Here is a 271,527-nt window from a genome sequence, read left to right as displayed (position 1 = left end):
CTAGAAGTTTCCCCAGCCAGCTTGCACAGGGGAAAATGTTTCTGAAAGGTTTTATCAAAATCAAATCAACAAACTTCCCCCCAAAACAACATGTGAGGTGAGAGATGTTTGATCCAATGGACCATGTCCAGCTTTCACGTTGTATATTGGGGGCTATATTTCTTAAAGGCCATCAGTCTGGTAGCTAATTTATTACGATAACCGGCGCGCCAATATCGATCGTGGTGAAGTTTCTAGACGGTTCATTCTCCTAGAGCTGGTTGAGACTGAAGACTGATTCACGCAACAATCGAAAAGTATTGATGCACTTGTTTCAAATAAATTTCGTTCAGTCTTAAACATATCAAAAATCAACTTCAATCAAACCAGCACAAATCAACTTTACAATTTCAGTACTGCAACCTTACCGGTGCTGCAAAAGAACAACAGATGTACTATTTCCAAGGAAAGGTATGCCAAGTGGCAATAAAATGCTTTCCCCAAACTGGTACGTTTGATGTGTTCATCCACCAAACCAGACATCACACAGAAGAGTGCTATCCATTTAGAGCGTAATAAAGCAATTCCTGAAATTCAGTACTCACGGTTCGAAACACACAGATCAACAGAACAGCACAGGTAAAAGATTGAATCCTGCCAACAGGCAGCTTTATCTTGCGTCGTAAAGCAAGCAAAACCCTTATTTTATTGAAATCAATATTCTTGCGAAAACTACTAGTTCAGGAACGGGGTCATCTGTGTGAACCCCAAAACAGCAAGCAACGTAAGCTGGAGCTGGAGTGAGCTATGAACAAGGAACAATCAGCTGAATTGCATGCATGCATAGTCAGGATGACGGCGGCGTGATGGAAGGATGGTGGCCTTTATTTTATTATGTTTGCGCATCAAGCTGCTTTCGGAACGTTGTGTTCAACACTGGTGTACGACTCTCAGAAGCGAGCTAGATTACTTCACCGAGGAAGGTTGGTATTAAAACTTTGCTTTTTTGGATTTTTTATTTTTAGAATAGTTATTCCCTTAAGCTTGGAACTATTTCCATCGTTCATACAAGATGGGTTCTGATCAACTAATAAAGCACGCATGGAAAAGATAAATAAAACTTACAATAGTAATTGAAATGAAAAAAATAATCAAAGGACTAAGGGTAAAATTTGCAAACAACACTCGATTATTCGAAGTTTTTAGAAAGATTGTGAACGTTGGATAAACGACTCGTGCTGATAAACAATAAATCCAAGATGGTGGCCAAAATGGTGGCGATGAAATGTTAAAAAATGCATTTGTAAATGTAACCCGCAATCAATGAATTAAAAAAAAAAACAAACAAAAAACGTATATCGAGTATACGAAACAATAAACAAGGATTCGCCTTCGGGAAGTCGCGTGTTTTAGCCTTTCTTACAAGTGTCGTTACAAAGTTTGTACAAAGTACACGTACGCGACTGCCAGTGGGTTAGAATATGACTGTATTTTTTCACAGCATGCAGTGTTTAGAAGTTTTACTTTATTTGAATATAGTAAAACTCTTTTTCTTTAATTTTACTTGCCATGAAGATATCTCCATTTGAATATTTCCAAACAATTAAATACACGCACTGCCCCAGTTTTGATTCGTTCAGCTGCCTCGGTTAAGCACGGCCAAGTGCTCAACTGAGGCACAGAGCTTATGGGACAATGTTTAGAAAATGCTCAAAATTTTCACAAAACTACGTATTTTTTTTATTTATTTCCGTTATTTACAACATTTCAGGGAATTTTGTGCAATAGGCTTACCAAAGAAACAAGTCGAAACTTCAAAATTTTGACAGCGGATCCTACCCAGACTGGTTCAGTGAGTGGGATAAGCTACAGTACATTGTTGTAATAACTTATTGGGATGATCTGGGACATCCAAGGCGGTTTTTGACCCCGGAACATATCCGCAAAGCTTCAGTGAGAATGGCAGACTCCTTTGCTGATGTGTTGGGATATTCTGGGACATTCAAGGACTCCCTGGAGTTATGATCTGTGGGTCTACCGCCGTAACAAGCAAGAAGTCGGTGGTTTTTGACCTTGGAACAGACCCGCATAGCTTCAGTGAGTATAGTATCGTCGACCTCTTGTTTCCCGAGCATGGGTAAATAACAAGGGAAATGCAAAATAATACCATTCAATGGTATCAATACCAAATTTTGGTTTTCGCGAGCCCTTGAAAAAATGTCTAAAGTGTAAGTTAATACTATTCTGTGGTATTATACCAAATTTTGGGATTGATTTGTTATTGGGCAAATTTTAAGAAAATGTCGAATTTTGACATACTGTTTCTTACTTACATACTTAAAAAAGCAAATCTACTCCAAATTAAAGCCAACTATTTTATTTTGGTCTAAAAAAGTCATTTAATGATCTTTATAAATTAGGGAATACCATACATTGGTATTGTAAAGATATTTTAAATAAACATATTATAAAATAATGGTGATTCAATAAAAAAATCTATTTAAAATGATGTTTAACATTCTTAAAAGTATGCTGATAAATTTGAAAATGATAAGAAAAACATTTATATATTCAAACGATTAACTTTACGACAACAATAGGTTAAACGTGAAAAATTTAAAATTTTAGAATGGATTTTACTTAACATTGTTTGCCTTTTTCGTCATAATCGATAAAAAAATAATGTCAATCTTTGTTAATTTGATAAAATAACAGTTTCAATACCAAAATGTTGGTATGCATGTGGTATTCGAACTTCGTTCTAAAATCCTTTTAATATTGGATTTGTGTTGAATCCTATTCAGCTGGAATCATGCATCCTCGAAAATCCCACGAAAAATGCCACGCTGCCTGGGCTATAGCCTTTCTCGTTCTGGTTTAGTTTGTTTCTTTTTCTTTGAATTTCCTGATATTTTTGCTTGAAGCTAAAACATGTTGATGCAGCAGCAGCTCGTTTTAAACAAGCGTTGATAGCTCAGTTGGTAAACGGGTAGCTAAATTGGTGTCTGCACCTTACCTGTCATGAGTTCGATTCCAGTATTCCTCTAGTTTTCTTTACCTGATATTTTTTGGCTCTCCAAAGCAAGACTTCGTTTTCCTGCCTGTTCGAAGGATTTAAATATAGCATCAAAATTCTACCCATTTCTCATTGCAATCCCATTAGCCAAATTAAATTTCAGCTGTAATCCTATAGAGCAGCGGTTCTCAACCTTTTCTTGGCTAGGTACCCCTTTTAGTTTTGCTTAAGCTGCTGGTACCCCTTAGTTTTTAAACATGAATTTTTTCGCTTATAGAGTTTTTTAAATTCCAAATATCGTTTTTTTTGTATGAGAAACATAAATTTTGGAGAAAAAAAATCTGTTTAAATGTTCTGTAACTGTAACTCGGGAGACATTGATAGAATTTAAACTAAATCTGGAATTTTCTTGGACCAATTTTTTTTTTTTTGCTTCCTGGGTGTTTTTGAAACCGCATTGACTCAGGGTTATTCAAAAACACTTAAAATAAAAAAAAATATTTTATTAAATATTAAAAAAAAATCGAAAAATATTGTTAATAGATTAAAGTTTGTGTCTACAATTGTTTTAAAACAAGTACTGGGTAGGCCATACAATGCCCATGTAGGGGAAAGTGGGGCAAGCTAAGGAAATGCTCGTTAAAATCCATTAAAAACGTTAAAAAAAATCTGTCGAATTTTTTGATAGTCATCTTATACCAGGTCTTGACTAAGACTTTGATAGAACAAGTTTCTAAAAAATCCAGTTTTTCACGATAAAAAATAGATTATAAAATTATTGATTTTCAGTACGTTTTACTCAACAAGTGGGGTAAGACGAACAACCCGTTGGGGCAAGAGGAACAATCCATATAATAGCATGTTATGTTGCTTACAATTCAGATTAGATTGTATTTGATACGTTTCTTTAATTTTTAGCTGTAATAATAATATTTTACTAATTATTTGATCGTTTTACGAAAAAATAATAATTTTTTGTAGATAAATGGTTTTTTCTTATAATATTGCTATATTTTGCATGAACATTTAACATTTTTTATCAGTTTTTAAGTACTTTTATGCATCAATATCCCAATAAAATATGTTTTTGCAGCAATCCGTTATTTGTTCCATTCTTAAAATCCATGTGATACACTTGCCCCACTTAAACAAGGTTTTTTAAAAGCTTTCAATAAAAAGCAACGAAATGATAAAACATACTTTATAATAGGTGCAAATCATTGGTAGGGACACTACTGATCCAGAAAAAATGCATTTTGATAAAATGAGCCTTAAAATGAATCCTAAGCCTTATTTTGTATTTTCCAAATATTATAATAAAACAAAGGTTTTGAAAAAAAAAACATTCATTCAATCTTATGCCCCGTGGCGTTTACGTTGTTTTGGCGGTTATGTGGTAGTAGAATCAACTAATTGCATTGCTAGCAACAATTCCTCATACTGGAAACATCAAAATTGTAAAAAATTACGGCCATACGAGCGATTGTTTCTCTTGCCCCACCTTCCCCTACTTTTCTACGATTCATTTTTTCTTTCCTGCTGAATTGAAAATATTGTAAATTTAACTAAAAAACTTTTTGATAAAGTTAAGTTTTCGAGTTGTAACTATTTTCAATTAAAAAATCAAATATTTTGCATCTCTAAAAAAATTCTTTACCAACATCTGGGGTGAATCGGAACTATAGTATGAATAGGGACAGAAGTTTTTAGAGCACTTCAAAGCTTGAAATTCGGAAAACGATGCACTTTTTCAGATGTTCTGTGTCTGTTCTATCCGAAACTATTAAAAATATCCAAATATTGTACAGTAACAAGGTTAAAACAGCTGTTCCACTGTTGTTGTTGAGGCCCCGTGGTGCGGTGGTTAGCGGCTTCGGCTGCCGATCCCTAAGTTGCTATGGAGCGCGGGCTCGATTCCCGCCTTATCCTCCTGGCCTTCTATCGGATGGGGAAGTAAAACGTCGGTCCATTTACGTAAAAGAGGTTTTGGGTGACTCACCACACATAACCTTCGGACGCCTAGAAATGAGCAGAAACTTGCAACAGAGACCACAAAAGACCCGGGGGGCCCGGGGGTCGTTAAGGTGGATTGCTTTGCTTTTTAGCAGTTCCGATTCGCCCCATGTGCCCCGTTTCGCCCCAGATGACGGTTCTGCTTCTTTGAACATTGAACATTTTAACCTTTTAAACAACACCACGATAATATTTCGAAAGAGTGTTTTGTTTGATAATTTTGAAGAAAAGTCTTGATCTTGAAATTGAAATAGAAAAATTTTGAAAAAAAAATCACTTAATCACACATTTTTTTGTAACATTGAAAATGAGATCCATATTTTCCAAGATAATGTCAATAAAAAAAATTAGGTACCTTATTGGGTAACATTACAATAACAACATTTTTTCCTAAGTTTAATTTTTGGCAAAACTAAAAGACAGGTCGAAAAAATAATGTTAAATAATGAAACTTTAGAATCTTTCACCAACCTATTGAATTTTTCTAAGAGATGGTAGTTTCTTTCTTTCTTTTCCAGATATGAGACAAAAATTTAAAGAAAAATAAGGACAATAATCTAAAAAAACGGTACACTTTATTTAAATTAATGAACTTTCTTATCGAATGCAAGCAATTTTTCTCATTTAAATATTTGCTATGTGTTTTGTCGATTTTTTTAAAATCATATTGTTGGCCAACAATTCGAAAAAAAATGTTTCTGGGAAAACCATATCGTAAACCTTGCCAAAGATTTGTGATCAGAACATGCCATCTCAATGTACAGATTTTCGAAAATATTTATGGCACTTGTGTATGGACAGCCCCCATTTTGTATGAATCAATCAATAGAGCTTTATGACTATTCGGTTTTGCTGGCTGACAAAATTTAACCTCACTTTATTTTCGTGTACGTACACGTAATACATACGCACGTAGATTGCTATATAATGCAAAATAGTTGTTTTCCAAATTTAATGATAATCGATTAGCGCCGGGTCTGGTGGCGCAGTGGTTAGCGTGGTAGCCTCTCACCTCAGTATGGCCTGGGTTCAATCCCAGACGGACCCGGTGGCATTTTTCGAGACGAAATTTGCCTTCTATTTGATGGGGAAGTAAAACATCGGTCCATTAGCGTAAAAGAGGTTTTGAGTGACTCACCACACATAACCTTCGGACGCCTAGAAATGAGCAGAAACTTGCAACAGAGACCACAAAAGACCCGGGGGTCGTTAAAGTGGATTGCTTTGCTTTTTGTTTCGATTAGCAAAAACGAAGTAAATTAAATAATCAACAAAAAAAATGTTGCGTTATTTTTTTGTTTCTAATCTGTTGGTTTTTGCTTCTCTCAAATATTTTGTCCAGGATATCATTCAAATGTCCGCCATTACGGGGTTTGTCTTCCGGTACCCCTTGAGACCGCTCGTGGTACCCCCAGGGGTACATGTACCCCAGGTTGAGAACCGCTGCTATAGAGAATTCTCATTGTTTTTTGTCCAATGAGATTTTTATTTACCCGGAAACTTGTTTTTTGTCTGGTATTCATTTGCCCTTGGAATGGCACGTTTTGGTATTGCTTTGGTCTTCCCCATACAGTTTTTTGGTATGATTTCATGGTATTATACCATCTATTACTGGGCAACCAAGGGCACATTTTGGTATTTGTTATTATGCCAAGTAATACCAAAATATGGTATTCCCGTGTTATTTACCCCTGCTCGGGTTGTTACGGCGGTAGACTCACCGGTTTGACTTCAAGCAATTCTTGGATGACCCAGATTGTCCCAATAACTTGTTACAACAATGTACTGTAGCCTACCACTCTCACTGAACTAGTCTGGGTAGGACCAATTGTCAACATTTTGAAGTTTTGACTTGTTTCTTTGGTAAGCCTGTTGCACAAAATTTCCGGAAGTTTCGGATGGACTAGAACATCCCAAGTGTTCCAAAACCATGCAAAAATGTTTAAATAACAACACTGAACAAAAAACAATTGATACATTTTGAAAATTATCCAACAAATTACGAAATCCCAAAGATTCTTAATTTACGTAATATTCTCAATGTAAGTCAAGGACATTCTCATTTTAAGGCATGACTTAAAAAAATTTGCGTAAATCAAGAATCGTTTAAAAAAAGTGACTTAAAAAAAGAATATGGTGTACTCGAAATTTCCAAAAAAAAACTAGGTATTTTCAAAAAATACTACAAAGTTCAGTTTTTTACAATATGGCACGGAGAAAAAAGAGTTCCCAAAATCGTGAACAAGCGTTCATGAAAATGAGAACCACGAACAAAGTGTTCAAATTTCATGGTACGTTTTTCAAAATCGTACCATGGGATTTGAACACTTTGTTCGAGGTTCCCATTTTCATGAACGCTTGTTCACGATTTTAGGAACTATTTTTTCTCCGTGGGGTATATGGGCATGAACGGGATAATTTCAAACATTTTGAAAATAATTAAAAAGATATTACTTTAAAAATTCACAAAACTACGTATTTTCGAGCAAAAATACAAAAAATCTTCAGTTTTGTGCTATATGGTATTTGATACCAAAATTAGGAATAGTTTTTCAAAATCTTTGTGAAAATATTGAGTATTTTTAAATCAAAATATTATTGCTACCGAATTGTATGAAAAATCCCGATCATTTGAAACCCATAATGTAAAAAACTAAATATTTAGTGTTTTTTTAATCGAAAATGCGTAGTTTTGTGAAAATTAAAAGAACTCTAAAACAAGTATTATAACATACAAAAGTTATGCTAATTTTCCGATCATTTGATACCTATGCTGTGAAAAAACAAAAAAACGGTCGAAGACAAACTTGTAGGAAATTTTACGGACTTTCCGATAAAAATACACTGAAATAAAAAAACACGCCATTTTTTAAAGATATTTCGATTTTTAAGTTAAAAAGTAAAATTTGAAGGTAAGCTTACGATTTTATATCGTTCAAATTTTTTGTGAAATTAGCCTAAGATGTTACGAAAAAACTCACGAAAAATGCAGGATGGAGCAACTCACCTAAAAAAATTCAAAAATCATTTATAAAACTGTTTTTTAAGTGCTTTAAACGTCAAAATTTTTAAAAACCGAATACGGGAATCGATAACAGACAATTTTAAATAAAAGTCTCCATATTGACCACTGTCCTAAGTCGAATCCTTGTGAAGTTACAACGGCTTTAAAAATAAAAATGTTGAAAAATATGTTTTGTTGGTGGTTTTTGACAATTTCTATATGACAGACTTGATTGTTCAGTCTCGTAAATATTTTTACCGGAAAGCTCGTCCAATTTCCCATATAATTGTCTTTGATCACTTTTCAAAATAACTCGTTTTTTTGATGTTATAAGCTGATTTACTATCCAGTTTACTATTACTCACTAAACTACACTGAAAAAAATATTCTGTTTTCAGTTATGAGCAATATAATTAGCTCATATCTGTAAGCCCATACTTTTAATTAAAAAGTAGTCAAAGACAATCTTATGGGAAATTGGACGAGCTTTCCGGTAATAATATTTACGAGACTGAACAATCAAGTCTGTCATATCGAAATTGTTAAAAACCACCAAAAAAACCATTTTTTCAACATTTTTAGTTTTAAAGCCGTTTAACTTCACAAGGATTCGACTTAGGACAGTGGTCAATATGGAGACTTTTATGTAAAATTGTCTGCAGAATCGATTCCCGTATTCGGGTTGAAAAATTTTGACGTTTAGAGCACTTAAAAAAACAGTTTTAGTAAATGATTTTTGTATTTTTTTAGGTGAGTTGCTCCATCCTGCATTTTTTGTGAGTCTTTTTGTAACATCTTAGGGAAAGGTGGGGCAAGACGACCATATGGGGCAAGAGGAACAATCACTCGTACGGCCGTAATTTTTACAATTTTGATTATTTCCAGTATGAGGAATTGTTGCTAGCAATGCAATTGGCTGATTCTACTACCACATAACCGCCAAAACGACGTAAACGCCAAGGGGCATAAGATTTAATGAAGTTTTTTTCAAAACCTTTGTTTTCTTATAATATTTGGAAAGTACAAAATAAGGCTTAGGGTTCGTTTTAAGGCTCATTTTATCAAAATGCTATTTTTCCTAGATCAGTAGTGTCCCTACCAATGACTTGCACCTATTATAAAGTATGATTTAACTTTTGGTTATTTTTGTTGAGAGCTTTTAAAAAATCTTGTTCAGGTGGGGCAAGTGTACCATATGGATTTTTAATATTAAAAAAAATTCGAATTGCTGCAACAACATATTTTATTGGGAAAAAATACATAAAAGTACTTAAAAACTGATAAACAATTGTTAAAAAAAATTGTCCATGCAAAATATAGTGATATTATGAAAATTTCCTTTTTTTCATCTAAGTAATATTTTTTTTCGTAAAAACGATCAAATTTTTAGTAAAATATTATTATTTAATCTAAAAATTAAAGAAACGTTTCAAATACATTCTAATCTGATGTATCTAAGTGATAACAGTTCAATTGTTAGCAAATTAACATGTTGTTTCATGCATTGTTCCTCTTGCCCCAACGGGTTGTTCGTCTTGCCCCACTAGTTGAGTAGAACGTACGGAAAATCAAAAATTTTAAAATCAATTTTTTACATTAAAAAACAGGATTTTTTTTAAACTTGTTCTATCAAAGTCTTAGTCAAGACCTGGAATAAGATGATTATAAAAAAATCCGACAGATTTTTTAACGTTTTTGATGGGTTATAACGAGCATTTCCTTAGCTTGTTACACTTGCCCCACTTTCTCCTACGCTACTTTCACAAAAATTTTGAACAAAGAAAAATCGTGGGCTCACCTTCAAATTTGACTTTAAAACATAAAAATCGAAAAATCTTTTAAAAACGGCGTGTTTTTTTCTTTCAGTGTATTTTTATCGGAAAGCCCGTCAAATTTCCTACAAGTTTGTCTTGGACCGGCTTCGAGATACAGCAATATATAAATAACGAAATACAACTAAAAATTAAAACACTTGCGCCCTTCTCAAATGTCTTTATCGAGTGAAACTGGCTCCATATGCACAAAAAGGGCTTATATAAGCGTAGGAAATCATGTCTACAAAGTTTCATTGAAATCGGAGAGGGTCCGGTACAACCGATTCCCTATTTGGCTCAAATGCATTTTCAAAAAGTACGTAGTTTTGTGAAAATTTTAAGTTTTTCTAAAAAAATATTGGTACTATCAAACTGATTGAAAATTTTCAATCATTTGGTACCCATATTGTCAAAACTAAAATTTTGAGTATTTTTTCGAAACTACGTAGTCTTGTGAAAATTTTGAGTACTATCAATAATGTTAAAACCATTCCCTAGAAATCTTTTTGCAAGAATGGACCATTCCCCAACTTGACTCTTTCTCCAAAATCAACCATCCTCAAAAATGAAACTTAAAACTTGCAGCACCAACGGGGTCAAAACTTACGCGAAGCACCAAGGGGGTCAAAAAAGTTGGAAATGCAACTTCATCCGGCTGTATCTCGGCGAAAACTCAACCGATTTGGATTATTCTTATTGCATTCGATCCGGAAGAATGTCAAGAATAACCAACAAGGTAGATCCAAAACAGATGCGTCTACCTTAAGTTATAATAAAAAAGGCATTTCCAACTTTTTCCGATGGTTGTATGAGCCGGTGAAACTGCATTTCCAACTATTTTGACCCCGTTGGGACTACAAGTGTTAAGTTGACTGTTGTAGTTTTACTAAAAGAAAATTATTATTTTTTGAAAATTATAAAATTCATAAAAAAATATAAGATTTAAATCTATGACGATTTCCAGATAGCTAGTTTTGATTATATGAGAATTTGAAGATTTGAAGATTTGAAGTTTTGAAGTTTTGAACATTTTATGATTAACAAATTGAACAATTATAAAATGTGAAAATTAAAAAAAAAATTGAGGATCTCAATGAATTTAATTTTGACATCAATTCAACCTTTAATATATTTTTTTATTTTCTGTAGATTTCATTATGCTGATAAAAAGCCTTTTGGAAATAAATTACAACAATAACTATTTATGGAGGATGATACATTCTGCGGAATAGGTCATTCTGGCAAAAGGATTTCTGGCGGATGACATTCTGAGAATGCAATTCTGGGGAATGGGATTGACCACTATAGAACACATTTAGACGAGATATAATTAAAATGTTTATCTTACTAATTATTCAATCATTTTATTTACCTTGAAATTGAGGACATTTGGACGGATTTTTGAATATTTTGGTCGAAATTGTGTTTGGACAGCTTTAAAAATTATATGCAAATTAATATAATCTTTAAAATATTTATTTTGTGCATAGAAATTGTTTCAGTAATTAAATAAATCGAAAACCATTTTAACCCCTTCCCGCCCAGAGCAAAATCGAGATTTTTACGTTTTAAACCATTACTCGTAATTGAATCAACCAAATTGGATGTAATTTTAATGGTTATAAGTTAACATTCTATATAAACTAATGCAGGTTGAACCAGGTTGAAAAAAATCATGGTTGCAGAGAAATTTAATTTTGAAGACAAAAATTAGTGGTGCTCTGGAGTAACCATGGGCGTTAGAGGGTTAATAATTGCCCATAAATGAATGAATCACAATCAATCCATGAATGGAACAAATCAAAATCCGTTTATGATTGTAAAAAAAACATCCGATTTCATCCATATCTCGTCATTATCACTTTCATAAAAAAAAGTTGTGTTGTTGCTCTTTGTTGATACTATTTTCGCACGATGAGGGGAAGCACAGGATCCATTCCATCCAATCCCACTCCCACTCGAAAGTGCCCGGAGTCTGTTCCGAAGCGCCATACACTGTGGCTCGCGACTGTTGCTCTTGAAAGTTGTTGCGCTGCCATTCGGGCCCGCTATGTTGCGCCCGAGGTAGCAGTGCGTGGCCGAATGGTTACGCTGTCCGCTTTGTAAGCGAATGATTCTGGGTTCGATTCCCATCTGCTCCAACCTTCCATCGGATGAGGAAGTAAAATGTCGGTCCCGGTCTTGGTTGTTAGGCCGTTAAGTCATTCCAGGTGTAGGAGTCGTCTCCATGCCATTAGTACAAACAACACACCAAACCAAGCCTACTCCGGTGGAATCGCTGGCGGCGGTTGGACTCGCAATCCAAAGGTCGTCAGTTCAAACACTGGGGTGGAAGGTTCCTTGGAGTAGAAAGAGGTTTGGGTGCTCTCCCCATTCAAGCCTTCGGACTCCTAGGTTCGAGCAGAAACTTGCAATAGAGACCACAAAAGACCCGGGGGTCGTTAATGTGGATGGTTTGATTTTTTTGATGTTGCGCCCGGGAACCCATTCAGAACAACAGCTGAACGAGCGTGCCGCATGATGGTAATAATTTTATATAACATGTTTTATAGATTTATTCTAGCTGCGATGTATGTTTTTACCCCAGCCCGAAAGTGAATACGTTACGTTGGCTCTTCGGTTACATTACGCTAGTTGTTTGTAACTGGGGTGGTTCTGAGACAATTTGAATTATGACAAGTCGAGATTTCCACGGAAGATTATATGAATAAATAGAAATATTTTTGAATTTTTATCACAATTTCATTTGTTTTAGTGGATTGTAATGTAATGCTTCACAGTCACTATTAATACTATCAGTACAAGTATTTCCTAACGTGAGCAGAACCACACAAGCTTTTCTTCCTTTTTCTCCTCAAATTTTTCCCGCAATTTTCCCGCCACTCGACACACATACATCCTCTCTGTCCCTTGTCAGTGGGAGGGTGAGCTCCGATGGAGAGAGGGGAAGGAGTGTTTTCCTCACAATGCTATCACTATCATGATTCTAATAAATAATTTATACGCTTTTCACCATCATCGCACCGAGAAGGACACAATGTTTGCTAGTTTAGGGGTCTCAGGGTGGAAAACGAGGACGGGAAAACGCGAGGTACATTCATGGAATCATTCTGTGATGTATGTGTGTGTGCGAGTGAAAGAGAGAGAAAGCTATGGTAACAATTTTCATGGTTCATATAGTGAAACCCGTGTCGTGCAAGCACACACAAACACACACAGACACATAGAATAAAAGCCATCACTGGCAAAAGAATGTGATGTAAAGGTACAAAAAAGAGCGAAATCAGTTGGATGATGCATGAAAATTTGCCATTACAGAATAAAAACCGTGAAAACTGATGGCCTGATGGCAGCCACCCAGCGAAAAAGCGGGACCAGCGAAATGGGCAAAACTGTTGATTGAAAATGATATCAGCAGTAAATTGGTAGCGGTGGCTGGCTAGTTGGGGATGAAAATGGAATTTAGAATGTTTTTGTCAGCTGCTTTTAGCGGAATTAGACAATGTTGATGAGCTAGTTTGTATAATTCGAGATAAGTTTTGTAAAATTTTTGCTTGTTATATTTTGAGATATGAACAATTCAATTCTAGTTTAGAACGGAATCGCTTATTCAGATTCTCATATTTTTAAGTTCACAAACCCTTTATTTTCCAGAAAAGCATATTTGTCTTACAAGTAGTGGAAATTTTCGTATGTTTGAAACTTGCTTGCTCACTTCCTATTGAGCTATTTATCACTCGATTTCAGTTGAAAACGCTTTTAATGAGCTGTAATTGAACGTCAACGTGCTAATATGGCAATATTAGAGGCACGATCGAGTTAGATGCTGTTCCCCGAATTTTATTCAAAAGTACACAATTGAGTTTTTGGGGTTAAAAAATCGAAAAACTGGTCAAAAATAGTCAAAATCATAACTTTTTCAAAAAACTTTTTTGTAAAATTCTGATAACTCGTGAAGAATACATGCAAACCCCTTATGTCTTTATATCAAAATTTTGTTTTTGTCTGCTCTACAAGTTTGTAGAATATTGTTATACTCTAAAATGTAACCCTGCAATGTTAGAAAAAAACACGTAATTATAAAATGAAAATTTTTACTCTAAATGAAAAAAATGACCCTTCTTGGTTATTTCAGATTCGAAAAGTACATTAAATTTCCCTTAAAATGACATGTCTCACGATTTTTGACAGTTGAGTAATGGGAAATGGCAGCGATTTTAAAACTATTTTTCAACTTTTTTTTAATGAAAAATACGTTTTTTCGGAATTTTGATTACACCATCAAATTGGGCGTCTAATTTCACACAAAAGTCCCTTTGACACCAAATTTCTATCTCTTCACGGTTGCGAGCTACAAATCACTAAAAAACGTGTCTTAGTAAAAAACCAGAAAAATGAAAGGGGTCGTCCCTCCCCACCGTCATGAAATATCGAAAAATGGACCTCGGATTCGTGACCAGGAACCAAAATAACTCCTTAGAGCAAAGTTTCACGCAAATCGAAGAGGGGTCGGGGCAACTGCTGTGTGAGTTGGCGGAGAATGACCCATATGGGTCATTCCATCTCAACTGTGCACGAAAAAGTGCAAATTTGAAAATTACCCTCTCCGATCCTGCTCAAATTTGGCAGAGCTGTTGATACTATCAAAACATGCAAGAATCCCGAATTTCATCCAAATCGGACCACCCCCTCCATTTTTGTACCTTCCCAAAAAATCGACTTTTTGGCGATTTTTGACCAAACCTCCTAGTTTCAAACGGCGATAGCTCAGGAACCACAAATCTTAGAAGGTCGGTCTTAGACTCAATTTTGAAGGAAATTGGACGTAGAATCCATTTCCGTGATCAAAATTTTGATTAGTTTATTTTTTCTACCTGTATTGCGCAATTGAAAACTTTAAACGGCCGTATCTCAAAACACCCCAACTTATTTTTTTTATTTGACCTCACCATCGTGTTCCCCAGCCAATTTTACATAAGAATCACTTATCGACAGAAATGAATATGTTTCGTTCCAGAGATATCGAATTTTAAAGTTTTGTGTTTTCGAGATTTCTACATCAGCTTCATTCGCTGCATCTACTAGAAGCACACAGGCGGGCTGATCAATAACTGCTACCTGGTGCTCTGCGAGATGATTAATTTAATTTATATTTTTATAATTTTACGCAAATATTTATTCAAATGGCTAATAGGGGAAATTCTCGTATGTTTGGCAGGTTAAGTCCTCGCTTCTAGTTTCGTCCAATTTGCTCATTTTCATTTAAACAACAAATGTTGCAAAACTATTGATAGAAACATGCTTGTTCACTTCTTATTGAGCTATGTATCATTCGATTTCAGTTAAAAACGCTTTTAATCAGCTGTATTGGCATTCAAGCGCTGATATGGCAACATAACAGGAACTCTGGAATTATATGCTGTTCCCCTACCTTGATCAATCTATTTTTGTGAAAGGAATATTTGTTGGGTTATTTTGAATGCACCGTTTTTTAACTTGTTGCTAACCGTTTTAGAGTACCTCCGAGGCCATGACTAGGGCCTTTATCATGGGCGGTAGCAAAACAGTGCCATTCAGCAAAACCCCCAAAACCTGCGTTATTATTATTATTATTATTATTATAGTTTATTATTGACATTTTACCATAATTTGGAAAATCTGATTTATGGTTTAAAAGATTGATCATATTAAATCAATTTTTATATTGTGAGCCAGCTCCATTTGATTAAAAGATGATTTTGTTCAAGGTACATTTAATTTAAAAAAATCCTTATACGTGAGGACAGCAGCCGTACTGTATTCCAAAAATCCAAGAATGATAGAAGAAAAAAAACACTGCCGCGGACGGTGCCGAAATCATCGCAACTAAATTAGGGGAATTAGCCGCTTTGCAGCAGATCAAACTTTGTGATTTTCTTACATTTTTCAGTATTATACTTTCCAGAAATCCTTTTCCTACTCCTTGTGATCGTCCCTCACTAGAATACAACGTATCAACAAATTTTATTCATTTTAATTCATATTTTTTACTCAATAATGTATCGTGCACTTATTGTTCAGTGTTACTAACAAGATTAATTGCATTTTCCTGCTCGCTCCGTCGGAATCCAATTCTGCCCTTTACTGTGTGTCGTTATTGCTCTGTCCTGTGGGTTAGCACAGAAATTCATTTCATTCATTTTTTTGAGCAGATACACATTCGCGATTAAACTCCAGTTTTCTACAGAGTTATACAGTTAATTTTTGACCAATTTGATAAAGATTATTTATGATGAAATATTATTTCAATAAATGACCAGGTAGAAGTTATTGATCAGCCCGCCTGTGTGCTTCTAGCAGATGCGGCGAATGAAGCTGATGTAGGTAATTTCGAAAACACAAAACTTTAAAATTCGATATCTCTGGAACGAAACATATTCATTTCTGTCGATAAGTGATTCTTATGTAAAATTGGCCGGGGAACACGATGGTGAGGTCAAATAAAAAAAATAAGTTGGGGTGTTTTGAGATACGGCCGTTTAAAGTTTTCAATTGCGCAATACAGGTAGACAAAATAAATTAATCAAAATTTTGATCACGGAAATGGATTCTACGTCCAATTTCCTTCAAAATTGAGTCTAAGACCGACCTTCTAAGATTTGTGGTTCCTGAGTTATCGTCGTTTGAAACTAGGAGGTTTGGTCAAAAATCGCCAAAAAGTCGTTTTTTTGCGGAGGTACAAAAATGGAGGGGGTGGTCCGATTTGGATGAAATTCGGGATTCTTGCATGTTTTGATAGTATCAACAGCTCTGCCAAATTTGAGCAGGATCGGAGAGGGTAATTTTCAAATGCTGTTCCGCTTCAGATGGAATGACCCATATATAAAAAAAATAAGAAAAATACTAAGTTATTTCATTATGTTTGAGCATTTTTTGTACTCTGTTACGACACTTGCAAAACAAATCATTTTTTATTCATTATAATAAATTTCATAGTTTCAAATAAAAAACCAAAGTCCATTCTGAATATTTTTACATTAACTAGTCCAAAATATTGACGATCTGGCAACCTTGTCTCAAGTTATGACCACCTCAGTGATATTTATGTACTTTTTTTAAGCTGGAACTCACATAAATGTATGTTAACGATGTCCGGATTCATCATCCAACCCATCGTTAGTTAGGTAATCGAAAGATCTTTCGAACGAGTCCAAAACATTGAAGATCTGGCAACCCTGTCTTGAGTTATGTCCACTTAATTGATATTTATGTACTTTTTTTCGGATCTAAAACATAGATGAAATTTGTGTCCAAGTCCATCATGCTACCCAATGTTGGTAAAGAGTGAGGAAGGCATCAACCACATAGGTGGATTAAATTCTTTATTTAAATTATAAATTTCCTACACATTTAATTATTAAAAAAACAGATATCAACGCCGTCTTGCTATCTTGTCGTACGTCGCTTTTTGACGTTCCGAGAATAACGCGTTTTAATGTTTGACCTTGAATAAACAAAAACGAGAGCACGCAATGTAAACATTAACAAATATGTTTTGTTTGGTTGACTTTGCATTGCCCTGAAGTTTGGTTGAATTTGGTTGCTGGAGTCCCGAGTTATAACTGAAAATGTTTACGGCAGTCGAGCTCGTACCTGTGTCATAAGCATTCTGACATGAAATTCCTTTGGCCAGTTGTCACACTTACATCAATTTTCAGGCTGTGTCAAGATAGCACGACAAGATTGAAACTTCTTTCATATGAAAAGTGACAAAAATGCACGGAGTTTTTTCGGTTTTTATGGAATATCTCAGGATTGAAATCGAATTTTGGGGATCTGTGAAGGTCAAAAGGTGAGGCATTGCAATGTGAGCTGCACAAAATGGCGTTCTTAACTCAATTCAGTCCAAAATGCACGTACGACAAGTTAGCACGGATGTATTGTTTATGTGAGGGAATGATACATTTTTCTTTCCATCCGCATTGACTATTTCTTATTCCTGATTTCAAGTTCTTATTTTGCTCTCCTTATTATTTATGTCTTTATGAGGGGATCATTTTCATTTGGCTTCTAGCCCTTTTGCCTTCCTCACTGAGGTAAGGCTATAATCCTGCTCGAAAAATGAACTTTTGAAAAACAGCTCGTAGACCTATATTCATGTATACCTATCGACTCAGAATCGAAAACTGAACAAATGTCTGTGTGTGTGTGTGTATGTGTGTGCGTATTCCCTTTGGTGCTCAAAATTCTTGCCAAGTTTTCTCGGCACTGGCTGATCCGATTTGAGCCAATCTAGTTGCATTCGATCCGGTTTGGTGCCCCATACTGCACTATTGAATTGTTTGAAGATCCGATAAGTAGTTCAAAAGTTACGTATAAAAAAGTGCCAGAGTTGCGAATCGGATATCACATAAATGCATGTAAACTATGTCCAGACCCATCACCCGACCCATCGTTGGTTAGATTATCAAAAGACCTATCCAACGAGTCCAAAACATTGAAGTTCTGGCAACCCTGTCTCAAGTTATGACCACTTAAGTGATATTTATGTACTTTTTTGATGCCGGATCTCACTTAAATGTATGTAAACTATGTCCGGATCCATCATCACACCCATCGTTGGATAGGTAATCGAAAGACTTTTCCAATAAGTCCAAAATATTAAAGATCTGGCAACCCTGTCTCGAGTTATGACCACTTAAGTGATATTTATGTACTTTTTTGAAGCCGGATCTCACTTAAATGTATGTAAACTATGTCCGGATCAATCATTCAACCCATCGTTGGATAGGTAATCGAAAGACCTTTCCAATGAGTCCAAAACATTGAAGATCTGGCAACCCTGTCTCGAGTTATGACCACTTAAGTGATATTTATGTACTTTTTTGATGCCGGATCTCACTTAAATGTATGTAAACTATGTCCGGATCCATCATTCAACCCATCGTTGGTTAGGTAATCAAAATACCTTTCCAATGAGTCCAAAAAAATGAAGATCTGGCAACCCTGTCTCAAGTTATGACCACTTAAGTGATATTTGTGTACTTTTTTGATTCCGGATCACACTTAAATGTATGTAAACTATGTCCGGATCCATCATCACATCCATCTTTGGATAGGTAATCGAAAGACCTTTCCAATGAGTCCAAAATATTGAAGATCTGGCAACCAGACGTGCATTGGCACGCTCTGCACTGGCACTTCAAATTTAGCACTTACACCAAGTTCAAAGCATGCTACTCCAGCCCAGTGCTAGTGCTATTATTTAGCACTCCCATTTAGCACTCATAGATTTTTTTTCCTTTTTAGGGGCCTCAAGCAAATTTGATTAATGGCCAACGGGAATCTATTACAACTGCAACATACCTTATTCCAGATTCTTCCATAAAAAATAAATCTCAGGGTCCGCAAAATCTTCAGAATGTTTAAATTCAATTGTTTTCCCCTTTCAAATGCCAGCCTTGTCACGTCCATTTATGTGTCCAGGCCACCTGGAACTGATTTTCGGGTACTTCCAACGATCAACTTGTTCATTCCATGAAGCTTATTTTTTTTCAGGACAATAATCTGCATTGATTTAAAAAAAATGTTACGATTTTTGCCAAAGCAAAAAAAAAAGTTCACCTTGAAGGGATCAGAACCATGGATCTTCTGCTTACATTCCTTGAACACTAGCACTGCACCAATTTCACAGATGAATTGTGGTTGTAGTTAGTTTCATCATATTCTGGACAATAACAACAGTAAACTTGAAATCAACAAATGAAAAAACAACCTGGTTACCATTTTTGTTCGAGTGCCAAGGCGAGTGCTATGATTGAAAGCGCAGTGCTATCCGTTAAAATAGCACGCTTGCTAACAGCGTGCAGTGCCAATGCATGTCTGCTGGCAACCCTGTCTCGAGTTATGACCACTTAAGTGATATTTATGTACTTTTTTGAAGCCGGATCTCACTTAAATGTATGTAAACTATGTCCGGATCAATCATTCAACCCATCGTTGGATAGGTAATCGAAAGACCTTTCCAATGAGTCCAAAACATTGAAGATCTGGCAACCCTGTCTCTTGTTATGACCACTTAAGTGATATTTATGTACTTTTTTGATGCCGGATCTCACTTAAATGTATGTAAACTATTTCCGGATCCATCATCCAACCCATCGTTGGGTAGGTCATCGAAAGACCTTTCCAATGAGTCCAAAACATTGAAGATCTGGCAACCCTGTCTCGAGATATGGCCACTTAAGTGATATTGATGTACTTTTTTGATGCCGGATCTCACTTAAATGTATGTAAACTATGTCCGGATCCATCATCCAACCCATCGTTGGATAGGTAATCGAAAGACCTTTCCAATGAGTCCAATACATTGAAGATCTGGCAACCCTGTCTCAAGTTATGACCACTTATGCTTCTTCAGCCTCCTGTGATCTAAATTTGATTTTACGTAACATTCTCCATATAATCTGCAGATTTTCTGGAATCGGTTCCAGAGTGGCCAAAGTTATAACTTTTTGGCGTAAGAACCTTCCTTGGACTTATACGAACCCAACGCAACAAATATCACCTCGTTCCGACGGTCTGTGTTGAATTGATTCGCGTTCGAACAAAACCGTCGAAATTTTTTATATATATAGATAGAAGATAGATAGAAATTGTGTCCAAACCCATCATATCACCAAATGTTGGTGAAAAGTGAGGAAGGCAACAACCACATAGGTGGATTAAGTTAGTTTTTATTGTTTGTTTCACGCTTACTACCAGTCTTTGTACCATCCGTAATAATCTTTTCTAATACATGATTTTGCTTTTTATTAGTAGTCTTGGCGTCCCATAAGTCTCTATTGAAAATTATAAAGTTTAGTTGAGTACTTCAAAAGTTATGCAAAAAATAAAAATAAAAATCAAACCATCCACATTAACGACCCCCGGGTCTTTTGTGGTCTCTATTGCAAGTTTCTGCTCGAACCTAGGAGTCCGAAGGCTTGAATGGGGAGAGCACCCAAACCTCTTTCTACTCCAAGGAACCTTCCACCCCAGTGTTTGAACTGACGACCTTTGGATTGCGAGTCCAACCGCCGCCAGCGATTCCACCGGAGTAGGCTTGGTTTGGTGTGTTGTTTGTACTTATGGCATGGAGACGACTCCTACACCTGGAATGACTTAACGGCCTAACAACCAAGGCTGGGACCGACGTTTTACTTCCTCATCCGATGGAAGGTTGGAGCAGATGGGAATCGAACCCAGAAACATCCGCTTACAAAGCGGACAGCGTAACCATTCTATAACCAAGTTATGCTATAAAAACTATTTTAACTGAAGTTCGATAGATTGTTTAAAAGGGTGTGGTTATCAAATACAAATAGTAAGCTTTGCAATTGTTTTAGTTTACAAAAGACATGTCTTTTGAGTGATTTCAATATGGTAATATAATTTGGTTAAGTCGTGGCAAATATTTTCATAGTTCATGTATTAGGGGAGCTTTTTAAATTTGCTTAAAAAATCTTTGGACCAAAAATATTTTTCAAACGTTGAAAAATATATTAAACTACTCTATTTTGAAGGTTATTTTTGCATTTTTTTCCCTTCTCTGTCTAATTCGTTCTCCTTAGTACCAGCAAACTCTCTCCCCATTTTGAAAAAAATCAGCTGTTTAATGGTAGTCCATATCTCAGCTCAGAATAACAACTGCACCAATGTATTTGTTAAAGCAACCTAATAAAAATGAATTGAAATGAAGTGAAATATTAAACTACTTTAAACAAATAATAAAAAAAAACAAAATATTTATTTTGTTCAAAAAACTAATAAAAACAGTTTGTGAGATTGAGTTTTGGCTGTACGCTATAAGCTGAACGTATACTAAAATAAATCCATTCTAATCCGTCACCCACACCCACACTTAATCACCATTCACACTCCAAACTTGATCTACGATCGTCTCTCACCGTAACGGTACAAGCAGTCACGCACGATCGCCCCCAGCCTTCTGTTAGTCTTCGAGCCTAGCACACCGCCTTCTCAAAGTATCCCAACATCAGACAACTTTTTCACGTGAAAGCACTTCGCTCACCACACTCTCTCTTTCCCCAAACTCTTCATCGATCCGCACATCGGACACTGTTGCGTCCACCCGCCCCAAAACCTGTGCACCACGCCTTATGTAATCCACGTGTCGACTGCACTGCACCTCAACAGACACCCAACGACACGCCGTCGACGAAGACATTATGCATAAAATCGACGACGGGTTCGTCGCCGGTTGCGAGAGACTTGCTGCCGGGGAACTCAGCAAGCTCAGTTTGTCTTGTGCCATGATCGGAATCGGAGTCCCGCGGTGGTCGCTGCCGGTGGCGACATTCCAGCTGCTGCTGCTACTAGTTTCGACAGCTGACTGGACGCTGGCATTTCACAAATCGTTTGAAGGTTAGCCAGTGACACGGAGGGAAATTCTGGGGTGTGTTGCGGGAAGTGGTGAAATTGAACGAACCTGAGGAAAAGTGGCCGAGATTGACACCAATGGCTCCGATTTTGATGTTGTGTGATTATACACGGAGAGAAGCTTGTTGTTGAATCCGTAATACTATGTTGATGATTCTATTGTTATTGTTTTTAAAACCACATAATAAGCTTTCAATTTGAGGAACAATATATTCAATCTAGTTGCGGTGAGGTTTTCTTTCCGTGCCTGATGTGTGGCTCGATTTATGATTATGAGAGTGAATGATACTGCGTCGAGTTATGTGATACCGTGAATATTTTCGCAACTGTTTCAAGGTCGAACTTCTCGTTTCAGAGCTGAGCGTTCATACACTTCCTAATTCGGGATCTCTAGAAGGTACGTGTACCACTTGGAACCAGCTAACTGAGTGTTCCTTAACCCATGATCTTCTAAACTCCACAGACTGTTCCTTGCGACTGCAGAAGCTGGTCGATCGACAGGCCACCACTCCGGCGGTCCAGTATCCAACCTTCTCCCGGGAGTTTGCCCATCTGGTCGCGATCGGTTGGAAGCAAACCAGTGGGGACATCGAGTGGAGGTGCTCGGGAACGTTGATCGCAGAGGACTACGTCCTAACCGCTGCTCACTGCACCCAGGATGAAGGGTAACCTTCCCGTCAATAGCCACGTGGACGCAACCATCGCTAATCAGATCTTCTCTCCCCCTTCAGGAACGACCCAACGACCGTCCGGGCCGGCGACCTGGACCTGTACGGGGCCAAAGATGACCGCTTTGCGCAACAGACGGACATTGCGGAAATCGTCCGTCATCCCGAGTTCAACTTCAACAGTGCCTACCACGACGTCGCGCTGCTCAAACTCGCCAAACCGGTGACGTATGTGTCTTGTGTTGTGCTTGATCGTCGATTACAAAATCTACGATCACTCAATTTGATCGCTCGCTCTCACACGGGAGAACGAGCTCACAAGAGAGGCGCTCTTTGATGTTTTGTTTTTGTTTTGGTTTTTGCCTTTCCCCAGCGTGACCGATTTTGTAACGCCGGCTTGTTTGTACACCAACGATTCGTTTTCGTTCGGAAAGCTGCACGCCACCGGCTGGGACTTTTGTGAGTATTTATGAGTGTAATTAATTAGTTAGAATTCAAGGCATGTTTATTTAACTTTTGAATCTTTATGTGAACTGAAATATGGAGAATCATGTATTTTTATTTAATATCAAATCATTGTAACCATGCTATTTTATTGCACTTGCATTTTGGGCCAAATGTAATTGTGGAGATCTTGTTGTGCAGCTCTATCAACATGGGATATGGATTTTGTACGGAAAGGTTATCTTGGAGACGGATTATTAAAAGAAAATTCCCGGATTTTTTCCAAAATCGAAAATTCCTAAATCCCGAGAATTTTTGTATTTTGTCCCGGTTCTCCCGAAAAAAAAGGTTTGGATATCCAGATTTCGTTGTGAAAATAGATTAACAGTTTGAATACTTAGTAATCGATGGTATTTTCATTTAAATTTAATTGTTATTCAGCATATCGTGACTATTCATAAACCACATGGACACTTGTTTGGAAATCTCAGACCCAAGGATTGCCAGTTCCAAATAAAAAAAAATCTGGAAAAATCTAGCAGACGTAAGGCCGTTGCAAATATTTTTTAAAGTTTATGTCCCTCGACTCTGGTCGGGGTCGAGGAAGGGCAAAAAAATAAAAAAAATATAAAAATTGAAATTACAAGCCATGGTCTCAACATTTGAATAAAAAAAAAGTGTTTTAAAATGCATTTCACACCTGCCCAGTTGTTTTGCAATCATTAGTGTTCAAAATATGAAAGTATTGAAGAGATTTTTTTTTCGCCGAAAAAAAAACTTTCTGCGAAGCTGTACATTGAATTTTCATAAAAATTGAAAATATTTTTGATCGATCAAAGACATGCTAAATATGATTTTGAATGCAGGAAAATGCATTTCTAATTGTTTTCAGTTGGTTAGACTTCTATTTCCTATGAAATTTTGAAGTTTTTTGAAGAAATATGTTTTTTGCCCCCTGATTTTTCGGACCGATTTTGGAGGGGGGGGGGGGGGGGCGACATAAACTTTGAAAAATATTTGCAACGGCCTATATAAAACAATAAAAACAAGGAATGAGAAGAAGTTTACGAATAAAATCAAATATTGGTAGAATTTCGGTGGTTTAATTAATATGTTGGCCTCAAAAAAGTTGAAATTACATTTTAATTAAAAAAAAAATGATATTCAGTATTTTTATTTTTGATTTAAATCGTTCATTTTAACCAAAAAATTGTTCAAAATTTGCCGAAAATGAAAAATCTCTCAAAATCTGGCACAGAATATGATGATTCTTTATTCTGGCTGACACTTAGATTGTTAAAATTTAAGTTTACAGATACGCAAAAGGCATAGCACTTGAAACATTGTTTTTGTAACTTAAATATTTTTAAAAAGACTTGATATTATATCATCGTAGATTACTGCCCCTGATCGGATAAATGTCCCATTTGTATTCTCATCGATTTTGAGTTATTGATGCAGATTGGATCAAAATCGTGTGCTCTTTCAAACAAGCCTACAACATCCCGTACTTGTTCTAGAAATCAGGAGGAAATCCAGTTTTTTCGAGAAAACTTAACATGTGTGGGACAAACTTTTTCTCAGCTTGCTGTTTTTTCATATAGGAAATTTATGCGAACATGGGCAGTTTAGTATTTTAGTATTTTAGTAGTATTTTAGTATTTTAGTATTTTAGTATTTTAGTATTTTAGTATTTTAGTATTTTAGTATTTTAGTATTTTAGTATTTTAGTATTTTAGTATTTTAGTATTTTAGTATTTTAGTATTTTAGTATTTTAGTATTTTAGTATTTTAGTATTTTAGTATTTTAGTATTTTACTATTTTAGTATTTTAGTGTTTAAGTATTTTAGTATTTTAGTATTTTAGTATTTTAGTATTTTAGTATTTTAGTATTTTAGTATTTAAGTATTTTAGTATTTTAGTATTTTAGTATTTTAGTATTTTAGTATTTTAGTATTTTAGTATTTTAGTATTTTAGTATTTTAGTATTTTAGTATTTTAGTATTTTAGTATTTTAGTATTTTAGTATTTTAGTATTTTAGTATTTTAGTATTTTAGTATTTTAGTATTTTAGTATTTTAGTATTTTAGTATTTTAGTATTTTAGTATTTTAGTATTTTAGTATTTTAGTATTTTAGTATTTTAGTATTTTAGTATTTTAGTATTTTAGTATTTTAGTATTTTAGTATTATAGTATTTTAGTATTTTAGTATTTTAGTATTTTAGTATTTTAGTATTTTAGTATTTTAGTATTTTAGTATTTTAGTATTTTAGTATTTTAGTATTTTAGTATTTTAGTTTTTTAGTATTTTAGTATTTTAGTAATTTTTTACGGCTGCGAATTATTGAAAAACACGTCTTTTTTATTGTTCCAAAGTAGAAGGGGTCACACCGCCCCTCCTTCACGAGATATCGAAAAATAGAGCTCAGATTCGTGATCAGGGAAAAAAATTACTCCTTAGGACAAAGTTTCATGCAAATCGAAATGGGATCAGGGCAACTTATTCCAATTAAATTTACGTGGGGGGTGGCGGAAAATTACCCTATTTTTTTTCATGAAATTATTTTTATTAGGTCCTTTTCGGTACTGGGACCTGGTTAGGACCGAGTCGGCTTTTGTAATTACATTTGACTTAATAATTACAGAGGATCTTGTGTGTAAATGTTACTGGGAGGGGAGCCGATTTAAAAATTACCCTAATTTGTTGTGTTTTTCAATACATTTATATTTTTTTTGTCTAATATTAATTTTTTGTTGTTTAGTATTTTTTATATTTTTGCATCGCGAAAAGCAAACAAATACTAGACCAACGCTTATTGGCAGATGAACTTACTATCTAAAGGTCGTCAGTTCAAACCCCGGGGTCGAAAGGGCCCTCCCCATTAAAGCCATTGAACCCTAAGAGACGAGTAGGAATCTTGCAATAGAGACTGCCGAAATTTGTAAGATTTTTTTTGGGTATCGATTTTTGTTTTCTCAGAATAAACTTCAAAATACATTTGATTATTTTAAATGCGCAGAGTAATTCGAGAACATCTCACCCCGAACAGATACCGACGTCTCTCCGCCCATCTACAACACCCCACTGAACATAATTAACCAGGATCGGTGCAAGTTCTGGTACCGCACAAACAAAGATGCCTTCCGGCGGGGCATCAACCGAATGCAGATGTGTGCCGGTGACGAGGTGCTCACAGAATGCCCCGGCGACACCGGCGGTCCGCTGCAGATTCGACTGCTGTCCAGCTCGAGGTACACCCCGTTCGTGGTCGGCGTTTCGGCGCTGGGAGTTCCCTGCGGTCAGACTACGCCGGGAGTTTACATCAAGATTGCTCACTACATTTACTGGATCGAAGATGTAACGAAGAAGAACTTTGCACCTCAGGAGTGCGTCACGAGGCATATTTCTTTCAGAGAGGCTGACGAAGCGTTGGTTGCACCGAGCTCAAAGGTAGACTGTTCTGGGATAATGGTTGGTTATCATTCAATTAACATTTTTTTTCTCTTTTTTTTTCTAGGGATCCTTCAGTCAACCCTATCTGACGGGAAAGAAGGAGTCAATCGATGCAAACCCCAACAATGCACAGCTGCACATTTTCAAAGAATTCAAGGTGTGTGACACAAATCGAAGCCTTACATAGATTTCTCAGAAGTTACCAATAGAGCGCTTCAACGGATCAATCTAACCCACTTTTTTATCTTCTTGATTCGTCTCATCCTTTGTTGCATAAAACCACCACCACCTCCTCAACTTCTATCAGTGCGCAGTTGGAAAGGATGGTGAGAATGTTGATTGGATTTGCGGTTGCACGATAGTGGCACAAGATTTCGCACTGACGTCGGCTCGTTGCGTAAAAAATGTGTAAGTAGAACCAAGGGTGGGTGTGTGGGTTGCAAGCATCGAGTTAATCCCGTTCAAGTGCTTTGAGGTTACGCAGGTGGAAAGGGTTACTGAAACCGCAAAGAATTAGGAGATAGATTTGGTAGCAAAATTTGACTCGGTTAATATTTATTCCCTGAGGATAATTTAATACAATTTAATAACATTGTATATTTTCCAAACGAAAAAAGATAGAGAATGAAAATAATAAAAACAATCAAAAATCTAAATATTAACTCAAAATAAGGGAAATACATATTTTCGTAGAAAAAGTACCAGAAACCCTGATCAAATCTGAGCCTAGCTAATCCTGTTTGCACCTTCTCAAAGGCCGTTCTTCTGCACCCACATTGCACCTCTATATTCACGATTGTGCTTCCTGTTCCATCCATTTCCTTTGCAGTGAAGTCGACGTCGTCAACTACAAGAACGACTGGAAGCGGATTGCCGAGATAATCTTCCACCCGGACTACGACAAAAAAACGCTCTACAACGATCTGGCACTGATACGGCTGCAAACCGATAACAGGTGATTATCTGAGGGGCGAGATTTGCGAAATTTGTTTGATTTCACCTCTGCTTCGATTTTGCCCGATTCTCAAACAGAAATCGATACGACTGGAAGTCGGTGTCCTGCGTTGCCACCATCGACGAAGATCAAAGGCACTTCCTTTCGTTCGGCATCGGTCCGTACAACCTGAACGACGACGGCACCGTCGGGGACAACAACACGGACGGAACGGAACGGTATCTGACGGCGCGGTTGCCACTGCTCGAGCCGGCCAATTGTACCGAGTTTTACAAGACTTATGGCATCCTGAAGGAGGGACTCAACGAGACGCAGTTTTGCACCTGGTCACGGGACTGGCTCGTTCCGGGGACGTGCGAACCCTGGAACGGGAACGAGGTCCTGGGGGAGGTCCGCCCGGCCGATGACACCAATCCATTTCCGGAGGACGTGCTGGGCGTTGGGTCGTACGCACCGGACTGTGGCTTTGGGCGGCCGATGGTGGCGACCCGGGTGGCAGCGTTCCGCGAGTGGATGGACACGGTCATCTATCGGGCGGTTAACGTCAACAGTGTGCGGCAGGTGAGTTGTGTGATTGAGATAATCAATTTAATTGGAGCAAAGATTGGACAAAAACTTTAAATAAAATTTGTACCAGCCTTAACTGTAATTAAGAAAATGTTGATGAATAGTATTATTTTAATATTCTCAAAATGTCATGATTTTCTCAACGAATATGAATTCGAATCGGATAACGGAATGCATTTTCGGACTCTTTGGACAATTTTCCACTAGGAGAAGGTAAAATAAGTTGGTCAATTATAAATATTATGCTTTTTTGAAACATAACTTAAACAATCCAAGTTTTAAGGAATTTCGGGCAAAATTTTGACTTTTAAAGGATTTTACCTAAAAGTTATTTGTATTTTATTTAAAAGCTTATAAACTAAGTTAACTAAATAAAAACGTTACTTAATCCACCCTTAGGTGGTTGGTGCCTTCCTCACATTTAGACGGTAATGCTATCCAAAATAGATACTAAAGGGCGGACCTTTCAGTGTTCTATCAACTTGATTCATTATTCACACCATCAGATTGGGTAGTCAGATCTTCATAATTCAGGGCTCTTATGTGCTTATAACTTTTGATAGGGTTGTCAGATCTGCAATCTTTTGAACTCGTTGCAAAGGTCTTTTGATTACCCACAGAGTAATCCAGAGGGAGCACTGGCATTTAATTTATGGTTGCGTTACGCGGTACATCGTGGTACATCGCCCCTTCAGCAAAATTTCGCTTGTCGTAACCCTCTGGGCCAACTGACGTTCAATGCGTTACATTTTTTTCACAGCGATCTAGTCGGCTAGATGATATTGGAAAGTTGTCAAAAATTTTCACATTCCAAATATCAACAAAGTTATTCTCTGAAGACTCTTAAATATTGAATTGAATAAATTGATAATTTGGAACGAAATGAAAAAGAACGTCGAAAAGATTTACCTGAAAACTCTCTTGACAATAAAGTGTGAGATTATTTTGCTGGAAGTGCTCTTACCTGTTACGGTGCACCAACCGATTGAAGTCGAATTTTCTACTTGTGACCGAACGCTGTGTTGCAATTTTGCGTGGCTTGTTATCAGAATCGGCAAATACTGGGGTTTACTTGATAGTTTCTTGCCGAGCCGAAACAGCGTTTATGGCTGAAAGGCTCGTTAATTAATTTCAGCAATTTTTGGCGAACAACGTCAAGGGAACAACAAAGATATGGATTTGTTGACACAATTAATTTTGGAGGTACATTACGTTTTGTTGTGTTGAAGATTTTTTATTTTTATAAATTTATAATTTTCATCTTTGTCTAACTTTCCTAATTTCTGTGAATAGAAACATTGTCAGTTTTATTGACGGAAGTGACGACTGAATACAATGCTGAAGAAAAATGTACACTCAACCCCCGGTGCACAGTGGGAAAAAAGGGCCCAAAAAATTACCGCAACATGATTTCGCGCAAACCATCGATTGCTATACACCAAAAGCTTCGTTTTTGCATCAGGAACAATAATCCGATGAAAAATTGCACTGCACGGACCGGTGGCCGGAGTACAGGCCACCGGAAGATCCGGATTTTTGGAAAAAGTGTCAGATTTTTCCAAATGTGAACTGATAAGCTTTTTTCTACCATGAATAGTCATGCAAAACAATCCTAGAATAATATTAAATACCATAGGACCCATCGGAACCGGTTCCACCGATCTCCGGTGGCCACATCCGGAACCGCATTAGGAATCAGCGTAAACTAGTCATGCGACGTATCAAACTTCTTGATTTTGGATGGAGAGTATCCTTAAAATGTATTTTTGCCTCCGGTTACCGATTCCCAGGTTCTCCGGTGGCCACATCCGAAATTCCTGAAACCTCTCTTGCGACATATCAAACTTCATGTTTTTAAAAGAGGAGTGTATAACTCATGCCCCCATCCAAAATCAAGAAGTTTGATACGTCGCATGACTAGTTTACGTTAATTCCTAATGCGGTTCCGGATTTGGCCACCGGAGATCGGTGGAACCGGTTCCGATGGGTCCTATGGTATTTAATATTATTCTAGGATTGTTTTGCATGACTATTCATGGTAGAAAAAAGCTTATCAGTTCACATTTGGAAAAATCTGACACTTTTTCCAAAAATCCGGATCTTCCGGTGGCCTGTACTCCGGCCACCGGTCCGTGCAGTGCAATTTTTCATCGGATTATTGTTCCTGATGCAAAAACGAAGCTTTTGGTGTATAGCAATCGATGGTTTGCGCGAAATCATGTTGCGGTAATTTTTTGGGCCCTTTTTTCCCACTGTGCGGTGGTTGGTCACTTTTTCGTTTGACACTTTTTTAGTTTGTACCCCGTTGGTTGGTCAAAGTCAAACTAAAAAGTGACGAACTGTCACTTTTTATACGGCGCTCACGCACACTATCAAAACAAACGTTCAGTAGTGTGTGTGAGCTCCGTGTAAAAGGGGTGTCAAACTAAAAAGTGACCCCGTTCGTTTGACAACAATTGGTGTCAAACCATCGGGGTTTGAGTGTATTGTTTTTCACGTGTATTTTTGTAATTCCAAATGAAATTTTTTGTCACAACAAGACCAAAAGTGATCTACGAGCATTCGAGACTCAGCTATTAATTAATTCATCGTCCATTAATTTGAGCTAACGAAGTGACTCCAGGTAGGCCCAAACACCGACAGCATTCTTCTTCTCTACATCCAATTCAAAGTATTTGATTATTCGGAAAACTGCAAACAAAGATTAAGATTTTTCTCCCAGTTCAAAATTGAATATTTTTATAAATTTTGAAAAAAGGAACACACATTTCCAACAACCATTCAAAGCTTTGCACTTGTCAAAACAAAGTCAAGTAGAAAAAAACCTGAGTTTACTATGATGATTTTTTTTCTTAACCAGGCTGGTAACGCTCAAAACATAACGCCACAAGCTGCTATTGTTCCAAAGGGTAAACCCGTAACGGAGCCAAACATTTGAATGACTTTTGTTCGGACTGCTCGCTCTGGATTACTCTGTGGATTACCTGTCCAACGACCAGTCGCAAGATAGATCCGGACAACGTTTTATCAAAATATCTTAGATCCGGCCTCTAAAAAGTTCATAAATAACACTTAAGTGCTTATAACTTTTGATAGGGTTGTCAGATCTGCAATCTATTGAACTCGTTGGAAAGGTCTTTCGATTACCTATCCAACGACCAGTCGCATGATAGATCCGGACAACGTTTTCATCAATATATATGAGATCCGGCCTGAAAAAAGTTCATAAATAACACTTAAGTGCGTATAACTTTTGATAGGGTTGTCATTTCTGCAATCTATTGAACTGGTTGGAAAGGTCTTTTGATTACCTATTCAACGACCAGTCGCATGATAGATCCGGACAACGTTTTCATCGAAATATTTGAGATCCGGCCTCTAAAAGTTTCATAAATAACACTTAAATGTTATAACTTTTGATAGGGTTGTCAGATCTTCAATGTCTTGAACGCGTTGGAAAGGTCTTTTGATTACCTATCTAACGATAGGTCGCATGAGAGATCCGGACAACGTTTTCATCAAAATATCTGAGATCCGGCGTCCAAAAAGTGCATAAATAACACTTAAGTGCTTATAACTTTTGATAGGGTTGTCAGATCTTAAATGTTTTTGACGCGTTGGAAAGGTCTCTTTATTACCTTTCTAAAAATGTATAGCATGACGGGTTTTCTTACAAAAACCACCCTTTTTACAATCTTCCGGACTTTTGTTAAAATCGTTTTTTTAGCATAACTTTTGAAGTACTTAACTAAACTTTATAATTTTCAATAGCGACTTATGGGACCCCAAGACGGATCGAATGAGACCAAAACGGTCCAAATCGGTTTTTTTGATCAACATCCCACCACACACACAGACATTTGCTCAGAATTTGATTCTGAGTCGATATGTATACATGAAGGTGGGTCTAGGAGGTAAAACTAAGAAGTTCGTTTTCTGAGTGATTTTATAGCCTTTCCTCAGTAAGGTGAGGAAGGCAAAACATTGATTTTTTTCTTCTTAAAAACTATATTAGCAACCTTATTGATAGTACATTTGACGTAAAAATAAAATTTGAACACCTTAAATCTGATTTAAAAAACACTATGACTATCAAAGTTATCCCGGGATTCAAAATAAGAATTTTCCACGCAACTATTTTTTTAAGCACTATTGAAAAAACTGTTTTTCAGAAATAGTGTATGGACTTTGTGTGGCTACCCCAGTACATGTTTTAAAAATAATAATCTTGAGAAAAACCTTACCAGTTGGAAAATATTCCAAAAATAAATTGAAATCAATGTCACCCCGGTTTACCTTGGAATTTTCAAGCGTACAAAAAATGCATTTCATTGCTAAAATGCAAAATCTCTTTTGATGATATTAAACTACAAGTTCATGTTTAAAATAAATTAAAGACTTACAATCAGGGATGAAATAATCGCAAAAAAAAAATCGCTTGCAAACTTTCTTCACCCGCGAGAGTTGAAGTTTATTGTGTATTTCCTTGTTAGCACCACATAAAATTAAAGTAACCGGTAATTTTTCGACGTGTGACGTTACCCTGCAAGTGTAAAATAGATGTTGCGTCAAATGATCAAGGCGTCATCCATAAAGTATGTCACGCAAAAATCGGCCAAAATCAACCCCCCCTCCCCCCTATGTCATACTTTGTCACTCAAGGTTGAACCCCCCCTCAAAAATTACGTCACATTTTGCCCCCCCCCCCCCTTGTTTTCGATGGGTTTTTTTTATGGTTTTTATATCTTTTAACTCCCATAATTTTGGTATTTTTGGCAATATTAATATGAAAAAAAATTGTCTAATTATTCATTTTTTTAGAATAAACATTACGAAACAAAAAAAACAGTTTTGTATCTTTTAAAAATTAGAAGACCTGGTACATATAACATTCAAGTATTAAAAAATCTTGAAAACTGTTTTTCGCAGCTTTGTATCTTATAAGTTCAAACCATTTATAGCAGTTTTCTGATGAACACACTGCTTTCAAAGCATTTATTTTTATCAAGCAAGAATTTGCAAAACATTGAAGTTCTAGCTGAAAAAAATGTGACCATATATTAAATTATAATGTGATACCGTCATCAGGGGTGACATTGGGTCTGGGGGGTGAGTTTGGGTCATACAATCTCACCCCCCAGACCCAATGTCACCCCTGATGACGGTACATCTAAATAATAGTAAGCAAACAATTTTAGAAAAGAGGATTTAATTTATTTGTGTAATTCCCCCCTTGGTCACATCTTGTCAAACCTACGGTAACCCCCCTCCCCCACCCCCCCTAAGAGCGTACGTACTTTATGGATGACGCCCAAGATATGAATTTTTGAGATTCCTTTTACCGATCTTTCGTGCGCAAGAGAAGAGAGTGCCGTTCCCTTTTGATTTTTTCTCTTAATGAGCGTCAAAAGATTTTCTTTTGATGATTATTTTACCATCGTTGCTTTCAACAATTGAAATAGAAATATTTTGTTATTTATTTTATAAGTGGAAGTCTGAAAAATGCAAATATTCACAGATTTTTTTTAGGCAAAATTATTCAAACTGTTTATGGTTGATTGAATGAAATGCTTAATCTTTAACAATGTTAATGCTCCTGCTCTTCGCATGCGCTCACACCCAACGAGCGCTCATCATGAAAGTAGGTACATTTTTAGTATATCTGGCTCAGGTCAATTGGATTGCCACTTTTGAAGTTCATATCATATTCCCGTGATAAGATCATCACGAAAAAGGGACATGTACTCATCTAATGTTGTCAGCTTATTATTATTATTATTTCAGAGTTGGGTAATAGAGAAAACTAGCTTTGATCAATGAAAAATGGCTGATTCGCAATTCATGTGCTTTAATTAGCTTAGAATTCCAGACCCTCTTTTTAGCTTGTTTAACTTTCAAATTTGGAGTAAAATTTCAAGGAACGGCAATGTTTGGTCTTAAATAAGGTGTTAACAGGATGGCAATCGTTTTTTTAAATATTAAAACATGTGTTTACTTGCACAGTAAAAAAAGTCATGGTGAAATTTCATCTAAAAAGGAGTACATCTTTTATGTCAGAAAAAAGCTTTAATTTTACCTCTAATAATGTGTAAATTTACATCTGGTAGACGCTAGAAAAAAATATCTGTTATTCCAAAATAAAATAACAAAACAGCGATAGTTATATCTAGCTTACTAAGTCCGCGCCCCAACCCGCACGGCCATCTCACCGTTGTGAAAACTGGACGATCAAAGCCAATGTAGCTTTATGTGTTCCGTATATTGTATACTGTATTTACTGCATATAGGGTACATATACAATATACGGAACACATAGAGCTACATTGGCTTTGATCGTCCAGTTTTCACAACGGTGAGATGGCCGTGCGGGTTGGGGCGCGGACTTAGTAAGCTAGATATAACTATCGCTGGTTTGATATTTTTTTGGGATTACAGATATTTTTTCCTAGCGTCTGCCAGATGTAAATTTACACATTATTAGAAGTAAAATTAAAGCTTTTTTCTGACAGAAAAGATGTACTCCTTTTTAGATGAAATTTTACCATGATTTTATTTACTGTGTGTGGGCATGCTCATTTCTTATATATTTATTGGGAATCGACTCCAGCATAAGATAGTTGATGTGAAATTCACCTAAGACACAGATTTAATATTAATTATGCAAAATTAATTACAAATAATTGATAAAACAAGATGAGGTGCCCAGAAATTAAAAACATGACGTAAAGTATTAGCAAGATAACATTTTGGTGTGCTTCAAATGATATTTTTCAGCTTAATTAAATAGTTCAGTTTCACGTGTTACTCCTTTATCAACCTTATTTTTATAAATCGGATTATTTCTTCAGACCCTAATTTGACACCTAAACTCTAACTCCAAAACAAGCTTCAATACAAAAATTATAAAAAATATCTCTATTGGATTTATTAAGAATAACCTATTCCAGCCTCCATTCGAAGAAATAAAAAATTACCTCGAAGCTCTGCTGAACAAAAAAAGGTACAGGTAAAAATAATACCGCTCATTTTGCTCAATGAGCAAAAACGAGCGCGAGCGATGAGCATTTGCGCTCATAAAACAAATGAGCAAACATGAGCACGAGCAAACGTGAGCCAGCTCGCGTAGCGCTCCTCCTCACGAATCAGCAAAAAATACTCGCTCATCTGTTATAAAAAAAAAATCTGTTATTAATTGACAGAATGGAAAAACTCAGTGAAATTAATATAAATAGGAAAACAGACAAAAAGTTTAGCTCATGTTTATTTGCACAGACTGTAACAAATGCAATAACTCACAGAATTTTAAATGTTTTTCAATCGCTATTATTTTTCCCGTATATACTTTTAGAAATTTATTAAATTTCAAGAAAAAAATAAACTAAAACATTTGAGAAGCATTTAACATTTTCAATAATTGTTCAGTTTTGAGCATCTCTCATTCCCTTCCGAGAATGGTCCAATTCCCCTCCTGAGGGAAATTCTTTATCACGTGAGATCCACTACCCTAAAGTGTCTACTTGGTTCATAAATGGTCCCAATCTTAAAAATATCTGTATTAACTAAAAAGAAACAGAATCCAGTCAAATGTTTGATTTTTTTTTATAGTTTCAACATGTTTAAAAAATGTTGCTTAAAAGCAATTTGCCTTTATTTGATTATGTTTGAATCCAAATTCAAATATTTAACAATCAGAAATTTCGGATTTTCCTTAACAAACTGCAAGAAGATGAAATGTCTGAAATCTTCAAGATTCAAAGATTATTTTTACTGCCCAAATTTTTTTTTTCGAAAATTTTTATTTTTCCCGTGTTCAGGAGGTCATTTTGAGCAACTTTTGTTCTACGAAAAACTTTTCTTCTCTTGTTTTATATTTTTCTTGTTTCATTTTTAGTATTTTAATTCGCATTTATCTTGTTTAGTTTATCCTATCATTACATTTTTCCTATCTATTTTTTTCATGTTTTTACAGTAACTTTTTCAGTTTTTTGGATGTTTTTCACATTTTCTGCTATAAAATGGAACCATTATCATTTAAATTGTAAATAAATGCGTAGAGGCATAGTCTGGGGCACTAGAAAAATTACTGCATACTTCTTTTTACTTAAAATATAGGAAATTTTCGTAAAAAACACAGCCAAAGTTGACCCCTAAAAAAATTACATTTTTAAAAACATTGGCAAAGTCACATAAAACAAGTCAAACTTCCAACCCTAAAATTTTCCAAAATTTTAAAAGTTCTTCTTTCCAATGCTTTTTGAAGATCAAAAATTGGTTGAAAAATGGATTTTTGGCGATTTTTTAAATCGAAGCCCGCCTAGAGGCGGGGTTGGGTTCTAGAGGGTGAAATATTTCAAGAAATTAAGTAGTTATAGTAGTTATAATGATTTTAATTATATTTGTGTCCAAAAACATTCATTACTTATCAGTAATTTGACCTATACGAAACCATTCCAGGTCCTGTTGGAGAAGGAGCTCGCGCTGGACTACATCTGCGAGGGGCCGGACCGGGAGGCGGGCGTGTGCGTCCACATCGACCACTGCCAGCACCGGGACCTGGGGGACGAAATCAAGTTCTGCACCAACGAGACGGCCCCGATCGTTTGCTGTCCGGTTAATTCGTTCATCGCGACGGCACATTTGCCACTGCTGACCGAGTGCGAAACCAATTACCAGCGCTTCAGGCCCAAATCGGTGGACTTTGCCGAGGGCGGCCCGCTGGACGAGGACGGCACCAGTCGGCATCCGCATTCGGTGATGATCGGCTGGAAAGTCAACAGAACGGCCACCAACTGGCACTGCATGGGCACGTTAATTAACAGGAACACGGTCCTGACGACGGCCAGCTGCACCAACAGCGTCAAGAGGTGAGCAAACTCAAACAGAAGGGGGGAAACTGTGCGCGGTGGTCACAAACCCACTTCACCCGCGGAGTTGTGTGCTCCTGTGTGATCCGGGGGCCAATTGGAGAACGCATGCTGCAGCTGCTGGTTCGGTTGAACAATTATAACCTTTTCGATGAAATGCGACTGTGACACTTTGATTTCGTGCGAAATTTCAACGCACATTGCTAATTAAATTTGATTTTGGTCAAAGAAAGGGTTTTCGGAACTACATTTCCACGCTTTGTTCATTTACAGACGCAGTCCGGATGTAATTAGCATCGGTGAGAGCGATGTCAGCCGCATCAACGACGGCGAAGCGCAAATCATTGCCGTGAAAGAGACCGTCCGCTATCAGAGCTACAATTCCAAAACGCGCGACGGGGACATCGCCGTGCTGAAGTTGGAGTCGGAAGTGTCGTGAGTACCAATCAAGCTTTTTTATTTTTCAGGATTCAACGCATTACAAAATTTCTTCCTCCCACAGCATCAACGCCAACGCCGTGCCGGCCTGTTTGTGGCGCGACCTGAACCGCACCCCATTCTACGCGCAGCAGGTTCAGTTCGACAAGCGGACAATGACCGCCCACGACAAGAACCTGGTGCACAACCGGGACTGCCAGCAGTTTACGTCCCACACGGACCTCAACAACGACCAGATGTGCTGGCAGGAGTTCCGGCTGCGGCCCGACGGCCAGGACGCGCCCAACTGTGCCCACAAGGGCGATCCGTTCGTGAGCTGGCAGCGGCAGTCCAACAACGTCTACCTGCCGTACCTGGTCGGTCTGTACAGCTACGGGGACAAGGAACGGTGCGCGACCGGGGAACCGGTCCTGGCCACTCGGATTACGTCCTACATCAACTGGATCAGTTTGTACATGTAGGAGGGATGCGGGCGTTTTTTGTAGGAAATAAAACGATTCTTTTATCGAGATGATTATGACGTTGGAATGTGTTGTGATGATTGTTGATGACATCTTGGTCGAAAAATGGATAAAAATAGGAAGAAAACTCATTTTATTAAAAGTTTTCCTTCTTTTTACTCATACTTTCCGTATACTTTTTGAAAAGGTCCTATGTACAAGGGAAACCCATGGCGCAATGACTTTTTTGAAAAAGTACTCTACATTTTACAAGAAAAATCAAAGTCTTAAATTGATTACACTGTCGTCGTATAGGGTGATTTTGCCGATGTCCGAAGATAAAAGTCCCCTCCCAAACGCGAGCTGTAGATTCCCATCCGTGTCGTGCGATTAAACAGACACTTGCCCGCCAGGTAGTCCGTCCAACTGGTGCAAAGCCTTGCCCTGTACACAATCTGCGGGTTCATCGACAGTCGGAACAGCGTGTTGGCATGCAGATGACTGCAAAGAAGTGCATCCGCGAATTCCGCATCGCTTGATATTGGGATGGCACAGTTGGGTGACGGTGGAGACCCTCCGTCCGGGAAGAAGTTCTCGTGAGCTTCGGCAACGGAAACGCCGGACACGTTCTTGGCCGTCACGATCATTTGCACGTACACGGCGTCCGATTTGTCGAGACGGAAGGATAACGGTCCACCTGGAGGCCGTGTGTACGATGGTCCAGCCGGATCTAATCCGAAGATCCGTCCCAGTTTGCCGTTGAAGTTGTAGCCAACCTGTCCGCTGATTTGAGCCCCCAAGCTGTGACCCACCAAGGTAACCGACAACGGTGGGATTCCCAAGTCAAGCAGCGTTTGGATAAACTTGGTCATGTAACCAGAAACAACCAACGTTTGTTTGACCGACTCAAGGTAGTTCAAATGGGCCAGGTTTGCCCATCCAACGCCACAAACGTTGGTGTCGAAAAACGTCAGTGCCATATCTTGGACCCAAATCTTCGTAACATTATCGGTCCACCCGTGAGTGATGAACATTATCGGTTTGTTGGCATCGATTTTCGCCTTTAGGTCAGGATCATACAGAAAAGTTTGCCTTAATTCAGGCGACTTTCTGAAAGAAATGTTACGTTGAACTGAAACGTTATTTATAACAATAAAACAACCTTACCTATTGCCACAAAAAAACGTAACTTCTCTCTCAACCGGGCCAATAACGTCCACCTTTGTAAAGTAGTTCACATCGTTGTTGGCCAGCCTCATCGTAGTGTCCAACAGCTCCGGAATGTTGTTATCGGAACTAGTGTTGAACAGCTCCGCTAGTCCGCAGCAACGTTGCCAGATTATTTTATGGAAAATCTGTATTTTCTTAAAAATAAATCTGTATTTTATCTGTATCATGTCAAATTCGAAGCGATAGAAGATTTTTTTTAAATTTTCACAATAGATTTAAGCTTTTTAATCATATTAAAGCATAATTCAATTACTAAATTATAGAAATTTTCAAATTTAATCATTTTTAAAAAATCTGTATATACAGATTTTTGTGATTTTTGGGATCAAAAAATCTGTATAATACAGATTTATCTGTATATCTGGCATGGCTGGTCCGCAGTCTACCCGAGTGACGGTGGCTGACAACGCAGCAGCGATGAGCGCGACTCGGAGTGACTGCATTATGAATGGAATTCTTAGTCTCATTGATTATCACGACCGAGCCACGTAGCCTAGTGGTAACGCTCCCGCCTAGTAAGCGGCAGATCGGGGTTCAAATCCCGGCTCGGACCAACACAACTGGTGATCGTTTCTCTTCTGGATTCGATTGCTTAGTAAAGGGAAGGTAGTGTATCGTCACAAACTGGACCTTATCACGACACCTTAGGAAGGCGACCTATGGAATGTTAACATTAACCTTAACATGTTAACATTAAGTTGAGAATGAAATTGCCACTGAATCCGCTTTGTAAATGCCGGCCCCGATACTCTTCAAGGGTGTTCCCATCAGGAACTGGGAAAGATTTACTTATTGATTATCAAAAATAGTGGAGTTCCGTCTATCTGGACAGTATCTGGATGCTGATTATGTTGTTAATGGATAAAGTATGTGGTATTTATACAAATTGATAGCTATACTCTCTATGCAACTCAGAACGGTCTCATTGCGGAGTAAAACAGTCATTCTGAAATAAGGTCGAGGGCAATGATATCTTTAATGTAAACTAGTTTTGTTGAGTTGGATTTGTTAATAAAATTGATTGTATTTTCTCAACACGAACGGCACGGAACGACTAAAGAATTATTTCGTTTCAATTGCTTTATTCTCCTTGAAAACCGTGTTTTCAAATTGTCACGAAATTAGTCAATTGAGATCATTCATTCATCATTCATTCCACCAATAAGTGCGTCCATCCCGGGATTTCCAAAGACACAATATTTCCGTTTTTTTATTTTTTTGAAAATAATAAATGCGTAAATCGTTAATGAATCAGGATGAATTTAACGAATTGAGACAGTTGTTGAAGTCATATTTTTTGCACATTTAAGGGATTATATACGTATGTTTTTTTTTTTTTTTTTCAAATTAACTGTTCTTTATTGAAGATCCAAAATATACAATCTGTCCATAACCTCAAAGTATGTTTAGAAAATTACAAAAATGTTTTTTAACAAGTTTTTTGTTGTTCCATCGTGTATCTCGCAAAGATTGCTCAAATTTACTAAAACTTGGTGTACCGTAATGTTTTATGTTAAAACTAATTACCTCACCTATTAGAAAAAGTGCTGCCTTCAATCTACTATCCTTACTATCAATATCTGTTGCTAATATTTCTTCAGGATCATCGATCATAATTTTTAATTTTACATTGAGTACATTCTTTAGCCAAATCCAAACAACTACTGATCCTGTACAATATTTTATCCTATGCTCCGTAGTATCGATAGAATTACAAAAATCACAAATATTGTTTTCTACACCTCTAACGTTATTTCTAAACTGCTTAGATTTTGTACAAATGACGTCATTCATTACTAAGAAAAGAGCCTCTCTTGAATTTGATGTCAAAAAATTACTACTAATGTTTTCCCAAATAAGCTTCCAATCAAGATCAGGGTTTTCTTGAACCACTTTTGGTACAAATGTTTTTTCTGATTGTAAAAATCTATAAATTGACTTAGTTGTAATTAAATCTTGATATAAAGCAATACGCGAAACTTCGCTCAGCCATTCTCGTGTTGTTTTTGTTAGAGAAGTATTTTGACATTGTGCCATCATGAAACGGTCCATAGGGTCATCAGCATCAGGATAAGAGAATAAAATATTTTTTATAAATAAAGCCTTCGATTTCAAATCTACATCTACTAATCCTAAACCTCCATCACTTACATCTAAGAACATCTGATTACGGGTTACAGTAAAAAAATGGTTATTCCATAGAAACATCGAACAACTTGAATATATTTGAGCAATATGCACTTTATTTGGCGGAAAAACTTGAGCCAAATACCAAATCTTTGAAAGTATAAATGTATTTAATATCCAAATTTTTTGTATCAAATTCAAATGACGCGAAGAATGCAATTTTAAACAATTTTTTAGTTTTTGTATAATAGAATCATAATTTAATTTAACAGTTCGAGAAAAAGAATTTTCAAAATAAGCTCCTAGTATTTTTAATGCGTTCTTTTCCGGGATTAAATGCGGACCGGAGACACAGTTATTTAACCGCATAAAGTGCGATTTGTTAACGTTCAGTTTTATTTTAGAGTATATACTAAAATAATTGATCATCTCCAGTACCGTGTCGAACTCATGATCATTGAGAATGAAAATGTTGAGATCATCTGCATATGCTATTACCTTAATAAAGGTATCAGCAATGAAACAACCTCTAACATTATCACTAATCAAACGTATCAATGGCTCGATGTACAATACGAAAAGGGCCATACTTAACGGACAACCTTGACGTACGGATGATTTAATTTCGATGGAGTCGGTTAAAAAACCATTAAAGAGTATTTTTGATGTCGCTTCTTTGTATAAATTTTTTAAACAGTTGATGAATGGTTCCGGAAAATCAAATTTCTTTAGCACGTCCCACAAGAAAGAATGGTTTACTTTATCGAATGCTTTTTCTAAATCCAAACTTAGCAAAAGTCCTTTAAACCTTTTGGTTTGTCCTGCACGAATTATGATGTTACGAAGAGTTTTAAGATTATCAACACATGATTTATCTATGTTACATGCAGTTTGACCGGGCCCAATTATCTTTTTCATCAATGGTTTTAAACGATTTGCTAAAATTTTAGTAAAAAGCTTATAATCACTATTTAACAAGCTGATTGGACGCTTATTAGAAATTTCAAATTGGTCACAACCTTTTTTTGGAATCAAAGATATTATACCTTTTTTGAAATCTCTAGATGGATTGACGCCATCTACAAGATAACTATTAAACAAAATAACTAAATCATCTAATAAAATATCTGAAAAGTGAGAGTAAAATTCATACGTAAGACCATCTGGCCCTGGCGTTTTCTTTTTAGCGGCTTCTTTGAGAACAAAAATTAATTCATCTTTATCAATCGGTTTAGAAAGACTCATTTGATCTTGGACTGAAAGTTTTTTGTGAACATGACTGAGAACATTATCATTATTTTGATCACTGTTATCAGCTGCAAAAATTGAATTAAAATGTGAAGTAATAAATTGTTTTAATCTGCAATGGTCATTCGTAGTCTCGCCGTTAATTCTAAGCTTAAAACTATAGTTTTCAGTTTGATTCTTAATCCTAGATGAAATTTGAAATAAACTAAGTCGTTCATCAGTTAAAATAGATCCAGAACTTGTTTTTAAACTTAAATTATTTAATCTATTTTGTTCAATTTCTAATAATTTTGATCTAACTAAGCATAATTCATTATATACATTTTCTCCGATGGATTGTTTTTCAATTATTTCATTTAAACAAGTGTAAAAGAAGTTTTTTTCTCTATGTATTTGCTGATTAAAAAGAAAACTTTGACTTTTGAAGTATTTCATTATTCTAGATTTCGTTGAATCGTTCCACCAAAAATTAAAATTATTTATGTACATGTTTTGCTTTTTCCAATTCTCAAACAGAGTTTTGAAATCAGCTGTAATCTCTTCATTCATAATTAAACTAGGATTTATTTTCCAATAACCTCTACCTCGTGTTTGTAAAGGAATATTGTCTGGAACTTTATATTTCAAAATTACTGCGTGGTGATCAGAGAATGCCACAGCAGAAGTATTGATCGATCTAACATTATTTATAAATTCTAAAGGTGCATAAAACCGATCAAGTCTCGATTTAGAATCACCCCTTATAAAAGTGAAATTAGTCGTTTGATTAATTTTATTTTCTATGTCATGTAAATTCAAAGATGTTACTAATTTTTGCAATCCAGAGCAGATGTTTTTGTTTGAACTGTTCGAGTCAGATGGTAACAGGATGCAATTAAAATCACCCACAATGATGTTCTTTTTTGTAAACGATAGATGAGGGATTATATCAAAAGTAAAAAAAAGAGTTGCGTTCATTACGATAAATAGACCCAGAAGGTGCGTAGATGTTAATAAAATTAATATCGTCGATTAAAATAGAAGATAACCGACCATTCGGATTGATGAGAACATTGTCAAAATTTATATTTTTCCTAACGAGGATGGCTGTGCTTTTGTTATCAGTGCTAATGTTAACGATCGCTGTGTGAGAAGGAAGAAATCCGAAATCTTCAAAGGCAACTTCTTGTAAGAAAACAATATCGATATCTGAATTCCAAATAAAATCTTTCAAGAGAGACTTTTTTAGCAAAGAATTGATTGCGTTAATATTGATGGTACATATACTACGAAGAAACATTCGCCTAAACTACTACCTACTCCGCGAGACAACGCGTGCTTGTTTGAGGTTATGGACACTTAGGCGTCATCCATAAAGTATGTCACGCTCTAGGGGGGGAGGGGGGGTCTGAGCAAGTGTGACATTGCATGTTATAAGTATAGGAAAAGCGTGACAAAGGGGGGGAGGGGGGGTTAATTTTGGCTGATTTTAGCGTGACGTACTTTATGGATGAAGCCTTACTTCGCTGGTTTCAACAACGACCGCGTGGAGATCGTTGAGAGAGGTTTTGGCTGATCTTTTTTACCTTTTTTGGATCTTTTGTTTTTCTTTCCTCCGCTGACTTCCTTGAACGGAACTTGCCCGGTGCTGTCCTCTGGTCCCTCGCTGTTGTTGGCCTCTGGATCCGATGACGGCTCAGCCGGGCGTTTAACACCCAGTAGACCCCCCCCTTTCCCAGTACCCGCACCCCGGTTGTGGTCCCCAATACCCCCCTCATCCCCGGTACCCGAACCCACACCCTGACGGCCCCCCTCATCCCCAGTGTCCATGTTCTCCAACTCCGGCTGCTGGTTAGTTTCCGCACTTACTTGTGGCTCTTCGATGACTGCTGGTGTTCCTGTTGCTTTCGTCGGCGGAGTCGCCGGGCCGGACAAACCTTGTCCTCCTGCCGGTGGGCTGGTGCCTCCTTCAGCGCTTGGGACTGGTTCCTGAACTGCTTTCACGAGTCGTTCCATGACGGGTGTCATCGGCGGCACGCTGAGGTACGGTGCGTTGACAGGCTTCCCCTGTGCGGTCACGGTGCTATAGGACCGTGATCCGCCGCTGCCTGACGAACTGTTGGCCAGTTTGGGACAATTCGATTTCACATGTCCCTCCTGCTTGCAAAAGAAGCATCGATTCTTGAGTCCGTCGTAGTATATCCTGGCCCGGAAGTGTCCGATGAACAGGCCGGCCGGGATCTCCTTCGCAATCTCCATATGCACGCCACGGACGCCATTGAAGATGTTGAGGTTACATTCGGGCGAGTAACGCTCTCGCACGTGTTGACGGATGGTGCCAAACTGCCCGAGAACTTGCGCGATGGTCTTGTCATCTATTTCCGGCGGCAAATTGAAAATGCGTACGTAGCGGAAGATTCGACTGGCCACCACTAGGGTAACAGGTGACCTTGAATCGTCGTCGTACCTGAACATGTACAGCTCCTCGAGCCTACCACAGTACTCGGTAAAGGTTGGTTCATCCATGAGTTTGATGTAGAACGAACCATCATTCTCGTCTTTGTAGACGGAATGGAGATCGGCCGCTCCCAGTTCCAGTGTTCCGGTAACAAATTTCAGAACCTCGAGATTCGAGGGTATCTTCGAGTCTTGCTGGAAGCAGAGCTTCAGCGTGTTCTTTCGAACTCCGGTTTCCATTTCTTTATCTATTAAACAATAGATTCCGCTAATCCACCACACACTACTACTACGGCCGCGCCGCGCGCGAGAAATTTGCTTTTTTTTCGGGAGCGTTTGCCACTATCGACTGTTCGGCTCAACGTATCGTCCGAGAATGCGCAAGCGTGTGCGGCAGGTTCGTCCTATGTCCGCGTATACTACATGTTAATTGGCATAAATGGCAAGAATTGGTAGGAGAACACACTAAAACTTTTTTTTTAATTCTTGCTATTATTTTTAGCTTAAATCGCCTATAACTTACCTTAGTAATAAAATATAGTCATGAAACATTCAGGAGGGATTAAAAATCATATTTTGGATGGATTTAATACATTTTCTGTAATACAGTCCAGACTCGATTATCAGAAGCCTAGATTATCCGAAGTTTCGATTATCCGAAGTTCGATTATCCGAAGGTTTGTATGGGACTCCGGATAATCGAATCACGAACAATTTTTTTTCGTATTTTTTTTCTTTTTCTAGTCTTTTTCACTTTAATGTATTTTAGGGGTCATACTAGGCTCAACAATAAAAAATAAGGCAATCGAAAAAAAAAAAATGATCGTGCACACTTGTGACACGTCATACATGGTGTTGGAAAATGTGGAAAATTTTTCTTGTTTTTCACAAATTTATGTTGGTACAATCTTTTGTTTTTGAAAATATACTGATTAAGTCGGTTAAACTATTGTTTAAGTCTATTTTAGTTTGTATGGAAATTCTGTGCACACTTGTGACACGTAGTACAATTTAACTTTCGAAACACACTTGTGACACGTGCTTTTCAGATTTTTGATTACATAATTTACTGTATCTTTTAACTGGTGAAACCAAATTAGTTGAAACTTGAAGCGTTTGTTAAGTGATAGTATACGAACCGATTGCTTCAAAAAGTTTGGCTCTACCATTCATAGTTTTGAAAATATTTATCATCAAACATTTAAAATCGATTTTCTCGAATAGTACTAAATGGTCGTTGTCACAAGATAGCACATAGCTAACGATTTATTGATTTGGATTTGTTCATACATTTCAATAGTAATAATATTTTTTGTGAAATACTCAAAGTTTTCACAAAACTACGTATTTTCGAAAAAAATACTTAAAATTTAAGTTTTTTACAGTATGGGTATCAAATGTCTGGGATTTTTTCATACATTAAGAAAGCTATAACTAAAATATTTGAAAATTGTAATAAACATTCTCAAAATTACGTATTTTCAAAAAAAAAATCAAAATATATAGTTTATATACACTGGGTATCAAATGTTCGAGATTTTTTCAAACGTTTCAAAAGAAATATTTTTGAAAAAACTCAAATTATCAGAAAACTATGTTTTTTTTTTTTCAAAACAAAAAAACTCAAAATTTCGGTGTTTTGCAAACTATAACACAGCAAATAAAGTAGTAATCCAGCTGCGTGTAAAAGGCCTGGGTGTTAAATAAATTTTGCATTATTTTATGAAATTCTGTGTAATATTACACCCTGAAATATGTAGCCCATCAGTATGGGAAACCTACTCGACCGAAATGTCAAGCTCACAAATACGTTTATGCTTTTTCATTTTTCATCGGTCTGATGGCCGAGCGGGCTAAGGCGCCAGTTCTACCTGTTGGTGGTGGGTTTGAGTCCCGTCGGTTGCAATTTTTGTTGTGTTTACAAATATTGTACATGCAGCGTGTAATATTAAGTGTCTTTTTGACGAAGGTGATGTGCATGCTTTTGCATGCGATTTTACCATCGGATTTTTTGCTGTGTAGGCAATTGAATTATTTGGGCATATCACTAAATTTGTTTTAAATCATTTGAATTTGACCAAATCTTTTTATTTACAAATTAGATCAAACCATCAAAATTATAGACCAGATACTAATATTTAATATTAAAATAAGTTTCAAAACACAATTATCCTAAAATTCAACAATAACATCCATGCTACCACGCTTCTCAAAAACTAGAACTTCCCCCACAACTCGTATGAAGGCGGTGTGTTGCACGAAGCAGAACCAGAAAGCATTCTGGCGGCTAAACGTGAGTGCACCTTTCCGTGTATTACACCACCCACGCCGAGCATAATGTACCTCCTCGGTAACCATACTCCTAAGTTGCTGTCTCATTCTTTTCCTTACTTTCACGGGACTTCTTTTGAACTGTTCCACTCAGTCAGTCGGTGGTGTTCTGTGCGGAATTCCTAACGGGGGTGGAAAACAACCACTCCGAGCGGAGATTGTTGAACATAATTTTCCAATCTGGCTTCCACAGGCAGTTTGAGGAAGCATGAATCAGAACATAGTGGTGGCTGCTGCTGCCTGATTTCTGTTTCACGTGTGCCGAGGTTATCTACTTTAGGGCGAGGGAGAGAGAGAAAGAATCAGCGAAACAATACTTTTTCTTTCAATGGGTTGATGTACAGTGCACCATACTGTGAATGTGGGTGACTTTGATTCAAATTACTTTGATGTCCTGATTGGTTTCGTTCTGTTGTTATGTTGTTCTGTTGTTCTGTGTTTTATTGTTCTATCTGTTGTTGTAAATCTAGATAAACACCATTTGACGGCTCTCGTAGACCAAGTTCAGAAGTACCCACTCTGCTCTCCTCGCTGCCAGGCTCTGTGTTCTTCCATATCACGAGGCACGGCACGGCGTTTTCTGTTCTAATGGGTTGGGGTCGTCGCTTCCTCCGTCTGCGGCCTAGGTGCGCGAATGGGGAGAGGGAGAATCTCCTTCACGGATCCTTTCGCCTAAACCGCAACGTGATTTTTATGAAGTCAAAGAACATATTTCCTGTGTCAGGATGTTTTAGCGTTGGTTCCGGGTGGCTGAATGCTTTAAGGGTAGGTGGTAGGTGAAAGCACACGAGTTTTGACGCTTGCACGTGAACCTTGGAACGAAAGTGTACTTCTACCCTCTCTTAGTACGTAAGGGTGTGTGTGTGAAACAGGAATTCCAGCACGAAAAGGTGAATACCAGGAAGCATTGATCGCTGAAGTGTATCCGCATTTACATTATCCTTGTGGCCCTCGTGGGAAATGGAGCCTTCCTCGGTGGAGTTACTCTCACTCACACACACCGAAACAGTGCTCCTCTTCATGCATGCAAATTCCGGGGCTGTTTGAAGTGAACCTGCTTGAAAACCTGGGAGTCCAGATACACAGTCTGGGCTTCAAATCTGCACACCCGAAAGAGAAAGAGTTTGGTCCTTTTTGATGATTGTTACGATAAGGATAAAATAAAAACAGGATAAAAAGTAGAACACCAAAGGAAGTTCATCACAGGCTTCGGCAGTGAGACACTTGATGATGACGTTGCTCCAGTTGATTCTTTCCTCGATGCACTTGACTTTAGAGAGATGAGGCTTTTGTTTTGTCTCGGGTCTTATTTTTTGGAGCAACATATAGAGAACATTGTGATTGTTTGTTTTAGCACATGGGATGTGGTTTCAGCAGCTGGGAAAATCAACCTAGGCTTTTCAGAAATGAAACTTGTGCTTCTGAACTTGAAGTGACGATGTGGAAACTGTAAATCAGGTCGATGAGACTTCTACCTCTTAATTAAAATTTTTGTTTGGGTTCAAGCGTAGTTTGACAAATTCTGGATTCTGGAACAATGATAAATTTAAAAAGAAAGCTACCCATTTAGAAGTCGAATGAATTTTTAAAAAGTGGCTATGACAAAGAAATAGCAGCTTTTAACATATTTACATAAGACATACGGCCATTGTAAATATTTAATCCAAATTTTTTTTTTTTTTTTTTAAATCGGCCCATAAAATCAGGGGGCAAAATTTTAGTAGAAATTAGTCATTTTCAAATAAAGATATCTCGAGTTTAAAGTAAAATACCCCTGTTATTTTTTCAGGTTTGTAGTGCTAGCTCTCCTCTTTCAAATGCAATTTGGCGCTTAAAATTTGGCCATCGCCTTTTCGAGATATTTAAGTTTGAAGTTTGTCTGTTTTTGCCTTATACTGGCTGTAACGTTTGACCCTTAAGGTCAAATTGACTCGTCAAAAAATAAAAATGTGTGTTTTTTTGAGTGAGCAATTCTCTGAGATTTCGGTCATTCGATTTTTTTGTATTTTTTAATCCGGCTGAAACTTTTTTGGTGCCTTCGGTATGCCCAAAGAAGCCATTTTGCATCATTAGTTTGTTCATATAATTTTCCATACAAATTTGGCAGCTGTCCATACAAAAATGACATGTGATAATTCAAAAACCTGTATCTTTTGAAGGAATTTTTTGATCGATTTGGTGTCTTCGGCAAAGTTGTAGGTATGGATATGGACTACACTGAAAAAAATTAAACACGGTAAAAAAAATTTGATGATTTTTCATTTCACTTTTTGTCACTAAAACTTGATTTGCAAAAAAAACACTATTTTTATTTTTTTTATTTTTTGATATGTTTTAGAGGACATCAAAAGCCAACTTTTCAGAAATTTCCAGAATGGGCAAAAAATCTTTGACCGAGTTATGATTTTTTGTACCAATACAGATTTTTTCAAAAAATCGAAATATCGGTCGCAAAAATTTTTCAACTTAATTTTTCGATGTAAAATCAAATTTGCAATCAAAAAGTACATAAGTGATTTTTTGATAAAGTGCACCGTTTTTAAGTTGTAGCCATTTTTAAGTAACTTTTTTGAAAATAGTCGCAGTTTTTCATTGTTTGCTCACCTTTGAAAAAAATATTTTTGAAAAGCATAGAAAATTCTCTATATTTTGTGTTTGAACTTTGTTGATACGACCCTTAGTTGCTGAGATATTGCCATGCAAACGTTAAAAAACAGGAAAATTGATGTTTTCTAAGTCTCACCTAAACAACCCACCATTTTCTAATGTCGATATCTCAGCAACTAATGGTCCGATTTACAATGTTAAAATATGAAACATTCGTGAAATTTTCCGATCTTTTCGAAAAAAATATTTTCAAAAAATTTAAATCAAGACTTACATTTCAAAAGGGCGTAATATTGATTTTTTTTCAGTGTAGTCCATATCCATACCTACATTTTTGCCGAAGACACCAAATCGATCAAAAAATTCCTTCAAAAGATACAGATTTTTGAATTTTCACATATCATTTTTGTATGGACAGCTGCCAAATTTGTATGGAAAATTATATGAACGAACTAATGATGCAAAATGGCTTCTTTGGGCATACCGAAGGCACCAAAAAAGTTTCAGCCGGATTAAAAAATACAAAAATTAAAATTAAAGAAGTAAGACCGATTACGTAGAGAACTGCTCAGTTCTAAAAGTACCCCGAACATCACCTTTTTCTAAAACTTAACCCTGAATTGCTACGTTCAAAAAAATATTTTTTGAAGTTTTGCTTAGATGCTTTCTATAAATTTGGTCCTAAAAGACGTAGATCAAACAAAAAAAATTTGGTGTCTTCGACAAAGTTGCTTGGATTGGCAAGCTCAAAAATTTTCTAGAAGACAAAAAAAAACCCAAAAATATTCCTGAAAAGTAAGATATTCAAAATCACCCTAATCTTGAACCACCCTTATTTTAAGTTAATCCAAATGTTGCCCCATTTTACTTGCAACAACTCTTCTGAAGACTCCTTACTTTACTTTTTTTTTTTTGGAAAATCCATTTTCCACTTAATTATGCAATCTGGACCACAGTGTGCAATGTCTCGTAGACAATTTTATAGCAAATTTTATGAACTTTCAAATATATATATTCAAAAATGGTCACAATTAAAAAAAAAATCGAAAAACTGCAAATATTTTGCTGAAATCAAACATTCAGTGACAATATTTTGAAAACGAGGAACTTAATTCAAAAATCTGAGAATTACTTGTCGATTGCAAATTCAAATTAACAAAAAAAAATAAGTAAAAAATTACAATGCTACAAAATTCATTGAAGGTGAAAAAACAAAAGTGTCTCTTTGATGACTATATACAGTCCAGATTCGATTATCCGAAGACTCGATTATCCGATGTTTCGATTATTTCGATCGAATTTTTTTTTTTTATTTTAAACATTAAATTCGAGTCCTGTGACCCCATTTTAGTCAAATTTGAGTTGTTGAGTGCCCGCCATTTTGGCCGCCATCTTGGATTTAAAAACTTTAAGAGCGAGTCCACGAGCAAAGCATACCCATCTCGCATCGACCTCACCAATCTGCCTGAAATTTTCAGGGGTTGTTTGTACATATAAAACAAGCATCTGGCCAAAATATGAGCACTCTAGGTCAACGGGAAGTGGGGCAAATCGGGACACAAAGTTTGAAGGTTCAAAAACGTCAAAAATCTTAAAAAGGCTATAACTTAGGCAAAATTCAATCTAATTTCAAATCTCAAAATGCATCTGAAAGGGCTTGAAAAATGCAACAAAATGCAGGGTAGAGCATCCCGATTGGTTAAATCTAAAGGGAGTTATTGGTATTTTTGTGAAAAAATAGCATAATTTTCAAACTCAAATAAAAAAGTGTTCCATCCAGATATCAACTCGGTTCGACCTGCAGCTTGTAGGGGACATCTGGGACTACCATCTGAGACTGAGAACGCTTTGGGTAAGGCAGTTTAACATATTAAATAGACACTTTTACTTTTAGTGATTTTTTTGGTTGTAAATTTTTGCTCGGGGGACCCCTTAGATCCCATTTCTTGGTGATAATTTTATCATATTCGTGTTTCTGAGACAATTTCACAATAGAAACATGTATAAAAATGTTTATTTTCATCCATTTTAACCCTTTAAAAAATAAAAGTTAAAATAGTAGTTTATGCAACAAGTTGCAAAAAGAGGATTTTTTCAGCACGAGTCGTACATTTATCCAACGAGGTTCACCGAGTTGGATAAATATGAAGAGTGCTGAAAAAATCAAGTTTTGCAACGAGTTCCATACAACATTTTTTGCAATTCCGAAAAACACCCATAGAGTGAAATTTTATGTCAAATTTTCATGTATTTTGTCAATAAATCGTTTGAATAAAAAAAAAGTTAAAAAGTGTTACTTTTCGAAACAAGTGCTGAAAAGTTCAACTTTTCAGCACCCATTTCAGTGCTGGAAAGTAGAACTTTTCAGCATTTATATTGAAAAGTGTTGCTATTTGATTCTGTTATTTTTGGTACAGTAAAGTAGGCTATTTCGTCGTTCAAGAATGACAGGAAAAGTAAGTAGTTTCACGACGGAATTGCAAAAAAATCTTTAATTCACATTTATTGAAAATCAAGTTCGTTTCCAAGGATACTAGATGACACCAGAAAAAAAGCAGCTTCTCAATTTTTTTTAACTTTCATTTTTTAAAGTGTTAAAATGGATGAAAATAAACCTTTTTATGCATGTTTCTATTGTGAAATTGTCTCAGGAACACGAATATGATAAAATTATCACCAAGAAATGGGATCTAAGGGGTCCCCCGAGCAAAAATTTGCCCCACTTCCCGTTGACCTAGAGTGCTCATATTTTGGCCAGATGCTAGTTTTATATGTACAAACAACCCCTGAAAATTTCAGGCAGATTGGTGAGGTCCAAACGACGTCCCATACAAAGGGGTATGCCCTGTTCGTGGACTCGCTCTTAAATCACTTCAGAGCAAATTTGGGGTCACATCCAAGCTTAACAATCAAAAAAAGGCAGCGGAAAAATTAGTTTTTTCTTGGTTCGATTATCCGAAGTGATTTTTTTACGAAGCCTTCGGATAATCTGTAAACCATATACTTTTTTTAAGTCACCTTCTTTTAAACGATTCTCGATTTACGCAACTTTTTTTAAGCCATGACTTAAAATGAGAATGTCCATAACTTAAATTGAGAATATGACTTAAATTAAGAATCTTGGATGAACCAGAACATCTCAACACTTCAGCAAATTAGTCTACGATACTCACTGAAACTATGCAGGTGAGTCCATGGGTCAAAAACCGTCGACCTCTGGCTTGTTACGGCGGTAGACCCACAGATCTTAACTCCAGGGAGTCCTTGGATGACCCAGATCATCCCAATAAGTTGTTACAACAATGCACTGTAGCCTACCGCACTCACTAAATCAGTCTGGGTAGGATCAGTTGTTAAAATTTTGAAGTTTCAACTTGTTTCTTTGGTAAGCCTGCTGCACAAAATTCCAGGAAGTTTCGGATGGACTAGAACATCCCAGGTGTTCCAAAACCATGCTAAAATGTTTTAATAACATAACTAAACAAAATACTTTTGATACATTTTGAAAATTCTCCGACAAATTACGAGATCCCAAAGATTCTTAACTTATGTCATATTCTCAATTTAAGTCATGGACATTCTTTTTTTAAACAATTCTCGATTTAAGGGGTTACATACATGTAAATCGGCAAAAATTTCAGATGTCGGTTTGAGCACACAATTAAACTTTTTTCAAAATCTGTTTTCACGGCATTAAAATATACATTCTCATCTATTAACAAAACAAATTTGAATACATTTGGTTGCATCATTGCCGAGATATAGTTATTTGAAGTTAGCAGTTTCAGAAAACGGGTGCCACGATATCTCAACATTGCTTCGACCAAATCGGCTCAAAATTTTGGTGAAGAATCGTTAAACCGGTCCCGTGTGCATGACGAAGGCCGATTTTCAAAAAGTTTGTTTTAAAAAAGATAAAAATATTTTTCTGTTTTTCATATAAAAAATCGCCAGTTTTTGATTTTTGTATTTTTTGAAAATTCAAAATTTAAAAATCGGGCTTCGTCATGCACACGGGACATGTCTTGGGAGTCTTCACCCAAAATTTCAGCCAATTTGGTCCATCCCATCTCGAGATATCGTGGCACCCGTAAATCAACTTGGTGTTCAGAGAAAAACGCTCAGAAAGTTAGACAGTTGGCTTTGCGCATGGCAAAATTCTGAGCTTAAATCGTCTCTAACTCAGTTAAATCATGAAATATCTTAATGAAACTTTCAGGAGTGATTGAAAATCATCTTTTAAGTGAATTTAATAAATTTTCTGTAATATGAAATTTAGTGATTTTCTACATGTATGTAACCCCTTAAGCACCCCCATTTCGTTGTGTAAATCAAGAATATGGTGTACTATGTTTTTAATAAATTAGGTCATAGTGTATTCATAAACAATTTATATACTATCTTTATTCATTGACAAATCTTTCATATTTTTATATAAGTTTAATTTGAAGTAATTTGAACTAAATCTTCACAATAAAATAAAGGTTATAATCCACCATCAATAATTATGCAGACAAATTACACGAATGTCCATTAATGAGTTGCAAAGTTTTCACTCTTGCAGGCTGTTAGAACGAGCAAAAAACGAAGGTAATTAATTATATTTCCAATCAATTAATCACTGTCAAAGTTACCTTACCCTCCATGAAAAAACCGCCACCAACCCTCAAATGTCCCTTAATGTACGGGAAATGTCGAGTAAATCACTTGACCTACCCACGGCCATAAACTGTCCTGCGTTCGTTCGCATACAAAAAAGGCGAACCTCATTTGTCGTATCAACAACGGTGTCGTTGTGACCGTCATCATGCACTTGCTGCTGCTCTCTTCTGGTAAGTAATTCAAGTAGAAAATTGATTTCCCCTGTCGATTGAAATTACAAGGCATTTTTTTAATTAAAAAAAAGTCCCCACTTATTACAGTTTAATGAGTGCGGAACATGCACGTAGCGGCGGGGAGAACCAGCCCAAAAAAAAATGGGGAGCAAACGCTACACGTGGCACTGTGGCTTACACGTGGGGCTGGTGTTGGGTTGTGCCGGAGTTCAAGTGCAGTCGCCGCTGGAGGAACAAAGAGACCAAAGCCGAACGTGCCTCGGCGGACGTGCTCCGTTTTCGTAAATCACGCCTCGAAGGGCCAAGTTTTTCTAGACTCGTTTTTTGTGGTGTTTTTTGACTTTTAAAGAAATTTTCAAGGTGTAATATTTGATTCTGATTTCCTGGTTACAAACAAAAAAAACTTGTTTTATGGTGTTATTTTTTAATAACATGGAGAAAATATTTTATCAAGAACATTTTCTATGGAATTTCAATGATTTAAATCAAAATTCCTTGAAACCAAACATAAATCAAACACATCCAAATAAGGATGACTTTACCTTCACCAAAAAGCCCCACGACATTCATGTTTTCACAAACGACTCAACATTAGCACGTTAATGATACATTGAAACGGGTGTTTTCGGGCATACTTTAATATGAGGGTAAATTTCATTGCATGCATCTCAGCAGCAACAGGGCACACCAAATTGTTTGATAAAGTGCACTCAATTTTGCTGATCGCATCGGTGACGAGAGATAAGCCCTAAGCGGGGTCATAAATCTTTTCCCAAGCGAGAAAATTGAAATTTTGCACGCATTAATTTGAAGGTAACGCTGCATGTTTTAAAGAGTTTTGCTGTGGTTGAGGAACAACAATATTTGCATTAAATAGTTTATATGCTGATGTGTTATGTGATTTCGGCAAGTGATTATGTTTAACTTGTATACATATTTCTTATGCGAAAAGCAATAAAATTTAATCAAATTATTTATACAAATTTTCACACAACTGGGAAACATATTTAAAAAATATTTAAAATTTTTAAAAAGAATTTCCAAATCGCAAAAGCCAAATCCTTAATTACTGTTTTCCTTAGGGATCCAGATATCGACAAAGTGACTCCAAACTGATAAAAAATTCTATTTTAATATTTCGACGCCGTTGTGCTAACTTCTCGCAAGTCGCTTTTTGACGTTCCGAGAAACACGTGTTTTAATGTTTGACTTTGCATAAACAAAAACGAGAGCACGCAATGTAAACAATAACAAACACGTTTTGTTTGGCTGACCATTCTGTGCATTGTCCTTGAAGTTTGGTTGAATTGGGTTGCGTTCTGGAGTCCCAAGTTATAATCACAAATTCATAGTGTTTTTTAAAAGGTCCTATGAGCTATTGTGTTTCATATGATTATAGGACCAAATCAAAAAGTCTAGAAATGTTCACGGTAGACGGGCATGCCCGTGTGTCAAATCCGTTCTGACCTGGCAAGTTGTCGCACACAGCAATTTTTAGGGTGTGTCAAGATAGCACGACAAGATTGAAACTTCTTTGTGTGTGTGTGTGTGTGTGTGTGTGTGTGTGTGTGTGTGTGTGTGTGTGTGTGTGTGTGTGTGTGTGTGTGTGTGTGTGTGTGTGTGTGTGTGTGTAACCAACCAAACGGGAACACGCGGTCGCTTCTTAAAAAGTGAGTTGTTTCCATGTTACGGCTGGTGGATCTACCGCCGTTACAAGATAGAGGTCAGTGGTTTTTGACCTCAGATCATATCCGGATAGCCTCAGGGAGGTCCGGGGACTAGTCTAACGATATGTGGTGATGTTCTAGGTCTTCTGTAGAGTCCCGGGAGTTACGGCTGTTGGATCTACCGCCGTAACAAGATAGAGGTCAGTGGTTTTTGACCTCAGATCATTTCCAGATAGCCTCAGGGGGGTCCGGGGACTAGTCTACCGATATGTGGTGATGTTCTAGGTCTTCTGTAGAGTCCCGGGAGTTAAGGGTGATGGATCTACCGCCGTTACAAGATAGAGGTCGGAGGTTTTTGACCCCAGATCATATCCGGATAGCCTCAGGGAGGTCCGGGGACTAGTCTACCAATGTGGTAATGTTCTAGGTATTCTGTAGAGTCCCGGGAGTTACGGCTGGTGGATCTACCGCCGTAACAAGGTAGAGGTCAGTGGTTTTTGACCTCAGATCATATCCGGATAGCCTCAGGGAGGTCCGGGGACTAGTCTACCGATATGTGGTGATGTTCTAGGTCTTCTGTAGAGTCCCGGGAGTTACGGCTGTTGGATCTACCGCCGTAACAAGATAGAGGTCGATGATTTTGACCTCGGATCATATCCGGATAGCCTCAGGGAGATCCGGGGACCCTACTCCCGGGACTCTACAAGTAGACTAGTCCCCGAACCTCCCTGAGGCTATCTGGATATGATCTGAGGTCAAAAATCACTGACCTCTATCTTGTTACGGCGGTAGATCCATCGGCCTTAACTCCCGGGACTCTACAGAATACCCAGAATATCACCACACATCGGTAGACTAGCCCCTGAATCAAATCCCGGTCGGTACCTTTGAAATTTGGAACCAGGAATTGGAACAAAAACGAAACTGAATCAGGTGGGATTCGAACTCACACCTCTGGATTGATGGTCTGGGACTCTAACCAGTCGGCCTTCCGAAGGTTATAAAACATGTTGTATTCTTTTCATATTAAATACGCTCTGATCCCTGATTTGCTTGAAGGGATGGGGAGTCTTAAGATAGATCAAGGATCCGTCTGGTGCTTGCTTCTATGTTAAGGCGGGGCCGGACAATGCCCTACGACCTCGGAATTGGGCCGCTAGGATCTCTGCCATTCTGAAATGAGTCGTTGGAAGCAGCGCGAGGGCTATCACCACCTAATACCCGGGACTGAGATAAGTTGTATCAGCATTCGGCATATACAAAGTCTGATACAAATTATACTTTCCCATAATTTCGCTACCGGTTAGCGGGTATTGGATTGGACCACACACACACACACACACACACACACACACACACACACACACACCCGTGAACCGTGGGGACAGGTGAGGGTCCCTGCGGAGCTTAGCTGCCAGCTACCGGGCGGGTTGCAGTAGGCGGATAGCTGTCGGCGATTGCATACATTCATTGCATCGCCCCCGGACCAGCAGCGGGAGGATGTCTAGGACGTGGCGGAATTGAACAAGGGCTCTGTTTAATTTCTTCGAAAAAAAACCACATGGGTCCGTAAACACCTCTGTCAAGCGATCGAACGCCGCTATAAGTGTTTTAGCCCGAAACCTCACCAAACCCCGAATCCAAGATGTGACGCGACCCGTGTCGAGGGATGCATGGCTGGGGGGGTTCAACAAATTCCCAGTCGATAACGGAGCCTGTGGGGCACAGGGGCGAACCCCACACGTAATTTGCCCTTACTGCGTCACGGCAGGGCACTGGCGCAGCGGACCGTATTTCCCTAGCGACTCGTGGGATTCAAAATGAAGACAAGTGAAACAAACCAACAAAAGGGTCCCGATGCGCCCCAAGCATCGGAAAACACGGAGGTAGAAGAGGACGCAAACGTCGAAATGGCAGGAGGCGAGTCAAACGGCGGCGACACAGCAAGCGGAGGGGCGAGCGCGTTCCGTGGAAGCGGGAAGGTGATGAGATCCCCAGTGTTGAACCAGGCGGCTGCTTCGAGTCAGCAGATAGGAGTTATTGGAGAGGAGACTCCCAAGTCATCCTTGTTGAACTTCGCCGGCAGTACCCCTCAGGACGGAGTCCTGCTCGGAAGGACCGCGTTGCAGGAGGTCAGAAGGAGGGTTAACGAACTCTTTGATTTCATCAAGGACAAAAACAACGTCCACACCAGAATCAAGCAGATGGTGAATGGAGTCAAGGCAGCCATGAATGCCGCAGAGCGCGAAAACAGCTCGCTGGTGGTGACGCGGAATTCACTGAAGCTCAGAGCTGAAAGAGCCGAAGAAACGCTGAACGCAAAACTGGAGGAGGAAGCGCTTCGGGAGAAAGAACCGAAAACGCCGCCCGGCCCAGGCTCTAAAAGGGACAGGGAAACGCCTGGAGAGGAGGAGGACGCAAAGAAGCAGAAGCAGGGGAATGGAGACAGTCCGGACCCAGCGAAGGAGGAATGGGAGAAGGTCAAGAAAAAGAAGCGGAAGAAAAAAGGGAAGCAGAACGAGGACACCCAAAAACCCAAGTTTCGCAGGGAGCGTAACAAAGGCGAGGCTTTGGTGGTCGAGGTGAAGGAAGGTGTTTCGTACGCAGACCTCCTCCGGAAAGTACGAACCGATCCGGAACTCAAGGAGCTTGGCGAGAACGTGGTTAAAACCAGGCGCACACAGACCGGAGCGATGCTTTTTGAGCTGAAGAATGACCCCGCGGTCAAGAGCTCAGCTTTTAAGTCCCTCGTCGAGAAAGCCGTAGGCTACGAGTCGAAGGTAAGGGCGTTATCGCCGGAGACAACGATTGAGTGCAGGAACCTGGACGAGATCACGACGGAGGAAGAGCTAGAAGATGCGCTGATCGTTCTTCTGGATGACCGTACGACACCGATGGCAATCCGGTTGAGGAAAGCCTACGGCGGCACGCAAATTGCGTCGATCCGACTATCGACGCCTTCGGCGTCTATGCTGCTGGAAGCCGGCAAGGTCAAAGTAGGGTGGTCGGTGTGCCCACTGAGGCCTGTTCCTCGAGTGACCCAGCAGATGACGAGGTGTTTCCGCTGTATGGGTTTCGGCCACCAGGCGAGAAATTGCGACGGTCCCGATCGAACCAACAGCTGCAGAAGATGTGGTAGAGAAGGCCACATGGCAAGAGACTGCAAAAATAAGCCGAAGTGCGTGCTCTGTAAAGAAGGCGATGGCAATAGCCATGCGACGGGTGGCTTTAATTGCCCGGTGTACAAGAAGCTGGCCTCGGGCAAAAAGTAATGGAGGTGTCCCAGGTGAACCTCAATCACTGCGACACTGCACAGCAACTGCTGTGGCAGTCGACCGCGGAGACGGGGTGTGACGTGGCAATTATTGCAGAACCGTACCGAGTTCCACACGACAACGGAAACTGGGCCGCGGATACAGCAAGAATGGCGGCGATACACGTGATGGGGCGGTACCCCATACAGGAAGTGGTCTCGAGGGCGTTTGAAGGATTCGTGATCGCCAAAGTAAACGGAACCTTCTTCTGTAGCTGCTATGCTCCCCCAAGATGGACCTTGGAGCAGTTTCAGCAGATGCTGGATAGTCTGACTGATGAACTGACCGGACGAAGCCCGATCGTTATCGGAGGTGACTTCAACGCGTGGGCGGTCGAGTGGGGTAGCAGATGCACCAATGCTAGGGGGGCATAGCCTAATGGAAGCTCTGGCAAAGCTAGACGTTAGGCTGGCGAATCGCGGAACCAGCAGTACCTTCCGCAAAGACGGTCGTGAGTCCATTATCGACGTTACGTTCTGTAGCCCGCGACTGGCGGCCGACATGAACTGGAGGGTGAGTGAGGACTATACCCATAGCGATCACCAAGCGATCCGGTACAGCATCGGGAGACGAGCCCCTGTACCAGATAGGAGCAGCCGGTCCTACGGAAGGAAATGGAAGCTGCAGTACTTCGATGAGGGTCTCTTCGTGGAAGCGCTCCATTGGTGTGATGGTCCCCAAGACTTGAGTACCGACGTGCTAACAGCACAACTGGTGACAGCATGCGACACAACCATGCCGCGGAGACTGGAGCCAAGGAACTGTCGTCGTCCAGCCTACTGGCGGAATGAAGAACTCGGTACCCTTCGGGCAAGTTGCCTCAGCGCCAGAAGACGAGTCCAGAGAGCAAGATCCGAAGCAACTAGAGAGGAGTGCAGAGAGGAGTACCGGTCTGCAAAGGCCGCGCTCAAGAAAGCGATCAAATGCAGCAAGACAAACTGCTTCAAGGAGTTATGCCAAGACGCTGATGCAAACCCTTGGGGGAGCGCATATCGTGTCGCGATGGCGAAGATCAGAGGCCCATCGATGGTGGCTGAAACGTGTCCCGACAAGCTGAAGGTCATTGTGGAAGGGCTCTTCCCAAGACATGACCCAACGACATGGCCTCCTACACCGTACAACGACGAAGGGGGTAGCAACGCCGAAGGTCATCTGATCACCAACGAAGAACTTGTGGCAGTAGCGAAGAGATTGAAGGTGAAGAAAGCTCCCGGCCCGGATGGAATCCCGAATTTCGCCCTGAAATCGGCGGTTCAAGCATTCCCGGATAGGTTTCGAACAGTCCTGCAGAAATGCCTGGACGAAGGACACTTCCCCGACCCGTGGAAGGTTCAAAAGCTCGTGTTGCTGCCAAAGCCAGGCAAACCACCGGGGGACCCATCATCGTATAGGCCTATATGTTTGCTGGACACCCTCGGAAAGCTTCTGGAACGGATCATCCTTAACCGGCTGACCAAGTACACGGAGAGCGAGCATGGCTTAGCAGCGAGGCAGTTCGGCTTCCGTAAAGGGAGATCCACGGTGGACGCCATCCGGAAAGTGGTCGAGAAAGCCGACGAAGCGCGGAGGAAAAAACGCAGGGGGAACCGTTGCTGCGCAATAGTCACGATTGACGTCAAGAACGCGTTCAACAGTGCGAGCTGGGCGGCCATAGCAGCAGCGCTGCACAAAATGAAGGTGCCTGACTATTTGTGCATGAGCTTGAAGAGCTACTTCGAGAACCGCGTGCTGGTCTACGACACTGCCGATGGACAAAAAACCGTTGTTGTTACCGCGGGAGTTCCGCAGGGATCCATTCTGGGTTCAGCACTGTGGAACGGAATGTATGACGGAGTGTTGACACTGGGGCTACCCAACGGCGTAGAGATTGTTGGCTTTGCAGACGACATAGTGCTGACGGTAACCGGCGAAAATGTCGAGGAGGTCGAAGTACTGGCTATGGAGGCAATCGCCATGATCGAGAACTGGATGCTCGAGATGAAGCTGCGGATCGCTCACCACAAGACGGAGATGATTCTGGTTAGTAACCACAAAAAGGTGCAGCAGGCCCAGATACACGTTGGAGAACACGTCGTGCACTCGAAGAGAGCGCTCAAGTACCTCGGGGTGATGGTGGATGACCGGCTGAACTTCAACAGCCACGTCGATTACGCCTGCGAGAAGGCGGCTAAGGCGATCATGGCACTGTCGAGGATGATGCCGAACAACGCTGGACCCAGGAGCAGTAGGCGCCGTCTCTTGGCAAGTGTCGCGACGTCCATACTTAGGTACGGCGGACCGGTATGGTGGACGGCGCTGGGGACGAAGCGAAATCGAGCGCTGCTCGACAGAACGCAGAGACTGATGGCCATGCGGGTTGCAAGCGCGTACAGGACCATTTCGTCGGAAGCAGTTGGTGTCATAGCCGGAATGATCCCCATCAGAATCACACTAGAAGAGGACACCGTGTGCTACACCCGAAGAGGCACGAGAGGTATCCGGGAAGCCGCGAGAGCCGAATCGCTGACAAGGTGGCAACGCGAGTGGGACACTACGGAGAAAGGCAGATGGACGCATCGGCTGATCCCGTCTGTATCCGCGTGGGTGAACAGAAGGCACGGAGAGGTCACCTTCCACCTCACACAGTTCCTGTCGGGCCATGGCTGAGTGTGGCTGTGAAGGAGAGCACGTTATGATGGTCGGCTCTACCAAATCGGTACACGTCTCGATGGTCACAGGAGTCGAGAACCCACGAGTGTGGCTGTGAAGGAGAGCACGTTATGACGGTCGGCTCTACCAAATCGGTACACGTCTCGATGGTCCAAGGAGAGGGCTGCATATGACTAGCCGATCAAAAGCAACGCGATTCTTGGGCGCGGTTAAACCCTCGCATGGACTCATATGTATGTGGAACAGGAAATGGTTCTAGTACCCGGCATGGATCCTGTAAGTAGACTAGTGCAGAAAATGCAACGCCTCCCCCCGAAGTTATACCGAAAGGTGGTCCCGGGGGGAAAAGGGCACGGCGTTCAAGGACTGGTTTAGTGGGTCGGGAAAACTCTTTTTGTTTTCCCAACCCCACACTACCTGAGAAATGAATTCTCAGGTGTCTGATAGCAGATTCCGACCTTGTAAAAAAAAAAAAAAAAAAACACACACACACACACACACACATCGGTAGACTATCCCTGAGACTATCTGGATATGATCTGAGGTCAAAAACCATCGACCTCTATCTTGTTACGGCGGTAGACCCATCGGTCGTAACTCCCGGGACTCTACAGAAGACCTAGAACATCACCACATATCGGTAGACTAGTCCCTGAACCTCCCTGAGGCTATCTGGATATGATCTGAGGTCAAAAATCACTGATTTCTATCTTTTTACGGCGGTAGATCCATCGGCCGTAACTCCCGGGACTCTTCAGAAGACCTAGAACATCACCACATATTGGTAGACTAGTCTCTGAACCTCCTTGAGGCTATCTGGATATGATCTGAGATCAAAAACCACTGACCTCTATCTTGTTACGGCGGTAGACCCACCAACCTTAACTCCCGGGACTCTACAGAAGACCTAGAACATCACCACATATCGGTAGACTAGTCCCCGGACCTCCCTGAGGCTATCCGGATATGATCTGAGATCAAAAACCACTGACCTCTATCTTGTTACGGCGGTAGACCCATCGGCCGTAACTCCCGGGACTCTACAGAAGACCTAGAACATCACCACATATCGGTAGACTAGTCCCCGGACCTCCCTGAGGCTATCTGGATATGATCTGAGGTCAAAAACCACTGACCTCTATTTTGTTACGGCGGTAGACCCACCGGCCGTAACTCCCGGGACTCTTCAGAGGACCCAGAACATCACCACATATCGGTAGACTAGTCCCTGAACCTCCCTGAGGCTATCCGGATATGATCTGAGGTCAAAAACCAAAGTCACAATCGCCTACCTTATACTTGTACGGCAGTGAACACATAGGCCTTAACTTGAGGAAGTTTCGGATGACCTAGAACATCGTAAACCTTGTAAATTTAGTGTAGCTGTATAGCTGACTTCATAACGATTCCAAAACACTATAAATTTGTATAGTTAAGATGATTTTTTACAAAAATATAGGCCATGTATAGCCAAAATCCCATAAGCCCTGTACCTCGCATATGTAACTCTTGCGACAAAACCGAATCAGGTGGAATGACTCGTATATGCAAAGTTGCATATGCGAGGCGCTCTTATGCGAGGTTTGACTGTATTTTAGATGTTGTATTCTATACATGCAAATAACTCACATAGGCATTTGGACGGTAACGACAAGATTAAAACTTCTTTAATATGAAAAGTGACAAAAATGCACAGAGTTTTTTTTTTTTGGTTTTTATTGAATATCTCAGGAATGAAATCGAATTTTGGGGATCTGTGGAGGTCAATAGTTGAGGCATTGTGAGCTGCAAAAAATGGCCCAAAATACACGTACGATAAGTAAGCATGACAGCGACGATTTATGGTCAAATAATTATAAAATGTTGGTAAACTATTTGATCTTTAATTCCCAACCTTAACAACCGTTCATCTATCGAGTTATTTAGAGATTGCGATAAAACATAAAATACCCCTCAAATGTCTTCCTTAATTATTGTTTCACACTTTTGCTTTAAAACGTGGTTTCAATCCATTTTTTTCTGGAGTTCAAGATCGCTTTGAAAAATATCAAACTTTGATTCAAACGAGAAGTTTCAGCAAAATGCATTACTGAAAATATATGCAAAGGGGCCATTCATAAACCACGTGGAAAGGGAGGGGAATTTGAGATTATCAAAAAGTGTACAGTGTTTTTGGCATGTTTAGCATTAGCATTAGCATTTGGAGGACGCCCCACCACCGGAAGGCTCCACAACGCTTATCCCACTGTTTGGTGTGGTTGTGTTAGACCCTCATCCGGAACAATAATCCAACACGGGAGATACCATGTCTTCATCTTTTGATGAGTGTGTAATACAGCCCAGGGCATAAGGGGGTCCACGCCGGGTCCAAGCTATCCTCGGGGAAATGAAGGAATGTTAGTAAACACCTATCTAAAGTGCGCAGGGACCCCTACGTCACCTTAGTGGTATAGATGTTTGTAGGGAGGTTTTGGACTCAATGTTAGTAGGAGAGGTAGAACCCTAGGATATACCCCGAAAGGTATTGCGGGCGAGTCAAGTAGATTTAGTTTTTTGATTATTAAACTTATACAGATGATTGTACAGTATAAAAGATGCATGATTTATATATATTCGATTTAAAGCCACGGCAGATACAACGCGACGGAGCCGTGCATGATTAAATTGTCTGTAGTAATACTAAACGAACCATTTCCTCAGGTAAAAACAATGCCGATAAAACACAGTTTTAACATGTCTGCTGTTAAACTCAAGCTATTGACTGTAAGAGTAAAGCGAAGTTTATATATTTTTCTATAAATTATTGTGTGTTTAAGCGAAATTCGAGGTTAAAAATGATTTAACGCATAATAAGAATCTTGAGTTTAAACTCTTACAGCAATGCGGAGTGAACATCAAATATTTATTTATTCATTTGTTTTATTTAAATGCGAGAGTTAGAATTTAAATTAAACGACCGATTCAAAAAGCATTTAATTATTTAGAATTTAATTATTTTTTGTGTAATGGGATTAATCAGCATATTCATATTTAAAAAAAAAAATCGAATTGATCGTTCAAATCCTAAAGTTTAACCGACGCGTAAAAAACTGTACTAATAAAACGAAAATATTTGTCATTTACGTTATCCTGAGAGAAAATGCATAGAAATTATAGTTCGTGGCCCACTATCCACTCTCATTCAAACACGCATTTGCACACACACAACATAGAACGAGCTCACCAAATTTGAGGGATCCTCTTGCGTCGATGTTTGTTGGCTTTGATCAATGAAGCGATTCATTTTCAAAGACTCTTGAGCTGGCATTTCTTCTCTGCTTCATTTTTCAACACTTTTTCATGTCTCACTTTCCCCTCTCAAAAAGAATACAATTTGTTTAATTTCCTCGTCATTTTCTTAAAGTTAAAAACAAAAACTATTCCCACTTGTCTGTGGCAATCATCGCATCACACACACAGCTTCACCTCATGACATTTCTTTCAGCAACACACCCCTCTCACAACCGTTCTCTCTTGCTTCCTCTTTCTGCTCTTCGTCCCCACAGAACCACTCGGAGAATCGCCGACTCTTCTCAACACCACAACCTTATAGACAAATATATATATACAAATTTGTTCTTGCTCTCCCGCTCTTCACTTCCAAAGCGCTCTCTCAAATCTGTTTTCAAAACTCGCCCGCTCTTCTTCTCTTCTAAATCACTCTCACGCTCTTTTTCTCGCCTTGCCGTTCGATTCTTTCCGCGACGCGCCCGCCATCTTGAACAATTGCGTGGTTTTCACAAAATTACAACATTTTGCAGCTGTATTTTCACAATGATCACTATCTCTTCCTGAATAAAAAAACTCAGCCCCGTTCACAGATCACCTGCTTTTACTCAGCCCCCAGAAACTAGCCAGAAATCCGACCAAGGGGGTAAAACCGCCGTGGTCTGTGTTGCATGAAGCATTCGTGATTCCTCGAGAAAAAATTACAACTTCTCTAATAAAGATGCACTTTCACACTTTTCACACCAGAAAAAATGCTCCTTTTTCACAACACATTTTCACACTTAAAAATCAACATAAAACCGAAAAAAAAAACTGCAAAAACCACTACGACCCGAGACCGATGTTGCCAGACGTCCGCTCTCGCCCGATGCTCAACGCCATGTACAGTGTTTTTGGCATGTTTAAGGGGACTAAAAACTCATCTGGCCATAATCCGTGATGATGCAAAATCTGGTTTAGGACATATGAATTTATGAAATAATTTTGTTTTTTTTTTGCCTGGAAACCTGAAAAAAAAATCTTTAAAAAAATGTGTTGTCTGCTGCAGAACTTTTAAAATCAGGCAATTTGTTTTATATATATATATATATATATATATATATATATATATATATATATATATATATATATATATATATATATATATATATATATATATATATATATATATATATATATATATATATATATATATTTTTTTTTTTTTTCATTAAATTATTTTTATTAGGTCCTTTTCGGTACTGGGACCTGGTTAGGACCGAGTCGGCTTTTGTAATTACAAAAAACTTAATAATTACAGAGGATCTTGTGTGTAAATGTTAGTGGGAGGGGAGCCGATTACCCGCGGCCTACTCGGGGTTAGTAGGGAAGGGATTGATGTTAAAGACAAGGCATGGGATGGGAAGGGGGATTGTGTAGGGGTCTTGGTTGGCTCTGCTGGCCTTTGCGTTTTGTCCTCAGCCGCAACTCGGTGTCCAGCTGCTGGGGCGATCTTGCTTTGCTTCCGGTGCAACCAGAAACGACGGCTTTGTGTGAAGGCGAGTTATACTAACTGGAGGAAAACTAACTGAAGGAAAACTAACTGGAAGAAAACTAAATAGATATTTTGGAATCTGAGAGGAACTGATAGATAGGATAGAGAACATCAAGGTCTAGTTGAGATAGTGCGTCTCGCATCGGGATTTCTGGTGGTCTTCCTCGGGCCCTGAGGGTATCTTTCAACTTAATTCTGTGAGCCTGGTGATCTGGACACGCCCATACGAGATGGTCGATGTCCTGATAACCCTGCCCACAGTCGCATAAGTTCGTATCACTCATGTTGATACGGTAAAGATGAGCCTTGGACGAGTAATGGTTCGACATAAGGCGGGACATCGTTCTGATGAATCCACGCGTCAAGTCCATTCCCTTGAACCAGGCTTTTCTTTGCACCTTAGGTCGTATGGAATACATCCAACGTCCCTTGGTGTCGTCGTCCCATTGTTTTTGCCAATCCAGGAGCGCACGCTGCCTCGGCAAACCGTAGCATTCTTGTAGGCTAATTGGCCTTTCAAAAATGTCTCCACTCTCAGCACCCTTCTTGGCGAGCAAGTCCGCTTTCTCATTACCCGGAATCGAGCAATGAGCGCGGACCCACACCACCGTGATGCTGAAGGACTGAGCCGCCAGGTTGTTTAAAGTCTTGCGTATTTCCGTGAGGAAAAACGCAGACTCCCTGGTCGGCTTCAGAGACCGAATAGCCTCAACAGAGCTAAAGCTATCGGTGAAGATGAAGTAGTGGTCAGGTGGCATGGTCTCGATGATTCGCAGTGCGCAGTAAACCGCGGCTAACTCTGCGACGTAAACCGAACTCGGGTCCTTCAGCTTAAAGAACAGCTGATAAGATTCATGATAAACACCGAAGCCCGTACAGCCGTCGAGCTTGGAGCCATCGGTGAAGAATCTGTTGTTTGGAGGAACATGGTTGTACTTTGATGCGAAGATCGACGGTACTACTCCCCGCAGAAGATGGTTTGGGATACCGCGAGTATCGGCTTTCATGGACGTGTCGAAGCCAATCAGGGTGCTGCTGGTTAACGGAGGCGTGCGCTGTATCGTTGTGCTCGGGCTCCACTCCCACGATGACATAAAGTCATAATATAGAAGCATGCGCCGAGACTCAACGTGAAGGTTCAGCAACGTTTCAAAGTTGTCAATTACCAGTTTATTCCTGTAATCACACCGGATCAGGAACCGGTAAGACAGTTCGTAGTAACGAGTTCGCAGAGGCAATACTCCCGCCAAGACCTCGAGGGTCATGTTGTGAGTTGAGTGCATGCATCCCAAGACAATGCGAAGACTTCGGTACTGTATCCGCTGGAGAACCAACAAGCGTGATTTCGCAGCTGACTGGAAGCAGAAACTGCCATATTCCAGCACCGAGAGTATCGTTGTCTTGTACAGTCGAAGCAGGTCAGAAGGATGAGCACCCCACCGGTTGCCAGAGACACTGCGCAGAAAATTAGTTCTTTGCAGGCACTTTTGCTTCAGGTAGTTAATGTGCTTCCCCCATGTTCCCTTTTGATCGAAGATGGTACCCATGTACATGAAGTGGTCCGACTGCTCGATAGTCTTTCCCGAGAGAGAAAGATTGAGCTGTGCCGGTTCATGCTTCCCTGTAAAAACGACCAGTTCCGTCTTCTCCGGAGAGAATTCAATACCCTTTCCAACTGCCCAATGGGCCAAGTTGTTCAGGGTATCTTGCAAGGGTTCTAGCAGATCGACTTCCTTCTTGGCAGCGATTGAAACCACTGCGTCATCTGCGTACTGTATAAGGGTGCAGTCTCCGGTCAAGCAATCGTCGATATCGCTGACGTAGAAGTTATACATGGATGGACTTAGGCGTGAGCCTTGTGCCAAACCCATGTAACTTATCCGGGTGATTGCCAGATCACCTTGCACAAAGTGCATGTGTTTTTCTGACAACAGGTTGATGAGGAAGTTGCACATCGTCGGATTGAGACCGCTCCGCCGCAGCTTTACTCCCAACACATCGATGGAGACTGAATCGAATGCACCCTTGATGTCTAGAAAGACAGAAGCCATTTGCTGTTTCTTACCACGGGCTATGTCGATCCCTGTGGCCAGCAAGGCTAGACAGTCGCTTGTTCCCTTGCCTCTCCGGAAGCCATACTGCGTGTCAGACAGCAAGTGCTCTCGTTCCATCCATGGTTCGAGGCGGTCGAGGATCATCTTCTCCAGCAACTTGCGTAGACACGACAGCAAGCTGATTGGACGATACGAGTTGTGGTCGGATGCCGGCTTACCGGGCTTTTGAATGGCAACCACCCGGACCTGTCGCCATTCGTGTGGAATTATGTTCTGCTCCACCAACGTGTTGAACAGTTTCAACAGACGCTGCTTGGCGACGTCCGGAAGATTCTTCAGCAAGCTGAACTTGATCTTGTCCGGACCAGGAGCAGTGTTGTTGCCCGTCAATAGTGCTATGGAGAGCTCTACCATCGAGAAGGGAGGATTAGAATCGCTCCCATCAACAACGTCGAATGATGGTTGTGTCGGCACCGAGTCCGGGCACACCTTCTTGGCGAAATCCAATATCCACTTGTCCGATTTTTCCACACTCTCGTTCGGAACGGAACCTCTTCGCATGGCCCTCGCAACGATATATATATATATATATATATATATACAGCAATTCCATTTGAAAAGAGCCTAAACCAAAAAAAAAGTTCTCCGATCGGGCTCAAAATTTTTCTGGGGGTTCCTTGGCCAAAATAATTAGACCCGTATTTTTTTGTTTGGCCATTAGGGTGACCTACATCGTGCTAGGGTGGTTCGAAAAATGGCAATTTTCGTCATTTTTCGCAAAAACCACTTTTTTCTAAAAATCATATCTCCGCGCCATTTCATCCGATTTTAGCTGTCTTAGATGCAAAAGAAAGGTGATGAGTTTGGCTATTTGGGAAAAATAGTAAAAAGTTCCAAAAATCTAGTTTAACTATTGAAAAAGTCGTATGAAAACTTAAAATGGCGTTTTGACCATGTCTGGACCAAAGAGCCTATGTCTGAAAATATTTTTATCGGATTCCTCGGAAAATTTCACATAACATATCAAAAAATTGGCGATGTCGAACCGTACGTTTTGGAGATACGATTTTTTGAAAATAAAAACTGCGTTTTTCGACGCGCCACGCGCAAAAACGGGAAAATGACGAAATCGGCAAAAAATCAACTATTTTCACTAAAACTTCGATAACTTTAAAATTTCAGCGATGACCTATAGATGTTTGGGTATCAAAATTTTTGTAATTGAAAGACGCAACTTTTGGTACCATAACATCTATAGGTCATCGCTGAAATTTTAAAGTTATCGCAGTTTTAGTGGAAAAAGTTGATTTTTTGCCGATTTCGTCATTTTCCCGTTTTTGCGCGTGGCGCGTCGAAAAACGCAGTATTTTTCTTCAAAAAATCATATCTCGGAAACGTACGGTTCGACATCGCCAATTTTTTGATATGTTATGTGAAATTTTCCGAGGAATCCGATAAAAATATTTTCAGACATAGGCTCTTTGGTCCAGACACGGTCAAAACACCATTTTAAGTTTTCATACGACTTTTTCAATAGTTAAACTAGATTTTTGGAACTTTTTACTATTTTTCCCAAATAGCCAAACTCATCACCTTTCTTTTGCGTCTAAGACAGCTAAAATCGGATGAAATGGCGCGGAGATATGATTTTTAGAAAAAAGTGGTTTTTGCGAAAAATGACGAAAATTGCCATTTTTCGAACCACCCTAGCACGATGTAGGTCACCCTAATGGCCAAACAAAAAAATACGGGTCTAATTATTTTGGCCAAGGAACCCCCAGAAAAATTTTGAGCCCGATCGGAGAACTTTTTTTTTGGTTTAGGCTCTTTTCAAATGGAATTGCTGTATATATATATATATATATATATATATATATATATATATATATATATATATATATATATATTTATATATATTTATTTATATTTATATTTATTTTTTATATATATATTTATATATATTTATTTATATATATATATATACATATATATATATATATATATATATATATATATATATATATATATATATATATATATATATATATATATATATATATATATATATATATATATATATATATATATATATATATATATATATATATATATATATATATATATATATATATATATATATATATATATATATATATATACATATATATAGATTTTGTAATTAATGGTAATAAAGTAATTAAAAGTTTTTTCGCTTGTTGGATTTACCTTTTCTTAGATTATTTTTTTTGATTAAATTTTGTCTATACGTTCCTTAGGCACACGAAAAATCGTTTTTTTATTTTTGTATCGAAAAATGTCCACGTTTTTAAGGTCGTAGAAGGTGTCTTTCACTCTTGGAGCAATGACTGTCAATGATGGTTCTGAATTAAGGGTCCAGAAATAGTAAATTGAAATGAAAATATAATCACTGTATGTAGAATGCTTCTAAAAACAACACAAAAAAACATTTTTTGATTGAAATATTCTGAATCAAGATTTGAATATTTTTCTAAAACAAATATGGCCGCCATTTTTCATTGCGAAAAACATTTTTTTTTTGTTAAAACTTATTTTTTGATGCTTTAAACAACTGTTTTTCCGTGCTTTAAACAACAGTTTTTTCTTTCTTTTTTGTTCCTTTAAAGTTTGCATTTTGAGAAAAAACGTAAATTTGTAAAACGTAAAATCATTTATCAACTCACGATGTATAAGAAACTATTGATTCGATTTTCAATGTATAAACAATTAACCCCTTTTGAAACTTTTTGCTCTTTTCAATAATAATAAAAGTCGAAATTCACATATTCCACACTTGTGAAACATAATAAACTAGCACAATTTAAAACATTTAACATATATAAATAATTTCAGTTATTCTGAGCATAAGCAGCGATCTCGACCACAATTCCTAGCAGCAGAAGAATTTTGCCGAGTATTGACTATCTACCGGGTGCTTTGAGGGTCATCTTGATGCTGTCGATCATATAGATCCAGAAGAGCTGCAGGATCTGCAGATGAATAAAATTGGAAATTCCAACATATTTGAAGCTTCAGAAAAGATTTAGTGATTTTTAGTGATCCAGTGAAGAAGACTTCAAAATATAAGCCGAAACGTCGGTAACGAATGGAAACGGTTGTTACTTTTATTCGACGGACTGAAAAGCCAAAACTTTCTCAACTTTCTTCTTGTCTTACTTAATATTTTTCATTGTATTTCATACTTACTACCATTCTATGTGAGGGGATACTGAGCTCGATTTGCTCTCCATCCGCATTGACCTTTTCTCATCTATGATTTTCCTTTTTATCAGTAGTTAGAATCAAAGCCGGGGTTGGGGAGGGAGCATCAGGGCAGTGGACAGTTTGCTGTAATGGCGGAGACAGGATGTGGATAGTGAAGACCAGAACTACGTCACAACTTGTCATGCAATTTGCACGGAACCCGTTCTGCGTTCGTTCTCGTTCTTCAATGTGAACTGAACCCACAGCGCAGGAGCCATTGATTTTCGTTCCAAAAACAGAACGTCACTTTTTCGTGCCGTTCTCTTTCAACATTTGGAACGCGTTCTGTGAACCGCCTGTAGCCAAAGGTTCTCCATGGCGACAGTTTGACTTATATTGACAATCAGTAGACTGAATTTCATATAGCTCGGTTAGATCGGTGGTAACATGAAAGTTTGGTGATCAGAGAAAGTGAGTTCGAATCTTATTTTTTTGAATTATTTTTTTTTAATTTGGTGTTTAGTTGGGTAGTGAAACAACTTTTGGATTTAAATTATAATACCATTCAAGGGAAAATCCAGGTGGAGAGGCTAGGAAAACTAAAGCTAAACGATTTATATTCAAAATGCCTCTGAGGCTTTTAACTAAGAAATAGACAAAACCTTATGACCACCGTGGTTTTGAAAATTTTTCAAGCTTTCAAGTTTAGGAAAAAAAAAATGATTCGAATTTTCGAACTCAATACCTTTGATTACTAAACTTATATGTTACCACTGAGCTAGCAGGGCTGATATGTCATGGGGTGATTAAAAGTGAATGAAGTTTAGCTGGTCTACTGAGCTCCCATCAAAGGAAAAAGCTAGAGTTCTGAACTGGGTTCTCCGTTCGTTTCAAAAAAGCCTACTGAACGAACGTTTCATAGAGACGAGCGTTCGTTCTCAGAGCTGTTATTTTCCGTGTTGCTGTGTGAACTTGAACGAACGGAGAACCCGTTCAAAAGCATGACTGGTCACAAGGGGGAAATAGTTTATTAATTATACAATTCTAAAGGATTGTCTCCAGCTGTCTGCCGCGCCCTTTTAGGCCCCCAACAAGGTGCGAGCCCTGTTTTTCAGCTTTGTCAGACTTTTTTCGGAGTTATTGGAAGTTACTGTTGGAAGGAGATTCTCTTCCCCTGAGGACACCGTGAGTGATTTTGCTTGTTCGCGTCCAACCATCCCCTTTTGGCCCTTCATCCGGCAGTAATTTGAAGATGCTCCCTTTAAGTCTGAGCCACTGTAATTCTAGGCAACCGCTACATAGGTCATCCTTGTGGCCCTGTTGGTTATCACATCAAATCAAATCAAAATCAAATCAAAAGTCATTTGTATATAATCGTTGATCGAAAGACACGCTGACATTCAGGTTTTTGTTTATCTCGACTGGGACAGTTTATATGGCTGTTTCAGCTTAGTTAATTTTTCGAACCAATTTCAATCTGTTCTCATAAGTGAATTTTTCTGTGCAAAAGGATTACAGGAAGAGAATATTAAGCCAATAGAAATTACCTAAAGAGAAGAACTTTGTCTTTCGCCTGGTCCACCTGAAATCGCAAACTCCTAGATATATGCTGGAACGAAAGTAGGAGACACCAATTTCCGCGTCATATCAGATGGGGGAGGGAATTGAATTGAATCGGTATTTATTCCGCAGGGAAATTTAACTTGTGGCCAACGTCGAGCATATAGCAAGCAAGCAAGTGGGACCGGAAGTGGAGACCGAAGAGAAACGAGATCCAAAGATACCATCAATAAAGGTGATTTAGGTTAAGCACTTCACTCTATACCAGGCAGATATAGATAGGTATAGGAGGTACACGTGTCGGTTTAGTCCACGTGATTCCGAGAGACTGGCGGCGGAGATGGCGGCCGAGATTGTGGCGTCGGGTAATGCATACCAAATGAGCCCGGAATGCTGGCGGGCAAATGTACTCACGGCAGAAGGTCTAGGTGTGTTCGTCGTCGCCGGAGGATGCTTGCTCAGCCAGATAAGGAGCCGCTAACTAAGATGGATTGACTGGCGACACATTCCGGAAGTGTTCGTTATCACCAATATGGTGCGCGTTCATTTGAGGGTAATTAGGTGGAAGATGCTGCGGAAATATTTCACTCGAAAGTCTCTCTGGCAAAGCTTGTTTTGGAATAAAGAATTTTAAAAATCTAAATGTTCAGCGACCTAATTGGATTTGAAAGGGAATACTCTCTTTTCTTCGTGTCTTTATTTTTCCTGATTTATTTTGCAATTTTCAATGGCTTCTTTATTCCACCGCCAATAATTAGTTCTGCCAAGGCGCAACTTTGTCGTCCTGCACAGCAGTGCTGCACACCACACCACTAAGGTGAGAAAAATAACACTTTGTAGTGCTTCTCCTTGTGCTGTTCCAAAGTGTTTCCGCCCCAAACTAGTATACATTGTTTGCTTCCTTTAATTTAGCCAACTTTTAACCCCGTGACGCTCGCAGGAGAAGAAGTTTTTCTTCAGCTCGCCCCGGCAGTGTTGCAAGCAATAAGGGTGGAAGCAAAAAAAAAATAACACATTAAGTCGTCGTTCGTTCGTTTTTCACTCCCAACTCCGGGCAAAGTAAAAAGTATTTCCACCTGGCCTACCTTTGGCCAACATTAGCACTATATTAGGGAGAGGGGTTCCTTGGCTTTGCCCTGCGCCGTGGCGTTGGCGTCGTCGGACGGAAATGTGTTGAGTGGGAAATTGCAATTAATGTTTAACCCAATTAGAAAATCACGAAAAACCCCCTTCGGGAGTTTTGCGAACGCGGGTGGGTGTTTGGAAAAGTTCACGTGGCAGGTCGTGTTTCTCCTCACCGACGACGACGTGGCGTTACGGATTCCGGCAAAGCTTAGGATCAGGTGGCCAAAATCAGGGCTAGAAGGAAGGCAAGGCGGGTAGTTTTTGCATGCGAAGAAGCAATGCCGTTTGTCGAGCGAGCGAGAGTTTGAACACCTTTCGGGCTATGTTGAGACTGCTGCTGCTGCTGCTGGGGTGGTTTTCCTCATTTGCACACGACGTCGACGACCGGTTCGTCGGAATTCCAGCCGCCTACGGGGGCAACAAGGAGAAGTTTTGCGGTGCGGTTGATTGGCTGATCAAATTGATACCGATATACCGCAGGACGAAGAGTGGTACCGTAACGTGGGTAGTGTTTTGATAAAAAAAAAAGAATAATATTAAAAAAAAATAATAATTAGGGCAAAAATTATATTCTTCGTTACTTCTTTATAATAAAAACTTCTGAACAAAATCTTTTCCCAAAGTATAAAGAAGTTGTATGCATTCTACTAGTATTGAATATTGTTGCATCTTAAAAAATAAACGTGCAAATTGTTTCGGCAAACAATCTCCATCCTATCAAGTGTTCTAGCCGATTCAAATTATTTTTAAAGTTAATGTCCCTTGACTACGGGCAAAGTTGATGGGGAAGGGCAAAATGATGCAAAAAGATTAAATATAAGGCCAATATATCCAACAAAATGAGATTCAATAGAGCAATATACAGTTGTCTATCAATCATTCGTTTTTCTGAAAATCTAAGTTTTGAAAGTTTTTTTTTTTTTTTTGCTGAAACAACTTTCTGCAGTACTGGACATTGGACAATGGTCATCATAGTAGATAATTGCATTTCAAATAGTTTTCAGTTGATTGCAAGTTAGCGTGACAGTAAAAAATCGACTGCAGGGATACCCCCTGATTCGATTCCTTAGGCTAAAATAAGTAAGTTTGATAAACTCGGATCGTTTATGACAACGCAAAATAAAAAAAAACAATTACATAAGAATCTCCAATTTACAATAATTGGACACATTTACGGCACCGTTTGGTGGAATTTTGATTTTATTTTGCTTTTCCCCAATATTTTTATTTATTTTCCCATACAAACTTCTACGACCAATAGCGACCCTTAAACCTGAACCGATTTGGCTCAAAATTGGCTCAGTTTCTTATTTTTACCAAAATTTCTGAATATTTCTGAAGTCTTGTGTGTAACTTTTTGTGAAAAAGTGATTCAATTGTCACTTTTTCGCAAAAATTTACACACAAAGCTACACAAACCAGGAAAGTTTTAAATGAAAAATTTGTACTAAATGATAAAAATTAATATCTAGGTAATTGCATATTCAAAAAGCACATTAAATAAAAAAAGATTGAAAAATATATTTTTCTAAAATGAACCTGGATTCAAGTTCACCAAACAAATCAATAAAACGATCAATTGACTCGTTATTAAGGGATTACATACATGTTAAAAAATCTCAAAATATCATATTTCCCTTTATTTATTAAACCCTTTCAAAAGATGATTTCCAATCAATCCAGAAAATTACATAAAGATATTTTATGATTCAAGTGAGTCAAAATTCCTAGAATTTAGGAATTTGGTACTTTTTTTTTATTTCAGTGTAAGAAAAAAAAGCGAACCGTCAAACTTTGTGAGCGTTTTTCTCAAAACACCGAGTTGATTTGTGGGTGTCACGATATCTTGAGATGGGATGGACCAAATTGGCTGAAATTTGGAGTGAGGACTCTCAAGACATATCCCGTGTGAATGACGAAGCCTGATTTCTTATTAACGGTTTTAAAAGAAATACAAAAGTCAAAAACTGTTGTTTTTTTTATGAAAAACAGAAAAATATTTTTAATCTTTTTTTTAAAATAAACTTTTTGAGAATCGGCCTTCGTCATGCACACGGGAGCCGTTTAGTGAGTCTTCACCAAAATTTTGAGCCGATTTGGTCAACGCAGTGTTCAGATATCGTGGCACCCGTTTTTTTAAACTGCTAACTTAAAATAGCTATATCTCAGCAATGGTACATCCAAATAACCTCAAAATTGTTTTGTTAATAGATGAAAATGTATATTTAGTACCCTGAAAACAGATTTAAAAAAAGATGAAATGTCTGCTCATACCAACCTCTGACATTTCAGCCAATTTACGTGTATGTAACCCCTTAAAAGCATTCTGTTATACTGGCTTAGACAAAATATAACTATTTTACATGTGGGTACATCAGTATATAAAAAATCAACTTTTAAATTTCTGGGTTTGGGAAATTTCAGTCATTTTTCATTTTTCAATAATTTACAAAATCAAGTTAGAAATTTTCGAATTTTAATGAAAGCATTCGCTCCGAGACATCATTTTAGCACAAATTAAAACATGTCGAAATTGGTCAAAATTTGCCCATAGTTTCAGAGAAATTTGATGAAATTCTGTAATACCAACAAAATACCAAAATGTGGAATACGATCATTGACATATTTTGAAATTTTTCAATATCCAAACAATACCTTAAATAGGGTCCTAAAGCCCAAAAAACAGAACACAATTTCTAGTATTGTTTTTTACATTTCAATAAAAAATAAAATAAACAAGACAACATTTTACGATGGATCAACTATCGTCCCTTTCAATTAGCTGTCAAGTAGGACCTTTTCTGTCAAGAAGGGCGGCGAAGTAAATTTTTCAAAATTAATTTCAAAACCCATTTTGAACTTCTTAATATCGGCAACTTAAGCTTAATTTGGGACCAAGTTGTGGGGACCGTGGTGTAGGGGTAAGCGTGATTGCCTCTCACCCAGTCGGCTTGGGTTCGATCCCAGACGGTCCCGGTGGCATTTTTCGAGACGAGATTTGTCTGATCACGCCTTCCGTCGGAAGGGAAGTAAATGTTGGTCCCGGACTAACCTACAAAGGTTAGGTCGTTAGCTCAGTCCAGGTGTAAAAGTCGTCTCCCTGGGTCCTGTCTCGGTGGAGTCGCTGGTAGGCAGTTGGACTAACAATCCAAAGGTCGTCAGTTCGAATCCCGGGGTGGATGGAAGCTAAGGTGTAAAAGAGGTTTGCAATTGCCTCAACAATCAAGCCTTCGGACACCTAGTTTCGAGTAGGAATCTCGCAATCGAGAACGCCAAGGCAATGCTGTAGAGCGAATAATTTGATTTGATTTCATTTTGGTATGATACCAAATTTAACTCTTGTAGCATTTTTAACACAATTTTTACAGGGATCAGGAATACCAAAATTGTGTATTAATACCAGAGAAAGATATTAATACGCATTTCCCTTGTTATTTACCCATGCTCGAGGTGTGTTTACTGTCCGTTTATACAGCGATATAAGGTATTTTTTTTAATCAAAAATGTGATTAAGTACGAGCATTAGCATTAAAAAACCAACTAGTTCTTTTAAAACAAGCTAGGATGCCTATAGTCGCCTTTTAGAGTTCACCAAATTTAAAGTGCGTTCTGTTTAGTAGACCCAAAATAGGGACAAATACTCTACATTAGCGTTTCATTTTTAAAAATCGAAAAGATAGGCTTTACGGAAACAACAATGGAGCATTTCCATTCGAGCAGTTTTTGCTTTTTTCTGCAATGTATTTCTTATGGAGCGAACTGTCAAAAACTGCTCGACTGCGGGTGTTCCATTAATACAGTCCAGACTCGATTATCCGAAGCCCTTGGAAAAAAACACTTCGAATAATCGAAATTTCGGATAATCAAATTATCGAAAAATCGAATCGCGTAAGAACAAATTTCTGTGTCTTATTTTTGATCAAGTATGACCAATAATCCACTCTAAAGTGACATGGAATTTTTGAATCCAAGATGGCGGTGACGAAACATTGAAAAAATACATTTTGTTATTTATTTAACAGGCAATTAATTATTCAAATTTGGTGAGGTCGCAGAACTCGAATTTTATGTAAAAACAAGAGACTTAAAAAATACGAAAAACAATTTGTTCGTGATTTGATTATCCCATACAAACCATCGGATAATCGAGTCTGAGCATCGTTCCAACTCATATAAGCCATTTTGGTGTATATGGAGCCAGTTTCACTCGATAATGACATTTGAGAAGGGCGTAAGTGTTTTAGATATTTTTGTATTTCGTAATTTAAATGTTTCTGTATCTCAAAGCCGTTGCATCGTATCAAAAAGTGTTCAAAGGCAAACTTGTAGGAAATTAGACGGGCTTTCCGAAAAAAATTCACTGAAAGAAAAAAACAATCCACTTTTTTGAGATTTTTTGATTTTTATGTTTAAAAATTTGACTTTTTTTGAGGGGGGCCCACGATTTTTTTTCGTTCAAATTTTTTGTGAAGTTAGCCTAAGATGTTACAGAAAGACTCACGAAAAATGCAGGATGGAGCAAATCACCTAAAAAAACACAAACATCATTAACTGAAACTGTTTTTTTAAGTGCTCTAAACGTCAATTTTTTTTTCAAATTTAAGGGTACACAGCAACCTAGGAAGTTGTTGTCTTCTTATTCAAAAATTTCTAACTTACGGACCCAATCCTGCTACAACCTGATTGCAAAAATAGTTAAACTATGTTGTAAAATATTTTGTAGACTGTACTTCAGGGGATGAATAAAAAATCGCATCGATAGTTCCCGTAGTTTTGAAGATACTAAAATGTCTGAAACAAAAATCTTGGTGCAAAAGCTCTGGTTGATGTGCACCGTTAATCAGAATAAGATAATTGTATGTATTATGAAATTATGATTTAAACCGTTTCAACTTTAAAATAATATGAAAATCCAAATTCACTATATTTCACGGTCCACCCCCCTCTCAGAAAACTCCACCGAAAAGTGGATAGTGTTTCAACTGAGAGCCTCGATGACGATCGTCCGACGCCCGACGACATCGAACCCGCTGCAGGCAACACAACCGTTGATGACCCGACCCCCTTGTTCCGCGTCGCCTACTGTTCGGGAAAAACTCCGACGAAAGTTTTTCCTTCTCGTTTGCGCCACGCCGTGCCACGTGCACTTGCCACCTTCCCGCGTCCCAAGAAGCTTTTTCGACACCTCAAGTCACGCGGCTCAACTCGCAGGTGGTGACCTGATTTTCGATTTTTGCAGTCTTTGTGGGGGTGAGATGTGGAAGGGAAGGAAGTGCTGCACTCAAAATTAATTTATTTTTCCATAAACTTTGTTAACATGTGATCGTCGGGGGATTTTAATCGACAAAAGAGGGTGGAGGAGGTGTGCAGCTCTTTGTGGCAAGGAACATTATTTTGGGACTTTCAGTTGTAAAAAGTTTTGCACAAGATTGATGAAATCCAGTTTATCAATTTGATGCCAATTTGATGTTTCACCACGTCTCAGTCGTAAATTTAATAAAATATCCGATGTTATCACATCTCACAAGAGCTTCTTTCCGGTCCCTTTCTTCCAGCGTGCCGGAAATCAAAAATTCTTCGAAGGAAATAACATTCACATGGTTTGCGGAATTAATTTGGCTCCCTCTCGGAAAACATCACGGGGATGCTGCAGAGACCCAATTTTCCCGACCGCAAGGTCGGAAAAACAAAAGCAAATCAAACAACGATATCAGAGCTTTTTTCTCTCCCTACTTCCACACTGACACACAAACGCTCAAACACATTTCAAAAGTCAGTCGACGAAAGGCAACCAGATATCTAAATTTCCACGCCAATTTCCCATTCTCCTTCCTCTTTCTCATTTTTCCCTCGGTTTTTCTCATAAATATTCAAGCACCATACAATTTCTTTCATTTCTTGTTTCCTTTCTCAATTTCCACATGTTTAGCTTTTATTTGCCCTCTGCCAGGCTGAGCTTTTCCAGGCGGAGCTGGATTTTTCATCTTTCATTACTGCCCTCGTATCATCTGAATACAAATAAGTTTATGATGATTTTTACCTCTATCCTACCACTACAGACACGGTAGCCATCGTGGCGCGGCAGTCGCACCGGTTCGGTAGAAGACGTTCCCTTTACCTAGTTTTCCGCATTTTTAGATTCCACGTACTCACTTGATTTCACTTTTACCCAATAAGCCGACTTACCTTACCCTTTTTCCAGAGCGGGGAGTTTTTTCCCAGTTCTAAAAAAAATGTCACTTTCACCACTGACGTACACCTACGATTGGCAAGATAAGATAGAGGGGAATTTTAAAGCATTAGAAGGAAGAAAACTTGGAAAAAATATCTTTATTTTTTCTGCGAGCGGAAATGGATCCAAATTCACAGGAAAAGCTTAAAATAAAAGATCATTTTGGAATGCGAAAGTAAGCGCAAGATGATTAAAATAAGTCGAACTGCATCTCAAAACTATAATTTTTAACTATTAAAATTTGCTAAATCAAATTTCAACTTTAACCGTGCCTTGGATATTTGACTGTTGACTACCGAGTAGGGCAAATAAGGAGAGTGCTGAAAAAAGACAAGTTATGCAACGAGTTTGATATGTTTAGCAATTCCGGAAAGTAGTATAGATTTTTTTAGTGAAACGTTTGTTTCTCCGCATAAATGATATTTGTCGTCAAGAAAAGTGTCAATCTGCAAAACACAATCGAAAAGTGATTCTAAAACAGTCTAAATTTGTTTCATTGCTAAAAATAACAGTTCTGAAAAGTACTTTTTGCAATTCCGCCGTGAAACCACATACTGTCATTCTCGAGCGATGAAAAGTAATAATACTTTTCAATACCAGTGCTGAAAAGTTTAACTTTTCATCACTAGTATCGAAAAGTAACATGTTTCAATATATTTTTTGGTTCTGAACGTTGAATTTAATTAACACATGGATGTTTGACATAAAATTACACTCAGAAAGCTTATTAATATACAAATACTAAAAATTTCCATATTTTTGTTTGTTTTGAACGGCAAATAAAAGCAAATAAAAAGAAACGAATGTAAAAATTTTAAATGTCTGTATGAAAAAACTTAGATTGGTGTCTAAAAATGTACAGAAAGACACTCAATTTAAATTTTAATCAGTTTTTACTGTCGAAACTTGAGGAACATCATTAAAATTGATTTTTTTAAGAAAGCAAATTGATCATACTTAAAATGAAGATTGCTGCATATATTTTGAAACATTAAAAAAGATCCCAAAATGAGTCTAAAAATCAGGGATTATCACTATATTTTTTTCTAATTCCAAAGTGCCCAAATTCAAAGAAAATCGAATTGTAAACTATTAAATGAATATTTCTCTAAACTGTCTAAATTTTTGCGTTTATAAAATTAATTTAAAAAATTTTTTAAAATATTTGAGCAAAGGTGCACAACAACGCAAAAGTTTTTTTTTTGTAAAGATTTGCATCCAAATCTCGCTTCAATTAATTTTATCATGCCTCATTTTTTTTGTGTTTTTTTTTTGTGTTAAGGAAATTTTATTTTTAGTTTATAAAATAAAGGGTTTTTATTTAAATTTAATTTTAAACAAATCACAATAAAAATAAATCAACACCAATTTTATAAGGTTGTTTTCCAATTCTTTTTGCTCCAAAATACTTATTTACTCGTGAGCACAAATCAAATGCAACGCAAAACTGCTCTGACCATTTCCTACCGTTTGTCCTTTCCACACCAATCGCTACTGAATTACTCTTTTTTGCTCTCCCTCTCACTCGAATCGGATAGCGAATGGCTCAGAGAGGCTGATTGAGCTTTGTCGCTTAAAGCTGACTCAAAATAGTCTGCGATAAGCTTTGTTTTTATCATTTATTGAACTGCTAAAAATCAATGTTATCAAAAATATTTGACGCATTTGACAGCAAATTCCACCATGTCAAATACAAATTTATGGCAAATTGTGGTAGAACAGGCCAACTTAGCGCCGCACTAGTATTTTAGTAGACTCTCATCTCTGAACACATTCGTTTGTGACTGTGGTCGACGGACAGAGTACACCCAAAGTTCAAGACCGTGCGGATGGTCCTCCCGAAAAGGAACGTGAGGAAAGTACTATTTTACGAGAGTAAAGACCTCTCGCGCTACAACAGAAACAAATCGTGTTCATCATGAGTAATATGATTAAGAATTTTGATCACACACACACACATAATTTGGTCAGTTTTCATTTCTGAATCGATAGGCTTACATGAAGGTGAACGTTATACAATTAACATTCCAACGCCCAAGGCTCCAAAAAAGTTGGAACGGTAACTTCAACTCGCTGGTTCTCGGGCATAACTCAACCAATCAAGATGATTCTTCTTTCCAGTGATTTGTTAGAATGTCTAGATGATCCTAGAACTTGGCAGAACTTAATTTGATCAAATCTGTAATTTTTGCGATCAAAAACATCGTTCCAACTTTTTTTTCGCGTGTAAAAAAAAATTCGCCAAAAATTCCGCGGAGGCAGTCGTTTTGAAAAAAGGTGGAACGATGTTTTCGGTCGCAGAAATTACAGATTTGATCAAATTAAGTTCTGCAAAGTTCTAGGATCATCTAGACATTCTAACAAATCACTGGAAAAAAGAATCATCTTGGTTGGTTGAGTTATGCCCGAGAACCAGCGAGTTGAAGTTACCGTTCCAACTTTTTTGGGAGGCTTGGGCGTCCGTGTAAGTTGGACATGCGTTGGGCGTTCCAGTGTTAAACGATCAATCAAGTCAAATCAAATGAAAAAATGACCCTTCTGGGTCAATGTAGATTCAAAAAGTACATTAAATTTCCCTTAAATAACATGTTCCAAAATTTTTACAGTCGAGTAACGGAAAATGGCAGAATTTTTAAAACATTTTCAGTGTGAAAATGCATTTTTCGGAATTCTGAGTACGCCATCAAATCGAGCGTCTAATTTTACATAAAAGTCCCTTTGACACCAAATTTCTATCTCATCACCGTTTTCACCGCCCCTCCGCCACGTGGTATAAAAAAACGGACCTCGGATTTGTGATCAGGGGCAAAAGTTACCCCTTAGGACAAAGTTTCACGCAAATCGAAGAGGAGTCGGGGCAACTTTTCCCGATTTTGTGTGAGTTGGTAGTGAATTACCCTAATAATAAAAAAAGGTATTCTCAAGATTAATAAAAACAAACAAAATTTTGACAAACAGAACAATATACTGTTTATTAACTCAATTTTACAGAAATTTAACAAAAATTTTCCAAGTTAACAATACCGAACCCCCTTCTCTCCTACAGCACCAATTGCTCTACAATTCGCAATCGCTCCAATTGTGCTGCTGCCTTCTTCCAGGGAGTTCAACCCCCGTCGGATCAAATTGGATTCGAACACTGATTGCAATCCTCCATGTCGGGCTGGAACTCCTCGATTTGTAGTGTGGTTTCGAAAAAGTCGTACTTTGCATGAACGGTGCGCGTCGCCTCCTGGAGCACCGACTCGGTGTTGGTGTTGGGCGCTGTTTAGGGGGTGAGGAAAATCCGGGGAAAAAGAGAGGTGAGAAAAATTAAATCAGTCACTGTACGGAGTTGAGCTTTTTGATAGAGCTTTCTTTGAAAGAGTTTTGAACAGTTACACCTGGAAGGAGGAAAATTTGTATTCTTGTTAAGATTTTCAATCGCTTTCAATTGAATGCTTGGTCCAAGGTTCTTTACTTCAACCAAAAGACCTTAATCTCAAATCTACCTGATGTTCTGCATTTCCCGAAATCGTCAATTTGTTAGCCAAAAACATTATCATCCTTAAATCACGATTTTAAGCTTTGACTACTCTTGAGTTGGTACGAGTCAACCCAAGACCTCCATAAATTGCGACCCAATTCGACCGAATAAAATCTTTCGAACCCTCCGACTTGGTAGGCACCACGTTCGAAACCCTCCAAATATACATTTACAGAACCAACCCCTCCACCCCAACAAAAAAAAACCCAAAAACGGAAGTCGGAAGCACAGAGCGCGCGGCGAAACGACATGCAAATATACTCACCGACAGCCAAATGAGCCGACAGCGCAATCTTGTTGATGCTGAGTGCCCATATCCTTAAATTATGTACCCGTACGACACCGCCGATCTGGAGGAACGTTCCCATAACTTCGGTGTAATCGAGATACTTGGGTGTACCCTCCATCAGGACCTGCGAAGAATAAGAGGGGGAATAAGAAAACTATACTCAGAGGAAAAAGGAAAAGGGAAGCGAAGCCACCCCGAAATCGGATCAGGAGCAATAAAAATAAAAACTGGGTAAAAGTGGATGCGAGAGCGCGAGTGGGGCAAAAAAGATACGCGCATAAAAATTCCGACATGTTTCGGTGGCCGGAGGGAGGAGCTTTTACACGTAAGGGAATTAAGGGGTAGGTGTATGCTGAATTAAAACTTTAAGAGAAATTAATGAATTAATGAATTAATTAATTTAAGAGAAATTAATGAATTAATAATTAAGAGAAATTAAAGTTTCAAAATAAGTCAAAAACAGTTAAATGTTATGTAATGGTTTTCAATTTATTGCTATACATTGTTGATTTTTATGCGCAGTTTTTTAATCCTTAAACTTGGGAGAGTTTGGTTAAAATCTTAACTTGCGCAGAGTGTTTAAAGACTTCGTAAATATATAAATAAACAAGTAAAATATATTTTTTAGGATACATAGAACATAGAAATCATACTTATAACGTTCAGATGTGGATATCATTCAACATTATTTTCTGACTTTTTGAAGCTTTAGACAGGTTGTAAAGATTCACAAAATTTCCGTAAAAATAAAAAAAAATATTTTTTTAATTATCGAAATTTTTTTTTTGTTTTTTATAAATTTTTATGAAAATTCCGTTTGTCCTTTTACAAATCTGCATCAAATGTTTAACAAAAAGTCGAAAGACATGGTCGAATGGATAAAAGTTCGAATGCCAAGACGTCGTATGGACAAATGGTCGAAAGTGGACAAAAGGTCGAATGAAACAAGACATCAAAATGACCCAAGGTTGATAATTTTTTAAAAATATTTTTCATATAAAAAAACTTCAAAATGAGCCTAAATATTGAAAATGAGTTAAGTTATAAAATTATTGCTTTTTAATTAATTTCACCTCGCTTTTTAATTTCTATTTGAAGGAATAGAAACCTTTAATGTTTGAGTCATTTTTTTTTTTTTTAGGATTAAGATATGAACTTTTAAAACATATTATATTTTGGAAGTCAGACTTTCTTTAACACTTGTAGCCCCAACGGGGTCAACAATGTTGGAAATGCATTTTCACCGGCTCATACAACCCTTGGAAAAAAGGTGGAAATGCATTTTTTATTATAACTTAAGGTAGACGCATCTGTTTTGGATCTACAGATTTGTTGTAGGTGATTCTTGACATCCTTCCGGATCGAATGCAACAAGAATAATCCAAATCGGTTGAGTTTTCGCCGAGATTTAGCCTGATGAAGTTGCATTTCCAACTTTTTTGACCCCCTTGGTGCTTCGCGTACCCCGTTAGTGCTACAAGAACAGCTTTTGTTGGAAAGAATGGAAAAAAAAAAAACAGAATAGTTCGTTTTTGAAGAATGGATAAACTCACAACATATTTCAGATCCCCCTACCCTTCCCAGTTTTAAAACAAATCCCTCTCCCTACTGACCACGAGTCATTGACATTCACATTGACACAGAAAATCCTCTATAATTATTCTTAGAAATTTGAAAAAAAAAAGATTTCTTGAATAATATAAACCATGTTGACCAAAGTATGGCCCGCGGGCCAAACGTGGCCCGCGAGGTGATTTTTTGTGGCCCGCGGAATTACTTCTTCAAAATTAAGGTATTTAAAACTTTTGCTAATCTTTTTTACTTTTTGTTGATAATGTGTGATAAAAGTGAAACTAGTATTATATAATATTCGTCAAACATTTTTGGCAATTCAGGCTTTCAGGATTTAGACAGACTAAATTATGAAATCGAAAGAAATTTGGCTGTTACAAGTATTTTAAAAAGCTTTTTTCGACAACCATCCCTTCGCCCATCATTGAGAATTGACTCGAATAATCAAGGGCAAAAATATGTTTTCTAAAAATTTCAAAGTATCCCTAGAAAGTTGAGTGCAATCAGCTGAAATCAATTAAAAATGCATTCCTCTGCGTTTAGAATCATTTTGAGCATGTTCTGGTACACAAAAAAAAATGTTTTTAGTGAATTTTCGCTGAAATGTTTTATTGTCAAATCTTACGTTCTAAAGAAAAAAAAATGATTGCAATTCAACTTTACGGGTGCTTAAAACATTTTCGAACATTTTTTTCGTTGAAATGCTGAAATTCTGGCTTTCAAGCGATTTTTTATTAGTCCCACTAAATTTAAAGATAAAATTACGCCGTTACATAAATTAGGCAGATTACATGTCGCCATTTTCGAAATATAAAAAAAAACTTTAAAATTGTATTGAGAACACAAGTAAATTCATATCAAAACTCTTTTTTCTTCAAATACCTAAAACAATACAATTAACAATACACAGCAAAAAATAATGTAAAAATGGAAGGTTGAAAACAGAATGTTGAAAAAAAGAATGATGAATTTTACCTCTATAATTGTTGAATAACGAAATTATTTTTTGTCAAACAGGTTTTACACAAAAAATGTGTAATATTACCTATTTTTTGATGAATATTCAACATTATTTTTGCTACTCGTATACTTGAGTAATATTCATCAAATTTAGGTACAATATTCAACCATCTTTTGACCCAGGGACTTTGACAACTGTCAAACGCAACGTTTTGAAAAGTGGTTGGCAGAAGCCTGTCGGATCGTGATTCAATCGTCGCGTGTCCGGGAGTTTTGGTCGCTCGTGCGTCAAACAATCGTTGCAGATTCTGTGCCGTCGTCGTTGTGTGTTTTGGTGAGTTTGTGTTGGTGCTTCTTCCGGATCGGTCTGGAGGAAGGTGCCAGTGCGTCCGGGTGTTTACGTCCAGGAATCGTCGCAGATTCCGCGCCGCCGTCGTCGTTTATTTTGGTGAGTTTGTGTTGGTGCTTCTTCCGGATCGGTCTGGAGGAAGGTGCCAGTGCGTCCGGGTGTTTACGTCCAGGAATCGTCGCAGATTCCGCGCCGCCGTCGTCGTTTATTTTGGTGAGTTTGTGTTGGTGCTTCTTCCGGATCGGTCTGGAGGAAGGTGCCAGTGCGTCCGGGTGTTTACGTCCAGGAATCGTCGCAGATTCCGCGCCGCCGTCGTCGTTTATTTTGGTGAGTTTGTGTTGGTGCTTCTTCCGGATCGGTCTGGAGGAAGGTGCCAGTGCGTTTGGGTGTTTACGTCCAGGAATCGTCGCTGATTCCGTGCCGCCGTCGACGTTTGTTTTGGTGAGTTTGTGTTAGTGCTTCTTCCGGACTGGTTTGGAAGAAGAGTCCGGGTGTTTTGGCCACTTGCGCATCCAAGAATCCTTGAAAAGTGGTGCTTTTTTGGTTAAGTTTGAAGGAAGTTGCTTGTCGAGTTTTGGGGTTTGAACAGTTCACGAAGAATCTGATGTACGATCCATTTATTTCAGGATAGTTGGTTAGTCGGGATGATTTGATTATTGTACTTATTCATCCAAAATATAATGAAAAATTGAATTTTTCAACAAACGTTAAATTTGAAGTAAATTACCTCATGTTCATTTTGTAAGTAAAAACAGGACTAATAAATTCCTAATATATTGTTTTTAATTATTTCTCTGAGTGTTATCAAATTGGCTTGGTGAGAAGCATTCTTTGATGGCCCCTCTCGCGTAACACGCATCACTTTTCGGTTTCTGGATTGACACCGCAACAGTTAAGAGTCCTAATGACAATTTTAAATATCATTAAACATATTTTTTTTCTTCACAATTAAACATAATTATCAACTTATCTTTACAGCTTCTCAGAACAAACGACTCTTGGGAAATGCCAAAGCCAACGTGGAAAAAGCAGCAGCCATAACTGTGCAGAATTTGTTTTTTCGGATCTAATCACCATTAGTCGACGTCTATTTCCACTTTTAGATAAGTTTTGTTTTCTTAAGAATATGACACTTTGTAAAAAAATCGTTTTTTTTTGCAGGTGGATATTTCATGTGTCTCAAGGATTTCAACTGGTGAAACTTCGTGTGGGAAGGTAGCTACTGCTTGCAGCATTTTTTTGTAAGTACACAGCAAAAACATCCGATGGTAAAATCGCAGGCACATCAGCATTATGAAAAAAGTAATTTATCATTACACTTTGCATGTACAATTTTTGGAAACACAAAAAAGGTGCCACCGATGGGATTCAAACCCAACATTAACAGTATGGACTGGCGCCTTAGCCCGATCGCAATCAGACAGATGAAGAATTAAAAGGATAAACGAATCTATGAGCTTGACATATCGGTCAAGTAGATTTCCCATACTGATGGGCTACATATGCCAGAGTGTAATATTACATAAAATTTCATAAAATAATGCAAAATATATTTTACAACCAGGCTTTTTACACGCAGTCAGATTAATACTTTTTTTGCTGTGTAAATTGCATGGTATCTTGTTTTCATTATTCAGGATCCTCCTCCTTTTTGGACTCAATATTGTACTGACGATGAATAACGTCTTACTCGAAGGTGCTGGGGTACCACTTCGCAGAGAATAGTGCTTCAGATTTCAAACGCTAATATTTCGGTCCAGACGAATTTAAAATGCACGTATTATACATTCGGTTCAAAATTTGTCAGAATTTTCTATCAAACTTCCTGCAATCGCACAAATTTATGTCCAACATTGTTCCCTTCTCTCTGTTTTGAGTGTTAAAACAATTCAGTTGTAATGCATACAATTTTAAAGCGAAGTTGGCTTTAAGCAAACACATAATTTAATATCTAGTTATATCAGTGCTTTCACTTTTTGTATACTATTAAAGAAATGGCTCAGTCCTAAGTCGTACAATTTATGCAAAATTATTTACTCTGGCTTAAATAATTTTCCGATTTCTGCTTCTCCAAATTTGTCGACTGCAAATCGTGAAAAAGGTTTGATTCCGCCTACAAAGGCTCTGACTTAGCAGCTCTGCTGAAATTATTTTCAATCTTGTGCAATGTTTATAAACAAATAATTAATTGAATAATTATTGAATTCCAACGATATACCTTAAGGTAAAACGGGAAAGCAGCGCCATATTGAAACCACGACTAGCATTTTTGGAAGCACCTTTAAAGAAAACACCGTAACTTAAACATGTTCTGTCTGTTGCAGACGCTAAATAGGTCGATAGCGAGCAACCTGTCGAGTTCAGACATTTATTAAAGTTGAACAAAAGTTGTCCAAGAACTGGCGTTCCGTCTAACCTTAAAGTAATATTTGCTAAAAAACTAACTCGGGTCCTTAGAGCGATCAAGCAGTTGGCCGCTAACTGATTGCCACCCACAAAGTACCCTGAAAGTCATGAAAAAAATATTCGTTTGAATCATATGTTTTATTTACGTTCTCTGAAATGGATGACAGTTCAATACCTATCCTTCCACTTTCTCAGCCACAAATTACACATTTTTTAATGCAATAATACACATTCTTTCGTAAAATTCAACATTTTTGCAGTAAATTTCATCATTTTTCTAGGTAAATTTCATCATTATTTGAGGTAAATTTCATCATTTTCTGATGAAAATTCATCATTTTCTAAGGTAAAATTTATCATTTTTTTTGCCACAATATCTGTCACCATTTCCTGATGAATATTACCATCATTTTTTTTTCTGTGTATCCTTCCACTTTCTCAGCCACAAATTACACATTTTTTAATGCAATAATACACATTCTTTCGTAAAATTCAACATTTTTGCAGTAAATTTCATCATTTTTCTAGGTAAATTTCATCATTATTTGAGGTAAATTTCATCATTTTCTGATGAAAATTCATCATTTTCTAAGGTAAAATTTATCATTTTTTTTGCCACAATATCTGTCACCATTTCCTGATGAATATTACCATCATTTTTTTTTCTGTGTACCTATAGAAAAAAGCCAAATTATGTTTTCTATTATTTTTATTGAAATGAAAAAATACAAAAAAATAAAACTGTGATGTATTTGCTAGCCTTATAAATTAAAACAACATATTTTTTGAGCACCCCTGCCTTAAATGTTAGTTCAACCATATGAACAATTATCTAATAAATCGGCAGATTTCGACCATTCTTATCTTTTGTATTTTTTTTATTTTTTGTATTTTTTTATTTAGCTCAAACTTTATGACCGAAACCTATTTAACCTATGACCGAAGAAGCTATTTTGTGCCTTTTGTCCATTCATACATGTCTCCATATAATTTTGGCAGATGTTCATACAAAAATGGTACGTAAATACTCCAAAATCTGTTACTTTTGAAGGATTTATTTTTATCGATTTGATGTCAGGACTATTCAGAAAAAAATGGAACACTGTTTTTTTTTTTTTGCTGATTTTTAAATTAACCTTTTTTCACTAAATTCAATTTCCCGAAATCCGCATTTTATTTTATTTTTCATATGTTTTAGGGGACAAAAAACCACAAGTTTTAAGCCATAAAAAAATTGAATTTTGGTCAAAACTTTTTTTTACTTCAGTTTGTAATGTAAAATTGAATTAAAAAGTACCTTACAGATTTTTTGATAAAGTGCACCGTTTTCAAAAAACGGCCACATCAAGTTTGATTTTAACTGAAAAATTCTCGTTTTTCTATTTTTTTTAAATAGTGTTCATGATTGTTCATTAGGGTGGTCCAAATCAAATATTAGCCCATCACTAGGCTGAATTCCAAATTTGAGCTCATTCTGACCAAGGGAATCCCTCCCTCTGATTGCAACAAAAAAAGCTGAACCAGTGACAAATCTATATCCACAAAGGGGAAGTTTAAAATTTGTTCTGTCGACGAAAAGTTTCATTTTGAAGTTAAAAATCAGTGCCGTATTGTATAACTTACAATATTGATGCATTTTGTTTAACGTTTCATCGGTAAGTTTTCTCATGTCATGTTTGTCATGAAAAGTATGGCAGTGATTGACACTTTGAAGTGCAGTGCTTCTGGGGACGCGCAGTCCTGTTTTTTCGCGATAATTTTCGTCTCTTTTGTGTGGCTGTTTGTGTGCATGGGGTGATTGGTCAGTATAATTGAATAATGCCGTCATAAGTGCAGTGCTTCTGGGGACGCGCAGTCCTGTTTTTTCGCGATAATTTTCGTCTCTTTTGTGTGGCTGTTTGTGTGCATGGGGTGATTGGTCAGTATAATTGAATAATGCCGTCATAAGTTCAGTGCTTCTGGGGACGCGCAGTCCTGTTTTTTCGCGATAATTTTCGTCTCTTTTGTGTGGCTGTTTGTGTGCATGGGGTGATTGGTCAGTATAATTGAATAATGCCGTCATAAGTGCAGTGCTTCTGGGGACGCGCAGTCCTGTTTTTTCGCGATAATTTTCGTCTCTTTTGTGTGGCTGTTTGTGTGCATGGGGTGATTGGTCAGTATAATTGAATAATGCCGTCATAAGTTCAGTGCTTCTGGGGACGCGCAGTCCTGTTTTTTCGCGATAATTTTCGTCTCTTTTGTGTGGCTGTTTGTGTGCATGGGGTGATTGGTCAGTATAATTGAATAATGCCGTCATAAGTGCAGTGCTTCTGGGGACGCGCAGTCCTGTTTTTTCGCGATAATTTTCGTCTCTTTTGTGTGGCTGTTTGTGTGCATGGGGTGATTGGTCAGTATAATTGAATAATGCCGTCATAAGTTCAGTGCTTCTGGGGACGCGCAGTCCTGTTTTTTCGCGATAATTTTCGTCTCTTTTGTGTGGCTGTTTGTGTGCATGGGGTGATTGGTCAGTATAATTGAATAATGCCGTCATAAGTTCAGTGCTTCTGGGGACGCGCAGTCCTGTTTTTTCGCGATAATTTTCGTCTCTTTTGTGTGGCTGTTTGTGTGCATGGGGTGATTGGTCAGTATAATTGAATAATGCCGTCATAAGTGCAGTGCTTCTGGGGACGCGCAGTCCTGTTTTTTCGCGATAATTTTCGTCTCTTTTGTGTGGCTGTTTGTGTGCATGAGGTGATTGGTCAGTATAATTGAATAATGCCGTCATAAGTGCAGTGCTTCTGGGGACGCGCAGTCCTGTTTTTTCGCGATAATTTTCGTCTCTTTTGTGTGGCTGTTTGTGTGCATGGGGTGATTGGTCAGTATAATTGAATAATGCCGTCATAAGTGCAGTGCTTCTGCGGACGCGCAGTCCTGTTTTTTCGCGATAATTTTCGTCTCTTTTGTGTGGCTGTTTGTGTGCATGGGGTGATTGGTCAGTATAATTGAATAATGCCGTCATAAGTGCAGTGCTTCTGGGGACGTGCAGTCCTGTTTTTTCGCGATAATTTTCGTCTCTTTTGTGTGGCTGTTTGTGTGCATGGGGTGATTGGTCAGTATAATTGAATAATGCCGTCATAAGTGCAGTGCTTCTAGGGACGCGCAGTCCTGTTTTTTCGCGATAATTTTCGTCTCTTTTGTGTGGCTGTTTGTGTGCATGGGGTGATTGGTCAGTATAATTGAATAATGCCGTCATAAGTGCAGTGCTTCTGGGGACGCGCAGTCCTGTTTTTTCGCGATAATTTTCGTCTCTTTTGTGTGGCTGTTTGTGTGCATGGGGTGATTGGTCAGTATAATTGAATAATGCCGTCATAAGTGCAGTGCTTCTGGGGACGCGCAGTCCTGTTTTTTCGCGATAATTTTCGTCTCTTTTGTGTGGCTGTTTGTGTGCATGGGGTGATTGGTCAGTATAATTGAATAATGCCGTCATAAGTGCAGTGCTTCTGGGGACGCGCAGTCCTGTTTTTTCGCGATAATTTTCGTCTCTTTTGTGTGGCTGTTTGTGTGCATGGGGTGATTGGTCAGTATAATTGAATAATGCCGTCATAAGTGCAGTGCTTCTGGGGACGCGCAGTCCTGTTTTTTCGCGATAATTTTCGTCTCTTTTGTGTGGCTATTTGTGTGCATGAGGTGATTGGTCAGTATAATTGAATAATGCCGTCATAAGTGCAGTGCTTCTGGGGACGCGCAGTCCTGTTTTTTCGCGATAATTTTCGTCTCTTTTGTGTGGCTATTTGTGTGCATGAGGTGATTGGTCAGTATAATTGAATAATGCCGTCATAAGTGCAGTGCTTCTGGGGACGCGCAGTCCTGTTTTTTCGCGATAATTTTCGTCTCTTTTGTGTGGCTGTTTGTGTGCATGGGGTGATTGGTCAGTATAATTGAATAATGCCGTCATAAGTGCAGTGCTTCTGCGGACGCGCAGTCCTGTTTTTTCGCGATAATTTTCGTCTCTTTTGTGTGGCTGTTTGTGTGCATGGGGTGATTGGTCAGTATAATTGAATAATGCCGTCATAAGTGCAGTGCTTCTGGGGACGCGCAGTCCTGTTTTTTCGCGATAATTTTCGTCTCTTTTGTGTGGCTGTTTGTGTGCATGGGGTGATTGGTCAGTATAATTGAATAATGCCGTCATAAGTTCAGTGCTTCTGGGGACGCGCAGTCCTGTTTTTTCGCGATAATTTTCGTCTCTTTTGTGTGGCTGTTTGTGTGCATGGGGTGATTGGTCAGTATAATTGAATAATGCCGTCATAAGTTCAGTGCTTCTGGGGACGCGCAGTCCTGTTTTTTCGCGATAATTTTCGTCTCTTTTGTGTGGCTGTTTGTGTGCATGGGGTGATTGGTCAGTATAATTGAATAATGCCGTCATAAGTGCAGTGCTTCTGGGGACGCGCAGTCCTGTTTTTTCGCGATAATTTTCGTCTCTTTTGTGTGGCTGTTTGTGTGCATGGGGTGATTGGTCAGTATAATTGAATAATGCCGTCATAAGTTCAGTGCTTCTGGGGACGCGCAGTCCTGTTTTTTCGCGATAATTTTCGTCTCTTTTGTGTGGCTGTTTGTGTGCATGGGGTGATTGGTCAGTATAATTGAATAATGCCGTCATAAGTTCAGTGCTTCTGGGGACGCGCAGTCCTGTTTTTTCGCGATAATTTTCGTCTCTTTTGTGTGGCTGTTTGTGTGCATGGGGTGATTGGTCAGTATAATTGAATAATGCCGTCATAAGTTCAGTGCTTCTGGGGACGCGCAGTCCTGTTTTTTCGCGATAATTTTCGTCTCTTTTGTGTGGCTGTTTGTGTGCATGGGGTGATTGGTCAGTATAATTGAATAATGCCGTCATAAGTGCAGTGCTTCTGGGGACGCGCAGTCCTGTTTTTTCGCGATAATTTTCGTCTCTTTTGTGTGGCTGTTTGTGTGCATGGGGTGATTGGTCAGTATAATTGAATAATGCCGTCATAAGTTCAGTGCTTCTGGGGACGCGCAGTCCTGTTTTTTCGCGATAATTTTCGTCTCTTTTGTGTGGCTGTTTGTGTGCATGGGGTGATTGGTCAGTATAATTGAATAATGCCGTCATAAGTGCAGTGCTTCTGGGGACGCGCAGTCCTGTTTTTTCGCGATAATTTTCGTCTCTTTTGTGTGGCTGTTTGTGTGCATGGGGTGATTGGTCAGTATAATTGAATAATGCCGTCATAAGTTCAGTGCTTCTGGGGACGCGCAGTCCTGTTTTTTCGCGATAATTTTCGTCTCTTTTGTGTGGCTGTTTGTGTGCATGGGGTGATTGGTCAGTATAATTGAATAATGCCGTCATAAGTTCAGTGCTTCTGGGGACGCGCAGTCCTGTTTTTTCGCGATAATTTTCGTCTCTTTTGTGTGGCTGTTTGTGTGCATGGGGTGATTGGTCAGTATAATTGAATAATGCCGTCATAAGTGCAGTGCTTCTGGGACGCGCAGTCCTGTTTTTTCGCGATAATTTTCGTCTCTTTTGTGTGGCTGTTTGTGTGCATGGGGTGATTGGTCAGTATAATTGAATAATGCCGTCATAAGTGCAGTGCTTCTGGGGACGCGCAGTCCTGTTTTTTCGCGATAATTTTCGTCTCTTTTGTGTGGCTGTTTGTGTGCATGGGGTGATTGGTCAGTATAATTGAATAATGCCGTCATAAGTTCAGTGCTTCTGGGGACGCGCAGTCCTGTTTTTTCGCGATAATTTTCGTCTCTTTTGTGTGGCTGTTTGTGTGCATGGGGTGATTGGTCAGTATAATTGAATAATGCCGTCATAAGTGCAGTGCTTCTAGGGACGCGCAGTCCTGTTTTTTCGCGATAATTTTCGTCTCTTTTGTGTGGCTGTTTGTGTGCATGGGGTGATTGGTCAGTATAATTGAATAATGCCGTCATAAGTGCAGTGCTTCTGGGGACGCGCAGTCCTGTTTTTTCGCGATAATTTTCGTCTCTTTTGTGTGGCTGTTTGTGTGCATGGGGTGATTGGTCAGTATAATTGAATAATGCCGTCATAAGTGCAGTGCTTCTGGGACGCGCAGTCCTGTTTTTTCGCGATAATTTTCGTCTCTTTTGTGTGGCTGTTTGTGTGCATGGGGTGATTGGTCAGTATAATTGAATAATGCCGTCATAAGTGCAGTGCTTCTGGGGACGCGCAGTCCTGTTTTTTCGCGATAATTTTCGTCTCTTTTGTGTGGCTGTTTGTGTGCATGGGGTGATTGGTCAGTATAATTGAATAATGCCGTCATAAGTTCAGTGCTTCTGGGGACGCGCAGTCCTGTTTTTTCGCGATAATTTTCGTCTCTTTTGTGTGGCTGTTTGTGTGCATGGGGTGATTGGTCAGTATAATTGAATAATGCCGTCATAAGTTCAGTGCTTCTGGGGACGCGCAGTCCTGTTTTTTCGCGATAATTTTCGTCTCTTTTGTGTGGCTGTTTGTGTGCATGGGGTGATTGGTCAGTATAATTGAATAATGCCGTCATAAGTTCAGTGCTTCTGGGGACGCGCAGTCCTGTTTTTTCGCGATAATTTTCGTCTCTTTTGTGTGGCTGTTTGTGTGCATGGGGTGATTGGTCAGTATAATTGAATAATGCCGTCATAAGTGCAGTGCTTCTGGGACGCGCAGTCCTGTTTTTTCGCGATAATTTTCGTCTCTTTTGTGTGGCTGTTTGTGTGCATGGGGTGATTGGTCAGTATAATTGAATAATGCCGTCATAAGTTCAGTGCTTCTGGGGACGCGCAGTCCTGTTTTTTCGCGATAATTTTCGTCTCTTTTGTGTGGCTGTTTGTGTGCATGGGGTGATTGGTCAGTATAATTGAATAATGCCGTCATAAGTGCAGTGCTTCTGGGGACGCGCAGTCCTGTTTTTTCGCGATAATTTTCGTCTCTTTTGTGTGGCTGTTTGTGTGCATGGGGTGATTGGTCAGTATAATTGAATAATGCCGTCATAAGTGCAGTGCTTCTGGGGACGCGCAGTCCTGTTTTTTCGCGATAATTTTCGTCTCTTTTGTGTGGCTGTTTGTGTGCATGGGGTGATTGGTCAGTATAATTGAATAATGCCGTCATAAGTTCAGTGCTTCTGGGGACGCGCAGTCCTGTTTTTTCGCGATAATTTTCGTCTCTTTTGTGTGGCTGTTTGTGTGCATGGGGTGATTGGTCAGTATAATTGAATAATGCCGTCATAAGTTCAGTGCTTCTGGGGACGCGCAGTCCTGTTTTTTCGCGATAATTTTCGTCTCTTTTGTGTGGCTGTTTGTGTGCATGGGGTGATTGGTCAGTATAATTGAATAATGCCGTCATAAGTGCAGTGCTTCTGGGGACGCGCAGTCCTGTTTTTTCGCGATAATTTTCGTCTCTTTTGTGTGGCTGTTTGTGTGCATGGGGTGATTGGTCAGTATAATTGAATAATGCCGTCATAAGTTCAGTGCTTCTGGGGACGCGCAGTCCTGTTTTTTCGCGATAATTTTCGTCTCTTTTGTGTGGCTGTTTGTGTGCATGGGGTGATTGGTCAGTATAATTGAATAATGCCGTCATAAGTGCAGTGCTTCTGGGGACGCGCAGTCCTGTTTTTTCGCGATAATTTTCGTCTCTTTTGTGTGGCTGTTTGTGTGCATGGGGTGATTGGTCAGTATAATTGAATAATGCCGTCATAAGTTCAGTGCTTCTGGGGACGCGCAGTCCTGTTTTTTCGCGATAATTTTCGTCTCTTTTGTGTGGCTGTTTGTGTGCATGGGGTGATTGGTCAGTATAATTGAATAATGCCGTCATAAGTTCAGTGCTTCTGGGGACGCGCAGTCCTGTTTTTTCGCGATAATTTTCGTCTCTTTTGTGTGGCTGTTTGTGTGCATGGGGTGATTGGTCAGTATAATTGAATAATGCCGTCATAAGTGCAGTGCTTCTGGGGACGCGCAGTCCTGTTTTTTCGCGATAATTTTCGTCTCTTTTGTGTGGCTGTTTGTGTGCATGGGGTGATTGGTCAGTATAATTGAATAATGCCGTCATAAGTGCAGTGCTTCTGGGGACGCGCAGTCCTGTTTTTTCGCGATAATTTTCGTCTCTTTTGTGTGGCTGTTTGTGTGCATGGGGTGATTGGTCAGTATAATTGAATAATGCCGTCATAAGTGCAGTGCTTCTGGGGACGCGCAGTCCTGTTTTTTCGCGATAATTTTCGTCTCTTTTGTGTGGCTGTTTGTGTGCATGGGGTGATTGGTCAGTATAATTGAATAATGCCGTCATAAGTGCAGTGCTTCTGGGACGCGCAGTCCTGTTTTTTCGCGATAATTTTCGTCTCTTTTGTGTGGCTGTTTGTGTGCATGGGGTGATTGGTCAGTATAATTGAATAATGCCGTCATAAGTGCAGTGCTTCTGGGGACGCGCAGTCCTGTTTTTTCGCGATAATTTTCGTCTCTTTTGTGTGGCTGTTTGTGTGCATGGGGTGATTGGTCAGTATAATTGAATAATGCCGTCATAAGTGCAGTGCTTCTGGGGACGCGCAGTCCTGTTTTTTCGCGATAATTTTCGTCTCTTTTGTGTGGCTGTTTGTGTGCATGGGGTGATTGGTCAGTATAATTGAATAATGCCGTCATAAGTGCAGTGCTTCTGGGGACGCGCAGTCCTGTTTTTTCGCGATAATTTTCGTCTCTTTTGTGTGGCTGTTTGTGTGCATGGGGTGATTGGTCAGTATAATTGAATAATGCCGTCATAAGTTCAGTGCTTCTGGGGACGCGCAGTCCTGTTTTTTCGCGATAATTTTCGTCTCTTTTGTGTGGCTGTTTGTGTGCATGGGGTGATTGGTCAGTATAATTGAATAATGCCGTCATAAGTTCAGTGCTTCTGGGGACGCGCAGTCCTGTTTTTTCGCGATAATTTTCGTCTCTTTTGTGTGGCTGTTTGTGTGCATGGGGTGATTGGTCAGTATAATTGAATAATGCCGTCATAAGTTCAGTGCTTCTGGGGACGCGCAGTCCTGTTTTTTCGCGATAATTTTCGTCTCTTTTGTGTGGCTGTTTGTGTGCATGGGGTGATTGGTCAGTATAATTGAATAATGCCGTCATAAGTGCAGTGCTTCTGGGGACGCGCAGTCCTGTTTTTTCGCGATAATTTTCGTCTCTTTTGTGTGGCTGTTTGTGTGCATGGGGTGATTGGTCAGTATAATTGAATAATGCCGTCATAAGTGCAGTGCTTCTGGGGACGCGCAGTCCTGTTTTTTCGCGATAATTTTCGTCTCTTTTGTGTGGCTGTTTGTGTGCATGGGGTGATTGGTCAGTATAATTGAATAATGCCGTCATAAGTGCAGTGCTTCTGGGGACGCGCAGTCCTGTTTTTTCGCGATAATTTTCGTCTCTTTTGTGTGGCTGTTTGTGTGCATGGGGTGATTGGTCAGTATAATTGAATAATGCCGTCATAAGTGCAGTGCTTCTGGGGACGCGCAGTCCTGTTTTTTCGCGATAATTTTCGTCTCTTTTGTGTGGCTGTTTGTGTGCATGGGGTGATTGGTCAGTATAATTGAATAATGCCGTCATAAGTGCAGTGCTTCTGGGGACGCGCAGTCCTGTTTTTTCGCGATAATTTTCGTCTCTTTTGTGTGGCTGTTTGTGTGCATGGGGTGATTGGTCAGTATAATTGAATAATGCCGTCATAAGTGCAGTGCTTCTGGGGACGCGCAGTCCTGTTTTTTCGCGATAATTTTCGTCTCTTTTGTGTGGCTGTTTGTGTGCATGGGGTGATTGGTCAGTATAATTGAATAATGCCGTCATAAGTGCAGTGCTTCTGGGGACGCGCAGTCCTGTTTTTTCGCGATAATTTTCGTCTCTTTTGTGTGGCTGTTTGTGTGCATGGGGTGATTGGTCAGTATAATTGAATAATGCCGTCATAAGTGCAGTGCTTCTGGGGACGCGCAGTCCTGTTTTTTCGCGATAATTTTCGTCTCTTTTGTGTGGCTGTTTGTGTGCATGGGGTGATTGGTCAGTATAATTGAATAATGCCGTCATAAGTGCAGTGCTTCTGGGGACGCGCAGTCCTGTTTTTTCGCGATAATTTTCGTCTCTTTTGTGTGGCTGTTTGTGTGCATGGGGTGATTGGTCAGTATAATTGAATAATGCCGTCATAAGTGCAGTGCTTCTGGGGACGCGCAGTCCTGTTTTTTCGCGATAATTTTCGTCTCTTTTGTGTGGCTGTTTGTGTGCATGGGGTGATTGGTCAGTATAATTGAATAATGCCGTCATAAGTGCAGTGCTTCTGGGGACGCGCAGTCCTGTTTTTTCGCGATAATTTTCGTCTCTTTTGTGTGGCTGTTTGTGTGCATGGGGTGATTGGTCAGTATAATTGAATAATGCCGTCATAAGTGCAGTGCTTCTGGGGACGCGCAGTCCTGTTTTTTCGCGATAATTTTCGTCTCTTTTGTGTGGCTGTTTGTGTGCATGGGGTGATTGGTCAGTATAATTGAATAATGCCGTCATAAGTGCAGTGCTTCTCGGGACGCGCAGTCCTGTTTTTTCGCGATAATTTTCGTCTCTTTTGTGTGGCTGTTTGTGTGCATGGGGTGATTGGTCAGTATAATTGAATAATGCCGTCATAAGTGCAGTGCTTCTGGGGACGCGCAGTCCTGTTTTTTCGCGATAATTTTCGTCTCTTTTGTGTGGCTGTTTGTGTGCATGGGGTGATTGGTCAGTATAATTGAATAATGCCGTCATAAGTGCAGTGCTTCTGGGGACGCGCAGTCCTGTTTTTTCGCGATAATTTTCGTCTCTTTTGTGTGGCTGTTTGTGTGCATGGGGTGATTGGTCAGTATAATTGAATAATGCCGTCATAAGTGCAGTGCTTCTGGGGACGCGCAGTCCTGTTTTTTCGCGATAATTTTCGTCTCTTTTGTGTGGCTGTTTGTGTGCATGGGGTGATTGGTCAGTATAATTGAATAATGCCGTCATAAGTGCAGTGCTTCTGGGGACGCGCAGTCCTGTTTTTTCGCGATAATTTTCGTCTCTTTTGTGTGGCTGTTTGTGTGCATGGGGTGATTGGTCAGTATAATTGAATAATGCCGTCATAAGTGCAGTGCTTCTGGGGACGCGCAGTCCTGTTTTTTCGCGATAATTTTCGTCTCTTTTGTGTGGCTGTTTGTGTGCATGGGGTGATTGGTCAGTATAATTGAATAATGCCGTCATAAGTGCAGTGCTTCTCGGGACGCGCAGTCCTGTTTTTTCGCGATAATTTTCGTCTCTTTTGTGTGGCTGTTTGTGTGCATGGGGTGATTGGTCAGTATAATTGAATAATGCCGTCATAAGTGCAGTGCTTCTGGGGACGCGCAGTCCTGTTTTTTCGCGATAATTTTCGTCTCTTTTGTGTGGCTGTTTGTGTGCATGGGGTGATTGGTCAGTATAATTGAATAATGCCGTCATAAGTGCAGTGCTTCTGGGGACGCGCAGTCCTGTTTTTTCGCGATAATTTTCGTCTCTTTTGTGTGGCTGTTTGTGTGCATGGGGTGATTGGTCAGTATAATTGAATAATGCCGTCATAAGTGCAGTGCTTCTGGGGACGCGCAGTCCTGTTTTTTCGCGATAATTTTCGTCTCTTTTGTGTGGCTGTTTGTGTGCATGGGGTGATTGGTCAGTATAATTGAATAATGCCGTCATAAGTGCAGTGCTTCTGGGGACGCGCAGTCCTGTTTTTTCGCGATAATTTTCGTCTCTTTTGTGTGGCTGTTTGTGTGCATGGGGTGATTGGTCAGTATAATTGAATAATGCCGTCATAAGTGCAGTGCTTCTGGGGACGCGCAGTCCTGTTTTTTCGCGATAATTTTCGTCTCTTTTGTGTGGCTGTTTGTGTGCATGGGGTGATTGGTCAGTATAATTGAATAATGCCGTCATAAGTGCAGTGCTTCTGGGGACGCGCAGTCCTGTTTTTTCGCGATAATTTTCGTCTCTTTTGTGTGGCTGTTTGTGTGCATGAGGTGATTGGTCAGTATAATTGAATAATGCCGTCATAAGTGCAGTGCTTCTGGGGACGCGCAGTCCTGTTTTTTCGCGATAATTTTCGTCTCTTTTGTGTGGCTGTTTGTGTGCATGAGGTGATTGGTCAGTATAATTGAATAATGCCGTCATAAGTGCAGTGCTTCTGGGGACGCGCAGTCCTGTTTTTTCGCGATAATTTTCGTCTCTTTTGTGTGGCTGTTTGTGTGCATGGGGTGATTGGTCAGTATAATTGAATAATGCCGTCATAAGTGCAGTGCTTCTGGGGACGCGCAGTCCTGTTTTTTCGCGATAATTTTCGTCTCTTTTGTGTGGCTGTTTGTGTGCATGGGGTGATTGGTCAGTATAATTGAATAATGCCGTCATAAGTGCAGTGCTTCTGGGGACGCGCAGTCCTGTTTTTTCGCGATAATTTTCGTCTCTTTTGTGTGGCTGTTTGTGTGCATGGGGTGATTGGTCAGTATAATTGAATAATGCCGTCATAAGTGCAGTGCTTCTGGGGACGCGCAGTCCTGTTTTTTCGCGATAATTTTCGTCTCTTTTGTGTGGCTGTTTGTGTGCATGAGGTGATTGGTCAGTATAATTGAATAATGCCGTCATAAGTGCAGTGCTTCTGGGGACGCGCAGTCCTGTTTTTTCGCGATAATTTTCGTCTCTTTTGTGTGGCTGTTTGTGTGCATGGGGTGATTGGTCAGTATAATTGAATAATGCCGTCATAAGTGCAGTGCTTCTGGGGACGCGCAGTCCTGTTTTTTCGCGATAATTTTCGTCTCTTTTGTGTGGCTGTTTGTGTGCATGGGGTGATTGGTCAGTATAATTGAATAATGCCGTCATAAGTGCAGTGCTTCTGGGGACGCGCAGTCCTGTTTTTTCGCGATAATTTTCGTCTCTTTTGTGTGGCTGTTTGTGTGCATGGGGTGATTGGTCAGTATAATTGAATAATGCCGTCATAAGTGCAGTGCTTCTGGGGACGCGCAGTCCTGTTTTTTCGCGATAATTTTCGTCTCTTTTGTGTGGCTGTTTGTGTGCATGGGGTGATTGGTCAGTATAATTGAATAATGCCGTCATAAGTGCAGTGCTTCTGGGGACGCGCAGTCCTGTTTTTTCGCGATAATTTTCGTCTCTTTTGTGTGGCTGTTTGTGTGCATGAGGTGATTGGTCAGTATAATTGAATAATGCCGTCATAAGTGCAGTGCTTCTGGGGACGCGCAGTCCTGTTTTTTCGCGATAATTTTCGTCTCTTTTGTGTGGCTGTTTGTGTGCATGGGGTGATTGGTCAGTATAATTGAATAATGCCGTCATAAGTGCAGTGCTTCTGGGGACGCGCAGTCCTGTTTTTTCGCGATAATTTTCGTCTCTTTTGTGTGGCTGTTTGTGTGCATGGGGTGATTGGTCAGTATAATTGAATAATGCCGTCATAAGTGCAGTGCTTCTGGGGACGCGCAGTCCTGTTTTTTCGCGATAATTTTCGTCTCTTTTGTGTGGCTGTTTGTGTGCATGGGGTGATTGGTCAGTATAATTGAATAATGCCGTCATAAGTGCAGTGCTTCTGGGGACGCGCAGTCCTGTTTTTTCGCGATAATTTTCGTCTCTTTTGTGTGGCTGTTTGTGTGCATGGGGTGATTGGTCAGTATAATTGAATAATGCCGTCATAAGTGCAGTGCTTCTGGGGACGCGCAGTCCTGTTTTTTCGCGATAATTTTCGTCTCTTTTGTGTGGCTGTTTGTGTGCATGAGGTGATTGGTCAGTATAATTGAATAATGCCGTCATAAGTGCAGTGCTTCTGGGGACGCGCAGTCCTGTTTTTTCGCGATAATTTTCGTCTCTTTTGTGTGGCTGTTTGTGTGCATGAGGTGATTGGTCAGTATAATTGAATAATGCCGTCATAAGTGCAGTGCTTCTGGGGACGCGCAGTCCTGTTTTTTCGCGATAATTTTCGTCTCTTTTGTGTGGCTGTTTGTGTGCATGGGGTGATTGGTCAGTATAATTGAATAATGCCGTCATAAGTGCAGTGCTTCTGGGACGCGCAGTCCTGTTTTTTCGCGATAATTTTCGTCTCTTTTGTGTGGCTGTTTGTGTGCATGGGGTGATTGGTCAGTATAATTGAATAATGCCGTCATAAGTGCAGTGCTTCTGGGGACGCGCAGTCCTGTTTTTTCGCGATAATTTTCGTCTCTTTTGTGTGGCTGTTTGTGTGCATGGGGTGATTGGTCAGTATAATTGAATAATGCCGTCATAAGTGCAGTGCTTCTGGGGACGCGCAGTCCTGTTTTTTCGCGATAATTTTCGTCTCTTTTGTGTGGCTGTTTGTGTGCATGAGGTGATTGGTCAGTATAATTGAATAATGCCGTCATAAGTGCAGTGCTTCTGGGGACGCGCAGTCCTGTTTTTTCGCGATAATTTTCGTCTCTTTTGTGTGGCTGTTTGTGTGCATGGGGTGATTGGTCAGTATAATTGAATAATGCCGTCATAAGTGCAGTGCTTCTGGGGACGCGCAGTCCTGTTTTTTCGCGATAATTTTCGTCTCTTTTGTGTGGCTGTTTGTGTGCATGGGGTGATTGGTCAGTATAATTGAATAATGCCGTCATAAGTGCAGTGCTTCTGGGGACGCGCAGTCCTGTTTTTTCGCGATAATTTTCGTCTCTTTTGTGTGGCTGTTTGTGTGCATGGGGTGATTGGTCAGTATAATTGAATAATGCCGTCATAAGTGCAGTGCTTCTGGGGACGCGCAGTCCTGTTTTTTCGCGATAATTTTCGTCTCTTTTGTGTGGCTGTTTGTGTGCATGAGGTGATTGGTCAGTATAATTGAATAATGCCGTCATAAGTGCAGTGCTTCTGGGGACGCGCAGTCCTGTTTTTTCGCGATAATTTTCGTCTCTTTTGTGTGGCTGTTTGTGTGCATGGGGTGATTGGTCAGTATAATTGAATAATGCCGTCATAAGTGCAGTGCTTCTGGGGACGCGCAGTCCTGTTTTTTCGCGATAATTTTCGTCTCTTTTGTGTGGCTGTTTGTGTGCATGGGGTGATTGGTCAGTATAATTGAATAATGCCGTCATAAGTGCAGTGCTTCTGGGGACGCGCAGTCCTGTTTTTTCGCGATAATTTTCGTCTCTTTTGTGTGGCTGTTTGTGTGCATGGGGTGATTGGTCAGTATAATTGAATAATGCCGTCATAAGTGCAGTGCTTCTGGGGACGCGCAGTCCTGTTTTTTCGCGATAATTTTCGTCTCTTTTGTGTGGCTGTTTGTGTGCATGGGGTGATTGGTCAGTATAATTGAATAATGCCGTCATAAGTGCAGTGCTTCTGGGGACGCGCAGTCCTGTTTTTTCGCGATAATTTTCGTCTCTTTTGTGTGGCTGTTTGTGTGCATGGGGTGATTGGTCAGTATAATTGAATAATGCCGTCATAAGTGCAGTGCTTCTGGGGACGCGCAGTCCTGTTTTTTCGCGATAATTTTCGTCTCTTTTGTGTGGCTGTTTGTGTGCATGGGGTGATTGGTCAGTATAATTGAATAATGCCGTCATAAGTGCAGTGCTTCTGGGGACGCGCAGTCCTGTTTTTTCGCGATAATTTTCGTCTCTTTTGTGTGGCTGTTTGTGTGCATGGGGTGATTGGTCAGTATAATTGAATAATGCCGTCATAAGTGCAGTGCTTCTGGGGACGCGCAGTCCTGTTTTTTCGCGATAATTTTCGTCTCTTTTGTGTGGCTGTTTGTGTGCATGGGGTGATTGGTCAGTATAATTGAATAATGCCGTCATAAGTGCAGTGCTTCTGGGGACGCGCAGTCCTGTTTTTTCGCGATAATTTTCGTCTCTTTTGTGTGGCTGTTTGTGTGCATGAGGTGATTGGTCAGTATAATTGAATAATGCCGTCATAAGTGCAGTGCTTCTGGGGACGCGCAGTCCTGTTTTTTCGCGATAATTTTCGTCTCTTTTGTGTGGCTGTTTGTGTGCATGGGGTGATTGGTCAGTATAATTGAATAATGCCGTCATAAGTGCAGTGCTTCTGGGGACGCGCAGTCCTGTTTTTTCGCGATAATTTTCGTCTCTTTTGTGTGGCTGTTTGTGTGCATGGGGTGATTGGTCAGTATAATTGAATAATGCCGTCATAAGTGCAGTGCTTCTGGGGACGCGCAGTCCTGTTTTTTCGCGATAATTTTCGTCTCTTTTGTGTGGCTGTTTGTGTGCATGGGGTGATTGGTCAGTATAATTGAATAATGCCGTCATAAGTGCAGTGCTTCTGGGGACGCGCAGTCCTGTTTTTTCGCGATAATTTTCGTCTCTTTTGTGTGGCTGTTTGTGTGCATGGGGTGATTGGTCAGTATAATTGAATAATGCCGTCATAAGTGCAGTGCTTCTGGGGACGCGCAGTCCTGTTTTTTCGCGATAATTTTCGTCTCTTTTGTGTGGCTGTTTGTGTGCATGGGGTGATTGGTCAGTATAATTGAATAATGCCGTCATAAGTGCAGTGCTTCTGGGGACGCGCAGTCCTGTTTTTTCGCGATAATTTTCGTCTCTTTTGTGTGGCTGTTTGTGTGCATGGGGTGATTGGTCAGTATAATTGAATAATGCCGTCATAAGTGCAGTGCTTCTGGGGACGCGCAGTCCTGTTTTTTCGCGATAATTTTCGTCTCTTTTGTGTGGCTGTTTGTGTGCATGGGGTGATTGGTCAGTATAATTGAATAATGCCGTCATAAGTGCAGTGCTTCTGGGGACGCGCAGTCCTGTTTTTTCGCGATAATTTTCGTCTCTTTTGTGTGGCTGTTTGTGTGCATGGGGTGATTGGTCAGTATAATTGAATAATGCCGTCATAAGTGCAGTGCTTCTGGGGACGCGCAGTCCTGTTTTTTCGCGATAATTTTCGTCTCTTTTGTGTGGCTGTTTGTGTGCATGAGGTGATTGGTCAGTATAATTGAATAATGCCGTCATAAGTGCAGTGCTTCTGGGGACGCGCAGTCCTGTTTTTTCGCGATAATTTTCGTCTCTTTTGTGTGGCTGTTTGTGTGCATGGGGTGATTGGTCAGTATAATTGAATAATGCCGTCATAAGTGCAGTGCTTCTGGGGACGCGCAGTCCTGTTTTTTCGCGATAATTTTCGTCTCTTTTGTGTGGCTGTTTGTGTGCATTGGGTGATTGGTCAGTATAATTGAATAATGCCGTCATAAGTGCAGTGCTTCTGAGGACGCGCAGTCCTGTTTTTTTCGCGATAATTTTCGTCTCTTTTGTATGGCTGTTTGTGTGCATGGGGTGATTGGTCAGTATAATTGAATAATGCCGTCATAAGTTCAGTGCTTCTGGGGACGCGCAGTCCTGTTTTTTCGCGATAATTTTCGTCTCTTTAGTGTGGCTGTTTGTGTGCATGAGGTGATTGGTCAGTATAATTGAATAATGCCGTCATAAGTGCAGTGCTTCTGGGGACGCGCAGTCCTGTTTTTTCGCGATAATTTTCGTCTCTTTTGTGTGGCTATTTGTGTGCATGAGGTGATTGGTCAGTATAATTGAATAATGCCGTCATAAGTGCAGTGCTTCTGGGGACGCGCAGTCCTGTTTTTTCGCGATAATTTTCGTCTCTTTTGTGTGGCTGTTTGTGTGCATGGGGTGATTGGTCAGTATAATTGAATAATGCCGTCATAAGTGCAGTGCTTCTGCGGACGCGCAGTCCTGTTTTTTCGCGATAATTTTCGTCTCTTTTGTGTGGCTGTTTGTGTGCATGGGGTGATTGGTCAGTATAATTGAATAATGCCGTCATAAGTGCAGTGCTTCTAGGGACGCGCAGTCCTGTTTTTTCGCGATAATTTTCGTCTCTTTTGTGTGGCTGTTTGTGTGCATGGGGTGATTGGTCAGTATAATTGAATAATGCCGTCATAAGTGCAGTGCTTCTGGGGACGCGCAGTCCTGTTTTTTCGCGATAATTTTCGTCTCTTTTGTGTGGCTGTTTGTGTGCATGAGGTGATTGGTCAGTATAATTGAATAATGCCGTCATAAGTGCAGTGCTTCTGGGGACGCGCAGTCCTGTTTTTTCGCGATAATTTTCGTCTCTTTTGTGTGGCTGTTTGTGTGCATGAGGTGATTGGTCAGTATAATTGAATAATGCCGTCATAAGTGCAGTGCTTCTGGGGACGCGCAGTCCTGTTTTTTCGCGATAATTTTCGTCTCTTTTGTGTGGCTGTTTGTGTGCATGGGGTGATTGGTCAGTATAATTGAATAATGCCGTCATAAGTGCAGTGCTTCTGGGGACGCGCAGTCCTGTTTTTTCGCGATAATTTTCGTCTCTTTTGTGTGGCTGTTTGTGTGCATGGGGTGATTGGTCAGTATAATTGAATAATGCCGTCATAAGTGCAGTGCTTCTGGGGACGCGCAGTCCTGTTTTTTCGCGATAATTTTCGTCTCTTTTGTGTGGCTGTTTGTGTGCATGAGGTGATTGGTCAGTATAATTGAATAATGCCGTCATAAGTGCAGTGCTTCTGGGGACGCGCAGTCCTGTTTTTTCGCGATAATTTACGTCTCTTTTGTGTGGCTGTTTGTGTGCATGGGGTGATTGGTCAGTATAATTGAATAATGCCGTCATAAGTGCAGTGCTTCTGGGGACGTGCAGTCCTGTTTTTTCGCGATAATTTTCGTCTCTTTTGTGTGGCTGTTTGTGTGCATGGGGTGATTGGTCAGTATAATTGAATAATGCCGTCATAAGTGCAGTGCTTCTAGGGACGCGCAGTCCTGTTTTTTCGCGATAATTTTCGTCTCTTTTGTGTGGCTGTTTGTGTGCATGGGGTGATTGGTCAGTATAATTGAATAATGCCGTCATAAGTGCAGTGCTTCTGGGGACGCGCAGTCCTGTTTTTTCGCGATAATTTTCGTCTCTTTTGTGTGGCTGTTTGTGTGCATGGGGTGATTGGTCAGTATAATTGAATAATGCCGTCATAAGTGCAGTGCTTCTGGGGACGCGCAGTCCTGTTTTTTCGCGATAATTTTCGTCTCTTTTGTGTGGCTGTTTGTGTGCATGGGGTGATTGGTCAGTATAATTGAATAATGCCGTCATAAGTTCAGTGCTTCTGGGGACGCGCAGTCCTGTTTTTTCGCGATAATTTTCGTCTCTTTTGTGTGGCTGTTTGTGTGCATGGGGTGATTGGTCAGTATAATTGAATAATGCCGTCATAAGTTCAGTGCTTCTGGGGACGCGCAGTCCTGTTTTTTCGCGATAATTTTCGTCTCTTTTGTGTGGCTATTTGTGTGCATGGGGTGATTGGTCAGTATAATTGAATAATGCCGTCATAAGTTCAGTGCTTCTGGGGACGCGCAGTCCTGTTTTTTCGCGATAATTTTCGTCCCTTTTGTGTGGCTATTTGTGTGCATGAGGTGATTGGTCAGTATAATTGAATAATGCCGTCATAAGTGCGGTGCTTCTGGGGACGCGCAGTCCTTTTTTTTCGCGATAATTTTCGTCTCTTTTGTGTGGCTATTTGTGTGCATGGGGTGATTGGTCAGTATAATTGAATAATGCCGTCATAAGTGCGGTGCTTCTGGGGACGCGCAGTCCTTTTTTTTCGCGATAATTTTCGTCTCTTTTGTGTGGCTATTTGTGTGCATGGGGTGATTGGTCAGTATAATTGAATAATGCCGTCATAAGTTCAGTGCTTCTGGGGACGCGCAGTCCTGTTTTTTCGCGATAATTTTCGTCCCTTTTGTGTGGCTATTTGTGTGCATGAGGTGATTGGTCAGTATAATTGAATAATGCCGTCATAAGTTCAGTGCTTCTGGGGACGCGCAGTCCTGTTTTTTCGCGATAATTTTCGTCTCTTTTGTGTGGCTATTTGTGTGCATGAGGTGATTGGTCAGTATAATTGAATAATGCCGTCATAAGTGCAGTGCTTCTGGGGACGCGCAGTCCTGTTTTTTCGCGATAATTTTCGTCCCTTTTGTGTGGCTATTTGTGTGCATGAGGTGATTGGTCAGTATAATTGAATAATGCCGTCATAAGTTCAGTGCTTCTGGGGACGCGCAGTCCTGTTTTTTCGCGATAATTTTCGTCTCTTTTGTGTGGCTATTTGTGTGCATGGGGTGATTGGTCAGTATAATTGAATAATGCCGTCATAAGTGCAGTGCTTCTGGGGACGTGCAGTCCTGTTTTTTCGCGATAATTTTCGTCTCTTTTGTGTGGCTGTTTGTGTGGATGGGGTGATTGGTCAGTATAATTGAATAATGCCGTCATAAGTGCAGTGCTTCTAGGGACGCGCAGTCCTGTTTTTTCGCGATAATTTTCGTCTCTTTTGTGTGGCTGTTTGTGTGCATGGGGTGATTGGTCAGTATAATTGAATAATGCCGTCATAAGTTCAGTGCTTCTGGGGACGCGCAGTCCTGTTTTTTCGCGATAATTTTCGTCTCTTTTGTGTGGCTGTTTGTGTGCATGGGGTGATTGGTCAGTATAATTGAATAATGCCGTCATAAGTTCAGTGCTTCTGGGGACGCGCAGTCCTGTTTTTTCGCGATAATTTTCGTCTCTTTTGTGTGGCTGTTTGTGTGCATGGGGTGATTGGTCAGTATAATTGAATAATGCCGTCATAAGTGCAGTGCTTCTAGAGACGCGCAGTCCTGTTTTTTCGCGATAATTTTCGTCTCTTTTGTGTGGCTGTTTGTGCGTAATGTTCCGTCAGTGCAAGCGGATGGTTGTGTTTGTGTGCAAAGTGCCCTTTCTTCGTCATCGCTAGTTGGAAGGCAATTTGACGGTTGAGTTCGTTAGTTTTACCGCGTAAAATAATATTTTGATTGATCAAGAACGTTGTGTGGTGTGCGAGTCTTTTTTTTTTGTGTTGAAAAGACCTTTCCATAGCTCCGTAGCTCGGAGGGCTCGACGTCGGTTGTTTATGTGTTAAGCCCTCTCCATAGCATCGTAGCTCGAGAGGTAACGATAATCAATACCTCATCTAGTTAACAGAAAGAAGATCGAAAGGCATTTGATGGTTGAGTTCGTAGCGTCGTTTCCGTAACAAATTTATGAATTAAATGGTTATATAATTAAAAATCAGACTACGCTATCATAGCAGCATTGCGTTTAACACCTCATTCTTTAAATAAACATTATTTGGCTTTATCTTTCCACAGCCGGCTGTCTAAGATGAAACCATTTCATTTAAAATTTAACAACAGTTAAACGGGAAATGTCTCATCCGCAGCATCCGATTGTTTGCCTTGAGAATAAAATATAATACCTTTCAACAAACACTATGATTTTGGGTCGCATCATCATCTTCTATGATGAATCCTGACCAAACACCCTATCCTACTAACAAGTTTTCAGGTTCCTGGCGCTCGTGGGGTGTAAGCACAGAGTAAATCAGCTGCCCTAGTAGCAACCTGCGCTAACTAACATTCCCGTCCCTTAAAATCGAGGTCTACAAACTGACATGGCGGGCGCCGTTGGTGGCCAATGACTGTTACCTATTCGCAACTGATCTAGCTTTAGCAATCATGGTGTTTTATCTTTTCAGCGCATTCATACATGCTGTTGATAAGGGAAACACCACTAGATCGTCGAAGCCTATAATCAGTAGTGCTGAAAGGATATTACGGTTCTGTTCAGCAACGGAGGGGCAACCATGGGTGATCTCTCATGCTCATGCTCAAAAGTATGGCAGTGATTGACACTTCTTCAGAGATTAAAAAAAAATCTTGTTGTGTTTTTATAGATGAATACTACAAAAAAAACAAATTTAGACGAGAAGAGGTAACTCCTTAACCTGAATTAAGAGGCCTTCTGGCTGCCGGAAGCGACCCCAAAAACGACGAACGAACCCAACCAGCCAAATGGCCCTTCAAGCATTAAAAAGAAGAGGAGCAGGCCTCTCGCGTTGAATATTTCTTCTTTCGTTTTTTTTATTCAGGCGTATCTTCAGAACCGTCAGTCGGCTGGCCACCTTTAGAAGTACCTCTACCCAGGCCCATTACCTTAAGCGTTTCAAATTGAAATACAATATTCATTTGGCGTCGCGCGACGGCACCATGTCTTGAAGAACTTGTTGGATTTTTTGTTATAAAATTGTAAAAAATAGTTCGAGATCGTATAAAGTGAGCAAAACATTAGCTTGGCTTCAGCACATTTTTTTAAATACTGAAATGTTTCATAAAGTTTTGACCAATTACATCCCACCATTACCATTTTATAGTAAGCAGCCCACTTTTCATCCATTCTTTTAAGTACACTTCCGTACCAGGAAGCATGTACCGGACGAGTATCCCTTTTTATTTTCCAACTCCATTACCCTCTCCTCCCTCATCCTCCTAGGAAGAGAATTTTAAATTTCCCTCCACACTTTACGGTACGTACAGGCTTCAGGCAACGATCGTAGGCTCATTGAACGCGCCAAGATTATGACGGCAATGATACTGCCAGATATGGGTTCGAAATTAAGTGATAACGGAATTCCAAAGTAAGACCCAGCAGGGCGCAAAATATGTGTACTTAAGAAAGGAGGGCATCCCGAGAAAAAAAGGTGCTATCACTTTTTTGCCTAAATTAACCCGAAATTGAACCGTTTCCAACTTTTGCGCTTACCCCGTGCCAATTTTATGGAAGGTGGAAAATTATGGGATTTTGGTTGGGATGAGGCAGAATTTTGAGAGCTACACATCTTGCATCACATTTAATTGGAGCAATTTTGTTTAAGCTTTATCGTTTTGCTTTGGGAAAGCAGGAAAGTATTACTAAGAAGTTAAATATATCTATTTTTAAGGGCCAACCTACCAGCAGGGCGTCCTTCATGATGGCGATCGTCGTGGCCAGCACCAGTATCGAGAACATGAACGTGCAGATCGGATCGATGATGCTCCACTCGGGCTTGAAGTAGATCACGAGGGCGGCTATGAACACGCCCAGACTCTGCACGAAATCGCTCAGCACGTGCACGAAGGCCGCCCGCACGTTGATGTTCTCCTCGGAGTGGCCGCCGCCGTGAGAGTGCTGGTGGCTGCTGTTGGGACTCGTGGATCCACCGTGGCTGTGGCCGTGGCCGTGCAGGGTGGCGCCCATGCTGGAAGAAGGATTGAAGTTAAAAACACATTGAGCAAAACACATTTTGTTTCAAAATAACTTTGCATGTCAAACTAGCAGATTTTGAAATCTATTTCCAAAGTCGAGGAGTATTTTAAAATTGCTGGTTATTTTATTTTTAAGATTAGCTGTTTTTTTGACAAAAAAAAATTAACTTATAAATAAAATTATGGACTCTTTTTATTCAATTGGCTTGTCGGCGACACATAAATTCCAAATATCTAGAAAATATTTATTTGAAAAATTCAAACAAAAAATACAACACAATTAACCGATTGTCGATGATTCAAAACCAGCTTGGAGTGATAGATCTGATTGTGGAAACTTGTGAGAACTTGTGGGAATTGAATGAAATTTGTGAGAACTTGTGTAAATTTGTTGAAATTTGTGAGTGAACAAGCATGAAGGGATGTCAGGGCTTACAGATTTAAGCTTAATTACATTGCTAATAACTGAAACTAGAAACTGGATAGTAAATTAGCTTACGTAAATATCAAAACGAGTCAAATCAAAAAGCTGTCACAGGCAAACTTATGGGAAATTGGACGAGCTTTCCGGTAAAAATATTTACGAGACTGAAAAACCAAGTCTGTCATATAGAAATTGCCAAAAACCACAAAAAAACCCGTTTTTTCAACATTTTTATTTTTCAAACCGCTGTATCTTCCCAAGGATTGGACATAAGACAATGGTCAATATGGAGACTTATATGTAAAATTGTCTGGAGAATCGATTCCCACTACCGGTTTCAAAAATTTTGACGTTTAGACCACTTTAAAAAAAACAGTTTTAGTAAATGATTTTTGTATTTTTTTAAGGAGAGACATACCATCCTGCATTTTTCGTCAGTCTTTTGGTAACATTTTACGCTATTTCCTCAAAAATTTTGAAAGAAAAAAAATCGTGACATCACCTTTAAATTTAAGTTTTAGACTTAAAAATCAAAAAATCTCATAGAAGTGGCGTGTATTTTTGTTTCAGTGTATTTTTTTCAGAAAGCTCGTCTAATTTCCTACAAGTTTGTCTTTGACCACTTTTTGATACGACGCAACGGCTTCGAGATACAGTAATTTTTAAATTCCAAAATACAAAAATATTTAAATACCTTATGCCCTTCTCAAATGTTATTTTCGAGTACTATTGGCTCCATATACACAAAAATGGCTTATATAGGTCTAGGATAACATGTCTACAATGTTTCATTAAAATCGGAGAGGGTCGGGTACAAAAGTACCAGAAAAAATCCTGATTTGAGCTGGAATTGCTCTATACTCTAATTTCGACGTCAATTTTGCGCACGGCCGAGCAAGGTCCCACACACAGTCACACATGGGTAATTCTCTACGAACTCACACGGAATCGGGAAAAGTTGCCCCGACCCCTCTTCGATTTGCGTGAAACTTTGTCCTAAGGGGTAACTTTTGTCCCTGATCACGAATCCGAGGTCCGTTTTTTGATGTCTCGTGACGGAGGGGGGGTACGACCCCTTCATTTTTTGAACATGCGAAAAAAGAGGTGTTTTTCAATCATTTGCAGCCTGAAACGGTGATGAGATATAAATTTGATGTCAAAGGGACTTTTATGTAAAATTATACAACCGATTTGATGGCGTACTCAGAATTCCGAAAAAACGTATTTTTCATCGAAAAAAAAAGCACTAAAAAAGTTTTAAAAATTCTGCCATTATCCATTACTTGACTGTAAAAATGTACTTTTCGAATCTACATTGACCCAGAAGGGTCATTTTATCATTTAGAAAAAAAATCATTTTGAAATTTTGTGTTTTTTTGTAACTTTGCAGGGTTATTTTTTAGAGTGTAACAATGTTCTACAAAGTTGTAGAGCAGACAATTACAAAAAAAATATTATTAACATAAGGGATTTGTTTATAAACATCACGAGTTATCGTGATTTTACGAAAAAAAAGTTTTGAAAAAGTTGGTCGCCGTTGATCATGGCCGTTCATGGTCACCCGCGACAGACACGGACGACCAAACAAAAAGAAACGCAAAAAGTAACTTTTTCAAAACTTTTTTTCGTAATATCGTGATAACTCGTGATGTTATAAGCAAACCCCTTATGTTATATATCAAATTTTTTGTAATTGTCTGCTCTACAACTTTATAGAACATTGTTACACTCTAAAAAATAACCCTGCAATGTTAGAAAAAAAACGAAATTTTAAAATGAAATTTTTTGTTCTAAATGATAAAATGACCCTTCTGGGTCAATGAAGATTCAAAAAGTGCATTAAATTTCCCTTAAATGACATGTTCCAAATTTTTTTACAGTCGAATAACGGAAAATAGCAGAGTTTTGAAAACTTTTCTAGTGTTTTTTTCGATGAAATATACGTTTTTTTCGGAATTCTGAGTACGTCATCCAATCGAGCGCCTAATTTTACATAATGTCCCTTTGACATCAAATTTCTATCTCATCACCGTTTCAGGCTGCAAATGATTGAAAAACACCTCTTTTTTCGCATGCTGGGGTCGCATGAAAGGGGTCGTACCGCCCCTCTGTCACGAAATATCAAAAAACGGACCTGGGATTCGTGATCAGGGACAAAAGTTACCCCTTAGGACAAAGTTTCACGCAAATTGAAGAGGGGTCGGGGCAACTGCTGTGTGAGTTGGCGGAGAATTACCCACATACATTAGCATTAAGTGGGTGTACAAAAAATGCAGTGAAAGCCGAGCACGAGACGTGAAATGATGAATAATAGATGATGCACACAGTCGCCCACACACACTCACAAACATACTCAACGACAACGGCGTCAAAGGACACCTTCTCCACCACCCCATCTCCTCTCTTTTTCCTAGAATTCCTGATGTGTGCAACAATTCTGCCTGACTGGCCCCGGAGAGAATGTCATTATTATCCTTGCGCGCCTTGTTGTGACACACTTTGGATAAGCACAAGCACAAACACACTCCCTCGCTCCTGGGACTGGGACAAAGTCAACCGACACAGGTGTAGACAGAGAGAGAGGGAGCAATAGAGAGATGTGAAAGGACAAAAAAAGCAGTAGAAAGGTATGAGCTTGTTGTAATCCTCAGATTTAATGGGCTTTCCGCATGCAATTACTTTCGTTCGCGCCCAGGTAAGTGAACGCGGGATCAATTTAGTGGCGCACAGTTTAGAGCGCTCGGAGAATGGATAAGGATCTACGAAAGCTCGCGCCCGATGGCGGTGTTTAATGGTTTAGTGGGTTAATCTAACTTGAGCGAGTTTGATCTAGGCAGATTGATTTTAATGATACGATACACTTTAATTGATTTGTTTTAAATAGAAAAGTAATCTTATAATAATTCAATAATTCAATATTTAACTCAAATCAAAATCAAATTATTCGCTCTACAGCATTGCCTTGGCGTTCTCGATAACGAGATTCCTACTCGAAACTAGGTGTTCGAAGGCTTGATTGTTGAGGCAATTGCAAACCTATTTTTACACCTTAGCTTCCAACCACCCCGGGATTCGAACTGACGACATTTGGATTGTTAGTCCAACTGCCTACCAGCGACTCCACCGAGACAGGACCCAGGGAGACGACTCCTACACCTGGACTGAGTTAACGACCTAACCTCTTAGTTAGACCGGGACCAACATTGACTTCCCTGTCCGACGGAAGGCGTAATCAGACAAATCTCGTCTCAAAATTTGCCACCGGGACCTTCTGGGATTAAACCCAGGCCGACTGGGTGAAAGGCAACCACGCTTACCCCTACACCATGGTCCCGGCTTCAATATTTAACTACAATTATGAAAAAATTATAAACAGGGTAATTTTTATATTTTCAGAATATTATAATTTCCTCAACGAAAATGAGATGAATCAGAAAATGAACTGAATTTACAAATTATTTGGATGATTTTACACAAAGATCAGTTAACAATTATTTTCAAGTTACGTAGTTTCAGTAGAACAAGTGTCTTAGTAAATGTAGAAAACATTTACTAATTTTAATTATGTAGTTGTCAAATAAACATTTACAAGTAACCTAATAAATCGTCGCTGTCGTGTCGTACGTGCATTTTGGGCAAAATTGAGTTAAGAACGCCATTTTGTGCAGCTCACAATGCCTCACCTTTTGACCTTCACAGATTCACAAAATTCGATTTCAATCCTGAGATATCCAATAAAAACCGAAAAAGCTCCGCAGATTTTTATCACTTTTCATATGAAAGAAGTTTCAAGCTTGTCATGCTATCTTGACAAAGCCTGAAAATTGATGTACAGTATGTAGAAAAAGTATTTACACCCCTTGGGCACTATGCACATATTGTGATGAAACATCTAAACAATTGAATGTTGACAGAAACCTAGTACAACGTTTTGTTCAGAAACTCATGCCAGACATTTTGCTACAAAAAGCTCATGAAAAAATGATTTCTATAAAAAGTTATATAACAAATACTATTACGAAAATAAAAAAGGTGCAAAAAAAGTTTGTACACCTTTCGAAAAATTAACATAAATAATGTTATTTGTTGACAAATCACCATAAATCCAGTCTCCCAACTCCAAATAGGCATCCTTGACTGATTAAAAAAAGATTTTTCGTTGGAATTTCGTACCAACCCGGAATTACGTCGTCGGAAAATCCGCCGGCATCTGAACCGGTCCACAATTCACAAGTCAACCTATGTGGCATCAGAAAGGGCATAAAATTTCCGATCTTTTGATACCCATACATCCAGGTTTTCTGTAAAACCCACGTTTTTTTAAAATACCTAAGCAAAAACGTTGTTATGGTTTCGTTTGAGCAACCTGCCAAAAATGTATGGAATTTCGTAATTTTTGTTCTCGTGGATCAAACTTACTTTTTGCCCAGGTATTTAAAAACGTAGGTATCAAAAGATCGGACATTTTATGCCCTTTCCGATTCTACATAGGTTGACTTGTGAATCGTGGACCGGTTCGGATGCCGGCGGATTTTCCTACGACGTAATTCCAGGTTGGTACGAAATTCCAACGAAAAATCTATTCTATCGATACAAATACCCCCCAAAACGGTGTTATACCTACTCCAAAATGTTTATTTAGCAATTTTTTGGTAATATATTGACATTAAGTTGAATTAAAAGTTTGCAAAATTAAGTTTAGATAAGTTTTATATAATTTTCAATTCAATTCAGTTTTATTGGTGAATAATCAAGATACAATAAGTGCTTTTGAAGTACATAACAGAGTTTTGGAGAACCTTTCAGCTGTGTGTTACATCATAATCCATTTTGGAACAATTATTGCTTGTAAATAAAGGTGTCACCAAGAGTAAGAAAAAATAAAAATAAACTTACTGAGATAAAAAACTTACTGAGATGTAAGTTTTATATAGAATAACCAGAGTAATATAAACTTTTATACTAAGTAGTTAGTAAACTTTATATTCAATCCAAATGATTTTTTTAATCAGTCAAGGATGCCTATTTGGAGTTGGGAGACTGGATTTATGGTGATTTGTCAACAAATAACATCATTTATGTTAATTTATCGAAAGGTGTACAAACTTTTTTTGCACCTTTTTTATTTTCGTAATAGTATTTGTTATATAACTTTTTATAGAAATCATTTTTTCATGAGCTTTTTGTAGCAAAATGTTTGGCATGAGTTTCTGAACAAAACGTAGTACTAGGTTTCTGTCAAAATTTTAATTGTTTACACGTTTCATCACAAAATGTGCATAGTGCCCAAGGGGTGTAAATACTTTTTTACATACTGTAAGTGCGACAATTGGCCAAAGGGATTTCAGGTCAGAACGCGATTGACACAGGGACGAGCTCGATTACCGTAAACATTTTCAATTATAATTCGGGACTCCGGCAACCAAATTCAACCAAACTTCGGGGCAATGCACAGAATGGTCAACCAGACGAAAAGTGTTTTTTAATGTTAACATTGCGTGCTCTCGTTTTTGTTTATTCAAGGTCAAACATTAAAACGCGTTTTTCTCGGAACGTCGAAATGGCGGCCGCGACAAGATAGCACGACAGCGTCGAAATGTTCTCTTTGATGTAATTAATTCAATTTGAACACTTTTGAACTGAAATTTTACAAAAACATAGTGACAATATTACAATTTTCAACGAAACAGTTTAAATAAAAATGGTATACTGTGGCTCCGATAAATTTTTAAAAAATATTAATCTTGAAAAATCGTACCTGTTGGCAAAAAATAATACCATACCGGTTGAATTAATATATTAGAATCGTCAATTGTTCATTGGTTTATTGTTCAATAATAGTTTAGAATTTTAATCGATAAATTTCATAAAAAAAATTCAAAATATTAACAAAGAAAGAAATTTAGAATGCGAATGCAAAAAAAAAGCAAAGCAATCCACTTTGACGACCCCCGGGTCTTTTGTGGGCTCTGTTGCAAGTTTCTGCTCATTTCTAGGCGTCCGTAGGTTATGTGTGGTGAGTCACCCGAATGTGTGTTACGTGAGATTGCGAATGCATATAACTTTAAAAACATAATATAAAGCGCACAAAAAAAAAACAAAAAAAAAAACAAAAAATGTAAACAAAAATCTGAAAAGCACGTGTCACAAGTGTGTTTCGAAAGTAAAATTGTACTACGTGTCGCAAGTGTGCACAGAATTCCCATACAGACTAAAATAGGCTTAAATCAATAGTTTAACCGACTTAATCAGTATATTTTCGAAAACAAAAGGTTGCATTGCCTTTAGAAAGTATGTGTGTACATACATTTGTGAAAAACAAGAAAAAATTTCAACATTTTCCAACAACATGTGACGTGTCACAAGTCATACTACTGTCATACAAAAAAATAATGTTATTATCTTTGTTAAATAAATTATGGGGATGAGGGGGGGGGGTTGTAGAGTGGGTGGGGCCTTAAATATTGTGAAATGTTTCATAGACGACCCCTTTGATCAGTATCCATTGCAATTAAAAGCATTTGGAGGTGCTGTGCAACCGCAAAGTAACCAAAAGTACCGTGCGCCTCCATTTATACAGTAAAAAAACTGAAAATGACAAAAAAACGAAAATCCCTAGGTGAAATATTTTCTAGGTCACAGATATTGAAAAGGGACCCCCTTAGCTACCTTTCCACGAAAAAACATTTTAGGTACATTCAATTTCAATAATAATTGCTTTCCGCCATGGCGTGAGCTGACGATTTATAGGTGAAGTTTGTATGGAAAAATAAAAAATAAATGTATGGGGAACAGCAAAGAGAAACTTATATGTAAAATTTTATGACAAATAACTTTTTCGAAGACCGCAAAACGATTCGAGTTAACCCTGACGAGTTCTTATAGATTTAAAGAAGTTGTTTTTGTAGCGACCCTTAAACCGACGACACGACAAGCCACTCGCTTCCAAAAAGTGGGCACCAAATCGGCTTACCCCTCCGGTTCCTTTGGAACTCGAAACGTCAAGCCGGTCGAACTGACGTTTCCCTGAAAAAAATGATAAAATCGGCAGCACTGCTACTTTGACATTTAGAAATGTCATTTTTTGTTTTTTTTTCGCAACGTCGTCAAATTTCTCCCCAACCTGGTTCTTTTACTCTGGAATGGAATTATATGGCCACGGTGGCCACGAATCTCGGATGATTACGCGTTGTTGGTCAATCTAGGGATAGGATCATCGACTTAGGACGGATTCGGCTGTAGCTGCGGGAGCGGGCGTCGGAGTGACCACCGACGAGCCGTACGGGTCGGAAGAGGAGAGCGACGAGGATAAGAACGGAGAGATCTGGAAAGATAACGTGATGGACGAAGGAGATCACGCGTAACGACGGAATGTTGCACGTGGAAAATCTCGGCAGCAACGAGGAAGGTAAAAGGTTAAAGCACTCTACATACTGGGACAGCTGGTCAGTCTGCTTGGGTTTGACTGTTTTGATTTTCTCTTTTCAGATGATTCTGCACTGGACGATGCTGGCGTCGTCGCGGAGCGTAAGTGACATTGAGATTCGTGAAAGGCCGTTCCTGGCGAAAATCTATGAAAAAAGATCCCATCTGATGGATAACAAACAGTGCCAGTTGCCCGATAGAAGTTTCCGCGAACAGCGCAAGGGTTACGAACAAGTTTACGTGCTGGCGTTGGAGCCAAAACCCTCCAAAGAGGCAAAGGGACTGATGGTCATCGATAAGCAGTTCAAGTACGTGCAATCCGTGTTCGCTGGCTTCAAAACGCTCAACAGAATCCAGATTCGCCTGCCAAAGAACTTATCCTGTGACTGCTACTCCGAGTAGACTGACGATGGTCTACTCGAGCAGCGACGACAACTGGGCTGGCCGTGCCCAGAAACGCGATCAACGGTACCAGCAGTTGGACGGGAAAAAAAGAAGAACAAACAATCGGAGAAGCTGAAGGGACAGATCATGCTACAGAAAAGTTGTGGAGGAGGCGAAACAACGGCAACCGGACGACGGAGTTTAATAGGAAATGGTGATAACTGTGGTGCGTTAAAAGAGGCGTTGTAGAATGCAATAAATACTGCAGGGGTAAGGGGAGGGGGGGGGGGGCGTATTTTCTAGACAATGATTCCGTTCATATGATGTCCTTGACGTACTGGTGGACTGGTCAAATCGTTGTCGCAATGACCCTCGCAGAACACGTGGTCGGGAAATTTGACCAGAGCTTTTTACGGTTGGAAGTTATCCCGCATCTGATATGATCACCCTAAAGCAGACATTTTAGCATCATGACGCGCTGGTCGTAGCATCCGGTGAGTTCCTCCTAGTAACCGCGATCGATTAGGCGTTCCAGCAGCCAAATTCCGTGGTTGGTTTCGTCGAGGAAATCGTACTGGATAACCAGTTGAAGATGTTTCGGGTCGCTTGCCATTGTTTCTTCACTTTCGCGGCACCAAAGCTTGAGGAAGGGAACAGGTAGCAAATCTTCTTGGTACTGCCACAGTCGTCTAAGAAAATGTTACTGAAGTGACCTGTTCAACCCTAGAAACTGATGCTGGTGCTGGGCGGCCTCACTCAGCTGGAACTACTCAAAACTTGATATTTGGTGCTTCTCTTTCCCCGGAACCTTCTTGAAATCCTTCTCGATTAAGCTATCCTTGAGCTTGAGCAGTTCCAAAACGTGATGTACCAACCGAAGAAACCTCGATCCCGTAGTCGTAGCCGGTTACGCCAGCCTCAACGAACCGTTACGCTGTTGATAAGTTCTAGTTCCGGCAGCAGAAAGCTAGAATTTTACGACAAAAATTGATATTCCTTCGGAAAGGTTCCGAAACTTCGGACAGCCTGAGCTGCTCCAAGCTTTTTGGTACCTTGGCCTCCAACGTTTTCTGGAATCTCCTCCTTGCAAGCCGAGTGGTCGCTGTTAAAAACGGAAATGTTTCTTAAGTCACTGGAGGGATGCTTTTTTGCGCTATGCGTGTTATTTGCCATGCAGAATTTTCGTCCTCTTCGCGTCTTGGCCAGGGCACCGGCCGATGCCCAAATGAGACCGAATTCCGGCGTTAGGAACGCCGGGAAAGAATCCTAAACCTGCGAATTTTCGAAAGAAGCATGAATGAGGTTATGACCAATGTAAATATTTACATTCAAACAGTGTTGCGTGTTGATTTAAATTTAAGCAAAACCCGAGGGGTCTTTCAATTTACCGTGACTTTTGTCAATCACGGCGATTTTACGGGATTCACGGTGAGACCTCTTTTTACTCAGATTTTTGCACCGAGTGTCTTGTCGTGTCGTCGCTTAAACCTTAACAGATTTCGCTTTTCACAGTTACTTATTTTTGCCTAATGAATCGACTCAGAGGGTATCCCTGAGTTCGATTTTTTTATTGTCACCCTAGTATGCAATAATTTATGAAAATATCATCTAATAAAAACTGAAGAAATATGTGAAAAAAAGCAAAAAATTAAAAAAAAAGTGATTGAAAAAAACATAAAAAAAAGCAAAAAAGGAGGTTGTTGGAGCTCCGTCGCTCAACTGAATCTGGCAGCACTTATTAAAACCGTTTGTCAGGTTGCTTTGACCCAACTTTGGCGTGCAACGGCAACCGTTGCTGCGATCGACTAGGAAGAAGGAGAGGGAGAAAAAGCGCGCGAAAACCGGTGACGTGAGCGCGTGGAAAAAAAATGTTTACACTCGCGGCAGAATCAACATTTAGTTCACTCTACTGTTAAAATTAGTTAATAAATCTAGTGTAGTGAATTCCGGAGTTCTTCTTCTCTCCATTCACGGCCCCGAGAACTATTCCGCTGTCCAAGTCCACTTCCGTCAATCCTTTTCAACCAGGGCCCGAACAGAGGTGTTATAATAAGACTATTACTATCAGAAACAAACAAAAAGTAAAACATATAAATGCTGTTGAAAATACAAAAAATGGAACAAGAACAAGAGAAGTATGGGTTTTCGTAGGACAAAAGTTAATAAAAACACGAGAAAACTAGAAAAAAATAAAAAAAATGGGTATCAAAGGTTAAGTTCTGTTTTCTAAAATCACGTCCGCGTTCAACAAAGCAATACTGCCTCACTGTGAACAACTTCGTCATCTTTTCCAATCACTCGCGGAAAACCCCACGGACACGATGAGCTCCACGTAGATTCTAGCACTTTTTTCAATTAAAAATGCAGTTTTTTGCCCCCTCCAAAGCCCTTGTCGACGAATCGATTTTTGCAAACGATTGTTTCGTGGCTTCAAAGCCCTCCTAGTAGTCGTGCTCAGGACGCACATTAGCATCACTACAAGAGAACCACCACCGTCGAGCACAACAAAGTCCCCCGTGGTCCCAGAGATCGCGAGATAATCTGTTGCTCCGTTGCGTCGTCGGCGTCGTCGAGGGCGTGGACGTGACTTGCGAGAGGACGCACTTCCTGCTTCGAAGATGATGTCGAGAGGTTCACCGAGGTTTCATTCACCTCTTTGCGCTGACGGGTGGGTGGAAATAGATCATAAGTCGAAAAAACGGGGGCTTCATCACCGGAAGGTGAACGTCAACGCGAGCTGCAAAAGTGTGAGTGGGTGAACATTTTTAATCACCATTTTCCACACCAGGAGCTTTGGGAGTGGAAGAAATGGCACTGATGCTTGCGAGCAAAAAAGGGCAACAATTCTCGACGAAAATTCTAATATTTTCTGGGTTTTTTATGACGAACTTTGACTATTTGTTTGAAAACCCATATTTTTTTAAAGCTTGAAATTGAAATTAAAAAAAATCTGTCGTTAAAGAAGAGGATAGCCTTCACGGAGAATCAATCTTGCGAAGCAAGCTTCTGTGAAGTTTCTTTTTCTTTTTTTCGTAACGCTTTGTGCGAGAAGTAGAAAAAATGAAACCTCCTTGATTTACGGTCTGATGGAAAGCAACTGAATGGGCTGTTGAGTTTGAATGGATGGTTGCAACTTGCTGTTCTCCAACTTGGTGGCAGAAAGCTTCCTGTAATCACCGCACGCAGCAGCTGCCTTTAAAGTGGCTTCCACAATATTCAGAGTGACAAACTAGTACGCTTTCAAACTTCATTAAAGTACTTGAATCAAAGTGACTCCATCAACCGCTTCTGTCCCTATGAAGTGACTCTCATTAGTCGAACAATAATGAAGGATTATCCCGGTGTAATGGACTTTCCAGCGCAGCCATCTAATTTCGTAGCATTACACTACTTGCCAGCTCGTATCGCTGGTAAACCACCACCACCAGTTCCACACATAAAAGAACCACCAAAGCCGGTCTAATTAAATCGAAAACCAGCACAGAGAGAGAGACTCACGTAACCTCAGCAGAACGTCACGTCGCGAACGGACAATCCAAAAAAGAAAGGAACCACTTCCACTTCCCCGAGGGGATTGAAAAACACGTCGCCACTTCCGTCAACCTTACTTTGTACTATCTATCTAATCAAGTACATTCGAAAGCATTGTCACACGAACACAGTGATCTAATTTATGCAAAGAGTCATTATTCAAAGGAATTCTAATATCACGTTTCAGTGCGGTTTTCCACGGGGGGAATGAGCTCGGCAAACTAACTTCAAACGTGAACTATCGTGTGACTAGAAAGGCACACACTCACACACCTCCCTAGTACTAATTCTAATGCTATCATCGCCCACCACTCTGAACACTGACTACGGGCTCTGTGGTTGTATTTCCAAATTAATGCGATAATCCTTCGTGTCTGACTTTCTAAATATATCTATCCACACACTAGAGCAGGACGATGATGAACGAACGTACTACGGTACGGGTGCCGATTGCAAACCAAGCAAGGGTGGGTGGGGGCCAGGCAATTTCCGATGGAAATGGAAATCCAATTTTCAGTTCAATCCCCAAGCCTGGCACGCCAAAGTTGTGCGGATATCAGGTGTTGCTTGCCAGGAAGCTGTGGCTAGTGCTGCTCGGTAGTACTACTGAAAGCTTAGCTTTGTACGGAAGAATGGGCTGTGTGGGTGCATTCTTCGATGTATTTAGTTGTAATTCACACTTAACACTATCAGAGTCATCTTGTACGACCTGCACAAATCAGATATCAACTATTTGTTTACACGTCAGGAAGCATTGAGATACAAAATCAAATAAAAGGATGGTTTGTAAAATTCAACTGATTGAAAGAAGGACACTGCACAGTGGTCCAGATCGCAAAATAATGTGGGAAATGGAATTTCGAAAAAAAAAAACGGTATAATTTTGGAGCTTTGGTGTCTTGAGAAGAGTTGTTGCAAATAGGAAGGAGCAACTTTTGGCTTAGTTGAAATTAGCTACCTGGTAGTCGCGTGTGTTGGCGTTTTATACAAGTCGTCAGTTGTGTGCTATCTTGTGACAACGACCATTTAGTACTTTTCGAGAAAATCGATTTTTAAAGTTTGTTGGTAAATAATTTCAAAATTATGAATGATAGAGCCAAACTTTTTTAAGCAATCGGTTCGTATACTATCGCTTAACAAACGCTCCAAGTTTCAACTAATTTGGTTACACCAGTTAAAAGATACAGTAAATAATGTAAACAAAAATCTGAAAAGCACGTGTCACAAGTGTGTTTCGGAAGTAAAATTGAACTACGTGTCACAAGTGTGCACAGAATTCCCATACAAACTAAAATATGATTAAATCAATAGTTTAACCGACCTAATCAGTATATTTTCAAAACAAAAGGTTGCATTGCCTTTAGAAAGTATGTGTGTACATAAATTTGTGAAAAACAAGAAAAAAATTCCACATTTTCCAACAACATGTATGACGTGTCACAAGTGTGCACGATCATTTTGATGATAAATTGGTCTATGTCACAAGTGTGTATTGCGATATCCGGGAAACGGAAGCGAGATTGCAAAATCTGGTTAAAGCATCTTGTAGTGTTTGTTAAGTATAGCAAAACGTCATCATTAACTCATTTTCGACCAAAATGGTCTATGTCACAAGATAGCACACAGCTGACGAAGTGTCAAAGTACGCACGGGAAAGCCGGTGGGTTAGGGTGGTTCAAGATTAGGGTGTTGGGCTTACCAATCCAAGCAACTTTATTGAAAACACAAATATTTTACCTCACAATCCACGCCTTGATGCTCTCTTGTACTAAGCTTGCTGGGATTTCTATGTAGATAGCATAAGAGAGCACAGAGGCAATCTGGTTTTTTGAACGTAGCATTCCAGGGTTGAGTTTTAGGGAAAAGTGATGTTCTGAGTGCTTTTAGATTTCTAAAAAAACATTTTCGTTTTTTCAAGTTAATTTGTCAAAATATCGATTTTTGGTCATATTTTGGGTTTTCTATGTAAAATAATCATGTAAACTAATTGAACCCAATATATGACCAAAAATCGATATTTTGACACTTAGGCTCAACTCTAAGGGAAGATTTAGATTCAGCAGACAAAATTACATGAAAATACATATAATTGGTAAGTTTTCGATTTTCGTTTACGTCAAAATTGACATTCCAAAAAACGAAAATGAGCTCAGAACATCAAAAAAAAGCAAAGCAATCCACTTTAACGACCCCCGGGTCTTTTGTGGTCTCTGTTGCAAGTTTCTGCTCATTTCTAGGCGTCCGAAGGTTATGTGTGGTGAGTAGGCCGTCCCAAAAAAATGAAAAGTTGTCAAATCTTCGGTGCTCACCCCTAGAATGATAGATTAGGATGTCAGGAACAATGTTTTCATACAACAAAAAATTCCCAAAAATGGTTTACAACTCGCGCGCGGAGCTTGAATGAAAAAAGTGCATTTTTCGAGTATTTTTCAGAAATGCGCGTAACATCAGTACTAAAGTTATTCAAATTTGGTCGCCTTGGGCTTCAAGTTATAGTTTAATGTCCCCTGAACAAATTCTTGTACAGAAATAGTCCATAAAAGCTTGTGTTTGGGCATGGCAGGGCGTTTTAGGGAGAAAAATTTGTATTTTTTAGCTAAAAAATTTCAAAAATCACTCCCCAAAACGAGCTAAAACATTTTGCAGCCAAAATTAATGCATTCAGCTTGTAGGAAATTTTACGGAGATCATTTTGCATTTTTAATATTCAATTTATGTCCATGCAAAGCCGAGATATTTGCATTTTAGTGAACAAAAAGTGACGAATTTTCAAAATTCTTGGTATATAAGCGTTTTAAGCATAAAACATTGGCTACTATGATTACAAACGAAAAGGCATACATTTTGGATATATTTATTTTTTCGCTCAAAAACGATATTTGTTAATAATATTTCATGAAAAAACATAAGATTTTCTCACTATGTGACGTAAACGACAGATAATCATAAATCAAAATTAATTGAATTAAAGTTCTCCAAGCTGTGAACTTTTTTTTTGTATGAACATTCGAATGAAACAAATTGATTTATAAAAACTTATTTTTTCAAAAAAAGTTACCCATTAGAGCTTTATTTGTTCATATCGAGAAGAGCACAGAGCAGTACTTATTATTGGCAGAACACGTCTTGCAGGGGCAACAAACAGAACAAGAATGATTTATTCAACAAATTACAAAGTCAAGGCATACTTATGCGTATCCTCAACACTCCTCCTCGCATGAGTATCCCTAACGGCTTCAGGCTTCGTTTTTGCGAGTTCCAATGGTCAGGATCTCCATCTCCTCCTGAATCCTGGACAGTTTGTTTTCGTCATCATCTGGATCAGCCAATCGACGTGATTTTGGCACGGTTCCACTCCGCTCCACAGGACCCTTTCGTTTGGTTCGACCACTCACACGCCGTTTGGATGATGCTCGAAAGAAGTAAACCGGTTGTACCACATCCTCGTGATACTGGACGGGATCCTCCATGTTCCGTTGACCCAAACTTGGAGCACCGCTCAATGTATACTCAAATACTTCCCTTTTCTTCGTCTTCTTGCTCCGACGTTTGCTTTCGATCAGGACTCCCACAAACTGCGTACCGATCTCCTTCTGTTGTCCGGAGTGCCACCGACGTTGCTTGAGCCGGTACAGTCCGTCGCGCAAAACTGCCACCGCTGCTGTCTCTCCTCGTGACATTATCCGGCAGCCATGTTTGCCGAACCGGATATCCGCTCCCTTCACTATCAGCTTAGCCACCGAAATGAGGTTCATCTCGAGTCCCTGGATGTACAACACGTCCGTCAGCTTGATCACCGTTTGCTCTCCATTGTTGTCCACGCTATTCAACGACACCGTTCCAATCCCTTGGACATCCACCTCCTTACCGTTCGCCAATAGCACTTGTCCTCTGGGGGCAGGTTTCAGCGAATCGAAACAAGCCTTCACGCAGCACACGTGGGAGCTGGCTCCCGAATCCACGATCCATTCTTGCCGTTTGCTGGTGTCCAATACACAAGCATACGATTTCTTGACACTAGCGCTGGCGTTGACTTCCACGTCGTCATCACTCATCTCGGCTGGACAATCCACTTTCCTATGGCCTTCCTTACCGCATCCGTAGCAGATCAGCTTCCTCTTGAATGCCACCTTATACGCAACTGGCGTGTCTCCCGCTTCACCTTCGTTCATCTTGCGCTCCTGGTCCAGAATTTTCCCTTTCACGTAATCCAGCTTAAGATCCTCGTCCTTCATGATCAGCAAAGCAGTCCGGACTTGATCGTAGCTCATCGGCAAGCTTCGCAAGAGCATCGCAACCTGTACATCCTCTCCCAGGTCCTTTCCAGCACTCCGTAGCTTCGCAAACAGTTCCTCAAGATCGTAAATGTGTGTTGCAACGTCTCCTCCTTCCGGCAACTTCCGGTCGCAGATCTGGCAGATCAAGGACACACGGGAACACATCGATGTCTTCTGGTGCTCGTTTTTCAGCTTGAGCCACACCTCTTTCGCCGTTCTGAGCTCTCGGATTAGCGGATGCTGGCGCCTCTCGACCAGCAGCGAAATCGTTGCGCGTGCTCTCTGGACTCCATCCGTCCACTCTTCATTTTCTGGAACCGGGGCCTGCGCGTACTCGACGTACTTCCACAGCTTCTCGCGAATCAGCAGCATTTCCGTTTCGAACGCCCATTGCGCGTAGTTTTCGTTGTTCAGCTTCTCAACTCCAAGCTTCGCTTCCATTCTTCTCGAGAAAATTTTCTTCAAACTTCCGATTCCGATTCCGTTATCGCCTTGGTTACTGGGCCCATAACCTATTGGCAGAACACGTCTTGCAGGGGCAACAAACAGAACAAGAATGATTTATTCAACAAATTACAAAGTCAAGGCATACTTATGCGTATCCTCAACACTTATAAATATGTCGTTTACGTTACATTGTGAGAAAATCTCATGTTTTTTCATAAAATGTTTTTAACAAATATCGTTTTTGAGCGAACAAAATAAATATATCCAAAATGTATGCCTTTTCATTTGTAATCATAGTAGCCAATGTTTTATGCTAAAAACGCTTATATACCAAGAATTTTAAAAATTCGTCACATTTTGTTCACTAAAATGCAAATATCTCGGCTTTGCGTGGACATAAATTGAATGTTAAAAAAAGCAAAATGATCTTCGAAAAATTTCCTGTAAGCTGAATGCATTAGTTTTGGCTGCAAATTTTTTTAGCTCGATTTGGGGAGTGATTTTTGAAATTTTTTAGCTAAAAAAAACAATTTTTTCTCCCTAAAACGCCCTGCCATGCCCAAACACAATCTTTTATGGACTATGTAAGTACAGGAATTTGTTCAGGGGACATTAAACTATAACTTGAAGCCCAAGGCGACCAAATTTGAATGACTTTAGTACAATTGTTACGCGCAATTCTGAAAAATACTCGAAAAATGCACTTTTTTCATTCAAGCTTCGCACGCGAGTTGTAAACCATTTTTGGGTTTTTGCCTTCCTCACCTCACTGAGGCAAGGCTTTAAAATCACTCAAAAATTGAACTTTTTAAATAAGCCTCCAAGATATACCTTTACGTATACATATCGGCTCAGAATCAAATTCTGAGCAAATGTCTGTGCGTGTGGATGGACGTAGAATTTTTTTTTCTCACTCACTTTTCTCGGAACTGGCTCGATTGATTTTGTCCGGATCTATGATTTTCGACTAGTCTTCAGGTCCTTTAAGTATTTTTTTAATTTCATCCGGTTTGGTGCAGTACTTTAAAAGTTATGTTCGAAAAACTGTTTTGGTTGATACAAAAAAGGGTCATTATTTACATAATTTGAAAGCTCCGGCGGATAGCTGTCGGAACTTTCCGCTCAGTGCACGCACACAGTGCTTTCAAATGGTTCATTAAATTTATCATAGATGGCAGCACTTCAAATGGTTCATTAAATTTATCATAGATGGCAGCACTCAGATGAATAGTGTCTTTACTAAGTAAGCGTTAGCCAAAGCTTTCGTAGTGTGTGGTTGCAAGGCTTTTAGGAGGAAGGCAGCAACCACCTTCTGGTGGATTAAGTAACGTTTTTTTTTTGTTGTATGAAAACATTGTTCCTGACATCCTAATCTATCATTCTAGGGGTGAGCACCGAAGATTTGACAACTTTTCATTTTTTTGGGACGGCCTAGTGGTGAGTCACCCAAAACCTCTTTTACGCAAATGGACCGACGTTTTACTTCCCCATCCGATAGAAGGCCAGGAGGATAAAGGCGGGAATCGAACCCGCGCCCCATGGCAACTTAGAGATCGGCAGCCGAAGCCGCTAACCACCGCGCCACGAGGCCCTTGCCATCACTCTTCTTTAAAACTTCATTCTGAATTTGAATTTGAATTTGAAAGTTTGTTCAGGCGCTTTTTTTAAATTTGACCGTAGAAGGCGTAGATTTGAGATTAAATTGTGGTTATTTACACGGTGTGTTTTTTAGAACAATTAAATGATAAAAAAATTCGGTATGTCTGATATTTGGCACCGTGAAAGAAGGGCTCTTTCCCGACATTTTGCGGGGTATACCGAAATATTTCGTCGGGGGGTCTAGTGCAACTTTTTTTTTTGAAGATTATTTTTCGATTTTATGGGATATTTGTTCAAAAAAGTCACAGAAAATCGGTGCATTCATGTTGATATCACTCAAACTTCTTATGAATATGCCTTGGGGACTCTAACCAACTATATTTGACCAATATTTGACCTCCAATAAAAAAATCGAACCAAATTTACCAGATTTCTAGCTTTCTTTGAAATTACCCCAAAATCCAAGCTGGAAACCCCGATACGACCGAAAGTAAATCTTTTCTTTGTACAATTTGTCATGAAATAACAGCAACACATTGCCCGGATACAAATTTGAGCATTAAACAATGCAAAACATAGATTATTTATTTAATAAGCTGTTTATTACCCAATAGGTTCCGAAAATTATTTTTTCAATCCTCTGCCACATAACACCATTACATTTTAAAACATTTTAGAATCAATCACATTGTAGAAAACAGTTTTCTGAACAAGTTCCTCAAAAAAGTATCAGTTTTGGTTCAATATAAGCAGAGATATGCCCAATTTCCTGAAATAAATAGTGCCTTTCTCCAAAATTTCTTAATTTAATTACCTTTCACACGATGGGCACTGCCTACTGAGTTTTGTAATGAATGCTATAGAATAATTTTCATGAATTTCGTCAAAACTTGTTATAATTTTTATGTTTTAATAACATATTATCATCATAAAAAATATCTTAGTAGGCAGTGCCCATCATGTGAAAGGTAATTAAATTAAGAAAATTTTGGAGAAAGGCACTATTTATTTCAGGAAATTGGGCATATCTCTGCTTATATTGAACCAAAAGTGATACTTTTTTATGGAACTATTTCAGAAAACTGTTTTCTACAATGTGATTGATTCTAAAATGTTTTAAAATGTAATGGTGTAATGTGGCAGAAGATTGAAAAAATAATTTTTGGAGCCTATTGGGTAGTAAACGGCTTTTTAAATAAACAATCTATGTTTTGCATTGTTTAATGCTCAAATTTGTATCCGGGCAATGTGTTGCTGTTATTTCATGACAAATTGTACAAAGAAAAGATTTACTTTCGGTCGTATCGGGGTTTCCAGCTTGGATTTTGGGGTAATTTCAAAGAAAGCTAGAAATCTGGTAAATTTGGTTCGATTTTTTTTATTGGAGGTCAAATATTGGTCAAATATAGTTGGTTAGAGTCCCCAAGGCATATTCATAAGAAGTTTGAGTGATATCAACATGAATGCACCGATTTTCTGTGACTTTTTTGAACAAATATCCCATAAAATCGAAAAATAATCTTCAAAAAAAAAAGTTGCACTAGACCCCCCGACGAAATATTTCGGTATACCCCGCAAAATGTCGGGAAAGAGCCCTTCTTTCACGGTGCCAAATATCAGACATACCGAATTTTTTATCTTTGAGGTCTCGAAAAAATACACCGTGATTTTCCACAAAGGACACATTATTCTAGAAGACAAAAAAATCTCAAAAATATTTCTGGTAAGTAACATTTTCAAAAACACCCTAATTTTCAACCAAACCAATAGTTACCCCTTCCATTGCACCACGTCTCTGAATACACAAAAATTTCAAAACATCACAATTTTTCAGAAAATACGAACGTTGAAAATATTCAAAAAAGTATGACCACCCCTGATGACAGAATTTTACATTTTTACCAACTTTTTCAAAAATAATATTCAATCAGCTTTCAAAACTTTTCAAAATTTTATGAAAACTCTTACCTCGACAAAGAGCAATTTTCTACAAAGATCATCATATCCATGCTATGCCGTTCGATTTTGAATCTCATTTTAATTTGGTGAAATCATAGTCTAGTTTTGAGTTTATTTTAACCGATGCATCTGAGGAAGAGATAAGTTATTTTCCGAATTTTGATTTTTGCGAGTGTCAAAAGAAAACCTTTTGATGAAGATTCTTTCATCGCTGGTCACTTTGTAAAATCTGAGTATTAATTTATATAAAAATAAACGCATTTCAACTCTGAAATTTACAGAAAAATAACAAAAGACCGACCAAGTAAAACATTAAACAAAATCAATGCACTTGACCAGCAATTTTTATGTTTTTGGCTATTCAAAAATACAGGAAATGTTAATTTTTAGAACCTTTCGAAAAACACAAAAAGAAACTTGTCCAAACCATTCAGATAGCTCTATTAAATTGCATCCAAAGTGAAAATTTGATTAATTTTGAATAGGGCGTCCAAATTTCCCGGGAAACGGGAAAAATATTTGTGGAGTCCCGGGAATTCCCGGGATCCCGGGAAATTTTTGAAATAGTCATAAAATCTTCATTATATTTGTTATGAGCAATTCTCTGAGATTTCGGTCATTCGATTTTTTTTGTATTTTTTAATCCGGCTGAAACTTTTTTGGTGCCTTCGGTATGCCCAAAGAAGCCATTTTGCATCATTAGTTTGTTCATATAATTTTCCATACAAAGTAAATCGGACCTATAGTTGCTGAGATATCGACATTAGAAAATGGTGGGTTGTTTGGGTGAGACTTAGAAAACATCAATTTTCTTGTTTTTTAACCTTTGCATGGCAATATCTCAGCAACTATGGGTCGTATCAACAAAGTTCAACTAAGCAAAATATAGAGAATTTTCTCAGCATTTCAAACATATTTTTTTCGAAGGTGGGCAAACATGGGCACTAATTTAAAAAAAATTAAAACTGCGACTATTTTCAAAAAAGTTACCTAAAAATGGTTATAACTTGAAAACGGTGCACTTTATCAAAAATTCACTAAAGTACTTTTTGATTGCAAATTCGATTTTACATCGAAAAATGAAGTTGAAAAATTTTTGCGACCAACATTACGATTTTTAGAAAAAATCTGTATTGATTCAATAAATCATAACTCGGTCAAAGATTTTTTGCCCATTCTGGAAATTTCTGAAAAGATGGCATTTTATGTCCTCTAAAACATATCAAAAAATAAAAAAAATTAAAAATAGTGTTTTTTTTGCAAATCAAGTTTTAGTGACAAAAAGTGAAATTAAAAATCACCAAAAAAAATTTTACCGTGTATCATTTTTTTCAGTGTAGTCCATATCCATACCTACAACTTTGCCGAAGACACCAAATCGATCAAAAAATTCCTTCAAAAGATACAGATTTTTGAATTTTCACATATCATTTTTGTATGGACAGCTGCCAAATTTGTATGGAAAATTATATGAACGAACAAATGATGCAAAATAGCTTCTTTGGGCTGAAGCTTAAAATCATAGAATTAGCTCAATCATATTAATTGGTGATAATCTACACTTCAATCTAAACAAGGACGACAGTTTTTAAATAGCTTAAATGAAATTAAAATAAGTTTTTTGTTCTTTGTTGTGCTTTGGATTTTAAATGAACTACAATGTGATTCAAATTAAATAAACTTATATAAATATATTTCTTTTTTATATGACATGATTAGAAAAGCTTGAAAAATTCCTTTGAAAATATCTTTTAAAAAACAAGAGACGACAACAAATAAAACTGCACCAGTCAATGTAAATTTTTTGATAGGTTTTGAATTTCATGTTTTATATTATATTTTATATAATAAAAGTTTATGCAACAAGTGGCAAAAAGAAGATTTTTTCAGAACGAGTCGTACATTTATCGGATAAATCTGGATTACTTTTTCAAAATGTCCTATTGACATAGGAAACTCTTGGCGCATTGGTTGTTTTGAAAAAGTAATCTAGAGTTACGACAAGTGCTGGAAAATAAAATCAAGTTTTACAACAAGTTGCTTATTATTTGCAATCGAGAAAAACGCCTTTTGAATGGAATTTCCGCAAACATCCATGTGTTAAATAAATATACCATTAAAAAAATTTTTTTTTTGATACTAGTGCTGAAAAGGTCAACTTTCACAAAAAAAAACATTTGCAAAAAAACATATTTTACAAATAATCTTTAAGTTACTACCGCCAACTAGAAAAAACAGGAATAGAGGAATAGGTAAGGACTTTCAGAAAAAGAGAAGCTTTATATTTTACGAAGTTGTGCACACATCAGGTTACATTTAACAAAATTTGATATTGTTAGTTAAAACCAGATTCAAACAAATATAGGTCATTTTTTCATTTAGATTGTTCTCATTTAAAACATCATTTTAAAATTACGTGTTTTTTAAACTTTGCAGGGTTTATTTTGGAGAGTAAATCAATGCTGTACAAAGTTGTAGAGCAGACAAATAAATAATTTTGATGCACAAACATAAGGGGTTTGCGTGTATACTTCAACTGTAAAAAACTGTTTCTACAAGGGATTAATCACAACTTCAATACATATGGTTACATCCATTCGTTATCATCAATTGATGCAACCTATTTCCAATTTTGTTTGCATTCCATCGCATTTGTCCAAAAAGCAATTTGTTCGGGCCACAGACTGGCCCCACGAAAAAACGGCGGAATTGGGTTTCCGAAAAGATGGTGGACTTGGACTGGCAGTGGGCGTTGGAAAGAAATTTACACACGCGGTTCTAATACTAATCACTAACTTTATTCTAGTTTAACAAAGCGATTTAGAACTGCTTCCAACGACTGGTGGCGCGAGACTGATCCCGAGCCAAGTTGCTGCTTCTCCAACTCTCGGTTTCGCGCGTTTCTCTCCTTCCTCTTCCGTCGCCGATCGCAGCAACGGTTGCGTTTTTCTTTACAGGGTGGTTCGACGATCTAAGCAAACTGGCTGCGGTGACAGCAAGTGTTGCCAATTTACTGCCAGACGTTGAAGACTCAACATCCTCCCCCCGGGCTGGGGGCAGACCCAGCAGGAGTAGGTTCGTTGTCCAGGATCGGGAGGATGGCCAGCTTGGTGATTGGCCGCCGAACCGTAGTGCCGCCGACTCTCACGTCAGCAGTTCGGACGAGGCCATCGGGCCCCGGGTAGGTGTTCGTTACGACTCCCAGCTTCCACTGCAGCGGCGCCGCTTCCTTGTCCTCCAGTAGAACCACCATTCCCGGACGGACGTTTGGTTTCTCCTTCAGGTTCTTTCCCCTTGGCTGCAAACTGGTGAGATATTCGTTCTTCCAGACCTTCCAGAAGTGCTCTCGAAGACGTTGAAGATGCTGCCACTTGGACAGCCGGTTCGTCGGGATTCCGTCGTAGTTTGGCTCAGGGATGGCCGTGAGCGGCCGCGCGATCAGGAAATGTCCCGGCGTCAGGATCTCCGGATCCGAGGGGTCGGACGACATCGCGAACAGCGGCCGGGAGTTGAGCACGGCTTCAACCTCGGCCAGCACGGTGGCGTACTGCTCAAAGGTGAGTTGAGCATTTTTCAAAATCCGCTTGAGGTGATATTTGGTGCTTTTTACAGCCGCCTCCCAAAGCCCCCCGAAGTTCGGTGCACCGGGAGGGATGAACGACCAGGCAATCTCCTTTGGCTGGCAGTACGTTTCGATCTGGTCGTTGAAGGCACGCTGCTTGAACAGGAGGTACAGCTCGTGCAGCTCGGTCTTGGCCCCCTTGAAATTTGTGCCGTTATCGGAGTGGATATGTCGAGGCACGCCGCGTCGGCTGACAAAACGTTGGAGAGCGGCCAAGAACGCTTCTGTCGTCAGATCGGACACGAGCTCCAGGTGTACCGCCTTTGTCGTCATACACACGAAGACCGCAATGTACGCCTTGACCATCTGCGGCTTCCGGAGTCCAACTTTCACGAAGACGGGTCCAGCGTAGTCCACGCCGACCTCCTCGAACGGAAACGCTTGCGACACCCGGCTGGACGGCAGCATCCCCATCAGCTGACTCGAGTTGCGCGGCTTCACGTGAAAGCAGGTCACACAACTTCTCGTGACGTTCCGGACTGTCGACCGTCCGTCGAGCAGCCAGAATTGCCTTCTCAAGATGGCAAGCAAGGCCGACGGCCCCGCGTGCAGGTGCTCCTCGTGGTAAGCTCGGATGACCAAGTCCGTGACCCGATGCTTCGGTAGAATCAGCTGGTGTTTCGTCCCGAACGGCAGCTCCGATTGCTGCAGTCTACCTCCTACTCGCAGAAGGCCGTTGTCCAAGAAAGGTGCCAGACACTGGAGCTTTCCGGCCGAATCGTTCTCGGCCACCTGCTGTATCTCCTTGGACAGCACGTCGTGCTGCACCACCTTCACGATCAAGTTAAGCGCCGCCCGCAGCTCCGGAATGGACGGGTGGCGTCGGTGAACTCGGTCCGCCGGGTTCTTTTGCTTGCAGTTGTTCACAAAGCGCACGACGTACGCCATCACGCGCTGCAGCTTCCGGAAAGAACTGCACGTCTCGAAGATTGGCAGCTCGTTGGAGTTGAAGGCAAGCATCGCGACCATTTTGGCCTTCCTCAATTCAGGCAGTTCTTCATCTGGCACTTCTCTTGCAGTTTCGATGGGGTACACGACGGGTGCCATGTACGACGGTCCATCCCACCACTTCTTGCACTTCATCAACGGAGTCGGGAACATTCCGCGCGAGATCAGGTCGGCCGGGTTGTCCTTGGTGCGGACGTAGTTCCAGATGAAACCGGCCGTTTCTTGCAGGATTTCTGCGACGCGGCTGCACACTAAAGTTTGGAGCAGGTCTAGCGATTCCTTGAGCCAGGCCAGCACCACCTGACTGTCCGACCAAAGCACCACAGCGCGGAACGGAAGCTTGAGCGCAGCGATGACCTTGACCACCAACCGCGACAGCAGTCTGCAGCCGAGCAGTTCCAGACGGTGGATGTCGAGCTGCTTGTTGGGTGCCACTTTGGATTTGCTGCAGAGCAGCCGCATCTCGGTCTTTCCGTTCGGTAGAAGGCTTCGGATGTAGATCGCCGCACCGTATGCCAGCTTCGAGGCGTCGCTGTAGCCGTGGAGCTCAAGGCTGACGCTGCCGGCGCCGATTACGTACCGAGGGATACGAATTTCCCGTACGTCCGGTAGTGCGGTTTGAAACTGCTGCCACGTGGTGCCCAGTTCTCCGTTGAGTAGCACGTCCCACGTCAGGCCTTCGTTCCACACCTTCTGCATCAACATCTTGGCCATGATGATGACTGGCGACAGGAGTCCCAGGAGGTCGAAGAACTTCCCAATCTCGGAAAGTACACGCCACTTGGTGGCCTCGGCGTCGGATTGAGTTGCGGTGAACCGGAAGTCATCATCTCCAGGACACCAGTACAGTCCCAGAGCCTTGACCACGCCACCGGATAGCCCGTCTAGGTCGATCAGCTCCTCCCGGTCACTTTCTGGAATCTGGTTCTTCACTGCCGACGTGTTCGAGCTCCACTTGTGGATGGGGAATCCACCACGACCCAGCAAGCCATGAAGTTGTCGCAAACACTCGATCGCCTCCTCGGGTGTGTCAACACCTGTCAATATGTCATCTACGTAGCAGGCGTTGCGAACGATGCTGGCTGCCAACGGGAAATTTTCACCCTCGTCTTCACACAGTTGAACCAGACACCTCGTCGCTAGAAAAGGAGCCGCCGCTGTCCCGTAAGTCACGGTTGTGAGTTCAAGAACCTGGACGAAGTCGGACGGATCGTTCCTCCAGAAGATCCGCTGGTAGCTGGTGTCAGCTGAAGCGAATCGGATTTGGCGGTACATCTTTGAGATGTCCGCGGTAAAGACGACAGGCCAACAGAATCGAGAAGAGATCGTTTTGAACGTTTCCCCCGATCTGCAGCGCGTCGTTCAGAGAGGTGGCAGAGGGAGACATCTTGGCCGAGGCATCGAAAACTACCCTCAACTTGGTCGTTGAGCTCGAGGGGCGGAGAATGGCATGGTGGGGCAAGTAGTAGCGGCCAAGTTTCGGTGAGTCAACAGTTTCGTCAACCGTTTTGCAGTGCCCCAGGGATTGGTATTTGTTGGGACAACCTAATCAGCGATGGTCCCCACCAGTCCGCACGCCGCTGGACTCGAACTTGGCGTCTGGAACGCCCAGGTCACGACGTCACCACAGCGCATACGTAGAGGAGGTTCCGGTTGTCAAATGGATTCAATAAAGCCATTCCGTGTTTAATTACTTACAAGATAACACGTTGTTTTATTTGTTGGACATTAAGTCTTATTTTGTCCTTGCTTTTAATTTGTTAAATGTTAATTGTCTCTCACGTACGACATCGGCCACCGGGCGTACGTGGTGATACAAAAGTGGCGACTCGGGTTAGTTTTGGCCTAATCTTTACGGGTCCAAGACGACGCCCACGCGGAAACGTAGAAGACTTCGGGAAAGTTCCGAGAGCTCGATGGACGGCGACGAATCCATGAACGGCCAGGTTCCGCCGAACGGGCAGGTGCCGCTGAACGGACAGTTGCCGCCGAACGGACAGTTGCCGCCGAACGGACAGTTGCCGCCGAACGGACAGTTGCCGCCGAACGGGCAGTTCGGGCAGCAACCACATGGATTCCGACCTGGGGCAGATCCGTACATGCAGTGGTTCTCGCAGCAGCAGCAAGTCTACGTGACGGAGATGTTCCGCCAGCAGCAGGAGGTTCTCCAGCAGCAACAAGCGGCCATGCAGCAGCAACAGCGAGCGTTCATGGAGCAGCAGGAGCAGCTTCTACGGAACGTCATGACTCGGATCAATGTACAGGTCCCGCCGAACCCGGAGGTCATTCTGGACTCGCTTGCCAACAACATCAAGGAGTTCAGGTATGATCCGGAAAACAACGTCACCTTCGCGGCCTGGTACAATCGTTATGACGAGCTCTTTGCGAACGACGCTAGCCGGCTGGACGATCCGGCCAAGGTGCGCTTGCTGCTCAGGAAGCTGGGGATGTCGGAACACGAGCGGTACACGAGCTACATACTGCCGAAAACAGCTAAGTTTTTCTCGTTCGCGGATACCGTGGCAAAGCTTACGTCACTGTTCGGTACGGCCGAATCGGTGATCAGTCGACGGTACCGCTGCTTGCAGATCATGAAGCAACCTTTGGAGGACTATGTCACCTATGCCTGCCGCATCAACAAAGCTTGCGTTGAATTCGAACTGCCCAAGCTCTCGGAGGAGCAGTTCAAGTGTCTTGTTTTTGTGTGTGGTCTGAAGTCAGAGAAAGACGCAGAAATAAGAACGCGGTTGCTGTGCAGGATCGAGGAGCGAGCAGACATAACACTGGAGCTGATTTCGGAAGAATGCCAACGCCTTCTCAACATTTGGCACGACGCGGCGGTGATCGACGAGCAGGTAGCCGCTGTGCAAGCGTTGGATTCGAAGCCGAAGTTCCCGAGGAAGCAGTTCAAGTCTGGTCCAGCTGGTGATCGCGCGAAGTCCGGTAGAAGTGGTCCAGACACGGCCTGCTGGTTGTGTGGTGGGATGCACTACGCAAGGGACTGCTCGTTCAAGGCGCACGAGTGCACCGACTGTGGACTGGTTGGCCACAAAGAAGGCTACTGCCGGAGCGCTGAGAAAGTCCGGAAGAAGTACGTCTCGACGAAGGTGGTGAAAGTTAACACGTGCAGCGTGGAAGATCGTCGGAAGTACGTGCCAGTCGTGATGAATCGCACCTCTGTGCGGCTGCAACTCGACACCGGGTCCGACATCACCATCATCTCAACGGGAACGTGGCGCAGCATTGGAAGTCCACCGATGTCAACAACTTCCGTCGTGGCAAAAACTGCTACGGGCAAGCCCTTGGGGATCGACGGTGAGTTCTGGTGCGAAATGGTGGTCGGGGGACGAAAGTCTTCTGGTCTGGTTCGAGTGACAAGTCAACCTCTGAATTTGCTGGGCTCTGACATAATTGACAGCTTTGGGCTGTGGTCAGTGCCGCTTGACACCATCTGTCATCTGGTTGAAACGTCAACAACAACAACAACAAATGTTGATGCACTCAAGGCGGAGTTTCCACATTTGTTTTCTGGAGAGTTGGGCTTGTGCGTGAAGACGAAGGTGAAACTTGAGTTGAAGCCGGAAAAATCACCCGTTTTTCGGCCCAAGAGACCGGTTGCTTACGCGATGTACCAAGCTGTGGATGATGAGTTGGACCGACTCGAACGCTGCAACATAATTTCTCCTGTGGATTTTTCGGAGTGGGCAGCTCCGATCGTGGTGGTACGAAAGGCAAGCGGGGCAGTACGAATCTGTGGAGACTATTCCACGGGGTTGAACGACGCGTTGCAGCCCAACCAGTACCCGTTGCCTCTTCCCCAGGACATTTTTGCTAGTCTGGCCAGTTGTACCGTCTTCAGTCAGATTGACTTGACCGATGCGTACCTGCAGGTGGAGATGGACGAAAGCTCGCGTGCCATGCTCACCGTCAACACGCACCGGGGACTATACCAGTACAACCGCCTGGCACCTGGAGTAAAGCCAGCACCGGGAGCTTTCCAGCAAGTCATCGACGGGATGCTGTCCGGGCTCGTGAGGACTTGTGGTTATCTCGACGACGTGGTTGTCGGGGGTTTGGACGAAGAGGACCATAAGAAAAACCTACGGGCGGTGCTGCAGCGCATAGAGGAGTTTGGTTTCACGATTCGTGCGGAAAAATGTTCGTTCGGTCAGCCGCAAATTCGCTACCTGGGCCATCTTCTTGATCGCCAGGGATTGCGGCCGGATCCAGCCAAGATCGAAGCAATCGCCAATCTCGCCGTTCCGACCGATGTCAGTGGAGTTCGGTCATTTCTGGGAGCCATTAACTACTATGGCAAGTTTGTGGCGAACATGCGCAATTTGCGGTATCCCCTCGACGAGCTGCTGAAGGATGGGAACAAGTTTCGGTGGACGCCGGAATGCCAGCAAGCGTTCGACCGATTCAAGCAGATTCTCAGCTCCGACTTGATGCTGGCCCACTACGATCCGACGCAGGAGATTATTGTCTCGGCCGACGCGTCATCCGTTGGGCTAGGCGCAACCATCAGCCACAAGTACACCGACGGGTCGGTGAAAGTCGTTCAGCATGCAGCTCGGGCGCTGTCGAAGGCGGAACAGGGGTACAGCCAGCCGGACAGAGAGGGTCTAGCCATCATTTTTGCCGTTACCAAGTTCCACAAGATGATCTTCGGTCGCTCGTTCCGGCTCCAGACCGATCACGCGCCGCTGTTGCGGATCTTCGGGTCGCGTAAGGGCATTCCCGTGTATACGGCGAACCGGCTGCAGCGTTACGCGTTGACCCTTTTGCTGTACGATTTCACCATCGAGCACGTCCCGACTGAGAAGTTCGGTCACGCCGACGTGCTGTCACGGCTTATCAGCAACCACGCCAAACCCGACGAGGACTACGTTATTGCTAGCATCACCCTGGACAACGATTTGAGGTCAGTAGTAGTTGACGTAGCAAGTGCCCTTCCTCTCAGTTTTAGGGTTGTGGAGCGTGACACGCAAGTCGACCCGTTGCTGAAGAAGATCTACCGTTACCTGCGCAATGGCTGGCCACAGAAGCACACGATCGTCGACTCGGAAATTTTGCGCTTCTTCGCTCGGCAGGACTCGCTGAGCACTGTGGACGGGTGCGTTTTGTTTGGAGAAAGGCTGGTCATCCCTGAACGGCACCGGCAGCGGTGTCTGCGCCAGCTGCACCAAGGACACCCGGGGATCTCACGCATGAAGGCCATCGCCCGAAGCTATGTCTACTGGCCTTCGATTGACGACGATGTGGAGGCACTTGTGAAGGCGTGCAAGCATTGCGCATCAGCGGCACGATCCCCTCCGCACTCAGCACCAGTTCCGTGGCCTAGACCGACGGGACCATGGAAACGTGTGCACGTGGACTTCGCTGGTCCGATGGAAGGTGCGTACTTTTTGCTGATTGTAGATGCCTACACCAAATGGCCGGAGGTGATTAAGACGAATCGCATCACTTCGGTAGCAACAATCGGCATGCTTCGCAGCGTTTTTGCTCGTCTGGGTATGCCAGAACTGCTGGTCAGCGATAACGGGACACAGTTTACGAGCGCTGAGTTCCTGGAGTTCTGTACAACTAACGGCATCCAGCACCTTACGACGGCCCCGTTTCATCCGCAGTCCAATGGCCAAGCGGAGCGGTTTGTGGATACGTTTAAACGAGCAGTGAAGAAGATTCAGGCGGGGAGGAGCTCAATCGACGAAGCGCTAGACGTCTTCCTGATGACGTATCGAACTACACCGAATCGTCAGGTCGAAGGCGGCGTGTCACCATCTGAAGCCATGTTTGGACGCCGCATCCGGACGAATCTGGAACTGCTCTTGCCACCACCACCAAAACCACCAAGCGAGTCAACGGAGTTGAAAGGTGGTTCCCGGAAGCGACGGTTTGAACCGCACGACCTGGTTTACGCGAAGCTGTACAGCGGAAACAAGTGGCACTGGGCGCCTGGCGTTGTTTGCGACCGGGTTGGCCAGGTGATGTATACCGTTTGGGTCGAGGACCGCCGTATGCTCCGATCGCACGCAAATCAGCTTCTCAGTCGTGCAGATTGGGATCCGAGGACAGATGGAGCAGAGAAGCCGAAGTTGCCCCTCGACATCCTGCTGGATTCCTGGAATCTGTCGAAACCAACACCGGCTGCGGACCCAACAACACCGACGGTCTTGGACGCGTCACTACAGTCAGCAAGTCCGGATCAACGCTCGTCACCTGGTGTCCCAGAATGCTCGCCATCCATACCAAGATCACCCGAGCAGGTTGCACCACCTGAAAGCGAGCCTGCGTCGCTGGTACCGGGGCTTCGTCGTTCTACACGAGTTCGAAAGAAGCCTCAGCGGTTCAACTCGTACCAGCTCAATTGAGAAGGGGGGATGTTGGGACAACCTAATCAGCGATGGTCCCCACCAGTCCGCACGCCACTGGACTCGAACTTGGCGTCTGGAACGCCCAGGTCACGACGTCACCACAGCGCATACGTAGAGGAGGTTCCGGTTGTCAAATGGATTCAATAAAGCCATTCCGTGTTTAATTACTTACAAGATAACACGTTGTTTTATTTGTTGGACATTAAGTCTTATTTTGTCCTTGCTTTTAATTTGTTAAATGTTAATTGTCTCTCACGTACGACATCGGCCACCGGGCGTACGTGGTGATACAAAAGTATTCTTGGATGAACTCACCGTATTGTTTCCGCAGGTCCGGGTCTCGGTTGAGTCGCTTCTCCAGCGACAAGAAACGCCGCAGGGCGAGGCTGCGGTTGTCGTCGAGTCTGGCGACGACGGGGCGGAACGGCAAGCGAACCTCGTACCGACCGGTAGGGTCCCGCTTGTGGGTTGAACGGAAAAAGGTCTCGCAATCTTCCTGTTCGGTGGTGACAGGCGTAACAGATTCGATCTCTTCGACCTGCCAGAAGCGTTGAATCGCCTCGCTGATGTCCTCCAGCGTTGCGGTGTGGCTATACTGTGGACCAGGGACGGTGTCCCCGACCTCTCCTGCGACGACCCAGCCCAGGTAGGTCTCGCGTAGATCCGGCAGGTTGTTCCCCAGCTCAATGTGTCCACTTTTCAGGAGCCGGAAGAACATGGCCACTCCGAGCAGCAAGTCGATGCGGTCCGGAGTCTGGAAGTCGGGATCGGCCAGCTGGATACACTCCGGAATCGGCCAGTCAGCGATGTTTACCGGCGACGACGGAATCAGTCCAGTCACCTTGGGCACGATCAAGCACTCAACGTTCACCGCGAAGCTGTTGTACCGGGACTGGAGCTCGACTGTGACCGCTTCCCTGGCGTACGTCTTCACGGCGCCGATGCCGCAAATTGGGACGGTTGTAGCCACTCTCTGTATGTTGATGCGTTTTGCCATGGACTCCGAAATAAAGTTGACCTGCGAACCGTTGTCCAGCAGGACTCGGCACGGCACAGGTCGGTTCTGGGTGTCGCTCAGGTGGACCACCGCCGTCAGGAGCATGACGGTTTTCGTCGTCTGGGTGTGGTTGCACGTCGCCTCGGTCGTCGGCGGCGCCTGTTGGCCAGCGGGTTGGACCACTGGCGTCGGGTTCTTTGGTGGGGCAGCACTCTGCTGCGGTGTGGACTTCGGCACGGGTTCAGCCTTCGCTTCTTCGTGCAGCAGGGAGTGGTGGCGTTGTTGGCACTTGCCACACGAGTTCTTCGACGAGCACCTCTTCCAGCTGTGGCCACTGCGCAAACAGTTGAAGCACAGGTTCTTGCTCCGGACCTTCTCTCTGCGCTGGGCCACCGTTAGGCCAGTAAGGTTGGCGCATCGGAAGGTGAGGTGGCCTTCTCCGCAGACTCCACACTGGAACTCCGGTTGTGCCGGAGTGGTCGCCGCGTTGGCCCTCTGGAACGGCTGCTTGCCAGTCGATGGTTTGGAACTTGTTCGTGGCTGCTGCTTCTTGATGGAGTCGGAACTGGTCTCGCACCGTTCAAGAACCGAGATACGATCTTTGAGCGTTTTGATCATGTCCTCGTACTTGGGCAGTTCACCTCTCGCGACTGTAGACTCCCAGATCTTCTTGGTGGTGTCGTCTAGGGCGTGGCCCAGGAGATAGACGACAATCTGCTCCGACACGCCGGTGAACGCTTGGCCGAGGTACTTCAGGTTCTCGACGTTCCCAACGACGGAATCCACCAAAGCCCGAAGTTCCAGGTGGCCCTCGCAGGCCAGCTTCTGCACACTCAGTAGACCTCCGATGTGAAGGTCTACCATCCGGCGCTTGTCCTCGTAGTGATCCGTCAGCTGCTTCCAGGCATGGGCGTAGTTCCCATCCTGGATGGTCTTGGCGTCGATAAACCCGGCCGCGTCGCCGACCAAAGCCTTCTCGAGGTGGTACAGCTTCATGCGCGCCGACTCGTTCGTCTTGTCCACGACGTCGACGAACATCACCTTGAACTTCTCCCAGTTCTCGTACTTCCCATCGAAGGATGGGAAAACACGTGGAAGAGGTTGCTGGATCACGATGGGCCGGTCGTGTCGTTCAACGAGGGCGGACGATGCAGCTGGAGCGGCACCGGCGTTCCAACCTCCGAGCGTCATGGCCAGTTGGTCGAACAAGGCCTCGAACTCCACGACCACCTTCTTGTGGTCGTTCCGCTTCTTCGGATCAGCCCTGTAGATGCGTTCCTTGATGGCGGCGAACTCGGCGAAGCACGTGTCCAACCTCCATCGGTGAACCTTCGCAGCGGCCTCAGTGCGTTCCTCGACGAGAGTTGCGTCGATCGTTGCCTTCAGCCGATCAATCACCTCCGTCTGCTCTTCCCGGAGGAAAACCAGGTTCTCCAGGTCTTCTTCCTCCTGGCCTTCCTTTTTGAGCGGCGTGCGTGGCATTTTGGGGCCCATTTTTTGTCACTTTTGCGCACTTTTGAGGTTAGGAACAGCACGTGGTACTTTCACTTTGTTCTTTCGTGTTTGTTTCACTTTTTTCCACGCTGGGTGGCACTTTTTGTTTTTCCGCAGTCGGTCTGAGGCCGGTTTGCCTCCCCCGATGGTTCCACGGAACGGTTCGTGAGCCAAGGCCGGTTTGCCTTGCACTAACACTCGCGGCGGAAGCCGGTTTGCACCCCGCAAATGTTCTTTTGTTTTCACGCGGAAGCCGGTTTGCTTCCCGTGACACTCGGTAACTGTTCGCGCTGAGGCCGGTTTGCCTCCTCACTTCACCAGTCTTCTTTCCAGCGTCCACGCCGGGGTCCAATCCGGGTTGAAGGACCAATGTTCGGGCCACAGACTGGCCCCACGAAAAACGGTGGAATTGGATTTCCGAAAAGATGGTGGACTTGGACTGGCAGTGGGCGTTGGAAAGAAATTTACACACGCGGTTCTAATACTAATCACTAACTTTATTCTAGTTTAACAAAGCGATTTAGAACTGCTTCCAACGACTGGTGGCGCGAGACTGATCCCGAGCCAAGTTGCTGCTTCTCCAACTCTCGGTTTCGCGCGTTTTCTCTCCTTCCTCTTCCGTCGCCGATCGCAGCAACGGTTGCGTTTTTCCTTACAGGGTGGTTCGTCGATCTAAGCAAACTGGCTGCGGTGACAGCAAGTGTTGCCAATTTACTGCCAGACGTTGAAGACTCAACACAATTATAAACGAAAATTCTAATTCAATACTGAGCCAGTTCAGTTACACGACCAACAGATTAATTGCCAAAGCGAAGAATTACTTCAATGCGTTTGGAAGTATTCGCGCGAACCAAACCTAATGCATTCATATGTTGGCATATGTGAAGTTATATTCATAGCGATTAAGTTAACAGCATTATTTCGAACAAAGCACCCACGCTGATTTTCATTCCATTGAAATGAGCCTAGATTTGAAATTATGCACTGATCGAGTTCCATTTTCTCTTTTTCAAATGAAAATGCTAATTTGTTTGAACCTAAAATAGAAACATTCACCGGAAGCCAAAATTTTCCTTATTTTGGTTGAATAAAACACCCCACTTAATCATAAAAATGTCTACTCACATGATATTCACCAAGATTCCCAGTCCAGAGGTAATCAGCATCACCTTCCCGTCCAGCTCAAAGTTCCGCTCGATGGTCCGAATCACGGCCAGATAGAACAGGATGGCCGTCACCACCCAGATCATTAGAACCGACGTCAGTGCACCAATCACCTCGGCCCGATACCAGCCGAAGGACAATCTGCAACGAAAGAGAACAAAAAAAAATGACAAAAGTTAGACAACTTCAGTTCGTTATCAAAAGTATTCTCGAAATCACACAATTCTGAATGCCATTATTTGGGTAGGTGGGGGGAAAAGGGGGAAATTTGAGAAAGAAATTGTGCATCAAAAGTTCACACAACTTGAGCAATGGCGAAAGAACAACGAAACGCTTTCTGCCAAAGCTCTGCTGCTCCAGAAGTATAACAAAGGGAAGAGAGAGGGAGAGACGTAAAAAAAGCTAAGCCCCCCTAGGATACAAATGCAATCCTATTTCCTTTATACGCCAAATTGGCTTTCGACGCAAAGTTCAAGGATTAAGAACTCTCGCTCAAACACACACACACTCAAACCATGCGAGAATAGGAACTGTAGCCATCGTCGTACTGATGCAACTATGCAAGAGGATTGTACCTTTTTTGGACCTATTTTCGGGTTCGGTTCGGAAATATACCAAAACTTAAGGCAAAAACAATTGCATCCACCCTTGAACATTGTTCGAAAGTTGAAGCCCTTGGGGTCCACCGCGCAAAACCTGAGGCGGAAGATAAAGGATCTGGATTTTTTATTTTATTTTTTTTTCCGTACAATTGCCATCGCAAAAATGGCGAAAGAAAGAGTTGCATTCTCCAGCACTGAAGAGAGCAGAAGTTGGTTCGGGGAAGAAAAAAATAGAAAGTATACTGTGTGAATGAATAACAATGCGATTTGGTGGGACATTTCTTCTGTCATTGCGAAAAATTTCTCAAATATTATCGCGTTATTGTCGTGATGAGGCAATCAGTGACTTCAATTCTGTGTTTGTTCATATGTTATGAAAATAATGATAAGTTGACCGTAAACTGAAAGTTATTGATTGCCAGAATGACTTTGAAAGTTTGATTTTAATGTATAATAAATCATAATAAATTTTAGCAGAGATGTTTACAAAACACAACGAGGAGAAGCTTTGAACTTATTTTAGAATGTAATGAATATGTAGAATAATAATGAATAATATTCAAGATTTCAAAATACTGCAAAATGTCAGTTTCAATGACAAAATTGACTTGAAGTAAAAATTTGAGCGCATTTCCTAATTCTCTGGATAGAATAGTTAAATATTAACTGAGATGTGATAAAAATTATAAATATTCATAGATATAGAATTTTTATACCATAATCCAAACAATTAAAAATTACTAGGTATTTTCAGTTAAACAATGTTATCAAAAAAGACTTCTAATCTTGGTTCAAATACAAACACATTCCTTATATCTTTAAATATATTTTTTAATAGAATTCTATTAAACTGAGAACTATTTGAAATACATTTATTGATTTTTTGTAAAATTTCGATGTAGAAAAACATACCCTTTCTCGACCCATTTCTGTTATCAGCTTAACTTTCATAATCTATTTCAAAGTAATAAATTGCTCAAATAAGAGTGAACAGTCAACTCTATTGTTGATGTATCTGAGAATTTGGTTTGAATAGCGGCAAACTGCAAAAGTGACCAGAATAGGTCGATGAGCTAAGTGTGACAGAAATAAGAATATTGCCCCTACCAACTGCAAAAAAAAATTAGGGAGGAAAAAGATTTTTCGGTAAAACATAGATATTTTGACAAATTATGATTTGAAAACAACTGGATTAGTATGTAACGCATTTTCAAACAATTTGTCGAATAATTTCAATATTTATGTTTTTTGGTTGGGATTTCTCACAAGTAATATGTTGTAGTGGGTCGACACATGCAACGTATCATTTAACGCTGACTCAAATTACAACACTTGAGTCAGTAACAAATTATTTATGTTCTACTTCTTGGGCGACCTTCTTGTGGCCCACATTCTGTGACACTTTGAAGTCAGCAGTTGCTTTCCGTGTTGTGTTTAACACTGACCCTCTTTGATGGGTACCAGATGTTGACAAACATGCACCAAGCACTTTGTTATATTCAAGCGACCACCGAAAGAGTACTCGATGGTAAATAGCCAAAAAGTAGGTGTGGCTTATTAGCCATCTTGTTCTAGGAATTCACCACAGCCAACAAGGCTTAAGTTTAAGTTAGCAATAAGTTTGAAGTTAAAATAAAGATCATTCCTAGTTCCACTGTCAACCGTGTTAGATGTCTCATTTGTATCACCTTACCCTCCTTACATAACATGGCGATCCTGCCAGCTCTAACAAAAGTTTTTCTTTTTCGGGAATTCAACCCTTAAAGTGAAGACTAAAAGTGAATGAAATATTCACAACAGTGATTTATGCCAGTGTAGTGAATTGTAAAGTAGCAAAAGCTTTAAAATGAGTTGGTTTAGCAGTGAAGTGAATACTGTTAAAATTACAGATCATGTAAGCGCCATCGCGCTTGTGGTACTAGCTGCAGCAGCAATAATTTACATGCTGGGTAAATTTTTTGCCAAACACGTGCAAAGAACGGCAACGGCCGCCGCGAGTCGTGAGACTAGGTTGAATAATAGAAGAAAGTTTGTGAATAAACATTTAAAATCAAATTGAAGAGAAAAAAAATCAGTAAAAAAAAGCATGATGAACATGAAGAGTGAAAGTGAAAAATTGAAAATTAATATCTAAAAAAAAAGGAAGCAGGATGAACACAAAAAGTGAAAGTGAAAAATTGAAAATTTTTGTGATGATATTGATGACAAAAAAAAAATATCACAACAGCAAGAGGAGCGTCGGTTGTGAGTACGGTCCGTACTACCACAATCCGGATGTAGACTCTATCCTGAAAACAAGAGAAATAAAACAAATCAGGGAAGCGCCGGTTGTGGGAACGGTCGGTTCCGTCACAACCCGGGTTGCAGGCCCTTGGCAATTCAACAAGCATCAAACATCAAATGAGCAGGAGAGCAATGGTTGTGAGAACGGGCGGTTCTGACACAAGCCATATGCAGATCCTCAAGGCGAACACCATCAATAACCAACCAACATCTCATCGCAGAAGGGAAGCGTCGGTTGTGGGAACGGTCGGTTCCGTCACAACCCGATAAGCAGGCCCTGGGAAAATGATTGGATCAACTGGAGATGTCCGAATCACCAAAGCGTGAGAATACTTTAAATGGAACTACATTTTGAAAAGTTATCAAAAATATTAAATAATTTATCAAAAGCCCCAACTAGGAGGTATAGAAATAGTACATTAATTGCCAAATTACACGAGGCTAAACAAGTATATAATGCAGCAATAATCGAGATAGAACTCTATAAGGAGTCGGAACAATTACAATTATTGAAGAATTTAAGATATCTCTACGGAGAAGCATATACAAAACTTACGGCACGGCTCGATAATAATATTGAGCCGCTTTCTTTTAAAAATTTAGTGAACGTAATACTAACAATTAATAAGCTATACAGAAAGGTAAAAATGGCGAATACATTAGATTTGTCATTAGCTATTCGCGTCGTGGGTAAATACGACGGCGACGCAGCCGAGTTGGAAAACTGGCTCAACGACGTGACGGTTCTCCGAGCGGGGCAATCAACTGTCGATGAAGCGGTGTTTGTTCAATTTATGAACAACCGTTTAACTGGTGCCGCCCGCGGTGAGTTAACGGGAATAGCTACCATTATAGAAGCACGAAATACCTTAAGATCGCGATTTGGGATTAAATTAACCCCAGTTGCCGTGACAGCCGAGTTACGGGGGTTGAAACAAAAAGGCAAATCTTTAGTCGATTTCGGGAATGAAATCGAGAAAGTGGCAGCTAGGTTAGCCGCAGCGTGGGTATCGAAACAACCACAACTTTTCCCAACTGAGGCAGCCACGCGGCCCATAGTCGAACCAATTGCTGTAGAAGCTTTTATAAATGGTCTTAAGGATCAATCGAAAGTATTGCAAATGCGGTCAAGGAATCCGGAAACCTTAACCAAAGCATTGTCGGATGCTCTGGAGATACATGCGCAGCCCATGCCCGAGGAAGTCATGTGGACCTATGCCAGTTATAGTAACCCAGGTAATAATAAAAACAGAGGAAATCGTGGTTATCAAAATAACCAAAATAGAAACTATGAACAACAAAATGGTAATCAGCAAGGTTACAATAACCAGCAGCAGCAAGGCTACAACTCGAATCGAGGCCACCGTGGAAATCGAGGTTATCAACATAACCGAGGAGGTGGTAATCGAGGAGTTGCTAACGTGGTTCAGGAAGATCCGCGACCCCAACAGCAGCAACAACTACAACCTCAGCAACCACGTGAAGAGGTTAATGTAGGCGAGTTTTTTCGTGCATAGTTCAAATGCCGAAAGAGCCCTACGCCTAAAATTTAAAATTAATAACTCGGAAATTTCGTTAATAGTAGACAGTGGAGCATCTTGTTGTTTACTAGACATAAATTATTTACCCCAAAAATTTCGTGAAAAAATCAATGCTACGCAGTCCATAGAGGTTCGTGGTTTAAACGGAGTTACGCACACTCTTGGCACTGTATCATTGTTTATAGAATATAATGGTTATGAATACCCCATAACATTTCATATTGTTGAAAACCTATCACCTTCTATAGTAGGATTGGTTGGAATGAATTTTTTAAGAAAGTTCGGAGCAGTAATAGATTTTGAAAATTCTACTATGATTTTACGGGAACCATTGTTCCATGAAAACTTCGTTATACCCGCAAGAACGGAAGTAGTAACATTTATTGAAACAAGTTTTAAGGAGGATTTAGTTATTTTAAATCAAGAAATAGAACCTTTAGTTTTTATAGCTAATGCGTTAGTTTCTCCAGTCAACGGAAAGATTCCGGTTAGACTGATGAATTTGAAAAATAAAGCTGTAAAGGTAAATGACTTGAAACTTTTGGCCAAACCTTTTAAAAATTATGATTTGATAAAAATAGGTAGTGCTTATCCTCATAATGTGGACAGAGCAAACAAACTTTTATCAGAATTAAATTTTGATGGAATTAATGAAAAAGATAAAGTTGAAATTACTAAACTTTGTTTGAAATTTAGTGATATATTTTGTTTAACAGATGACAAAATAACTGTTACAAAAATTTATCAGCCATCTTTGAAAGTTAAACCGGATACACAACCAGTGTATACCCGTCCATATAAGTTACCACAATCTCAGCGTGATGAGGTACAGAGACAAGTTGATAAAATGCTAAACGACAATATAATCGAAGAGACTGTATCAGAATGGAATAGTCCTTTGTTATTAGTTCCTAAGAAATCAACTGACGATAGTAAAAAATGGCGGTTAGTCATAGATTATCGTAAGTTAAACAACGTTTTACAGGATGATAAATTTCCACTTCGAAATATTGAGGAAGTTATAGAATCTTTAGCAGGAGCAAAATATTTTTCGCATTTGGATCTAACTCAAGGTTATTATCAATGTGAGATAAGACCGGAGGACAGATCCTGTACTTCATTTTGTACTAATAGGGGACAGTACCAAATGACTCGTCTACCTATGGGTTTAAAAAATAGTCCTTCAATTTTCTCAAGATTGATGACCGTTGCAATGGCTGGTCTCAATATGGAAAGGTGTTTAGTTTATCTTGATGATATAATCGTCTTTGGCAAAACACTTGAAGATCACAATCGAAATCATTTTGATGTTTTCGAACGATTACGACAAACTAATTTGAAATTAAACCCGTTGAAATGTAACTTTTTGAAGAAGGAGTTGATCTATTTGGGTCATACTGTTTCTGAAGAAGGTATCAAACCAGATCCTTCGAAAATTGAAATAATTAAAAAATGGAGCAGCCCTAAAACGGCTGATGAAGTAAAGAGATTTGTAGCTTTTTCTAATTACTATAGAAAGCACATCAAAAATTTTGCCAAACTTTGCAGTCCTTTAAATAGACTAACAAGAAAAGGTGTAGATTTTGAGTGGTCGGAAGAATGTGAAAACAGTTTCCAGCATTTGAAAAATTGTTTTATTACTCCACCAATATTAGATTATCCAGATTTTTCGGATAAAAACACATTTACTTTACACACAGATGCATCAGGAAAAGCTATTGGTGCTGTTTTAAGCAACCAAAATGGTAGACCTATTGCATTTGCGAGTAAAGCATTGAATAAAGCTGAGATAAACTACAGCACAATTGAAAAAGAACTACTTGGAGTGGTTTGGGCAATCAGACATTTCAGACCATATTTGTATGGGAGAAGATTTGATGTTTATTCAGACCACCGTCCTTTAGTTTATTTATTCACATTAACTGACCCTTCGAGTAGATTAACCAAATTTCGGTTAGCACTCGAAGAATATAAATTTGATGTCTTATACAAAAAGGGATCAGAAAACGTGATAGCGGACGCGTTGTCACGTATTTCTATTGAAGATCTCCAGGCACTTACGCCTCAAATAAATTTTGTGTGTACAAGAGCACAAAATAAAAATAAAATTAAATCAGCTGAGAAAAATGAAGATAAAAGTAAGGTTGCAACAGATTACATACAAATCCAAATTGGAAGTAATGAAAATGAATTTAAGATTGAGGATGGAACTCTGATTATTAACCCTAAAACGTCAATATCTCACCTACGGGGAGTATTGAAACGACTAGTGGTGTTTACAGAAAAGAATCCGATAAAAGGCCTAGTCGTGCAAAATACGCAGACATATAAAAAAATAAAAGAGCAAATAGAAGCTCTAAAAATAAATGGTATACCACCTATCATTGTAATAGGAAATGAAATAAAACATGTTGAAAATAAAGATGAGCAACAACTTATCATTAATAATTACCACATATTGCCAACTGCAGGGCATGCTGGTATAAAACGAACACAAAATACCATCAAACAAAGATATTACTGGAAATCCATGGACCAGGATATCTCAAATTTTATTAAAAAGTGTGTGAAATGCCAACAAAATAAGTCTTTCCGCACAAAAGTACCTATGACAATGACAAGCACAGCAAAAACTGCTTTTGAAAAAATATTTTTGGACATTGTTGGTCCATTATTACCAGACGCCTACGGGAATCAGTACATACTGACTACTCAGTGCGATCTGTCAAAATTCATAACTGCAACGCCAATTATTGACAAGTCAACAAATGCAGTGGCCAAAGCATTTGTTGAAGCAATAATTTTAAATTATGGCGTTCCCGACCAAATATTGACGGACAGAGGTACAGAATTCATGTCCTCTGTTTTCACAAAAATTTGTGATATGCTGAAAATTGAGAAACTCAATTCAACAGCATATCACCATGAAACAATTGGAGCGTTAGAAAATTCGCATAAAGTGCTTGGGAATTTTCTACGAATCCAAACAAATAATTCTTATGGATATTGGTCTGCTTGGGTGCCGTATTATAAATTCGCTTATAATACAACTGTGCACAGCGCAACTAGTAAAACTCCATACGAGTTAGTATACGGAAAATTGTGCAATCTTCCAACTGAGTTACAAGGAGAAACAGAAATAAGTCCTGTGTATAACATAGATGACTATTCTGCTATTCTAAAATTTAAAATTCAAACATCGCAAAAACAAGCACGCGATTGTTTACTAAAAGCCAAACAAAACCGAACAAAAAAAGACACAAACAAAACTGATCGTTATGTTATTAACGATCTAGTTCTTGTAAGAAATGAAACAGGTTCAAAATTAGAACAAAAATTTGACGGACCATACAAAGTCTTGGAAGATTTAGGTGTAAACCTAAAGATTCAAATTAATAATAAAATAGATATTATTCACAAAAATAGAGTTAGAAAATTCATTTAAAAAAAAAGAGGGAAAGAAGACAACGAAAAAATAATAATAATAATAATAATAAAAAAAATAGAAAAATACAAAATTTAATATTTCTATTGTAACAAAACATAAACACACACACACATGAATAATATTGTAACAAGACATATATATTTACACACACACACATATAAATAATATTGTAACAAGACACATATATTGCAACTCTATTATAGTTACACACTAAATCATAAAACATTAAAAATAATCACTATAGGATAATTTTTAATTTTTCCAAGAAGAGGCGTGTAGTGGGTCGACACATGCAACGTATCATTTAACGCTGACTCAAATTACAACACTTGAGTCAGTAACAAATTATTTATGTTCTACTTCTTGGGCGACCTTCTTGTGGCCCACATTCTGTGACACTTTGAAGTCAGCAGTTGCTTTCCGTGTTGTGTTTAACACTGACCCTCTTTGATGGGTACCAGATGTTGACAAACATGCACCAAGCACTTTGTTATATTCAAGCGACCACCGAAAGAGTACTCGATGGTAAATAGCCAAAAAGTAGGTGTGGCTTATTAGCCATCTTGTTCTAGGAATTCACCACAGCCAACAAGGCTTAAGTTTAAGTTAGCAATAAGTTTGAAGTTAAAATAAAGATCATTCCTAGTTCCACTGTCAACCGTGTTAGATGTCTCATTTGTATCACCTTACCCTCCTTACATAACAATGTAGTAACGCTCTGAAAAAATCTTTTTTTTTTCAATTCTTTTCATTTTTGGATATGTTTTAGATGACAAAAATGGCATATTTTGAGCTATGAACACAAGTTAGTTTTGACAGTGTTGCCAATTTATTAAAAAACATAGTTTTTGATAAACATATAAAAAACCTGTTGGATCCACGAAGTGTCAGTTGGACTGGCAACACTTCACAACCACGACTACTAAGATTTTTCACCGCAAGATTAGCAACCCTGATCGCCTACCGCAACAGCTTCCTGCGATCAAGCACAACCCTGCGCAACGCTACAGCCGCACAACGGCGCGACGAACAACGACGACGACGAAGAGGACGAGTGAAAAAACCGCCATTTTGCGGGTACAGTCTCTTTTCACCCTCGGACAAGTGAACACGCAGTTTTCCAAATAGTTTTAATAAAGCTAGTTTTTAGTGTTAAAACCGAGTGAGTTGCTTCTTTACCACACCCACGGCCAGTTCGAACATTTCCATACAGTCCACCCGTGAATATTCCGCCGTTTTCCGTGGGGCCAACGTGCCGGCCCGATCAAAACCGAAAGAGTTATAAAGATCTTTTCAAAATAATATAATTGTAATTATGCCAAAGTTTTTTTTTAATCACGATTTTTTCAAAAAAAATCAATATTGCAAAATTAATTTTGACCAACTACTGCTATAGCTCGAAAGCTGGCATTTTTCGTTATCTAAAAAATATCCATAAATTATTTTTTTCAAAATTGGTTTCATACCCAAGCAGCATTGCGCAACATGTTGAAAACGTCTAAGTCCAGTTAAGTTACAACAAGGGAGCAACAATGTTGCAATTCGCAAAAATGTTATATCGAAACATAGTTCTTTATGAAATAGTTACCATTGTATGCTGTGGCAACAATTTGATTTTGTGTATTGATGCAACGTTTCGGTGACATTATTGTACCAATGTTGAAACAATAAAAAAAACTTACTTCATGTTGAGAGGCAAATGTTGCGAATTAGTTGCAGCAATGTTGCCTTGATAAAGCTAATTGTAAACATCGTTTGCCATGAGGCCATGACATATAAACATCTTAAGTGGAAAATTGTAGACATTTCGTCTTTTGTTGCAAACATCAAAACAAATAAATGAAGTTCGCAATTGAATAAGCTACCAAATTTTCTGTCCAAACGGACTTACAGTCAGAAGTATTCACTATTCTGCTGATTATGACGAGGAGGATTTTCCGGATCAATCAAATCTAGTCTGTGTAATTTTCAGATGGACCTCCGAAACACACACACGGCAAGCGTACTTGGGTGTTACGAGCCGCCTAGCCCATTAGCTGCCCGCCGGTGGGCAGCTTTGCCCATCGGATTTCCCGGCAAGACTCTTTCACTGTTCCGGCCGGAGCCCCAGTACGTGACTCACCATCCAAGTCATCATCCTCCGTGGGTTACGGGACAGCCGAAACCAGCCTAGGGCTGACGGTACCCACTCCGCGGCGCTTCGCTTCGCACCCCATGCTTTTTCGCAAGGGGTTGTAGAACCACCCACCAAGAAACATCCGCCATCCAGAAGTTTTTTTCTAAGTTTATTTCTATTCTTAAAACACACCTTCATCAGTTTCGATCTCACCGCTGAACTAAAATGAGAACATCCATTTCGTTTGACAGTTCTTTAGACAAATTGATGTTTACAAAATGTATGTTTCCATTATGTTACCACAACGTTACAAAAATTGGAGTGTTGGATATTTTACTTTAACATTTTTGCTACATATCTGAAACGTTGTTGCAACAGAAGTGAAGGATGGCAATTTGCTCAGAGAGAAAAAAGCAGGGACGTACTAAGGGTGAATGATTTAGAAATCTTATCACATTTATTCAATTTAATAGTTTTTGTCCTTCATTCTGAATAAGGTTTAACGGTGAAAACTGAAGGGAATACGAAAAAAAACTAAGTCTCACAGAGTATTTTTACTAAAGGCTAGAATGAAGCAGTGGGAGAGTGGGTAATATGCACCACTAAGGTAAAACTTTGATTGATTGATGTTTGCAAACTGTTGAAAAAATCACGGCAGTATTATTTATTTTAGATTTTCGGGTTTTTTCGATGCATAAAAATAAAAAATATAATAATTGAAATTACTTGCCAGAATTTCAACATTTCAATAAATAAAACCCATTGGAAGAAGCATTATACATCATTACAGTTGATATGCAATATTCTTGTTTTTTTTTAATGTAAGATCTGACGAAATTTCTTTTTGCGAAAACGAAACTTTTTGCGGTTTTGTGCATCGCAAGTTCCCCACAGAGCAACTCTCTACGAAATCGGCCGATTTCGACCATTTTTATTTTTTGTATTTTTTGATTTGACTCAAACTTTGTGGGGGCCTTCCCTATGACCAAATAAGCTATTTTGCGTCCTTGATTCACCCATACAAGTCTCCATACAATTTTGGCAGCTGTCCATACAAAAATGGTATGTAAATATTCAAACAGCTGTAACTTTTGAGTGAATTTTCTGAGCCGAAGACACCAAGGCAAAGTTGTAGGTATTGTTGAGGACTTTTGAGAAAAAAATAGGTACACGGAAAAAAATTTGAGGATTTTTTTATCAACTTTTTTTTCACTAAAACTCAATTTCCCAAAATACGTATTTTTTGATTTTCGAGATTTTTTGATATGTTTTAGGGGACAAAAATCCGCAACTTTTGAGCCATAGAGAAACATGGTCTGCGGAGTTATGATTTTTTGAAAAAATAGTGATTTTTGGAAAAAATCGAAGTTTCATGCAAAAACAAGTTTGACATTATTTTTTAATGCAAAATTGAATTTGCAATCGAAAAGTACTGTACAGATTTTTTGATAAAGGGCTCCGTTTTCAAGATATAGCCACCGAAAGTTTGATTTTAGCGAAATATTTGCAGTTTTTCAATTTTTAAAAATAGTGACCATGAGTGACCATTTCTAAAAATATTTTTTTCAAAAGTTCAGAAAATTTGCTATAAAATTGTCTAAGAGACATTGAAGATTGGACCACGGGTTGCTGAGATAGAGCCGCTTTAAGAAAAAGAAACACGAAAATTGAAGTTTTCTTAATATCATCAAAAAAACACACAATTTTCTAATGACGATATCTCAGCAACTAATGGTCCGATTTTCAATGTTAAAACATGAAACATTCGTGAAATTTTTCGATCTTTTCGAAAAAAATATTTTGAAAATTTTTAAATCAAGACTAGCATTTTAAATGGGCGTAATATTCAATGTTTGGCCCTTTTAAAATGTTAGTCTTGATTTAAAAATTTTCAAAATATTTTTTTCGAAAAGATCGAAAAATTTCACGAATGTTTCATGTATTAACATTGAAAATCGGACCATTAATTGCTGAGATATCGTCATTAGAAAATGGTGGGCTGTTTGGGTGAGACTTAGAAAACTTCAATTTTCGTGTTTCTTTTTCTTTAAGCCGCTGTATCTCAGCAACCAGAGATCCAATCTTCAATGTCTCTTAGACAATTTTATAGCAAATTTTCTGAACTTTTCAAAAAAAATATTTTTAGAAATGGTCACTCATGGTCACTATTTTTAAAAATTGAAAAACTGCAAATATTTCGCTAAAATCAAACTTTCGGTGGCTATATCTAGAAAACGGAGCCCTTTATCAAAAAATATGTACAGTACTTTTCGATTGCAAATTCAATTTTGCATTAAAAAATAATGTCAAACTTGTTTTTGCATGAAACTTCCATTTTTTCCAAAAATCACTATTTTTTCAAAAATTCATAACTCGGCGGCAGATTTTTTGACCATGTTTCTCTATGGCTCAAAAGTTGCGGATTTTTGTCCCCTAAAAAATATTAAAAAATCTCGAAAATCAAAAAAAAACGTATTTTGGGAAATTGAGTTTTAGTAAAAAAAAAGTTGATAAAAAAATCTTCAAATTTTTTTTTCCGTGTACCTATTTTTTTCTCAAAAGTCCTCAACAATACCTACAACTTTGCCGAAGACACCAAATTGATCAGAAAATTCACTCAAAAGTTACAGCTGTTTGAATATTTACATACCATTTTTGTATGGACAGCTGCCAAAATTGTATGGAGACTTGTATGGGTGAACCAATGACACAAAATAGCATATTTGGTCATAGGGAAGGCCCCCATAAAGTTTGAGCCAAATAAAAAAATACAAATAAAATCCATTTCCGGTTTTGGTAGAGAATTGCTCCACAATAAAAACGATTTTTGAATTAAACCATACATGATGCATTGCCATACATGATGGATGCATTTTAATTTGATTTCCGTTGATTGCACTTAAATTTCCATTGAAAATTTGAGCTTTCTTGAAAAAAATATTGGTTTTCGGGTCGACTTTGCAGAGGGAGGGTGCCAGTGTACCAGCCTAAATTCAAAACTAAGCAATGACAAATGAAATCGTTTTTGAATTTGCAAATCAGTTTTTTCTGACATATATTTTTTGTCCCTAATATACCCGTTTTTGCATGCGATTTTACTATAAGATTTTTTGTTTTTATCTAGTTTTGAAATATAACAAACTAATCAAAGGAAATATCACTTTTTTAGACATTGAATTAGTATTTTTCCAAAATAAATAAAAAATAAAAGCTGACTAGCTTCAGTAGTTCTTTCTAGAACAAAACTAATTTGTGTTTTGGACTTTTTAATGTAGGTGATTGATTTTCAATAATAATCAAATAAACAGCAATAACACCCAGTTGATTTTTTCACAATTTTCATCATTTTCTCGGTTTTGCGTGCGGCGCGCCGAAAATCACAGTTTTTATATTCAAAAAATCATATCTCGGAATCCTATTAATGAACACCTCCCATTTTTGAGTATGTTAAAATTGTCCAAGGAATCCGATAAAAATACATTCAGACATAGGCTCTTTGGTCCATACACCGTCAAAACGGTTTTTTAGAGCTCCATTCGACCTTTTCAAATGTTGGTCTAGATTTTTCGTAGAAAGACCATCTCTTTTCATTCGGTTGAAATGGCGGGGAGTTTTGATTTTTTGAAAAAAGTATTTTTTGCTAAAAATGACGAAAATTGCCATTTTTGGGACCACGTTAGCACGGTGTAGGTCACTCTAATGTCCAAACAAAAAATACGGGTCTAATTATTTTGGCCAAGGGACCCCCAGAAAAACTTTGAGCCTGATCGGAAAACTTTTTTTCGGTTTAGGCTCTTTTCAAATGGAATTGCTGTAAAAGAATTGCTCACAAGGACAACAAGGTTCAGCATCGAACTGTATACACTTTCGACCAAATGCGCAATTGTCAATCCCATATTGTGTGTTTTGTTTCTATTGTTGTTCTTCTTTAAATCGATTATATTTCACTAAAAGTGCTTGAAATCCCTGTCAACAATATATTCCGCACATTTCTTAGAAATAAATTGACAATATTGGAAGCTATTTTGATGGCCGTCAGTAAACTTCAATTTTTGAGTAGAAATCTTCAATAGAGCTTTATGTCGTTTCGCTCACGCACACTAGCGCACCATTTGATTTTGCTGGCCGGACAAAATTTAACCTCAATCTTTTTCGTGTACGTACACGCAATACATGCGCACGTAAAAACTTCTATTAGAGACAGCCACGACACGTGGGTTGCATAGGGATTGTAAGTATTTATTTGGGAGCTTAAAAAAGTATGCTTCCTAGTTTGCATAAAAACAAATAAATTGCCGCTGATTTTATTGCAGGTTCCTGAATACACCCCTGTGTGACCGAAGCGCCATGATGGTAGATAGGAAAAAAATAGTAATAATCAATTTTCAGCTATTTAAACACATTTTTAATAATGTTTTCTACAGAATTGACAATCTGCGTAACTTACAACCAACCTTTAGCCAACTTTTTAAAATTTTGATACTAAATTGGCTCAATAAAATATACAAAATTTTAAAAATATGGAGGGTGCATGAAAAAATCATGAGTAGAATGCAATTTTACTCGGTAAATTTGAAATGGCAAAAGACATAAACCTCCTATACATTTAAGAAAAGCAATTTTCTTTGTTGTTGACGTAAAATGCGAGAGGATTATTTTTCCAGACTTATCCATTTTTGTTGTGCAGCGAATCCAATGCTGAAACATTTTTATTCAGAAATTCATTAGAAGTTTGTTGCGCTTGAAATCATTTAGGCTGCACGTTTGATTTCAAGCAACCCAAAATTTCTCCATTATGGTGACATTTTTGCAACTTCGTTGTTACATTGTTGCAACACCATCAATTTCTCCTACAAAAATTAGCATCGCATAGGAAACATTGCCGCAACACGTTCACAACTATCTGGCTATTGTTGCCAATCGCGTTATTGCCGTGCGCTTTTTTTGTCGCCAGAAGTGTTGCGAATATGTTGCCTCAGCGATTTTGGATAGCTTTGAATTAGTTGCAAATAAGGCTTGGCAACAATAATTGCTGCTTGGGTAGCAAAATCCATTATTTGAATGAAAAATCGAATTTCAGAAATGGGTAGTATTTGTTTAGAGTGTAACTTTTTTTTCTGAGAAATCCTAAGCAGTACCTACAACTATGCCAAAGACACCAAACCGATCAGATAATAAGTTCTCAAGATTTTGTATGGACAGCTGTCGAAATTGTAGAATAACTTTTATGGATATACAAAAATTAAGTTTCCAGCAAAGCCCATTCTTGGGTGAATTTCTATTCGATCAATTGAAACAAAAATAAAAACAAATGTTTTATGGTTATCTACAACAAATCTACTAAAAAGTAGTGAGGCTTTAATTTTTAAAGGAATTTTTAAGGAACGTGAAGAAATCTCTTTTTATCTTCTATTTTTGGCACGACCATAATTTTTTTTATTGGCCTGAAACTTTTTGGGGTGCTTAGTAGAGTGTAACAAAAATGACTTTTTGGCGGGCATTCAGGGGTTTGTTCCGGTGGGCATACTGAGCCCAAATCCCAAATATGAGCTTGATTGGACGTAACAGGAGCTGGCGCTCCGCCCTTCAATTTTAAATGGGATTTAACCCGTAAAAAAAGATTTTTTCAAAAATGTCAATTTTTGAGGCATTTTGGCCACTGAAGCGTTTACCAAAAACATCACTGGCGTGTAGGCCAGATCCTTGCACATCTTTTGGTATATATATCATTGAAGTTTGGAGCACCCTGGAGCTCGGTACAGACCTTCAAAGTTTGGCATTTTTTCGAAAAACCGGCCCCGGCAAAAAAGATATGCGTCGCGTCTCGCGACGCCCGAGACGCCATTCGATTTTGCTGGGACCGATTTTTCGAAAAAATGCCAAACTTTGAAGGTCTGTACCGAGCTCCAGGGTGCTCCAAACTTCAATGATATATATACCAAAAGATGCGCAAGGATCTGGCCTACACGCCAGTGATGTTTTTGGTAAACGCTTCAGTGGCCAAAATGCCTCGAAAATTGACATTTTTGAAAAAATCTTTTTTTACGGGTTAAATCCCATTTAAAATTGAAGGGCGGAGCGCCAGCTCCTGTTACGTCCAATCAAGCTCATATTTGGGATTTGGGCTCAGTATGCCCACCGGAACAAACCCCTGAATGCCCGCCAAAAAGTCATTTTTGTTACATCCTAGTGCTTAGCTAAAATCAAAGCAATACATATTTATTTTGGCAGCAATATTGGTAAATATTCTAAACTCTGTATCTCGTGAAAGGTTTTTTATGATCAATATGGTGTCTTCAAAGAAATTGTTTGGTGATATGAACAATTTAAAAAAAAATCAACAGTTTGAAAAAATGCCCCCTTTTTATACAAAAAAGTGATATTCTCAAGACCATTTCTTTATATTTTAAAGGACATCAAAGATGGTAACTTTTGAGCCTCAGAGAAAATGGGACAAACAACTAAAATTATAATTTCAAGCCCAATATTAATAATTATGAACGATCATGTATCACAAAAAACTTTATACATTATTATAATTTTGCTTCATTAAAAATTTACAAAATATAAATCAATTTTTGAAAAATTCTTTGCTATTCCTAAAATTCTATGTGTTTTGCTATCTGTAGTCCTAATTTTCCGAATTCGCTAATCTAAATGGAAAAATCGAATAAGACATTTTATGATTAGGGTTTCTGTGAATGACCGCCGGACATATCAAGAACAAATTTATGTCAAAAATAAACGTTGCACAATGTACCAATTTAAATAGTTTACAATAAATTGTACAAGGTTTTTTAATGAAAACTTGAATTTTCATCATTTTCAGTTTTGCCTCCTGAGCTTTAGAATTTTTTTGAAGTTGCCTTTTTGGTCCCCTAAATTAAAAAAAAACATAATTTTGTAAATCGCACTTTTTCTGGAAAAAAAATTATTCAAAAATGTGTGAAGTGTAACTATTAACTCACTTATCACCATGTACATAAAGCACACAAACAAGCTTCGTCAAACGACCTTTAACATCAATTTCCACAATCAACATCCGACACCTCCGAAGCGGTAATCGAACATCTTGGCCTTTATCCGAGACAAGTACCCACTCTTAACCTAGAAAAGTACAGTGCGAATAAAAACTGCACGCCTGGCTGCACTTCCCTGGAGCATGCCGCGTACGAAAACTTCAAACAGGGTCGGAAAAACTTCCCCAACGATCTGCCAAGATCTGCGAACGGACGCAAATAAAGCCCGCAAGCGTCAAACGGAAGAAGAAGACGAAGTAAAAAAAACAAGATGAAAAGGAAACAAAAGTTTTCCATCCTCGACGACGACGACAACGCATTGTCCTCCGTAGTTCGTCAAGTTCTGGTTTGAGATTTTTCTCGTTGTTCAAGAGTTAACCCTTCACTATCAACTTTTTATTCAGTTGTTTTACGGACAAAAATGAGCAGATATTGATATAGGAAAACATAAGAAGTTGATACATGAATACTTTTCAAAATTAAATTAAAAAATAATCCAATATACAAAAAATACAGTACAAAACATAGTAAGTTTGAGAGAAATAAAAAGAGATAAGACAGTAGAGGTTTAAGGGTTAAGTCCCTGCCAGTGCTGCTGCAGTCATCACCGTTCAACAATTTTTGATAACGAAAAACTAGTTAGGAAAGAAAATTGAGACTCTTGTCGCTGACAAAGAGAGGGTGCGGCGCTGGAGCGAGCTAGGAAAAACTTTCGAAACAAGTCAAAAGCCATTCAGGGAAAACAAACTAAAGTGCCCAAAGGGACAGTGTGCACAACAGAAAGAACGTCCAGCCTGTTTCGCAGCCTGACTGAAACACAGGTATTTTGGAGGGGAAATGATACGTAATTACTTTTGTGGACGACGGTTTGGACGACTAGAATGGTCAACGTTAGGGCGGGATTTCCCTTCTGCCCAGAAGGATATTTTTCGTCGTTCTTAGCCTGGGAATTCTTGAGCGATAAATCAAAGTTGTAACCGGGCAAGTTTTCGTCTGATCTTTTTGGGAAAGTTTGAAATGGTCAAAGTTTCTAGAAGGCAAATTTTTGTTCGCAATTCCTCGAGGGCACATTTGTTCATCTTTAATAGTGTTCAATGGTTGTGTCCTCTTATAGATCAGAATAGTTATAGAATAGTCTGTAAATTAGATTAATTATTTCTAAATTATTGAAAATTAAATAAAAACGCACGTACTGTAAAAAATACAATTAAAAGTATTGCTGCCCTACTAAACTGCATTACTCCTAACATTAGCAAAGAAGAGTTTCCTTTCGACCCAGCATCTTTATTGCGTTTAGTGCCCCGGCGTAATGGCGATGGGGCAACTCTTCACCCAATTTCATTACCAGCAGTTTAATAACAATCAACTCATCGCGCACTTGATGGCTTCTGGACGCGCTTCACGAGCAGCGAAAAAACGCTGTCATATTTCGCGAAAAGTCCGTCCGGATGCAAAGACTACCATGGTCACGTGAAAAGGTGTTGGAAAGAATTGCGCGACGAAGGAAAAGTCATTTTTGCAATTTCGTTGTGAAACTATTCGATTTTTCATCACTAAATTAAACAATAGTAAAATATATTTTTAAAATTTATGTCACCCAGATTTTTGAAGAACATATTTTGACAAAGAACTTTGTCCTAAGGGCTCTATTCTGGTGAGGTGTCAATCCAGAAAAACGAAAAATGTCGCGCGTTACGAAAATGTTGCATGCTTGGTACTGCGGAAGGGGTCAGCAACGAATGAAGTGTGGCAACAATGGTGCAACATTCTCGCGTGACAGTTCCAAGAAAGCAGGAGACGAGGCAAAATTTGCACCATGTTGCCACATTTCATGCGGACTATATAAGCTAACAGATAGCCTCTGAACAGTCGGTGGTAATTTTATTGCTCACATACACATACACACATTGAAAGACACAGGTTGTGCACCACCTTGGGAGGAATTCTGTTCTAAAGAACATTGTTAGAATGGTCACTCGGAAACCAGAATGATTCAATGCAATGGGGTTGGGACCAAACTGGTAGGATGTTGGCCACACCCGGAGTGGCCATGGCCCTGAGGGAAGGTTCTACCGGGGGGAGATTTATCGAACCATACGACTTGGGGCAATATGGGTATCAAAATTCATGGTTTTTGATACTGGTGATGAAAATGGCCATTTTGACAGGATTGGCCACACCCGGAGTGGCCATGGCCCTGAGGGAAGGTTCTACCGGGGGGACATTTATTGAACCATACGACTTGGGGCAATATGGGTATCAAAATTCATGGTTTTTGATACTGGTAATGAAAATGGCCATTTTGACAGGATTGGCCACACCCGGAGTGGCCATGGCCCTGAAGGAAGGTTCTACCGGGGGGCATTTATTGAACCATACGACTTGGGGCAATATGGGTATCAAAATTCATGGTTTTTGATACTGGTAATGAAAATGGCCATTTTGACAGGATTGGCCACACCCGGAGTGGCCATGGCCCTGAGGAAAGGTTCTACCGGGGGGATATTTATCGAACCATACGACTTGGGGCAATATGGGTGTCAAAATTCATGGTTTTTGATACTGGTGATGAAAATGGCCATTTTGATAGGATTGGCCACACCCGGAGTGGCCATGGCCCTGAGGGAAGGTTCTACCGGGGGGCATTTATTGAACCATACGACTTGGGGCAATATGGGTATCAAAATTCATGGTTTTTGATACTGGTAATGAAAATGGCCATTTTGACAGGATTGGCCACACCCGGAGTGGCCATGGCCCTGAGGAAAGGTTCTACCGGGGGGACATTTATTGAACCATACGACTTGGGGCAATATGGGTATCAAAATTCATGGTTTTTGATACTGGTAATGAAAATGGCCATTTTGACAGGATTGGCCACACCCGGAGTGGCCATGGCCCTGAGGAAAGGTTCTACCGGGGGGATATTTATCGAACCATACGACTTGGGGCAATATGGGTGTCAAAATTCATGGTTTTTGATACTGGTGATGAAAATGGCCATTTTGATAGGATTGGCCACACCCGGAGTGGCCATGGCCCTGAGGGAAGGTTCTACCGGGGGGCATTTATTGAACCATAGGACTTGGGGCAATATGGGTATCAAAATTCATGGTTTTTGATACTGGTAATGAAAATGGCCATTTTGACAGGATTGGCCACACCCGGAGTGGCCATGGCCCTGAGGAAAGGTTCTACCGGGGGGGCATTTATTGAACCATACGACTTGGGGCAATATGGGTATCAAAATTCATGGTTTTTGATACTGGTAATGAAAATGGCCATTTTGACAGGATTGGCCACACCCGGAGTGGCCATGGCCCTGAGGGAAGGTTCTGCCTGGGGGACATTTATTGAACCATACGACTTGGGGCAATATGGGTATCAAAATTCATGGTTTTTGATACTGGTAATGAAAATGGCCATTTTGACAGGATTGGCCACACCCGGAGTGGCCATGGCCCTGAGGGAAGGTTCTACCGGGGGGACATTTATTGAACCATACGACTTGGGGCAATATGGGTATCAAAATTCATGGTTTTTGATACTGGTGATGAAAATGGCCATTTTGACAGGATTGGCCACACCCGGAGTGGCCATGGCCCTGAGGGAAGGTTCTACCGGGGGGACGTTTATCGAACCATACGACTTGGGGCAATATGGGTATCAAAATTCATGGTTTTTGATACTGGTGATGAAAATGGCCATTTTGACAGGATTGGCCACACCCGGAGTGGCCATGGCCCTGAGGGAAGGTTCTACCGGGGGGACATTTATCGAACCATACGACTTGGGGCAATATGGGTGTCAAAATTCATGGTTTTTGATACTGGTGATGAAAATGGCCATTTTGATAGGATTGGCCACACCCGGAGTGGCCATGGCCCTGAGGGAAGGTTCTACCGGGGGGACATTTATCGAACCATACGACTTGGGACAATATGGGTATCAAAATTCATGGTTTTTGGTACCGTCCCAAGTCGTATGGTTCGATAAATGTCCCCGGTAGAACCTTCCCCAGGGCCATGGCCACTTCGGTTGAGGCCAATCCTGCCAAAATGTCCATTTTCATTACCAGTATCAAAAACCATGAATTTTGATACCCATATTGCCCCAATTTATATGGTTCGATAAATATCCCCCCGGTAAAACCTTCCCTCAGGGCATTTGAATAAATTGATTACTCCTTTATTTGACCTCCTAGCCAAATGGTGTCTTCGGAAGAGTTGTTGTACTTGATAAGGGCTATCTTTTAAAGTTATTGACATACAGGGCGACGACCTTCCAGGGTGTCAACCAAAAACTAACTCTGTTGGATGACGTTGTAGGGCTTTGGTGTATTGCGCAAAGTTGTAGAGGAGAAAATTTCATGAAAGTTTGTCAAAGGCGCCAAATTTGTAGCTCTTAATCTACTACGTCATTTTTGCAAAAATGGTCCAAAAAGCACTTTTTTGTGATAACTTAAAATGTTAGCGTTTTAGCGGCCTACTATGTTCTGAAGAGTTATTTATGACATAAAATTACACATCTTTGCCCAAGACAGCAAAATGTTGTGAGCCTTTATTGAGGAGTTATAACCATTTGTAAGTGATTTTGAGCATATTTTTAAGTTGCAATGTTTTCGAAATGGCGAACTTTGGCGCAAAACCGAACAATGCACATGAAAGTACACACTTTCAACTACATTTTCTGAAAATATCTCCGTGTCTATCGGTGTCGATTTAGAGATACAGTGGACTCTCTCGTTGTCGATCTTCTTGATATCAATATTACTCCAGCTGTCAATAAATTTTTCAGTCCCATCAAATAGATTGCTTTGATTTTTTGTTCTATAATTTCATAACTCCTGCTCTCGACGGTCCCTTCAATATCGACAACGAGAGAGTCCACTGTATCTCAATTTGAATTTGACGGTATTTATCAATTTATTTATAATTTTAAAGCGAAATCTTATTGAAACGTGGTAATAATCGGTAAATTGAAAGGGTAAATTGATCGATTTTAATATTGCTTATTGCGAGATAAAATCACGTTTCTCCTTCGCTGTGAGTGACAGGAGATTATTGCCGCCTTATTACCGCAGTGTAAAAATCAGCAAGTTGAACTGAAATTCTGGTTGATTTGGCTGTCAACTTGGTTTGTTTTCAATATTTTCCAAAAAGTCAGCTCAAAACTCCAGGCAACCTTTGACAACAGCCAAAAATTTGTTCTGCGGTTGTCTTGCGGCTGTCATGCGACCATTATCTTGCGGTCGTATCACCGCACGTGAACTCTAATTATTGACGCCCGCAGTAAAACATTGTTCATGCTTACATTTTAAAATTATGAATAAATACATGTTTTTCCCAAAAATAATGTAAGCAAAAATTTTAAATAATTGTTCGTATTTAAAATTAAGTATTTCCTTTTCTATGTGGTCACTCTGGAAAGGTTGTCGTATTTTTTCATAGACAATGTAATTTCCATAAAAATCGATCAATTTACCTTTCAATTTACCGATTTTCACCATGTATTCATTATGATTTCGAATAACATTTATAAATAAATTGATTAAAAATCGGCAAATTCAAATTGAGATATCTAAAAATATATACAAGGAGATATTTTCAGGAAATGTAGTTGAAAGTGTGTACTTTCAGGTGCATTGTTCGGTTTTGCGCCAAAATGCGCCATTTTGAAAACATTGCAACTTGAAAATAGGCTCAAAATCACTTAAAAATGGTTATAGGGGAACTATACCCTTTCTCAGCCTATTTCTATTATCGGCCTATCAACACTTTGATCATGAATTACAGCTTTCATACAGTGTTTTTGACTGTTCCAAAGTAATAAATAGCTCAAATTCAAGTGAGCAAGCAACTCTCCATTGTTGATACATCTGAAAATGTTGATTTAATAGCGGAAAACTGCAAAAGTGATGAGAATTGGTCGAACGGCTTAGTGTGATTAGAATGGGTATATTTCCCCTAACTCCTCAATAAAGGCTCAAAACATTTTGCTGTTTTCGGCAAAGATATGTAATTTTATGTCATAAACAACTCTTCAGAACATAGTAGGCCGCTAAAACGCTAACATTTTAAGTTATCACAAAAAAGTGCTTTTTGGACCATTTTTGCAAAACTGGCGTATATCTCGAGTAGATTAAGAGCTCCAAATTTGGCGCCTTCGACCAACCTTCATGAATTTTTCTCCTCTACAACTTTGCCCAAGACACCAAAGCCCTACAACGTCATCCAACAAAGTTAATTATGGTTGACACCCTGGAAGGTCGTCACCCTGTATGTCAATAACTTCAAAAGATAGCCCTTATCAAGTACAACAACTCTTCCGAAGACACCATTTGGCTAGGACGTCAAATAAAATAGTTATCAATTTATTCCACTTAATTTTGCCATTCCGAACCATGTGCAATGGCCACTCCGGGTGTGGCCAATCCTGTCAAAATGGCCATTTTCATTACCAGTATCAAAAACCATGAATTTTGATACCCATATTGCCCCAAGTCGTATGGTTCGATAAACGTCCCCCCGGTAGAACCTTCCCTCAGGGCCATGGCCACTCCGGGTGTGGCCAATCCTGTCAGATGGCCATTTTCATCACCAGTATCTAAAACCATGAGTTTTGATACCCATATTGCCCCAAGTCGTATGGTTCGATAAATGTCCCCCGGTAGAACTTTCCCTCAGGGACATGGCCACTCCGGGTGTGGCCAATCCTGTCAAAATGGCCATTTTCATTACCAGTATCAAAAACCATGAATTTTGATACCTATATTGCCCCAAGTCGTATGGTTCGATAAATCGTCGCCAACATTTCAAAAAGCATCATGTACAAACCATGCGTTTTGAGAAAAACGCCTTTGAACGATGAGCACCCATTTTCAATTCCCATTTTAATATAAAAGCAAAATAAGATGTTTTAATAATAACAAACGATGAAAAACGTTGCTTTTATTGATACTTGATCGTCCAAATTCAATAAAACATAATTTCCGTAATTTTATTTGAGTAAAACAAACATAACTCCTTTTGAAATCACCAACGTCGATATCGCCCTGCTGTCATTGAGGGGGGTGCTTTGTTATGGTTCGTTTTTCTTCGCCGAATGTACATGGCGCTTTGTTCATGTTGCTTTTTTTCGTCACGAGGTTCATGTAGTCTTTTGTTTGACAGGGTGACAGAGCTATATAAACAGGCACTGGTGATGGCAGAGATTTTGTTTATGTTACTTTATTTAAAATCATGATTAAACAGACTTTACTGAAGTAACTTTTGCTCATTTTTGGTGGAGAGGTAGCTTATTAGGAGTACTTTCAGAATATGCAATAACCCAGAAAGTGTCAAAATGTACATGATGCCTTTTGAAATGTTACCATCGAAATGTCCCCCCGGTAGAACCTTCCCTCAGGGCCATGGCCACTCCGGGTGTGGCCAACATCCTACCAGTTTGGTCCCAACCCCATTGCCTTGAATCACTCTGGTTTCCGAGTGACCATTCTAACAATGTTCTTTAGAACAGAATTCCTCCCAAGTTGGTGCACAACCTGTGTCTTTCAATGTGTGTATGTGTGTGTGAGCAATAAAATTACCACCGTCGATCCGTCTCTGACGGATTTTCGGTCAAAACTAACTGTTCAGAGGCTATCTGTTAGCTTATATAGTCCGCATGAAATGTGGCAACAATGGTGCAACATTCTCGCGTGACAGTTCCAAGAAAGCAGGAGACGAGGCAAAATTTGCACCATGTTGCCACATTTCATGCGGACTATATATGCTAACAGATAGCCTCTGAACAGTTAGTTTTGACCGAAAATCCGTCAGAGACGGATCGACGGTGGTAATTTTATTGCTCACATAATGCTAATTAGAATTTATTATTCAGGGTTAAATAAATAGGCAAAAAATTAAAAATTATAAATAAAAATAGCATGATTTTTAGAGTTTTGTACAAAGTTCTTTGTCATATTGGTCATGTAGAACATAACCACCTGCACCTTTTTTTGTTCCCCCCTCGACTTTGACCAGAGGCAAGGGACATAATCTTTGAAAAAATATTTGCAACGGCCTAAAATGCTGAAAAAATCATCAAATAATACTTTTCGATACAGTTTTGGAGTTTGGCACTTCGCTTGGAGGAAAATAACATTTAAACAGATAATCAAGTTGGTTTACTGGAAAATCAAGTAAAAATGTTTTCATTTTTTTTAAATTTCATAAAAAACAGCTCAACTCCTTGCAAAACTTAGATAAGCTGAAATATTTTTATTTTCCTACAGATTTTGCCTTTATTTTCAATTTCCAACTAGTTTTGTTTAGTTTGTCACTTCATATCTGTATCGTTATTAGTAGGGCTAGTGATTTTTTGCGATTTCACGGAAACTTGCCCTTTTGGTAAATACCGTGAAATGCTACGAAATTTTAAATATTCTTAATTGTCAAATTGATACTCAATGTATTTAAAGTTTGATTTTTTTTAATTCAAACATTTAACTAGAGTTTAAACTAGCAATGTGGAAGCAGTTGTAAAATAATTGCATGGCAATTTTAATACTCATTTTTGAAGATATTGTTCATTACAATGTTTTATGAAATACAGAGCATTGAATATAAATTACCAGTCAAAATAGCTCTGGTTGTAAATGCCATTGATAATACAAAGAGTGTTATTGAAAGCATTTTTTAACAAATGAACTTTTTTTATTACATAAAATTAAAAAAAACGTGATAGCACGTATTTCAAAACTGCAATGAATGAAAACGTAAAACAGTTTGAGCTATTTATACAAATAACGAGGAGAAAGGCCAATGGAAATGCAAATCATTCAAGTTTAGATTACATTGTTTAACGCTTATCATGCATTTTAAATCAAATAATGCCTGATAAATCTTATTTTCAAAATTTGAGTTTTAGATCCACAGATCGAAAAAAACGGACACTGTTGGGTTATTCTCATACATTCCTAGATATTTGGCATTTCAATGACTCTGTACTCTCTTGTACTAAGCATGCTGGTTTTCCTATCTAGTTAGCATAAGAGAGCACAGAGGCATCGGTTTGTCATACTTTTTTTTAATGTTAAGCATATAATTTATTTTTGTGCCCTCTCTTGCTGAGCTGAGGGATACATTTTTTAGAAGGGTGCACAGCAGCCTAGAAAGTTGTTGTCTTCTTATTCAAAAATTGTCAAACTTACGGACCCAAAACTGCAACAATGTGATTGTAAAAAGGTCAAGCTTTGTTGAAAATAATTTTGTAGACAGTAATTTTGGAGATGAGCCAAACATTATATCGAAAGTTTCCGTATTTTTGAAGATACGTACTGCCAGAAATCAAAGTGCAAAAAGCTCTGGTTGATGTGTAACGTTAAAAAAAACTTTTGTAGAATTTTTAGCATAAATCGCCTCTTACACAGTGCAATCATGAAATAACTTGATGAAACTATCAGGAGTCATTGAAAATCATCTTTTAAGTGGATTTAATAAATTTTCTGTAATATGAAAATTTTATGATTTTCTAAATGTATGTAGTAACCCCTTAAGGCTCTAAAAAACATCATTGCCGGTCGGCCATTTGGCGGCCATGTTTGTTTTAGAAAAACATTCAAATCTTGATTCAGAATGCATCAAGCATAAAATGGAGTTCTTTGTGTTGTTTGCATTTTACATATAGTGATTAATTTTTCATTTCAATTTGACCCTGAATTCAAAACCGTCATTGACAGTCATTGCCCCAAAAGGACACCATCTACGACCTTAAGTACAGTAAGTTGAAAAAAAAATGATAGCAATTTGCAAAGTTTGTAATTTTGTGGAATTATCAATAATATAATGTCATCAGGGTGCAGTGCGTGGCAGAATGGTTACGCTGTCCGCTTTGTAAGCGGATGATTCTGGGTTCGATTCCCATCTGCTCCAACCTTCCATCGGATGAGGAAGTAAAATGTCGGTCCCGGCCTTGGTTGTTGTTAGGCCGTTAAGTCATTCCAGGTGTAGGAGTCGTCTCCATGCCATAAGTACAAACAACACACCAAACCAAGCCTACTCCGGTGGAATCGCTGGCGGCGGTTGGACTCGCAATCCGAAGGTCGTCAGTTCAAACACTGGGGTGGAAGGTTCCTTGGAGTAGAAAGAGGTTTGGGTGCTCTCCCCATTCAAGCCTTCAGACTCCTAGGTTCGAGCAGAAACTTGCAATAGAGACCACAAAAGACCCGGGGGTCGTTAATGTGGATGGTTTGATTTGAATGTCATCAAGGGTGACATTTGATCTGGGGGTGAGATTGGGTTATACAAATTTCAGTTTTTTTATATGACCCAATCGCACCCCCAGACCCAATGTTACTACTGATGTGGATACTTTTAAAAGCAAATGTTGATGGAATTCTGCCTATTTTTTGCTAAAACACACTCACCGGATACTCAAGAAAGGAAAATAAGTCTTGAACAATTTGTTTTTCACTTACACGTTTTTCCATAGAAAAAGGATATAAGATCAAATCTGATAAATGGATGGATTTTTCTCTGTCTCGTATTATAACGAAGCATATTTTTTTTTTCTTTAATCTCATTCTGGTATCTGCAAAAGATCTATTTCAAAAAACAACAAAGATAGCAATGTGGAAAATGTTTCGTTTTCAAACTTGTTGAGAAAATAAAGATTGCATCACATTAATGCCTTTTAAAAAAAATCGTTTTGTGTACAACAATCTATATTCCAAACATGCCTAGATTGTAGTGTAGATTTTCAGCTATTTTTCCGAATAAATATCCCATTTCCGAATAAATTTCCCATAAAATCGAAAAAAAACTACACTAGACCCCCCGATGATATTTTCTCAGAAAAATGCCTCGTTAAAAAGAATCAATTCAAAACAATTTAAAGCAAAATTAAAAAGATTTTCTTTATAAATCAAAATTTTGACAAATAATATCAACATCAGCTTTCACTTGCTTCAACTTTCCTCCCGTGCGCTCACATCGCGTGGTATCGTTCTCGTCGAGTATAATAAAATTAAAGTAGATGAGCAATTTGCCTCTTTTCGTTGCGTCCCAAACACACTCACTCTCTCTCACTAACCCCCTCACCATAAGCTTTTCTTACCTCTTGGTGGACGGTCTCGCGGCGATCCAAAGCGCGAACAGCGATATCATAAAGCTCGCCAGGTCGGCTAATAAATGCGCTGCATCTGTTGCTATCGCCAGACTGTTGGAGTAGATGCCTCCTGTGGAAAGCAGCAAGAAAAAAAGTGGAAAAAATGAATAGAGGGGGAAAACACGGGATAACGAGAGCATAATGACAAATCAGGCTATCAAGGAGGGAAAACAAGATAAAAAGCTGATACTGGAATGTTTTTTTTAGTCTTGCCTCTTTTTCAAGAAGACATAAAAGCTCACATTTAGGTGATCGATAGCAGCTAGCAGGAAAGCAACTGGTGCCATTTTAGTTGAATTTGGAAGCAAATGTCAGGACATTACAGAAGGAAATATCTTGGGACATTTGTCACTGGTAGGGCGTCCAATTTTCCCGGGTTTTGAATTTCCCGGGAAACGGGAAAAATATTTTTGGAATCCCGGGAATTCCCGGGATCCCGGGAAATTTTTGAAACAGTCATAAAATCTATGTTTTCATTATATTGGTTAAGTTTTCAAGCTTAAAATCATAGAATAAGCTAAAACATTTTAATTGGTGATAAACTACAGTTCAATCGAAACAAGGACAGCAGTTTTTAGATAGCTTAAAAGAAAATTAAAATTGATTATTTTTTATCTCTGTTGTGCTTTTGATTTTAAATTAACCACAATTTTTAGTATTTTGTGATTCAAAATGGATATGTCTTTTATAAATATATTTCTTTCATTAATTTTTTTATATGACGTGACTACAAAAGCCTGAAAAATTTCTTTGAAAATGTAATAAAAAGCAAGAAGCGAAAAAAAATAAAATGATACCGGTCAATGTAAAATTTTAGATAGGTTTTGCATATAAAAAAAAACATATTTAAAAAATTATCTTTGAGTTACTACCGCCAACTTTAAAAACTCGAAACAACAGTCTGAACAGTTACAGGAAATTTTAGAGCAATAAATTTGGAAATCGGAGAACTAATTGTTTTGTTCTGTTCCTGATTAACGAAGTAAATTAAAACATTATGGAAAAAGGGAATCAACAGCTGTCTTAATTCAATGAAAAATTAATTTCTATGATTTTTTTCAATTTCAAAATCATAAATATACGTAAATATAATACGCAGTCTTTGAAAAATATTTAAAATTAAAAATAATATATTTAAAGCGCTAGGCATTATGTAAACTAAAATTTTAACAATTTTCCTTAATAAGCCAAATGAATGCTGATATATGCCGAATAATCTTAATGCTTTAAAATTCTTATCGATTACTAAGAATTCAAGTTGTTATTTATTTCCCCAACCAAATATGAATGTCTAGAATAAAATTTGTTTTTTCTTCGATTTCGGGAATTCCCGGGACAAATTATAAAAAATCCCGGGATTCGGGAATTCCCGGTTTTGGAAAAATCCCGGGATTTTTGTCCCGGGAATTCCCGGGATGGACGCACTAGTCACTGGAAATTTCTTTTTCTAGAACTAAATTTTCAGAGTTGTTATAAAAGTGTTTGAAAGTTCATAAATAATCACTATTTTTTTAACAAATGCCCGATTCAAAGTTGAACATTCTATCGACGAACATCAACTTAGTCATTCGCTAAAGACAGGGAGGACAAAGTTGCAGAAACTTTATTGTTTTGTATTTTATTTGTTAAATTTCCTGCTGTTGCGTGAAGCCAACTTTACTTTGATTGCTTTTATGATCATCCATACGGAAACTTAACCAAGTTACAACCTTTTCTGTTAGGGTAAGCAATGGTATTATGGCATAAGTGGCACACTTTAATTTGAAATTATAAATTCATTTTTGCTGAAATTTGCTGAAATTGAGTCCTGAGCTATGGATTATCATAATTCGTTTGTATCATATACACAACCCTACAAGATTTTTAATAAGAAATAGGTAAATGATTATGTTAATATTTTGCTATCTGAAATCATTCATGTACACACTTTCTTTATTTGGTCTCAACTAAGTCCTTTTAAAATGATGATATTTTTAACAAATAGGCTTTTCCAGAAATATTTAATTTTTAAGACGTTTTTGGAAATATAAAAAAATATATTTACAGGTCTGAGACTTTTGAAAATTTTCGAGTATTTAAGGGAAAATGGCAGGCTCTCAAATATTTCTTACTATCGCAAATGTCAATTTTTGCCATTTGATATAATCTATGCTTTGAAAAACTTTCCATAATATCAGTAAAAGAATTAAGGTCAGATAATTCAACGTTACCCTAATAAACACCCGGAACGAAGCCCGGGACTAACTATAGAGCTTTCATAACAACGGCCAAATTAGTTACCTATTATCTCCGCTATCATGAAGATGACGCACAGTATGCTGGCCAGAATTAATTTCTTCCTGGCGATCTTATCAATCCCGTCGAGTCGTGGCCGGTGACAATGCGCTGAAAATAGAAAGAGAGAGAGAGAGCCAGTGAGAAAGGGAAAACCATGGCGAAATTGAAAAAGAAAAGCCCCGAGGAGGGACACGTGGCGAGGGAATCCTCGCGAAAAACCAGCGCAAGAACATTTCAGCGCTTGCCAATCGGGGCGTGAAAATATTATTATGCAACTACTAGTACCGCGGAAACGGGGTTCTTGTAGAGTGAATTTGGATTGATTGAATTTTTCAGAATATTTTTTCAAGCTTAAAATAAGTATTCAAAATAAAAAAAGGTGCAGGTGGTTATGTTCTACATGACCAATATGACAAAGAACTTTGTACAAAACTCTAAAAATCATGCTATTTTTATTTATAATTTTTAATTTTTTGCCTATTTATTTAACCCTGAATAATAAATTCTAATTAGCATTATGTGAGCAATAAAATTACCACCGTCGATCCGTCTCTGACGGATTTTCGGTCAAAACTAACTGTTCAGAGGCTATCTGTTAGCATATATAGTCCGCATGAAATGTGGCAACATGGTGCAAATTTTGCCTCGTCTCCTGCTTTCTTGGAACTGTCACGCGAGAATGTTGCACCATTGTTGCCACATTTCATGCGGACTATATAAGCTAACAGATAGCCTCTGAACAGTTAGTTTTGACCGAAAATCCGTCAGAGACGGATCGACGGTGGTAATTTTATTGCTCACACACACATACACACATTGAAAGACACAGGTTGTGCACCAACTTGGGAGGAATTCTGTTCTAAAGAACATTGTTAGAATGGTCACTCGGAAACCAGAGTGATTCAAGGCAATGGGGTTGGGACCAAACTGGTAGGATGTTGGCCACACCCGGAGTGGCCATGGCCCTGAGGGAAGGTTCTACCGGGGGGACATTTCGATGGTAACATTTCAAAAGGCATCATGTACATTTTGACACTTTCTGGGTTATTGCATATTCTGAAAGTACTCCTAATAAGCTACCTCTCCACCAAAAATGAGCAAAAGTTACTTCAGTAAAGTCTGTTTAATCATGATTTTAAATAAAGTAACATAAACAAAATCTCTGCCATCACCAGTGCCTGTTTATATAGCTCTGTCACCCTGTCAAACAAAAGACTACATGAACCTCGTGACGAAAAAAAGCAACATGAACAAAGCGCCATGTACATTCGGCGAAGAAAAACGAACCATAACAAAGCACCCCCCTCAATGACAGCAGGGCGATATCGACGTTGGTGATTTCAAAAGGAGTTATGTTTGTTTTACTCAAATAAAATTACGGAAATTATGTTTTATTGAATTTGGACGATCAAGTATCAATAAAAGCAACGTTTTTCATCGTTTGTTATTATTAAAACATCTTATTTTGCTTTTATATTAAAATGGGAATTGAAAATGGGTGCTCATCGTTCAAAGGCGTTTTTCTCAAAACGCATGGTTTGTACATGATGCTTTTTGAAATGTTGGCGACGATTTATCGAACCATACGACTTGGGGCAATATAGGTATCAAAATTCATGGTTTTTGATACTGGTAATGAAAATGGCCATTTTGACAGGATTGGCCACACCCGGAGTGGCCATGTCCCTGAGGGAAAGTTCTACCGGGGGACATTTATCGAACCATACGACTTGGGGCAATATGGGTATCAAAACTCATGGTTTTAGATACTGGTGATGAAAATGGCCATCTGACAGGATTGGCCACACCCGGAGTGGCCATGGCCCTGAGGGAAGGTTCTACCGGGGGGACGTTTATCGAACCATACGACTTGGGGCAATATGGGTATCAAAATTCATGGTTTTTGATACTGGTAATGAAAATGGCCATTTTGACAGGATTGGCCACACCCGGAGTGGCCATTGCACATGGTTCGGAATGGCAAAATTAAGTGTAATAAATTGATAACTATTTTATTTGACGTCCTAGCCAAATGGTGTCTTCGGAAGAGTTGTTGTACTTGATAAGGGCTATCTTTTGAAGTTATTGACATACAGGGTGACGACCTTCCAGGGTGTCAACCATAATTAACTTTGTTGGATGACGTTGTAGGGCTTTGGTGTCTTGGGCAAAGTTGTAGAGGAGAAAAATTCATGAAGGTTGGTCGAAGGCGCCAAATTTGGAGCTCTTAATCTACTCGAGATATACGCCAGTTTTGCAAAAATGGTCCAAAAAGCACTTTTTTGTGATAACTTAAAATGTTAGCGTTTTAGCGGCCTACTATGTTCTGAAGAGTTGTTTATGACATAAAATTACATATCTTTGCCGAAAACAGCAAAATGTTTTGAGCCTTTATTGAGGAGTTAGGGGAAATATACCCATTCTAATCACACTAAGCCGTTCGACCAATTCTCATCACTTTTGCAGTTTTCCGCTATTAAATCAACATTTTCAGATGTATCAACAATGGAGAGTTGCTTGCTCACTTGAATTTGAGCTATTTATTACTTTGGAACAGTCAAAAACACTGTATGAAAGCTGTAATTCATGATCAAAGTGTTGATAGGCCGATAATAGAAATAGGCTGAGAAAGGGTATAGTTCCCCTATAACCATTTTTAAGTGATTTTGAGCCTATTTTCAAGTTGCAATGTTTTCAAAATGGCGCATTTTGGCGCAAAACCGAACAATGCACCTGAAAGTACACACTTTCAACTACATTTCCTGAAAATATCTCCTTGTATATATTTTTAGATATCTCAATTTGAATTTGCCGATTTTTAATCAATTTATTTATAAATGTTATTCGAAATCATAATGAATACATGGTGAAAATCGGTAAATTGAAAGGTAAATTGATCGATTTTTATGGAAATTACATTGTCTATGAAAAAATACGACAACCTTTCCAGAGTGACCACATAGAAAAGGAAATACTTAATTTTAAATACGAACAATTATTTAAAATTTTTGCTTACATTATTTTTGGGAAAAACATGTATTTATTCATAATTTTAAAATGTAAGCATGAACAATGTTTTACTGCGGGCGTCAATAATTAGAGTTCACGTGCGGTGATACGACCGCAAGATAATGGTCGCATGACAGCCGCAAGACAACCGCAGAACAAATTTTTGGCTGTTGTCAAAGGTTGCCTGGAGTTTTGAGCTGACTTTTTGGAAAATATTGAAAACAAACCAAGTTGACAGCCAAATCAACCAGAATTTCAGTTCAACTTGCTGATTTTTACACTGCGGTAATAAGGCGGCAATAATCTCCTGTCACTCACAGCGAAGGAGAAACGTGATTTTATCTCGCAATAAGCAATATTAAAATCGATCAATTTACCCTTTCAATTTACCGATTATTACCACGTTTCAATAAGATTTCGCTTTAAAATTATAAATAAATTGATAAATACCGTCAAATTCAAATTGAGATACAGTGGACTCTCTCGTTGTCGATATTGAAGGGACCGTCGAGAGCAGGAGTTATGAAATTATAGAACAAAAAATCAAAGCAATCTATTTGATGGGACTGAAAAATTTATTGACAGCTGGAGTAATATTGATATCAAGAAGATCGACAACGAGAGAGTCCACTGTATCTCTAAATCGACACCGATAGACACGGAGATATTTTCAGAAAATGTAGTTGAAAGTGTGTACTTTCATGTGCATTGTTCGGTTTTGCGCCAAAGTTCGCCATTTCGAAAACATTGCAACTTAAAAATATGCTCAAAATCACTTACAAATGGTTATAACTCCTCAATAAAGGCTCACAACATTTTGCTGTCTTGGGCAAAGATGTGTAATTTTATGTCATAAATAACTCTTCAGAACATAGTAGGCCGCTAAAACGCTAACATTTTAAGTTATCACAAAAAAGTGCTTTTTGGACCATTTTTGCAAAAATGACGTAGTAGATTAAGAGCTACAAATTTGGCGCCTTTGACAAACTTTCATGAAATTTTCTCCTCTACAACTTTGCGCAATACACCAAAGCCCTACAACGTCATCCAACAGAGTTAGTTTTTGGTTGACACCCTGGAAGGTCGTCGCCCTGTATGTCAATAACTTTAAAAGATAGCCCTTATCAAGTACAACAACTCTTCCGAAGACACCATTTGGCTAGGAGGTCAAATAAAGGAGTAATCAATTTATTCAAATGCCCTGAGGGAAGGTTTTACCGGGGGGATATTTATCGAACCATATAAATTGGGGCAATATGGGTATCAAAATTCATGGTTTTTGATACTGGTAATGAAAATGGACATTTTGGCAGGATTGGCCTCAACCGAAGTGGCCATGGCCCTGGGGAAGGTTCTACCGGGGACATTTATCGAACCATACGACTTGGGACGGTACCAAAAACCATGAATTTTGATACCCATATTGTCCCAAGTCGTATGGTTCGATAAATGTCCCCCCGGTAGAACCTTCCCTCAGGGCCATGGCCACTCCGGGTGTGGCCAATCCTATCAAAATGGCCATTTTCATCACCAGTATCAAAAACCATGAATTTTGACACCCATATTGCCCCAAGTCGTATGGTTCGATAAATGTCCCCCCGGTAGAACCTTCCCTCAGGGCCATGGCCACTCCGGGTGTGGCCAATCCTGTCAAAATGGCCATTTTCATCACCAGTATCAAAAACCATGAATTTTGATACCCATATTGCCCCAAGTCGTATGGTTCGATAAACGTCCCCCCGGTAGAACCTTCCCTCAGGGCCATGGCCACTCCGGGTGTGGCCAATCCTGTCAAAATGGCCATTTTCATCACCAGTATCAAAAACCATGAATTTTGATACCCATATTGCCCCAAGTCGTATGGTTCAATAAATGTCCCCCCGGTAGAACCTTCCCTCAGGGCCATGGCCACTCCGGGTGTGGCCAATCCTGTCAAAATGGCCATTTTCATTACCAGTATCAAAAACCATGAATTTTGATACCCATATTGCCCCAAGTCGTATGGTTCAATAAATGTCCCCCAGGCAGAACCTTCCCTCAGGGCCATGGCCACTCCGGGTGTGGCCAATCCTGTCAAAATGGCCATTTTCATTACCAGTATCAAAAACCATGAATTTTGATACCCATATTGCCCCAAGTCGTATGGTTCAATAAATGCCCCCCCGGTAGAACCTTTCCTCAGGGCCATGGCCACTCCGGGTGTGGCCAATCCTGTCAAAATGGCCATTTTCATTACCAGTATCAAAAACCATGAATTTTGATACCCATATTGCCCCAAGTCCTATGGTTCAATAAATGCCCCCCGGTAGAACCTTCCCTCAGGGCCATGGCCACTCCGGGTGTGGCCAATCCTATCAAAATGGCCATTTTCATCACCAGTATCAAAAACCATGAATTTTGACACCCATATTGCCCCAAGTCGTATGGTTCGATAAATATCCCCCCGGTAGAACCTTTCCTCAGGGCCATGGCCACTCCGGGTGTGGCCAATCCTGTCAAAATGGCCATTTTCATTACCAGTATCAAAAACCATGAATTTTGATACCCATATTGCCCCAAGTCGTATGGTTCAATAAATGTCCCCCCGGTAGAACCTTTCCTCAGGGCCATGGCCACTCCGGGTGTGGCCAATCCTGTCAAAATGGCCATTTTCATTACCAGTATCAAAAACCATGAATTTTGATACCCATATTGCCCCAAGTCGTATGGTTCAATAAATGCCCCCCGGTAGAACCTTCCCTCAGGGCCATGGCCACTCCGGGTGTGGCCAATCCTATCAAAATGGCCATTTTCATCACCAGTATCAAAAACCATGAATTTTGACACCCATATTGCCCCAAGTCGTATGGTTCGATAAATATCCCCCCGGTAGAACCTTTCCTCAGGGCCATGGCCACTCCGGGTGTGGCCAATCCTGTCAAAATGGCCATTTTCATTACCAGTATCAAAAACCATGAATTTTGATACCCATATTGCCCCAAGTCGTATGGTTCAATAAATGTCCCCCCGGTAGAACCTTCCTTCAGGGCCATGGCCACTCCGGGTGTGGCCAATCCTGTCAAAATGGCCATTTTCATTACCAGTATCAAAAACCATGAATTTTGATACCCATATTGCCCCAAGTCGTATGGTTCAATAAATGTCCCCCCGGTAGAACCTTCCCTCAGGGCCATGGCCACTCCGGGTGTGGCCAATCCTGTCAAAATGGCCATTTTCATCACCAGTATCAAAAACCATGAATTTTGATACCCATATTGCCCCAAGTCGTATGGTTCGATAAATCTCCCCCCGGTAGAACCTTCCCTCAGGGCCATGGCCACTCCGGGTGTGGCCAACATCCTACCAGTTTGGTCCCAACCCCATTGCATTGAATCATTCTGGTTTCCGAGTGACCATTCTAACAATGTTCTTTAGAACAGAATTCCTCCCAAGGTGGTGCACAACCTGTGTCTTTCAATGTGTGTATGTGTATGTGAGCAATAAAATTACCACCGACTGTTCAGAGGCTATCTGTTAGCTTATATAGTCCGCATGAAATGTGGCAACATGGTGCAAATTTTGCCTCGTCTCCTGCTTTCTTGGAACTGTCACGCGAGAATGTTGCACCATTGTTGCCACACTTCATTCGTTGCTGACCCCTTCCGCAGTACCAAGCATGCAACATTTTCGTAACGCGCGACATTTTTCGTTTTTCTGGATTGACACCTCACCAGAATAGAGCCCTTAGGACAAAGTTCTTTGTCAAAATATGATTAGAGGGTTTTAAGTTTGATAAGTCATGTTTTTTTAATGTCTGTCTGCTCGATTTACTGTTCACATCTATACTAAAATTAGCTAAATACAGTAATCTATCAGAAAACTCTTTCTAAGATTTTAAAAACATTTACAAGACTTTTTGATTTATTTTTAGTTCAAATTGCCCTTTTTTCTTGTCTGAACTAAACCCAAAAAACTCAATTAGAAAAGGAACTTTAAAATGAGAATCTGTTCAATGTGTATCCTACCATTAGAAATATCGCATAATTAGCTTGATAACAAACGATTAATCCAATCAATTTATGTATTTATTTTTAAATTTATTAAGATTTTATGATTCCAAAACATCATAAAGTATTAAAAATTATAAAATATTTACACTTCAAACTCAAATTTATGACTTCCTAGCCCACGACAGAGAAATCCTTACAATTCAATTTCAAAAATTGAGATGAATGTGCCCCTTCCAGAACCTTGCTGAAGCCGTTTCCACCGCCACCACAACCAAGATGAATGATGTGCCAGAAAAGGGTTTTTCGCAAACAACTTTTCGCCTACTGGAAAGCTGCTGTTTACCACCGCAGGCAGATCTTGCAAAAACTTCACACCACATCCATCGTCGTCGTCCTGACCGTCACCAACGAGAGAGTCATCGTCGTTCGAAGAAATCGAGAAGAGATTACGCGGCTCGATTTGGCCCCGACAACGCAAACAACAAACATCGCCCACTTGGCCTCCTTCAAGGAGGGGAAGGACTTCCGAGGGGGGGGGGATCATAAATCATATCCTTGAACTTTGAACTGGTTGTGTTGATGTAGTTGCAGTTCGAGCTTTGCTGACGAGGTTGGGTTTGTTGGATCGCTTCGCCTCACACTCTCTCAGTGGTGATGATGATGAAGAGCAAGTTTACAACAACTTAATCACTCCTGGGGTGCCCCACTGAACGACTTGTACATGTTGCTAGCAACTGGGACTTGGTGACGAACTGGTGGACTAGGCTAGTTCAGTTGGAGCAGGAACGTATTTCAGGGTAATTTCCAATTTACATAAATATTGAAGGTTTGCAATAATACTCACATTTAAATTTTGTATTGAAAAAAATATAAAAAAAAGAAATAATTTATCATAAATCTCACCAATTCCTAGATTCCGTCCTTGGCTACAGAGCCAAGCTTCCATGACCAACAGAAGAAAGTGTCCTACTCAGCGGTGTGGCAGCGGCGGTCAATTCATTATGGTTTAATTCAGAGCGTCGAGAGGGTGTGGTTTTGAAGCAGCAATGTTGCTGTTTTTGTTTTCGTCGAGCAAGTGGTTGCACTGTGTAGTGCAAGTGGTCGTTACGACAAACTGCAGTGCACTAATTAACTCTGTACACTAAGACGCGAGATAGTGGAGGTGCATTACTTTGTAATGGAGAGCGTTCTGCTAGAAACTATTCGGGAAATACATTTTTCATCATGAACTTTAGTTTTTCTTGAAAATGTTGTTTTATTTGTTTCAAGGAAATAACAACTTATTTTTTTACTATGAAAAACATTGGACAGATTTTAAAAGATTTATCAATTAGCAATTCTTCATTAGTTAATGGATGCTCTGAATCAGGTCACCTAACAAACCCCAATAAAAATCAGTAAATCTGAAATTGGCACAATTCTTGCAGCGTGAGAACAACAACGTAAAAAAACACCAACTTACACTCAATTTTCCTAATGTCCAGCTCCTCGTCGAGGGGGCCGCAGCAGGATTGTGCCAGCTTGCCATGGACGCAGTAGATTACCGATTTCTGGGGCTGCTGCTGCTGGAGCGATGCTGGCGGCGTGCTCCGGGAATCGTCGCCCGCGTTGGCACCGGTTCCGTAGGTTTTCGTCAGCTCGCTGGAAGTGGAAGTGGGAAGGTTCGGGATCAATTCACATATTGAAATGTTATTATTTATCAAATCTTCAAAGGAGTTTTTTTTTTCATTTTAATATTTATAAACCTCTAAAAACATTATAATTGAGAAACTACGACTTCATTCAAAGATTTTTCCCAGTATTTTTAACAAGCTGAATTTTATGGCTGATATATTCGCAAATTGACTATATTTTTATTTGACAAAAGAATTGCATAATTATTTTACATGGCTTCAAACAATTGTGGGAATTTCTGATCGATTTGGTGTCTTCTGCAAAGTTGTAGGTTATTAATAGTACATTTCTGTAAAAAAAAAAATGGTACATGGGAAATCCAGATTTTTTATGTCACTTTTTATCACAAAAGATTGAATTCAACAAACATATTTTTTATTTTTCGATTTTTTTATTTGCTGCAGTTTGGGATGGTGCAAAATCTAGTACAGAGATATGTTTTTTCAATTGTGATTTTTTTGGAAAAACAACGGACTCTCTCGTTGTCGATTTGAAGAGACCATCGAGAGCGGGAAGTATCAAATTATAGAACGAAAAATCAAAGCATGCTGCTTGAAGGGACTGAAAAATGATTGTCAGCTGGAGCAATATTGATATTGAGAAGATTGACAGCCAGACTGTATTTGAAATATTGCCAAACAAATTAAAAAAAAATATTTTCAGATGCGAAATCAAATTGGCAAATGCGAAAGGCGTGATTTCTTTTGAAGGGGTGCGCCGTTTTTTAGTTAGTGGCATTTCAAGGTGAAATATCACAAAAAAATTTCATTTTTTTATAATTTTAACCCTCTACTGCCCAAATTTTTTTTCGAAAATTTTCATTCTTCCCGTGTTTAGGAGGTTATTTTGAGCAACTTTTGTTCTACGAAAAACTTTACTTCTCATGTTTTATGTTTTTCTTGTTTTATTTTTAGTATTTTAATTTTTATTTGTCGTGTTTAGTTTACCTAATTTATAAATTTAAATGTTAAAAGTCACTTATATGAATTTTTGCTTATTTTTCATATTTTCTGCCCTAGAAAGACACTATTATCAGTTAAATTGTAAAAAAATGCGTAAAAGCATAGTCTGGGACATAACAAAAATTACTGCAAAAATTCCTTACTCGATTATCCGAAGGCCTCGGAAAAATTTCACTTCGGATAATCGAACTTCGGATAAACGAAACTTCGGATAATCTAGTCTGGACTGTACTTCTTTTTACTTAAAATATAGGAAATGTTATTTTCTAAAATTTTAAGGTTTCTTGTTTCCAATGCTTTCGAAACATAAAAAAATTGGTTAAATAAAACGAATTTTGGCGATTTTTCAGATCGAAGCCCATTTAAAGGCAGAGTTGGGCTGTAGAGGGTTAAAAATCTTTATGGAAGAAAACACATAAAATATTTTCAAAAAGCTGAGAAAATTTCCTGCAATTTTTATTTTTGAAAAAAATATTCTCACTGTAATCTGATTGGCAAATGGATTCTACCTTTTGAGAATGTGCTGCTCTATTAAGTAAAAATAAAGAGCAGAAAATATCAGTGTTGTGAATGAGTGATAGAAAAAGCTATCATTTGAAGATCTTATATCTCGTGATTGCCAGCAAGAGCATTCTCATTCTATCACTCCTTCTCTTTTCTTCGTTCAAGCTCACTCGCCGAAGATTCTTTTGTTTTCTCAGAAAACCGCAATGAAAGAAGCTAAGCTCTATTGAGGGGGATGATTGTGAATGCAGGAATGAGACAGACTAAGAGAATGTCACATGGGTTTGTGTAATCACGAGATAGAGACCGTTAATTATTTATGCTAAAAATTTCGCTACGGAATGCAGGGCATTGCAAATTGCGTAATGAAATTTCAGGCGTGATAATGGTAGCCGTTGAGAACTGAAAGTTTGATATAAAATTGGAACCAATCGAATCGGCGATATTACGATTTGAAAAATGAAAAATATAGTTTACCTAATTTAAGGGGTTACATACATGTAGAAAATCACAAAATTCCATATAACAGAAAATTCATTAAATCCACTCAAAAGATGATTTTTAATCACTCTTGAAAGTTTCATAAAGATATTTCATGACTAAACTGAGAAAGAGACGTTTTAAGTTTGAAGTTTTGCCATGCGCAAAGCGAACTGCCGAACTTTGTGAGCGTTTATCTCGAAACACCGAGTTGATTTGGGACTATCCACAAACCACGTGGACACTTTTTTTGTAAATCCCAACACCTCACTCCCCCCCTCGTGGACAATTGTCCATACAAAAAAAAACCTTTTTTGTATGGAGCGTGGACAATCGCCATACCCCCCCCCCCCCCTAAGGTGTCCACGTGGTTTATGGATGGTCCCTTTACGGGTGCCACGATATCTCCAAATTAGCTCTCAAAACATGCCCCGTGTGCATGACGAAGCCCGATTTTGAAATTTCGTTCAAAAATCTGACAAAAACTGACTATTTTTAATATAAAAAACAGAAAAAATATTTTTATCTTTTTTTTAAATAAACTTTTTGAAAATCGGCCTTCGTCATGCACACGGGACCGGTTGAAAGAGTTTTCACCAAAATGTTGAGCCCATTCGGTCAAGGCAGTGTGGAGATATCGTGGCACCAGTTTTTTGAAACTGCTAACTTCAAATAGCTCTCTGCAAAGATACAACAAAATGTGTTCAAATTTGTTTTGGTAATAGTTAAGAATGTATACTTTCATGCACTGAATAAAGATTAAAAAAAAAAAGTTTAGGTGTGGGCGCATACAAACCTCTGACAATTTTGACAATTTACATGTATGTAACCTCTTAAACATTAAAAGGCTGTACCTCGGTAACAAGAAGTTCCATCAACAAAATCAGAAAATAAAATAGAACATTTTCCCAGCCCTAAGAAAATATATTTTTTGCAGGGATGCTTGTCCTTTATTAAATATTTGTAAATTTAAAAAAAACTGAACTTTTTCGGGTAATTTCATTTTAATATGAATAGATCATAAAATTGATGAACTTCAAAAAGAATATGTGAAGTCATTTTCGATAACAAATTTGATTTAGCATTTAAAAATTATTTTTGAAATTTTGTATGACATTATTTTAAAAAATATATCTTCTACCCTATTTTTAAGCACAAAATGCCTTTTTTTAGTCCCCTAAAATATATTAAAAAATAATCGAGGATTACAAATACGTATTTTGGGAATTCAACTTTAAATGATAATAAGTTTATAAATAACCTACAATTTAGCATAAGGCAACAAAAACACTCTTCCAATTTTGAATGTATCTTTTTTTTAATAAAAAGATTTGTTGAATTAAGCCATTCTTCCATAAAGCAAATTTATCAGCACTGAGTTTTATAACATAACTTTTATTTTCATGTTTGAAATATTCACATTAGTATTTTAAAATCGTAATTAAAATAACAAAAAAATATTTTTAAATATTGAAATTAGTATTTTTCTGATTTTAAAGTTTTATTCAGATTGAAAAAATACGACTTGTCGTATATCGTTATCTCGTCTGAGATTCCATTGCAATTCACAAATAAGTAAAGATAGTTCACAACAGAAAAAAAATCACAAGACAAACAGCAACAATACAGTCTGGAATCAAACTGCCCTCAAATATGACTCAAACTCCCGGGCTCCACTGCATCCAGAACGGATGCCAAGAATTCGAGCAGTTTCTTTCCCGCTTTCCTTCGGAGAAAAATGCACAAAAGTATTTGCGCGCGCGAAAGCAGAACGAGGCCAACGTTGGGCAAGGAAAAACAACCCAAACTCTGTGCGCACTACAGAGGACTGGCAAGGTTGGCCCGCAGCAAAAGATTGCATTTCCTGGTTCGGCCCCCTCGAGGTGGGGGGAATTTTCTTCGTGGAATATTTGAAACCTTCGCAAGCGCAAGAAAGAGAAGGAGAAAAATGTTGAAATTTTCACCAAAGCAATAAACTTTTCCGCAGTGAGTAGGACAAAAAGCTGAAACCTTAAAAAAGTGAACTATAGTTAAATAATGCTTTATTTTCCAGCTTTGGCAACAGCAAAAGTGTTGGCCGTGGCAAGGAACAAGCAAACCTTCCCCTGAATGCGTAAGCTGAGCGAATGTTTCCAAGGCGCGATTTCGAAGGCGATAAGCTAAGAAATGGATCAAGGCGTTGGGAAAATAGAAAGGAAAAAAGCTTGAAAGAGCAGAGGATTTGCAATTTTCGCCAACGAGGCGCCTGCATCGGAGTTCTATTGCAGTAATCAAAGTCCTACTTTCCGGCTTCATTTCATGAGCAATTTCCTGGTGAAGCGATGCGGAAAAGTACAGTGTTTTCTTGTTTCTTGTTTCTTGTTTCTTGTTTCTTGTTTCTTGTTTCTTGTTTCTTGTTTCTTGTTTCTTGTTTCTTGTTTCTTGTTTCTTGTTTCTTGTTTCTTGTTTCTTGTTTCTTGTTTGTTTCTTGTTTCTTGTTTCTTGTTTCTTGTTTCTTGTTTCTTGTTTCTTGTTTCTTGTTTCTTGTTTCTTGTTTCTTGTTTCTTGTTTCTTGTTTCTTGTTTCTTGTTTCTTGTTTCTTGTTTCTTGTTTCTTGTTTCTTGTTTCTTGTTTCTTGTTTCTATGGTTCTTTATGGTATAACAAAAAAACATACAAAAGGTACAGATATTTATTACACGGCGTGCCTATTTTCTGTTCTAGTGCCAAAAGTGCAAGTCTACCTAAAATTTACTGCATTCAGCATTAAAAAATACTATCATAAGCCCGCACTCAGAAGTCGTTAAATGATCTGCAATTAAATAAGACATTTGGCAGCAAATAACTTGAAGAGGAAAATAAAAATGTAAATCACAAATAATTTAATTTCAGCTGACCTGGTTGGCAGCTCAACTTAAGTACCGGAAAAGATTGAAAATCTTAAAGTGATAAAAGCTAAACAGAAGGCAACCACAAAGCACCAATAGAAAAAATCTCTCTGACCTGGTAAAATAAAAAACGGGAGAAACTCAATTTAGAAAATACTACAGTATATGTCTTTCCAAACTGCAAACCACCGTAATCAATTATTAAAACGTCACCATCAGAAATTGGATTTCCTTGGTTGTAGGATTACAGTGAACGGCCCGAGCGGTTTAGGCTTTCAGGATTTTTGTGATATTTACTTGTAGAGTCAAAACAGATCAGTAAACTTCACTTATTTGTATATTACACTTTTTAAAGATTACATTTTTGCGGTAACACTCTCAACTTTTACGCGCACGATCACATCACTCAACTTTTCGTTGCTAATTTCATTAAGACCTTCGTCGAGCCAATTCTCTACGTTGAAGCCAGACTTGTCCTCCAGACCTCTTCGCCGAGCCATGCCAGACCCCGAACTCCTAAGTCCCGGGTGGACTCTTCACAGCGGCTAAGTCCCGGCGGACTGCGGCCTCCACCGCTAAGTCCGGCTGGACTGGGGCCTCTGCTACTGGTGGCTGCTGGCGGGTCCGGCTGGTCTGGGGCTTCTTCAGGATCTGGAACTGGACTGGGCTTGAACTGGCTGGAACTGACTGGAACTAACTGCCCTCCTCAAGAATTTTGGGGTTTTTATAGTCAGTCCCCGAAAACTCTACTTAATTTTGTTCTACTAAAAGTGGTCCGTTTCGATGAGAAGCATCGATGAACCTCATGAATTAAATTATGCAGACCTCTGCAATTCTTCATGACTTTCCGTATGGTGTAGTGAGTACACCTCAAAATCGGAAGTCATGGGTTCGAACCATTGTCGTGAAACTTTAAATTATGTTATTGGAATATCAAAATTATGTTCCTAAAACATTCTCAAAAATGTTGGTCAATAATGAGAAGGTCGAATTCTCCATTGAACGAACATGCCAATGAATTTGGTTAAGCCACACCCTCAATTTCCCCTGTGGAAAAACATCGCACATTCATAATTGAAAGCTTAACCATTTTTTTTGATTGCCTAACAATTGGCGAAATTTAATAAAGGGCTTTTCAGGTGAGGATGACTCATGATCCACACCTGTACATAAGCTTAATTATTTGTCGCGCAACGCGAGTCGACGGGTAAAATTATTTAATGCTTGCGTAAGCGCGCATGGTCAGAACGGTGGTGAGGTTCGAAAAATGGACAAATTTAATGATTTAAATTTGAGGTCGCTGCATTCCCCCACACTTACCAGCTAGATGTTTGTATTCTTGAAAAGCATTAAGAACATCTATCGAAAGTTATTTGTAGGTTGAAAGATGATACCCAAAGTTAATAATTTAAATTGTGAAAAAAATTACTTTGCAAAAAATCATAAAAAAAACTTAAATGGCTGGCTATAAAAAAATGATTTAAAAAAATTGGTTCGGTTCAACAGGTTCCCAAATTTTTGCGATTTCTCTCTTTTCATAATGTCGTATCAAAGCTCACATTTTGCAGAAAAAAATTGGTCTCACAAAACTGAAGAATGTTTGTTTTTCAATTTCACTTGCGTCCAACCACTGCAATGAGGCTACTTTACAGTTGAAATGTAGCTGACATTTTCATTATACAAAACCATACGTTCAACCACTAGTCCATCTCATAGCGCAAAAAGCAACTAATTTCAGCCAAAACTCCTGATTGCCCGTTGCGAAAACACATTAATTCCCCGTTTCATTTTACAATTCAATGCCAATTTCCTCGGAGTTCGCTGAAATATTATCCCATATTTCCGCTCAAACGACCAGCTGATGCCACAAAGCCACAAGAAAACATGGCTGGTTAGCGATGTCATTCGTTTTGTCAGGAAATGGCTCTGAAGCTGCAATCTCCAAGGAGTTGGCGCTACTGCACCGCCATACATCGACAATTGCCAATGCACAATGACACAAAAAGCACACCCCGGAGAATTGGAAAATTGAAAAAATAGTTCGATACAAAGCAGCAGCAGCAGTAACTGCTGTACGCTTCGGCTGCCACTAAAAGTCAACCAATTTTTCACATATTTTCCCACATCCAACATCCTTGCAGTGCTGGGAAAATGCAATCAGAAAATTCTAAAAACTTAACAGATAATGAAAACTGACACAATATTGATTGTCTTAGGCTGTCAAAAAAGTCTCAGTTTGTCTCAGTTTGTCTCAGTTTTTCTCAGTTTGTCTCAGTTTTTCTCAGTTTTTCTCAGTTTGTCTCAGTTTGTCTCAGTTTTTCTCAGTTTGTCTCAGTTTGTCTCAGTTTGTCTCAGTTTGTCTCAGTTTGTCTCAGTTTGTCTCAGTTTGTCTCAGTTTTTCTCAGTTTGTCTCAGTTTTTCTCAGTTTTTCTCAGTTTATCTCAGTTTGTCTCAGTTTTTCTCAGTTTTTCTCAGTTTGTCTCAGTTTGTCTCAGTTTGTCTCAGTTTGTCTCAGTTTGTCTCAGTTTGTCTCAGTTTGTCTCAGTTTGTCTCAGTTTGTCTCAGTTTGTCGCAGTCTGTCTTGTCTTGGTCTTGTCTTGGTCTTGTCTTGGTCTTGTCTTGGTCTTGTCTTGGTCTTGTCTTGGTCTTGTCTTGGTCTTGTCTTGGTCTTGTCTTGGTCTTGTCTTGGTCTTGTCTTGGTCTTGTCTTGGTCTTGTCTTGGTCTTGTCTTGGTCTTGTCTTGGTCTTGTCTTGGTCTTGTCTTGGTCTTGTCTTGGTCTTGTCTTGGTCTTGTCTTGGTCTTGTCTTGGTCTTGTCTTGGTCTTGTCTTGGTCTTGTCTTGGTCTTGTCTTGGTCTTGTCTTGGTCTTGTCTTGGTCTTGTCTTGGTCTTGTCTTGGTCTTGTCTTGGTCTTGTCTTGGTCTTGTCTTGGTCTTGTCTTGGTCTTGTCTTGGTCTTGTCTTGGTCTTGTCTTGGTCTTGTCTTGGTCTTGTCTTGGTCTTGTCTTGGTCTTGTCTTGGTCTTGTCTTGGTCTTGTCTTGGTCTTGTCTTGGTCTTGTCTTGGTCTTGTCTTGGTCTTGTCTTGGTCTTGTCTTGGTCTTGTCTTGGTCTTGTCTTGGTCTTGTCTTGGTCTTGTCTTGGTCTTGTCTTGGTCTTGTCTTGGTCTTGTCTTGGTCTTGTATTGTCTTGGTCTTGTCTTGGTCTTGTCTTGGTCTTGTCTTGGTCTTGTCTTGGTCTTGTCTTGGTCTTGGTCTTGTCTTGGTCTTGTCTTGGTCTTGTCTTGGTCTTGTCTTGGTCTTGTCTTGGTCTTGTCTTGGTCTTGTCTTGGTCTTGTCTTGGTCTTGTCTTGGTCTTGTCTTGGTCTTGTCTTGGTCTTGTCTTGGTCTTGTCTTGGTCTTGTCTTGGTCTTGTCTTGGTCTTGTCTTGGTCTTGTCTTGGTCTTGTCTTGGTCTTGTCTTGGTCTTGTCTTGGTCTTGTCTTGGTCTTGTCTTGGTCTTGTCTTGGTCTTGTCTTGGTCTTGTCTTGGTCTTGTCTTGGTCTTGTCTTGTTTTACTTTTTGTAAGAGTTTTTTTTTTTTGAAAAGTTCTTTCGAATCACTGCTTCGCAGCACAAGCACAAGCACTCGGAACAAATTGATTACACTTTCATAAATTCGATATCGCGAAGACAACGAACGACGCCGAAGACGATGCAAACATGTACAACTTTCACATTTCTGCTTGGTCACGAAATGCAACCTCCACCACCAGGCGGCTGACGAAGAGCCTTGGCAAGTCACTGGGACGACACAGGGCCAAGAAATGTGGTGTCCCTCAAGAGACACACGACACCATCGCTGCTAAGGCTAACGGCCAGGACGAGGCCACATCCAGAGTGCTGGAAATCCCATCCGCTTCGTCGTGCTCGCTGAGAAAAGTAGTTTTTCCTTTTTTAAGAGACTTTAGTGTGGGCACCATTTTTCGGTGGAGGAGTTTGCGAGCCAAAAAGGGAGAACCATTCCAGCTCATCAGCATACCCACTATCGTCGTCTAAAAGGTTTATAGTTTTCAACCCCATTTTGGGGCGCACACACACACACATCCCAACACTGCTCATCACATGTGTGGGCAAAGATGGCACACAAAAATCACCATTTCTGGACCTTTAGCTGGGGAACTTTTGATCCGACACTATACCCAGAGCGAATCGTGCTGACGACCGGCGAGATCAAGGGACGGGCGCGATGGGAAAGTTTGCGAAATTTTCAGGCAGATTTCGGAGTGGAGTTGCGTATCCTCATCGGGACTGGCAACACCAGCCAGCAACAGTCTACTGTTCGGAGCTCCTCAAACTTTTCGATTTTTTTCGCCGTAATTTACCGTGATTATCCGCGAGTTTGCTGCTCCAGCATGCCAAGGGCCGGCCGTGGCCGTGGCAGTTCGAGTGCGGCCTCGAAAAACCCGCGAAGCTCATCTACCGGCAGAGTGCAGAAAGGTAAACACACCAACGCTGCATCGACCGCCATCGCGCACGGGAGCGTGCCCAGTGACGTCATCGATGAATCGCTATTACACGTGTCATACCGTCCACGTGAGTCCCCTGTACGGACGAGACAATCCACCCGGGCATCCGGGAGCACTTCCGGCCACAAGCACCACGACGACAACCACTTCCAACGTTCCCACCAGAAACGAATTTGAGATTCTGAGTGGAGAAGAAAACAACACCGACAGTGACAGCAGCAATGCTAGCGACGACGACTACGATGATGAACTTGCGCCCAAGCAAGAAAAGAAGAAAAAATGCAACTCTCCGAAGGAACGACGTCCACCTCCAATTTTTGTTTTGGAAACGTTGGCAGACGATATTGACGAGTTGCTTGAGGGACTCCAATATTGTCTGAAAATAAGTAAAACTTCTGTGCAAGTTATTACGCACAATAAACAGAATTTCGACCTGGTGGTGAAGAAGATGAAGTTGCGAAACTTCAAATTCTTCACATTTGATCCTGTAGAGAAGGTCCCTGTGAAGATCGTCCTTCAGGGATATCCGGACCGCCCGATCTCCGACCTGGAAGAACACCTGTCGGGCATCAAGGTTAAGCCTCGAGAGGTTAAGGTGCTCTCGAAATCGACAACAGTGACAGGTACGTACACATTGTACCTCCTGTACTTCGATCGTGGGTCCGTCAAAATCCAGGACTTACGGCGGATCAAAGCACTGGACGGCTTCTTCGTGACGTGGCGATTCTACACGAAGAATCCGACCGACGCAGCGCAATGCCACCGCTGTCAAAAATTCGGACACGGTTCAAGAAACTGTAATCTTCCGCCCCGGTGCGTAAAGTGCGGTGAGACCCACTTCACCGAAAGGTGCAATCTTCCGCGGAAAGACCAGCTGGGGGAAAACGCCCAGCAGCACAAAGCGCGCGTCAAGTGCGCGAACTGTGGTGGAAACCACACGGCGAATTTCCGTGGCTGTGCCGCGCGGAAAAAGTACCTCGAGGAGCAGGACAAGAAGAAGAAAGCGCCAGCGTCCCGCCAACCTCCGAAGACTTCGAGCTCGAACGCTGCAGCAGCTGGCGGCGGAGCGGTTCCATCGACCAACCCAGCGTTCCCTCCCGGTTGGGGAGGTTCGTACGCTAGAGTAGCCGCTTCTGGGAGCGGTACTTCACCGGGACAAGCAGACGTTACCGGAGATGACCTCTTCACGCTTCCCGAGTTTTTCGCTCTTGCTGGAGAGATGCTCACGCGCTTTCGTGCCTGCCGGAACAAGGCAGAACAATTCCAAGCTCTTAGTGAGCTGATGATGAAGTATATCTACAACGGATAAGCTGCCTAGTGCAGCGCAGTTTTTTCGACGTCAACAGACAAAACAAATTGTGATCTAGTTTTAAGCTTTTCTATTTCTATCCTTTTCCTGAGCAAATTTCGAAGGTTTTTTTTTTAAATAATTTTTCCTTCTCTTGGCAAATCCATTGTTAGAATATCCAATTACATCAAAATGAACTATAGTACAAATCTTGAGTTTTTTTTGATTAGGTCCTATAAACATATGAAAGACAATAGTTTATTGGTCCTTTTCAAAAAAAACTCTGGAAATCATAGTTGAAAGGTACTCCAAAACTCTATTAGGTTATAAAAATTACGATATTGTGAATTGATTATTTACTAATAAAAACTAATTGAATTGAATTGAATTGAAAAGTTGCGTATCTTTGATTGAAAAGTTTATTGTGCTTTTTTAACTTTATGCCTTTCTTACTAAAGAAAGGTATAGGTTTTACTTTAAGGCTGGACGTCATTTCCATCTTCGTAATTATGTCGATTCAGCATGAATTTTCATCGGAAAAATCGTCAAAAAATCACACTGCATCGATTTTCGACGCTTCGTCGCCAAGTCGTCAAGTTGAGCTTCAAACACTGGCGCGAGAATGCTGACGCATCTATTTTGTGGCTCGACTTATACTCGTGTTGTAGTAGCTTGTCTACCGATGTTTCCTACAACATGTAAGATATCGTAGCTTTTCGGTTTCTTTTGCCCTGTCCGTTTTTGCATAACTGTCCAATGTTTATGCAAAAACTTTTGTGATATGAGCAATTCTCTACGGAATCGGTCTTTTTTCTTCAATTTTAATTTTTGTATTTTTTTATCCGACTGAAACTTTTTTGGTGCCTTCGGTATGCCCAAAGAAGCCATTTTGCATCATTAGTTTGTCCATATAATTTTCCATACAAATTTGGCAGCTGTCCATACAAAAATGATGTATGAAAATTCAAAAATCTGTATCTTTTGAAGGATTTTTTTAAATCGACTTGGTGTCTTCGGCAAAGTTGTAGGTATGGATACGGACTACACTGGAAAAAAATGATACACGGTAAAAAAAATTGGTGATTTTTTTATTTAACTTTTTATTACTAAAACTTGATTTGCAAAAAAACACTATTTTTATTTTTTTTTTTTTTTTTGATATGTTTTAGAGGACATAAAATGCCAACTTTTCAGAAATTTCCAGGTTGTGCAAAAAATCATTGACCGAGTTATGAATTTTTTAATCAATAGTAATTTTTTTCTAAAAATCTAAATTTTGGTCGCAAAAAATTTTCAACTTCATTTTTCGATGTAAAATCAAATTTGCAATCAAAAAGTACTTTAGTGAAATATTGATAAGCTAATGGTCCGATAGCAACTAATGGTCCGATTTTCAATGTTAAAATATGAAACATTTGTGAAATTTTCCGATCTTTTCGAAAACAATATTTTCAAAATTTTCAAATCAAGACTAACATTTTAAATGGGCGTTATATTGAATGTTCGGCCCTTTTGAAATGTTAATCTTGATTTGAAAATTTTGAAAATATTGTTTTCGAAAAGATCGAAAAATTTTACGAATGTTTCATATTTTAACATTGAAAATCGGACCATTAGTTGCTGAGATATAGACATTGAACAATGGTGGGCTGTTTGGTTGAGACTTAGAAAACATCAATTTTCCTGTTTTTAAACCTTTGCATTGCAATATCTCAGCAAGGTCGTATCAACAAAGTCCGAAGAAGCAAAATATAAATAATTTTCTCAGCTTTTCAAAAATATTTTTTTTCAAAAGTGGGCAAACATGTGCACTATTTTAAAAAAATTAAAAACTTTGACTATTTTCAAAAAAGTCACCTAAATATGGATTTAACATGAAAACGGTGCACTTTATCAAAATTTCAATAAAGTACTTTTTGATTGCAAATTTGATTTTACATCGAAAAATGAAGTTGAAATTTTTTTGCGACCAATATTTCAATTTTTTGAAAAAATCACTATTGATTAAAAAATTTATAACTCGGTCAATGATTTTTTGCACAACCTGGAAATTTCTGAAAAGTTGGCATTTTAAGTCCTCTAAAACATATCAAAAAATAAAAAAAAATAAAGATAGTGTTTTTTTGCAAATCAAGTTTTAGTGATAAAAAGTTAAATAAAAAAATCACCAATTTTTTTTTAACGTGCATCATTTTTTTCCAGTGTAGTTCGTATCCATACCTACAACTTTGCAGAAGACACCAAATCGATCAAAAAATTCCTTCAAAAGATACAGATTTTTGAATTTTCATACATCATTTTTGTATGGACAGCTGCCAAATTTGTATGGAAAATTATATGGACAAACTAATGATGCAAAATGGCTTCTTTGGACATACCGAAGGCACCAAAAAAGTTTCAGTCGGATTAAAAAATACAAAAAAAATCGAATGACCGAAATCCTAGAGAACTGCTCATATAGGACATTCATCCGGCTACAATCAATTTGTTTCCCGTGCGCTCCTAAAATCACCTAAATGTAGACTTCATTTTCGTAAGTTTATTTAACAGGGTTCATTGGATTCCAATAGGAGCTTTCTAAGCTTTTCATCGTTTATTTCGTTTTCAAAGTGTTCAATGCTGGCGACGACAATGGCTTTCTTCCTACGGTTCTCGCGATTGAGTGTGTAGTGGTGCGGTTGTTAAAAATAGCTATCTCTGACTCTGTCACTTTCGTAGAAGCTGAATGGCTAGCTTCCCTGCACCGTCCGGCACACGCGGTTCACTTGTACCTCGGTTTTGCTTGGCTTGGTGCGCTGGACCGATGAACCAAAATATTGTGCGTATTCCCGTAAAAGACACGCGGCATACCAGCCTCGAAACGACGCGCCGCACTTTCGGCAAATGAGCGCTGTCAAATCCCATACTGCGCGTTTTGTTTTTGTTGATCTTCTGCTTCGAATTGCATGGCATTGTTGCCGGGTATGTTTTTTATTGCACCAAAAGTGCAAAAAATCGCTGGCAACAGTGTCTGCGGCACATTCTGAAATGCCGCGCTGCACACAAAAGGGCTCGTACCGAAGCTAAAAAACCAAAACCGCGGTGTGCGTTGTCACTGGCGCATGGGAAGCTTGCTATGATCGCGTTTGTCATAAACGCTTGTTTGATTACAAACTTACAAACATATTGTACGATTGAAAATATTCTTTTGGTAAAAATTGCGTTTTTTATTTCTTTTAGAAATCATATCATTTATAATACATTGCTTTCATCATAAGACTTTCTTTTGTGCTGACGTTATAAATAAACAAAGTCGATGTTATTATTTGAAAAAAGTTCTACCATTGTTATATTCTTTAGTAAGAAAGGCTCTATCTCACCCCAGGTGGGATTAAATCGGGTTTTTTATGTGACAACTTTTAATTCGTGCTTCAAATACACTTTAAAATGCAATATAAATCCATAATTTTACAAACAAAACTATTTTAAACTAATTTCAGGCAAATTTTGACTTTTTAACAATTAAGAACATTTCTGAGTCCTGTTTTATTTGCACGGTATTTGATCATTTATGTGGGTTTGTTTTCCGGCTTTTTTATTTGTTCATTTCGCTACAATATAAACTTTTTTCTGCCTATTCATTTTTGATTTCATTTTTTGAAAAGTGAGATGATAAACTTAAAAAATATTCATACTGGGTTGCAAAAAATTCAAGTGATTTTAATCAATTTGGCTGGGCAGTCATGATTCGATATTCAATTCAATTCAATTCATTTTATTTTAATAGTAAATAATCAATTTACAATTCCGTATTTCTTATAACCTAATAGAGTTTTGGAGTTCCTTTCAACTATGATTTGAACTATAATTCATTTTGATGTAATTGGATATTCTAACAATCGATTTGGCAAGAGAAGGAAATATGATTCGATATGAAATTTAACAAATCGTCGCTTTTGTGCTATCTTGTGCCACGTCTGATATAAAAAGATAGGACGTGTCACAAGATAGCACACAAGCGACGGAATTGTAATAAGATAAAATAGAAGCAAATCAGCGAAATTTTTTTGGCTATGTTAGTTGAATATTAAAAAAAGCAGTTAATTTATAAACTTTTTTGGAAAATAGGAAAAGTTTTTTTTTTGTGTCATGTTCAAATTTAGTGAAGATTTTTTTAATATACTTAAAATAATGTATTATGAAGCAGTTTCTGTAGTAGGAACATAAGATTTTCACAGTCATTTTAACATTTTCAGGTCCCGCGGAATTTTTGTGAAATTTTGTGTTTTGAAATTAAGGTCCGCATGAAATTCACTATTTTTGAGCGTGAAAAATCACTAAGCCTAGTTGTAAGTAGTACAACAATTGTTTCAGTTTTCAGCATGGTATTGGAGTGATGTTAAAATAGTGAAACAAAACTGAGAAAATCTAATTTTATACACATTTTGTTAAACGTAAATTACTGGCTACCTATTACAATGTAACAAAATGACTTTTTGGCGGGCATTCAAGGGTTTGTTCCGGTGGGCATACTAAGCCCAAATCCAAAATATGAGCTTGATTTGACGTAACAGGAGCTGGCGCTCCACCCTTCAATTTTAAATGGGATTTAACCCGTAAAAAAGATTTTTTCAAAAATGTCACTTTTTGAGCCACAAAATCATTGACGTGTAGGCCAGATCCTTGTGCATCTTTTGGTATATATAACGTTGAAATTTGGAGCATCTAGAGTTCGGTACAGACCATCAAAGTTTGCATTTTTTTGAAAAATTGAACCCAGCAAAATCAAATGGCATCTATGGCGTCGCGAGGCGCGACGCATATCTTTTGAATAAAACCGCCAAAAATTATTTATATTTTTGTTACATCCTACTACCTATGTCAAAGTCCTTCAAGTATACATTTATAAGAAACAAGCTTACCCAGACAGACTTCGTTCTGGCTTTTTTTTTCGTTTGTTGACGTTTTTTGATTTTTGCTTATTCAGCCTCCTGTGATCAAAATTTGATTTTACGCAGCTTTTCCCATACAATATGCAGATTTTCCGGAATCGGTTCCAGAGTGGCCAAAGTTGTAACTTTTTGGCGTAAGAACCTTCCTTGGGCTTATACGAACCCAACGCAAAAAAAGCACCTCGATCCGACGCTCCGTATTGAACTGATTCGCGTTCGAACAAAACCGTCGAAATTTTTTATATATATAGAAGATTTAATTTTGTTCAATATGCCGATTGTAGTGGCAAAATAAAAGAAGAAATCCACCAATGTTATTACATATTTGGAAAGATAATTGATTTTCCTACAAAGAATTATCATGCAGAATGAATTATATAGTACCTGTGCTTCCCCTGATATCAAAATGTAGCGTGACGGGTGTTACCGTTGCGGGTAATCGCTCGATTTTGCCATTTAACTTCGCCCATGGCAAATAGGAGCACGTCTATTAATTTGAAGTTTTAATTTAATTTTGTAGGGAATAAGGCTTTTGTTTTGTATTGTTTTCATTTATTGTATTAATGTTTAAATGTAACTGAGACAGAGCACAGTTAGGGAAATAAATAATAAACCACATTTAACGAACCGTAGGTCCAATATCTGTCCACACACTTTACCTACTAACCCAGCGGTTGTGGTGCTATAAAACCGTGACCATTGGGATCGTCACATGCAAACGAAACAGAGAACCACAAAAAGGAATAAAAGGGAATACGATCGATGGGTAAAGAGGGTTCGACTGATATGCAGAACGACGAAGAAGATCTTTCCCACTTTAGCAGCACACGAGCAAACAACTACCAGATTCTAGTGCGAGCACGTACACCAGTACATAGTACCCGGCACAGTTACAAAGTGTAGTCCAAGTGGGAGATTGAGATCTGCCCGCTACAGCGTCATATCAGGTATCATTTGGATAGTTTTGGTACCCAACAAGGCTTGAGCCACTTCGATATCCCTCTAATCCCTTAACCGTCATCTATTCACCTGGAAGGACCCGTAATTGCCAGCTAAGATCGCTGCCGGACGATCGCCAGTCTGGTGGCCAAGATGTGTCCATCCTGGAGAGGACAACCCGCCCACCGGCGCACTTCGGTGGTTTGGCACGTGGTTGGAGTCCACGAAGCTGGGTTTCTACCGAAGCGCCAGCAAGTTCGAGAAGCACGTGTGTCCAGGATCACCGCACGAGTTTCGGAGGCGAATCCGAAATCGGGCACGCGCACGGGAGCCCCCCCCCAAGGAGTAGGCCGAGAACGGCCACGTATGGCCCGGTGGCCCCCTGTGCCTCACCGGCCGTCCAGCACCCCGTAGCAGCCCAAGCAGCGAGAACAACTCCTAGCAGCAGCACCAGCAGCAAGGCCGGCCCACCGCACTAACCACACACACACTCACACACTGTAAGTTTAAATACAAAAAGTTAGAAAGTAATTCCTAGGTCTTGTGTCCTTGATTCGGCTTCGAGCCGACCTTGATGAGAAGGCTCTTTGCTTTAGCTAGTCCCGCCAGCGCGCAAAAGAGGCCCAGAGCCCACCCCAGTCGGCCGTGGCTCTAAGACCAACCGGCTGGGGCGTCTTAAGGCCTCCTGGCCCAGAGTGTACGATGTCCCGACCAGTAACACGGGACAACATCGTAAAACTGGACTTTTAAAAGGCACACAACAAAAATCGCCACAGTTTCACCAGTTTGATTTTTAAAAACTTTTGCTCTTCAACTTATTATTACAAATTGAAAAACGAATCTTTTGCTCCTTGAACTGAACGAATTGGTTGAAATTTGAGTTTTCTTTTCGTGACGGGACAACGAAAGGAGCAGATTTATGAAAAAACTCCTCTCCCATTCAATGGCTTGCAGACCATATTTGGTCAATATTTTTGGCTTTTGAGGTAAGAAAACGCATTTAAAGCACATTGCAATTATTGAATCATAATAAAAATGAAATCTTTCATATTAAAAATCACATTGGAAATTGAAAAATGTGACATTTTGGTGTATTACTTCGGATAATCGAATCTTCGGTTATCTAATTTTTAATTGCCGACCTCGAATATGACCCCATTACTACTCTAGAATAGTTTAGAATGTGTAAATCCAAGCTCCTAACAGGTAATCAAGCTTTCAAATTTTACTAAAATGGGGCCGCAGATCTCGAATTTGATGTTTTTTTTGTTCGTGATTCGAGTCTGAGCTGTATTTGGTATTTGAGCTCAGTTCGCTTACCAGAACAAGCCTCAGAATGCCCGCCAAAAGGTCATTTTTGTTACATCCTACTTGTAACCCACCGTCAAAACCCTATTCAACCCGTTCTTTTAAACACCAAGTTTATTTCACGTTCCGCGTCACGGACATTCCAACTTCTAGCGCGAATGGAACTCTAGCCCATATGCCGTTTCATATATTTCTATTTCAAAAAAGAGGAGATCGTTACTGAATCCATTCCGCACAAGACACACTCACACATGCACCCTCGCCATAAACATTAGCATAAAATTGGCAGCGTTCCGAAGTCTCGCCTTCGACGTCGGACTCCAAAATCCGCAAAAAAAAAAACAAACATAATCTGGGAATTTCCCGAGGAAGAACGACGACTAGAGGCGTTTCACAATTCACTAAATGCTTTTCTTTCAGCGTTTAATCCGAAAAATCGCCTCCGGAACGACGACGCGCCTCAGCGCCTTAAGGGCGCGTATGTGTGGCTGTATGTGTGCGTGTAAGTGTGACCCGAGGAAGTCTCCGTATAAGGTGTGAATGTTGTTGGCTGGATGATGATTATGCTGTTGCTTCTTTCCGGGTGGGAAGGGGGGAAGGAGTTCTGATTATGTCCCTTCAGGGAATGGCACGTCGTCGCCGGCGTTGATCCTGCAAATGTTCGCAACGGTGTGTGATGGGTCATTTACGGGGAAATTTCGGCCCGGAAATGGACCAAACTTCGGCCCGAGTTCGATGACGATGGTATTTATATGGAGGAGATATGGATACAAACTAATTCTGATTTGAGTGCGAGCGAATAAGATTTGGGAACCGGTGGAGTGAAAGGGTTTTTATTAAAATAGATATCCTGGAAGGGTTGGCCTTAGGGATATTTACATTTTTGGTATCGATCTTTGGATAATATGATTGGAAGGATTCTGGAAAGAAACCATTTCGAGTTCAAGGAAAGATGCTAAAGTTGGGTGGCTCGTTCAAAATATTTAAACTGAATTTTAATAAAAGGTTTACAGATAATGTTGGAATCAGTTATTTCGCCTGATTCTAAAATCATCAAACTGAAACAACACAGGAAAATGACTTTAACTCCAATTAGGGGAAATAAACCCATTTTAAGCCTAATAAGCGGTCTTGTTTGAATGATGCTGGATAATCTGGAGTGTTCCTTGAAATTCAGTAAAACCAAGTACACCAACGAGTAGAGCAACTTTTTGTGAACATTTCTGTTTATTTTCACTTTTATTAAAAGTTATGCTATTCCTTTTACAAGTATTTAAAAAAAATATTTCAAAAACGCATTCTAATCAGTCGTGTGCATTGGGCCACGCCCATTTTCTCTATTTTCAGCTTAGTTCTTTTTTTCTTCCAACACTCGTTTGGGTCTGCTTCGTGCTGCCAAAATTGATGAAATTTTGAGCGAACACTCACGAATTTATAGAGAAAGTTTCCTGGCAACACCACAAGCGCTGCTGGTGGTGTTGGTGGCCACCCTTGGTTCTTTATTTGCCTTCGCTTCTCGCTCGGTTTTCTTCAGCCTTCGATTGGAATGGATGGTCAAAATTGAAACGTCAAAAGACTTAGTGCGTTTGTTTTTTTTTATGGCGCTTGCTAATTATTTACATGTTTCGGGATTATTTTTCAAGTGAGTGACTGAGTAACGGTCAAAAGAACATGTTGCCGGTAGTTGGAAGAAATTTTATATCTTAAGGTGGAATTCCAAGTGACCACAAAATGGCGGATTTTGGCTGCCGCCGTTTGTCCTTAATTTTCGTCAATGACACGATGATTGACCTTAGGATTGACCGGCGAAAAAAAAACTGCGGCAGAAACGTTGTCTTGGAGCATAATTTACTCACTTACCTTTAGTTTGAGTTTTTGTCAAGCACGATAGATTCACAAATCATCGATTTAATGCAATTTTGGGACGTTTTTCTTCGTAAACTCTTCAAAAACTGTGTAAAAATAACGGGTCTACCAAATTTCACAGCAAAAACGTCTTCTTTTAGTTCCTTCCATATCTTTTTTCGCAGTTTTTGGGCACTGCCTTATATCAATTAATATTACAAGACAAACTCACTAAAGACACTTCATATTGCAACACACAACGTTTTTTGTCACAAGCTTTTAGTTAAAATGTTTTTAAATACGCGAAAACCACTAATTTTTCCGCAATCTGCCGATTTTTTTGCCACCTGAACCACTGAGCGATGAAAAAATAAATTGTGTTCTTCTTTGTTAGCCAAGCAAAGCAAAAATCATCATGCAGAAAATCGAATGCAAATCCAACAATTTTCTCCAAGATCATCTAATAAAGTTGTCATATATTTCCATCGAGCACCTGATGTTGGCATTTCAGCTCTCTACGTTCGATTATAGCTTCTTAAAGCGTTTTGCAATAAAATTATGTCATAAATAGCTTAATAGGAAGTGAAATCTTTGGAATAAAACACTGTTAGGTGAATTAATCTCAAAAGTAAATATTGACATTTGAAATTAAACAAAACAAACAGATTTTTGTTTGATTTCTGTTGGTAAACTACAAGTTGATGACACTGATGATTTCAATGACTACAAGGAAGAAGAACACAAGCAAGAAGAAACCTAAAGCGATGTGCTCCGATTTCACCTTAACTGCCCATGTTCGCATAAATGTCCCATATGAAAAAACAGCAAACTGAGAAAAACGCATTTGAAGTTTGTCCCACACATAAGGCTACGTGTTAAGTTTGCACCGAAAAACTGGATTTCCTCCCGATTTCTAGAACAAAGTACTGGATGTTATAGGCTCTTTAGAAAGAGCACACGATTTTGAACAAAACTGCATCAATAACTCAAAAGTGATGAAAATGCATATGGGACATTTATGCGATCATGGGCAGTTAAGCGCTTTGAAATCGTTAGCGCAAGTGAAAGGATATTGATGGCGACTTTCGTTAAGCAGTTAACCTCTGATCTTGCGTGTGGATGTGTGTGCCACCAAAATGATGAGAAATGGTCTCGCAAAATAGAAATTATGATCAAAAGTGCATTAAATTTGATCTTTTTGGCCAGTAAGTGGCATACATTTGCGTGCTTACTCGAGGCGGTGCTGTTGCTGGTAAGTTCACAGTAGCGTGGCTCACGGATATATGAAAAAGACAAAAGTGTTCAATTTCGAACGCCTCGACCGAAATTTTGTAGCATTATAGCCGCAGAAGCTAGCCTGAAATTTTGAGCGCATTTTGTTAATGTTAAGTTGTTCCACTCTTGACCTGAAGTTATAAAGAAATTTCAATAAATTTAATTTATTTATTTTCAACTTTTTAACTCTTCTTCGAGAAAGTTTTCCTATGCCGTATGATTTTTTTCAGACTAGAGGTTTCTTATAGGTTTTGATCCGGGGAACAACTTTGTAGAACATCGCAAAGCGCTATGAATTTATCCCGGAAAGATACAGGAAAATTTTTAGAGAACGTTGAATTTTGTTTCCGTACTCCAAAAAATATCCTGTATCTTTTCGGGATCAATTACTAGCGCTTTGCGATGTTCTACAAAGTTGTTCCCCGGATCAAAAACTATAAGAAACCTGAGAATAGGAAAATTTGATTGGGTTTTGGGAAACTTTCTCTATGAAGAGGTTAAAAGTGAAAATTTCCCATAGTGATTTTTTAGAAATTCCATACTAACTTCAGGTCAATGGTGGAAGTACTAAACCTTAACCAAATACGCTCAAAATTTCAGGTTATGTTCTGGGGCCATATTGCTACAAAATTCCGGTCGAGGCGTTCGAAATTGAACACTTATGTCTTTTTCATATATCCGTGAGCCACGCTAGTTCACAGCCTAAATAGTATTATTGGAGCTTTAATCGAGCATCAAGCTCTCCATATTACGAAGATAGGTGTTTAATTAGAAAGGGTATATTTCCCCTACATAGCCATCCTTCCCGGTTTCATACAGCAAAGTTTCATAACATTTAAGCATTCTTCAGCTCACATCTGCAAATCATATCGACCCAAATCCGCTCGCGACACTCAAGAGCAGGACTTCCACAACTTGTCCAACTGCAACCAGCCAGCAACAATAGCTGGCGTTGTTGCTGTTCTTTGTTGCAACACCAGCAGAACTGACAGCCACCCGGCTCCGGGCTGACACTTCACGGGCTTGACTTGACTGACTGGCTGCACACAATGCAAGGACATTCTCCCAAAGTGTGTGCGCGCACAAATGAAAATAACTTTGCAGAAAACTTTACCCTTTTCGTCCGAAAGGATCGCTTTCCGTCAGCGGCGGGCTAACACAACGAAATGAGACAAGTCGTTGACAAATTTCCAGCTCGGCGAAATTGTTGTCTAACCAAAGCCCGGTGAAATGGTTAAGCTGCTCAGTTCCCCCCTTCCTGCTTCCTCTCACAAAACAGAGAGGAAAACAGTCCAAAGTCAAAGTTGGTCTCCGTTCCTTTCGGTTCGTGTCACTTTCATTTACTCATTAGATTCCCATTTCCCGCGCGCGGTATTTGCTGGTGTGACTGTTGAATGGAAAAACTTTAATTGTGAAATTGTTGCTTGCTAAGTCCTCCTCTCCCCTCTACTTGGTGCCTGTTTGGTCGTCGTCACTGGCCACTAGAACTTTTGTGTGCGTGAGTCTAGGATTTGGATCACGGAGTTGGGATTCATCACGACTCTTAATCTTATTTTAGTAATGTTATGACAATTTAAAGAAATATAGATTAAAGAAACTGTAAAGCTCGAGAGACAAAAAATCAAAAAAACTCAATTTAAAATTTTAAGCAAAAAATTCAGAAAGTTTGAAGGGGGAGGGGGAGGCAAAAATACGGTGGCCTTATATATTTTTATATATTAAAGATGTTTCATGAAATTTTGATGATCATATTAGTGTCATCCACGAAGCTCGAGGACACTCGTGTCCGCGATACCATTCTCGATACAAAAAAAGTTTCCATGTTGCTATAGAAGCATAAGCATATTGATTTAAATTCGATCAATGTCCCAAATTCAAATATTTTGTAAAGAAGGAAAAGGAATGCTAAAAACACTCATTATGGAATTTTTATGAACTGGGCAGGTTTTTTTTTTAATTACAAAACAATTCAAATAAAAACAGCAGAGAATCACAAAAAAATACATTGAATATCATTAGTATCAATAGTATTTTAGATATCTCGAGTTGAAGAATGAGGGCAAATTAGGTGACATTAAGAAAAACTCCTTTTTCACAAAATTTATAAAATTAAAGGTAGCAACCAGCAGTTCGATCAAAAAAGTCTAAAATAGTAGTTTATGCAACAAGTTGCAAAAAGAGGATTTTTTCAGCACGAGTCGTACATTTATCCAACGAGGTTCACCGAGTTGGATAAATACGAAGAGTGCTGAAAAAATCAAGTTTTGCAACGAGTGCCATACAACATTTTTTGCAATTCCGAAAAACACCCTTTGAGTGAAATTTTAAGTCAAATTTTCATGTATTTTGTCAATAAATCGTTTAAATCAAAAAAAAATGTTGAAAAGTGTTACTTTTCGAAACAAGTGCTGGAAAGTTCAACTTTTCAGCACCCATTTCATAACAGAATCGAATAGCAACACTTTTCAAAATAAATGCTGAAAAGTTCTACTCTTCAGCAGTTGTTTTGAAAAGTAACACTTTTCAACATTTTTTTTTTTTTGATTTAAACGATTTATTGACAAAAAACATGCAAATTTGACTTAAAATTTTACTCATTGGGTGTTTTCGGAACTGCAAAAAATTTTGTATGGAACTCGTTGCAAAACTTGATTTTTTCAGCACTCTCCGTATTCATCCAACTCGGTGAACCTCGTTGGATAAATGTACGACTCCTGCTGAAAAAATCTTCTTTTTGCAACTCGTTGCATTAACTATTACTTCAGCATCCACTTGAGTGCTGAAAAGTTAAATTTTTTAGTACTTTTATTGAAAAGTAACACATTTGGAATTTGTCATTAACCTTGGCAAAACATATTTATGCGGGGAAACGAACGTTCAATTCAATTAAATTCTGTTTATTTCTGTAGTTTATCAACTAACTATTGTTTTTGTAAGAGCATTACATAGTTTGGAGGATCTTTTCAGCTGTGTATAATACTTCTATCTCAGTGGATACAATTAGAGTTTGTTGTAGGAGTAAGCGATAAACAGGAAAACAACTCACAAAAAACCGAACGTTCTACTGGAAAATTTAACTAAAAAGGTGATCTCCGGAATTGCAAAAAATGTTGTATTCAACTCGATGCAAACCTCAATTTACTAATCACTCGTTGTATTAATCCAACTCGATAAACTCGGTAAAACTCGATTTCTTCAGCACTTGCCAAAATGTGTACTGAAAAAATCACAATTTTTCAAATTGTTCCATAAACTTTTATTTGAAAAAAAAAAAAGAACAAAAAATATTGTGAAATAGACAAAATTACTCAAATAAAGCATTAAATTTGGAATACCAAAAATAAACCTGAGCAGTTCTCTAGAATTTGCATAAGACTTTGTCCATCGACTCCGTATGTCAAAATAAACCATTTTGCATCATGAATTTCTTCATATAAGTCTCCATACAAATTTGTGGGCTGTCCATAAAAAGTGCTATGAAAGCATTCGAAAATCTGTATCTCAAGAAGGGATTTTCTGATCGTTTTTTTTTTTGCCTTAAGCAAAGTAGTAGGTTATGATCAGAAAAAAAACTACCTTCTAAAAAAATATCCTTTGTTTAAATTACTTTTTATCATAAAAACTGTAAATATTAACACACTCTACCCTTTTCAATTTATTTTTTGTTTTATTTTCGTAAACAAAAAATGCAATTTTTTGACTATAGGGTATTACGGACGTTTTATTTTTAGCCAACACATGAAATCATAAAATTATTTTGAGATTTGAAATATAACTCAAATTAATAAGTAAAATTTTTAAAAAGTGCACCGTGTTGAGAAATAGCAATTTTTAAGGTTAATCTATTTACCAAAATTGTTTTTTTTTTTCATTTAAAAAAAATCAAATCAAATTATTCGCTCTACAGCATTGCCTTGGCGTTCTCGATTGCGAGATTCCTACTCGAAACTAGGTGTCCGAAGGCTTGATTGTTGAGGCAATTGCAAACCTCTTTTTACACCTTAGCTCCCATCCACCCCGGGATTCGAACTGACGACCTTTGGATTGTTAGTCCAACTGCCTACCAGCGACTCCACCGAGACAGGACCCAGGGAGACGACTCCTACACCTGGACTGAGCTAACGACCTAACCTTTAGGTTAGTCCGGGGCCAACATTTACTTTCCGTCCGACGGAAGGCGTGATCAGACAAATCTCGTCTCGAAAAATGCCACCGGGACCGTCTGGGATCGAACCCAGGCCGACTGGGTGAGAGGCAATCACGCTTACCCCTACACCACGGTTTCCCGGCATTCATTTTTTTTTTTTCATTTAGTTTTCAAAAATAATGTCCATCCTTCATTCCATCTTCGAAAATAATTTATTCGAAAATCAATTTTCAATCGATGATATTTTTAATGTTAAAAAGTTAAACTTGTGTGGAATTTTCTCAACTCCCTGAAAAAATATTTTCATTTCAAAAGCGCATAAATCTTATTAAATAGGCCAACTGAAAAGTAAATCGCTATTTTAAAAATTTCATAATATTTTTTCAAAAGGTTGAGAACTTTTTACACAAGTTTCACTTTTTGACATTAAAAATCTGATCAATGGTTTCCAACATATCATCGATTGCAAATTGAGCGTCAATTAGCTTTCTGATCTACAATCGATTTTTTTTTTGCCAAAATCGACACTATCTTGAAAAATAAAAAAATACATTTTTGCATTTTTGAACTTTCTAAAAAACACTATTTTTTCAAAAAATCATGACTTGGTCAAAATAAACATCCGCCATACCCTATAGTTAAAAAAAAGCACATTTTGTGTATTATAACATATTGTGAAGTATTGTGGTATAAATTATTCAACCCTCTATTGCCCAATTTTTTTTTTTCGAAAATGTTTATTTTCCCCGTGTTTTGAGCAATTTTTGTTTTAGGAAAAACTTTACTTGTTATTATTTTAATTTGCAGTAATCTTGTTTAATTTATCTTTGTTTTTGGTAGTATTTGGACTATTCAACCACCATTACATTTTGTCTTTCTAATTTTTTCATGTTTTTAAAGTCACTTTTTCAATTTTTTGCTTGTTTTTCATATTTTCTGATCTACAATGGTACCATCATTATTTAAATTGTAAAAAAAATGTGTAATGTGTCTGGGACACTACACAAATTACTGCATACTTCTTTTTACTTAAAATATAGGAAATGTTAGTAAAGCACAGCCAAAGTTGACCCCTTTAAAAATATCACTTTTTAAAACTTTGGCAAATTCACATAAAACAAGTCAAACATCAAACCCTAATTTTTTTTTAATTTTAGGTGTTGTTCTTTCCAATGCTTTTTTAACCATCAAAAATTAGATGAAAAATTGATTTTTTGCGTTTTTTTAGATCGAAGCCTGTCTAAAGGCGGTGTTGGGTTGTAAAGGGTTAAAAAAGGGTTATTTTTAGAGTGCAACTATTTGAACATAAGGAACCGATGGACAAAATTTCATACAAATAAAAAAATACAATGAGAAGTCGATTTGCGAAATTCTACAGAATTACTCATTCTCGAAAAAAACACCGACAGCTAAGGGTTCAATTTGGTGGCTTTTCCCCCTCATGCTAGTCAGCCGCCGAACAATTGGAAAATTTCCCCCAATTGAAACGCAATCCACGCTGGGAAGCTGAAGTAATGTGGTTGGGGTTGTGAGATGTGAAACGGAACGCCGCACGAACGATTCGCAGCAGCAGCAGTCAGTGTGACAGAGTTTGCCATTACTTTTGCCCGACACCCCAAGGAAGCTTGTTGGACGCCACGCGGAGGAAGGTCGAGCCAAAAGCCGACGAGGCGAGCAAAGCTTTTATTGCCATTCTTTGGGAAAGTGGTGCAAGTTCACAGTTCTGAACTATGTATTGTGTGAGGTTGGTATCTGGAACCGATTGAGGGGGCAGGGAGTAAAACTATGTGGGAAACTATTTTCAGGATGACGAATCAATCGACCTCGATTCGTTCAACATTGTTTGTTGGATTTAAAAGTTATAAGTGTTTATAAAAAATGATTTCGTTATCCTTAATCGAATTCTTCTCTAATTCCCAGTGTTTTCCTCTTTATTCTTGCAGCTGCCAGATTTTCCACAGCTTTCCCAAACATTACAAAGAAACAAACTCGAGCGGAAAAGCCAATAGATGTCCGAGATATGCGCTTATCGCTGCCACTCTGCCAGCTATTTTCCAGAGAGCTTTCCATCTGCTACTCGTAGCAGCTTTCCAGACCCAAAGCTTTCGCTTTACACACTTCACTTCACTTGCCATAGTTTGCAGCGAAACCACATCCAATATCGTGCGATATTGCGAGAAACAAAGTTTTCCTCAGTTATTTTCACTTCATGAAACCACCGTCGACGCTAGCTGGATCGTCGTCGTCCATCCATCGCACGATGCGATGGAAAAGCGCACAACTTTAGTAGTTTGCAGAAAACAACTGAGCTTGAATGAATGAATTGTTCCACCACCAAGCCTGGAATGTGCAATTCAGAGCAATAGCGACAGTTGATGGGTGGAGAAAAAAGGAAGGAAACCTGCCATCAACCACTCACCCTCGACACACACCAACTACAAGTCCGTAGTGAAATTTAATTGAGACTTTTCCAAAGTATTTTGCTGGGTGCGCTGCTTTGAAATTAAATAATTCGCGGCAGAGGCGGTGCCGAACAAAAATGCTTTTGAAATTGTTGATGCAGTTATTTTGCCTTGACGCGAAACTTTTTTCGCCAAACCCACCCAGGATATCTAACAAAGAGGTAACTCAGAATTTAAAAATCGGGATCAGTGCGAAAATATGACATGAAATCTGGAGTTTTTTTTTTTTTTTTTTTTTTTTTGAAAAGGTCCAATAAACAAAATTTCCAGTTTTTGCTTTTTGGGTGTTTTTGAAACCGCCTTGAGTCAGGGGTTTTAAAAAACACCCAAAAATCAACAACTGAAAATTTGGTTTATTGGACCCTTTCAAACAAAACTCCAGAAATATTCATTGAAATAATCAGCTTAATTTCAAAGTGTAAGAAAAAAAAATGTGAAAAATTCAACTTTAAAAATAAAATTCTTAAAAATAACTTCTTAAAAATTTCACAACAAAACTGAGTTTTAATAAATTGCTCTGAACTGCTTATTTTCGCCCCGCTAAATCCAACTTTCGCCCATTCGTGGAAATAGTTTTCGCCCGCGACAAAAATCACGAAATCTAATGGAATGATGTCATAAAAACAATCAAATAAGGTCATGGTATCGATTTGGTACAACAACATGTCTTTGAAGCTCTAATTAAATTGATGTGCAAATTATTTGGCGAAAATAACTTGAAGTTCAAAAACACTCAAAGAGATTGTTTCAGAGCATGACAGATTTTGTACTGATTTTATTGTTTCTGTCTATTCTAACTAAAACCAAAATATGTTCTAATTAAGCCAACATATGACTAAATCCGCTGTCCTGATAGACCTCATGGTGGTTCACAGTCACAATTGACTCCATAGAAAACTTCGAGTGCCTCTTAAATAAAAATAATAAAACGATTGATTTACCCTTGAAAATAATATAGAATGTTCAAAATTTGTTTAAAAGGACTTTCGCTGCGATTACATATATGTTTATGGTAAGCGAAAACTGGTTCTAGCAAAAATTTCAAACACAGTACTAGATTTCAGTCTGGGCGAAAAGGGTTTCATGATTTTTCATGACTCCAACAATCGCTCAATAAGTCAATCAATAGATTTTCTTCAAATCCAGACGTGCAGTGAAGCAGTGGATAATTAATTTATTTATTTTTTCGGACAAAATGTATTGTTTTCACACATTGAAATTATTACCCGCATTTATTGCTTGAACGTGGGGATTTTTCTAAAATATAGAAGAAAACAAGATTCTGCCGATTATCATAAAAATATTTTCATTTTCATTTATATTTCCAGCAAAAAAAATCTACATGAAAAAAATACATCTATGGTTTATTGAGGATTCGAAAAGTACACATAAAATGGCATGTGTTTAGATTTTCGACTGAAATGGCAGCGATTTTAAAAATATTTGTCAACAGGAGTCGTACCGCCCCACCGTCTCAAGATACCAAAAATGGACCTCGGATTCGTAATTAAGGTCCAAAATTGCCCCTTAGAGCAAAGTTTCAAGGAAATCGAAGAGGGGTCGGTGCAAGTTTTCCCGATATCTTGGCAGATAATTACCCAGATCAGAGTTTAAAAACTTGGAAGTCCATTAGAATAAAATGTTCGTGAGAAAATTTCTGTGCACATTTGTTGGAATAAAAAAGAATATATGAACGGTGAAAATTTGAAAATCAAGGCAGAAAGAAGAGATAAAATCTTCAATCAATAACAAAATATAGAACATTTCTTGAATAAAAAACGAAATGACACAATGGGCTAAACCTACCAGATACAGTCATGCCTCGGTTTTGCACTGCCCCGGTTTTGCACCGTTCAGCTGCCTCGGTTAAGCACGGCCCAGTGCCTAACTGAATCACAGAGCTTATGGGATTTTGGCTATATGGGAGACATTGGCTTTAATCGTGTGAAAAATCATGCAAACATCAACATATTATAATGTTTTGGAATTGAAATTATAATTTCATGAAAATTTTCACAAAAATACGTATTTTTCCTGTATTTTGAAAATACAATGTTTCTCGAAAAAATACTCAAAATTATTGTTATTGCAATATGGGTATCAAATGATTGGATTTTTTTTCATACATTTCGAATGTAAAATATTTTTTTTGAAAACACTCAAAATTTTCACAAAATTACGTATTTTCGAAAAAAAAAATACTCAAAATTTCAGTTTTTACAATATGGGTATCAAACGATTGGGATTTTTTTATACATTTCGAATGTAATAACAACATATTTTGAAAACACTCAAAATTTTCACAAAACTACGTATTTTTGAAAAAAAAACTCAAATTTCAGTTTTTACAATATGGGTATCAAACGATCAGGATTTTTTCATACATTTCGAATGCAATAACAATATTTTTTGAAAATACTGAAAATTTTCACAAAACTACGTATTTTCGAAAAAAAATACTCAAAATTTCCGTTTTTACAACGTGGGTATCAAACGATCGGGATTTTTTCATACATTTCGAATGTAATAACAATATTTTTTGAAAATACTAAAAATCTTTGGGTATCCAACTATCGGGATTATTTCATACATTTCGAATGTAATAACAACATTTTTTGAAAATACTCAAAATTTTTACAAAACTCCGGTTTTTTGAAAAACTTCTCAAAATTTCAGTTTTTACAATATGGGTATCAAATAATCAAATCATTTTTTTTTTCAAAAATACGTAGTTTTGTTTTCCTAATAGTTCTTAACATGCTTAACACTTATAAAAATAAATAAATGCAAAAAACGAGCAGTAATTTTTCTCATACAGCAAAAGATTGATCACTGATCACTTGAACTAGGGAAAAATTAAATGTTTTTCATGATATAGTGTGATAAGCTATTTTTGTAATTTAGTTTGCTGATACGCATTCATTATGGCACTGGACTATAGTCGAACGCAATTTCAATAAAATTTATAGCATTCAATTAAACTGGAAGAACAATGATGTTATATTATGTGAGCAGATACATAGTACTAAAACAATTCAATGAGTGCAATCACCATCAAACACTTATCAAAACAAAACATTTTCAACCAAACATGCAAGGAACGAAAGTTTTACGAGTTCATTTGTTCTCAAAACCACTTCTAAGCCTAGTATAGTTTTGCAAAACTCATTTCGGGCACGCGAGCTGCACGTGAAAATGCATTTCTACCAGAAGCAACAACAAGGAGTCAGTCCAACTGACGCTTAAAAGTTTCTTACTCCCCACGGTGGCTGCTGCCCGGCTGCAATTATGAAATGTTTGCCTAATTGTGCAGCCACACATGTCACAAACAATCACGTAAATGTTTGTTTGTTGCTGCTGACGTTCGTTCCTTCGTTCGTTCATGTTGATGTTTTTGCTTTTGTTTACTGACAACAAACAATTTACTGTTTGTAGAACACACCTAATGCAAATTCTGGTGCCTTGGCGGGAAAATCAAAAGGAAAAGGGGGTGAAAATTACGCAAACAGTTGCCTTTCGACACGGCAGCTCTAATTTTCAAGGAAATGGAAGGTGATTTGTGTAACGGTTTGAAATTAGCGGACTTTTAACACTTTGAAATGGGTTTAGGAAATGGGTGAAATAATAATGGTACAACTCAATGCAGTTGGTTGAAGAGGAAAAATAATATTTAAAGTAAGAATGCCAATTCAAAGAAAAGATCAAGAAATATAAAAATAATTACGCCTCCCCAAAACCGTCTTAGGGAGGTAATTTTGCTTACAAATGCATGATTTATCACCTCTTCTACTTCTAACATTCAGAGCCGTAAGTAAACACAAACCTTTCGGAAGTACTCAACACGGGGGGCTGGCTCGCAGGGCTGAACTCACGCAATTAATTAAAATTCACCCATTTATGAGCTTCATCAACCGTCGTCGTCGTCATCGTTCGCGTTCAGCAGGCGCGTGCGAAACAACGCGTAATAGCCCGGGTATAATAATGCCAATAGTGTAATTTAGCATTAGGTACCGTGAGATGGAGTAGACTTTGACAAATTTGAAATAATTTTCCAACACATTTTGCTGGAGACGCATGGTGTTTTATGTTCGATGAATGTACTGAAAGCCAATGCGTTATTTTGAAAAGTATATCATGTTAAATTTTCAATGCTTTCATTAAACATTTAAAATTTATTTATATTGAAAATCTAGTAAGTTTCAATAAAAAATATGTACTCAAAATTGTTCACAAAACACCGTATTTTTTTTCCAAAGTACTTAAATTTTCATAATTTGCAATATTGATATCAAACAAAGTGAAATGTTGTATGCCTTTTTACTATATTAGAGTTTTTTGTTTGGTCAAAACTTAAATTTTAACAAAAATTTTTTTTTTGGGTATACTCAAATTTTTACAAACTACCGTATTTTTCGAATGTATTCAAACGAAGCGAAATTTTGCATGCTTTTTCAATTAATCAGAGTTTTTTAAATACTAAAATATTCACAAATTACCGTATTTTTTCGAAAATACTGAAATTTTCAAAATATGCAATTTTTTTCACTCCATTAGTGTTTTTTTTTGAAAATAGTAAAATTTTCACAAATTATCTCATTTTTTCGAAAATACTAAACATTTTATTGAGTATCAAACGAAGCGAAATTTGGTTTGCTTTTTCACACACACATTTTTTACAATATGCAATATGAGTTTCGAACGAAGCGAAATTTTGCATGTTTTTATCACTTTATTAGAGTTTTTTTTTGGAAGATACTCAAATATACTCAAAACATATACATATTTATTAGGGTAGCTCGACATAATCGATTTTTCATATCAGGCATTTTCCGGTCCCATTTGGGCCCCCAAACAACCCCCCACAATTTGGGGGCGATTGGGTTCAACCCGGCTTTCCGCAAAGCGACTCAAATTTGTATGGGAAAACCCTCTTTTGTACATTTTAATTTTTATAATTTTCATTTTTCACTCAAATTAAAAACTAACACCGTAGAAGTTTAGCCCTGAATGTCCTCTAAAACTTTCCCGAAGAAAGTATGGTCCTATCTAGCTTCTGGAAAAAGATACAGAGTTTTTAAAAAAGGCATTTCAAAATTAGTGCTGAAAATTTTATTTCTTGCCAACACTGCCAGTACTTCGGTCGATATTTCGAAATCTTATTTTTTAACGTAATAAGAAAGCAACCTAGCAAAATGGTGTCTTAGGAAAAGTTGGTGTATGTGAATGTGGCTTTTATTTAAAATTATTGACATGCAGGGTGACATACCGACAGGGTGTCAACCAAGCCCTACTTCTACTGGTGACCTTTTAAAGCGTTGGTGTCTTAGGAAAAGTTGTTGAGCTATTTATTCCAAGACATTTTGACATTGTTGGAAGACAGGATGGCACATCTACAGGGTGCCACACATTTGGGTGAAAAATGAAAATTATAAAAATTAAAATGTAAAAAAGAGGGTTTTCCCATACAAATTTGAGTCGCTTTGCGGAAAGCCGGGTTAAACCCAATCGCTCTTAAATTGTGGGGGGTTGTTTGGGGGCCAAATGGGACCGGAAAATGCCTGTTCTGATTGAATTAGTCCATTTTGAAATTTTTCCATACAACTTCAAGCCACCCTAATATTTATACTGATAAATTTACTACATTTTCAAAAAAATATATTCTTAGTGAAAGCATGACATGATATGGTTGAATTACTCTATTTTAGAAAGATTTTATAAATGAGTTATCGTCTATTATCGGCGATAAGATTATCGCCGATAGAATTATCGAAGAACGATAACGATAACCACTGTCGTTATGGTCAGACGATAATATTATCGACGATAATTTTATCGACTTACAACCTGAATCGATTTTTCATAAAATTCTACACATTTACCATTTTCCTAAATTCAATCCTTGAGATTAAGCGGGTTTAAAAATAAAAGTGTTCAAAAAACAAGGGGTTTGGCTCTTTCTGCGATTTTTTGTCATTTCTATTTACGAGACTTGATTTTGTAGTCTTGAAAATATTTTTACTTGAAAGTTCATCAAGTTTCCAAAAAGTTTGCCTTTTTTCCAGTTAACTTGTTTGATTATTGTTACTTGTAGACTCATACTATTACTTTCAATATCATTGCCGTGTAGGCCAAATCCTTGCGCAAGTTTTGGTAAATACAGTCCAGACTCGATTATCCGAAGCCTCGATTATCCAAAGTTTCGATCATCCGAAGTTTGATTATCCAATGATTTTAATTGGACTTCGGATAAACATCAAATTCGAGTGCTGCGCGACTCCATTTTAATCAAATTTGAATAGTTTATTTTCTATCAAACAACAAAATGCTTCTTTGTTCAACACACTCCACCCTCGGTTGTTGGTCACTTTTTCGTTTGAAAAAGTCAATATAAAAAGTGACGAACTATCACTTTTTACACCTACTATCAAACCGCCTTTAATTAAATGTCAAAAAAAAACAAAAACAGTTTATGGGATAGATTTTTACCGTCTTTTTATTTCTTAATTTTTTGAGCATATGGGAGAAATGTAAAAAACACTCAGCAATCGAATGCAATTGTCAGTTTTCCCGTAAGTACCCGTCAAAGGGTTTTTTTTTAGTTACTATGACGTAAAAGGGGTCTAAAACTTTCAAAAAACGAGAACTAACCTTGCCGTAGTTTCATGGCTACTTGCTAGGTTTTAAAACTTCAAATGCAAAATTTCCACATCTGACAACACTATTCGTATAACGTAATTAACATAATTAACGTATTTTTTTTAGTAAGCCATTGGATTCTAAGTCAGAAATTATTCAAATTTCCTTACCTTAAAGTAGAGCGTCCAATTTCCCGTCCCGGGAAAAAAATTCCCGGGAATTCCCGGGATTTCCCGAAAAAAAATATTTCCCGTTTCCCGGGAAATTTGTAAATTTCCCAGGAATTCCCGAAATTCTAGCGGAAGTAAACATTTTCTTAAATTTTTGAACCACTTTTTGAAAATGCTCTGAAAAAAATAATAAATGAACAAACTCAACATGATTTTGTTCAATTAAATGTATTGTTTGGTTTATATATATTTAATCAGATTATCAGAAATTATGATATCAGAATTATTTCTGATAATATTATTTTTTAAAGCAACTGGGAATAGATCTTGCTTAATGAGTATTAAATTATTACAATTAGGTAATTTTTTTTTATAGATTGATGTTATTTCATCAAAACAATGTTAACTCCTTACCTCCAAATTAAAATTGAGATTTTTTTACGTTTTTGTTTACCATGATCAAATGAGATGAAAATCGAATTTGTGCAAAAAGAATTAATTCAATTGGTTGAATACCTAGTACTAAAGAAATTACAATTTGAAGTAAAAGAATTATGGAGCACTGGTGCAACTACAGGTGTTAGAGGGTTAAATGTGAAAAAATAGAAGACTTTTTATGGAATGATGTTAATTTATCGTATAATTTAAATCATGTTGCATAATAATACAAAAAAAATCATTGAAAATTACTTTCTATTGCTTGTTCTCAAAAAATGCTAAAATATATTCAAAGCTCGCTTCAAATATTTGAAAACATTGGGTTGTTTGGAGTAAAACCAACACTAAAAAGCTTTACCATTTGTTCAAGAGCTGAAACCAGTATTTGTCATGAAAAACATAATTTCTGCATGTTATGATTGTGGATTATGCAATTTTATGATTGTGGATTATGGATTAATTTTACTCACAGTAAAAAATATTTCTCATCAAAAAATACCAAAATACATTTCCTTGTAGCAGACGTTACCGGAGATGACCTCTTCACGCTTCCCGAGTTTTTCGCTCTTGCTGGAGAGATGCTCATGGCTTTCGTGCCTGCCGGAACAATGCAGAACAATTCCAAGCTCTTAGTGAGCTGATGATGAAGTATATCTACAACGGATAAGCTGCCTTGTGCAGCGAAGTTTTTCGACGTCAAAAGACAAAACAAACTGTGATCTAGTTTTAAGCTTTTCTATTTCTATCCTTTTCCTTAGCAAATTTCGAAGGTTTTTTAAATAATGTTTCCTTCTTTTGGCAATCCATTGTTTGAATATCCAATTACATCAAAATGAACTGTAGGGGAAAGTGGGGCAAGTGTAACAAGCTAAGGAAATGATCGTTGTAACCCATCAAAAACGTTAAAAATCTGTCGGATTTTTTGATTATCATCTTATTTCAGGTCTTGACTAAGAACTTTGATAGAAAAAGTTTAAAAAAATCCTGTTTTTTAATGCAAAAAATGATTTTAAAAAAAATGATTTTCCGTACGTTCTACTCAACTAGTGGGGCAAGACGAACAACCCGTTGGGGCAAGAGGAACAATGCATGAAAAAACATGTTAATTTGCTAACAATTGAACTGTTATCACTTAGATACATCAGATTAGGATGTATTTGAAACATTTCTTTCATTTTTAGATTAAATAATAGTATGTTACTAAAAATTTTATCGCTTTTACGAAAAAAAATATTACTTTGATGAAAAAAGGGAAATTTTCATAATATCACTATATTTTGTATGGACAATTTTTTTAACAATTGTTTACCAGTTTTTAAGTACGTTTATGTATTTATTTTCCAATAAAATATGTTGTTGCAGCAATTCGTATTTTTTTCCATACTAAAAATGCATATGGTACACTTGCCCCACCTGAACAAGATTTTTTAAAAACTCTCAACAAAAATAACCAAAAGTTAAATCATACTTTAAAATAGGTGCAATTTATTGGTAGGGACACTACTGATCTAGGAAAAATTGCATTTTGATAAAATGAACCTTAAAACGAACCCTAAGCCTTATTTTGTACTTTCCAAATATTATAAGAAAACAAAGGGTTTGAAAAAAACTTCATTAAATCTTATGCTCCGTGGCGTTTACGTCGGTTTGGCGGTTATGTGGTAGTAGAATCAGCTAATTGCATTGTTAGCAACAATTCCTCATAATGGAAATAATCAAAATTGTAAAAATTACGGCCGTACGAGCGATTGTTCCTCTTGCCCCATATGGTCGTCTTGCCCCACCTTCCCCTAGTACAAATCATACTTGAAAGGTACTCCAAAACTCTATTAGGTTATAAGAATTACGAAATTGTGAATTGATTATTTACTAAGAAAAACTAATTGAATTGAACATTTTCTTGTAGTCGAATGAATTTTTAGATGCAGTCAAGCTGCTAATTGATCTTCACACTTATTTAAACCATTAATGTTGATGTCCTATACAATTTTGTTGCATAATAATAATAAAACCAAGATCATAACAATTTTCAATAAATTTAAAATTTCCCGGGAATTCCCGGGATTTCCCGAGAAATTTGCTGAAAATTTCCCGTTTCCCGGGAAATTAGTAACCCCGGGAAATTGGACGCTCTACCTTAAAGTTTTGGCTAAGCTTTCTCTTAGGAAAATGTATTTGAAAAATAAGGTATTTCAAAAATCTAACAAAAAGAGGTGAATGCATCAGGCGCGGGATCACCAAACTTGGGATTTTTTGTTTCCTTGGCAAAAACAACCCCCATGACAAATACAAGCAAATTCGGTGAAGGTCGATGTCGGACGCGTGGCCACTTGGGAAGGAATGACCCATATTTCATCGGCTCAACTTCACGCCCTCTGACAGTAATAAATATAATCCCCTTCCCTTAAACATCGAACGGTTGTCGCATGCATACTTACATAATCAGGGGCTGTTTCTGCTCCTTGTCCATGGTGTGCTGAAGGCGTAGTCGTCCTTGTCCTGATATTCCTTTCACGCGAGTGGCAAAAGTCCTCGTCCTTGATGGTACACACCTGGATGACTACGGACTGCTCCTCCTCTTCCTCCTTCTCAAGGTGGCCCCTAATGGTCACGGCCAAGGACTTTAGGGCGGGCGCGAGGCAGACTCTCTCGACTTAAGAGGATTGATACTCGCCCAGGTGCTTCCTCTTCCTGCGCTATTTTCTTCCCTTCTGGCACCACACTCTTAATACTCGATCCAGTATGTATTTGCACACTTCACAGAACGATTATTTACGGACCATAAATTACAGAACGGTCGCACTGAATATTTAAAGACGCACAACCGCCGATGTAACAATCGCGCACGGTATTGACCAACGACTTGGAGGATAAACTTAAAACACAGAAAGATGAACTATACGAAACGAGAATCTTCAAATCAAACTTTGAAACAATTTCATAACTTTGTATCAAAATTTGGGCTGACCAGCAGCAAAACACACTTTTGCTTGGAAAACCACCAGCCAGTTGTTCAACGATCTTCAGCTGTATCCTCACTAGAGTTGACACTAGCTTGAAGATCACGAAGATCTCTAAATGTGGATCAGAAGATGACGATGATGACTGACATTAGACGAGTTTCATTGGGAGATCTTCTTATCTATTCGCTTAGAGAAGAAACGAGATAAGAGATGTACCATGACGAGGGGATTCAGAAGCCTTTGTTTAGTCAAACTGATGAAACTTTAAGGTAAAGAGGTGGATTGTGTTCTTTACTTTTGAATAAAATATATTTAGTTGTGTTAAAAATCAGCAATTATTTTTAAAAAAATCTTTATATTCTCTCTAAACAAAAAAAACAATTTCAAAAGATTTGTTCAACCATCACAAGTAAAAGATACTCGCACTCTGTATCTAACTGTTATTTGCTCAATTCAAACTGTTACAAACTGTTATCGCGATGTCGTTATCAACTTGTTCAAGTCCAATAAAACAACTTTTTCTTGATCTTGCTCGGTGAGAAGGAGGTTGCTTGCAGCAGCCGGTCTCGGTGAAAAATTGGTTGGTATCGCGTGCAATCGACGCTGGCAAGATGGTGACGGATGCAGTTTATCTTTTCCCGCGAGAGAGAGAGAGTTTTGACGATAAACAACGTGGGCGACGTAATTCCGTCTTTCTGAGTCATTTCCAGCTGCACGGTGGTAATTCATAGATTATTATTTTTACCTTTTTCTTCATGTCATTTTACTGCCCTTTTTGCGTAAATGTCCGATATGCATTTTCATAACTTTTGAGTTATTGATGTAGTTTGGTTCAAAATCGTGAGCTCTTTTACAAAAACCAAAAATTTCCAGTACATTGTCCTAGAAATCTGGAGGAAATCCAGTTTTGCGTTTTTCTCAGCTTGCTTTTTTTGTATATGGGACTGGGACATTTATGCGAACATGGGCAGTGACCACTGCAAAAGTATGGATAAATCATTCTTCGCGAAAAAAATATTAAAGTGCTCAGATAAAAATATTCAAACATCCCATATTCTGGGCACCCTATTATATACTTGGATTTTTTTGAAATCATCGTTAAAAAAACAAAAAAATCCAAACATTAAAAAATATGTTCAGGGTGGCAAGTTTAGTTCCCCCTTAAAAAACAAAACTGACTGACAAAATTTCAAATATTATGTATGGAGCGTAAGACTGCCTTGGACTCCCCTCCCCTACAACTGCGTTACGTAGTTTAATGTTTAGATAAATTTAGTTTTAGCTTACGAAAAACAATGCTTCAAGCTGTGTGACTCGCCCGGAAAAGGCTTGCGAGCTTGTGGAAACGCATCAAAGCAACAAGCTTTTATGCTAAGCTCGGCAGCATTGAAGAAGGAAAGAATTTTCTTGCGTACAAGTTTGCTTGCAGTTTTTCGACGAAAGCTTCCTGAAAGCCACCTGTCGCAGGCCCTATCGGCATTTCAGATATGCATTGTTAGTTAAACAAACTGCTTACGAAAGCTGTTGGTCCTATATATCAATTCTACAGCAAATTTGCAAAGGATTTTTACTTTAGAATTCAATTCAATTCGGTTTTATTGGTGAATAATCAAGATACAATGAGTTATTTTGAAGTGCATAACAGAGTTTTGGAGTTCCTTACAGCTGTGTGTTGCATCATAATCCATTTTGGAACAATTATTTCTTTAACTAAGGCACTAGCAAGAGTAAGAAAAAAAAAACTTACAGAAATTGCAAAGGAAAGGGGATAGAGGAAGAGAAAGCTTATATCTAGATCACAGATTATTTATCCTTTGTAGATGTGTTTGATCATCAGTTCCCCAAGGGCCAGGAATGTTCCGCCTTGTTCCGGCAGCTCCGAAACCGCGTCATCATCTCCCCCGCGAGAGCAAAGAACTCCGGCAGGGTGAAGAGATCTTCCCCGGTGACTTCTTGCTGGGCCGTACTGCCGCTACCGGCAGCGACCACGCTGGCGAACGAACGCCCCCAACCAGGAGGGAACGCTGAGTTTTCCGCTGGAACCGTAAGCTGTCCAGCTGCAGGAACGGCTGCGCTCGTACTTCGCTGAGGAGGGTGGGACGCTGCTGCTTTCTTCTTCCTCTTTTCCTGCTCCTCGAGGTAGGCCTTGCGCGCGACGCATCCGCGGTAATTGCCGGTATGGTTGCCGTCACAGTTCGCGCACTTTACGCGCGGCTTGGTTTGTTCTGCCTTGTCCCCCAAGTCCGCCTTTCGTGGCAGTGCGCACGCCTCCGAGAGGTGCGACTCACCGCACTTCACGCAGCGGGGCCGGAGATTGCAGTTCCGCGAGCCGTGGCCGAATTTCTGGCAACGGTGGCATTGCGCTACGTCCGTCGGGTTCTTGGTGTAAAACCGCCAGTTTACCCAAAAACCGTCCAACGTCTTAATCCGCCGCAGGTCTTGGATCTTGACGGTGCCGCGGTCGAAGTACAACAGGTACAGTGTGTGTGTACCTGTTACCGTTGTCTTGCGCGAGAGCACTTTTATCTCTCGCGGTTTTATTCCGGCGTCCGAAAGGTGCTTCTTCAGGTCGGAAACTGGACGGTCTTGGTAACCCTGTAAGACGACCTTAACAGGGGGCTTCTCGGGGTTGAATGTGTAGAAGTTGAAGTTGCTACGCTTCAATTCTTCAAACACCAGGTCGAAATTCTTTTTGGTCAGTGTGATCACTTGCACTGCCGACTTACCGATTTTCAGACAATATCCGAGGCCTTCCAGCAACTCGTCAACATCGTCCGCCAGCGTGTCCAAAACAAAAATTGGAGGTGGTCTTCGTTCCGTCGGAGAATTGTTCTTTTTTGACGTCAGCACTTTTTTCCGTGCACGACCATCGTCTTCGTCGTCGTCGTCGGTAGTGCTGCTACCGTCGGTGTTGTTGTTGTTGTTTTCTTCGTCGTCGCTCAGCATCTGGAACTCGTTCCTGATGGGGATGTTGGCGGATGTTGATGTGCCACTGGTCGTGGCACCGGAAGTACCTGAACGGGTTCGCACTGGTGATCTCGGAACATATCCGGGATGTAGTAACTTTTTGTCGATGCCTTCTGCGCTCACGCTCCCCTGCGCGATGGCGGTCGACACGGCGTTGGTTTGTTTACCTTTTTGCACACGGCCGGTAGACGAACTTCGCGGGTTTTTCGAGGCCGCACTCGAACTGCCACGGCCACGGCCGGCCTTTGGCATGCTGGAGAAGCAAACTCGCGGGTAACCACAATCAATTACGGCGAAAAAATTCGAAAAAACAATGGAGCACTTGGCACTTGACTGCTGCTTGCTCTCGTGCGTACACGGAGGTGATTTTTACTTTATTCATAAAACTTTCATATTTTTGTGTTGAACAACAGGAAAGTAAAATTTCGACGTCTTTAAATCTAGTAAACATCCTCGTACTCTATGTGGTTTTATTTTGCAAGGCATGCGGTTTTGTTATTGAGAATGACAGGAAAAGTTAGTTTCACCAAAGTTTCACAACGGAATTACTAAAAAAAAATTACAGCTCCAGATAAAAAAACTTTGAATTGATTTTTTTTTGGGAAACCTTTGTTTCCCCATTTGCATGATATTTATTTGCCGTAAAGATAAATATACAATATCGAAAAAAGTGCTGAAAAGTTGAACTTTTCAGAACTCAAATGGATGCTGCAAAGTTTTTCCAGTTCTGTAATTTTTGACGATGGAAAGTAGGCCGTTTTGTCATTCGAGAATGACAATAAGTGGTTTCACGACGGAATTGTAAAAAAAAAAACAATTTTGGTTTGCATCAATAGAGTTATTTACGTGCGCATGTATTGCGTGTACGTACACGAAAAAAAGTAAGGTTAAATTTTGTCCGGCCAGCAAAATCAAATGGTGCGCTAGTGTGCGTACGCGAAACGTCATAAAGCTTTATTATATGACAAATCAGCGTAATTTGTTTTAAACAAACTCTGTATTCACTCACATGCTAACTTTCGTCCCGGGCCACCGGATATTCTTTCGAAGCCAATTCATCACAAAACACACACGACACAATTTCCACAAAGAAAAATAACTTTTATTTTCCGAACCGGCGTGACATTTCCGTTTCTCCATTTTCAACTTGTGAAAATTACGCATCGCCTACCATATTTTTACAAATACTTTTGCAGCGGCTCCCCCGTCACCTTCTCCACCTCCCGAATCGTCTTCTGCACCGCCTTCTCCACCTGCTGATTCTCGTCCTCAAGCAGTTCCGCCAGGAAGGGAATCGTTTCCGGCAGCAGAGGGGCAAAGTTTTCGCCGATCTTGCGCGCAATGTCCGTGCACGCTTCCAGCGCAAACAGTCTGATCTCCGGATCGTTGTTGCGGGTCTTGAGCAGAACCTGGTGGTTCAGTTGACGCCACAGGGTGTCATCGGCGACGGCGACCGCAAGTTGAGCGAGGCAGTCAACGACGAGGCGTCGGATTTCGCTGTCCTCGTGGACGATCGTGTTTTCCAGTTGGTCGGCGATGGGTTGGAGTAGGGTGTCGAAGCGCATCGAGTTGATGAAATTTTGGTTGTCGTTGACGAGGACGCTGAGGAGGGTGCGCAGGATGTACCGGATGAGGGTGCAGTTTTTGTGCGGGTCCGGGAAGAACAGGTCGGATTCGGTTTTGGCGGCGTTGGTCGCGTCCAGGAGTTTGGCGGCGTTGTCGATCAGCTCGCTGGCGAACAGGACAAAGAGGTGTTTGAGGGCGTCGGCGGCATGGCTGGACAGGTTGAAGAAGGTGATGGCGCGATCGTTGGTTGAGGAGTCGCGGTTGGCCCACTCGAAGACCTTGTAGTAGAGCGGGCGGAAGGTGCTTTCCGAGAGTTTGAGGATAAGGACGACGAACGCCTTGATGACGTGCTCCTCGGCGATGTCGATGGACTGGGGGAGGAACTTGGCTCCGGAGGCGTTGTCGCAGCGGAATTGGAGGGCCGAGAGGAAGAAGTCGGAGAGTTCGGATTGGAGGGCGTTAAATTCGGAGGTTTGGATCGCGTTGAAGGAGGTCGAGAGGAGTTGCATAAGCGGGCCGATTCCGTCGATGGCGCCCTCCTTGACGAGGTCGGTGTAGCTTTGCTCGATGGCCGGGATGAGGAGACGGAGTGGGATCGACGCGGCGAGCTTTTCCCAGATCTGGACGAGGCGGGAGGTGACGTTTGAGAGGCGAGGATCTTCGTTACCGATCAGCTTCGCCTTTAGCTTTGAAATGCTGACGATGATCGACTTGAGATACGGGCTCAAGAAACGCGCCAGCGCGTCGACAATTTTCAAGATTGAAGTTACGATCGCATGCGTAAGGTTGTCAAACGTCTCTTCGATCTGTACCTGGTGCGCGATGAACTTGGTCAGCATTGGGATGTACTTCGGAAGGAAGGGAATTGCGTGAGCGCCGACGTTGACGCTGACCTCACCGATGCACAGAATCAACGAAGCGAGCAGGTTCGGGTTGGGGTTCTTCTTGTACTCGCGCAACTCGTCGATCAAGCCGGACAGGATCTCCTTGAACTGTGCCGGGTTGTTCTGGGCCAATATCTTCGAGGAGAGCTTCAGCGTAAGGTACGCTTCTTGAGCGATCTTGAACTTGTACGCGGTACTTCCCACGACAGACTCCTCCTCGAAGATCCCCTTGATCAAACTCATCAGCACCGGTAGCAAGTCCAGCAGCTTCTGGTGGTGCGACTCGTCAAAGAACTCTTGACTGTACTGAATCTTCTTGTTGAAGATATCCAGCACCTTCAGCCGAATGACCAGCGTACGATGCTTCAGCAGTCCAGCAAAAACCGTGATCAACATGTCCGGTTCAAGCAGCGAAATCGTCCCCTCCAAAATCTCGTAACACTTGGCGATCGAGAATTCCCAGTATGCCAAGTCCCGCTCATTTCCCTCACTCCGCATCTTGTCCAACACCTTCGCGACCGTATTAATGTACGACAAACTTCCAACGATCAAGTCCCGGTAGCAAACCTTCATCCCGGCCGTCTCTTCCGCGTCCAGCAGCGCGATCTTGTTGATGACCTGCGTCGATCGGATCAACGTCCCCACAAACATCGTCGTCGAGTAGCGGTAGTGACGCAACTGCTTGTACGTGTGGCCTTCCACGCTAAAAATCTCCGCGTCCGCCAGGTCAATCTGCATGCGCTCGGGAACCGTGTCGATCTTCAGCGGCAAGTCCTGAATGAACTGGACGAGCTTGGTGCACGTTTCAACGATCTCGGACGGGGCGAACTCGTGCGCGATGTTGATCGCGATCTCGAGACGCTTGCTAAAGTTGGAGTACTCTGACTCGATCTTGTGCTTCTTCTTGGAACCCGATCGCTCCTCCGATTCTTCCTCCGCCTTCTTGCCACCCTTCACAACGTCCGACTCGAGCAGAACTCCGAGGAACATCCACAGGTACTCGGACGCCCCGAGCGTCTGCAGCAACTTGGAATACAGCGGCAGCCGACGATGCTCCGGAACGTCCAAGATCACGTCCGAGAAGATCTTCAAAATCGGAATCACGCGATCTTTGGTGTTCTTGTCGGACTTCCCGGCGGCCAGCGTCGGCACGATCGTTTCGATAATCTTCGAGATGATCTGGATGCTGTACACGTCGTCGTGACGCACGATCGACGATCCCATGAAGGTGAAGATCTCCATCATGTTGTGCAGGACCTGCTCCGGGACCAGGTGGGCAACGTGCGCCAACAGCAGCAGCGCGTGGTGATGCGTTTGAGGGTTCTGCGTCCCGCGGATGCACTGCACAATCAGTTCGACCTTGAACACGGCGTCCGCCACGGCGGATTCGTCAACCTTCACACTGCAATGCAGCAACAAAGACAAAATCATCTGCTTGACGTACTCCACGCCGGACTGCTCCTCAAAGTCCAGACAGTACTTCAGCACCTCGAACAGCTTCGGAACCAACAAACCCGCGTTCACCAACTGCTTCTTGTTCTGCAGCAGCTCCAGCAGCGTAACTCCGCACTTCCACTCCCTAACCGTGTAAACCGACTCCGTAGGCACCAACGCCCCCTTGCTTCTCCTGCCCTTCTTCTCGCCCTGCTGCACCTTCATCTCCTCCAACAACCCCATCACCAACTCTACGTTCAGCTTCAACCCCTTAACCATCTTCCCAGCAGCCGAGTTCGTCTCCGGATTCTGCGACATCGTCGCCGCCTCCACCACCAACCGCAAAATCTCCTCCCCGTACCGCTCCGAAAACGTCCCAAACAACTCCTCCCCAATCGCCTCGATCATCAAGATCGACGCCGACAAATGCCTTCGCTCCCTCCCCCACAGCGGAGCATAACTCTTCAACGCCATCCGCACAAACTTCCCACACCGCTCAACGCGCACCAAATTACTCGTCGTGTTCGGGTTGATCCTTCCAATCAACAACTTAACCACCTTCGATTCATAAACCCCAAAGCCAACCCTCGCACGCTCCAGAATCTTAACGCCCCGCGCGACGGTCTTCACGAGCACGTCCTCGTCGTCCATCAGCTTCAGCACGTCCAGCACGCCCGCGGCCACGTACTCCGGCGTGACGGGGTTGACCACGCGCTCCAGCAGATCGGCGAGGATCTTGTCGAAGGACTGAGATTTGTCCAGGGAGAAGATCGTGAACAGAACCAGCGAGAGCTGCTCGCCGTCCATGGCGAGTTCCTCGCGGCGTTTCAGCAGCTTGCGGATGAACGAGCGGTAGGTGGCGTCCAGTGAGGATTTCTCGCTGGAGCTGATCGTTTGGAGGGTTTCCAGGGCGCACTCGCGGATCACCGAGGATGATGAGGTTAGGCCGAGCATGATGTAGTGCAGGTGGATTGGTTGCAGGGTGAAGGCTGAAAGAAAAGATTCAGTTAACTGTCGGTGATTGTTTCTCGACTTACGATCGAGCAATAATGATCGAAATGTTACTATAGAGAAATCTTTACGATCGAAATTTGTAAAAGCAATTTCAAACATTAGAAAAATATAAAAAATACTTTCATTAATTTCTATTTTTTTATAAATTTCATGAATTTTATACATACAATAATTTTTATAAATTTTTAAAAAATTTGTAAATTTCATATATGCCTAAAATTTCTAAATCTTCTAAACATTTCAAAATTTCTCAAAATCAAATCAAATTATTCGCTCTACAGCATTGCCTTGGCGTTCTCGATTGCGAGATTCCTGCTCGAAGGCTTGATTGTTGCGGCAATTGCAAACCTCTTTTTACACCTTAGCTTCCATCCACCCCGGGATTCGAACTGACGACCTTTGGATTGCGAGTCCAACTGCCTACCAGCGACTCCACCGAGACAGGACCCACGGAGACGACTCCTACACCTGGACTGAGCTAACGACCTTACCTTTTAGGTTAGTCCGGGGCCAACATTTACTTCCCTTCTGACGGAAGGCGTGGTCAGGCAAATCTCGCCTCGAAAAATGCCACCGGGACCGTCTGGGATCGAACCCAGGCCGACTGGGTGAAAGGCAATCACGCTTACCCCTATACCACGGTTCCCGGCAAAATTTCTACAATTTCTAAAATTTTAAAAATTTCATAAATTAAAAAAAAAATAAGATGACATACATTTTCAAATTTTTATAAAATTTTAAAATTTCTCAAACGTCATAAGTTTCCAAAAATTATATAAATTTATAAAATTCTATAAACTTCTAAATTTTTATACATTTCTTAACTAATATAATTTTTAAAATCACTTGAATTTCATAAATTTTATATTTTTTTAAAATTTCCATTAACTTCTGAAGATTTATAAAATTTTAAATCATATAAACTTCTAAAAAAATAAATTTCTAAAATTTTGGAAACTTGGTAAATTTTTGAAAGATTTAGGATTTTATAAATTTCATAAGTTTCATTTTTTATAATTCGTGAATTTAGAAAAAAATCCTAGGTATCCAAAATTTATAAAATTTCCTAAATTTCCTAAATTATATAAATTTAACAAATTTCATAAATTTCATTATTTTCTAAATTTTATATTTTTTTAAAATGTAATGAGTTTCTTAAATTTTATTATTTTTAAAATTGTATAAACTTATAAAATTTTACAAATATTTCATAAATTTTCAAATTTCTAAAATTTCATAAGATTCTGAAAGATCTAAAATTTATATTTTTTAGGTTTCATTTTTTTTATTTTCGGTAATTTATAAAATTTCCTAAATTTCAAAAATTTTCTAAATTTTATTTTTGTATTAATTTAATAAAATTCATAAATTTAATAAATTTTATAAATTTCTAATACTTCGTAAATTTATAAAATTTTAAGAAATTGTCTTATTTAATAAATGATTTTAAAATGTTACAAGAATTCAAAAATCTAAAAAAAAGTTTAAAACATCTTGAAAATCAAAACATAATATATTTTTGAAATTTTGAGTTTTTTAAAATTAAATTTCAAAAAAAAATAATAAATTTATAAACTTTCATAAATTTATAAAATTTCATATATTTATAAATCGTATAAATTTTATAAATTGTATAAATTTTATAAATTGTATAAATTTTATAAATTGTATAAATTTCATAAATTTCTCAAATTTCATAAATTTCTCAAATTTCATAAATTTCTCAAATTTTAGAAATTGTTTAAAATTTAAAGATTTTAAATGAATTAAAAATCTTAAATAATGGAAAAAAATTAAATTAAAAAAATAATGCTTTAAAAACATTAAAAAAAAACCTCAAAAATTGAAAAAAGGTCCTACAGTTTTTGAAAATCTTGAAATTTTCAATTAAAAAATTTAAAAATTTACGAATTTTTAAATCTTGGGGCTTTGGTATTCCTGAATTTTAAAATAATAGAAAATGCAAATTCCAGAATATTTTGTGATTTTCAAAAGTTTTGAATTTTTCAAAGGCTGCTCTTTAGTGATTAGAATTTTTAAATCCATGATTGCAGCCAAAATGGGGGTACTGAAATAATGATAAAATACATTTTGTAATTTAATAGGCAATCAACTATGTATTCAAATTTGGCTAGAATGAGGTCGAAAAACTCGAATTTAATGTAAAAAGTAAAAAAAAAAACTTCGGATAATCGAGGCTTCACATAATCACACTGTAAATGGAATTTTTGAAATAAATATAGTTTTTTTTTCAATTTTAAAATTTTTGAAACTCTTTAGAATTTTTATTTTCTAAATTATTGAATTTAAGAATTTATCGATTCTTGAATTTTTAAATTTTAGATTTTACTTCTTTTTTTTTTTGAAAGGATTTGAACACATATCGAGATTTTTTCGATCGTCAATCGTTATTTGTCGACTGTAATATTTCGTTCGTGACATGTGCGATGTGTGATGTGATTAGACAGCTTCCTGTTAAAAATACTCACAAATTTGCGCCAGCATGGCATTCACCAGTCGAAAAGCTCGAACCTGCAGCTCCGGCGGAATCACAACCGCATCCTTGCTGTCAGCTCCAGCAGCCTCGATCAAGTGCGCCGAGTAGAACCCGAGCAGGAACTCAACCCTGCGCTCCGGTTCCGGGTACAGCTTCTTCAAAAACTTGCTGATCTCCTTTCCGTAGACCGTCTTGACGGTTTTGTGTTCTTCTTTGATCGAGAAGTACCGCTCAACCAACAGCGCAAAGATCTTCAACTGCAACCGCAGCGACTCCGTCTGGTTGGTCAAGTCCAGGTGGCCCGTCTCGAACTGCACTCGATCGATCAAGAATCCTGTCACGATCACGTGAATATCCATCGGCAGCCGATTCTTCTTGAGGCAGCTCAAGCTGGACGACGGAGCGTACTTAAACTTTCCGCTCAGCATTCGCAGCGCAAAGTCCAGAACTTTGGTTGCCAGCGGGAGTGGCGCTTCTTTGGGCAGTGACGACGTCACCAGCAACACGTTGAAGCAGACCTGGATGGCGTGGAAGTGCGTGCCGGTTCCGAGCATTTCTTCCAGGGTTTCGAGCAGCGATTGGCAGTCAACGTTCTCCATTTTGTTGACGGACAGCATGAGGACGTTGTACTTGCGGCTGAATTCCGTTGCGAGGACTTGTTTCGCGATCGCGGCACCAATCGGATCGTCTTCATCGGGAAACAGGAACGGATAGATCGCGATGATCACCTTGTTCAGGTTAGTCCCAGAGTAGAGGCGCTTGTCCGTCAACAGGTTGATCAGCTTAGGCGTAATTCCCTCCCAACGCTTCGTGTCCCTCAAACATTTCAAACTCAACTTCACCAGCTTCGTGATCAGTTCATCCTTCCCAATCAGCTTAACCAGCTCCCCGGCGTCCAACTTCAACACTTCAGCGATCACATCGCAATTATCATCCTCCAATCGCTCCTTCAAGCTGTCCTTCAGCAAATCGCAATTCCCCTCCCCCTTCAAGCTAATATTCTGGAAGTTCTGCACCAAATATCGCACCGCATCCACCCGCCGATCAACGTCATAGTGAAACAGGTTCTCAAACACATTGGTGTCTTGCTCACTGTACGAAGCCTGCATCAGAAAGCCGAGCACATTCCTCAGCGCGTTCCGCTTGTTCTGCGAAAAGTGACCCCGCATGGTGCGCTTCACGACGCGATCGAACGCCGCCGGGTACTGGTTCTCCAGCGCTTTCAGAAAGTCCGAGTACCACCGTGTCACGCACTCGTCCTTGCGCTCAAAGTCCTCCTCGTCCGAGTCCAGGCTGATGATCTCCGACGAGGACGAGCGATCGTCGCTGGCGGAGGGTAAGTCGCCTGAAATGAATGCAGAAAAGAGAGAGTTTACTTTATTTTTTGTTTACATTTTAGGTCATAATCCAGAAGAAGGGGTCTTTCCTATCACGGACGTGAACTTCAAGTACCTAATTGACATCATCAACTTTGATTAGTTAACGTTCATATGCGAAATGAATTACACTACATAATTATGGTGCTTTCTAAGTTGCTCTTCAATTTCCAGTATTTTCCATCGGTAAATTGTAGTTGTTTGTTAGAAGAAGGGCTTTTATTGTTTATTCTGTATCTTATCAACAACAGCTTTCGCGTCATTGTAGGCCTTTTCGGTCATCTTCTCCATTGGTCGTAGTGATTGCAGTCTCTGCATCCTCGGGACTCATGTCTTCTACTGCCTAATGGTTGTCCCCTGTTTATATTCCAGGTTTTGTTCTGCACTTTCAAAGTAGGAAATGGTTATCTTTTCTTGTTCACTGCTTGCTCGCAGAAAATCATGGTTAAATAAAAATAACGTATCTCGACTTTGCAAATGCAAATAAAAAATCAAAAAACTTAAACCGAGATTACGAAATGTTCAATGTCTTACAGAAATCACTGTTTTTAAGGGGTGTGGCGTCAACATCGTCGTTGTGAAAAAAGCTTAACCATCTCCACTGTCCGGTTATAGGACATATCGACGCTAACTTTCAAATGTTTATTTGTCCCCCGGATCAGTCTCAAGGATTTGTGGTTACCAAAAATCCGTAATCTTGAAATATTTTTGAAAAAAAAAAAATTAAGCCAGAATTGAATGAGACTTCTGATGAGAATTCTTAAAAATTATTTATTTTTTTATTTTATGTTGGATACATTAAATTGTCAATCTTCAAGCTTTTCAAAAGATGTAGACATTCTGCTGACAAATATGATTATTGGGACATGTTCCGGTGGGCGTACTGTGGTCGAATCCCAAATGTGAGCTATATTGAACGTAACAGAAGCTGGCTTTCCGCCTTTTATTTTAGATGGGATTTAACCCGTAGAAAGATATTTTTTCTATTTTTACTACATCCTTGAAAAAATAATTAAATGAAATATTCAGAAATGTTTCAAAAATCTTAGTTTTAGAAATTCAAAAATAAAAAGATTTTTTGATTTTCATAGTTCATTCTTAAATTCTTAAATTTTTAAATTCTCAAATTCTTAAATTCTTAAATTCTGTATTCTTAAATTCTTAAATTCTTAAATTCTTAAATTCTTAAATTCTTAAATTCTTAAATTCTTAAATTCTTAAATTCCTCAATTTTTAAATTCCTTATTTTGAATTCAAACATTTTTAATTTTTGTAAAAATAGTGTTTTTGAATGTTAGAAATTGTCAAGGAAATTGGGGTTTTTCGTAAATTTGTATTTTCGAATTTCTTAATTTCAGATTTTTTTAAACTTTTGAATTTCGACGTGTAATTCCGAAAATTATTCAGAAATTTGCTATTAAATTTTATTATTGAAACAATTGAATGATTTAAAACGCATTCAAAATGCAAATATTTTGCAAGCAAATTGAGCGCTTCCCAAACACGGACGGGAATGTCAAATACCTAATTTGAGAGGAAAATCACCCAAGCACTGCGAAAAGGAGGAGAAGTAGAGGGTCAACGAAAACGACTATCATTCATGTCTCAGACGTCGGACCGGCCAAACCAGCAGCAGCAGGAGAGAGAGATAGAGAGGGACCAGAGCTACAAAAGAAGCGCTTTGGGATCTTCTGAGGAAGGTAGTGAGGACTGCCAATTCTTCGGAGTTGCCCTCACCCCTGGTCCTCACCCAGGACAAGCCGGCGAAATGCCTTTCAAGAAAAAAATTGTGTCTTCGAGGGCGACGGATTGCACAGCTTTCTGAGGCTGCTGTGACATCACTACTTTGACTTTTGTAAATAGGTAGCTGCTCTACTCTGACATGCAAAATATCCTAGTTAGCAGTCCGACGACCGGTGGTGCTCGACCCGTGCTTCAGTCATCGACGCTCTGCGAAGCACCACCAGTAAAATTAAAGAAAAAATCGCATCACACAATTGAACATAACGGTAGGTACTTTTCAGGGCCGCAAAATACATCACAAAAAAGATTTTTTTTTACAATTCTGGTCTAATTTGCCATAACTAGTGTGTATGCGTGTATGTTTTCACGAGTGTGTACAAATGCTTAACATAAAACGACTCGCAGCTTAGTTGAATTAAATTTGGCAAGATTGAGGCCACAAAATCATACCGCAAAACTGTTTTTTTTTGCTTGCCAGCAAAATGATTTGGTTGAACAAGACTTTCCCACTCTGCGTTTCTAGGGACGTAAGATTCAAGTACAATAAAAGAACCTCCAAATTAAGCTTCAACCCATTGCTCGATCTGTGCTTCAGTCATCGACGCTCTTCTGCGAAGCAAGGAGCACCACCAGAGAAAGCGGGAAAACATAAAAAATAAAAATGAAAGTATTGTCGATTTGAACAGATACAGGTTAAGGGCCTAGCCTCAATCGACCTCGGTAGAAGCTTGAGTTTGAAGAGACTGATTGAGAATTGTGGTTAAAACTACTTAAGGCAAACATGGAGATATCCCCAAGTAAATTCATTCAATTTTAAAAAGGCCCTTGATTAACTGTATGAAACCGAAAAATTAATCCTTAGCCATCAGGCATGTAGGTATCCGCGTTAATCTTACCAGACGACGAAGGGAGTTTTAGGTACTAAAAGTTTACGTCCGCATTTGGGAAGCACGCGACTTCAAGTTAAATTTATTATTGCTGTTAAAATTTGAACTAGGGAATGTCTCACCTGCCGTCGTGCCCTTGTGGAAGTACGAATCCAGCACGCTCTGAATGACCACCCTGGCTTCATCCTCCGTCAGCGTAATCTCCAGCAGCAACCCTTCGCAGAACCGCTTGCAAAGCTCCAAATCCTCATCCTGACGGCAAATCTTGCTCAAGCACTTGCCTAGAACAGCGCGCAACAGCGAGACCACACTGACGCCCTCCTGCTTAACACGACCCAGCGCCTGGGGCAGCCACTTGGCACTCATGATGGTGGCAATCACCGCGTCCGACAGTTCCCCGATCTGTTCCTGCTGGGTCTGCAGGATTAGAACCATCAGCATGACGGCGTTTCCGGTCAGCGAAGGATGCATCTGGACGGCGAGCCGTTGCAGAATCTTCTCGAGCGTCTTCTTTGCCAGAGTGGCTTTGGACACGAGGTGACCTACGATCATGTAGCTGGCCGCGGTGAAATCCAGCGCCTTCGAGCTGAGTCCTTTGACCAGAGTTTTGATGATCGCTACTACGAGGTTCTCCCCGACTTGGTCCGCTCCGTCCAGCACTCCGATCGTCGTGGTGCAGTAGAAGGCGATCATGGCTTGGAGCACGTTCGCACGGTTGTCCAGCTCGGCCACGGCTTGCTCAAGGAACTCTCCGTAACTGCGCAGAAATCCCAGCGATCCTGCGGCGTGGTTCACAATCGACTTCTTCGCCAACGGAGCACCACTCGTCTTAACGCCATGCAGCCACGCAAACGGGTCATTCTTGCCGGCAATGTGCAGCACCTGGACGCACCGCACAAAGATCAGCGTTTCATGGTACGGCAGAATCAAATTGACAAAATCCGCCCGGTTAAACTCATGGATCGAATACCGCCGAATCAACCACTCCAGACACTTGTGCGCCGGCTGCAGCATAAAGTACGGCGACAGGTGGTAGAAGAACTTCCGAATGCTGGCGTCCAACTTCCGGTTCAGCTCCTTGTTCTCCACCGAACGCTGCAAATCGATCGACGTCTTCCCGAACAGCGTGTCCTCAAACTGCAAAAACGCCGGGTTCAACTGGACCAGTTCCTGCAGCCCGCTGATGCCGATGTCGTAAATCACCTCTCGGTCTTTGCCGGCGGCCGCCTGGGCGTCAAACAGAATCGAAGGCTTCTTGCGCGAGTCGTACAGGGCCGAGGTCGCCGGAACCGCCAGCCGCTGCAGCTGGGCTGCCAAACTTGTACTCATCTTGAAGCGCCTGAAATGATTCCATTTTAACTCACTGAATTTCGCAAATTGAATTCTTACCTTTTTCAACAAATTACCACCAAAAAATCCGAAATTCAATCGAAATTTAACGCGAAAAGCAACAAAAATCCAAAACTCGAAGCAAACACGTGCGAATCGCGGCGCGGCGGATTTATTTGTTATGACAGTTCTCTCCCGTTTTTTGTCTGCCCTCGTGCACGCGAAGAAGGAGAGACGACAAAACGTGAAAATAAACAGGGAAGTTCAAAAAGCTCCCTAGATCAGTTTCAGCCGGGGCGCAAACCACTTTCGTCAGGGTGGGGGCGACATCTGTTGGTTTCGAGTTAAGTTATTTGGAATAATTACGAAATGATAGCACAGATGTCGCTAGCTGCGATACGATGGACAAACAATGAAAAGAATCATGCGTCTCCATTTTGATTAGCAATTTAGTTCCACAATCCAAAATGATGATCTGAAAAAATATTGCTTAATTTATGATGTATTTCACAATTGAAAATTTTATATTTGAAGGCCACGTGGATTATGCACGATCTCGACGAATAATTTAGTTGTGTAAATCACTTTTTCTATGCATTTTGAAAGGGCTTTTGTTATTCGGCCAGAGCCGAGGGACAAAAACTTTTAAAAATATTTGCATCAGCCTTATCCGAAGGTTTGTAGGGTATTTGTCCCTATTTTGGGCCTAGTACGTATTTTGGGTCTACCAAACTTAATTCAACGAAATTGAGCTTTTCACCAAATCTGGCAGGGATCTGCCACTTGAGAATGACACATGCAGTCATTATCTTCAATTTGGTGGGCAAGGATCATTCACTTTTTCCTCCTAAATAAGAAATAAAGCAAAAAATATATCACTCATCACATTTTTCTTGGCAAATCGCTAGGTGCCAATTAGGTCCAAAATATTCACCACTTTTGCTTACCGCTTGTTGACACTCAGCGTCACTGTTTTCATCGCTCAGCACATGAATGAGAGCCGTCCCCCGAATCTCCAACCACCGGCAATGTGTTTTTATTGGTGGGTTGCACAATCCCATTGCAAAAACAATCGCTAAACTTCCACCAAATCAATAAAATAACTGATTAAAGTTGCTTCTTCCATATCGGAGAGAAATGGATATATTTTCGGTGCATTTGACAATTCTACAAACTGTGCCAGTGTGTGTGCGCTTCTCGAATGTTATAGTCTTTCTTGCATATTACAGGCTTGCTGTTTGGCTACGCAATAAATGTTTAATTATGTTTAAACTCTTAAATGAATGATATGAATGATGTCCATGCTTATTATGGACTTAATGCAGGTGAAATCAATCATTCTAATGTTAATTTGTGGCTTAAAACATTAAAATTATTTACCATTTTTGTCGACCGAACTTGTGCGGCTGTACTGTACGAGCTGGGGCTGAGCCGTACGTCAAAAATTCTCGCCACGTGCTTCGAGATTTCAACCAATCAGAAGGTAGGCCGAAAATATGCACAAAGAAGGTCGTATGCTAGGAGCAATATCCCCAAAATAGGGGCAAAAAGTGTTTTAGTTTTTCATACTTTTACAGCGATATAAGGTATTTTTATCAAAATATTGATAATGTACGAGCTTAAGCATTTAAAACCCAACTTATTCATGTATAACAAAATAGACTGCATATAGCATCCATTGAGAAAACATCAAATTAAAAGTGCGATCTGCTTAGTAGGCCCAAAATAGGGACAAATACCCTATGGGACTTCGTATAATCGAATCTCGAAAAAATAAATGTTTTTCGTATCTTTTTATTTGCTTACTTTTAACATCAAATTCAAATTCTGTAACCCCATTTTGGTCAGTTTTGAAAAGTTGATTGCCTATTAAATTAAAAAATGGTTTTTTTTTTTCAATATTTCATCTCCGCCATTTTGGCCGCAATCTTGGTTTTTAAAATTCAAAATCACTTTTGAGTTAGTTTAGGGGTCATCCTTAAGCTCAAAAATAAAAAAAAAGACAACGAAAAAAAAATATGAGTGATTTGATTATTCGAAGTGAAATTTCGCCAAGGCTTTCGGATAATCGAGTCTGGACTGAAAAATATTTTTAAAGGTTAGGTTTTATACATCATATTAATTTTGGCTTTTTTTTTTCTTAATGAATCTTCTATTTTATAAATTTTCCTTTAGTGCTGGCATTTAGGGCAACCATTTAGTCATTTTTGGCACAATGTTTTGATATTATGTTTGATTTATTTCGGTTAGAACAGTAAAAAAACAACACCTTTAGTATACCGATTTCCGATTTGCCCCAGTTGGTGGTAATGACTAAAATGGAGATAAAAGATCATTTAAAAAATATATTTGTTATAAAAACACAATTTTCCTTTCTAATCCAATCTAATCTAACATGAACGCAGCCAGTCCGACGAAAGCATGCTGGAAAGTCTTGTTATTTGATTTGTAATTTGTAATTTATTGGAAACGATAGCCTGTTAGTATAACACTTTGTATCAGGTTAAGGAAGGATGATTACACACCAAACACTTTACTTTTAACATCAAATTCAAGTTCTGTAACCTTTTGTAATAATTGCAAAACATTAAAACGGCCAGCCCTACTGTGTTGTGTTTACCACAAGGAGCATTCTGTGAACGGATCACATTTCACATAATCTACAGGGGAGAAGGATGCGTAAACATACCGTACGCTCTTTAAAAAAAAAACAAATTTAACTCGTAAATTTTAATATTGACTAGATGTAATTTTCTTTGTTGAAGTAGTTTTCAGATTTTATGAAGTATTAAAAATACATTTTTCTAGCCACATTAAAAAAAAATAACACAAATATATTATTAATGAGAAGTTTACTTAACATTCCAACGCCCAAGGCTCCAAAAAAGTTGGAACGGTAACTTCAACTCAATGATTCTCGGGCATAACTCAACCAATCAAGATGATTCTTCTTTCCAGTGATTTGTTAGGATGTCTTGATGATTCTAGAACTTTGCAGAACTTAATTTGATCAAATCTGTAATTTTTGCGATCAAAAACATCGTTCCAACTTTTTTTTCGCGTGTAAAAAAAAATTCGCCGAAAATTCCGCGGAGGCAGTCTTTTTAAAAAAGGTGGAACGATGTTTTTGGTCGCAAAAATTACAGATTTGATCAAATTAAGATCTGCAAAGTTCTAGAATCATCTAGACATCCTAACAAATCACTGGAAACAAGAATCGTCCCAATTGGTTGAGTAATGCCCGAGAACCAGCGAGTTGAAGTTACCATTCCACCTTTTTTGGGAGGCTTGGGCGTCCGTGTAAGTTGGACATGCGTTGGGCGTTCCAGTGGTAATCTGGTTGATTTCAAATCTGAAGCGCAACAAAGTACAAACAAATGTTCAATTTTCAAGAGATTAAAGCTATTTCAAGAGGCAGTATTTGTAAATATTGCTCGGTTTGTTCTAGAGGTCGTATCGAGGTGCTCCGATTTGGATATGGATGCCAAATATGAGCCCTCTACGACAAAGGGAAGTGGGGTAAAACAGGCTTTGAAGTTTGAGGTCGAAAAAACATAAAAAATCCTAAAATTGCTCGCATTTCCGTAAAATTTCTCAATTCCAACTCTCTTAGATGCATTCGTAAGGTCTTTTGAAGCCCTTTAAAATGTGCCATAGACATCCAGGATTGGTTTGACTTTTTCTCTTAGCTTTTGCAAATTACTGTCAAAAATTGATTTTTTTAAAACCGTAATATCTTTTTCCAACAGCCTCCAACACCCATACTCCCATAGGTCAAAAGATAGGTAATTTCATGGACTATAAGCCTACTTTTTGGCCAATGGCAGTTTTTCTCATAGTTTTTAGGTTTTTCTATAACAAACATTTTACAACGTTAGTTTTTCCCCTGTAGGCCAAGAAGACGGCACTTTTTGGTCTCAATTTTGACATATTCGGAATCCTCGGACAATTTCACTTAAGTTAGAAGTATTGGAGTTGTAAATTCGATTGGAAAAATTGCCATTTAGAATGAATTAAAATATTTCTTCAAAGATTTTTTATGTTTTTTCGACCTCAAACTTCAAAGCCCGTTTTACACCACTTTCCTTTGTCGTAGAGGGCTCATATTTGGCATGAGTTCATCTCATGTATAGACAAACAAACGCTGAAAGTTTCATCCAAATCGGAGCACCTCGATACGACCTGTTACACATTGGTGAAAAACTCGCTCTTAAATCTGCTGCCCCTGTTCATATTCAACTTTAAATTATCACCAGTTGATAAGACCATAACGAAATTTGCTTCAAAAGCTTAGGAAATGTATTAAAACATGGTGAATATTTGGCCACTTAAAAAATATCCCGAGATCTCGGGAATTCACTAAGGAAGAGCGGTTATCTTGTTGGTTACCTTAAGCGGTTAATCCAGTTTAATGAACTTCATAAAAAAACACGTTTTAGTCATTATTTATGCTGTCTCTGAAATTTGCAAAAAAAATCTAAATTGACATGGCAAAAATTTATCATGGATCAACTACGAACTGTCAAGATCTTTCTGTTAAGAATGGAAGCAAAGTAAAGTTCATTTCAAATCCTTTGTGGTCAATTTTGAACAATGTTTGACGTAAATTATAGACTGTAAATTGAAAAAATGGCAATTATTTTAATTTTGAACATTCATGAGATGAGGCAAAAAATCTACATTTTTCTTAAAACCAAACATCTAACCGTGTTAGTCTTAATCTAGATCATTTTTATCACAGCGTTCAACTCTCTTTTAGAAAAAAAAAGCTTCTGCCGTGACTTGTCAGCATCTGTTCCTCAACTATGCCGCTCTCCTCAAAGAGTGCCATCTTCTATTAACAGTTTACCATTAAGTTGGAAATTTATTGCCACCTGTTGTTGTTGGGGCTAGCCGTACACTAGTAGAACACGTCGATTGGGTAATGCTTTAATCATTAGACTAGATAATTTATCGATGCTTTCCAGGACTTCCCAGTGTGATTGGTCCCTAAGGAGTTCGGATGCTGTTCTACCATGCTAGCCATCTTAAAAACACCAATTTTATCTTGTCTTAGCAAATCACTAGTGGCAAACACCCCAAGGTAGACTGCTAATTTGCATGGACAGCACGGAAAATCCACTGAAATTATGTTATCAGCAAGTCTCGAGCTCCAGTTACCAAAAAACGAAAATCCCTCCAAAAGTGGGTCTATGCAGATCAACCCACCAGCAGCGGAGACTTTTGATTCGGAACATGTCTCGCGACTCGATGACAAATTCAATTTCCGTTCTGCAGTAAACTCAATTTGCACCCAATTTTCGGCAGGAACCACCTCGCTCAACTTTCTATTGGATAACCCGAGGGGAGGCAATGATTTTAGATCAAGCAATTGAAAATCGAGACAGTTTAGACAACGGATGAGGGTGCGACAAATTTTACTTGAGAATTTTGCGTGAGTATCGTTGCGAAACTTAATTTGCTGTTTTGACTAGTTTATAATAGAAAAAAACAAAACGAATAAAAAAATGCGTAGCATCAGAAATTAGATATTTCACTTCAGACACCAAATCAACGACAACATGACAATCTTTCTATTTCCTCGCAGATTTGAAACAAGATGTACAAAGTTTTCAAAGACCATTAAAAAGCCTTTGAAAACTTTGCCACCCTTCACGACACTCCAGACACACCTTGAACGGCTAATCAACGCTCCTTGCTCCAGGACTTTTCTTGGAACCAGAACTTAAACCGGTTCTGGCCATGGGGGTTTCATCTCAGCTCAAACGAATCCAGAAGCCGGAAGTGATTACACTTTTAAACTGTCTCCAACCCTCGAGGGCTCTCCAGGGGAGCAAAGTTGGTTGGCCACAACCAGATCATTGTTTCCCCAGCCCCCGCGGGACTTGTTCCCTTCCTAGAAAACGTCTTCATTTTCTTCAAATTTACATTAATGCCTCCCCGTCCTCTCTGCAAAAGTGTACGTGCTCAACAATTGCGTTATCTTGACGATAATTTTAACAAGTGGGAGTAAACTCCGACCGAAGTTCTGCAGCCTCGCCCCCGGAAGATGAAAAAGCAACTCTTCCTGAACAACATCCCTTTTCTCTTAGTTCTTGTTGTATGGAAAACGCAACAGCATGATGCTGATGATAATGGAAAAGTGGCGCATGACCCCCCTCTTGTCTTGAGAGGAGGAGATGAGGAGGCTGGGAAAAACTTTGAGGCAATAATAAGTAAGCAAAAGTTTTCATACTTCATGAAATTTCCGTTCCTTGTTGTGATGCTGCTACTGCTGCGTTATAATCTTGTATCATTTTCCATTTGGCGTACAGCTTGAATTCATCTCTGAGGCATAACTCTTGGGTTCGTGCGATGTTGGATGCTGGGGCTGCCTTATTGTTAGAAGATGCCGCCCACCGGAAAGAGTTTTGTCGCAGGAAGGAAGGAGATTTGCGTACTGGAACAGTGCGGGGTAATTGGGGTATATATAATTTATTTTTGAAAACATAAAACCAAACAGCAAAAACTAAAATATTTTGTTCATTGCATTCAATACAAAAATACAAAAATACAAAAATACAAAAATACAAAAATACAAAAATACAAAAATACAAAAATACAAAAATACAAAAATACAAAAATACAAAAATACAAAAATACAAAAATACAAAAATACAAAAATACAAAAATACAAAAATACAAAAATACAAAAATACAAAAATACAAAAATACAAAAATACAAAAATACAAAAATACAAAAATACAAAAATACAAAAATACAAAAATACAAAAATACAAAAATACAAAAATACAAAAATACAAAAATACAAAAATACAAAAATACAAAAATACAAAATACAAAAATACAAAAATACAAAAATACAAAAATACAAAAATACAAAAATACAAAAATACAAAAATACAAAAATACAAAAATACAAAAATACAAAATACAAAAATACAAAAATACAAAAATACAAAAATACAAAAATACAAAAATACAAAAATACAAAAATACAAAAATACAAAAATACAAAAATACAAAAATACAAAAATACAAAAATACAAAAATACAAAAATACAAAAATACAAAAATACAAAAATACAAAAATACAAAAATACAAAAATACAAAAATACAAAAATACAAAAATACAAAAATACAAAAATACAAAAATAAAAAAAAACAAAAATACAAAAATACAAAAATACAAAAATACAAAAATACAAAAATACAAAAATACAAAAATACAAAAATACAAAAATACAAAAATACAAAAATACAAAATACAAAATACAAAAATACAAAAATACAAAAATACAAAAATACAAAAATACAAAAATACAAAAATACAAAAATACAAAAATACAAAAATACAAAAATACAAAAATACAAAATACAAAAATACAAAAATACAAAAATACAAAAATACAAAAATACAAAAATACAAAAATACAAAAATACAAAAATACAAAAATACAAAAATACAAAAATACAAAAATACAAAAATACAAAAATACAAAAATACAAAAATACAAAAATACAAAAATACAAAAATACAAAAATACAAAAATACAAAAATACAAAAAATACAAAAATACAAAAATACAAAAATACAAAAATACAAAAATACAAAAATACAAAAATACAAAAATACAAAAATACAAAAATACAAAAATACAAAAATACAAAAATACAAAAATACAAAAATACAAAAATACAAAAATACAAAAATACAAAAATACAAAAATACAAAAATACAAAAATACAAAAATACAAAAATACAAAAATACAAAAATACAAAAATACAAAAATACAAAAATACAAAAATACAAAAATACAAAAATACAAAAATACAAAAATACAAAAATACAAAAATACAAAAATACAAAAATACAAAAATACAAAAATACAAAAATACAAAAAAAAAATAGGAATTTATTCTTTCGATGTCCATTTTACCCAACTTCCGTACACCCTTGCAGTAAGTAAGACTATGCGGAAGACAAGTCTCCCCCGCCCCTCCCCCTTCCATATTCCATCAAAAACTGGCAGATCCTTGCAGAAGTATAGTTCACCTCGCCGGTTCGCGCTTATAAATTATACGACTCGTGCAAAAGAATGATGTTAATACGAAAATAATTCACAATTGGTTCAGCATTATCTTGGAAAAGTTGCCCTCGAGCATCTTCCCCAGGAAAAAGGTACTCTCTGTCAGGTACTCGCAGGCTCAGATACAATTTGTACTGTTCACGGATCTTGGTGGTTGTCTACGGTGGAACCATACCGGGGGCCGTGGCTTAGAACGTCAAGGCAAAAGGGGTTCACAAACCATTGCGTTGGATATTAAATTAATTGTACACCAGCAGCAGCATCAGCTATAATTTATTATTTTGCATGAGAATGGGATTTCTCCTCCCCCCTACTTCTGGGTTGGGGTTTTTCTGGGAAGAATCTTTGGCCAGGTTGAATGTCATGCCGCCTGAAGGGGGCGCTCAGAAATTAGTATCCTTTTGCTTGACCTCCCACTGCTCAAGTTTTCAAAGGATTTGGATTATTCTTTCTCGTTTTACCGGAAAGCCCCAGGATTACGACTGCTGGAATTAAAATGGAGTGGATGCGCCTCTTGGAAGGAAGCGGCTAGATAAATTTCCGAGTGATTTAAATGATAATTTATAGTGTCGAGCAATGGAGGCAGCAAGAGTTCTGACACCTTTTGGGGATTGCTCAGCAAAAGTGTGTTGGTACTTTGGAGAGGATTGGAGTTGGACAATGCAAGCAAAAGAAATAAAATTCTTGGAATTCTTCGAGAAGGACACGAAAGAAATTTTAGTAATTAGTTGCAATTGAGTGGTTAAAGGGTTAAACTCTGGCAGACATGCTCTTTTAATTAGATTTTTATTGCATTTTGCCCTAGCATCCACAGTGGCTTGACAAATGTAAAAAATAAATTCACACCCGCGAGGGGGCAATATAAATTATGATTGATTTAAAATCAACAAGGGCCAAAACAATAACAAGCCCTGGTGTCGGATGGTTTCCAATTATATTGAACCCCAGTTCGTCAACAATTTACCAAATCGTAAACAATGTTGCTCAATAACACCCAGCCTCATCACTCATCGGAAGTGATGGAGGTCGTCGCTGGTTTTCTGGCTTCCACAGGGTCGATCCAGGGTGAAAATAACCACGGCTCATAATTTGTATTCATTTCAGTTGCGCGTAATTCGATACCCTTCCACCCGACCCCCTCCAAAGCCAGTCCTTTCAAAAGTCAGGATAATGTGCCTCCTCACCCCCAATACCTGTTTCGATGCTACTGATGGGTGTCACCTCTTCACTTTGGGATTGCAATATTAATTTCCTCCAATCGATGGCGTTGTTTCTGGAACAGTGGGACTTTTTGAATTTACCCAAGTAACCACGGGACACTAAAAAATAACTTTAATTCAACTCTATATCAAAATATAAAGTAAGCTATTTAATGTCACACAACTCTATATTCTCTTGTAGAGTGAGATTAAAGCTAAAAGTGGCGACGTTAACAGTTGATATACAGTAACTTTGAAAATGTTGATATAGAGTTTTGCTCCAGAAAAACAAAAACCAAACTACTTTACCGACACTTCGGCGCTGACAGCAAAAAGCTTTCCCCAGTACCAAGCCCTCTCTCTCTCCCTCTTTCACGTTTTTCTTTGGAAAGCTTTTCCCTCCCATCTTTTTTGATACATTACACCAGTTTGGAGAATCCAAGTGTCATTTAATTGATAGTCCCAGCTGAAAACATGCGCGCCATCCGTTTCCTCTGTCTGAAAATATGCTTTCTAGAGAAGATAATTGTCGAAGGAGTCTTTCTTGTGTCATTCAAGTAAATGAAGTAAAAAACGGGTGCAATGATTTGCCAACATTCTTTCTGTAATCACTTTAATTGAAATATCAAGACTGGAACAAACACTTACACCGACTAAATACTGAAATATCACTTCTGCATGCCTCAGCTGGGGGAGAAAACCTGGTTACGGGATAATTCTCGATTGACAAGCCACGGCAGCAACAATCCTTGTCTGTTGCTGAAGATGTTCGTACTTTTGACAAAGATGCCGAAGTTTTTCTTCACTGTAAAAACATGAAATCCAATCAATATTTGTGGAAGCAGGATAAATAATAAGGATTTACATACCACCGATTATTTGCACTAGTATTTGCTGCAGAATGAACTTTTCGTCTGAAGTTGTTTACGTTTTGCAATGCATCCGCAAAACTTTAATTGCTTCTACTAATGTTGATTTAATGGTTTGAAACATTTAAAGAAATGTCAAAGTTTCGAAGCATTTCTAGATGTTGATTTAGAGTTATGGCACATTAAAGAATTACTCTATAGTGAGATAAAAAGCTTTCCTATAAAGCTTTGAAACATTTTATAATTATTGCTTCAAAGCTCTAATTGACTATTCTACATGATTAAATACAGTAAGCAATAATGTTTCAAGCTATAAATGTTTTGAAGCATCTACAAAGCTTATATAAAGTGACGTAGCATCGGAAATGCTTAGTTAGAGTGAATTTAGGGTTTTGATTTAATGTTTGTGGTTACTTGGGTAATGTTGTTGCAGATTATTTGTTTACTATTAGCAATAAAATGCAGGAAAATTAACATCGAACAACTCGGTTACCAGGAAAGAATATTTATTTATTTGAATTTTAAAATTGTATTATTTTTGTGATTAAAATGCAGATAACTACTTAAAAACTGATTTTAAAGTGTTTAAATTTTAATCGATGTCTGTACCTAGGACATATTAAGACTTTTGACGTTAAAGATCATTGAACGATGTGCCCCGATTTGCACCACTTCTCATTTAACTACAGATTTTAGATGGCTCATTTTTGACCCGGGTTCAATAGCATGCTCATCACCTTTGTGAGAAAAGTCACTTAATATCATAAACAGCATAACGTCGCTGTCTCGCTAACTTGTCGTTCGTGCATTTTGGGCCAAATTGAGTTAAAACGCCATTTTGTGAAGTTCAAGATGCCTCACCATTTGACCTCGACAGATCCCCAAAATTCGATTTCAATCCTGAGGTATTCAATGAAAAACGAAAAAACTCTTTGCATTTTTGTCACTTTTCGTTTGAAACAAGTTTTAATCTTGTCGTGCTATCTTGACACAGCCTGAAAATTGATGTAAGTGCGACAATTGGCCGAAGGGATTTCAGGTCAGAACGCGTTTGACATAAGTAGGATCTCGAATACTGTAAACAATTGTAATTAAAACTCGGGACTCCAGCAACCAAACTTAACCAAACTTCAGGAGAATGCACAGAATGATCAACCAAACAAAACGTGTTTGTAATTGTTTACATTGCATGCTCTCGTGTTGGTTTATTTAAGGTCAAACATTTGAACGAGTTCTTTTCGAAACGTCAAAAAGCGACGTACGACAAGTTAGCACGGTAGCGTTGATGTGCAACCTACGGGAATCAAATCTTCAATTATCACCGACTACAACTATCATGCCCGAAATCTCATTTCTCAATTTTAATGCCCCTTCTTTTCTGTCGCGAAATGCGCATCAAAAAGAATTGTCGGTATTTATCCCGTGTGACATTTTCTATTTCTCTCTTATTCCCTCACTCACAATCTTCCCCTCTCAACAGACAGCCTTGCCGCAAAAGCCGGCCCAAAACAAAATTGTCTACCGCAGTTTAACGAGACGTAATCCGTGGTCAGTTCCCAATCCCCCTCTGGCGTTTCTTTTATTGCGGTTTTAGGAGAAAACAATAAAGTCTCTGGCAAGTGAGCGAGAACGAAGAAAAGAGAAGGAGGAGTGATAGAAAGAGAAAGCTCTTGCTGGCAATTACGCGATAAAAGAAAAGATCTCACAACCTGACGAGTCACTATATATATTATTTTGGATATTTTGGTGAAGGAATTTGTGTTAAACTTTGTCCTAAGGAGTAATTATTGGCCCTGATCACGAATCTGAGCTCCATTTTTTGATATCCCATGCAGGAGGGACGGTACAACCCTTTCCATTTTTGAACTTTCTAAAGAAGAAATGTTTTTCAATAATGTGCAGCTTGAAGTGGTGACAGTTTGGAAATTTGTGAATTTCTTTGTGAAATTGGACTCCCGCGGCGTAGTCAGAATTCCGGAAAAACGTGTTTTTCATCGAAAAAAAGTGTCATTTTTCGTTTTTTGACTGACTTTGACTTTTTTTTTGCAATTTATTATTTTATGGGAATATTCATGTACGATTCGAATCTGCAATAACATTTACATTTAGAACAAAGTTTACCATTTTCCGATTTCGTGTTTTTGTACACAGAAAAAAATCAATTCTCGAAACCGTGAAGTCAGTTCACGATTATGAGAACCACGAAGGAATATATTCACGTTTATGGTGAAAATGCACCATACTCATGAATAAATTCCTTCGTGGATCTCACATTCGTGAACTTAATTCACGATTACGGGAATTGATTTTTTTTTTGTGTAACTTTGAAGGTTTTTTTGATAGTGTAACAATGTTCTACAAATTAGGCCAAAGTTTCACGCAAATCGATGAGGGGTCGGGGCAACTGCTATCTGAGTTTGTGGAGAATTATCCCTATGCAAAACTTGGATTTAGAAGTTATGTGCTAATTCTAACGAAACTAACAACAAAACTGGGAATATAATGTTTAATGAATTAATTTACTGAAACTCAATGTAGGAATCTGAAAATTTAGAAGCATAGCTTAAATTATATCAATCATTTATGTTTGGCAATTTGCATTCGAGCAATAACAAACAAACGATTTTTGTTCGGTTGACTTTGAGCTTCCATCCTTGATTTCGAAGTTAATTAAAAGAAAACTGTTTTGTATAGGAAACTTTTGATTGGAGCTTAATTATTGGTGATTAATTAAAAGTCTCTGAATGTATACTCCTAAGAAGTATAATGGATATCAACATGAATTCATCGATTTTCAGCAACTTTTCTATAGTAAATGTCCTATAAAATCTAAAAAAAAATCCTTAAAAAATGTTGCTCTAGACCCCTTGACGAAATAATTTTGATTCACTCCGCAACAGGTCGGGAAAAACTTGCATGGTGCCAAACATCACACTTACCTTTTTTTTCTTAAGTGTTTTTTTTGTGGAACATACCGTGTTTAGTATTTTATATGATTTTTTATTGAAAAAATAATATTGATGAACTTTGCGCAATTGCGAATTTCACGCATAATTAAACCGATTATTATACTAATTTTGTAAAAAAAATGCATCATCTTTACTAAATAACCAACTGATCTCTAAACCAGTGCTTTACTATAGTTTTTGTTTTAAAAATGTTGTATATTAGACAAATGTGCAGATTGTAAATATGTTTGTCTCATACATATTTAATTAATTTATAAACGGAAAAGTTGCAATAGTATATGCTTATTACTTACTACCGTTTTCCCCATGGAATTTTATCTTCTATAATTCAAAATCAGAGATTTAATGCTTTATTTTATTAATTTTTTCCACATTTTGTTATCCAATTTACTGTCACTATCCAAAAAGCAAACCACTTCCCATCACAGTTCAATACCCCGCTCTCGCATTACCAGCCAGTCTCGCATTCAGCAAGTTAAAAATATTATTATTTTAATGGATTGGATGATGATTTAATTGTATTAAATTCACCCAACGATAATTGATTTCGACGCTCCCGCCATCATCCACCCACAACCAACTTCGTACTTTTTTTTCCGGCGGCTGGGCTCGCGATGGCGTTGTTTGATTTATGGGCGTTGACGCGTCGTCATCATTCTCGGTAATTCCATCACAGCTCACCACAATCTTGCCTTGAAGCCCTCAGCCATCTTGTCAGTGCTTTGAAAGTGATTGAAGAGAATTTTTAACTTCTCACAGTATGGAAAAGTTGGCAACAATGAAAGAGAGCCTTGGTAATTTCACGAAGAAAGGGTTGGTTAAGAACTTTTCGATCACGAGATTAAGCGGGAAAAGACATCGCGATGGGAAATATTTCGTTCAACATTTTCCGAAAGTCAAAAGTTGGCACAAATTAAAAGAACAAGTCAAGATGCCTCTCTCTCTCTCGAGGAGTTACAACAGTACGACGCGGAAGCACATTTGCATAATACGGTTTGGCTAACTTTCAGTACATCCAGGCTGTGTTCATACCTTGGCTCAGTACCTGGTGGCAGTTATTTTGCGAGAGCGCAAAACTTTTGACTCATGAAATGTAAATTACGAGCCTTTTTCCGCAATGATGAGCGTGAGTTGGGAGGGGGAACTTTTTCCAGTAAGTCATGAGATAAACTGTGAAGAATGAAAAAGGGGTTTAATTAATTCAGAACTTGGCAATGTGTAAGACAAGGTGAGGCATTTTTGCAAATTGGAAAAGAATTTGCATCGCGTAATTTATGGTAGTTTTGATGTACTGCTGTGCAAGAAGGTTTGTGACTTGCAGTGTGTTATTTTTTTTTGTTAGAGAAACATATGGATTAAATAAAATTAAATATAATTTAATTATTGCATCGACTGAATGATGTTCAACAAAAATTGTCATCCCTTTTGTTGTAATTTAAGTTATTTTTATAGTATTTATTTCAATGTTGCAATAGCTGGTTGAATTTAGAACAAATAAAAAATAACAAAGGTTTTGGTGACCTGACGTTTGAATGGAAAAATCATCAAAAAGCGTCCAATTCATTCAGATTAGCTATTTTCTGATAGTAATCAGTCCCAAAAATATCCACCTAAAACTTGGGAGCATTCGGAGCATTTAAATTTAGCAGTTATTTTACTCTAAGAAGAATTTGTGTGGAAGGACCAACAAAACTAATAAAATAGCATTCAAATTGAGAAAGAGTCTCGAAGAATGAATGTTTTTATCTTGCTTCTGAGCAATTCTCTGAGATTTCGGTCATTCGATTTATTTTTTTTTTAATCCGGCTGAAACTTTGTTGGTGCCTTCGGTATGCCCAAAGAAGCCATTTTGCATCATTAGTTTGTCCATATAATTTTCCATACAACGAGCCTTTTTCCGCAATGATGAGCGCGAGTTGGGAGGGGCGACTTTTTCCAGTAAGTCATGAGATAAACTGTGAAGAATGAAAAAGGGGTTTAATTAATTCAGAACTTGGCAATGTGTAAGACAAGGTGAGGCATTTTTGCAAATTGGAAAAGAATTTGCATCGCGTAATTTATGGTAGTTTTGATGTACTGCTGAGCAAGAAGGTTTAGTGTATTGCAGTGTATTATTTTTTTTTTGCTAGAGAAACAGATGGATGAAATAAAATTAAATATAATTTAATTATTGCTTCGACTGAATGATATTCAACAACAATTGTCATCCCTTTTGTTGTAATTTAAGTTATTTTTATAGTATTTATTTCAATGTTGTTGAGCTGCTGGTTGAATTTAGAACAAATAAAAAATAACAATGATTTTGGTGACCTGACGTTTGCATGGAAAAATCATCAAAAAGTGTCCAATTCATACAGATTACCTATTTTCTGATAGTAATCAGTCCCAAAAATATCCCCCTAAAACTTGGGAGCATTCGGAGCATTTAAATTTAGCAGTTATTTTACTCTAAGAAGAATTTGTGTGGAAGGACCAACAAAACTAATAAAATAGCATTCAAATTGAGAAAGAGTCTCGAAGAATGAATGTTTTTATCTTGCTTCTGAGCAATTCTCTGAGATTTCGGTCATTCGATTTATTTTTTTTTTAATCCGGCTGAAACTTTGTTGGTGCCTTCGGTATGCCCAAAGAAGCCATTTTGCATCATTAGTTTGTCCATATAATTTTCCATACAAATTTGGCAGCTGTCCATACAAAAATGATGAATAAAAATTCAAAATTCTGTATCTTTTGAAGGAATTTTTTGATCGATTTGGTGTCTTCGGCAAAGGTATTGATATGGACTACACTGAAAAAAAATGATACACGGTAAAAAAAATTTTGGCGATTTTTAATTTCACTTTTTGTCACTAAAACTTAATTTGCAAAAAAAACACTATTTTTAATTTTTTTTTATTTTTTGATATATTTTAGAGGACATAAAATGCCAACTTTTTAGAAATTTCCAGAATGGGCAAAAAATCATTGACCGAGTTATGATTTTTTGAATCAATAGAGTTTTTTTCTAAAAATCGAAATATTGGTCGCAAAAATTTTTCAACTTCATTTTTCGATGTAAAATGGAATTTGCAATCAAAAAGTACTTTGGTGAATTTTTGATAAAGTGCACCGTTTTCAAGTTATAGCCATTTTTAGGTAACTTTTTTGAAAATAGTCGCAGTTTTTTATTTTTTAAAATTGGTGCCCATGTTTGCCCACCTTTGAAAAAAATATTTTTGAAAAGCTGAAAAAATTCTCTATATTTTGCTTTTTCGGACTTTGTTGATAAGACCCATAGTTGCTGAGATATTGCCATGCAAAGGTAAAAAAACAGGAAAATTTATGTTTTCTAAGTCTCACCGAAACAACCCACCATTTTCTAATGTAGATATCTCAGCAACTATAGATCCGATTTACAATGTTAAAATATGAAACATTGGTGAAATTTTCCGATCTTTTCGAATAAAATACTTTCCAAAATTTAAAATCAAGACTAACATTTCAAACGGGCCAAACATTCAATATTACGCCCATTTGAAATGTTATTGCAAATTCCATTTTACATCGAAAAATGAAGTTGAAAAATTTTTGCGACCAGCATTTCGATTTTTTGAAAAAATCTGTATTGACTCATAAAATCATAGCTCGGTCAAAGATTTTTTGCCCATTCGGGAAATTTCTGAAAAGTTGGCATTTTATGTCCTCTAAAATATATCAAAAAAAAAAAAAAATAAAATAAAAATAGTGTTTTATTGCAAATCAAGTTTTAGTGACAAAAAGTGAAATTAAAAATCACCAAAATTTTTTTTACCGTGTATCATTTTTTTTCAGTGTAGTCTATATCCATACCTACAACTTTGCCGAAGACACCAAATCGATCAGAAAATTCCATCAAAAGATATAGAATTTTGAATTTTCACATATCATTTTTGTATGGACAGCTGCCAAATTTGTATGGAAAATAATATGGACAAACTAATGATGCAAAATGGCTTCTTTGGGCATACCGAAGGCACCAAAAAAGTTTCAGCCGGATTAAAAAATACAAAAATTAAAATTAAAGAAAAAAGACCGATTCCGTAGAGAACTGCTCTTCTGGCAACACAGTCAAGACTTGATTATCCGATGTTTCGATTATCCAATGGTTTGTATGGGACTTCGAAAAATCGAATCACGAACAAAAAATGTTTAAACCAACACAATAGCCTTAAAATTGAGAAAATTATCTAAAACTTTTCCGAAGAAAGTATTAGGTTTTACACCGTGACGTCATTTGACAGCTCATGTGCACTGTTTACATGGTCTTCGTCGATTGTCTACGAATTTTCCCGAACAAAATCGACGACCGCATCGAACTGTGCTAAGTCCATGTAAACAGTGCACTCCTTTCTAACTTCCAAATCGAGTCGGCGTAGAACCTAATTGTGATATTTTGCTCCTGTCAAAAGATACAGCGTGCTCAAAACTGGTCTAAAACGTGATTTCCGAGCAAAAAACACGTTTTAGACCAGTTTTAAGGACGCTGTATCTTTTGTCAGGAGCAAGATAGCACATAACTTTAGAAAAGATTTATAAAATTTTCTCAATTTTAACGCCATTGTGTTAGTTTGAAACATTTAGTGGAAAATAAAAATAATAAAAATCAAAATGTAAGAAAGAGGGGTTTTCCCTTACTAATTCTCATACAAAATTGAAATGCAATGCGCAAAGTGTGGATGCAACCAATCGCTCGCAAATTTTGGGGAGTTGTTTAGGGGCAACCGAAAAAAAATGTTCTGAAAAATCGACTATCTCGAGCCATACTAGTATACAGCTTTCACAAAACTGGTCTAAAACACGATTTTTACATTTTAGATCAGTTTCGAAAACCTTGCATCTTTTGCAAGAAGCAACATTTTTGAAAAAAAAAAATCCATTTGATCGCTACTGTATTAGTTTCTCAACTGACAAAAAAATTAAAATTGCAAATTGACTAAGCTGAAAATATATGTACAACCCATCATTTCAACTTGTAACTGGATGTCAGTACACACATTTACTAAATTCACTTTTTTCATTTTTTTTTTTTGAAACTTTTGAGACATGTTATCCTAGGCCTATATAAGCCATTTTTGTGTATATGGAGCCAACAGTACTCGAAAATAACATTTGAGAAGGTCGTAAGGTTTTTAAATATTTTTGTATTTTGCAATTTAAAAATTACTGTATCTCGAAGCCGTTGCATCGTATCAAAAAGTGGTCTAAGACAAACTTGTAGGAAATTGGACGGGCTTTCTGAAAAAAATACACTGAAACAAAAATACACGCCACTTCTATGAGATTTTTTGATTTTTAAGTTTAAAAGTTAAATTTCAAGGTGATGTCACGATTTTTTTCGCTCAAAATTTTTGAGGAAATAGCCTAAAATGTTACAAAAAGACTCACGAAAAATGCAGGATGGTATGTCTCTCCTAAAAAAAAAACAAAAATCATTTACTAAAACTGTTTTTTTGAAAAGTGGTCTAAACGTCAAAATTTTCAAAAATCGATAGTGGGAATCGATTCCCCAGACAATTTTACATAAAAGTCTCCATATTGACCATTGTCCTAAGTCCAATCCTTGAGAAGATACAGCGGTTTTTTAAATAAAAATGGTGAAAAAACTGGTTTTTGGTGGTTTTTGGCAATTTCTATATGACAGACTTGGTTTTTTAGTCTCGTAAATATTTTTACCGGAAAGCTCGTCCAATTTCCCATAAGTTTGTCTTTGACAGCATTTCAATTGGATGTATGGCCTTACAAATATAAGTTAAATTACATTGCTCATAACTGTAAATAGAATATTTTTTTCAGTGTGGTAGAAACCTGGATAGTAAATAAGGTTACGTAAATATTAAAACGAGTCAAATTGAAAAGCTGTCAGAGGCAAACTTATGGGAAATTGGACGAGCTTTCCGGTAAAAATATAAGGATTGGACTAAGGACAATGGTCAATATGGAGACTTTTATGTAAAATTGTCTGGGGAATCGATTCCCACTATCGATTTTTGAAAATTTTGACGTTTAGACCACTTTTCAAAAAAACAGTTTTAGTAAATGATTTTTGTTTTTTTTTTTTTTTGGGAGAGACATACCATCCTGCATTTTTTGTGAGTCTTTTTGTAACATTTTAGGCTATTTCCTCAAAAATTTTGAGCGAAAAAAAATCGTGACATCACCTTGAAATTTAACTTTTAAACTTAAAAATCAAAAATCTCAAAGAAGTGGCGTGTTTTTTTGTTTCAGTGTATTTTTTCAGAAAGCCCGTTCAATTTCCTACAAGTTTGTCTTTGACCACTTTTTGATACGATGCAACGGCTTCGAGATACAGTAATTTTTAAATTGCAAAATACAAAAATATTTAAAAACTTCACGCCCTTCTCAAGTGTCATTTTCGAGTACAATTGGCTCCATATACACAAAAATGGCTTATATAGGCCTAGGATAACATGTCTCAAAAGTTTCATTGAAATCGGAGAGGGTCGGGTACAAAAGTACCAGAAAAAATCCTGATTTGAGCTGGAATTGCTCTTAAAATAAATATTGCTCGCTGGATGACCTTTTCAATAAGTCCGAAACATTGAAAATCTGGCAACCATGTCTCAAGTTATGACGACAAAGTGATATTTATTTTAAGCCGGATCTCACTACTTGTATGTAATCTATGTCTGGATCCGTCATCCAACCCATCATTTGATAGGTAATTGAAAAACCTTTTCAATGAGTCCAAAAAATTGAAGATCTGGCAACCCTGCCTCATGATATGATCACTTAAGTGATATTTGTGTGTTTTTTTGTCTGGATCGATCAACCCACCCTTCGTTTGATGAGTAATTAAAAGACCTTTTCAATGAGTCCAAAACATTGAAGATCTGGCAACCCTGCCTCATGATATGATCACTTAAGTAAAAAAAAGTTCAAAAGTGTGACTTCGACGCCCGGTCCCAAAAAGACCCGAGTCTACTGACTCCGACTCCACAGCCCTGGACGAAACAGCCTAAATTTAATCTCTGAAAATAACAGTGCTGAAAAGTTTATTACAGCACGGTTTTTGAGTTCTCATCATCTTATACAACTTTAAAAAACTACCCAGCACGAATTATTTTGCCAAATAATATGGTTTCAACTCAATCATATCTCATTCATTTATTTTGTTGGGTTTAGAATGTTTTTCCTCTCAATTAACTTCAAAAGATCAATCACATTAATAGCTGAGTTAAGAAAACTAATATCTTAAAAAGTCATGTCCCAAGAAAACGGTGATCCCACTGGACCAAACACCCTAAGGGTTTACCAAGCTAAAACATACATTTCCCTTCCATCAATCCATTTAATAGATTTTCACCTCAATCCTTTTTTTTCATCACGCGGCCACCAGAAAAAAAAAACGAATCAAACTCGACGTGCTCGTAAATTTCCATTTCGTCCAACAACGTTGGCACACGTGACGTGAAGCTTGACATTTATGACACATTTCAGCGACAGAGGCAACTCTTTTCGGGCGATAAAATTTGCGCCAAAAATATTTGCCCTCACATCGATAAATAATTTACCTTCCGATGGAGCTCTTGCGGGTCGAGTTTAAACGACAAACCAATTTTGCGAATCCCAAGACGAATCCAATTCTCGACAGCGCCATGACTTGGGGGAGAGGTTTCGCAAAATTTATGATTACCTTCCACGCTAAAGAAAACGCTGTCCCAATCTAAGAGCAAGAATATTCATCCGCAGATCAACGTTGTCCGCCAATCACTCAAATTGGTTGGAAGAGTCAGAGAAAGAAAAAAAAAGTCGTCGTCAAAACCAATGCGGCAAGGAAAAAAACCCTTTTCCACCGTATAATTTGCCTCCGAACGAACGGTTGTGAAGTCCTGCAGGAATATAAAAATATTTATGTGTTACGAGATATGATATGTATATCAAGAAAGGAGCCTTCAAACGGTTGACAGTTTTTATATCGCCCAAGAAAACGGCAGTCACTTGGAGAATGAAAACGTTTTCGACACACACACACAAACACACGTGCGCCCATTTTTTGCGCCCACTTTTCCCAGCCTCTGAAGTTATGAATATTAGATGAAAGGTGGTCTTTGGGTGGAAAACGGTTTATTCCCGCTCCTTTGCGGCTTTCAATAAAGAGACGAGGGTAGCCGTTTGTCCAGGTTGCGAACGTGTGCACATTCGGGCGGGATCAGCCACCGCGGTGAGGTCCAGGGCTGGGATGCTGATTTGAAAGCCAGTCCATGACCATATGGAGATTGTTTGCTTTTCCGAACGGTCGTGACAGTTTTTGTCCCGCCCGTGTGGATCAATCGGACCGCGCACTGGACTCACAATCCAGAGGTCGCAGGTTCGAATCCCGCGGCGGGCGCTCTAAAATTCTTTGTGTAAAAATGGGTATTCGGCGCCGTCGCTCCGTGCCATACTTTCATACACTTAGGAGCCCAGGGCGGCGAAGTCCTTGTAGATAAAAAGGAAGACACTAGTGGTTGGTACTAGCAATGGTGGCCGACAGCTATAAAGTCAACTTCGTTTTTCGTTTTTTCGTGACAGTTTGGAAAGAGTTTTTTTCCTGTTATGCAGTAAACTGTTTGGATGCACTGTGAAAACCTGTAAAATTGATTGTAAATAATTCAATTCAATATTTTTACGCATAAAAGTAAGCATTTACATAAGTTTACCCTGAAAAAGCTTATTTTAATCGGACAAAATTAAACAATTCAGCAACAATAAATTTATTTCGTGTATCTAGAACCAAAGAGAGGATAAAACGATTTTTGTGTCCTAAAACAAAACCTTTTATGGCTTATCACTTCTCAATTCTATTCAATTCTTTATTTATACAAGTATGATCAAAATAGGTTTATTTTATAGTTGAATTAATGTCGCTCAGATACATTCCAAGTTTAATATAAATTTAAGGTAAAATTGTTAAAAAGTCGAAATTTCGCCTAAAATTTGTTAAAACTGGTTTTGTTTATAAAATTATCGATTTATTTTGCATTTTTCACAGAATTTGAAGCACGAATCACAAGTTTTCACATTTTAGATGAAATTTATTTAACTGAAATTGCTTATAAATTTGGAGATTTTTTTTAAATGGTGTTTCAAAAACACATATTATTTATTATTTACAAATTTATTTCACCTTCTCCTAGTGGAAAATTGTCCAAAGTATCCGAAAATGCATTCCGTTTTCCGATTAAAAATCATGTTCATTGAGAAAATCATGACACTTTGAGAAGTTTAAAATAATGACTTTCATTAACATTTTCTTAACTATAGTTAACTAATTATTTAAACTTGTTAAAATTTTATGAAAATTTCTTCTTGAGATACTTTGAACACTTCTCTACCACGGTCAGTATGTTTCTAAACCATTCCTTACGTATTTTAATTGTACTCTTCATTTTGCGGAAAAATCGCAAACCTATCAAAGTCACCCCGGCTATCAAAGTCACCCCGTTTTACGGTACCGTAAACCAGGATGTCATTTATAAGTATTTCTAAAAAAATCATGATTTGATCGGATTTACAACAAGTTTTTTTTTTCAATAGTGCTCTTAAACATTTTTACTAGGGCTAGTGAATTCTCGTGAATCCACGGATGCCGCATAATCTATTAAAATTTGCCCTTGTCAGTAAATTTTGGTTACTTTCATGAAATGCCACGGTATTCGAAATAATATTTTGTCAAGTTGCTTCTAATTGAATCTTAACATCGATATTTTAAATTTGAACACTCCACATGATTAAAAAAGGCATATAGATTTAATTTTTTAAGGTATGCTTAATTACAATGTTTTACAAAATGCAAGAATTGATTTGAATTTCCAGTAAAAACAGTTTAGCTTTTAATATGCCAGGAAACTTTGAATGAAATTTGCAATGGCCTAATGATTTCAAAATTACTAGACTTGTGAGCAATTCTCTACGAAATCGGTCTTTTTTCTTCAATTTTAATTTTTGTATTTTTTAATCCGACTGAAACTTTTTTGGTGCCTTCGGTATGCCCAAAGAAACCATTTTGCATCATTAGTTTGTCCATATAATTTTCCATACAAATTTGGCAGCTGTCCATACAAAAATGATGTATGAAAATTCAAAAATCTGTATCTTTTGAAGGAATTTTTTGATCGATTTGGTGTCTTCGGCAAAGTTGTAGGTATGGATACGGACTACACTGGAAAAAAATGATACACGGTAAAAAAAATTTGGTGATTTTTTTATTTAACTTTTTATCACTAAAACTTGATTTACAAAAAAAACACTATTTTTATTTTTTTTTATTTTTTGATATGTTTTAGGGGACATAAAATGCCAACTTTTCAGAAATTTCCAGGTTGTGCAAAAAATTATTGACCGAGTTATGATTTTTTTAATCAATACTGATTTTTTTCAAAAAATCGAAATTTTGGTCGTAAAAAATTTTCAACTTCATTTTTCGATGTAAAATCAAATTTGCAATAAAAAAGTACTTTAGTGAAATTTTGATAAAGTGCACCGTTTTCAAGTTATAGCCATATTTAAGTGACTTTTTTGAAAATAGTCGCAGTTTTTCATTTTTTTTTAATTAGTGCACATGTTTGCCCAGTTTTGAAAAAAATATTTTTGAAAAGCTGAGAAAATTCTCTATATTTTGCTTATTCGGACTTTGTTGATACGACCTTTAGTTGCTGAGATATTGCAATGCAAAGGTTTAAAAACAGGAAAATTGATGTTTTCTAAGTTTCACCCAAACAACCCATCATTTTCTATCTTCAATATCTTAGCAACTAATGGTCCGATTTTCAATGTTAATATATGAAACATTTGTGAAATTTTTCGATCTCTTCGAAAAAAATATTTTCAAAATTTTCAAATCAAGACTAACATTTTAAAAGGGCGTAATATTGAATGTCTTGATTTGAAAATTCCAAAAATATTTTTTTCGAAAAGATCGGAAAATTTCACAAATGTTTCATATATTAACATTGAAAATCGAACCATTAGTTGCTATGATATTGAAGATAGAAAATGGTGGGTTGTTTGGGTGAGACTTAGAAAACATAAATTTTCCTGTTTTTAAACCTTTGCATTGCAATATCTCAGCAACTAAAGGTCGTATAAACAAAGTCCGAATAAGCAAAATATAGAGAATTTTCTCAGCTTTTCAAAAATATTTTTTTCAAAACTGGGCAAACATGTGCACTAATTTAAAAAAATGAAAAACTGCGACTATTTTCAAAAAAGTCACTTAAATATGGCTATAACTTGAAAACGGTGCACTTTATCAAAATTTCACTAAAGTACTTTTTTATTGCAAATTTGATTTTACATCGAAAAATGAAGTTGAAAAATTTTTACGACCAAAATTTCGATTTTTTGAAAAAATCAGTATTGATTAAAAAATTCATAACTCGGTCAATGATTTTTTGCACAACCTGGAAATTTCTGAAAAGTTGGCATTTTATGTCCCCTAAAACATATCAAAAAATAAAAAAAATTAAAAATAGTGTTTTTTTGTAAATCAAGTTTTAGTGATAAAAAGTTAAATAAAAAAATCACCAATTTTTTTTACCGTGTATCATTTTTTTTCAGTGTAGTCCGTATCTATACCTACAACTTTGCCGAAGACACCAAATCGATCAAAAAATTCCTTCAAAAGATACAGATTTTTGAATTTTCATACATCATTTTTGTATGGACAGCTGCCAAATTTGTATGGAAAATTATATGGACTAACTAATGATGCAAAATGGCTTCTTTGGGCATACCGAAGCCACCAAAAAAGTTTCAGTCGGATTAAAAAATACAAAAAAAATCGAATGACCGAAATCCTAGAGAACTGCTCTTGTGTATAATGGCTTTCTTTTTTTTTTTTTTTTTAATTTATATTTATTCAAATTTCTTTTCCATGTACATTCATTCAGTTAAAATATTATTGAGTGTCCAATCACAAACGATGACTTTTCACCTCAATTTTAAATACAAGCAACTTTCATTTATTCATGAAATATTGTAGCTTTCGCTATTCAGTGATTTCAAATGTAGGAGGTCCTACATGTACAAAAGGGAAAAGGGATACCTTAAAACTAACTTATAAACTATATAAAGAGCGGATCAATGCAGCTGAAGACTGCAATGATTTTTGTCGAAATGCATCAATTATCTTATTGGACATAACATCCAAAGTGTCAACTTCGGCTAATTGATGAAGTTCACTGGTGCTGAACCAGGGAGGAAGTTTCAAAATCATTTTCAGAATTTTGTTCTGAATCCTCTGAAGTTTTTTCTTCCTGGTTAAGCAACAGCTTGTCCAGATCGGCACAGCATAAAGCATGGCAGGTCTGAAAATTTGTTTATAAATTAACAGTTTATTCTTGAGACAAAGTCTAGAATTCCTGTTTATAAGTGGATACAAACATTTAATATATTTGTTACATTTAACCTGGATACTTTCAATGTGATCCTTGTAAGTAAGGTTTTTGTCAAAACCAAGTCCAAGATATTTCACTTGATCCTCCCACTTTAAATTTACTTCATTCATCTTTATAATGTAATGACTTTTTGGTTTAAGAAAATCAGCCCTTGGTTTGTGAGGGAAAATAATAAGTTGAGTTTTTGCAGCATTTGGAGTAATTTTCCATTCTTTCAAATAAGAATTGAAAATATCCAAGCTTTTTTGTAATCTTCTTGTGATGACACGAAGGCTTCTGCCTTTGGCGGAGATGCTTGTGTCATCAGCAAAAAGTGATTTCTGACATCCTGGGGGCAAATCAGGCAAGTCAGAAGTAAAAATGTTGTATAAAATTGGACCCAAAATGCTTCCTTGAGGGATGCCAGCACGTACAGGTAGTTGATCAGATTTGCTATTCTGATAACATACCTGCAGAGTACGATCCGTCAAATAATTTTTAATAATTTTCACGATATAAATCGGAAAATTAAACCTTTTCAATTTCGCAATCAAACCTTTATGCCAAACACTGTCAAATGCTTTTTCTATGTCTAGAAGAGCAGCGCCAGTAGAATAGCCCTCAGATTTGTTGCTTCGAATTAAATTTGAAACTCTCAACAACTGATGAGTAGTTGAATGCCCAAGGCGAAATCCAAACTGCTCATCAGCGAAAATTGAATTTTCATTAATGTGCGTCATCATTCTATTAAGAATTATTCTTTCGAATAATTTACTAATAGATGAAAGCAAACTAATGGGCCGATAGCTTGAGGCTTCAGCAGGATTTTTATCCGGTTTCAAAATCGGAATTACTTTGGCATTTTTCCAACTACTGGGAAAATATGCCAAATCAAAACATTTGTTGAAAATTTTGACCAAGCAACTTAAAGTTGCTTCTGGTAATTTTTTAATTAAAATGTAAAAAATGCCATCCTCACCAGGGGCTTTCATATTTTTAAATTTTTTGATAATAGATTTTATTTCATTCAGATCCGTATTAAAAACTTCATCTGATGAAAATTCTTGTTCAACAATATTCTGAAATTCTATTGAAATTTGATTTTCAATAGGACTCAAAACATTCAAGTTGAAATTATGAGCACTCTCAAACTGCTGAGCAAGTTTTTGAGCTTTTTCCCCATTAGTTAATAGAATATTATCACCATCTTTTAAAGAAGGGATGGGTTTTTGAGGTTTCTTAAGAACCTTTGAAAGTTTCCAAAAAGGTTTGGAATAAGGTTTAATTTGTTCGACATCTCTTGCGAACTTTTCATTTCGCAGGAGAGTGAATCTGTGGTCAATAACCTTTTGCAAATCTTTTTGAATTCGTTTCAGTGCAGGATCACGAGAACGTTGATACTGTCTTCGGCGAACATTTTTCAGACGAATCAGAAGCTGAAGATCGTCATCAATAATGGGAGAATCAAATTTGACTTGGACTTTAGGAATAGCAATATTCCTAGCATCCAAAATTGCATTAGTTAAAGATTCCAAGGCTGAATCAATATCAGCTTTGGTTTCTAAAACAAAATCATGATTTAAATTATTCTCAATATGATGCTGATACCTGTCCCAATTAGCTTTGTGGTAATTAAACACAGAACTATTGGGTCTGGTAACTGCTTCATGAGAAAGTGAAAAAGTTACTGGAAGATGATCAGAATCAAAATCAGCATGAGTCACTAAAGGACCACAATACTGACTTTGATTTGTCAACACCAAATCAATTGTTGATGGATTTCTAACAGAAGAAAAGCAAGTTGGCCCATTCGGGTATAAAACCGAATAAAGACCAGAAGTGCAATCTCTGAACAGAATTTTACCATTGGAATTTACTTTTGAATTATTCCAAGATTGGTGTTTGGCATTAAAATCACCGATGATCAAAAATCGAGATCTATGCCGAGTAAGTTTATTCAAATCCCCTTTGAAATAATTTTTATTTTCCCCAGTGCATTGGAAAGGCAAATATGCAGCTGCAATCATAATTTTCCCAAAAGAAGTTTCAAGTTCAATGCCCAAACTTTCAATAACTTTTAACTTAAAGTCACGTAACGTGCTATAAGTCATACTACGGCGGATAACTATTGCAACTCCACCGCCATTTCGATTCATTCGGTTATTAGTTATAACTTTATAATCTGGATCACTTTTCAAATAAGTGCCAGTTTTTAAAAATGTTTCGGTTATAACAGCAACATGCACGTTATGAACTCGTAAAAAGTTGAAAAATTCATTTTCTTTCGCTTTTAAAGAGCGAGCATTAAAATTCATAATATTGATGGAATTACTTAGATCCATGATTAAACTTCAGGGTAAGAACAACATCATTCGCAAATTTTAATCCAATCTGGATTGCTTCCATCATGGATGTAGCATTACTCATTGTTTGAATCAAACCAAACAGTGAGTTTTGCAAAAAAGTCATTTTTTCAAACGTAACATCGCCGAGATCAGAAGATCCCAAAGCGTTGCCAGCAGAAACATTTTCAAATGAGATTTGAGGTACCTGCCCAATTTCAGAAAGATTGGTAGAGGATTTAAAATTCGTGGATGAACCCGAAACGACGTTAGCATAAGAAATGCCATTGTTGTTACCTAACTTTTCCACGGTAGAGGTATTTCTAGAATTGTTCGAGTGAGACAGCACGAACGTTTGATTTAAAGATGCAGGTACAACCTGACTTTGAGAAAATTTCGGTTTGGATTTCGGCTGATGCTTAGCACGAGAATCCAAAACCTTTTTTCTGATGGGGCAATCCCAGAAATTTGATTTGTGATTTCCACCACAATTTGCACATTTAAATTGGGTGACTTCTTTCACGGGACAATTGTCCTTGTCGTGAGAAGAATCCCCGCAAACCATGCATTTTGGAACCATGGCGCAATGATCAGTACCGTGACCGAATGCCTGGCAACGCCGGCACTGGGTCAGATTCTGGCCATTACCGCCATGTTTCTTAAAATGCTCCCACTTTACCCGTACATGGAACAAAAACTGAACTTTGTCCAAAAGTTTCAAATTGTTGATTTCATTTCTGTTGAAATGAATCAGATAAAATTGTGAAGTCAAACCAAAGCGAGAAATATTCCCGTTTGATTTTTTCTTCATTGGTATTACTTGGGATGGGGCAAAGCCAAGCAACACCTTAAGTTCGTTTCCACCGACAAGTCGTTGGAGAGACCTTTCAAGACCGCCTTGAATGGCCGAGCATTCTTGGTCTCATACGTGTAGAAATTGTGTTTGTGGTTTTTCAAATAACCAACAAAAGTTTGGTGATCTTGTAAAGATTCCGTCAACAAGCGACATTCTCCTCTTCGACCAAGCTGGAACGAAACCTTCAAATTGCAAGTTTCCTTGCAATTCTTCAGTTGCGTTCGAAAGCTGGCCAAATCGGAGACGGAAGTCACTACAATTGGCGGAGCCTTTACTCGTTTCTCGACGGCAGAAGGCTCAGTACGAGGAGAAGGTTCCTTGTCATCAGTTTCGGATAAAACACCGAAACTGTTTGTCAATGGAATTGAAGGATTGACCTCACATTCAGAATCAGAATCAGACCTCAGAAGAGGCTGTTTTCTTTTTCTGTTTCCGTTAGCCGGTTTAGCGTTCAAACGCTTCACCGACGTAACGACCAAATCTTCAGAAGATTTGCGTTTACCTTTGTTTTGACGCATTTTGCAAGCAAAGTTCTCTTAAAAAGATGGCTTCGTTTGTAAAATACAACAAAATTTCAGGTGGGGTTAGTCTTGAAAAGACTGTTTAGAATTTTGGAAAAAAAAACTCAGGTAGTCTTTAAAAAGACTGTGAATTTTGTTTTGAAATAACTCTGAGCTTAGGTAGTAAAAAATACCGCAGCTCTAGTGTCCGTTCACCACGAAGGTTCGCAAGACACTGGCCTTCTCAAATGTCATTATCGAGTGTGTGTATAATGGCTTTCATTTATTTTAAGCATAAGGGCACTTGAAGGACGTGTAGATGAACAATCTCGAGCATTTTTGATATTGGTTTTTCATAATACCGATGCAAAAAGGACTTTGTCTACCAATGGCTCTTACGGCTTTTTGAAAACTAATCTGAGATTTTATAAATATATTGCTATCCTATCAATGTCAATGGTTTACGGTGCTTTAAAAAGGTTTTATCATTAAAATATCAAGATTATTGCAATAAAAACTTATTTTCAAGCATGAATCAAATATTTTCTCATTTAACTCTATTTTTTCTACTGAAATGGTCTAAATGATTGAAGATGTTTGCAATTCTGTTTCACATGAATCAATTAATTTTACGATTCATGCTCATTGTTATTGAGAAAATAATGACATTCTTCGAGTATTGAAATTATTCCATTCTGGCATATTTTTGTAATGTAAGGCTGGCATAAAAATTATTAAAAGTTTTTGTTTTCCCCCCTCTCCCGCTTCAAAGTTGGCCCGAAAAATCAGGGGCCAAAAAAATTGTTTTAAGAAAACTTCAAAATTTCCATGGAAATTTAAATGCAATCAGATGAAATCAATTTCAAATGCATTCTCCTTTGTTTAGAATTATTTTAGCATGTTTGGGTAGATTTAAAAATCTTTGGATTTTTTGATGTTTATTATCGCAAAAAACTTTTTTCGACAGTTTTGTTTTGTCTGATCTTACATTTTTTTAAAACTAATGATTGCAAAACAATTGAACTAGTGTAAAATGCATTTTAAAACACCTTTTCCGTGCAAATGTTGAGCTATGGCTTGTCATTTCAATATTTATATTTTTTTATTTAATTGACTTTAAAAAACATAATTGTTTGTCCTTTGGGTATACTGGAAATATTTTTAAAAATATGCACGAGTTTTTTTTTGTTTGTTTTCAGCAGAGGAAAGTTGTTTCCAAAATAATGGTTTGTTTCTTTTACGAACTAATACGTTAGTTGATAATTTGGCTATTGAAGGCCACACAGTTCAGCAGAAAATATTTTAAATTAATTATTAATTTTAAAATTCCCGGAATCTCGGAAAATTCTAAAACACAACTCTCGATTTCAGGGAATTTCAAAATCTTTGTAAAGTCACTGTAAAATCATTATTTTCATTATTAATAATCTCAATCTACACTATTATGCTATTCAAACCTGTTTTCACTACATTTAACGCAACTTTACATAAATTAAATTCATGACC

General features: G+C 38.9%; 7 protein-coding genes across 8 annotated transcripts; 4 read left to right on the top strand and 3 right to left on the bottom strand.

The window, feature by feature from the left end:
* The first annotated feature begins 22,077 nt into the window (after window positions 1–22,077).
* On the top strand, window positions 22,078–38,158 carry LOC120416883 (transmembrane protease serine 9-like). The gene is made up of 13 exons (XM_039578776.2): window positions 22,078–22,231; window positions 22,602–22,643; window positions 22,710–22,911; window positions 22,978–23,142; window positions 23,288–23,373; window positions 26,411–26,811; window positions 26,879–26,971; window positions 27,122–27,222; window positions 27,644–27,769; window positions 27,847–28,330; window positions 36,791–37,200; window positions 37,474–37,635; window positions 37,703–38,158. Exons 1-13 carry the CDS (start codon window positions 22,120–22,122, stop codon window positions 38,097–38,099), a joined length of 2,781 nt encoding a protein of 926 aa, XP_039434710.1. The 5' UTR covers window positions 22,078–22,119; the 3' UTR covers window positions 38,100–38,158.
* Window positions 38,159–38,374: 216 nt separating this feature from the next.
* LOC120416868 (phospholipase A1 member A-like) lies at window positions 38,375–39,751 on the bottom strand. The gene is made up of 3 exons (XM_039578764.1): window positions 39,690–39,751; window positions 39,246–39,404; window positions 38,375–39,188 (listed from the first exon to the last, which is right to left on the bottom strand). The coding sequence occupies exons 1-3, from the start codon at window positions 39,749–39,751 to the stop codon at window positions 38,375–38,377; spliced, it is 1,035 nt and encodes a 344-aa protein (XP_039434698.1).
* Window positions 39,752–84,491: 44,740 nt separating this feature from the next.
* Window positions 84,492–229,250, bottom strand: LOC120416872 (zinc transporter 2-like). 2 transcript variants are annotated; one of them, XM_039578767.2, is made up of 8 exons: window positions 229,078–229,250; window positions 187,176–187,354; window positions 178,719–178,823; window positions 176,388–176,508; window positions 148,243–148,422; window positions 113,341–113,626; window positions 85,308–85,455; window positions 84,492–84,780 (listed from the first exon to the last, which is right to left on the bottom strand). In XM_039578767.2, exons 1-8 carry the CDS (start codon window positions 229,230–229,232, stop codon window positions 84,638–84,640), a joined length of 1,317 nt encoding a protein of 438 aa, XP_039434701.1. In that variant the 5' UTR covers window positions 229,233–229,250; the 3' UTR covers window positions 84,492–84,637. The 2 variants fall into 2 exon arrangements, with proteins under 2 accessions (XP_039434701.1, XP_039434702.1); XM_039578768.2 differs by lacking the exon at window positions 229,078–229,250 and adding an exon at window positions 224,577–225,128.
* LOC128092852 (uncharacterized) lies at window positions 139,538–146,478 on the top strand. The gene is made up of 3 exons (XM_052707799.1): window positions 139,538–139,731; window positions 144,958–145,272; window positions 145,330–146,478. Exons 2-3 carry the CDS (start codon window positions 145,193–145,195, stop codon window positions 146,327–146,329), a joined length of 1,080 nt encoding a protein of 359 aa, XP_052563759.1. The 5' UTR covers window positions 139,538–139,731; window positions 144,958–145,192; the 3' UTR covers window positions 146,330–146,478.
* LOC128092851 (uncharacterized protein K02A2.6-like) lies at window positions 139,741–144,921 on the top strand. The gene has a single exon (XM_052707795.1). It carries the CDS (start codon window positions 140,166–140,168, stop codon window positions 144,621–144,623), a length of 4,458 nt encoding a protein of 1,485 aa, XP_052563755.1. The 5' UTR covers window positions 139,741–140,165; the 3' UTR covers window positions 144,624–144,921.
* On the top strand, window positions 151,094–154,261 carry LOC120416873 (uncharacterized). The gene is made up of 2 exons (XM_039578769.2): window positions 151,094–152,590; window positions 154,120–154,261. The coding sequence occupies exons 1-2, from the start codon at window positions 151,505–151,507 to the stop codon at window positions 154,150–154,152; spliced, it is 1,119 nt and encodes a 372-aa protein (XP_039434703.1). The 5' UTR covers window positions 151,094–151,504; the 3' UTR covers window positions 154,153–154,261.
* LOC120416871 (HEAT repeat-containing protein 1 homolog) lies at window positions 229,144–240,967 on the bottom strand. Its single transcript, XM_039578766.2, has 4 exons — window positions 240,859–240,967; window positions 239,592–240,808; window positions 235,456–236,808; window positions 229,144–232,941 (listed from the first exon to the last, which is right to left on the bottom strand). Exons 2-4 carry the CDS (start codon window positions 240,796–240,798, stop codon window positions 229,247–229,249), a joined length of 6,255 nt encoding a protein of 2,084 aa, XP_039434700.1. The 5' UTR covers window positions 240,799–240,808; window positions 240,859–240,967; the 3' UTR covers window positions 229,144–229,246.
* Between the last annotated feature and the right edge of the window lie 30,560 nt (window positions 240,968–271,527).

Source organism: Culex pipiens, chromosome 2 (genome assembly GCF_016801865.2).
Source record: "Culex pipiens pallens isolate TS chromosome 2, TS_CPP_V2, whole genome shotgun sequence".
Classification (NCBI taxonomy): domain Eukaryota; kingdom Metazoa; phylum Arthropoda; class Insecta; order Diptera; family Culicidae; genus Culex; species Culex pipiens.
The sequence above is the reverse complement of the archived record's forward strand: the minus strand, read 5'-3'. Positions and strand labels throughout refer to the sequence as shown.

What these genes read in the sequence shown, in the direction of transcription:
- LOC120416872 (XM_039578767.2), bottom strand. Translation starts at nt 229,232, where the DNA reads ATGCGTAATTTTCACAAGTTGAAAATGGAGAAACGGAAATGTCACGCC. An exon ending in GGACATTAGGAAAATTGAGT is followed by an intron (nt 178,824 to 187,175) that starts GTAAGTTGGTGT and finishes TTCTATTTTCAG; the next exon opens with CGCATTGTCACCGGCCACGA. An exon ending in TCATGAAGGACGCCCTGCTG is followed by an intron (nt 85,456 to 113,340) that starts GTAGGTTGGCCC and finishes TATTCTTCGCAG; the next exon opens with GTCCTGATGGAGGGTACACC.
- LOC120416871 (XM_039578766.2), bottom strand. Translation starts at nt 240,798, where the DNA reads ATGAGTACAAGTTTGGCAGCCCAGCTGCAGCGGCTGGCGGTTCCGGCG. An exon ending in CCACAAGGGCACGACGGCAG is followed by an intron (nt 236,809 to 239,591) that starts GTGAGACATTCC and finishes CATTCATTTCAG; the next exon opens with GCGACTTACCCTCCGCCAGC. An exon ending in TGCCATGCTGGCGCAAATTT is followed by an intron (nt 232,942 to 235,455) that starts GTGAGTATTTTT and finishes CTTTTCTTTCAG; the next exon opens with CCTTCACCCTGCAACCAATC.
- LOC128092851 (XM_052707795.1), top strand. Translation starts at nt 140,166, where the DNA reads ATGGACGGCGACGAATCCATGAACGGCCAGGTTCCGCCGAACGGGCAG.
- LOC128092852 (XM_052707799.1), top strand. Translation starts at nt 145,193, where the DNA reads ATGTCCTCCAGCGTTGCGGTGTGGCTATACTGTGGACCAGGGACGGTG. An exon ending in CCTGCGACGACCCAGCCCAG is followed by an intron (nt 145,273 to 145,329) that starts GTAGGTCTCGCG and finishes TCCACTTTTCAG; the next exon opens with GAGCCGGAAGAACATGGCCA.
- LOC120416873 (XM_039578769.2), top strand. Translation starts at nt 151,505, where the DNA reads ATGGAACTACATTTTGAAAAGTTATCAAAAATATTAAATAATTTATCA. An exon ending in ATCGAGGAGTTGCTAACGTG is followed by an intron (nt 152,591 to 154,119) that starts GTTCAGGAAGAT and finishes TTTCTGAAGAAG; the next exon opens with GTATCAAACCAGATCCTTCG.
- LOC120416868 (XM_039578764.1), bottom strand. Translation starts at nt 39,751, where the DNA reads ATGCAGTCACTCCGAGTCGCGCTCATCGCTGCTGCGTTGTCAGCCACC. An exon ending in GCCACCGTCACTCGGGTAGA is followed by an intron (nt 39,405 to 39,689) that starts CTGCGGACCAGC and finishes CTGGCAACGTTG; the next exon opens with CTGCGGACTAGCGGAGCTGT. An exon ending in ACGTTTTTTTGTGGCAATAG is followed by an intron (nt 39,189 to 39,245) that starts GTAAGGTTGTTT and finishes CATTTCTTTCAG; the next exon opens with AAAGTCGCCTGAATTAAGGC.
- LOC120416883 (XM_039578776.2), top strand. Translation starts at nt 22,120, where the DNA reads ATGATCGGAATCGGAGTCCCGCGGTGGTCGCTGCCGGTGGCGACATTC. An exon ending in CGCCACCGGCTGGGACTTTT is followed by an intron (nt 23,374 to 26,410) that starts GTGAGTATTTAT and finishes CACCCCGAACAG; the next exon opens with ATACCGACGTCTCTCCGCCC. An exon ending in TGCACCAACAGCGTCAAGAG is followed by an intron (nt 37,201 to 37,473) that starts GTGAGCAAACTC and finishes GTTCATTTACAG; the next exon opens with ACGCAGTCCGGATGTAATTA.